Raw genomic sequence first — 237,500 nt, forward strand, 5'->3', positions numbered from 1 at the left:
AGTCGTGCTGTCCTTGGCCCAGGCTGCCGTGCTAGGTCTCATCTCCCAGAATGAAGTGTTCGGAGCTACTATTGCACCCAACGGCTTCTACACCGGCGAACCCAAAGAGTCCCCTGCACCACCAGTAGACGGAGTCGACTACGAGTACGCAGACCAGCTTATCGGAGCCAACGGAGACTACCTTGGAGACAACTTAGGAGAAGACGGACAGATGCAACCCAGCTGCAGCCAGAGGAGGTGGCAACAGGGGCCGCCTCAACATCCTGACGCCAAAATGGTCGTCCCTGACCGCATCAGTCTCCAGAGCGGTGACGTGCCATCGTCCCATGTTAAAGGGGAAGTTGTGAACTCTGGAATGCCCTCCTGTGTCCACATGCTGAACAATCTGGCTCCCAGAGGTGGATTAGTACAGGTGGATCCTGCCACCCTCAGAGGCACTAACAAGAACTGTGTAGAGTGTGAGCGGGAAGCCTCCAACCAGCAGCAAGCCAACACACATGTTCACCCTCCTCCCCCTCAGGTGGGCCACAGAGGAGGAGAGCAGGGTCACAGAGGACTGCAGGCCCAGCGTCCAATGGGGGCCCATGGCCGAGGCGGCAGAGAGGATGAAGAAAACGTAGAGCACCAGGGGAACAGCATGATGAAGCCCTCGCAGCAGGACGAGGCCATCAGCAGCTACTTCCAGACGAGCGAGGTCGGCAGCTACGATTCGGGCGAGATGGGCATGGGGGCCGAGTACGAAGACAGCAGCCAGAGCATGATGTGGAACGATGGGAGCGGAGGGGGGCAGCACCAGCAGCCTCCGCACCCGCAGCCTCCCCGGCGGCACGGTGGCCGCAGAGTTGACCGGCTAGATATCAACATTCAGATCGATGAGTCGTACTGTGTGGATGTGGGAGACGGTCTGAAGCGCTGGAAGTGCCGCATGTGTGATAAGTCTTACACCTCCAAGTACAACCTGGTCACGCACATCCTGGGCCACAACGGCATCAAACCTCACGCTTGTCCGCACTGTGGGAAGCTCTTCAAGCAGCCAAGCCACCTTCAAACCCATCTGCTGACCCACCAAGGTACTCGCCCTCACAAGTGCACCGTCTGCAAGAAGGGCTTCACCCAGACGAGCCACCTGAAGAGACACATGCTCCAACACACTGACGTCAAGCCGTACAGCTGCCGCTTCTGCCGCCGCGGCTTCGCCTACCCCAGCGAGCTGCGGGCGCACGAGGTGAAGCACGAGCGAGGGCGATGTCATGTCTGCTCGCAGTGCGGCATGGAGTTCCCCACGTACGCCCACCTCAAGCGCCACCAGACCAGCCACCAGGGCCCCCACACCTTCCAGTGCACCGAGTGCAATAAGTCGTTTGCTTACCGCAGCCAGCTCCAGAACCACCTGCTGAAGCACCAGAGCCCGAGGCCTTACACCTGCTCCCAGTGTGGCCTGGAGTTTGTGCAGCTTCACCATCTACGTCAGCACTCGCTCACTCATAAGGTACAAACACCGCCGCCCGATCTCGTCACCGTACATGTAACCTGTGTAGATTAGAGATTAGACTGGTGGGGGGGGGGGCTATTCTTCTATCATGTCAGAGAAAGTGATAGCCAAGAGAGAAAGCAAACAGACACACACAAAAAGAGGCACTCTTGGATCACCAAAGTAAGGCTACCACATCTGTTGTTCAAAGGCCTCACCCCAGTTCATCCTTTTTCATTTACACACTGAGAACTGGGTGAAGTAGACCGCTAAGAGCACTCATCCTCCATCCATCCACTCCCTTTACAGACCTTTTGTGTCTTCATTTCCCACATTTGTGAGGAAGTAGAAACCGATAAATGTCACATTATATTAAGACTACAATGCATCTACACTTAATCCTTAGAAAGTTATATGGAAAAAAATATGGATTTCGTCAACTTTGACAGCTTTGGTCCATTCAAGACTTTTGTCATTGCAGTGCTTACCAGTCTGGATCAGATTATGTGCCTCTTCTTCACTGTTCAATATAGCCCCAGGATGTTTGTTCTGTGGACATCGAGTCTTAAGAGGTTATTCACGTAACAAATCATAGTTCTGTAACAAGATAATTTCCTATCAGCAATAACATTCCCTTATGATGTAACAACCTTGTCATTGTAACAGCTTATATAACTCATTTCTCGATCCCTACTGTTCAAACAAATGTAACCTAAAATGGGTTGAAACAATAGATCAAATGACCAGTACAATATCTGCGTTACAAAAAGATTAGATTTTTTTTTTTACCTTCACTATACCGAGCGTCTGCATGCCCTCGCAGAAGTCCTCGTCTGACTGAACTGTCTGTAATTGCTCTGTGCCCCCTGCCTGTTCTACACACATACACTAACACACACGCCATTACTCTCATGCACACATGACGAAGAGATAGATGAGGACACTGGGAGATCACAATCCATTTAATATAACCCACAGAATCACATCTCCCTTAATTCTTTCACAGTTTGAGCCCTTAACTATTAATGTAATTTTAAAAACTGCGTCCCATCACATCTCTGTGTTTTCCTGAATCTGAGAAAAGAGAGAAAAGGATTGATCAGATCGAACGTTTCTACAAGTTTCCAAAAAAAAAAAGTCCCAGTTAAAAATGAAAAAGGTTGAATTCTTAAGGACTGACCTTAATTTGATTACTCTAAAGGGAACACAAGTCCTAATCCACTCCAATCATCCCAAATGGAAGAACAGCTGGAATTCTCCATTGTGGCTTGTGTTGTAGCATGCTGCTGTCTGCTCACTGCTCCCTCTGGTGGACACCACTAACAGTCCATTAGTTTAGCAGACAGTGGGAGGACTGACAGTCTGCCAGATTTGTCTGCTTACACAAACACTGACTGCTGACAGACCAGTGACCTGTAATACTTATTTGTTCTTCTCAATAACCCACCATCCAGCTATGCAGGCCCACTTTGTGTCCGCTGTTATTAACTGCAGAGTGGCGCGTGTGGTGCAGCAGCAGCATATTCACTCAGACGAGCCTCAAGGCCTGAGCTGGAGTGAATCGTCTGCTCTTGTGACCTGCTTCTCAATGTTTGTACACTTCCCTTCGCATGTGCTGGAGAATACTAGAAGAGCAGAATACAGATGGTAGAGAGTACTTCTATCCATTTATTATAAGTCTTTGCAGTGAAAGCGTAAACCTCTTTGATACCTTCGTTGGCTGCTGTGGGTTTTGCCAACAAATGAGTAACATCTTCACAAGCAGGATGTGAATATCATTGGATCAAAATGTTTGACAGAACTGCCACCAACATCTTCCTTGAAAAAAACGTTGCATTGTCATCATAGCACACAGTCCTTGTACTATATTACATGATATGATAACTACTGCTATAGGCAGACGAGCTGTTCTGTTTGACGTCAGTTTATTATTTTCTACTTGTGAATCAAACTTGATGAGGCTTTTACTGCAGCACCAAAATCAAGCCAGGGATTTCCCAAGATTTGTAGCAAGTGCTCCATAAATAAAACATCCATGGATTCAGAAAGTTACATGGGGGGGTCATAGCGTGAGCCATGATGTTCTTCCTGTAGTTGTTTACATTTAGGGAAAGTGACACCACTCAGTTGGCACAGTTTGCTGGTTCTGTTTCTCCTGTACTTGTGGATGTTTGAAAGAAATCAAAGGATTGCCTATGACTGAGGAAAACTTAAAAATGTGATTATTATCGGGCAAGTTCTGGAGTCAACACGTGCTTTCTGTTTCCGTGATTTTCATTGTGGCTAAAGAGATGGATAATTGTAATGGACATACTGATAATGACAACACTGGAAAGTGAAAGTCCCAAAATAAGTTTCTTTAATATTTTTAAAGTTACAGTATGACCTAGGGTTAAGTATTTTCCCATACCGAGCACCACTTTGATACTTTAAAAACATACTATTGCTATCATTTCAAATGCTATACTATGAACCCAGTATGGATTCTATTGGATTTCTTTGCTTATATTGTGACCTGGTTCAGTTGCCTATAGGAGTCCTGACCTAAAGAAACAAGCTGAGCTAATGTTAGCTGCAGCTCGGCTAATAGCCTCACCTGATTTAGTGTAACTATAAGAGTGTTAGAAATTAAATTAACATAAAAGTTTTTTTTTGTTGTTTTTTTTTTACCTGTTGTAATTGTCTTTTTCTAAATCTTTAAGGTATAATATGTAACATTCTGAATTTTTTTACTATTATCCCATGTAAATATATTGGGGAGTAAAGACTTCCTGAAAAGAGAGTGAAGTTAAATGTTTATGGCTTTGTTTTTCTCACCTTTGTGTTCACACTGACTGGACGAATCTTCCATAGCTTGTTTCTGTGTCACTCAGAGGATCAAACATGTTTCATCATGTGTTTGTTTGTTTTTTCGTGTGAACCCCTCCCTCTCTAACTGTCAGCCCTCCCACCATGTAGTGGAAGACCAATAGCACCTCCCCACTCAGGGATGCTGTGTCTAGGGGCTTAGTAAAAGGTCGTCGTCGCAAGAGTACAACTGAACTTTGTCCTAAAAATCCAATAGATAAACACCGAAGCAAATTTGCGATGCATTTCCTTATTTGAAAATTGGACGCAGAATCTTGTTGTTAGATGTTTATCGACACTTGTCTGCTGCTCTTTCTGCCTCACAGACACACAAAACAGGAAGGTATTTTTTTTTGGGGGGGGGGGGGGGGGGGGGGGGGGGCGCTGAGAGATGAAGGAATGGTGTCCAAGAGAGCATTTGTTTTGGTCTACAAATCTTCTCTGAAAGTCGCTTAGTAAGCCTTTAAAGAAACACCTTAAAATGTGTGATTGGATCTCACTGACTCCTAACAGTTAGCTAGCATTGCTCGACTCTGGCTCTTTAAAACCAGTAGAGGTAGCAGCAAAAAATATAAGCCACTCAGAACATTTTAGGAAAAACAGATCAGATCAACATATTGCACTGTTGTATTTGTCCAATGTAAGACTGGAGACATCTAGCAATCTCAAACCAAGACAGCCATCAAAAAATCAAACTACAAAATGTGCTGCTTTAATAATGTGCTCCTTTGTTTTTCTCTAATCGGTCAAACAAGGAGAAAAGTGATGATGAAATGATTAAGCCTATGCTTTTATCTGGCCCTCTTTAGGGAATGAAAGGCCACAAGTGTGACGTGTGTTCCCGGGAGTTCACCTTGTCTGCCAACCTGAAGAGGCACATGCTAATCCACAACAGTGTCAGACCCTTCCAGTGTCACGTCTGCTTCAAGAGCTTCATCCAGAAGCAGACCCTCAAGACCCACATGATCGTCCACCTGCCTGTTAAACCCTTCAAATGCAAGGTGACTGAACTTCATGAATGATATGTACCATTTCATTTTGGTTTGATGGTTGCAACTGGAAGATACATTTTGGTGCAAAAAGGGGTAACACATTTTAAATCTCTGGTCATGGTAGTGTAACAGGATTATTTGAAGAGAATATAAAGGGGGGATAAGAGGAAATATGCTGACAGGAAGCAGTTCTGATGGGCGTACCACATCGTTAAAAGCTTTGATTTGTGTGGTTTGCTACGATGAAATGAACAAAGTTACAGTTTAAGAATCTCTCAAAGGTTGTATCAGACAGAACAGTTAAATCATAATAAACAGGATTTGATGCTAATTCGACTTTTATCTGCATTTGTCTGTACAACTAGTTTTTATAGGTTACACGTTCATCGATTTAAATACCGGTACTTGTCTTTTTTTCCAGGTTTGTGGCAAGTCTTTCAACAGAATGTACAACCTGCTGGGCCACATGCATCTCCATGCTGGCAGTAAGCCCTTCAAGTGTCCTTACTGCACGAGTAAGTTCAACCTGAAAGGAAACCTGAGCAGACACATGAAGGTCAAACACGGGATGGATGTCTCACCGGAAGGACAAGGTGAGGCCCGATATGTTACTGTGTACTTTCCTTTAACAACTACAGAGAAAGTGTACTGAATGAGTTTCCTCTTCTGCCATCATGTCCAACCTCACATTCATATCCAGGTGTCATGGCAGCTTGGGTTAATGCTCCTTAATTGAGGCAATAATCAATATGCTGTAACCCAGCCTGAAAATTACAAAATCTTTCACCAATTTACATGGCTCTGTGTTTTCAGAAAGGAACAAATAGTGTTTGACATTTATATATTTTTAACATGCAACAATCAAACCAATTATTCATGTTTTTTTTTCACTATTGGAAAATTATGTAGTGTTTTTTTTATCTCGTAGAATTTAGAAATACTTAAATCAGAATGTCTGTCAATCAAATCTGAACAAACTTCATCCATATGTTGTGTTTTATTCTTTATACATACGAACATTCTATGAATGTTTAAAACACTTTCTACAATAAATACCTAATGGGACAGAGAAGTACTTTGAGCAACTCATTTCAGATGTTTTGTTGTAAAATAATATGAAATTAAAAACATGATGTTTTATAACATTAGAGCAATAAAGCACTTTTTGCACAGGATTTTCTTTCAAGAAGGGGGATGCTAATAACCGAGGAAGAAGTTTGAAATATACTCTTTAATGTTTTCTTTCTAAAAATATATTTCAGAAGTTCTTCCAGAGATGGAGAGCCAGGGGGAGTATGAAGGACAGAACTTCAGCTTTACATCACCAGAAAATATGAACAATGGTGGCTCCCAGAACCTCACCAAACTCACCACAGCAAACATGGAGGACATGGAGGAATATTACAATTTTGGGAAGGATACAAGCAGCTACAGTACCCCCTGAGAAGTGATGGGACCAGAGTGTTTTTTTTTATTGTTATCATTTTAAAGGCAGAAGGAAATTACAGAGTTGTTGTGAAGGCTTTGAGAGGCACTGGGGGGGGGGAGAGATTTTCTTTTAGTTTTTGGCCTCCTTCCAGAAGAGCCAGAACTACTGGACTCTGATGGGAAGCCAGGAAGGAGACGCACTTCTTCTAAGGAGACGTTTCAGCTCTGGTGCTGATAGCAGCGGACACTGAAACTCTTGACTTCTTGAGCTCCTTTTTTGGGATTAGTGCGCTTGCCGACTCAAAGACTCTCACTGGCGGACAGTCGAATCTTCATGTTGTGCGTCTGTATCAGTTATTTTGAAGAAGAAAAAAAAACATCAGTTACATTTGATGTGATAAAAATGTGTTTACCATTTTGCCATTTTTATCATTCACAACCAATGTATGCCCTTTTTCTTTTTGACTGAAAGTGCCAGCTAGAAACATTTGCAACAAAGTTTTTACTGTGTCGGCTATTTACTCACTGTATATCGAACTTTTGATACATGGTCACAACATATTCATAGGTTTGAATGCTCTTACTAAACAGTTTCTAATTGTAGTAACTCCTTCCTGCCCAGTCCTCAGTTTTGAACAGACTTCCTTCAATATGCATGTGCTTTTAAGCACAGGACATTGTAGCCTTATTCTTGATGGGGCACTTACAATCTGTCAAATGTTAGCTAATATCTAAAAAAACAAAGTTTCAAAACAATGTTACTGACATGTAAAACCCTTTCACTGTACAAAGGATTCTTCAACATGCAGTGTGTTTACCTCCCACCTCTGCTCCACGTGGTTCAGCCTAACATCAATAATCGATCTGGTGTAGTAAACATACAGCTCTTGTTTTGGAATCACTGAGCGAAAAATACAAAGCACTTTTTTATCGAGACCTGACTTCCTTTCTGTCGACTCATTTGCATCTGGATGAAATATGATAGAATCGTTCAAGCCCCCATAAAGGCAATATAATATTAAACACAAACAGATATGCTTTCTAAGAAGGTTTGTTTTTGTAATCACTTTCCTTCATATTGTTATTCAAATCTGTCCGTTCAAAAGCAAATTGAAGAAGAGCAGTTTGTATGGACGATTGTCAGTTCAGGTTTTTTGTTGTGTGTAGTTTGAACACTCTTTAACTCTTCTCTTCCAGTTCAGTAAATTCAGTGAGAGAACAAGAAAAGAGAGAGATGTGGATCAAATCTGAGCTGTAAGTTTAAAAGAAGAAAATAAATAACTTGGAGGTCCTGTTTACATTCTGAATGATTGAACTGAAAGTTGACAACGTCGTAGACTTGTCCTGCTTTTCATGTTTCTGTTTGGGGAAGACGGTCAGCTTCCCCTGTCCTGCCATGCGGGTCAGCCTTGTTATGCACACTAAATCTGAGGAATGGGCTTCTTGTTCTTTTTGGAAAGGAGGAATATCAAACTGAGACCTCATGGAAATGAACCATGAATTATTTAATAAAGGTTCTATAGTTTAAAAAGATGAAGACTGCTTTTTGAAAATGTTCTGCAGAGTCAGGTATTTGTGGCCACACTAGTACATCTCGCTATGAAGCAATGATTTCGGTGATGCTTTTACATTTCCTCAAATGTAAAAATAAAAAAAGGTATTTATTGAACTTTGGTTAATGACTGACAACTTTCCAAACTGGCTACAAACAAGAAAACACTGGAACATCTCTTAAACCAACATTCGGTCCTCGACAGAATGACATGCAAAGGAATAAAATAACAAATGTTAACTGTGTAGCAAAATAATCATGGACATCATTCACAGCTCATCAAAATCACATGAAAGTGATCCTTCATTTCTGTCTTGTGAGTTTCTGAGGCTTGTAGTCGCTGCTCGCTGGAGATGTGTGGTCCTCCTTGTAAAGCAGTTGGATTGATTTTTGCATCCAGCACACATCCCACTCAGGATTCATTGATGTACTCCAGCCTTTAATGCTGATGACATTCCCATCGGCCTCGGCTATGCTTCTGTTGTTATTTGCAAACATTAGCAGGCTAACCTGCTAAACTAATGTGAAGAAAATATTATATTACACACCATGATTATGTTAGCATTGAGTTCATGGCAACACTTTGCTAACAAGGCTGTGTGCTGTTTTAAAAAACACATTCAGTTATACAAACTAAGTATATTCATTAGTTACAGCCTATCAGGCAAGAGCAATCACTCCCCAAAGTTAATGTGGAAGATTTCTGAAAGATGAGATAATGGGACTTCAGTTGAATCCAACAGAAGAGTTCCTCCTTCTGTGACATCTGCAGAAAGACTGATAAATAAAGCAGACCACATATCTGACTTTATACTTACTGTAAAGGTTATCTCCTTGAGTTATGTGTTTTTTGTTATGTCTGCAGTCTTCCTGAACCCTCAGTCAACTTGACTTATGTGCACTCATGGGTCCGACTAACTGAATATAAAGATGGTCTAGCACTGTTTCACGCTTGATTTGCACTGTGCATGGATTATACTTCCATCATTTCCTCACATATGATTGATCAGTTTGCTCACAGATATGGCTCTTTTATGGCTGCACATATAAAAAGTGGGAGGTTCTCTGGCACTAAGCAGTTCTGTGGAGATGTCCCTCGTTGAGTAAATTAAAAAAGTGGGTAAAAGGGCTAATCTAAATGCTAATTTCTGGTAATTTTAGATAGAGGCTTCTTGTTCGTTTTCTTTGACTTAATGTCTGAGAAGGAGAGAGACTAGCATATTCCCTGGTGAGTGGTTCAGTTATGAAGTTGACCTCTGTCAAGACGTGAGTTTGAACAGCAAGATGATATCATACTAAGTGCTGTTTTGATGTGGTGCATACTCTGGTTGCCTTTAAGAAGATCCCCACCCAGGCCGGATAGGAGCCTGTCCACATGTGGATCTAGATCAACAGAAGCACTGCATGAAGGAACATTCCAGTAACATGCCACTGGCAATTTAAAATCACACGATCGTCAGTGAGCCTCAGCTGTTCCGCACTAAAAGTAAACTGTGACGAGCACCGCTGATTATCTGCAGTTACTATTGTGTCCCAAAGATTGATCAGTGATTCAAATAGTACACTGCATAGTTTGCTGACTGAGACAATGTCAACATCTGCTGGCTATAAACTTGAGTTGTCACCACAGGAGTGAGCTTTTGCCAAAATTCCCATCAGCTCATCCCCTGCTGGTGCAAACGAACAGTAATCACTGTCATACACTGGAGCATACATTTGACTCACACTGCATAAATGCACTAGTAGACAGACGCTCATGTGTACAACTGCAAGAAATTAAAATATACATTTAAACTGCACGTAGAAGGACTTTACTTTTCATAACGGTACATTTAAGTGTTGAAGTGAGAATAGTTGAAATAAAAGAGTGAGGTTTTTTTTTTCCTGCCCAAAGCTCATGACAGAACTAACTAAGCCTGCTGATTTTAGATGAACAAAAAAAATCACACCCAAGCAGAAAAATCAAAGCCATACAGTGTTCAGAAATCACAATGTCTTACTTTTTAAATAATCATGCTGACAATGCAAAACATGGCCTTGTAATATACATACTGTTGGTCCCTGAAGATACTTAATAATTACATATAAATTATTTAAACTTCTCTAAAAATGGCCATCATAAATTATCATTTCAATTAATACAATGCATTTTGTTGATTGTGCAAAACAGCATTGGTCCAATGGCAACAGGAAAGGCAGAGGACCTCAAGCACTGTGTGCCTGTAAGCTACAAATATGTCACAAATAAAGCTAATTTGGTTCATTCAATACTAGATACAAATTCATACAAAAGTTGGGTAAAAACAGCTTGAATCTACAATTCACTTAGCAGACGATTTTATCCAAAGCGACGTACATCAGAGAGTAAGAACAACAAAAGCAAGGATCTAGAAAAGAGGGAACAATGTCAGTAAGAGCAAACGATCAGCTTTGAGTCCGATTGTTTGTCTTTATACATTGTAAGCACATCTTCTGATTGTTTTCATTTGCTCAAGAGTCTTGTCGAGGTTGTTCTTGATAGCATCCAGGAAGTCTGCCGTGTTGACATAATGTTCATTCAGCTTGCAGCTGCAGGATCACAGAGCAGGGGTTACATTTGTAATAAGTTGTAAGACCAAAACAACAACATGCACCACACACTCTTAACATAGAGAAGACTCACTTGGTCAATCCATGGATGCAGCCTGCAAGGTCCTTAGTCATCACACCGTTTTCCACAGTTTCCACACACACTTTTTCTAAAGTCTGGCAGAACCTGGAGGTCAAAACGGAGAGTGATAAATGATTAGGGTGGGAAAAGTTCAACAACAAAAATAATAATAAGTTAAATAAGGAAATACTTTATCAAGTCAGGATTTCCATCCAGTTTGCCTCTGTGCTCCAGTCCTCTGGTCCAAGCAAAGATACTGGCAATGGGGTTGGTGCTGGTCGGTCTTCCCTACACAGAAAGGACACAGCTCAGGTTATTGAAAGTTCTATATGTGTTTGCATTCAGGTCTACTGAAGAAGCTTTTGACTTCATCTTCTACTAGGATGATTTACTGGAATTAATTTCCTGAGTGAAAAAGGTCCAACATGGTGAGATATGTCTGCTTGAGTCTGAATGAACTGAAGATATTTACTTCATTATTTAATCTTAATAACACGGATCAATTCAACTTTCAAAGCCCATTATAGTTCTTCTGAAGATATTATAAGAAAGATGTAATGTTAAACTCATTTAGCCAGGTGTCTATGGGATTTAAGGAAAAAAAAAAAAAAAAAAACTATCTGACACTAAGCAAACTATTATTTTTGATGCTGAAAACACATGTAGACTGCAATTCTGTGAAATTCTACAGTAAATATTTAGCCAAGTGTAAGTGTTACACAATGGACTGAACCAATCTTGGTGTAGTAAATATACTCCAGTGTAGAAGAACCGATGTTTGCCAGTTTCCCCTAACGTAATTATACACTTCTAGGGGTGTGATCTTACCCTCTGGTGTTCACGGTAATGTCTGGTGACCGTGCCGTGTGCAGCCTCAGCCTCAATAGTCTTACCATCAGGACAAACAAGAACAGATGCCATCAGACCCAGAGAGCCAAAACCTGGACACAAAGACCAAAGTAAACTCACATTCAAAACATTGAGAGAAATCTCCATGTTCTGCAGAACTACAGTACATTAAACTGAAGATGATTTTACCCTGAGCCAGAATGTCTGACTGCACATCTCCGTCGTAATTCTTGCAGGCCCAGACAAATCCTCCAGAGGACTTCAAGACCTGGGCCACCATGTCATCAATGAGACGGTGCTCGTACCAGATCTTTAGCTTGTCAAACTCTGGCTTGTACTTCCTGAAAAATAAAGGATAATGAAAAAGCTTACCTTATTAACCTGTATCACTTAATTAAGATGGTACATTGTTTATCCACTGTTTAGTATCTAACTTCTCAAAGATGTCCTGGAAGATGTCTTTGAAGCGCCCGTCGTAGGCCTTGAGGATTGTGTTCTTGGTGCTCATGTACAGAGGCCACTTCTTCTGGATGGCATACTCGAAGCAGCTGTGAGCAAATCCACTGATCGACTGTGTGCAGAGAAGATTACAAACCATATCCCTACGTTTTTATCTAAAAAAATAGAACCCAATTCATGTAAATAAATCTATAACCACACTCATCATTACCTCATCAGTGTTGTACATTCCCATCCCGCAGCCCCCTGCAGGGAAGTCATACACCACCCACTCCCTCGGCTTGCTACCATCATTCGGGGAAAACACCATCTTGAACTTTCCAGGCTGGTCGACAACAAAGTCTGTGGCCCTGTACTTTGAGATTATACATCAAAACTGGCGTGTGAGACTTTTCTAAACTCAGTTCAAAAGCATCTTTGGAAAAAAAGCACAAACTCACATTTACATTTCTTACCTGATCTCCAAAAGCATGTCTGCCGATGACTATGGGTTGTGTCCAACCGGGAACAAGGCGAGGGATATTTTTACAAAGGATCGGCTCGCGGAAAACTGTCCCACCCAGGATGTTCCTGATGGTGCCGTTTGGACTCTTCCACATATTCTTTAGCTTAAACTCTGAAAGAAAGAAAAATCGACTTAAACAAAGGGCTTCTTTACACATTCACATCCAACTGATACTTACTGTACGATGCTATTGGTTAAAAATGTAATGCTTTCATTATTTGTGGTTTAAATTCGAGAAAGAAGCAAATTCAGCATATAAATAGAACAGAATTTGTCAAACTTACCCTCAACTCTGGCCTCATCAGGGGTGATGGTGGCACACTTCACAGCCACATTGTATTTCTTGGTTGCCAGAGCAGAGTCAATGGTGACCTGGTCATCTGTCCGGTCCCGGTAGGGCAGACCCAGGTCAAAATACTTCAGCTCAACATCCACATTGGGCAAGATGAGCTGTAGATGTACAAGATGTGGACAAAACATCTTAACTAATAATTACAGCCCATTTTGATTCTAAATACAACCAACTTATAGCCTTTCAAAAATAAAAGGCTTCTATCAGATTTATTTTTCCTTGACAAGCTTGACTTGTCTCTACCTTCTCTTTAATGAACTCCCAGATAATGCGGGTCATCTCGTCTCCGTCCATCTCCACCACCGGCTTCTCCACCTTGATGCGCTTGGTGGCATCTGTAAAATGAACCTTTAAATTATCCAACATGCTTTAGATTGTTCATCAATGGACAAGTTTTACCATAAAACAAACAGAACTGTGATTATACAGAATAAAAGTCCATTAGACTTTGTGACTTAGTCATAATGATGTCCTAGTTAATTTATTAAAATGCATCGCAGTGGCTAGTACTTGACTACAGTTGGTTAATACAGTTAAACATAAATAAGAGTTTTGACATTTTTTCCCCCTTAATATCTGTTAAATAATGAATAAAAACAAACTTTGATTTTACACATTCATTTTTTGTTATGCAGTTTAATCTTAAAAAGTATGAGCATAAACCTCTTTTTTATTTTGTAGGTTACTCTTTTTATGGAATAAACATGAACCTCAGACCTTTATCATACATGAGCCTGATTTAGTCATACCATTTAACTTTTGGTGTTTTCCTCAGTCCTCATTGTCAAGGGAAACTATATATGTTTAATGTTTAAGCTGTCACTTCTTGTTGTGGTAGTCAATTTCTTTCGTAAATCATAACTTTAAGCAGGAAAAATGTGAGTGTACAAAACTAAAATATTTCCATTTAATTTGAATTAATTGATTAAGGTTTATTAATTTGGCAGCAGTAGCTCAGTCTAAAGGAAGTGGGTTGGAAACTGGAGGGTCACAGGTTCAAGTCCCAGTGTGGACCAAGTCTGGAAATGAATCTGTAGGCTGGAGAGCTGTAAGGTCACTTCCGGAGCACTGCCGAGGTACCCTTGAGCAAGGCACCGAAACCGCCAACTGCTCTGTAACATCATTCATGTGGAGCCCCCTCACTCTCTGAGTAAGTCTCTGTATTACAGCCTATGTTTGTGTTCCATGTCTAACAGAGTGTAAAAGTCATTTCCCCTTGTTAAGGACACCTTCTGCTCATTCTTCTTCTTCTGTAAAAGAGATTAAAAACTGAAGTACACTCATTCTGATATTTGCCAAACTTTAGCTTTAGCCTCCACAGTCTAATTACTCAGGACAAGGCAGTATCAGGGCACAGTCATACTGAGGCAGTTAAACTACAAGAGATTGTGACCTTGGGATTATGTGTCAGCTTTGATAGCAGTAATTACCTTTCTGTACCTGACAACACGTGGGCTCACGTGGGCACCAGCTTCATTGCTTTCTTTGTAACCAGAAGTAGACTACGTGCATATTCGCCAAAACATGAGTCATCTGTTCTGTGGAGTTCACAACAAAGTGCTCTTCAAGATGTAACCTATTTCTTAGATTTCTGTTTTGTAGGCTAATTTAAACTTTCCGTCCTGCCATGAGTTTTGATACAATTGTTGTAAAGCGCTTACGTTTTTTTTTTTTTTTGACATCTATACTTTTTCTTTTAAGAGTGATGATTCAGTGTTGGCAAATTGCCAATCGGCCACATCGACTTCCTACAGTCTTTCACTGTTTCCTACTGTTTCATATTCATTCAGATAACACTTCTCTGTTCACACTGCGCTACACACAGCCAGGTGACAGCATCATAATGTCGAGAACCACACAGTAAATGTTGTGCTCTTTAAGTCACGAGTGAGTCATATTTTGGTTTAGTCGACGGCAGACTTACAGTTTCTGTGCTGTGGTGTGAGGAGGCAGCCGGTGGCCGGTGAGAGCACCGCGGGGTTTCGAGACAGAGACACTCCTCTGGACATGCAGCTCACAGCCTTCAAGTAACCCGCCATGTTTACTACAGGTTGATGTTTACGTTCACGACCACGGAGACTTCCCGTATGAATGAACCAGGCGCCAACCGGTACACTGTACTGGACACTCTTCTTCTTTGAGCTTTGGTTGTAATCTTTACTTTTTCATTACTGCCATCTTGTGGAGATAAATAAAGCCTACGGGTCACTTTGATTATTGATCCCACTAATCAGTCTGACCATAAATGTTCTGTCTTTCCCTCTTTCACCAGACTACAGTGTGCTCATTATTTCAACGTGTCTAATATGAATTTCCTGGCAAAACATAAGCTCTATTTTTCAACACAATAGGCAACCAATTGGAAGATCCCCTATTAAACTGTTCTTTTAAGTTTCTCCTGTTAATATGATTAATTAGGTTAATATGACCTCTTTGTGTTTCCACCATTAATCCCCCATATATCCACTATAATCTGAGTTTAGGCTACATGTCTTCTCCATATCTCCCGGTCCCAGTGCTGCTCCCTTTTACTCATTCTTGCATTGCCAATATTTTCTGACTTTTATGGGACACCTCTGAAGGAAGAGTAAATAGCCGAACAATAGTTGTGCAATGGGCCTATCAGCTACCCTACCCACTCCTGCAAGACGTTACATAAGATCTGTCACTTATTTACACATTTTTCTTGTAGATTTACTTTTTCCTTTATCGATCTTGAGTCAAAATATGCTCAACATATATTAGGTTAGTTCAATCTCCAGTTAACGTTTGTAATCATTTTGTTTTCCTTACTATTTCTATTGCTTCCATTTTCCATTTCAATATTGTACTACTGAATGACTCTAGTGATGAGGGACTCTAATAATTTACTTTGTCTTGTGTTATTCTCAAATGTGTTGAAATCATAATTAATCTGGATTTCAGGTATCCAATTGCCATGAAATTTCTCTTTAATCAGCCGTCATTAATTACCATTCCCCCTTTACCTTGTGTGCTCAGGGATTTCCAAATATTTACTTTATATGGCCAATCCCCATTCTTCCCTTTGTACACATTTGGATCCCATATTGAAGTGAATAATTTTGACATGTTAAGACATTTATATTGAAGTCAGATTTCTTGTGGTGTCTTCACATCCCATTAAATATAAAAAAAAAGATCTAAGAAATTAAAAGCATGGATCATTTCTTGATTAAACCTCAAAACGTTTTAGTCCTCTTGAGAAACCAGGCCTACATTTAGGATGTAGGACATACAGTATTGGATTTGCATACACTAGGCTTTCTTTACACTACTTTGTCTTCTAAAGAGATCTAAACAGCTATAAATAGTTTTTTTATATGTGTTATGTGTGGTTCACCTGCCAACTAGAAAGCACTTAAAGCATATATCAACAACTGCTTCATAGTAGTCTTCATTTCTCGCTACAATAAATACAATTGGTTTCACCTAAAACCAATCTGAATCTGAATATCTGTGTAAACACACTCACCACCAAGTTAAAAAAAAGAGGGCAAAATCAAGTCCTTATCTGGAAATGTAAATAAATAATATTTGCACCTTCACTAAAAGGTACTTTCAACCAAAGTCTGCTTAATTCTGTGATCAGGTTATAAAGATAAATAAATGGACAGATAAACAAAAAGCACTGAAAACAAAACTTTCTTGTAAAAAAAAAGATATTTACTGTATAAGCCACTCGATGTATCTCAATAAGAAATATCATGGACTCAAATTCACAACTTAATGGAAAAGAATACAATCAATCAGTAACAATGGGATGGTGAAGTAGAAATTCTAATGAACAGTCAACTTTGAGCTTGAAGGGAAATTCAAATTGATCAGGCACTTTGTATGAGACAAATGAGGCAGACAGCGCTCTTTCAACTACTTTGTCACATAAATGAAGGTAGCCTACTAGTAACAAACATAACCCACAGTAACAAATATCACTCACATTCAGAAACAAAACATACTTAGATTCTATCAGTGTGCCACAACTTTCTGTGTAATTGCTGGTACCAATGGCTGTTGTTTAATAAGGCATCCAGGTCATAAACAGATCTAACTTAAGCTGCTTCATGTTGTTTTTTTTTATTTTTTTTAAATAAATTAATATTAAGTGCAAGGTTGACATGTGTCAATCTCCATTTCAACAAAAATATCAGCGGTTCTTCTTTACAGTAAAGCTACTGTAGTTTACAACTGTAAATATAAAGACATGAAAAAGGCAATCATTTGTCTCTCAAGTTGACACGGGGCAAAATAAAATAAAGAAAACTTCCTGAACTATCCCCCTAATAAAAAGTTCACTTAAACTTCAACAAGATGATCTCCAGAAGCATTTAAGTGTTCATACCAACAAAGCAAACCAGGACTACAAACTCTAAGTAGCGGCTGCCAACGAGCCTTTCTTGTCACTGAAGAAGCTTCTGAGCATGATCACTTGTCCGATGCCGATGACAAACAGCAGGACGGTTTCTCCAATGGACCAGTAGCTCACTCGCTCGAGGAGGTGCTCCGCTTTAATGCGGTCATGAGCCTCTCTTAACCTGTACCATGTCTGAGACTCAGCCACCGACTTCAGGATCTCATGGAGGGAGACACAAGAGGACTCCATCTGAAAGTAGTAAAAGATAAACACAGATTAAACAAGAGCATGGTGACAGCCTGAGGTGACTTATAGTGGAGGATGAGAAACACATACACAGAATTAAATCATATTCTCTGGCACCTCAACAACTTCCTCACATGTCTCAGAACATCTAAATGGCCAGAATTTATATATTTCTATTTTCTGTAAACTTCAGCTGCCTGTTGACCTGCTGTCGAATATGTAGAGCATATTCAAAGATTTGCAACAACAAAAAAAGCCATTCAACAGCTCTAGCTCCACCTAGTGGACTTTATGTGAACTGTGTCACTTCTCAACTGTCATTGCTGCACTTGTTATCACTTCATCAACAGAGTAGCCTCACTTAAATGCAACTCACTCAGTGTGGTACTAATCTTAAAAGGGGCCTATGGGGCATTGGCAGCGCAGTGGGTAATGCGCGCGTCCCATGTATGGAGGCTATAGTCCTCCAAGCAGGTGGCCCAGGTTTGAATCCAACTTGTAGCTCCTTTCAATCCCCACTCTCTCTCCCTGATTTCCATCTCTATCCACTGTCCTATCTCTCCAATAAAAGGCACAAAAAGCCCCAAAATAAAAAAAGGGGGGAACTATATATCATGGTTTTACTTTAGCCTATATATTTTTACATTTTGTCTGCACACCAGAAGTATTTAAAAGGGATTAGAAACTGAAATACAGTAATAAATAGAGTATTCAGCAGCAAGTCAGTGAGATACAAACCAAAGCCCTGGTTTGATCATTTTGACGACACATTTTATTTTTCTCTTAACATGATGTGAGCACATTTCATTTCTGTTGTGTACCTCAGACTTACCTGTGTCAGCGCTGAAGATCTAGTCATGCTCTCCAGGAGAGGCTCCTCATCTCCATGGCGGAAGTCCAGGTACACAGTTTTATCTGTGAAAGTGGAGAACTCATTGCTAAAGCAGACCTTGTAGACGCCCTTCATAGCCGTGGTGTGAGAGAAGCTGTCATACTGCTTCTTCTTCTCATTATACAGGACGTTGTCCAGAGGATCAGTTACAAAGCAGTCCACATCATAATTTCCTCCTGATATGACCTATATGGAGAAAAAAACACATTGAAGACTTGATGAGGCTGATGATTGAGGATGAAGAGTGTAAACAGAGACATGTGAGGTAACATATGTCACAGCTGTATCATTTGTGTATTGTTGAACTGACTCAAACTCGCTCTGAAGAAAATAATTGGGTGAATAAGAAAAAAAGTCGCGACAATGAAGTTTAGAAGATTATTGTAAAACGACAGGATGATGAAGTTGTCAAATGTGCACCTCAATTCAAAACAGTTGTAGTTTTAAATAATGTGAAGAAATACAAACACTTGTGCATTTTCCTCCTTTCCAAGAACAAGACACATACGCCATTAAAACGAGTCAGTATCACTAGTGAAAGAATAACTTTTGCAGCACATTGCAGGCACAGAGTAAAAGGGAAGAGGGTTTCAACTTACTTGGAAGTCGAAGTCAAATCTCACATCTTTCTCCAGCTCCTCGTAGAAACACTCCTTGTCGTTGTCAGGCAGCTCAAAGGTGAGCTCGGTCCCAAACACCACTAACACATGTAGCAGCAAACAGCTCAGACCCAGGTACAGCATGATGAACATTTAAAGCTTCAGCAGAACCAGAGCAGAACAGACAAGTGTAGCTTTGGTGATGACAGTACTGTAGCTCTGACGTGGCACCAGCACAACAGACTTCCGGTATTTTTGTAGTCCTTTTTTTTTTTTTTTTTCGCAGTAACTAAACGTATAACTTTTAATCGGGTCATAGATAGCTTACATATGCACATTTAAAGATACATTTATAAATACTTATCAGACAGCCATAACACGATTAATCGCAGTAGGTCTGCTTTGCGTCCAGTGGTGAACTTCCTGTTTCAAAATAAACCCCAAGTACATAAACCCAAACTTTTAAAATAAATTAACAAACACACACACACACACACACACACACACACACACACGCACACACGCGCACACACGCACACACACACACACACACACACACACACACACACACACACACACACACACACACACACACACACACACACACACACACAGGATTCAGCTCAACATTAAATTTTAGTCTTGACTGCACCAAAGACAGAATCCATAACTAAGAAAGTATTCAGATCATTTTGATTATCAAAGAAATTTAAACAAGATAAAGCATCTTGTATAAAGCCTCAGTGCTTTATTATTATCATTATCATCATTATTTTTATTATTATTACATTTCCTAAGTGATTATGAGAATCAAATCAAGAGTCTTATTCTGAAAATGTCTGCCGGTGCAGGCCACGCCCTCACTTCTGGTCACAGCCTCGTCTTTACAAAACACGGAAAAGTGAAACATTGTGGGTTTAGGGTGTCACAGTATTGTAGTGTCTTGACTCGTGAACTGTACATTATATTTACAGTTTGTCAGATTTTGAACTTTAATTTGGTGATAATCTTTCCACCATAGCTTGAAGTCGTATAACTCGTCTACATCCTACAATATGCAGAACTACGCAGAGGTGGCCAGGGACTTTTTAGAGAGACATGCGACCGGTCTCACTGTTGCTGTTTTGACAGGTAAGTTAAGTCCGTACTTTGAACAAGTACAAAGTATTTCCACGATGTTTTAATGTCATCTTAAGGCAACTTTATCTGATATCTCCACTGAAAAGAAGTGTGACATCTGTATTCAAAGCATTGCTCCATTCTGACATTTGCATTTGTTATGACAGCTGCTCAGTTTGCAAAAGTAAATAACTTAATATCTTTATCTCTTTTTGAAGCATGCATTCAAAAGTGTGACATATCAGACTGTCGGTTGAATAGTTACTTTAAAGAACAGTGAAGCTTACAGTCCTGACTAGTCCTAATCTCTTTGGACTGTAAGCCAACTCTTAAATCTCTTTAGCAGAATTGTTTAATTTAATTTCTTATTCTCCTGTAAGTGAGTTTGTTTTAGCCACCAATGAATCACACAAGAGCACAAACAGATGAATAGAATGAAAACATTTCCTTCCTATCAGGGGCCGGTGTACTGGCCTTGCGTCGGTGGCTGGCTGGGGGTGTGTGTCGGAGCAAGGTCAGGCTTGATGGGAAAACAGTCCTGATCACTGGAGCCAACACTGGCATTGGGAAGGAGGCGGCCATGGATATGGCCCAGCGAGGTGATATTCTCATAGATTGCTATGCTAAGCGTTTTGATTTTTTTTGTTGATACCATGTAGCACTTCACATTTGAATGCCTTGGTACTGGTTCCTTGTCTGTGTAGGAGCCAGAGTGATCCTAGCCTGCAGAGACATAACCAGGGCTCGCATTGCAGCTGACGAGATCCGACTGCGGAGTGGGAACGGCAACGTGGTGGTGAAGAAACTGGACCTGGCTTCACTGCAGTCTGTCAGAGACCTGGCCAAAGAAGTTCAGGAGAATGAGGACCGGCTGGATATCCTCATCAACAATGCAGGTGTGTTGCAGCAGTCTCTCTCAGACAGTCAGCAGTGGAAAACTGAAACCTTAGAAACAACAACAGAATTGCAACGTCATACAAATAGGTGCAAGCAGAATGTGTAGGGACGGCTTTGATTACTAAAGCAGTTTGCACATTTGATAACACATCAGAGCTGCACAAAATATTCAGGATGAAGATCTGTAGAATGAAACTGCATCGATGTGTTTCAACTGGCTGTAGTGATTAGAATGATCCTCTCCAAACTGTTTGAACAATGGTGACCTCCTTTTAGTGGTCAGGTAACGAGGGACAAAAAAGCCTTTATATGCAATCGTGTATTTGTCAATTGTTAGGCATCATGATGTGTCCTAAGTGGACGACTGAGGACGGCTTTGAAATGCAGTTTGGCGTGAACCACCTGGGACATTTTCTCCTCACCAACTGTCTTCTTGACCTGCTGAAGAAGTCAACTCCTAGTCGCGTTGTGATCGTCTCCAGCCTGGCACACGAGAAAGGTAAAGTGAATCTCCGTCGTCTTCATCTTAAACAAACACACCTGCTAGTTTTTAAATAGTGTCTTTTAAGTGTTCTCTTCAGTCCCTGATTGTTTGATTGAAGATTGTTTCACTGTTGCATCATGACAGATAAAACTAGATTTCTGCTTAAATGTCACACTGGATTGTTTCTCTGACAGGCCATATTCACTTTGATGACATCAATCTTGATAAAGACTACAAGCGTGAGGTGAGCTACCGCCAGAGCAAGCTGGCCAATGTGCTCTTCTGCAGAGAACTGGCTGCAAGACTGCAAGGTACTGTCCAAAGCAAGTTTCACCCCTCTAAAAACAGTTTATCAACACCTTTTAATGCATGTTGTAATTAATCAGATTTTTCATTGTAAGGGATAGAGACAATGGACATAATCACCTCACATTGTCAATAGTACTATGATGTTTCATGCATTGTAATTCACTTTTTAATGGAACTCTCTCTTTTTTTTTTTAGGCACGGGTGTGACAGCGTACAGCCTGCACCCTGGGGTCATCAGGACTGAGTTAGGCCGCCATCTGTTCCCAACTTTAGCCCTGTGGAAGAGGAGCATAATCATGCCATTTTTAATGATGATCAAAAGTCCCTGGGAAGGAGCTCAGACGACCATCTACTGCGCTGTGGATGAGAGCGTGGCTAATGACAGTGGCCTTTACTACAGGTAAGTGCCCCTGCTGTATCTCTCTATGAAGAATGACTTTGTTCCTTGAGTAATGTTTAATGCATTTAATAATTGTTTATGGTTTAGTACACAAGTTACTGTTGATCCATTTGCAATTACATCAGCTTCGACCGACTTTTCTTATATTTTCTATTTTCCATTTCTTCCATCGTGCAGTGATTGTGCTCCTAAAACTGCAGCCCCACAGGCCCTGGACGATGCTGCAGCCAAGAAGCTGTGGGACCTCAGTGCTTCCATGGTGGGTCTGGCTTAAACACAACAGCCCTGCTGCAGGAGTCGGTGTACTGGTGAACACTAGTAGTTATTTTATTTTCTCACGCTAAAAATCACTGCAATAATAAGGATTGAGGATTAGATGTTTTAAAAATATTTTAGAGCTTAAAAATATGCATAATTTGCACTGACTGCTGTTTGCTTCACCTTAATGTATTGCAAATTCTGCGTTAAAATTTGTGTTGGGCAGCTATATCCTTAGCACCTGAGCACAAAGAGGCAACACTAGCTTTATATGTACCACGAGAAACTGCTTTTTTATTCAGAATACTAAAATGGGCAAAACAGGCTCTTGTTTTGAATTCATATCTGTTTTTCTGCAAATTACAAGAGACTTTTAAGACTTAAACTGTCTTATGGCATCGAACAAAAATTTTCTTTATTAAGTTTAATGACAGGGAAGTCTGTATTATTAACTTCATCGCAGGGACACACTGGGTTTAAACATCCCTCATGGATATTCAGCTCGTCAGTACTGTGTGAAGTTTACTCCATTTTACTGTCTTGATGACATCGGCTCAGTGTTAAGCCTGTGATTTTTTTTTTTGTGTGGGCCGAAAGAACAAGTAAAGCAACACTCCATTTTCTAAGAACTACAAAAAAAGGGAACGCAAGAGCCTATCTGTGTACAGGTTTGCATGGTGCTGAAGTGTTGAGTAACGGCTTTGAAGTGACAGTAGTGAGAGGATCCTCCACCGTAGGGAAGTGAACAGGAGGGCAGAGAGCCCTTAGGAAGCAGGCCAGTAGGTCCAGAAGACTTGACAGATTACACAGTGCCCTCCTGTGTGCGCGTATATATATATGTATGTGTGTGTGTGTGTGTTTTATTTTCTTATCATATATGTTGTGTCATTTTTGGTGTGTTTTGCTGCTTTCATTCTTTGAGGAGAGACGTGTTACGTGCACAAAATGAGCAAAGTGTACAACATGGAACAATGAGGTGTGTCATTTGTTTAGCTATGAATGTTTGATTAAAAAACAATGGCAATAACCACAACTCTTAAAGGTGTATTTATTGAAGATGGATGTTTGTAAATAAAAGACAAAATCCACAACATTTGACACAAATGCACTTTTTGAATCATTGCACATCTTGCTAAAAGCAAACAGACATTCAAAGGGTTTATCACCTGCTTATCAACATGATGTAAGATGTTGGGGACTTAATAAAGGTTGACTTCAGCTCCATCTTGTGTGTGAGAGTTGCTTTTACATCTCAAGAGACAGACATACTGAGGATGCCGGTCTGAGCTCCTTTTTTAAAAAAGTTTTACAAGAGATCTTTTGAAAGAGACAAGATTAAAAAAATATAAAAAGGATATAAGTGGAAACATGTCCACTCCTATACAAGTTATGTGGAGATTCAAAAACTTTGCACTGATATTACTTTATGTTTTCATACCAGGACTTTCACTCCTGTCAGTTTGACTCTTCCTTTTGCACCAACATGCTCATTCTTGAGCAGTATGTTAAGTATGAAATGTATTTTTATGTGTGAAACCATCCACGCAGTAAGCTGTAATTATAATTCAGAAATGCCAACGCTGCGTGTCTGTGGGTGTGAAAATCATGTTAGTAAGTTGGCATGCATTATATTCAAATTACTCACCAAATCTTTGGATTCCAGTTCACCAGCTGCGTCAGCCGTCGCGTACAGTTAGGTTTAAAAGGGTTATGTTAGTCATGCTGTATCATGTCAGGGCGTCCCACTTCCCTTTTACCCTCCTGCCCGCTTTCTAAATCTTATGTCAGAGGAACCACTCTTCAGAATATAAAGTGTAGTATGCACTGCTGCATGCCACCTGTGATGAATAGAGTTAGTACCTGCAAAACAAGTTTTTACTTTTATTTTCATGGATCAAGGAGCAATCAACGAGTTTGCATATGAGCTGCCCTTTTTTTCAGAAATGCATCACCCGACAAAAAAATGAATATGTCGTCTTTCTGAGAAGTGTGGCTCAAAACCAGGTGTGCTGTAAAGCCACTTGAAGGGAATCTATGTTCAACAACTCTCATTTTGCACATCAGACACACAAAGACAAACCTTTTCTTCTTGTTTGCAAAATACAACTCAACATATCGAGCATGAATTGTCTATTTAAGATGTACTATATGGTCATGTCATTTTAGGCAGTTGTTAAGATTAGAATGCAATTAAAATGTTTCTGAAACACAAGTTCCTATGATCCAACTACATCAAACATCTCAAAATCTGAACAACTCTGAAATCATTGAAAAGACATACATCACAATTCTTGTCATACTTCATTAAAAGTGTTAAGTTGGATGAAAGTAAACAAGTGTAATACAAATAATCTATGTACAACCTGCATCACTCACAGTGAAATGAATGATGTCATTTACCCCCAGAGGCTCTGTGACTCAGGTGTCTTCAGTGTCTGTAGGTAATGTCATGCACATGCCCTTATCAGTTCTCCGTCCAACGGATTCAGAATCTATAGCTGGGCTGGAAAAGTGATAAGGAGATGTGAGCGACCACAGAAACATAACTGCTGTTAAGTCTCTATCACACTGTGATGAAGGACAAACTGGTCAGGGATAAAAAAAAATAAATATATCAGATTAAAAATTCTCAACCATGGAGTGTCTGCAGCTGCTGCCCCTTTCCTGGACATCCCAGCCCCTGAAAAAGGAGTTCCATATGTTGGAGCAGACGAGACCTGAAGGTTGACTTCCATCCTGCAGCCACAGAAGAGGTAAATCTGTCATGAAAAAAAAAAAGGAGTCCTTTTCTGTCTTTTTCTACCATCAGTGCTGCTGAAGATCCCTCAGACCGTCACACACAGCGAGGAATTAGTTAAGCTCTAACCAGCCAGCAGCAGCCATAACCCTCACTGTGAGACTGCTGACAAACTTTTGAGACACACCCCATTGATGAGTTTTATTTGACTGCAGCCCCGCCTGGTTCAGAGGGAATTCTCCGCTGCCATTGGTCCGCATTCAGAACTCACCATACCTGCCCCCTGGCTCCTGTGGACTGGAGCCAAATAGTTCATCCACCTGTCAATCACGGGGAGATCAGCCAGTGGGATGAGAGAGGCCAGGTTTGGCGGGTGTGTTCCTCACAGGTGTGGCTGAAAAGCACATTCCAATATGTACATACCTGTCAGCTCCTCTGGTATTCAGCTGCTTCTAGAAAGACCTCTGTTGACCACTGGCTCTCCCCTTTTCCTCCTCAGGGGGCCCACGCAGAGGGAGAAGGAAATAGCTCCTGTTTCAGTCGCACAAATAAGTGATTAAATGCTGCATTGATCTTGAGCAGCTTCCTTTAAAGTTATGAAGTCCAATTCAGGAGCAAAACAAACAAATGTCACCAATGATCAGTAAAAAGGAAAGAAATGGCTTCCCATGGATCTCAAAGACCGTTTAGAGTGTTAAAACTGACACAATTGGCAACATAAAAAAAAAATTCAGGCAATATTGTGTTTTTACTTAAAGTGTCCCAGGAACTGCAAAACTTGCACAGTTATATCTCATTTAACCCCCAGATATGTGAGGTCAGTTAGCATACAGGTGCAGGTAGTGGCATGTGCTCTCTCACCCCCCCCCCCCCTCCCCCCCAGCAAAGAACCTCAGATCATCTGAGCATGTTTCCTTCAGAATGAAATAAAGCCTTAACAATCGTGTTTCTGAAGTGCATTATTGTGTTGTCTTCCTCTCTGGTATGCAGGATGCTCTTTTTCTCCTCCAAACATTTTCCTGATGTCTTTCCCTCTCTTCATCTCTCCCCCGCCTCCTTTGTGGCTCTTCATCTTGTAGTGAATCCCTCTGTCTGTCGGTGTCTCTCTCCGAGTACAGGAGTGAACAGCGTGTGCCTCGGGCAGGTGCGGGAATGCAGGTTTACAGCATTCAGGGGCCTAAAGTAGAGCAGAGCAGAGCCTATGCTGTGATTACCTCTGTACGAGTCTGTGCATGTGCGGAGCTAAATCACAGCAGCCACAGTGACTAAGCTCCTCTATGTCACCAGTCACTCATATAGTACAGCTGTAGCTCTCATCAAACTGTGCTCTTTATTTTTTTTAATCCGTAAATTGAGAAAGAGGTCTGTTTGTGTCCTTGTGCAGACAGTATGAGATAGTGGTGTAAAGTCTGGGGCTTAACCATGTAGAAGTAGTGGCATCAAAATATTCAAAATGATACTACTTCACTATGGCTTGTACTTATTATACCAGCACAGATGACCTCTGACAGTGGTCCAGTCCAGGTGATGAAGTTGTTTAGAAGGCAGCCTAAATGTCGTCAGTTTTTGCTGTGGTTGAGTACAGATGACAATGTGTGCGTTGTTAATCTTTTCATCAATCTTTGCATCATGTTACCTTTCTGTAACATCATAAACTGGAGCATTGTTTCTGCGTGAAACATTTTTTTTCGGTGCATTTATAAGTGTGAAAAACTCTGCTTAATAAGCATTAAAAGGTGAAACCAACAGTAGCAATGCTGCAAATGTTCCCAGAAAGAGGTTTCGGTTCAATAGACGTGAAGACGATGTGCTATCACCAGTGAAATGTGCTTCAATCCAATGAAAATATCAATGATTCAACTTTTTTTTCTCATCAACATGAATAAAGAAGGATATCAACTCCATTTCAAAGGAAAACTTACAGTGATTAAAACATCCTCCAACGCTGTTGTGATGAAATTAAAAGCTGTAAATGTAAAGCCTCCGATCCACAGTTTAGGTGAGAGTGTATGCAGAGACATGTTGATACAAGCCTCCTGCCATTTTGAAGAGCAGCGTGATGTGTTCAACTGCATAAAATTGGAAATCGTTTCTCACATATTGACCAGACTAACTCTAAAATGCCCAAAATATTTAAACTAAAACTGACAAATAACTTTTAGCTAATAATATTTTCCAACAGTCTACCACAGTATATGCAGTACAGTAGGTATGTGTGGACTCTCAGAGATTCTGGCTATGATACACAATTAAATATCACGGACTTGCTCTTTCTGTGACTGGAGTTGAAAGTGGTTTTTGGACAGCGCTATCCTCCCAATTCCTGGATCTTTTACATCTGTATGTCTGTTATTGAAGTTTTATAACAAAGAGTTTGATCTAATAGACCCAAAACACAAAGTATGATTACTCACAGAATAACATCCTGTATGTTACTTTGTCTGTGAATGACAAACTGAAAAACAAATTGTTCATTTTTTAACCATCAAACGTCTCTTTGGGACAAAAAGTAATACTGGTACAGTACTTTCATGCGTTCCATTTGATTTTTTGTTTCATGAGCTCAGAGAGGAAAATATATATCTAAAGGAATATCATACAGAGGTGTTATGGGTGTTTAATGAAGAAGTTGACAGTGAGACACGACAGGTGTGGATTGACTTAAAGACATAAGGACATAGAGATAATTTAAGTAATGCTTACTTCATCATTGTTAGCATCACCTTTTAATCAGTTATACAATTCAAATATTCGCACAGACCCACAGTGTAGGATATGATATTTTGTGTTAAGATATGATCAAGTATGGTAGTGTGACACCCTAACCGCCTCTCCCATGGTCTTTTTGCGTGATTAGGATCAGGACGAGGATCAGGGTTGTCTGTAAGGATTCCAGGGCCCTGGCATGGAGGAGGACTTTCAGATGGTTGTGAGTAGAGTTCGGGCCCTCAGGCTGTATTCTGTCGTCAGAGATAAACCCGTTGTCGAGTGAGCACACAGACAACAGGGGAGGTGCTGAGTCAGCTGTCCGCCGGGTTTAGCACACGCTGCACTGCCCCTGATTCTCAGTGAATGGTTCCCATCAACTCCTCAAGTACACTTTCATGACCCTCGTGTTCCCATTCTAAAAAGCACATTTATTTTTTCCCCAACACCATTTAGGCCTCATCGATGTCCAATTCCTTATCCAACAATCTTTAAATCAAATGTAGCAATCCAAAATGCATGAAGAGGGACATTTTCCATTTCAGAATAGTGCGTGATGGGAACCGCAGGGATGAGCTATACCGTGAAATGAAAACACATTTTCTCTACGATCACTTTGTATCATGCTAGTCAAAATCATTTGTCAAATTCACAAGTCTACGATAAAAAATAAGAATTTTACATATGAATACATTTTGCTTACTCTTTTAATACTGCTTTTAAAATGACACAAATTAGGCTTTAAACATCTAATGTTTCAAGATTCAGAAAATATCAATTGAATGTAGTTTATTTCTGAGTTTTGGGTGCCCAAAAGGACATATATTAAATTTTTAATAAATCTACGTTTAGTCATTCTTATTACTGAAAAGAAAAGAGGTTAAATATTTTGCTCTTTACCTACAATGCTGCTTTAAATGCAGACAGCTGTAATTCAAACCTTCTTCCGCATGGTTTGATATTCTGCTTTTGATATTTTGTGATGTCTTATCATCCCTGTCGGAGAGGAAGGGCTACAGCCATCTCTGCTGCCATTGTTGTTGATTATTTAGTTGAGTTCCTCCCGTCAGTGTGAAAGTCTGGCGCTAACCAAACAGATGTCCGCTTTCTTTATCCAGTTCCGGAGTTTGTGGGAACATCAGACGACAGGGCCACTCATGTGGAGCAGAGGAGATCTGCTAAAACATCTTCTGTCCCTCACTGGGATTAGAGTGGACACATTCCTGTCCTTTCTGCTGCCAGGCTCCCACCACTCTGCTGCGCAGTGTTCACGTGTGCATTCAGATACTAACACAAAATGCAAAGCTTCCGTTCAAAGATTAAGACATTAATATTGACGTTTATACTTTTACAACAGCTACAGAAGGTCATTGCCAATCAAATAGTAACAACAATCTCTCAATGAAAAAGAGAGAAAATAACTCAATCATGTTTTGATACCAGTAAAATAACAGGTCAGACTATACAAGGGCACTTTCTTCATTCACAGTGTTTCAAATGCTGAGGACTTCAGAAAACAAAACTATATTTATATATAAAAACAAATACTTTACTAAAAGATGTTCTCTTAACACCAAACATATTTTACTTCATGACTGTACACCAAACTGATATTGGTTTTAAAAAATTGTTTTAAAGTTTTAAATCAGAGAATACACCAATCAGAAGCAAAGCACAGTACACTGCTGTTACCACAGTACTGTTAACCATACAGATAATATCCCATCATATCATTTTATATCTTCCTAAGCTACAATGTTCTGGCCGTAAGAACTCATTCTCACATCGCACGCGATGTTAGCCCTGCAGGCAGCAGGAAGTACCCCCCCGGCATGTCCAATCTTCTTTTAGAGAGACTCCACTGGAATGTCCCCACATGTTTCCTGAAGCATGCACGAGGTTTTCTCTCTGATGAAGACCCCGGTACACCTCTTACACCACCAGGAGAGAAAAAGTCATTTCCATTGTTCCTGTAATTAAAACTGAATAAGAATCAGTACTGTTCTGTACATGCAAGACATTTTTTTCTCTCCACTGTTGTCAGGTTTTCAGGACTTGCTGATTGATTCTTTTTAAAGCAGTCCAGCCTTGTGTGTGAATTGGGCTCAGATTTGATGCTTTAGGTCTAAGACCCTCTATGGATGTGTTTTTTTTTTCCTGAATAAACACAAAACACAAATTGTCTCATGAAGGCATAGACCAGGAGTCTGCAGTACTGACTTCATCAATTATGTTTTCAGAAACTCTTCTACCATCCCTACTGGGACAAAGGTCAAATGATCTGCTGTGAAAAAGGGGGCACTGATGTTTCAGTTCTACACAAAGATAGACAAGACTATTGATCTATTATGTGTAACAGGGGATCAGAGTTTCATGATATTGAAATGTCTGTCATATAATCAGTTTCTTTCACTAAGATAAAAAGTATTGTATATGTCCCTTTACTTTCGCCTTTGTTTGCTTTTAGCTCATCTTGTTTCATTTTCACAATCTTATAGAAATAGTAAACCTTTATTGCTATTATACAATTGTACAACGGAATAAGAAAAGCTTCACCTTAAAGTGAAGAACATTCAGACACCCACAAACACAAACGTTTTTTTTTATTATCAGTAGACCATGGCTTTTAGACTAGTCATAGAAAACACATAGGTGTATCTTACTTTAATGATTTCAGCCCAGTAGAGTTTCCAAGACAGTAATCAGAAAAGCAAAGTGGCAGCTTTTGAAAAACAAGTTAATGACGATTGATTGATAATTGTAATGTAAAGCGGATTCTTTCTGTACTACGCGATGAAATTCATGAACCAAGTTTTTTTTTTTTACAAATTTTAACTTTATTGTTACACCCAAATGTGTGTCTTTACATTTTACTCGCTGATGCTAATTTTGAAATTGCTAATGCTATAGCAAATAATCCTAGTGTTTTTTGGAAGAAGCACAAGGCTGACTGTGTTTGCAGGACAGTTTTTGAGCTAAACTACACAAAGAAGAGCACACACGCTCATGATTGTAGAAATAAAAACTATAGGGCTGTCAGCATAAACTGGTTTATCGCGATTAGTGACGGTCTGAAATAATCTGAATTATACGACCTGAAATAATCGCAATGAATAATTCTGTCCTTTTAGGTACATCGTGGATTTAAGGCTCCGCAGTGTCTCCATCAAAAATCTATATATGGTCTCCCTGTAGTCACAGTGATGGGAAAGAACTACACTGCTGCATGAATGTCCCATTTCACTTAAAAAGCTGAGTTTGAGCTGTTTTCATTTAGCCTAGTTTTTTTCCGTAATGAGTTTCTTTTTCAAAGGTCATGAATTAATTGTGTAACCTTGGGTCTACCAGGAGGACTCCCGAACGGCCGTCTTATTCCGGGTTAGGGTAGCCAGGGTAACCAGCCAGAGGTCACAGAGTTTTGTATTTTTCAGGTTCTGATGTCAGTAGTTGCTGAAAGCGCAGACAGCAGCACAGATCTAAGGGGCTGGCCTGGGCCAAATACTTTCAATATTGAGGGGGGATACGAGCGACCCCTCCCAATTTTTGGACTGATCCCCTTTTGTTGTTAACATGTGATTGGCTCATGCGGGCTAAAAAATGAAATTGTTTTCAGGCGTCTGAAGTTGTGAAACTTTGCGCCAAGTGCTGGCTCAAGATGCCACTAAATGTGCAAAAGGGACAGAAAATTTCCACAGTGGAAGGTCCAAGGTTTCTGCAGCCACGAGACAGTCCACTGATGATCAAACTGGACAGAGCAGAAGGGACACGAGGTGGGCATATCCGTAGGCAGCACTGGCGCCATAAGCATCCAATTGAATTGTTCAATAGGCTTATGTGCTTATTTACTTTATACTTAAGGAATACGTCCCAATGAATTAATAATAATAATAATAATAACACACCTGCGACCCACGGCTACCTGACAGTGCAGCCTATATTATTTGGTTGGTGGACTGTGCAAAAACTCATGTGGTCTCACAAAACTTTAAACTTTATAATTCATACACAAACAGTGTGAGAACTCAGTCAGTTATTAATGCAAGACAAAGTCAGTAACTCAACGACATCAGCACCAAATATAAATACTGTATAAATGCAGGGTTTTTTGTGCATGTTTTGGCTTTTTAATGTTGATTTAATGTTGTGTTTGTTGACATTTCCTTGCTGTTTTAATTGTATTTTTTATTTCAGTCATCAATGAAGTTAATAATAATAATATATATATTTAGCTGTCAAGGCCAGTGTCCCTTTTGAAGGTGATGAGGGACAGCTTGAAGTCAGTCATGGTGATGAGGAGGAGGAGGAAAACAGCAGAAACCAGCAAAAACCACTGACAGGTATACAGGTGCAATGCACAGGGCTGGGTAGGCAATCATATTATGCATAGAATACAATATATTAGGTTGAGTTAAATATGGTCAAGTCTTGAGTATTTAAACTTGCAGCAATGGTTATGTGCAGAGTGTACTTCCTACTTTCATGAAATACTCGTTTCTATGGGAATAACCAAATATTTGGCATCACACTCAAAGTGCGCAATCGCCATCTCAAAGTCCCAGGCTAAATTTCTGCATTTGACCTGACAAATTAAATGGTTTTAAAAAATGAGAACTAGAGAAAACACTTTTTTCTACACGTTGGTAACAACTCCCATCTACAAAACAAAAGTATGTCACTGTCTAAACGGTAGAGAGTCACAGGAAATGTTTGCCAACAGCTGATGAACATTGAAGTGTTTTAGCCTGGAGAACTTCTTGTTACCTGTTGTTGTTTTAAACAGAAAGTTACTGTCTGATCCCTGGCTCTTGCAATCGACACGTGTCTTTGAGAAAGACACTGAACCCTCAATTCCCCCTGAAGGCATGAATGATTGAATTAGTACTGATGGGCAGATGAACACATTGCACAGTCGTGTGTGTGTGTGTAAATCAGTGAGCGTTTCAATGGCCTTATTCTAGTGCAATCCATTTACATAATCATACCGTTTTACCTTAACCTGAACTTCTTTAAGTACATTTAAGCTTAAATCTTGAATCAATTTGATGAACTTTTAAAAAAAAAATTTTTATTCTTTTCCATAAAAGATTGCTGTGAAAGGTGAAAATAGTGATAGGAAGCTGATGAAAGTGTGACATGTTCAGTTTATTCTTTGGATGATTCAGGCATGAGTTGAAAGAGCTATTCTACTGTTTAACACTGATTCAAAACTTTAGCTCTCTCTATGCAGCTTTGATTAGAGATTTTTTTAAAGCCTCTCAGACACAAATCCACATCTAGATCATCTAAAGTAGACACCCAGGCTTGGGCGTTTCAGATGGTCTCAAAAGTCAAAAGTTTCATAATTTCCACAACATCTTCAGTCCATTATGACAGGTCAACCATCACTCAGTTGCCATGGATACAGAGTACCGGTTTAATGTGTCCTTGAAAAGAAACTACAACTTCCTGTTTTTCAGTGTGTTTGTATGTGTTTGTTCTTACTCGTTGGAAACATAGTGCCGTTGTGCATCTGCGTGTGCACATGTGACTCATACTTGAAGGTTACTAACGTATTAGAACGTTGTTGCTCTGTGGGAGAAAACAACACAACACAGCCTCTGTTCCCGATAGACTTTAGGAGTGAGCTTACCGACCTCTCTGTGAGCTCAACAGATGAGAGGATACACAGTGCAGCTTTTGCTGCTGTTGTGTCTGTGCTGATCCCTGCTGTGCACTGAGGGGTGAAATGTGATCATGGAGGGCTGCCAGCACACATCAGGACCTGGCAGTTGAAATTGTGAGCCCAGCGGACTGAGATCCAACACAGATCTTCTGTCACTGTCAGCATCTAAACACTAGAGGGCATGCACTGCTTTTATTCTGATACTGTCAGAGTCTTGTGACAGTTCAATTCTGCAATCTGGGATTCAATCTCTTTTTATATATTTTTTAAAGTGATCCCGTATTCAAGGTAAGAATTCAAGGTATTTCATAATAGGAAACAAAAGAAATGTGCTAACAGCAGCATGTTCTCGCCTCTTTGACTCCCATGGCAGGAAACTCCTACTGGATTTAGGGTGTTCAGTTAACACAGACAACAGTAAAGTGCACCATTACCAAAGAAGACCAACTCCAACACTGTTCTTAAGATAAGGAAATCAAAAACATCATTACCTTATCATTAACACATTTTCCTCACATAAACATGTCTTTCCAATAACTCAAGAAGGTATGAAATGAACCTACACTTGCATGACCCAGTATTGTCAATGATGACATCATCACCAGCACCATAAAACCCTGGTAGTGCCTGGCCTGCCTGTTCCTAGCAGGAGTCTGCAAATAGAGCCTAACCAAGGAACAAACAAAGGTAAGTATGGACAAACAGTTATAATATCAACAAACCAGTAACTAAATCAAAGTTGATTTAATTAACCAATAACTGTGTGTTTGCTTTAACTTACTTAGGCCTATATGCTTTGGTGTAAACTTTAACATCATGTTAACACAAACAAACTGGGGATAGTGTGTTTTGCAATGTAACAGAATAAAGACAAATGATGTAATGTGTAATATTTACATGAACATATAGGGGGACAAGTGGTGAGCAAGGGGAAGCCCACTTTGTCACACAATAAAAATGTAATCAAGTGGCTACAGAGGGAAAAGGTGAATCCCATTTACTCCTGTAATAGTGTTGTAAAATGTTTCAGGTCAATTTTGTTTCATCTGTAAGGGCCACCAGTGGAAGGATAGCATTACCAGTGGGGTTTCTTTTTTCCTATAGCAATTTACCATATTCAAATCTTGTCATTTTTCTACGACATCACGCTCAGGGTGGGTAGCTCAAATGTTGTCATAATATGGCACTGCTGTGTTATAGGTTTGCAAACTGTATAACAGTAAGGAATCTAATGCTTCTTTATCGATCAGCGACTAGAAATACTACGGCTTGTGAGGACGCTGTCTATAATTTAATTTAAAACAGCTTAATGGTAAACTCCTTACATCCAATTAGACAACTAACATTAGCGTTTAACCATTCATACAGTAGCCTACTGTACATGACAGGACATGAAAGGCTTCAATCTAAACCAACGATGATGTTGGCTAGCTAACGGTTGTTCTAGCTAGTAAGGTTGTATGATTAAAAAGTGTTAAACTTTCAGACATGGTCTTTGAAATGTTCTTTATTGTCTTTTCAGTTGCTGATCAATCAGAACCAGGACAAGATATTTGATACATTCCCTCAATAAGTCTAATCTGGAAACCTGAAATACAGGATATAGAGCAGTACAGCAGCAGGTTGGCTTCTCTCCCTGAGGTTGACATTCTGAAACTGCCCACAGTGTGAATTCCAGTTCAAAGCACAGTGGAAGATTTATTGACTGTGCATTTGTGTGCATATTTATTGTGCCCCTGTAGATACCGTTGAAGCTGTGCTGTAGCTTGTTTGTAGGTGTGAGTGCAGACCGATCGTGTTTTTTGTCAACAGTAGAAGATGCAGTCAATGGAGGAGCATGTCTTGTATTATGATGAAGCAGAAGGAGAGATGCTGCTCATTGGCTCGTATCACCCTGACAAACAACTGTGTAAGCACACCTTGCTTCCTGAAAAGTCATACGTTTTCATCACTGAAGTAGAAATGATGATATTCAATCATCTAACACCAAACCACATAAGTTTAATTCTGCAAACTGGGATTCATTCAATTTTAAGTTGCCTTTTTCAGGAGATTTAGAAATGCAAAGTATATCTTTCATATCATAACTGTTGAGTATCCCCTTGAAATAGCCGTTGTCCTCAGTGCAGCTTGCATTTTTGTATCAGTTGTGTCTTCCTGGTTATGTATAATATTATTTATTTATTTATTTGAGAGGTAAATTACAGCAACATTTGTTTTAGGCAGCAGTCCAAATGCCTTTTCTCCACTTTCTAGAGCTAACCTTGAGTCCCGTGTTCCTCACTCAGCACCCTGTGCCTCTTCTTCTCTCCGCGTAATAAGTGTCCTTGAGTTCCGCCCATGCGTGTGCACGTCCATCCTTTCTCTCTTTCTTGCTCTCTGACATCAGTCTTCACTACAAACACGCCGTCCAGTTACACTTAACTGCTACATCTCATAACACACTGTTGTCTTCATTCTGTTAATGCTGTGTTCACATACACAGCATATGAGTCTCAGGACTGTGCACGGTGTTGGCTTTCAAATGCTAAAGCTCTCTGAAAATTTTTTTACTTTTTTTTATTTTTTATTTTTTGGATGCATTTCAGAAGCCAGTATCTTCATGCTCCTATATACCAGTACTCCCCTCGTAGTTAGTTACGTTTGTATTAGTATGTAACCTCTACAAACTTTGTTGCAGTGTTGCATATCAGACTACAACTTCAGCTTCAATGAACAGCATGGCCCTGTTAATTCAGCTTCTGGTTGGGCATCAGCTGATTTATACATGTTCTCCTCAGTTTATCAGAAACTCAAAACACTTCCACTCTATAGTGACTTCATGTCAGATGTGTCCCATAGAAAAACTGACTGAACACACATGCATAAGATAAACAAAAGGAACAAGTTTTCATTAGCAAAGATTGCTTTTTCTAAAGGCTCAGTCTAACGGTGTCTCTAGTATTACAGCTGTATAAACAGTGACCTCTTGTGGATTCATTTTGAAAGACAGAACAATAGGACACACTAAGTCTTACCAACCACAGCTATTTATTAAAGTACAGTAGATTAGTAATGATGACAGCGACAAGCCTCACAAGATCTAGATTCTACACACTCGGTTACATCACAATTGAGCGATGCTGTTCTAAGCACTTTTTTGATCTGCTGCTTTAATGCTGATCTGTGGGGGAAAATGTGAACACTTGTCTTTCACTGTGTTGCTACTAGTTAGACATGGGTGTATTTCAGCTAAAACAATACATCCTGCAGAAAAGAATTAAAGCTTTGAAGTTTTTTTTTTTTTTTATGGTAATACTAAGAAAAAAAAAGACCATGAAGGAGGAGAGTGACATTAAAGTTACATTTTGGCATGCCCACACAAATAAAATAGATTTAGAAATAAATCAGTTACTTCTTGAGTTATGAAAAAAAAAAAACAGTTTCAAGCATTTAAGGAACCAACTGTTCTTTAAAATGGTTGATATGTCTGAAAGTCCAATAGGAGAGAAAAAGAAACAATGAGGAGGTGGTTTTTAACCCACAGCTCTAACACAGAAAGAAGGAAGAATTGAGCAAAACTGCGCCTTTGTCAGACTATCTATTCCTTCAGTTTTATGTGATCATAACCGCTCTCTCTTTTCTAGGTTATCGGTGTAATCTTGCACTGTTTGCACTGCAGGCTGTCAGTGTTAGTTCGGCTGCATCTTGGAAGTCGAGGGGCACAATGGTAGGTTTATTAGTCCCCCTTCTCTCTCCTTGGGGCATGGCAATGGCTACTGTGGAGAGAGACACTGCCACAAATAGACTCTCTAAATATGGAGAGCTCCAGTCAAGAGAAAATGCATGATTGAATTTTGAGCCTCTCCACCAAACAGCTTCTAAAAAAGGAACGAGACAGAGTAGAGGCTGAATGGTTGATAGCACTCTCCACTGGAAGATGTGTGTTGTTGTACTTCTTGTAGCTGTGTATGAGTGTGCTTGCTGGCACTTGTGTGTTTTTACACAATACTCATGCAATCATCGGTGCGTGTAAGGGTGCAGCATTGCCTTTGCAAGTTTGCCTCAGTGATGCATTGTTGTTTGCCCACATTAAGCTTTGATGCTCGGCTGCATCAGTGTTTGATACGATGATTAAAATAAAAATTTACTTGCAGGCAAAATTGATCAGAAAAAGATGAAGATATTCAGGAAAGTATGTAACTTGGTTTAAAGATGCATATTTAAATTGTTCTTTTTTTAAATGCAAAAAGGCAATTTTACGAGAATAAAGTCATAAATGTACAAGAATAATCTCGTAAATTAACGAGTTCGAGACCAGCCTGCGCAAAATGATGAAAGTAGAACTCTTAAAGTATTTTCCTCTGCAGACAAAAGTCGTAAATTTACGAGTTTAATCTCGAAATTAAAAAAAAATAATAATCATTTTAACGTGGCCCTAATCCTCCGTCATAGGTATGCAATTAATGTAACTAATATATTGATTATAATTCAGTTTTCTACGTGAGGATCACCAGAATGACCTGAAGCTTAAAAAAAACACATGTTTATATAGTACTCATTTTAATAGTCACATTTTGTTTTAGTTAATAGTTGATCTTTATAACTTTGGAATTCATGTAGATTTTCTCATTACAATACCTGATTGAGGTTCCATATTCACTCGCCTTTAGCTCTGGTTTGGTCCCACCAACTCCTGACTGCAGAGTCGGGTGATCATTCACCAGGACCCCTGTCAAAAACAAGTAGTGATGTGATACATTTGTAATTTAAAAAAATTGAACATTGAGACCAGAATAGACTTTAACCAAACATAACCTTTGCAGCAGAAGGACTTTTAGTGACCCAGTGACATTTTGACTGGGGTAGAGACAAGCAGTGAACCAGCTGAAGATCCTCATCCTGTTTGTTTCTCATACGCTGTAGTGCTGCCATACTGACACCATCCTGCCCTGCAGTTGACCCTGTGCCCTGACTTTGTGTTCAAATCACTATGGGCATCAAGCAAACATTCTCGTCATGTCTTTTTCTGCAGACTTACATAAAGAAGCAGAGTCAGTAAAAATCTGTCAACAAGTCACACACTTCTAGTGTACCAAAATATGATCAGCTAAACAGTCTTCCACACCGACTGTATTATAATAATGAACACAGGCCTGTGTCTAAGCATTTTACCATAAGGACTTAGTGTGTGTCTGTTTGTGCAAGTGCAAATTTATGATTGTGTTTGCTTGTTCGTAAGCACATGTGACCCGATGTGTGTGTCGTTGCAGCCACGTGTCACAGCAGATGTTGCCTGTAGCCTTAGCAGTGTCTGCAGTGATGTGCCGTCCGCTGACCCTCAGTAACATTTGAAGATGTGATGGTGGACTTGTCAAGGACAGTTCACTTCTCTTGCTGATTTTGATGCTTCACTTTCATTAATATGCCTCACCTCCAGATCTGTTATAAACCATTTACATGGCATTAGCATAAATCTGAGGACCAGCTGTTTGACGCTGCAGGCTGCACAGCTTGTGGGAATGACACCTGTTAGACAGAGAGGCAGATGCCACTCTGGTAGAGACAGACAACCAAGGTTTGGGTTGAACAGGGTGGCTGAGGGTGGAAGACAAGTGAATGACAGAAAGTTAGTAGGACATTTGGAAACATTTCCCCCTGCATTCTAGGACTGGTTGATGATAGTCGTTGATAAGGTAAAATAGAACATATTGGAGGTCACAGTAAAAAAATAGTAATATATATTTTTTTAAATGTACGTACAGTATACTTTAACTTGCTCTTATTTGTTCAGCTTTTGCACAACTTTCTGTAAATTCAAGGTCCTTTCGGCACTTCTTACATATTTGCACCTCAGACAAAACCTCTTCATACAAGATATACAATGAATATTGATTCTAATCCCAAAGCATTAGAAAATGTTGTATTGATGATGGCTCTGCATGCAAAGTGAAGTGATCACCCAACAGATTTCAGTTCATCCTGATAAAGGCATGAGTCCTTCACCCAACAGCTATTGAGATAATTGAGTGTCTACCTTATTGTGGCAGAAGAGAAGAAGAAGAGAAGTCGGGATCATCAAAGTCATAAAGAGACATCCTCTGGGAACATGAACTCCGGATGGAATTCGGTCCAATAATTGTTGAGATATTTCAGTGCAACCCCGACTTATTGGATGGACAAGTGGACTCGCTGGCCAACAAAGTGTAGCTCCTAGATGTACTGTTAATGCTTTTCAGCCGGCTTTTAAACTGTATAAAAGATTACTAAAGTCTTATTGTCATATTGTTGGGAAGCCTGCTGTCAGTTATACTGACTTATTGTTTTTAACCTAAAGGACAACAGCGTAAAGGGTTTAGAAAACTGTCCTCCTAATTTAAACAATGTTTATATCTCATTGCCACAAAACAAGCAAACATCACAACACATTAAAACCACTTTTAAGAACAGACCTTGATAAGTCCTTTCTTTTTAAATTTATATTTTATATATTTTTTTATTTTATATATAATTATATATTTCCAATTCTCCTTGATGCATTTTTAGGTTAGAAGTCCCTTTTCTCTACTGGTCTGTTGGGGCAGCACAGGTAATGTGTGGGCGGGATGTTTTATCCTTTTTAAAGCCCACTTTTTGTCAGTTCTGATGCTGCTCTGCCCGAGGAGGCTGCAGCCAGGTGGTGACCCTACATGTAGCACCTGGCACACAGCAGAGCATGTGGAGCTGCGGCCAAATCCCTGAGTCTGAGAGCTGCCCACACCGACCAATCTGCCACCAGAGAGGATGAGCAGAGGACCCTGTCTCTGATACAAACACTCTGCTAGCAATACAAAAAAAACGATATGTAATGTGAGGAACACACCTTATATAATTCTTGTATCATACTTCAATTTGAAAGCACTAAAAGAAAAAGTCTACACCCACTGCATCCCAGCCCCAAACTGTATTTTCTAAATCCGTCACTTTCCCATACATTTGACGCATCGTCTGTTTATATCATGTATCTGTCTGTTGTGACATTATAAAGTTTTATTGTTTCTCTAACAAACTTAGTGGTTGTGAATGCAGTCAGACAGACAAAGAGAGAGAGCACTACAATAGAAGTAGGCTTACTACCTTACAGTATAACCTCCTCGTGAAATACTGCTTTTCCGTCATGAAGTTATTGAACATGACTGTAACCAAAGAGACAACATTTTTTAGATGACTGAAATTGCTGATCTTAGCTTCCCTTATCTGTTAAATTGGCTTGGTATTGACCTGTGTAATTTGAATGTCAACACTGCTTTCCTTAGTCCAGCAAGTGTTTGCATTACTTCTGTGTCTCCCTGAGGACTGACAGCATGCTTAATGTGATGTGACTTGTGACACTCATTGTTATTGGATGGATACAGTTGTGTGAATATTGATGAAGTTCACAGTCATCAAACTGGCTTGCGAGTTTATTTTCAGGCATGTGAGGAGCCATGGCTTCAGGTATTTGGGTACTTCAATATACCTTAGATTTCATGTAAAAAAAATTGAGTAAACACATTAATATTTGTACAATATAATTGACATATCAATAAGTACATATCAGACCAATTAAAGGTAATTATTGTCTGAAAGAGGTTAATGCTGACTACACTGGAATTACCAAGAGGTTGTGGATCATTACCAGAGACGTATATCGTCATGAGACGATAGTGTATGGGTTCTGAGATTGATAGTAGGTAAATTATTATATTCTTACATTTATATTTCCTTTACAGGGATCGGTGAAGACCTAAACAGAGTTAAAAGAAAAGGTAATACTCTTCCGCTAGCAAAAACACAACAAATCCCAAATGATAACTTAACTCTGTGTTTACTCTCTGGGCATTGCTTTATGTTTGTTTTAGTTTTTTGACATGCAAAAATAATGTTATTACATAATAAGGCTATGATATGTCTTTGCTCCTCTAAAATGGCCTGATGAGAAACTATTCCAGCTGTGTCTGTAACTGAACACCACCTAAATGATGGGTGTGAAACCAAAAGTGATCTTACGTTATCCCTGAGTTCAAATGTAAATAATGGCAGCAAGATGGGAAGGTTAACCACTGGGGAGCAGCAAAAACAAGATTTTCCAATGGTGTTAAACTACTCTGCAATATTAAATTTCATAATATAGGCCACCAATAACCTCCTTTTTGTCCCAGTTGTGTTTATAATTTCATAAACCGCAACCCAGAGACCGAGAAAGAGTGCGTCAAAATCCTGTTGTACAATATGTCTGAAATCAACTGCAGCTGAGGGCTCGGCCTCATGAAAGATGCATTCTGATAGGTCGCACTTCCATGGGTTTGAATCCCCTGCGTGACCTTTGTCAAATGTCATCACCGCTCTGTCCCTGCAATCTTCTGCGTCACTTTCCATTTTATACCATCTATAATAGGAAGCCATAAAAATAATCTTTACTATCAGTGCGAGTCGGAGAGGGGAATAACCACCTCATTACCACTCCTGTCTGAGGGGCTGATTATGGGATGGAAGGAGCTGAGCCCAGGGCGTTCTGCTGGATGCATCTCTGTCCCTTCACTTTCCTTCCTTTATTTTACTGTACCTGTCACTTTAAAAAAAAGAAGACAAAATGAAATAAAAAGAACAAAAAGGCTGAATCTGTACTAGAGAACAGTCAAATCTAACTCAATTATGCCCTGTTACCTCCCTGGATCCTTTTAATGATCCCACACAGACAGAGCACTATGATCCCACTGTGAAACACCCTGTGATGAAATAGACCATTGTGTGTGTCCTCGCCCCAATATGCTAATCCAGGATTAATTATGGGCCAGCCCTAATGAGTATCCCTCTTGCCCTCTTAGATATGTAAATGTACCAGCAGTGGACAGCACCGAGAGGCTTTGTGAACTCTGTGTTTTATAAAAGAAGCAGGACAGGACAGAGAGAAACCAGGACAAAGGTTTAGTGGCCATAGATTATTTTTAAATGTTCTGGATGGAAAAACAAGGTCTGTTCTTTCAGCTTCAAGGGAGTCATGGTGCTGTGATGCTGGTGTGCACTTACAGAAAAATTGACTTAAGGGACTTTCACCTAAGGGAGTAAAGATACAACAGCAGAGATTATGTTAACAAGACATACAGTAAAAACTGTACAACCTTAAATAAAAGCATTTCACAAACTGAACCCAACCCATTTCATTTGCCTATATCTGTATTGTTCACCTTCAGTGGTTACCTGTCTACCTGACAGTATGGCAGCTTAAGTGGTTTTCTGCTTTTTTACACAGAATATGGGCAGATAGAGGAAGTGTGCCTTAAGAACACACTTATCCCTTTCCCCTTCACTTGAAAGGTGTGTGAGAGAGAGAGAGAGAGAGAGAGAGAGAGAGAGAGAGCAATGAAAAAGAACAAACACGTTTCAAGATCAGGACATGCTGGGAAACGGTTTAATACAAAATGTTTTCAGTTACTACACAGCCCTTTGTTTAAAAATGACACTTTAATAATGTAAACATTATCTTTGTGAGTTAAATTAGGTTTTCCAATCTAAGGTCTTGGCTCCTCTCCGGGTCGCAGAATAAGTGTAGAGTGGTCATGAGCTGATTCTTGGGCTAAGGAAGAAGAAGAAATAGTAAAACTTTTTTAAAGGTATAATATAGTCTCTGTTTTGTTGAAGTTATTTAAACGTGTAACCTGTTTGAGGTACCTGTAATGGTTTGTATCTTAAATCCGTGTTAAAGGTTTAACTTTCCAAACTGTAAATGTCTCTTGTGAAACTACAATAGCTCACAGACACCACAGAAACGCTTCTCTTGTTGACGTTTTGTAACCACTGAATTCATCTTTTACAAAATAGTGTATTTAATTAAATGTTTCAGATGAATCGTAATACAACGCGCATTAGTCTGTACGGTTTGATACCTATATGTTCAAACTGGAACTTGTTTAGAGAGTTTTTTTTCGCATCAAACTTCAAGTCGATTCACTTTAGTAAATGTATTCGAAAGGTGTATAAAACACTGCTGGCAATATAATAATAATATAAGCATGATATTGTATTATAATGTAATATTATATTTAGAGTGTGTGAAAGAAAGAGAGAGTTTTGTGGGCTGTTTACAGGGGATGTTGGTGTCAGAGCCCTGCTCACCAAGAAAAAGCTGCGTCCTTCTTCATCTGTGTTGTTGTTCCTCGGAGTTTCTGTCCAAGGTGCTGAAATCTGCTGCTCCAGGGACAGGTCACGTGACTGCGCTTCCTCCCTCTGTGAGTGCAGGATGCTGCGTGTGTGTGTGTGTGTGTGTGTGTGTAGGCATTGAAACACCTCAGTCCTCATCATGAGCGATCCAGGCTCATGAAGAAGGCTTTTCTCTGAAGACGGCGTCGCGGCTTCTGTGTTGTTTCCAGCGTGTGGAATCTGCGCGGGTGGACGCTAAACTTTTAGGCTTAGCGTACATCCTCTTCTTCTTTATGTTCCGTTTGTTCTTCTTTTATTTTTTTTATTATTGCCGCTGCAGACATTAGTGTGGCAACTGTGGATGGGCACACAGGAGTGGGCTGCTGCCCACCAAGTCTGACTGTGTTTCGGAGGCACTGAGGAGGAGAACATGTAAGAATCCCCGCAGATCCTCTCGGATCCTCTTACGGCCAAAATGCAGAAAGGGATGAGACTCAATGATGGCCATATCACCTATCTGGCTGTTTTGGCGAAGAAGGATGGCACGAGGCGGGGGTGCCTGAGTAAGAAAAGCTCAGACAACACAAAATGGCATTCAAAGTGGTTCGCACTGTTGCAGAATATGCTGTTTTATTTCGAAAACGACTCGAGCTCACGCCCCTCCGGACTGTACCTGTTGGAGGGATGTGTTTGCGACAGGGCACCGTCACCTAAACCTTCTCTGTCCGCGAAGGAATGCTTAGAGAAGCAGGTAAGTTATCGATCACACGGGGAGCTCCCATAAGTCTGACTAACACAGCCGAGGTAATCCGTCTCACTGAACGTTGTGATGATCTTTGCATAAGAAAACAATGATCCATCTCTCAGCATTCACGAGACGAACCATTACAGCCTACACGCAGCGAACCCGCTCACGAACGACACAGTTGCTGTTTTTATCCCATCATGTATTTATCACGCAAACAATGTCCCAGAGATGTTCACTTGACGTTCAGTGTTACGTAATGGCGTCATTCTAACTGATTGATTGTCTCTATTCTTGCACTAAAATAGGCTCGGGAGGCTGCCTCAGATGCGACTCATCCACGGCAACAAAATGTGTTTATCGGTGTAAAGTCCGCAGGATAAACCTTCAATCGTCAGTGCTAACTTTGCAAACACATGCAGGAACTATCTAATCGTTCCGCTGCTCTGTTTTGTGGTTATTATGCCAATATTGATTGAAGCACGTGTATTTTTTATGTAAGAGTGTGTATTTTTAGACATCCCCAAATGTTCAGGGACTGCAGCTCAAATGCAGGGAGTAAGTTTAACCAGCGTCCAAACTTTGCAGGTTGCCATCTTGCGGATGAGAGCTGCCCCTTTCCCTGTCGTTTTGACGTATTGATTTAATTCCTTGTCTTGATATTAATAGCATCCTACCTTGGCAACTGCGTCTCTCCGGTTCATAGCGGCTGCTTCATTTGATAGCTTTCTCATTATCACGGGGTTGTTAACGACAGCCATGAATGAGAACAGAACGATGTCACAGGCTTGCTTTTGTTTTTCACAACACCCCCCCCCCCCCCCCCCCCCCCCCCCCTTATTGTTTTTTTTTTATATATCTCTGGCATAAAGTGGCACGGATTAGCGTGTGTAATGGCTTAACATTTCCCTTTGTTTCTGTGCCAGTGTGTCTATCAGAAACAGTCTTAGAGAGCGCATGGTGGTCTTTACAGAAAACACTTTGAAAGGAGTAGAGATAAAACCTTGTAGCATTAAAGAATCGAAGTGGTCCAGCTGTTCTGAGCTGTGACTGCAGTCACCTTCTGATATCTGATCTGCCAGCTGCAGCATCTTCAGGTGTCCCTGTAGCAGGTAGAGAAGTCAACGTAATGGGTCATTTAATCTGCTCAAACATACTGATCTTGTTTTCTGAGGCAACAGGTGGTGAGTATTTCAAACTAATGCCATGCATGTCCGTTTAAAAAGGCAGCAGTTAATTATAGTAACTCTGTAATGCCTTTTTGTAACTTTTGAGTTACATAAGTTTATCCCACAAGTCTTGCAAACACACTTTATAGGGTAAGCAAAAACAAAAACAACCTGATAAAAATAAATAAAAGACAAACAAGGTTTCTCGGCATTCCATACAAGGGTGCCTGAATTACTTGGAAATATAAATGCTGGGTTTATGATCAGAACATTTATCTCCTTATCCCTAAACCATAGAGTGTTTTATTTTATTTGGATGTTCACTCTGGATCCACTTGTGCAACAGTTTTCTTTGTCCTAAATAAAGAAATTAAGTCAGGTTTAACACATAATTACACAAAATACAGTTCTATACTCTCATAAAAGAAAAGTTCAAGTCCTTCAGAAAAAAAACATCTTCATGGATACACCGAATCCCTTTCCAAAAGTGTAGCATGTCATATACATCTTATCTGATCAAAAATGCACAATGCTTTGGCAGTGCTTCTTTGATAAAAAATAGACTAAAATAAGTCACTTTAAAAAAATCCGTAGAAAAAAAATACAGTAAGTTCAATTTGAGTGTACACAAGCCCCTTGAAAGTTACTTCATGTGACTGTTTCCAGTAGCTGAAACTGGTGTTGCTGTCCGTGGTGCTGAACTCTGCCGCTACGTCAGGTTCTTCCAACACTTCACCTCATCCATCAGAGTTTAGATAATTCAAAACAAGAAAAAAAAAAAACATTTATTTATTGTACCCGAGATGATATGTGTAATGCCTGATTCCTTAAATACAGTGTCAGGACAAAAGATGTTCCCTATTCTGGAGATGAAATATGGACTGAGAAACATCTCAGCTGACAGCTGTTCATGCAGGCTGCTCTGGTGAATTTATTTCAACAGGGACTTAAATGAATATGAAAGCCTTCAATTAGCATAACACAGTCTTCTGTTCAGCACGTGTCTATCTACATAATATGTGTCAGGAATACATTCACTCAGTTTTGTGTTAGTTTTGTGGGGCCATGAATTGTCAGGGAATAAAATGTGCACATGTATAAAGTTTTGATTTTTTTTTTTGCACAAACGCTTGATATCCATGCTGACACTTTGTTGTTTACAATATATCTTGCAGTCATGTACCTGCTTGTACGTGCATGCAGCCACACCTGTACATCTTGTTGGACATTTTTTGCATGGTTCAAAGTCTGTATTTGCCTCACAGTGTCCTCCAGCATACATTGATGTCGATCCATAAAGGGTGAAACAAGGACAGAAAGTGTAATCAATGCCTCAGGTGTCTGAGAGCATACAGATTTCCTTTTCACTTTTTCCTCTTTGGAAAAACAAAGAAAGACACTGGAGTCGATGAGCTGCCTGCAGAGGTCATCTGAGGCAACACTGATGTAGATTTCTAACTTTAAACTTGTTACATATACGAAGATTACAACAGAGTCCAGATTTCTGTTGAGCCTGTTAGTGCATGAACTGTAGGGCTGTGTGTGAATGCGTGAGCTGCAGGAGGAACGGCCAGCAGAGTGCTGGATCTTATCTGTGTGTGACAGGGAGAGGGACAATGCGGCGAATAGATGCCAAGCCAACTGCCACCTTGCATGCAGGGCTTTCTATAGCCCGTCTCCAAAAAAGCAAAAGATCTTTCTCGCTCCCTCGCTCACTGTTTGTGTCTCTGTTCTCATTGTATTCCTTGAAATGTTCTACTTTTAAATGTTCTTAGTCCCCATTTAGAAGGCGAGCTACATTTTAAGCCCACAGTTACTATGGCAACCCCTATTTGCATCTGAAAAAGTGCATTTGAAGGGGCCAACGAAATGTGCAACAACATGCCTCAGCATTGTGCTACAACAAATCCAGTCTTATGAGAAATACAAGGGATGATCACATGATGAAGATGCCCAGAGTGGTGTGGAAAGACTTGACATGTTTAGGTTTTCATTTGTTTTTTTTATGTAGCTAGAGAAATATACTATGTCTACTAACACAATTCATATTACATATGAGGTTCAATGACTATTAAGTAGTGGTTCAAACAGATTAAGCGCTCTGAATTTTAGCAATAGTAAACAGATTCAGTTATTACATAATTGAATGTGTGTAAAGTTGTCTCTCTTTCTATAGAGGAAATGTAATAGTTAATGTTCATTCTTTTAAATAAGGAATTTCAATGGGCTAGGTTGTCTCACTTACCGGGAGATAATGTATCTGTGACAAAAAATGTGGTGACGTGGAGCTAAATATAGCTACCTAAAAGGCTTGACACACCAGCTCACAGGAAGCAAGAGATGGGAAGCACATTATTGACAAAGGCCCTTTCTGCTGCTCATCAGGAAATATGGAACATTACTCCCCTTCACAAATGATTTGCTCTTGGCATTTGGGAGGGATAAAAAATCCAATATATTGGATTTGTGGGGGTCTATTTACACTGCATCAGTGTTATATAATTTGATGCGTTTATTCCACAAATAAGCTGTCCACACTATTACAGCAATTACCAGCACTTTGTTGATCTGAGGGTTTTATCTGATAAGCCTTTTAGAAAATATCGCTCCGTGCATTTGCCATAATTGCCATAACTGAACCTTAAGGGCTGTGGGGGTCACCAGAGATAATTGGTGAGAGAGTAAAAAAAGGATGAAGACGTAGAGGGGTTTGTGACACTGAAATGCAGCCGAATCACAGACAAAGCTAAACAAAGCTAAACAAAGCTAAACAAAATATGGCGTCAGTAGAGAGGCTTCCACCAATTCAGAGGTGAGTTGCCAGGTTACAGACAGAATGCACAGAGGCTTTATAATGAATCTCTCAAGACTTTTCCCTCAGGATCATTCCCTCCCACTCATTCACACACATGCATATGTGTGTATGCACACATTTTTTTTAAGGTATTCCTGCAGCTCATCAAGGAATGACTTAACATCTTTCATTTTCAAACCCTTAAATATTCAAAATGTCTTATTTTATGTTAAACAAATTTTCTTCGTGCTGTTTTTCAGTATTACTTCACAGTCACATTCAATCATGACAACCAGAAGGCTTTGGAGCTGCGCACAGAGGACGTCAAGGACTGTGATGAGTGGGTGGCTGCTATCACACAGGCCAGGTACCTCTCACACATGACCTCTCATCTTTATACACACACCCTGCTGAGGTTGTTCTCCAAGGAAGGTGTGTGTGTGGTGTGTGGTTGTACTCTTGTGTAGAACCAATTAATTCAACCAATCAGTGAGATATTAGGCCTAACTTATCATCACATTATTTATCAAATTATTTTGTGTTGAAAACTTTACCTGTTGCAGCAGGTTTTAAGGAACTTTTAAACGAAAGCAAAGGAATTTTAGAGCTGATAAAGTCAAAGACCTGTTCCCAGCTATAGATGAGCGTGTGATTTTTCAAGGCAAAATGTCATGGACAATTGATAATTATCCAAACGTTTCAGTTGGTGATGGACAAAGCCTCCCAAGGAACCACTGTGAAAGTGGCCAAAAGTACACCTTTTGGCTTCAGAAGTCATACAAAGTCTTTTTCAGATTCAAATCCAATTTGAATTGGATTGTGGAAGTCAGAATATTTGGGGTTAAAGTACAATTGAAATGATCTATTGAACACAACCTGATAGAAAAGTCAGAGCACCTCACACAGCTTGTGCACCTTCCTGAGAGAGTGCAAACGCTCTCTCCATGAAAGAACGTGACTTTGCAATATATAACATCTCCAGTGAATTAAATGATAAAATGACCTTGCCATATCATCAGACATTACATTTGGATGACCCTTGCTTTGCCAGATTTGAGACCAACAGGTGTTGCAGTGATGGAAGCGGGCAAGTGAACTGGTTAAGATATGACTGAAACGTGGTCGAACTAGAATAAATATTGGAGATGCTTTTGAAAAATGGAGAGAGGTTAGAACAGAGCAAGGTTTTAAGACCGATGCAGAGCTGGCTAAACACTGAAGCTTCCGTGTCCGGGACATGGCAACCCACATATGCATCGACTAAAGGGAGGCAGGGGGGAGATAGGTCTCTCTAATGTTTTGAATTTGGACCACAGTACCAAATTTAAACACAATGTGTCAGAGTTACATGTTGCTCCTTTAAAGCCAAAGTAATCTTGTAGGTTTGTGAGCCCTGTAAGATGGAGCCCTGACTCTTTTGAGATCATCTCCATTGGATTCTTGTTTAAAACACCTTTTTTATTATTATTGCTATTATTTTGAAAACTTTTTTTAATAAAGTGTTTTAAACTTGTTTTATGGTGCTCGGAGATGTATAACGAGCAAAATGCCCCTTAAAGATTCTGAGACAAAAGCGGGTCATGAAAGCCAAGCAGTACAATCACTCTAAATGTCAGCAGTGTGCATTTGTATGGCAAAAGGTCAATTGATTGGTCTCATTGAAGATTGCATTGATTCTCGGTCAAGGCAGCAGCTCTAACTGTACAATAGCAAGTTGCTCTGTAATACATGCATGTAAGACACATCAGAACAAAAGGGATACATATTACCGTTTGAGTTGTTTTAATGTATGGATTATACATTCTAATGCTTTTGTAATACTTAATATAATACACTTAATATACAGGCTGTTTGTGATGTTGAATCAAACCACACTAAAACCTTTTGTTGAACTAGAATTGTTGCAAATGCAGAGGCAGTCTTTACACATGGTTTGCTAAGACCACAAGTATTTGAAGAATTGGATGTGTAAATGTCTGCACTCTGCAGATATGAGTAATTTGGTTCAAACACATGCTGGTCAGAGGTTTGATAAATCTATGGAGATATGTAAAGAGCCCCTGAAACATGTGTTAATGACTGTGTGTGTGTGTGTGTGTGTGTGTGTGTGTGTGTGTGTGTGTGTGTGTGTGTGTGTGTGTGTGTGTGTGTGCGTGTGCGTGTGTGTGTCTGTTTAGTTACAGGAACCTGGCTACAGAGCATGAGACCCTCATGCAGAAGTATCTCCATCTACTCCAAATAGTGGAGACAGAGAAAACAGTTGCCAAGCAACTTCGACAACAGATAGAAGACGGGGAAATCGAAATAGAGCGGCTAAAATCAGAGGTAACTTGCCTTGGAATTTCATGCCATTGCTGTATATGTGTACATGTTGTATTTTCAACCGCACACAGTGGAGGCCGAGAAAAAAACAGAAAGTAAGTGAAAGTGGTCAGACACAGAGTACAGTCTATGATGGGGGAAGGGGAGATACATTTCATGATCCAGGTTCCCAACCACAGTGTTTTGAAGTTCCATGGCTAGCGTTTTCGCTCCCAGCAATCCAGGATGTCCTTATTAAAGACTGTTTTGCATCCTCATTATTCAGTCTAAACCAGATTAAACGCATCTCTCTTTTAAGTGCTAATAGCAAGCTCCAGTTGAATTGACTGTTTTCAATATGAATGAACCAGCTTCTGTTGTACCTGATTCAGCAGTCTGCATCAGAAAAGGGTAATGAACTGTCTCACTTTTCATGGCTTAAATCTGTACTAATAATGGGTTTTGGTGTGTTTTGTTTAATCTGAGTCCCTTATTAAAAGCAGTTTGTGTTGAGTCTGATCCCATACACTTTGTTGTTCTAATGGGAGTAAAAGAAAAAAACATCAAATAAAGTAAAACAGATAACATTTTTAATGGAGCTTGTACAATTTGTTCATAAATACTTTGTAACATTCTCGTGCAGTGGTCAAGAGAACTGGTGACCGACCCAAAAGTGGGTCTGAGGTCCAAACTGCACTATTTTTCATTTAATAAATCTGATTGGTTTAAAGTTATCAGAAATTTGGGTCGCATTTTAGAGTTGGTGGCGGGTCCTGAGACTAGACCAGATGAGAACCACTGTTCTAGTGGGCGGTAACAATATGACGATTACTGAATAAAAAAACACATTTATAACCATGATGGTACACCATCTTGTCGCACTCATGCAAACCAGTGTTTGATATGTGTTGAATTTCAGATCGCTGGACTTCTAAAGGATAATGAGAAGATTCAGTCAAATCCAGAGGTACCTCCCAGCGAGGATGACACTGAGATAAAGAAGATCAAAAAGGTGAGACCTAACTGACTTTGTGTTGAGGAGTGTAAAAGCACAGAGTCTTTTCTATTAGTATTCTAAACAATACAAAGAGGAAGACTAAGTAGAAAGGGGCAAAGAAGGGAGGGTTTAATCAAAGTTTGATTTGCTGCAGCAGGTAAATGTACAGACATTTTGAACAGGTTTTTAATGACACGTCATCTTTCTGCACTTACAGGTTTTATTTTTAACCTTCATTTATTCAGAGCAGCTGACACCAGTTTTTACAGCAGGGAGCTGCTCGTGTACTACAGTCGCCTGGTTGTTCTGTCTGCAGCTCTTCTGAAGCAGCTGTCTGCTCCTTAAAAAAGCAAGAGACTTTGGAAAGTTCTGACAAGCAAGTTACTTTTAGCTCTACAAAGTGTTTTAGTGTCTTTGAGAGGATTGTTTTGGTGCCAAACTTTGGTTCACTCTCAACAATCTTATCAGGTTTTGCTTCTCGCAGCAGCAGGACAAAGTCTTTCACACTCAGACAGTAAACAATAGAAAGAACAAGTGAGCAACTAGCTGTTGAAAACAGTGAAACATTTAGCAACTAAAGATGGAGGAATGGTTCTTAAGAGATTATTGAGACGCAAACAGATCTTAAAGTGCAGTTTTTAATGGACTTAACGCTGCTGTTGTCATGCCAGCAGAAACAAATGCTAATGTCTAAAAGTTGTGTGTGCTAGCATGTACTGCATGCCATGGTAACTTTATAGATTTGATGTCATGTCTACAGCTTTGTTTACGTCCTCCTGCTAACCAACCAATTAAAGTTCAGTTCTTCAGTTCTTCATGTATTCTAGTAACTGCTATCACTTTGACACCTGAAACTGGATCTAGCTTTAGCTTGTCCTCACAGCGCTGACAAACATCAGCCTAAAGATACAGATGTGAGTGAGAAGCCTGGATTTACTGTTTATTGTTCCACAGTATGTACCATTTTACAGGTGGAGTGTCACTGTCACGCTATCACTATTTTACAATGCTTAATGTAAAGAATGATAGCTGTTTGATTGGTTGACATAATTCTGAATATTATGTAAGTCCATTGTAATGAACTTGTTTTTAAATAACACACTGAAACATTAGAAGATGAAGGACTTAACAAACTTGACTTTGTTGTAACCTTGTTCTGTGCAGGTCCAGAGTTTCCTGCGAGGTTGGATTTGCCGTAGGAAGTGGAAGACCATCATCCAGGACTACATCCGGTCACCCCATGCTGAGAGCATGAGGAAGAGGAACCAGGTGGTGTTTAGCATGCTGGAAGCCGAGGCTGAGTACGTCCAGCAACTCCACATTCTGGTCAACAACTTCCTGAGGCCGCTCCGCATGGCCGCCAGCTCCAAGAAACCGCCCATTACTCATGATGATGTCAGCAGCATCTTTCTGAACAGGTGGCTGGTGGTCACACTGGGGGTGTTAGTAGTGTGCCTTTCAGTTAAAGTGAGAGAGGAACAAAATCTCATGAACACTGTTTTTTTTTTTTTTTCGTTTAATCAGTGAGACCATCATGTTCCTCCATCAGATCTTCTATCAGGGCCTGAAGGCGCGGATAGCCAGCTGGCCCACACTTGTGCTGGGTAAGAGTGACTAGAAGACCCCTCGACCAATTGCACAATTCAGCATTAGACTTTATTTAATTTTAATAGATAGATTTTTATAGATTCTATCAGTCACATCCAAACTAACATATTGTATTCATGAGGATGTCTGCTCTTCTTCACAGCTGATCTGTTTGACATATTGCTGCCCATGCTGAACATTTACCAGGAGTTTGTGAGGAACCACCAGTACAGTCTGCAGATCCTGGCCCACTGCAAACAGAACAGGGACTTCGACAAGCTGCTCAAGCAGTACGAGGCCAAGCCCGACTGTGAGGAGAGGACGCTGGAGACCTTCCTCACTTACCCCATGTTCCAGGTTAGACTTCAGGTTTTCAGCGCGGATAACTGCAGTATTATGACACAATCCACACACAGTTTTCAAAAAGTTAAATGTGGCACTATTGCCTTTAGAGAATGGGAAGTAAAGCACAAGGGTTTTACACTTTCTGATAAAAGAAAGAATCAAACCCATTGTGATTATTTAAAAGATTATTTGTCTGCTTAAAACGGCTTCATGGCCAAGTAATTACCAGTCTAAGGACATTGGAGTCCACATTATTGACCAAGCTTCTAAAAACCTAAACCTTTTACTTTAAATAGTTTGTAGTGTCCATTTAATCACACAAAAGACAAGACAAACTATTTATAACAAGTTGTTCAACACTGTCTTTCTCTCTCTCTATCTCTCTCAGATCCCTCGTTACATTCTGACGTTGCACGAGTTGCTGGCTCACACCCCCCACGAGCATGTGGAAAGAAACAGTTTGGATTACGCCAAGTCAAAACTGGAAGAACTTTCCAGGTAGATCTACCGTTGGCCTGTTAAAATACACAGTACATTGTATCATTATTGTTGTATCTGTCTAAATGATGAATAGCCACTAACCCTATTGAGAAGCACCCTAGAGAAGAGAGACTGCTAATGACAGATGTTAATTGGTTTGTGAGATGCACCTGGCTTGTCTACAGTACTACTGATGCAAGCTAGCTCATTGGTGCAGTAGATGGTATGTTTGTGCAGTTTCACTTTGGTTAAAAAAAAATGCAGTGCATATCGAAGGAAATAGTATAAATCTGATAGTTTTAAATCCATAGCTGTCAGGGGTGTTTTTACTACTCAAAATTATCAATAAACTCAACCTGAACTGTAAAGTATCTGAAGTGATTAATTGTTGTTTTTTTCTTTTCAGAATTATGCACGATGAGGTGAGTGAGACGGAGAACATCAGAAAGAACCTCGCCATAGAGCGGATGATAGTGGAGGGCTGTGAAGTGCTGCTGGACACCAGTCAAACCTTTGTGAGGCAAGGTAAGTTTGTCTCCAGGTCAGTTTCAAGTTAAAAGATCAAATCTTAATGATTTGAAGGTGTAAAACTTTTTAAAATTTTTTACAAGGTTATCAATAATAACTACTGGTAAACACTCTAGTAAATTCAAAACATCGCTCATTTTAAACAAAGTAAGTGTATGTATAAAACTCAATATTCTGTGGCAGACACACAAACACTGCTGGAAAATGACTTGAACACAGTAATCAGTTGATAACCACATGACTTCCCTTACATTCTCCCTAACATTAAGGTCACTATAGTATGACGGAGGATTAGGGCCATGTGAAATCATTTTTTTTTCTCAAAAATTTCAAGATTAAACTCGAGAAACGTTACGAGAATAAAGTCTTAGAATTACGAGATTAATGTCGTTATTTTAGTTTGTAGTTATATCAGAAGTGCAGCAGCCGCCTGTTTCGAAAATGACAAACGTTGAGCATCTTGTGAAGTTATACTTTAGTAAAGGTTTCACAAATAAGGAAATAGGCTACCTCCTAGTCTGTAAAAAACAGTTTTACAAAAATATCAGATTAGTTGTGTTGGGGCTTTCAACCTTTCAGAATAAGAATTAACAGAGCCAAATTTAAATTGATTTACAAATCTAATTCCTTGAGTTTACGAGTTTGATCTTGAAATTTTAGATTTTTTTTCTTTAAAATGGCCCGAATACTACGTGGTGCTACCGAATGGTGCTGATAGACTGCAAAAATAAAAACCTCTCAAATCTTAACATGTGAAGTTGTCTAGTTTGTAGTCAAAAATGTCTAATTACACTTAGTAGAAGCAACATTCACCTGACAAGTCAAGATGAACATCTTAATTTGAGATATTGGATAATGATCTCATTTTAAGAAACTAAACCAGTAAATGGGTCTTGCTGCACTGGCATCTATTTTTACTCATTACAAGCGATTAAGTCCTTACATTTTGTTTGTAACGTTTTGAAATAAGCTTTTCATCTGGACTTGACTTTAATTGTTTTTTTTTCTTTACAGTGAATAATACAAACACACTTGTTAAGATATGAGTTTTTACAGTGTAAGCCAACTGCAAACATAATACATTACAGTGTTCTTTACTTTCCTTCTGTCTTTTAACGCCTGATGTCAGAGCAATCACTTCAAATATATCCACATTCTCCCCACTCTGGATCTTTTGGGTCTGAAATTTGTAGAAAAGAAGATGAGATGTTGTACATTATCAAGCCCCACAATGTGAAGGGATTTACTCACCATCCAGCAACTAGCTTAGCCTCGGTGACTGCACACAGCTCTCCACAAGCAGCTACACACTCTGTGCCTCCAAAGCAGACAGGATGAACTGTCCTGCTCAGTCCAGCACAAAAAAGCACCGTCAATTATATTAAGAGCTCAATAGCCAATTATTTCTTACAGATTTATCACACAGGCTTTAAAAGTGGCTTTTACAGACCTGTTATAATAATAACTAGAATTTAAAGGCTGACAAAGATGCTCTTATCCACCGCTAAGCTGAGCTTCACTGCTAAAATGGTTCATTTGATGACAATGGTGATTCAGTTGTTAGTTTGGTTTGAATTTGTTGGACCAGTCTCTATGTGAACTTCATTCGTGTGTGTGTGTGTGTGTGTGTGTGTGTGTGTGTGTGTGTGTGTGTGTGTGTGTGTGTGTGTGTGTGTGTGTGTGTGTGCGTGCACTCCTGTCACTCCACAGGTTCTCTGATCCAGGTGCCCATGAGCGAGAAAGGGAAGATCACAAGAGGTCGACTGGGCTCTCTGTCTCTGAAGAAAGAAGGAGAGAGACAGTGTTTCCTCTTCTCCAAACATCTCATCATCTGTACACGCAGCTCCGGGGGAAAACTTCACATCACAAAGGTACAGTAGATACAAAGAAGCATTAAAAACTGTTTAAACAATCATAAAAAATGTCAATAAAATATAAAGTAATTTTTGGATGCAGGTAATCATTGTCTTTTTTACCCCAGAGAAAGCTTTGGTGACAAATTTTGTATGAAATTGTTGTTTTTTTACGTCAGCACTCGCAATAAAGATTTCAACTTTTATAATAAAACTGAAAAAAAGCAGCTGAATGAAACATGTCTCAGCGCGTTTTTGTCTGTCACCTCCCCTAGTGGCCCAACAGACTCAATCCCCATGAATCATAACATACAAAAAAAACACTTTTTCTTTTACTATAGTTACCTTTTTGTGTTAGCGCTGATTGTTTATGGGGAGTTTTTGAGTTGAGCTAGCAAACACTTTGTTTGTAAATGTTTTTAACGCCCCTGCAGGCCTGTACAAACTCTCCACCTCTTTCTGCAGAATTCTATTTTAAAAAAATCTTAAAACTAAAATTGTGTCCCCTTTCTCTGTCTTTAAGCAACACGCTGTATGTGACCTTATAACCTTTCATCTCCCCACAGAATGGAGTGGTGTCTCTCATAGACTGCACACTGATGGAGGAGCCAGAGGGGACAGATGATGAGTGTGAGTTACTACAGTACATGCAGTATATATTTGATGCTTTCTCAATAATAATAATAATAATAATAATAATAATACACATACGTAGATGTGCTGCATGTAAATTGTCTACTGAGATTAAAAATCGCCATTATTTACAGCAGCCTGCTTTACGAGACCTATAAAAGAGATGATCCATTATTATCAGTATTATAATGTTACACATTACACATTACATTATTACATATTTTTGACTTGCATTAGTTCTAACTTTTCCCCTCCACTTGCAATGTTAGGCAATCAAATTATTTATTTGAACCTTTTGAATGCAAAGACATTCTTCATAATAAATGTTTCTGAATGTATAAATCAAACAAAAAACATTATTACATAAATCTTACTCCAAATGAAACAAGTGACGTAGATTTTTTTTTACTTGGTTTGTTTCTCTTTCTCCTTATTGTGTTTGCTCTCATTAGACTTTCCTTGTTAGAGTAAAATACGAGCTTTGGAATCTTGTGTCTTGCAGCCAAAGGGGAGCGCAGCGGCCAGGACATCGAGCACCTGGACTTTAAAGTGATGGTGGAGCCCAAAGATGTCCAGCCCTTCACCGTCATCCTGGTGGCTTCATCCAGACAGGAGAAGTCAGCATGGACAAGCGACATCAGCCAGGTGCATGTCCTCATCAGTGTGATGAAATACTGTTTCAAACAAATCAACAGCAAGACTGTGAAGTGCATGTGTGACTCAAACTTAAGAAAGAAAGGAAAAAGTAGTATTAGCTTTGTTTTAAAGTTCGGACAGCTTTAATAACCCTGGGTAATTACTTTAGAGTTAACAATCTTCTGATGTTGTTACCAAAACTCGACATAATGAGATCAGTTTTGTATTTGAAATAAACAGGAGATACTTGTACCCTAATGAAAGGATAAAGAAACCTCAGGCTCTGTTTGTGTGAGCTAGCCAGGTAGTGACAATGCCTACCGTACCTCGTGGCCCCTAATGGCTCCCAGAACTCAAAAGGGGCCATGTGGAATATAATATAATCATTAGGCAGATAGAAACAGAAAGGAAAATAGCCAAAAGGGAACAAATTTATATTATAAGGTTTTTGAACTCACTCACCTCCCCTCCTTGTTTTTTGTGACCTGTTTTTTTCTGCCTGTCTGCTCCTTACAGTGTATCGACAACATCCGCTGCAACGGACTGATGATGAATGCCTTCGAGGAGAACAGTAAAGTCACTGTGCCGCAGATGATTAAGTGAGAGTCCAAATGCACATACATTACACATGCACAAACAGAGACTGGCATTTGAATAACAAAAAGACATGACTAATGCATGAAAAATGCACAAATATGTGTGCCCAATCTGAAAACATAAATGTAGTTGTATAATCGTGAAGACCCTCATTGACAATGACATCATCCCTAGACTATAAACTTAACAATCACACCCACATTCCTTACTTCAATCTAAACCTAATATAGCCCTAAAGAAGAATGTAAAGCCTGAAACAATGATTAAAAGCAGCTTACTTTTTCCTGAATATTCTCTCTTTCAATGTCAAATAATTATTCTCACAAAGATATACATACACACAGACATACATCAACAATACTGTTGAAGCTAAGGAAATATCAAGGTTACCTTTCCATGTGAATGTGCATCTTCAGACACAGCTAGGAATGCTGCGGCCTCTGAACGCCACAGTGAATGCTATAAATACAATATTTTGCTGGATATTTACTAAAAGAAGCATACCTCCAATATTTTTCTTTTTGATCAAATGTTAAAGTTAATCTTCTTAAATGTTTTTTGAGGGTGTATTTTTTTTCTAAGGTGAAACTACTCTAGCCTTGTTGCAATGTTAATGCTCTACTCACTGACCCCCACATGACCACAGCAGTGTTGTAATGAGCTAAATCCCTGCGAGTGCAACATTCCTAACATCTCTTAAACTCCACCACAGGTCGGACACCAGCTTGTACTGTGATGATGTCGACATTCGCTTCAGCAAGATGATGAACTCCTGCAAGGTGTTGCAGATTCGCTACGCCAGCGTGGAGCGTCTGCTGGAGAGGCTGACCGACCTGCGCTTCCTCTCAATTGACTTCCTGAACACTTTCCTCCACTCCTATCGGGTCTTTACCAGCGCTGACGTTGTCCTGGACAAGCTCATCACCATCTACAAGAAGCCCATCAGTGCCATCCCTGCACGGTGAGTGAACCCCTGATTGAGCTGATTCCAATACATTATTTTTAACACACATCTTATGAGCTCACTTATAAGAAGATTCATGCCTGCTGGCTCTGGAAAAGTCTGTTGAAAATAGTACAGAAAATAGTACAGCTGTTAACAATGCTTCCAAGGTGGGTGACATTACTCTGAGTACCAGTTTGCTAACAGCCTGGTCGGTCCAACACATTGATTCCAGACAAACTTTCTTCTTTTCTGTGTGAAAATCCTTCCCAGAATAAATGAATTAAATGTAAATGATTAAATGTGGATATTGTTTAATAAAGACATACATCATTTAATCAACATTTTGAACAGACATGCATGGTCTTCAGATGATGAATAGCAGTCCTTGCAAGACTAGCCGTATTTCCGTCAGCCTCAGCTGTATTTTTTATTTTTTATTTTGTGAAATCTAAGTGAAGACAACAAGCATGCTTATCAATGTACCTGCTCAACATTGGACTTTTAGAATCTCCACTGTGACCATGTAAGCATGTGGACATTGGCTCAGAGCACCGCTGTGCCTTCATGAAGCCTCAAAGAGACACTTAAAAACTAGCCTAGCTAAAAAGCCAAACTAAATCTCGTCAAACTCTAGTTACATTTGTTAAAAAAAATCACAAGTATATAATAAGAGGAGGAATGAAATGCAGATTTAGTTGTACCTTAAAGTATCAAGATAAAACAATGTGCTGTAAATTGTAAGACCCAATATGAAATATAAGGAGGCCAATACAATTTAATTTACACATGCATTATCCTCTGCTAAGATTGGACATGTTTACTCCACAAAGCTTAATTGTTTGTAATTAATTTCCCTCAAGCACAAACCCCTATAACTACAGTATTGACATCTGAAGAAGGTTGAAATGTTCTACATATTTCTTCCTGAGGATGCAGCATCAGCGCTGCAATAGTGCAGGGGAAAAGTGAGATCTCCCTGGTGTCTGGGTTTGCCTGTGTTCTCACGTGGACTGTCTGTAAGTAGCACCATCATGATATTATTGTCTGTCCAGGTGAGAAGGGACCAGAGCAGAGGCAGCGAGAGGTCACACCAACACATCCGCTCCTCTGACGTCCGTCCACCGTCACACTAAATTCGGGTCTAGCGTCCACCCACCTCCCGCAAACTCCTCCTCTTCTTTCTCCTACCTCTCTTTACCCTTTTCCTTCACTCACTTTTATTTTTCTTTCCACAAGTCTGACCATTCCCCTCTCCGCTGCTCTGTCACCATGGCAACCATCCACTCTGCTGCAGAACCCCACCCTCTCCCACTCTCTCTGTCTTCTCCCTGCCTCCCCCCTTACCTTCCCTCTCTCCCCTTCTCCTATCATCTGCAGCAGCTCTGTGGTATTAAATATTGATGGTGGCGTTTTGCACCCAGACCCTGCTCTCCTCTCCTCCTCTCTCCTCCTCTCTCCTCCTCCTCCTTCTTCTTTTGTCCTACTCCTCTCTCTTCTCCTGCTTAATTATCTTCTCTTTTCTTCCTGCTTCACTGACTTTCCACTTTGCCTTTTGTGCTTTGTCTTTCTCATTTTTTGTGACTCCCCCCTCTCTGTCCATCCAGCCTACCTATTCCTTGCCCCCTTTCAATCCCTGCTCCTCTCGCCTCCTGTCTTTTGTTACTTCACAAATTTAGATGAGGAGACACAACATGGCTGCAGCTACCACCATACAGGGCTGGAGGCTTCGCATTCGCCCACTCTCAGCCAGCAGCCTTTGCTGTGGTGGAATCCATATCCACTCTGTTGCTCCCCTCTCGCCCCCTCTCTCTCTCAGTCTCACTGTTTTTGCCCCTGCTTTTTTTTTTTTTTTTTTTGCACTGCAACTCTGTCTCTGTCTTTCCCCTTTTCTCTCCGCTCCCCTCTCTCCATGTCTCTGTGGGCCTCCCCTGGGCTGGTTGCTGTTGGCAGCACCCGTGCCTCCCACACTGTCACTTGACATGCTATTTATAGGCCTTCAGAGGGGGTGGCTCTCAGTGCAAGGAGGATGCTGTCTTAAACAATGTAGCTTAAATAAAAGAGGCAGGAGCTCCCTAAGAGCCCTGTGGTTAATGTGTTCCCTCTCTCCTTCTCCGTACAGACACCAGGTGGACAATGCACCCATATTTTACACCCCTCTCTGCTTTCCCCTGTTCAGGTCACTGGGAATGATTAAGCTAATCAAAATAAAGTAATGGATGTTTCATCACTACTGTATTTTCCTCCCCTCCTCTTTTTCTCCCTGTAGTTCTTTGGAGCTGTTCTTTGCCAGCAGCCAGAACAACAAACTTCTCTACGGCGAACCACCCACGTCGCCGCGTGCCAGCCGCAAGTTTTCCTCCCCTCCTCCTCTGTCCATCACCAAGACATCCTCGCCCAACCGCAGACGCAAGCTTTCGCTCAACATCCCTATCATCACAGGGGGCAAAGCCCTCGACCTGGCTGCACTCAGCTGCTCTCCCAATGGCTATGCAAGCATGCACTCCACCATGTCACCCTTCAGTAAGACCACCCTTGACATTAACAAACTCTACGTGTCGAGCACCATGGCCAGCAAGATCCCCGATGAGGGAGAGTCCAAAGCCGAGGGCAAGGCTGAGGAATCTGTCTTCAACAAGCAAGGTCAGAATCATTGTCTCAGGGAGCTTGCTCAGGTCTAAGGGGTTCATGTGTACTGTCATCTCTTAAATCTCTAAAATGTATAATACCAGAAAAACATTTACTAAATATCCCATTAAGGGTGTAAAGCAGGACTTATCTACATAGGCTGTCTAAAGAGAAAGTACATTTCACAAGAGTAGAATCTACTTTTTCCTGTGTTTTAAACTTGAAATAATAATGTGGTAAAATCCAACTAGCCATGATTCTTGACCATGAGGATTTAAAAGTGGGTGAGTCAGTTAGACTTTACATCCTTGAAGTTTTCTGTTGTTTTCTAGACATTGAGTCTCTGCTTACCCTGAGCTCCACTCAGAATATATATATTTCTATTTTTGAAGTCTTTTTTTTATGATTGTAAAACACTACTTCTATCCAGATCTGTCTGTGAGAGAGGAATGTGATGAGGACCCGAGTCCGAGTGATGAAGCTGAAGCAGAAATGTCTCCTCCAAAGTCCCCATCAACACCCAAGAATGTCAAGTCAAAAAACTCTGGTACAGTATGATGATGACTTTCCAACTTTTTTGTCATGCAGATATTTATTCTTGACAATCGTTTCTTCAGACATCTTGCAATCTACTTTTTACCTACCACTTTAACCACAAATTAGTTGATAAAATATGCATTATATAGTACCTGTCAGCAAAGCATCTTGGCAAATATAAACGTGTAATTAAAATGGTAATAGTAGATCATGCAATTACAAAACACTGCTAACATTTAACACATACAACAGGCGGCCTTTTCTTATGTTACACTCTCCATGTAAGTGTCAGGGAAACAGCAGTCGAAAAAGAAGCACGCTCACAATATCATTTCAATATTTTTAGAATTATTCTTATTTGCTTTCTTGCAGTGTAAGTTGACAAGCTTGACCTCATTTGGTCTGTCACTTCTGCGTCGTTTTTTTATGGTCATGTGAACAAGCATGTCAGAAAGATTCCAGGGGTAGTGTGTCTTGTAAAAATGGCTTCTGACATTAGTAAACATCATATATTTAAAAAAAAGCCACTGCCAGGTACTAACTTAGCTTAGCATAAAGATTGAAAAACAGGAAAACCTTTCCGTCCAATATCTAAGATACATTTTTGGCTCTTCTATGCCTTTATTTGAGAGACAGGACAGTGGATGGATTTAGAAATTGGTGAGAGAGAGAGTGGGGAATGACATTTAAGAAAAGCCTGGTTTGAAGGACAATAGCCTCTGTACATGGGGCACCCAAACTAACCAATAGTCCACCGGTGCCACCCTTTCCATCCAATATCATACCATCAGCAATTTTTACTTTAGGTAACAATACTGTATAAAAACTTGAACAGTAACCCATTGCAGCTTTAAGGGGGTTTGAGGTGGACTGCTTATCGCTTGAGTGCAGTGACTTGCTTAAGTCTCTTTGTGACTGTGAGTTAAGGCCTCCAAGCTCTTCCAGAAAGGTAGCGTGCCTTGCTGAGAAATAATCAAGTACATAATCTCCACGTGAAACCACAACATGCTGTTCATTGGTAAACTTTGGAGGTTTCACGTGTTTGTTGCTTTTGGAAAGAGCAAGCCTTTCTTTTCCTTCCTGTTTTTAATCATTGTACTCAACTAAGAAGCTACTAGCTGTCTTCACAATCATAACAGTGACAGCTCAGTCTTTTTGCTTAATATTGTAAGAATTTTCAGAAACTTGAAGGTGTCTCTTACTAGAAGAGAGCACCTACATGTCCAAATCATGTTTCCTGCTGAATTCAATAATATCAAAGAAATAACATGCCAGCGTTATTTTTACCATCAGATCCACTTTAGTGCATGTGAAAAGTGCAAATGAAAAGAGTTTTTTTTAGAGGAAAACAAACCATGCTACAGTGAAATAAACCCTGCTTAAATAGAATGTATTGAGCAAACTTTTTTTCAGCAAATGACAACCGTCACTATAGCCAAATAAGGTCTTGATAAAACCACCCACATCCTACCGGCCCTCCCCGCACTGCACAAAGAGGGAGCATCCACCCCGTAGGTAGTCAGGCACAATTCATCCCCAGTGTGTTCTCTTCCCACGGTGCTGGATACAAGGGAAGCCAGTGCCTTGTGTGAGTAGGTGGAAGGAAACCTTGTACCTTAGCAACGATGTGCATGTTCTTCTACACCGCCCCCGGCTGCACGGGGGAAGGGAGGAGGGTGAAGGAGGCAGGCAGAGAGTTAGACACAGTGGAGTGTACACCATCACTAGCACGAGCTGCAGCACATATTGCGCAGGGTCTATTTTAGCTCTCTGTTGCCCTCCACTGGTCAGCAGCCTATTTTTATGACATACATAGAGGCTATCTACAGGACTACGCATACAGAATCACCACCCAGTCTATCAACTAAGCAGTGAGCCAGCAGCATTTTCAAGAAATGAGAGCTATTCTAAATTAGCTTTAACTTTTTAATGACAATTTAAAAAAAAAGATTCAGGGTATTAATCTTTTGGGGCGGCAGCAGCTCAGTCTGTAGGGACTTGGGTTGGGTCGCCGGTTCAAGTCCCTGTGCGGACCAAATCTGGAAGTTGGTCTCGTAGCTGGAGAGGTGCCAGATCACGTCCTGAGGTGCCCTTGAGCAACGCACTGATTCCCCCCCCCCCCCCCCCCCCATCAGCCCAGGATTGCCTGCTGTTGGCTGCTCCCTCACTCTGGCATCTCTCCATTAGTGCATGTCCATAGGATCCTGTTTGTGCATGTGTGTATATTTCAGCCTATGTGTGTGTTGCATGACTTACAGAGTGTAAAAACAGAATTTGATCAATAAAAGTGAAAATCTTAAATATCTCTGTTTTCTTCTTCTTTTTATAGAGTTTTCCCTGTTTTCCTTTAACAATGGCATGGTAGTGTCATCCTGCCGGGAGCTTGACAATAACCGCAGTGCCCTTTCTGCCGCATCAGCCTTCGCAATTGCAACTGCTGGTGCCAATGAAGGCACGCCAACCAAGGAAAAGTACCGCCGTATGTCACTGGCCAGCACAGGTCAGTCACATGAGGGGATGCTGCTTCCTGACTAACTCAAAATTAAGTATACAAGTTGCACTGTCAGTATCAGAGGCAAATCTGGAGGAATGAGAAAGGAGTAGTAGTGGTTTTGGCTTTAACAAATCAAATGAAACAACTTTTTCATTGACTGTGGCTGTGTTAAATGTGGCTCCAGGTTTTCCGACAGACCAGAGGAATGGGGACAAAGAGTTTGTAATCAGAAGAGCTGCTACAAACAGAGTCCTGAATGTTTTGCGCCACTGGGTCTCCAAACACTCACAGGTACAGTCACCTTTCCTTCTTTTTCTATATTTCTCTGTTTTTTTTCGTCCAAGGTTGCTGCAGAAGAAAAGGGACATGTGTAATGACTCTGTTGTTGTTCCTGTGTTGGTCCTCAGGACTTTGAGCTGAACACAGAGCTGAAGATGAGGGTCATTAGCTTCTTGGAGGAGGTGATGCATGACCCAGAGCTCCTGACACAGGAGAGAAAGGCAGCTGCCAACATTATCAGGTAGGTTTTTAGTAATCATTGATTGATTGAACATACTGTCATGTAAGATATATCAGTTTGTTAGCAACCTATAGACAAAATAGTTCAGTGCCTCTGGAGAAGAAGCAGTAGGCTTCTACAATAAATATTTGGACTTAGTATTATAATGGTTTCAAAATGAAAGCTAATATGAAAGTTTGTTAAACCATTCTTTCTTTTGAACAGCAGGGGGAGACACTGTCTGACAAGTCTGATTGTATGAAACAGAAACGCTCATTTAAAGTGTTGAATCTTCTTCACATCAGCATGTTGGTTACTAGTCACCAAGATAAAAACAAACAGTATCTATGCCTATCCAAATATGGGCACTGCTGGCTAAAAAAAAGGAGATTTCAAAAACAAAGAGTGAGGTTACAGTGGCTTTGTCACTTTTATACAGTTCTTTACATTTGTACAGTATGGCAAAACCTAAGTAAGGCATCCTTCACTACACTGTTAAAGCCAAATGTGCATGTTACCCAGAATAAACAAATATTGTTTTCATTAAGGAAAGAGTGCAAAAATAGTTAATCAAATGCCCTTTTCTCTTCTCCCTTTTGAAGGACTCTCACTCAGGAGGACCCCGGAGACAACCAGGTCACTCTGGAAGAGATCATACAGACGGTGAGAAAAGACATTTCATTATAAAAAGAAGACTAGTAAATTAGACTATTTTGTGATTAAGCCGCATTGTGACAATGTAATTCATTGTGTGTGTTTGTGTGTCAGGCCATGGAGGACTGTAAGACTGAGCCTTTTGAAAGCCACTCTGCCCTGGAGATAGCTGAGCAACTCACACTGCTGGACCACCTGGTCTTCAAGGCTATCCCATATGAGTGAGTGCACAAGCATCCGGCTGTACACACAATCACATACACAAACACACACATACAAAAAACAAGGACTGAATGTTGGTAGGGGTTTTTTCTCATCTGAAAAATATTTATTTTACAGGGAGTTCTTTGGTCAAGGCTGGATGAAGAACGACAAAAACGAGAGAACTCCGTACATTATGAAAACAACAAAGCATTTCAATGACGTATGTGTTCACTATGTTGTTATGACTAAAGAGATGAAAAAGTATTGGATGGATGGATGGGTGGATGGATGGACGGACGGATGGCTGGATGGACTGACAGATATTTGGTCTGTTATTATCACAATGTATTTTTGTCCTTTTTTATCAGATCAGCAACAGGATCGCCACAGAGATCCTGCACTGTGACGATGTCAACATGCGAGTGGCGGTGATAGAGAAATGGGTGGCGGTGGCTGATATCTGCAGATGTCTCCACAACTACAACGCCATGTTGGAGATTACGTCCTCTCTCAACCGCAGCTCAGTCTTCCGCCTCAAGAAGACCTGGCTCAAAGTCTCCAAGCAGGTATCAGTGGGAATTAAGTTTAAACATTTACTGAGAGTAGCGACTGCTCCCAGCCCAAAAAATGCTTCAGAACACATCACTCTTAACTTGTCAATTACATTTCTTCTGTACAGACTAAGCAAACAATAAAGAAACTATTTATAAGTGAGCTCTAGAGTTGCTATGATGATATTGTCATCTTTGGACAGAGGGAGGCTAGCTGTTTCCTAAGCTTTATGCTAAGCTAAGTCACATTTATCCAGGGGCAGAAGTGATCTTTGCATTTTTCTGTTGGCGATAAATATACTTCCCAAAATGTTAAACTGTACCTTTAAAGTCCCCATGAAACGGAACTTCGAGACTATCCAACTGCAGTGTTGTTATATATTTCCAACTTAAACAGGATAGAACCAATCAGAAAATACTGTAGAAGGCGGGATATAACGTTGGGATGAAGTTGATTGGATCTTTAGCTTCATCAAAGTTTTTTTACTTGGTCAAATCATTTGTAAATGACCCTGAGTTCAGGATGGGTCATCAGGCATTTGAAACATTTTATTGGAAGAGAAAATACATTTCATTTTATGTAAAACACTCTGATCGTGCTTTATTGAAATATATTTTGCAGATAAATTAACACACACAAACACTGCATGGGGGAAATGTATTTTTCATTTCATGGGGACTTTACGTTTTTTTTTTGCCTATAACTGAATAATAAAATAACGAAACAGGACATTTTGCAAATAAAAGGAAGGCAACATGCTCCAAAGGTGGTGATTCTAGTCATTCTCTGTTTTCTAGACAAAGACTGTGATCGATAAGTTACAGAAGCTGGTGTCATCAGAGGGACGATTCAAAAACCTGAGAGAGGCTCTAAAGAAGTAAGTGCTCAAAAAATGTAGCAGAGGATTTTGATGCATTGCTTATATGACTGGTACCACATCTGTAAAACATCTGTCTTTCTCTGACCCGTCGTTTTGTCATCAGCTGTGACCCTCCCTGTGTTCCTTACCTGGGAATGTACCTGACGGACCTGGCCTTCATTGAGGAGGGAACACCCAACTACACAGAGGACAGCCTGGTCAACTTCTCCAAGATGAGAATGGTAACAACAGTGCAGATATAAATACATACACGTTCATTGTGTTTGTTATATTTAAATCCAGTTGTTAACCTTTAAATGTTTAGTAGTACTTCTGCTGATTTGTCTCCAGATATCTCACATTATCCGAGAGATAAGGCAGTTTCAACAAACAGCTTACAAGATTGATCATCAACCAAAGGTGAGATCATATTTGTCTGTACTGTGTTTACTTACGTTTAAAGGTATTGTTGCTTCATAAAAATGTCCGTAAAACAGTTTGTATGTAATATCTTTCAACTACTTGGAGCTTCTGAAGAACAATATGAGCACACATTTGTTCAGTCAGCTTCTTTTTATGAATTGATAATAAATGAATTAACATTATGCAGCATACGTTTTTATTATTCCTTCAGGATATTAGAGAACATTTGGGGACACATTTGAAGGTTTTTAGACCTGCCATATTTTTTAATTTTGAGTAAGAAAAAAGTATTTCACTAGCCATAGCGTTATGAATAATTGTGTATATGACCAATAAATGTGAAAATATATTTACCTTAAATTTTGTTCGACATTGATTAACTGACTACAGGTATATTGATTCATGTTTACTGTGGAGCCTGTCAAACGTGTTTTCTTTCTTTATTGTTTAGGTGGCAAAGTACCTTTTGGACAGCAGTACAGTGTTGGATGAGGAGAGCCTTTATGAAGCGTCTTTAAGAATTGAGCCGAAAATTTCATCATGAAGAGGATTTCTGTCTCTCAACCTTCATACTGAGTGTACAGGAATAATATATCACAATGTACATACACTATTATTTGTATTAGACACAGTAGGCTGTGCCCCTCTAGTATGTGATTCCCAATGGACTTGTTGTGTATACTCGTTATTAGAGGCTGAGTAGAAGCCAAGAGCGGTTTTATTTATATAGTTAGAGTATTTATATGCCATTCATTATCTAAATACCATTTCATGATGTTTTTTTTAACCACAGAAATGACATTTTAAACAGAACATGCTATTTATTAATATCCTCATGGGAATGTGCAGTATAAAAAGGCTTTCATTGATGAGAGCTGTTCATTATTATAACATGAAAATCAATTCCAACTTCTCTGCTCAGATGTTAAAGAGACAGAAGTGCACATAACTGCTCAGCATGTTCATATAGTTCCCATACAAACGTTAAGCCTTATCAAAGTAGCAGCCATTACTGCAACATATTTGTTACCAAATAGATCCTCAAAATTTAAAGTAATAAAGGTATTTGCCAATCCTCTCATTTAATAAGTCATTTAAAATAAAACTTAAAGATTATAGTTCTGCCCTGATTCTAATCAAGAGCAGTAATGGCGGACACCACCAGTAAAGCATTTCTATCTAAAGTTAATTATAGATTGTCGATCAATGGAATAGCTATTGCAGAAAAGGCAGACCATTCATACAGTAGCTTCAAAAAAAGGAGATGGTGAAGTATTGAATTTTTGACACTTTTTCAAATTTTCACCTCAGAGAAATGCTGAGGTAGAAGTGGGAGAGCTCTTTTGTCTACGGTTGAATCATGTGTTTGGATGTTTCATGTAGCCACTGAATTACAAGGATTAGAGATTTGGAAGAGTTGGACTCACACTGGTAAAAGATTTCTGATAGATTGGGACTGTTTTATTTTCTGTTTGGAGAGATGGATTATTTTTATGCTGTGCTTATCATCACCTTACTCCCCTGGTGGGCAACATGATGTGTATATATAGCATAAGCATTGGCAGTGTATGTAGCAGATGTAATCAATATTGAGCCACTTCAGGAAGTTGAATTCCCAGCTTTTACACTCAGATAGTGACAGAGATTTTATGGTAATCCTCTTCGGCCAGTGCATTATGGCTTTGCCTTAATCTTGAAATGGATTATATACCACAAAAGTATGTAAACTATTTTGTTCTACAATTTGCCAATGACGCAGACGTATTTGCTGTGTACAATATCCTGTACAGGCAGTCTGATGCATTTCCTAATGTGTTCAATGCATATCCCTTGAAATGTGTTATCCTTATGATCGTTCAACTCTGTAATAACTTTTCTGTGTATGATACTTTAAAAACGAATGTTGAAAGCAACTTATAAGTGTAACACATTCTGTATCCTGTCTATTCCAATGTGTTGGCGGGAACTATACAGTAGTTATATTGTGCTTATTCTTGGAATATTTATAGGTATTTTTTACAGGCTTTGTAAAGAAAAACACATAAAGCTTAAGTGGCAGGCATGAACCACTTTCACGTGTTCAAATCAAATCTATATCTAGAACAGTATGTGTACTGTATTTTAACCCCACCCTTGCACATGAATCTTTACCCTCTTAACAGGCACATCAAATGTTTGCAGTGAGCAATACCCAGTGGTATGAGAATTATCTTTCAGTCTATTTCAACAGCTTGAGTAGTTATTTCCAGTTTTGTATAAAAGTGTATTCTTTCCTGATTACCTCTTGTTAATAAATCTATTCTTTCTCAGGGGGGATGGTTTCCTCAACGTGTTTGACTTTGTCAAAGCTCATCAATTTTGTATTTGTAGCTGCGCGGGGGGAAGGAGAGATCAAAGGGGGTTCAGAAGAAGTGGGTGTTACGTATTAATTAGCCGACTTAAAGGAGCCGAGTCATGTGACGCTGTCACAGCTTTAAGAGTCTTAGCATGGCGCTCGGTGTTGTGTGGTTTATCACCACTGTTTTTACTTTTGTTCATTTAACACCATTCATTTTACTCGAAGGTAAGTGGCCTTTATTTCGAAAGTTAATGCTAAAAGTTAGTCACTGCTGTCTTTACAGTTATGTCTGGTTGAAACGAGTTTAAAGACATTGTAAGTGTTGACTCCGTTACTCATGGAGCTTCAACACAAATAGGCCAGTACTTAGCTAACTTTAAAATATATATTTTTCCCAACCTTAAATATCTTGCCTTTTCAGTCCTTTGCTTTAAAATAATAAGTATCAATCCTAAAATTAAACATTACACTTCCGCTGAAGAACAAGTGTATACCCATCCTCAAAGTTGGGTTGTTACTGATACATTTGCATGGCCATGTTTGGCTTCTCTAAATTGTTTTTATTGTTGGGCATTTATATACCATACGCACTTGTAGCCCATCAAAAATTGAAGTTATGTAAAGTAGAGTGCAAGTTTATTCCTGTCAGATAGGCCTACATTAGGGAAGGTGAAAATGACACTTTAGCCCTGAATTGCAGTGAACACAGGTTACAGGACGTATGAAGCACAAGGACCTCACGTGTGTATTTGATAAAGGGAGTAAATTACATTTCCACATATAGAGGACTGTAGAGCTAAAACTGAGAGTTTGAAATGGACATTATCAGGCTGCTCTTCTTCTAACTGATTGCTTCATTTTTGCCTACCAGAGGAACATCATTTCAGTCAGTGGATGTTACAGGTACAGTGAAAACAAAGTGACTGAACATTAACTCCTTACAGTTCTATTATGTGATTTTAAACATATTAAAAGGATATTTCTTAACTTAAACAAATTCTGCTCTTTTCGACTTGCAGCACAACAAAGTTTATGACAAAGAGGAGTTTTACCACCGACTCCAAGTATTCACAGAAAATAAGAAGTTCATTGATCATCATAATGCAGGGAATCACTCCTTTACAAGTAGAGTACAGTTCTTCACTTTCAAACTGTACATTTTATACGGTTACTACATACATGCACTTTCTCACAAAGGTTTGAATCTGTCCTTTCTAGTGGGACTCAATCAGTTCTCAGACATGTCATTTGAGGAATTCAGGAAATGGTACCTCCTGACACAGCCTCAGGTATGACATGTTTTGTAATACAGCACATTTGATGCAGAGGTTACACTCCCTTTACAATCCTTTGATTTACGTCTCCTCTAGAACTGCTCAGCTACTAAAGGGCAACATGTCAGCAGGACTCGTCCGAACCCCTCGTCTAAAGACTGGAGGAAGAGAGGGAACGTCGTGGCTCCTGTGAAGAACCAGGTATTTGAATGTAGTGCTGCTGAACTGCCTACTTCTAGAGGGAGACGTAATATGACAAGGACCTTGTATTTCATCCTAATGGCATTATTATGCAGGGCAGGAACAAATTGTGTCCTGTTAAAACAACTCTGAAAAAGTTCAATCAAATAATGTAAAAGTGCAGTGGCAACATTGATCAAACTTCTTGATGTGTCTTGACTTATTTGAGAGTTAATAAGCTACACTGAGGAAACAAACACAGCAGAAAATGTCCCCTCTTTTAAATGTTATGCTGTATTCTATTATAGGAGTGTTAATTCTAAGTTACACTGAGTCCTCAGATAATAGTGCGCTTGTTAGAGAGGGAGTATTAATAAAAAAGTACCCTACCTACATACAGTATTCTATCATCAACAAATAAAATCTCTGTCAGAGACACTGGTCGGTGACTTGATACAACTTTCACAAGTAATTGAGCTTTGTGTGTGAAATCAATAGAGTTCCTCTTAAACATCAGTGAATGGACGGTTGTGTTTGAGCTATGTTGTGTTTCTGTATTTGTAGGGTCACTGTGGAAGCTGTTGGACCTTCTCTACGACTGGTTGTTTGGAGTCTGTAAATGCTATCGCTACTGGGAAGCTAATACCTCTGGTGAGATTAGTGTGAAGCCTGCTTAGTTATACACCGCACACACATTTTGGGTTTGAAGTTTTATTATGATTTTTCTTTTTTAAGCTTAATGCATTTTCCCTTCTCCGTCAGTCAGAGCAGCAGCTGATCGACTGTGCCCGTGCCTTTAAGAACTATGGATGCATGGGGTAAGAATCATGAATTTATTATCATACGTTGTTAGTTCATATCATTATAGCTACATCACATCACATCATATGTTTTTGTATATACTAGTGTGTGAGTCTTCAACTTGTTAAAACACTAATTTGTTCCAGTGGGCTCCCCAGCCAGGCGTTTGAGTACATCAAATACAACAAGGGTCTTATGTCAGAGGAGGACTATCCTTACAAAGGCCATGTATGACTTGTCTAGCTCAATGCCTCATAAATATTTTAATGTTAAACACTTTATCAATGAATTCATTTTGTCCATCCTCTCATAGGAAGAAACCTGCGATTTTAAGCCTGCACATGCTGCTGCTTTTGTCAGGGATGTTGTCAACATAACCACTGTGAGTAAACAAGTGCTTACATATTTGTATGCAAGTGAACTTAACCACGGTGTAAGGACTGCGTGCTTAGGGTCAACATTAAAGCCTGGAATTAATTCAATATATAAAAAATGACAAAGCCTATGTGAGGATTGACGGTCTCACACAGGGAGATGGCGATTTGAGAACAGAAATCTATTATTAATTATTAGATATGTGTCTTATAACTACAGCTGCACATATCAACCTGAGTTTCTGGTGCATGTTTTTGAATCAATTTGGTATCAAAAGGATTTTTATCTTTGTTACAACTGATGTTAAACAAAGGACATGAACACATTTTACAAATGTAAGAGACAAGTGTTGTGTTTGTAACTACATAAGGATAATGTATAGGCGGACACAGAGCTCGTCTTAATGCAGGACTGCAGGTTACAGAACCACACACATATCAATGCACTCATGCGAACACCTATCAGATGCACTGTAGAGCACAAGGGAGGATATAACTGTGTAGAAAATTAAGTCCATACACTACGACAACAATCAGTAATTTTGATATAAGAAATTAAGTTTCTTTGAATTATATTACTGAATGTAACTATACGTCTCCATTGGACAACTTTTACTTACATTCTGATATTCTGGGTGGCTAACCTTGTTCTTGAAATACAGAAACTTTAGTAGCAGGTATTATTTTTGGAATTGATTTGTATGAAGATCTCTACGTTTGTGTCCCCACAGAATGATGAGAAAGCCATGGTTGACGCTGTGGCCTGGCTCAACCCTGTGTCCTTTGCCTTTGATGTCACATCTGATTTTATGCACTACAAAGAAGGTGTTTACTCCAGGTGAGCTAAGGACATCCTTCACAATACAAAACCCTTGTGTTAATACTACCGTTCACGTACAAATCCTGGTGAGAAAGGACAGCAAGCACATTGTTATTACAATGTACAATGTAATACAAAAATGAAAGTTTGTCCATTAATCCATCATGCACAGAAGTTATTTATGCATGGATGAGGATTATTGTACTAAAATGCCTCCTAATAAAAACTCTAATGACAGAAATCGTATTACCTCTTCTTTATAGCACAATGTATATTTCAGATTTCAACCTCCTCTGAAATCTGAAGTATTATGAGAATGCGTTTTTACCTCTGTACCTTTTTTTTTTTTTTTAATTTGTTAGACCATTATTATTATTTTATTTGTGTCAGTGTTGGTTTCAGATTAGAGTGATGATCAGTATGAAAGTTCTCAGCTTCCACCTTTAAATAAAGCAGCTATTCATAAGTTTGCTCATTTGTTACACAGCTAAAGTTAGGGGTATTTATTGTTACACTGTTTGCTTTTATTACCTGAGAATAACATTTAAGCCATATGTAATGCTTTGGGACAATGGAGACTATGAGGGCAGCTTTTGAAGTTTTAGATCTTAAATTCAATTTTTTTAAAAATATTTCCTGTTTCTCTGTGTCTTTGAACAGTCCTATAATTATCGTTATAAAAGGTGACACAGCACATCTTTACAAATGCATGGATAGCTGCCCACTCACTCTCCAAATGACATCCTATTGATCCAAAAGCACGGCTGTTTTCTCTTTAGCTTGCAGTGTGAGAAAACCGCAGACAAGGTGAATCATGCAGTCCTAGCTGTGGGTTACGGAGCTGAAAAGGATGGCATGCTGTATTGGATTGTGAAGAACTCTTGGGGCACAGCCTGGGGAACGGACGGGTAAATATAGTCTGTGCCAGCATGTGCATTTCAGTGTGATGCTTTGTTACAGTTGTTGAAGGATCATGGGCACCTCTTTTTCTCTTTCTGACAGATATTTTTTGATCAAGCGAGGAGAAAACATGTGTGGACTGGCTACGTGTGCGTCCTACCCTCTCGTTTAGTTTATGGAGTAAGTAAGCAGGACTGATGAAAATATCATCCAGCGACATCATCAATTGAGTGACAGTTAGGGAACGTTTTTACTTTAATGTTCACTGTTTCAAGGGAAAGTTTGGTTTCCCAACATAATGTACAATATTTTTAAATGTTCTCACTTAATGAGGAATAAAAAAAAAGAGAGATGGAAGGAGAAACAAATGTATAAAGTACTGTAAACAATCACATATGTGTATTTTACATTCAATACGTTGTATGATGTATTTTTAAAAACCCTTTTCAAAAACGTTTGTTTTACAATATCACGATCACACATGAAAGAAGCTCAGAGCTACTCAGATGCAACATTATTATCCTTTCAAACATGATGCCTTTACTGGGTAATTTGATGTATTTTTATGTACAGTGTCTTCAAATAGTTAAAATAAATCTGTGTCACCATCACCATTACAATGAAGTGCATTTGTTTTTGTATTGAAATAACTTTGGCTTGGAAGTTTTTTTCTGTTTTCATTCATCAGTTTTTATTTTGTAGTTCATATTGTGGGTGTTATGAAGCAGTTTAGACAGTTACTGGAAAAAAATGGAAGTAGTCAGCTTATAAACAAGTTATTGTGAGAAATTGCCTGGTGTTACACCTAGCCGTAAGATCTTGTTATGGCAGATCAGCCGTGGTTCATAAACATGTTTTTCCATTAGTTTCCTCTTCTGGCCCTGTGAGATAAAGTCAGGAGAGAAAATAAGTTGTTTTCAATTGCAACTTTGTTGACTACAGAGTGATATTCTGTGACCTGCTCAAATTCAAAAAAAGTGAAATAAGTTAATTAATAAGATAGTCTTGCTCTGAGGGCTCATCAAGAAGTTGGCCCAGATGTCAATCATTGTGCATTTCCATGTTTTTATGATGAATTAAAAAGGATAACCTTATAGTCTACTTCATCATATGAATGTTATTATTTTTGGGCTTATATGTATAGTAAAAAATATTGACTTCAGATTCCTACCACTGATGTAACCCATTTCTACCAAAGGATGGCGACATTTTCCCAGACTGGTGTAGAGAGATGAGGTGTCAGTCAAATTGTAAGGCGCTAACTGGCTGTTTTCAGCAGAGAACCGCCTTTTATTCTGACGACATAATAAATCCAACCAATGAGCTGATAGAAATCTGTTTCGCAACAAAGAGGGGCGGGGCTACTTACAAAACAATTCCAATATGTGGCGCCAATTGACTTCAAAGCTTTCATTTATCGTCAGTCACTGTGTGAAGTCTGCCGTTATCATTTCGTGCAGGTTTCTTGAAGAAATACATAAAACCTTCTGATAAGTGGACGATATGACGACCAGACGAGCAAAACGCCGAGCTGTTGTGAAGGAAGAGGCTCTTCCTTCACAAGAGCTACTTGTGAGTTGAAACTTTTCAGTTTCCGATATTCGCCTAAACTCTCGTCTGAATACTGTAAACTAGAGGCTGGATAACTTGCACTAGTATAGTAGCTAAAGTCATTGAATAATATTTTAAAACCAATGTTAACGAGCATGATTCAAGGGGAGGTTAGTAGGCTTTGAATTTGTGAGTAGGATATGTGTCGCCAAACGTCTTCAGCACTTGTGTAATTCAACATTTATTAAAGTGTTAGTTAATTATGCACACCTGACAGGAGTTGACCCCTGAGGAAGAAACAGTTCGAAGATCCTCTCGGACCGTCCTGGCACCGAAACGTCTCAAATACTCTCCTGAAAACAGCCCAGCTCAAACATCCAGAGATGAGAAGGTAAGAAGCACCTCATAGAAACTTAGAAACTTTGTAACAGTCCAGCTCAAACATCCAGAGATGAGAAGGTAAGAAGCACCTCATAGAAACTAACAGTGAGTAACACATGTTTCCATTTTTTTTTAATAGAGAACCAAAACACACGATGTCAAGAACAGCCAGAAAAACCGAAAAGACACTAAGAAGGAAGAGGGTGATATTGAAAATGGTGATGTGGAGCACACATCTGTAAGTATCGAAACTATCAAACGATTGACGATCTTTGCAAAAAAAAAGTCTTCAATGTGTATCAAAAAAGTGAGTATCATCGTGTCATTGTGTAACACAGGGTGGACTCAGAGAACTTTCAGAATATGAACTGGAGCGCCTGGAGAACATCAGACATAACCAAGCATTTCTGTCCTCTATCAACTTGTTCCAGGTAGTAAGACAATCACATTGTTCACTCTTCTCACAGGGATTCAGCTACACTTGGTCATTAGGTAGTATGTGTCCAAACAAGCAAAGCAAAAGATAAGAGTAAAAAATGTTAACTTTGTCATTATGTCACTGTCAATATGCTGGTAACTTAGATTGTATATATGTAATGTCAAATTGCAAATTGAAATCCTTGTTAACAATAATTGTTTGGGATTTTTCTCTAGTTTATATTTCTATTTTGTTAATACTTTTTTAATTTTAGTTTTAATTAGTTTATTAAAACAAGCTGGTTTGTTAGTTTAGTTTACTTTTATTTTGTGAAAATTCTTAGTTGAAGTTAACTTTGTATTAGTGTTTTTTGTCCCTGCATTGTAAATTGCATGAGGTAATGGGAATTTAAAAAATAGTTTTTTCTGTCATCAAAGGCAACTGAGGAGTTGAAGCAGTTATCACGACCAAAGCCATCACAGAGGGGTCTCGTAAGGTATTATTGGCAGTCTTTTCAATTCAACATATTAGGCCTTCTTACATCTTTTCAATCATGAGGGTTTCCTTTTTCCGATGTCACACAACTCAGAGTGGATATCTTTTGGATTTCTGATCGTTGGTCATTTTCATGAACAAAAAACACTCTAAAAAACTCAGAGATTTGCTCTAGAAGTCAGTGTCATGTTCAGTGTTGGTTTTGGCAGGTCTCAGACTACTGTGAAGGAAGTGCTGCCAGCTCGGAAATCCCTCCGTCTCCAAAATAAAGAGGCAGAGGTCCTGACCCTCCCCCCTGAACCCAGGGGGATGCTGATCTATGAAGAGGTGGATACATTTAACCAACTATAAAATATACAGCAATCATCATTAAATGTCTTTCTGTCTCTTCAACATGTGTCACTGTTTTTCTTTGTTATTCTTTGCTGTTGTTACTCACTTTAGTTATTTACTTGTTTTATAGTCTACTCCTCTAAAGAAGCCTCCTGGCCCTCTGCCCATGGATCCCATCAACATGGAGGAGGGAAGCAAGCTGCCGTCACACCTTATTCAGCTCTGCTCAGAGGTGGGAGCAAACTTCCTTGGTTATTGTAATTTTTCTTTTGTTGTAATAGTCCATTACATCCTGCCATTTTTTTTTTTATTCCTGAAGAATTTACTTTACCCAAAACTGCCTTCATTCAACTCTTAATCGATTTTGATTGGTATGCCTTCCACAAAAATTAAGTGAAATATAGTCAATTCAAAAACTGGCTTCATGTTAGCAACCTTTCCTTTTTAAAGTAGTAATTGTTGTTTAATACGACTTCTTCATAATCAGTTCGTACATTTGAAAATGGCCTTCTCTCTTCATAGGATTCAGCACAAGAAAAAAAGCCGCAGCTTGCCCTGAAAGAGTAAGATTTTATTCTACATTTTACTCATTGCTTAACTTGCTATGAAATAATACTCCATCTCTGAAGTCTTTAATCACTGCATTCATTTTAAGGTTTTTGCAAACGGTTCCAAAAGTCCATGAAGCGGTTGGTTTAAACTACACTCGTGTCTTCACGCAGGTACCGCTCAGCTCTGAAGAGCATGAGGATATCTGAGGAGAAAGTTGCTAAAGTGGTGAAGGATCGCATCTTCTCTGCTGCCTTCCACCCCTGCTCAAGCAGCCTTCTAATGGCTACAGGAGACAAGTGGGGCAAAGTGGGACTCTGGAAGCTTGTGAGTTTTCTTTTCTCTGTTTTACAGAGGGTTATTTGACCACTTGAGGTTAGAGCACAGAGCTTCAAAACAAGCAATAGGCAACACAAATGAAGTATTATATAAATCTGGAAGATTCCTCTTTTCACACATTAGTATACAAAAACGGACAAGGCTGCCGTTGATTTTCTCACCAATTGTTATAGGCTAATGTTTTAGAACTAGATTGGTCCATCACTATTTTTTGGACTCATAAGCAAAGTACACATTGATGTTCTTCATTCATTTACTGTCTAACTTTCTCTGGTATTTCTGGAAGCAAATTGTCAAACTGTCATACATTAGTGCCCTTCAAGAAAACAAGTGTCATATCATACTTAACGTGTATCTGTTCATTCAGGGTGGTGAATGGGGCAGTGATGGTGTGCTGCTCTTTGAGCCTCACACTCGTCCAGTGGTCTGTATGGCATTCTCAGCGGCTCATCCCACCCACCTGCTCAGCCTCAGTTATGACGGATCACTGCGCTGCATGGATGTAGAGAAGGCCTGCTTCGATGATGTGAGATAACCTTTACTCCATTAAAAATGTAATTCTTTTAAAATTCACATTGTTAAAAATTCTAAGTCTCCATCTTCACCTGTTTATCTACGTGGACATTGTTTTAGGTGTATGACATTGGTGATGGTCTGAAGACGTTTGACTTCATGTCACATGACTGTTCCACACTAGTGGTTGGCAGCTGGTTTGGAGAAGTTGCCATCGTGGATAGACGAACCCCAGGGTAATGTTTTATTGTTGACGGTGAATATTCTATGATATGTTTTTCACCTGCTTCCATCATGTCTGAACATTTTATAAACAAGCTTGTATTTAATTTCTCTGCAGAAACTCACACGAGTCCCTTCACTCATTGGACCCCAAAGCCCTACGCTGTGTCAGTGTCCACCCGTTACAGAAGCAGTACTTTGCTGTGGCAGAAAACAAGTATGTCAATAACAGTTTCATTTCCTTGGATTGATCTAAAACAGTTCTTCTTTTATGGGTCATTTAGTACAACATTTCTGTTTGGATCTTGCCTGCAGGGTAGTGAGTATTTATGACAGCAGATGCTTGAAGAAGACAAACAGCCCGTCTGTCTCGCAGCTGAATGGCCACTCTTTGAGCATATCCAGTGCTTATTTCTCCCCTTGTACAGGAAACAGAGTTCTCACCTCCTGTATGGATAACAACATAAGGTAAAGCCAGCTCAGCACTTTATATAACTTTGTTGAACTTACAGGCGAGTATTGTCAAATCTAAACTCAATGCCTATCCTGAACTCCTTTGACAGAATATATGACACTTCTGCGATGACCACCAAATCTCCCTTGTTGTCATCTATCAGGTACATATTTCTGTTTTACTCTGCCCTATTTTTTTCCTTCTTTCTGTGCTGGAAAAATCGGATAAAACATACAAATACAAATCTGCCTTTTCAGACACAACATGCATACAGGCCGATGGCTGACTAAACTATCAGCAGTGTGGGACCCCAAACAGGAAGACTGCTTTGTGGTGGGGAGCATGGAGAGGCCTCGGAGGGTGCAGGTGTTCCATGAAAGCGGCCAGCCCCAGCACTCCTTCATTGATGATGAGAACCTTAACACAGTGCTGTCTGTCGTTGCTTTTCACCCAACAAGGAATGCCCTACTGGGCGGCAACGCGTCAGGACGCCTGCATGTCTTCTCTGACTGAGAGAGAGACCAAAATGTGTACGAGTGAGACCCCTGTTTAACTTCAGCTGGACAGGAAGAACAAGTAAGGAAGAGCAGCTTATGTGACCACTGGACACTAGATGTTCCTAGGGACGTTGCACATACAAATTTAAATATTCAAAGTAAAAGATAACTCTGTATCTGAATAAATTCTAAACATTTTCTACCTTAGTATTCACAACACAATGCACATCTATCCCTACACTGGATAGAGTCATAACATGGAGCAGTGAGCCGTGGTGCATCCTGCAGTGAAGTCTGTCAGCCTCAGAATTCTTTAAATGTAACATTTTCCCCTTTTTTCTTTGTTCTCTTGTTTAACAATAACTTGTTCAGGTTCATTGTTTCATTCTACTTTTAAAATAACAGGCAGGGCTACTAAGTTTAAATAGAGCCATCCTGATGTTCAACAATCTGAGACAAGGTTTTTGATAAGGTTCTAGTGATCTTTGTGTTTATTTAACGTGTGTAGAAGTTTGATTTGGCTTCACACTATGAAATCATAAAGATTTTTCATTTTTAAAACCACTTTTGGTCAATGTTGACTTAGAATTGTCAACTCTTGAGAAATATATATTATACAGAAAAAAGGTTTGAAAACACTGGAGTCGCACTGAATGTAGAAGATGACTTACTGTTAGGCCTGAAATATGTTTTAGATGTTGCTTCTTTTCCTGTATTATCAATTTCTTACATTCCAATTGTCTTACAGAACCATTGCAATCCTATTCACTGGTTCTGTTATTTCTGTTGAAAGGACAAAGTGTGACGAGCGCCTGTTGTAAAATAATGTCCATGTTTTTTTGGTTTTTTTGGTTTATTTGGAGCTCCTGAAGCAAAAACAATAAATATATAAACATTTTTATACCAAATACTGAGTATGATTGCACTTCATGTTATCAGCGGTTGTTCCGTTGTTACCATAAGATGGCAGCATGGTAACAAATAGTGTGTGTGTGTGTGTGGAGGAGAAGCATCAGAGACACATGAAAAACATGATAAAGAACTGATATTGGTTGTACAGTTTCCTGTTCCTGTTTGATCTGTGGATTTAAGATTGAACCTATAGCCACAGTAGCTGCCAGATGTAAAGAAAAGATCATATTTATTTGTAAATAGATTACACCAGTCTTCAGTCAGTGATTGGAAATAAGCAGTCTTGTTTGAAGGTAAATGCAGAACACATGCTTACAGACACATCTCCATGTCAAGGTCCACGGTACAGGAAGTCAGCTTTACAGTCAGAGCACATCTGAGCCTTCTCCCTGTTTACACGATTCAGTTAAACTAGACTGGCACCTCCAGTGAGAACTAGAGTTGCCTGTCCATAGAGCTGTAATCACTCTTTATCACTGTGCAGGTTTAAGGGAACTGAAACAGATTCTAGCAGTAAAAACAAAAGATGTCGAGCTGCATTGCAAAAAGAACGAGTCAGGTAGTTGGGTTTGCTACTTCTGCTTTTTTTTTTTTAAAAAGGATAAAAATACAAACCGTCTTTGTGTGAAGCCGCTCCAGAGTCCAGTGAAAATGTCTCTTCTGTTGCATGTGTTCATTTCATTAACACAAACTTTCACAAAAAATATGCATCTACTCCATTTCTATAAACGTAGTCAAGAAAAGCAGTCCATGATTAGGAAATAACCAAACAGGATTCAAACATAAAAGTATTTTCACTAGAGATACTTCAGAGGAGTATCTTTGACCCTCCTAGGCACCACTCCTTTGACACATGCATCTACACAGTTTGACCTGCTGAAGGGATTCAAAATACATTATCTAGAAACAGTTTGTACTTTATAGTTATTCAAATTCATTCATTACCTGTAATATTTATTGCTCAAATAAGTTAATTGTTTTCAATATGTATTTGTTCAAATAGTAGGAAGGAGAGGGTAAATCTGCGTCTGCTGGGCTTTTTTTTCATACATGATCCTCTTTCACCTACAGACCCATCTGTGTTATAGCAAAGTTCTGATTCAAATCTGACAACCATCTGCAATGTATGAGAGTTACTGAATCTAAAAAGATCAAAACATTACAAAAAAAACTTTAAGCCAAGATATTCAATTGTACAGGGATTCTCAAAGTGCTCTGAGAGATCAACTTATTCAAGATAAAATGTAATATTGTTAAAGTAACTTTCCAGAATGCCTTCAGGCTGCTCATCCTAAACTCCACAGCTAATCACTCATCCTCATACAGTCGTCTCACACAGCCAATTGAATTATAGATCAGCCTACAACTACCACTGACACAGTATATGCTCTCTCTCTAATCAGCTACTTGTAGGCTTGTGAGAAGGACCAGTAGTCACGAGCGGACTTGAACAGTAAAGCTGTTGATTGCTCTTGGCATGTAAAGACACACTGCAGGTTAAATAATAAGTATACTTAATTATAAGGCTGGAGAGGGACAGCTGACTTGATCTACAGTTTCCATCTGAGACAACAGAGGATTCTTTGGTAGGTGTAATGAAGCAGATCGCAGTAGGACGTAAACACGACTTATCTCACGGTATGTCCACTGTAAAAACAGAATGTTCAAGGGCACTAAAAGTCACTGTGAGGAAATCTCCAAGTGTTAATGAGTCATCAGTTTGTACAAAAATGGGAACAGGGACGAAACATATTCAAGGTTTGCAATAATCTAAAGACAGCAGGGTTAAACAAAGGTATATTACCTTCACTTAGCATAAAATGAAGCTCTCTTAACCGTACACTGTGGGAAATAACACAAAACTCTGCACTTTTCAAAGGTAAAACAATGTCACATACCCTTAATAAAAAAAGATCTTTGCTCTTTAATATGAACAGTATTGCACATTGAGATGAACCCCTTCTGAAGAGTGCAGGAGTCAAAGATCTAACCAAACACCTCACTATCACTACAGCACTAGCTCACATAGTCCCCTCCCCTTTATAACTACTGTCAAAGTAACTACAGCAAAGTGACAACATTTTCCTTACACAGATGCTGATTGTAGCTATTAGCATTACTTGGCTCCTATTTTATAAAGTCAGTAAACTTAACACCTTCAGTACTTACTTAAATCCTTATATTGCATCCTTAATTTAAAGTCATTGGACGATGAAGCCTTATTGGTGCTCTAGATAGAGGACAGACATGGTGACATGAGCACATTGTTAATGGACGTCTGATCACAAATTAGGTCACACTTCTTAGAAAAATAATGCTTCAGTCTAACTCGGCAGCAGCACCGATATCACCCCTATGTCAAATAGATACAGCGACTCATTTTGAGCATTTGGTTGATTAAAGAATTTCTGGACTGTGTGCCCCATCAGGATAAGTTAAGAAAGTCTGGAGTCTTATTGCCAAATATACCAAATATTGATTAAAGGAAGCTAGTTCTGTGGAAAAGCATTTGACTCAAGGCTGATCTACATTCAGTAAGGGCTGCTCGATTTTTACATTTCACACTTCCTCTGACCCCAACATACTAGCTTAACTCAAACAGCCGTTTTCAATCTCATAGCAGCGGCCATAATAACACTGTGCTGAAATGAACATGGTGGTTGACTTTGAAGTATGAAAAACAAGATGAGCTAGAATGGCCCTCATCTAGTTTGCTCTAAACTTTACTCAAACACTCAGGTCACACAACAACACACACCCAAACTCTTCAGGTCCTTCTGCCCTATGACAAACATATAAATCAATACAAAAATAAAGGCAACTATTATATGTGGTTAAATCAGTGAAGTCAGTTTGACTTTCCTTTCCCTTTCAGTGTTTGAACAACACCCTGTTATTGTGATTTTGTGTAAAAATAAAATTTCCAAAGTAAAATGTGATATCTCTCCTCGCAGTAATGGTGAAAAATATTACACAAGGTTCTTCAGGGGACAGAACGTGGCTTGTGACAGGAGATTCATCCTGGGAGAATCAGATTTTTCCCAGACCTCTCTCCCAGCTGTCTGTCTTTGTTGTGTCCCATCTCCATCAGTGGAGGACTGTGAAGTTTCTTACAGGTTCTACATCTCTGCCTCAATTGCTGATTAGAAAACCTCCCATCCACCGTAACTTACAGGCGAACCAGCGCCGCAGAGGGCAGAAGTATTCAAAGTGGAACTGCTGGAATTCAGGCGTCTTGCGGATGTCTCTCAGGAAGGCAATATCCAGGTCTGACTCTGTGAGCATGATAAGGAGGAGCAGCAGGGCAAACAGCAGTCCGATGGTGACCAGGAACAGACGCAACACGCTCAGGATGAACTTGTTCAGCTCCTCCACGTCGCTCGATGACGACGGCTTGCTCCTCCCCTTACGCAGCGCTCTCCTACCCGAGGTGAACTCAGTCCCCTGCCCCCCCTTTGATGTACCCGCCTCTGACTCTTTATCCTCATCAATGCCTGAGGGAGCGCCGTTCAGGTGTCGAGCAGAAGGCATCTCCATCCTGTGTTCGGCCACAGGTGTAGGCAGCACGCTGTCTGAGGGGCAGTAGGCCTCGTCAGAGATGACCGCAGATGTGCTCGCCTCGCTGCCGTCCACCAGCTGGCCCCGAGAAGACATGAAGGATTCGCCATGGGAGACGGAGCGAACAGGTGTGGAGTGGGCGCTGTCTCGAAGCGACTCCAGACCTGAAGACACAAAGCAGAGGAGAGCACATGGTAAAGAAGATATTTTATAACTGGGAGGTATTGTTGTACATTCAGAGGGAGAATCTGATGAAACGTTGTTCCTTAGACCGACATTATATGAAGAGAGCTTAGAAAAAAAGAGTTTAAGAAAAGAACAGATAATACATCTTGTAGGTATGTGCATATTAAGTATAAGCTAAGTAGAATGAACATACAAAATATATATTGTCACACTTATTTACCATACTAATCAAAAAGACATCAACTTTTAAACATCAACATCCAGTGTTTCCCCTAGGTTTACAGCGTTGGGGAGGTGGGGACAAGCCGACACGACGACACAAACACTTGAAGGAATCTTGGTGTTCATGTGTTACTTTTAATGACAGCTGTCCTTTTCTCTTAGAAAGGTATCCTTAAATGACTTCTTTCCCTGATTTCCGACTCTATCCACTATCCTATCCCTACAAGAAAGGCACAAAAAGCCTTTACTTGACCTTCAGGGGGGGCCGTTGGGGGGGCGGGCCGCCCCCTAATATAATGGTAGGGGAAACACTGAACATCAAAGACACATCCAAAAACCATACAGGATGAATATGTATATGTTATATCTAATATGTATATGTTTACCTTGAACTTTTCCTGGTGTTATATTTGAAAGGTGAACATTATAGATGTGTTTCTTCTAGGACAATTGGAATATTTGACCACACCTGCCATCTTAGTGCCTATCAGCCTATTGGTGTTTAAATCCATATATATATTGGTGTGGTCACCTAAAGAAGACCTCTGGTCGAAACATTGTGATTTTAACAAATTCAAACTTTTTATGGCATTTGAGCAAGTGTGCAGGACTGTCTTCTTCTTCTTCTTCTTCCTCAGTCTGCTGTTTTTGCACGGCCCAGCACCTATGTGATTTGCGTGTAACAACCTAATTTTTTGCTGAAAAATGTGCCAAAATTAACAATTCTAATAAAGCCATATGGATAGAATTAACTGTTTTTAAATGGTCAACCTGCCATGATCTTTTAAAGAAACTGATCCTGTCCTCCTGTCAAAGCAAATACTTTCAAAAGGCAACTCCAACCTGGGATTAGACATGACGCATTAAAACAACCTCTCTAAGAACTGTTACTTAATTGGAGAGAAGATATAAAACATTACACTTTGATAGCACTGCATTCAACTTTAACAATCTATTATTTTGAAATTCCGTATTTTTATGTGTTATAAACTTCATTATTCTTCAGAGAAAAAACTCAAATTGGGCCAATTCCAAGATCTTCTGCACTGCTCCTTTCAACATCACCCACCTCAATGGCCATAAAGCAATCAGGAACCACACAAAGGCAGCGGTCCAAAATCCTTCAAAATAAAACCAGCTTTGTTGTTTTTTACCTGCACTGTTGGCTGGTGGGCTGCATCCATAGACTTGGGGAGGGACAGCTAGCCTGGAAGGGGTCCTGGAGCTCTGTCCAGACCCAGAACCAGAGCCTGAAGTGGAGGAACCCCCAGAGAGGGCAGGGAAGAGCGGTAGGACCCCCAGAGCTCTGCCCAAGAGTCGGGGTCCCAGAGACAGCACGCGTACGTTTACATCTCTGTAACAGTGGTTGATCATCCGCAAGTGAACGTTCACCTTGGTCTTGATCCGAATCAGACACTTCACCATGATTCAAGGAGAGTAGAAACACTCTTGTCTATTCCTGACCGTGCTCCAGGACCCTTCTGCTGCCCTCCTTTTTGTCCTTGTCTATATCTTATTGAAACGACCTCTCCTCTGTCGCCTGCTGTCCCTCTCAGTCTCTGACTGTGGCTGGCTATGAAGCAGCTAGCTAAGGAGCCTCCACATACTGGCAGGCAGGCAGACAGAAAAGATAGAGAGCAAGACAGACACAGAGTGAAAGACAAGGCCCAGGAATGTGGACCACTTGTGCCACAGTTCACCTCGTCCTTCCCTGCTGTCAGCAGTGACACATGCCGGGGCCCTGACAGCGGGAGCTATTTTCAGACTGAGATATTATTACCAGTGGAAATGCCAGCACAGACAGAGCGACAGGACAAAACACAGGGGGTTTGTTTTTGTGTTGCTACAGTGGAGTGCAATGTCGGAGTGTGCTCCCCATGTCAGTGACAAGAAGGGGGGCTAGTTTGACAAAAGATTTTTTTTTTTATGGGGAACAGACTATATAATAAGTTTAGTCAATATAAGCCAGGCTGGTCATTTGAGAGCTAAATTACTCACAGTGGCAGCATTGAGAAAAGGTTAATGGCCTGTCGGAGGGTGGAGGGGGCAGTAAGTGCCCTTTATGAACATACAGGATGACTTGCTCATGTCAAAATAATGTCTGAGGCCACAGGCTGATGGGTTCACTGTGAGAGTGTGGTTGATGTCTAATACACAGAGTCCACATCCAAACAGTAAACAGATATCACACTAAATAAAGAGGATGGACTGACACTCAGGAGTGTTGGATTGTTCATATTAGCTACCTGATTAATTTAAGAAGTGGAACTACACTCCAGGTTTAAAAAAAAGGGCAAGCCTGTTTTCTTTCTAATAAGAAAAATAAACAACTTCTCTCCAGATTTCACTCACTTTGTTCCATGATGTTCATGGTCTCAGTGTATAGTTTGTTGTTCGTTTTTTTTCTTTTGTGATATAACTTGTTTGTTTGGAAGTGATGGTCCCATTTGGAAAAATGGACAGTAAAGCTGTGTACGCTTTAGAGATTAGATAACTTGTGATTGAGAAGATGCTACCTGAAGAACCGCTAGTTCAGGAGTCGCCTGCTCATTTTAAATTGCATAATAGTATAAGTGAAACATTACTGTGATATATATGGATAAACACTGCTAACCAAGTTAGCGAAAGAAATAACTGCATCTGCTGGACCCTTGCTTCTCTAAATAATACACTTCAAATAAAGATTGAATTTGTTCGCCATAAGTATAAGATATATGGTTGATAGATTATTTTTTTGTGACTATTGCAGATACAAACATGAAAAAAAAAACATGACACAGACAATTATATATATAAAAAAGTTAAGTTCTCTTCTTGATAGATGATATAATTTATCACAAATAGAAATATATTCAGGCGAGGATGTTGTATGATGGGTTTTGGATAAGGTGTAAGTTCATCTGTTTGGATATTTCTGTAGAAAACAAACACTAAACTGAGAGACCTTCTTCACACTGAGAGAGGTGGTCTTTTGATTACTTGCTCAGCCGTGATATGATCAGAGAGCGTGAGGACTCGACCCCTGACCTTCCACAATCACTCTAGAAAGTATCAAATTGAGTTTTGTTTTTTTACCCTCCATGATGGAGATGTGCACAGCTCTCCGCCTGGTCCGGGGCACACTGGTCAAACGAGGGCCGTGAGTGATGGATGGACAGCTCCTACTTGGCACCATGCCAGCCCTTCACAAAAAAAACACATATATACACATGTATAAATTAAAACATGAATGCATGATATGCACTTTGAAAAGCCGTATTTCATATTATTGTAGGGCTGCAGGCAGGGGTTGAAGGGATTCTGACCTGTGTATCTCAGGGGGGTCTCTCTTGATTTTGGCACTTTGTTCCATTACCTCTTTTGCAACCTTTCCACTAAGAAAACAGAGAAATTAAAACTGTTGATACGCACTGAAACACTCAAGGATGAATGACATTTTTTAGCCAAGACTATTCTCGGTATGTAAGTCATTAATATTCATGACTTGTTGTATGTTTCCAACAAATAAACATGAGTGAATACCTGTATCTGAAACGACTACCCTTGAAGAAGAGATTACTACTGGACACAGTACGGACTTGACTCGACTTTTCCAACCTAGGAGTAAATGGAAGGAGAACACAATACAGTTAAAATGATAAACATACCTAGCATGATGTTGAGTGTTTTTAGTCTCACATTTTGTGACTTACTTGTAAAATGCCTGATGCTCGACGCCACACTTCCACAGATGCTTACAGGCCTCAGGTGTAGGTGCAAAGTATGTCAGTATGATTTTCCTGTCCTGTAACACATTCAGTACCTTTAACGTACTTTATATCTATAAATCCTATTTTAACCAGGTTCCTCATAATGACTTGCTCATCATGTGAAAATAAAATGCCAGCAGTCTTTTCTCTTACATGAACTGAGCTCATGGCTACATCCCCTCCCATGACTTGGCTCTATTGTCTGCTAAATTCCAAAGCTAACACACATTTTAATCCTATCATTTCACATCTACTATCTATTAAGAGATAGTTTCACTCAGCTTCACAGTGGTAATGTCTCCACGCATAAAACAAGGCTAACCTCATTTAACTTCCTGAGCTCCAAAGACTAGGGAAGGAACATATTAATAATGCATACACATACCTCATTCTGATTTGCATATATATGGAATGTCTTTGCTTCAAACTTGAGTTTGGTCACCTCGTCCCTGAGATGTAGACATGGACAGCACAAAGGACAGACAGAGACAGAAGAAAAAGATGACAAACAGAAGACAAAGTGTGAAACAGTGAAATAAAGAAAACGGAAACAAGAGGACACAAAGGAAGATGAAGGGAAAAGAAGAGACAGAATTGGATTAAGGTGGTTAAATATTCAGTGAGGCTGGAGGCACATTAATAACACCAACAGTGTTTCATTTCTGTGTTGAAAAGTAGAGCCATAAAGATTCCAGTCAAAGAAAGTCAAAAAACTAAAACTGCATATGATTGATGATGCAACAACTCTAAACAAACCAGTCAGACTCTGTGATTATGCAGCATCACAGCTAGTTGACTCAGCTGTCAACTAAAGGTCACCAACATCCTCCTGTATGGTTTATTATTGTTTCTTTTTCAGTGCTTAAAATTTAAATACATTTGCAGATAAAGGAAAAAGTTGTGTCCTACTGCACACACAGAAAAATATAAAGGGTTATTGTTTTGTTTAGATTTCAGGTGCGTGGAGCTTTTGGCTCAGACTCTCAAAATATTCAATACGATTTAGTTTCTCAAGTCTGTTTTATTGTGACACTCACAATGATCATTTATAAACATTTTTAAATCCTATCAAAACACTCTGTATGCATTGTTAAAGATAGGGTATCTGTACATGATAGGCTGTATTGAATAATTAAATTTGATCCTGGTACTACTCAATCTAAAAAAACATGAAACAAATGTTTGGAACAGCAATTCAATAGTTTGGACTGAAATGAATGATGATTGAAAGTTTTAAGATATTATCCTTTCCTTTTCTGGCAACTTAAATATATGTTCAGAAGCACTGTTAAAATAAAAAGTGTTAAGAAAAGTTGTTCTACAAGCTACTAATTAAAAGACGACGCATAATAATGAAAAAGTAATTCTTACTCACTGCTGGCTTATATATCTGTTTTTAAAAGATCATTTAAGTAACTATGGTTGATTTAAATGTTGCGCTCTCTGCTGACAAAGCAGTTCCTCATATTGCTCTACTGATTTTGTTCATGCGTAAGTTGAATTTCTAACAGAACGTCTCACCCTGACTTCTTTTAGATGAACATGTCACTCACTCAATCTCTTTGTCTGACACCTACCCTGCAGCAGGGGTTACAGGCATTCAAAATAATGATATAAAAATAGTCAGTCTTGTTGCTGATGGACTTATCAGCTTTTGTAGGTAATAAAGAATCATCAGTATTCATATGTAGCTGAAAACACAGGAGCTCTAAATGAACTGGTTCATCTGAAACTTTTGGAATCACCGTTTTGTCATCAACAATTGGCTACAAAGACTTTTCCACTTTATGGACATGTAGACACATTTTGTGCAAGTTGATTTATGGTTATCTCTTTTATCAGTGTTTCCACTTTTCCCAGCTCATCTGTACTCACCATTTGAGGAAGTGAATCCTCCTGTTCCCCTGCAGCACAGTGAATCCAAAAGGAGTAAAAGCCAGAAAAGCTGGGTTCCCAGATACGTCCTGACAGGTACACAAATCAATGTTTTTGGTTAATGCAGAATCTGAATTTCTTTTCTTGCACTTTTATTTTTCCCACATTTGCTCCAAAACATAAACATGAATAAGTCTAAATAAAGTAAAGAGAGCACCTTGCATGGATGAGGGTCCACCCCATACGTTTCTAACATCTGAGCCTTCTGCAGGAAGTTGAGCTCTGACGTTTCAGGACTCTGACCTCTGAATGAAAAAGAAAAGTTGGTTTTACTGGATGGATCCCAACCATCTGTCTACTCAAAGGAAATTCTTTGATAGAACATTTTGCTTATCTTTCATTAACAAGATGAAGCCAAACTTTTTTTGTTGTTGAGAAATCACAAATCGGGCACATTCCCCTTCATAACACAAGCATAGAGCATATGGCTTGTTGATTACAATGTCCAAAGAATCTACTGCAGTTTGGACTTTGCAAGCACAGCCCATCTGTTTTGTTTCTGTAAATAAGATGAATGGACCAGCAGAGTGTTTAACTGCCAGGTAAAACTGAGCAATTCATCTCTATCTGACACTCAAATATGGTCTCTGTGTTCAAATAATGAAGATAAAGCTGAGTCATTGTCAGTGACTTGGCTGCTCCTAATTAATGACTAAAACAATAATAATCATCTTACATCTGTGGAAGTTGTCAGCTTGTGGGCCGACTAAAAGAAATGTAGGTTGCTCTCTTGTTTTATGTATGCCTAGTAAAACTGGTGCATGGTCACAGATTTTGCGCTCTGTTATAAAACATGGACCTGATTTCCCTCCATTATCTCTGTTCCACTCTCTCTTATCTTGATAAATAACTGTGTTAAACAAAGGAGCTCATTTATGAAAGTAGGAGAGACTTTTTCCTGTGCAGAGAAATAACCATGGTGAGATATATGCAGCTGTTCAAAACCACTGTCAACATCAGGTGGAAATGAACGATAGAGGGCAGTGCAGGACCAAGTCTTTATTAACTGTGTGTGTGTGTGTGTGTGTGTGTGTGTGTGTGTGTGTGTGTGTGTGTGTGTGTGTGTGTGTGTGTGTGTGTGTGTAAGACAGAGACTACAAGCAAAGCAGTGAAAAAAGACAATGGTTTTACAAACAAACAGTAGCAGTTTGATTCTACCTTTAGGCTACTCATTATAATCTTCGATCCATGAGCACAGGTAGAACTTTAAAAGAACATTCGTGGTTTCAATCCCTCCACCTCTACACACCAGAGTTTTCATGAAGTGGTTCAGCCTGTTGACCTCTTTCAGTATATTGGCTGTTGTACCCTTAACCAAAAGGTGATCTGGAAGTCATCAATGGTTAGAGAAGCAGGGTTGGATGTTTCTGTACTTGTTAGCAATGCTAGATAACTTGTGCCGCGTTTAATCCTTTTTACAATTTATCTTCCAATGGGCTCCTTAGGCTCAATGTACCAGACTCCCAGAAGCTAACACTTCCTGCCTCCACACACGGATGACCTTGGCCCACCTCAACCTTGTGTCTTTCCACCAAAATTGTACATCAGCCCCAGGCAAAATCTAAACAGTGTACCTCAGGGAGCTCAAAATCACCACCATCCTGAAAACACATAATCCAAAGTGGTCTGTGTTTGCTGACAGCATGAAACCCGGGGATTGTATTGATTGTACAGCAACCCATCCAGCAGCTCTTCAGATGTGCAAAGACTTTGACCAAGTGTGGGACAAATTATCTCATGCTGTATAGAAAACTGAGTTAGGATGGCAACATACACATCTAAGTCCTGCCCAGAAAAACAACGTGCCTGCTGTATGTCAGAGCGACATTCACAATCCATCCATTACAACTGGCCTTTTTACTGCTAAATGGTGAAACATGCAGAAATACAGAATCTGAGTGTCCAAAGAGAAAACTAACTTTAAAAAAAGACCAGACGGGGAAGAGTATGAAAAAGAACCCAGAGTAAACAGAGCCAAGACTCTTTGAGTTTGGGAATCAACCCAAATGTATTTGACCACTGAAGGCTGCCTGAGCACTGGCTCCTGGCCATGCTTTGCCTGAAGCAGGGCTCCCTAACTGGTGCATTGTAGGGAGCAAACTGCCAGAAAAATACTGTAGTCTGAAGTATATGCTGCAGACTGGTGCATTCAATGTGTTGCAATCATAGTACTAAACCTGTACAAGAAAAAGAGAGTGCCTGAATTTCAGATGATATAAACAGGAGTTATGAGGAAACACACTTCACCATCACTTCAACAACACGGTAAGGACGCACATTAAGAAGCTTTGAAAATCAAAACAATCCCTCTGCATATACCAGATTATGATCTTGTAGACATGTTTTCTATGTGATGTTTTTTCTTTGCAAGAAGTTTCATATGATCTGTTCATTTATTTTATTTGTAACAGGTACTTAGTAGTAGTTTATACTTTTAAGAAATCATTGCAATATCTTCCATCTCATCAACAGTATGCTATGATGCTCTTCATCATCACCCGTTATTCAAGATCATTTTTGATTTACTGCGATGGAAAGTTAAGAATGCACTACAGCTTGAACTAATTGCATCACTGTTGCACCTAAATTAATGTTAATGTGACCTCCAAGTGTTTTTACTGCTACATTATCTAAAAACAAAGTAGCTGTATGGAGACTAAAAATATCACAGCAGACGTTCCTTCATGTTTGCCACGTCTACACTCTGAATTTTAGATGCACGACAAAGGAAGGTTCCGTGTTGGACCAGGTGTGCCTCCCTCATGCCTGCACTGTGGAAGTGAAGGAGTACCAGGTGCAAAGGGACATGGACAGGTGTCACCTTACATCAGCTCAGTCTTGTGGATCTCGGCAATCCTCCGCTCCAGCTTCTCTGAATGTTTGGGAAAGAACTGGAACTTGGAGCTGTAGCCCTCTGGGTGTTTCCCGGGGTCATAGTCACCAATTTCAGCTGAAACATGGGCAAGAAAGACAAAGGAAACATTAACAAGGTTAGATGACGATTTTAAACTACTTGCTTACTAAAAAAACTCCCTGTTCAAACCTCAAAGTTGTCCTTCCTTGGCCTTGTCATGTAAACTGCTCGATTATGTGAATAAGTTATATTGAAAAAATGAAATATTTTAATATGCTCATAGTAATACCAGGGGAATGATTCATAGGTAGACTATAAAGTATCTCATTAAACTCGCACTTGCATCCTTATCATTTGTGATGTAAATAACTATTTCAGAAATGTGTTAAGATGTGATCTTTATTTCCTAAAGCTCCAATAAAAACATTTTGCCACTTGAATCTTTGTATAGTGATGTTGTGATCAGCAGAGAGGTTACTTTGGAGCATAAGATAAAACGACAAGGTTTCGACTGCACAAAAAACGCCATCAAAAGCATGCTTCATTACGGTCAAGTGTTAATGAACAGGAGCTCAACACTCATGTTGCACGTGAACTGAGATACACATAAAGACTTAAAGACCAGCCCAATCATTTTTATGTGTTTATAGGATCAGGAGTGTTAATGGATCAAGAAATTCTCTGTTTCATATTGAAAGAACCCGTTGTCAGTTTTGACCCTGTTTACATGCATAAGTCATCCAGGTGGCATGTCTACACTATCTCCCAGGCTTATTTGCATCCCTGTAGCTTCCACAGCCGAACACTGGCATCATAACAACTTGTAGAGGAAATACATGGACAGTTTGGGTATTTGTCTGCTCTCTGGGGAGCTTGTACTGAACTATTCACAACAAATTCTTATTTTCTGACAGTCAGTGCAAAAGTGTGATTATTAACCGGGTGTTTAAGTCACAGTTTATATGTGTACCACACATTAGAGTTTCACAATTTCTGACATGTTGTCAATGCCACAGAGTGCTTATTAAATGGACTGCACATTTATAGTGCCATTTTTTGTCGTCTGACCACACAAAGCACTTTACCCTAAATGTCACAATTCATCCACACACTCGTACGCACTTCAAGCCATTTGCCGCAATTTGGATTCAATATCTTGCCCGAGGACACACTGACATTTAGTCTTCCCTCAATTATTATCAGACAAAGAAGGTGGGTGCTTATGCAGACACCAAAATTAGATATAGCAGAAGTTTGGAAAAACACCTAAATGGCCATTTATCAGGTAAGTTCCTTCCACATTTTTTCATCCAATCATTAACCTCCCTCCTTTCTCTTTAATTAAATGTTAATGCATTGCACTAATACAGTGCCTTAACAGCATCCATCCTTTCACACTCACTGATACACTAAACAAGTCTTATGCAAGGCCACTAAACAGCTGATTATTCACACATATTGCAACACCGTAGACAATGCTTTCAGAGCAATTTTGGGGCTCAGTACCTTGCTCAGTGTAGACTGCCAATCTTCTGTTTGAAAGGCAAATCACTCTAATCTGAGTCACAGCTACCCCAAATAACTTCACTTAACTGGTATTGTCTCTCTTCGTTTGACATCAATGTGTATACCAGAGGCATGCCAGATACTGGTGACCCCCCACTGTCCCGGCTGGTGGTTAAGGCATACAACAAAGGTAACACCAAAGAACAACAAAAAGCATACAACAGCCTTAAGAAAGCTTTAAGACTTAAATTTAAGTATTTAACATGTTAATTTCATTTTCATTCCACTTAATAATCGGGTATAATTAGAAATGAAACAATTTTTTTCATAAAATTTTACAACCCCAAGGAGGTGCTGACCCCCAGTTTGGTAACCACTGTTATTTTACTTGTAGGAAGTAAAAAGTGCCTTCAGTAAGTCAGCACATAACTTATCGTCTTTGTATAATGTATAGTTTGATTAAGCCTTTAGGATTATAAAGTGACACGGGTACACCTGGGAACATTCAGAGTCAGGTATTGTCTGGTTAAACGCTGGTTAGAAACCTGGACTCCCTATCAAGTGTTTGACAGGGAAATTGCTCCTTAATGCTTCTAACCTCTCTGGATGTAAGGATTAGCCTGTCAATCAAAACACATCATGGCTATCTGTTAAAGATAACAGAATGCACCCAGTGTCAATGATTTTTTCCTTGTAGAAGATGTTTTTATTTAAAATGAATCACAGCTTTTTTGAAAACTTAAATGAGAGTTCTGTATTATGTCATACCTTGTAATATATAGGCAGCGAGCAGAGCAGCATCTGATGTCTTACACAGGAGACGGCCGTGGTAGAGATCCCTCTTAACCTGCAGGAAGACGAGATATCTGTGGAGTGGAACACAGAGAAACTGATTCGGGTCTTTTTTAAGAGATGAAAAATACACTGTGGTTCTCATGGCAACACAAATGAGGGATATTTACAATTACAAATAAGGTGTCAGTCATTTCCCAGGTGTGTCTGAGAGAGATTGTTGTGTATGGGCTTCAAAATGTGTTAGTTTCCCTGATGCTGAACCTGCAACAATTGTGCAACACTTTCAAGGTTTCGAAATGCATACTGGTCCCTGATTTGTTGCACAGTAATTCATGGCAAGCAAGTAAACATGCTCACAATCATGATACACCATCAGCCGGTATCATTTTCTAACATGTTAGGTTAACATGTTATGAGGCTAACATTTGTTTAAAAAACACATAGACAAAGTACAACTGTGGCTGATAGTAATGGAGCATTTTCTGTGATAAGTAAAAAAAAAAAAAATGAAAGCCTGTTTTGATTGGACTAATTGGGAAACCTTTCACAAGGGCTCATTCAATGACATGACAAATGATCAGATTAATTTATATGTAGAGTTGGTCATTCCAACAAAGACTATCCTGAGATTAAATCTGAAGTGACCAGTGACATAAAAAAAGTCATATACCTGGGTATTTTAATTGATGAGTCTGTTAATTTTAGACCACATGTGCTGTGCCTGGTGAAAAAGCTGAGGCTAAAGCTGGGTTTTCTTTTTAGCAACAAGTTGTGTTTTTCTTTTAATGTAAAAAAGCGTCTTGTCGCTGCAACTTTTTTACCTGTCTTAGACTATGGTGATCTTTTGTACATGCACGCCTCTTGCTCAGTGTCTCCATATGGTTGATACGATTTACCGTGCATCCTTGAGGTTCATTACAAACTGTAAAGCACTGACTCACCATTGTGAGTTGTACTCTCGGGTTGGATGGCCCGCTCTGGCGATCCTGTAGGCTCTTACACTGGTACACTTTTAGATATAAGGCAATTCTTGGTCTGCTTCCTCACTATCTATGTGTTTTTATCATGCAGAAAAGTACTGGGCAGTATTCTTTGCGTTCTCAGGACTTCTTTATGCTCTCTGTCCCAAACGCTCAGAAACAGAAATTGGGAAAAGGGCTTTTGGTTTATTCTGCACCCTTAGCCTGGAATCTGTTGCAGAATGACTTAAAGCTCAAGGAGCTGGTGTCCTTAAATGTTTTTAAATCTAAAACGAAAGACATGGAAGCAGATTCAATTGGATGCCGATGTTTTTAGCTCGACTGCTTGAACTGCTGACTCCCCGATTTGACTCATAGATGGCTCTATTTTAATGCTAAATGTAGTGTTTTGTAAATTGTACTTTGTCTCTCTTTGTGTCTCTGTCTATAACTTTGTGTTTTTTCTGCTGCCTGGCTTGGCCGTGTCTCCCTTGAAAAAGAGGTTCTTAATCTCAATGGGACCAACCTGGTTAAATAAAGGTTGAATAAAAATTACAATTAAATTAAATTAAAGGAAGTTTGATTTAAAAAATAAAGAACCTGGAACACTGAAAGACACGAAGAAGAGGTGAAAATCGGATTGAGAGAAGCTTGATGTTTTCTTTCGTGTTATGATTGACCACTTGCTGCCTTTGGAAGAGCACATTGAAAATGTCAGAAAAAGGACAAATTTTGATTCCGGCTGTGGCTGATGGTGATTGTAAGTGTTCTACAGTATTTTAACAGCACATGGTATATGTGTCTGTCCACTACTTTAAAATCTAAACGGCTCCACCAAACAAAAATCTGCTCAAAGATTTGAAGGATAAACACTCCAGAGACTCTATGAATCTGCCTACAATAAAACATGTTTAGACTGTCTAACAGCATTGTCCGACATCAACCACGCTCTGAACAGAGAATATGATCTATTACCATCAGACAGGAGAGATACAGGCTCCCACATTTCTGTATAAGCTACAGTACCTTTTTGCTCTACACAGTGAAATGTAAAAGGAATGGATTAAACCTCAACTACTTACTCCACGGCCATTTCATATTTTCTCTAATCACTCCATATTTATTTACTCTAAAATTAAAGTTTAGAAAAAAAACATGACTTGAAATGTTTTCTACAGGAACAATTAGACACAGGTCATTGCCTTACTGGAGGCTGGTCTGAAGCTAAATCCGAATCATTCTGAGCATTTGGGAGTTAAAATATGGCCGCTGATTCACACTGAGGTCCACTGGGAGCAACTCAATTTTCTGCTCTCATCCACAATATCCAGAGATAACTCGTCTGTCAATTTCCCAGCATTCATTTCAAATGCCTGTGGTTTGGCTTCTCTCCAAGCAGCAAAGCAATAAATAGTATAGCAGAACTAAAGCACTGCAATGAAAAGTGGCAAAGAAGAGTTTGGGCCATGTTGTCTTTTTTTTACATCACAGGATGTTCCTGTTATCAGCAAAACATATTACCTAGTCTGTAATTTAAAAACTGAGCGTACAAATCTCTGCATAATGCTGTTACCTGTCATGTTTTTGCTGATCTAACTTGTATTTGTGTGTCTGTGACTGCTTCCAGACAGAACAGATGGCAGAGGACAGAGGAGCTCTCCCTCCCCGGAGCTCTTCTCTATCAAGACATGCTGGATGGAGAATAAGAGATTTTACTGCGTGGCAACCAGTCGAGGGAAGTGATTTGAGGGATCTGTGCGCTCAGGAGCACTTTGGCTGTCTCCTCACTTCAGTTTGTTCAGCTGTCAAAGATCCCACACACAGCACAGTACTGGTGAGGAGCTCCATGACACTGCAGCTCATAAAGATGGGAATAGGTAAGTCCCCCAGCACATAGACCAATGCTCTATAAAACATGGACGTAGTGCTGTGACATCAACCATTGGTTTCTGAAGTGGAGTTTTGAAGTCAACCAGTCACCAATATTGGAAATGCTGTCTCAAACTAACCTTCAGCCAACCAAGAAACAGGCAAAGAGCAGGAGCTTAGCCGTGCAGGTCTTGAACGTCCTAACGAGGTGTGCGTCCATAAAGATATTTAGACCAAAACCCCTTTTTTAACCAGGCTGTATGTATATACAACATGTATATTTATGTCATTAGAAAGGGCATTTCAAGGGTGTGTAAGTGACTTCGGGGGCTTCTGCAGACAGCCTCAAGTGGACAGTCGAGGAACTGCATATTTTTGCACTTCCGCTTCATTCAAGATAGGTTGCTGCTTGACATAGACTAGCCGTTAATACTGTGATGAATTAAGAGTTGTATTTTTTGTTTGTTTTTTATTACAACGTACATTTTCACTACTTGATTTGAATTTTCCTTAAAATACTTAAATTACTTACAGAAATAAAGTTTAAAACAGAGTTTACATCCCAAGTGGTTCAATAAAAGTGCAGTGGCCAGCTACATCAGCATTTTTAAACGATGCTAAAGCCTTCCAAAAGATCAATAAGGTGGAGTCAATTGTTCTGTTGAGCATAAGAAGCGTATTAAAAGGCCACCTCTGGTGAATTTCTGTATTAAAATAGATAAAAATGTCTGCACATTATGTCTGATGCTACCAAGTGGTGGTTATGTACCACCAGATATAATAAACAACAAGAGCTGCCATACCAGAGTCAAATCTGGAGGATTTCTAAGAACGTTGTACTTGTCAGAGGAAAGGTTAATGAAAAGATGGTGTTTTGTTATAATGTGTTTAATTAAAAAAAAAAACTTGTGCTTATCAGCCCCTTAGAAAAACAAGCTGACTGGTTCACTAAATGTGCACCGTGCAAGGCATGATTTGCAATATCAGATATTTTCATCTGCTATTATTTTTTAAACATTTCACTAATACAGACACGTGCAACCCTGACTGGGTACACAGTCTAGGTCCTTAGTTCTTAAACATTGGTCTGAAATTTGTGATGTCAGGGATTTGTGAAACATGAACACAGTACACGTGAATAATTTCCTTTCTCCTCTCTTGAGCCTTTAGAAGTTTATCAAACCAACACCATCACATACACCTATGACATGATGACATTAAGAACAATGACACACTGATGATGCACATGGTTAACCACCACACCTTCATAAAAAGGTATACTACGTACTTATATACAACGTACATTAAACTGTTTTACAGAGCTGTGTTTTCTCTCCTGAGGGAGCTGTGTAATGTCTGATAAATTGCCTCAAATGATGTCACTTGAGTCAGCATCAGTTGAGTCTGATGACTGCAATTTAAAGAAACAGATCTGGATGTATAAAATGTGAAAGACTCGAGGAATTCAGGATAGCAGAGCTTTGTAACCCACTCTTCATACCTGCTTGAGGCTAGGGCGGCTACCTGTATCTCTGATTTAACTGCGACTGTCCGCATTGCATTATGGGAGGGGTTTAAAGGTGTCGACCAGGTGTTTTTACTAGAAAGAAGTAATCTTGGAATACCATAGATATCCCTAACACTTTGTCTTGGTTTTCATCCATTTCAGGGAGTCAAGTCCATTTGGAGTCAAACAAAGTTAAAGGTGAGCCATGCTATGGAGTAAGCTGTCACACTTTGCTCAGCACTACACCTATTTGTGTGACTGGCTTGTACTATACAACCAGTTTGACTCAATTGGAAATGCAGAATAAATCCCTCGCTCTTAAAGCGTCGATCAGCAGGAGAGAGGGGGATATTCATCTACATTTACACCCCACCCTCCTCTCCAACAGTCTAGCTACCTTGGAATCTTACCTGGTGATTTCTTCTTTCAGGGCGGCAGGATCAGGTGGGTAAAACTTGACTCTTAAACACATGGTGAACGGAGGCTGGGCTGATGAAGAAGACAAACATCACTGTGATCAAACTTGGACATGAGTTTCTAACCACTCAGGCATCCAGAAGGAAATACTTACATTTCATTTGTTTGGCAATAGACTTTGTAAACTCCAACCAATGCTGAAACAGAGAAAAAGAAAAAGTAAGACGGGAACTTTAGACATTGAATCTTTAGCTGCTGAAGTGTCAATCTGACGTCTGATTGCTCAGCAGCTCAGCGTGATGTCTTGTTATCTATAGCTGGAAGGCACAATGGAATTACTCCCATCTCATCCCCTTGTGTTTATTTAGACCCAATCCCGTGCAGTCACATTGCAACACAGTCACCGTGCAGAGAGGAGATGAGAGAGAGCTGTTTGGAAGATAATCAGGAGAGTGCTTAGCATCACAAGAGGAAACTGGCTCTAATCAGTGAGACAATTACATGCTGTCAGTGGTGGGGCATTGCACTCAAAATACAGTCACTGTTAAACACAAAGATACTGTGTTAGCTTTAAACTATTTACTTATTCTAAACTTTTCACTTTATTTGTCTCAGTTGAGTTATGTCAAATACAACATGTAGAAAGAATCTGCTAAATGAAAAACATTGGTACGTATTTTTGAAAAGCTTTTGAAGACGAAGTGAATGCTGAACAAATACTTGGTTTAATCACTGAAATTCATCAAGGACTGTTCTAGTTTCTGTGATTGATATTGATATCAAACAGTTGGCCTTTTGTCATCCTGTATAATCGACATGCAAGCTTACCTGTCCTGAATATTTATGAAGCAGGAAGAGTCATTAGACCTGTCATTTACACCTTCAAACATTTGATAAAGCAATCATAACCACTTGTGAGACTCTAAAAATAGTGTGTAGATATACAAAAAAGAGTAGAAGAGCTATGTTCTCTTTGAAAATGGCCACAGATGGCTTCACATCCTTGCACCAGCTTCACAGGGTGTCCTTGGACATTTCAGATTCACATTTGCATACATACATACAGACACGATTGCTAACATCTTCAAAATAGAATCTGGCCAGTTAAACAAGACACCATCTTTTCTCACTTTGAACATTATAAAATGAGTCTAAAAGAAGGTTAAAAGACAGATTTGCTAGGTATGGGTGCAGAGTTATCGGCTGATTCAAAGAAGCAAAGCATCAAGTTTGTGACAACAACTTTAAATACAAGGTGACAAATAACACATCTCTAGTAACAAATGATAGAAAGACAAAATAAGGGCATTAAAAGTGGAAAAAACTATGTAGGCTGATTATCTAATTCAAATGTCTCAGTATGAAACTCTCTGTTGAATTAGAAAGCACAGGTACTGTTAATATAATCCAGAGCTGAAGGTCAGTGTAGAGTAGGTTGTCTCTGAACTGGAAGGTAAGGGAGTCGATCAGCAGCTCCTGCAGCCACATGTCCAATGTGTCCTTGGAAAAGACACTTTACCCCAAGATGCTACCGCTGCTTCATCGGCAGCGTATGAATGTGTCTGAATGGGATTAGTTTATACTGATAGACACTTTACATAGCAACCTCTGCCATCAGTGTGTGAATGGGTAGGTGTGTGTGGCGTAAAAGCGCTTTAAGTAGTCAGAAGACTAGAAAATTGCTATACAAGCTGAAGTCCATTTACCATGTACCATGACTTTATGGTGAATCATTTCAGATAGTTTAGATGAAAAAACATCACAGGCACAAATGTGAAGAGAAAAAAACCTAAACAATATAAAATCAAGAAGAAAGAAAAGAGAAAAGAGAAAATGAGGTAAGACCGGAATAAAGAAGTAAGAAAAACCCCAAAAGCCATTGAATTCAATCAAATTAAATCTGACTGCAATTTCATTGGGTCTATTATTAAAGCTTCAGACTCACCCTCTGCTTGTCCGGGTCGACATATCTGATGCCAAAGTAATCTTTCTCCAGCAGGTTGAGATGATGGCAGATCAGGTCAAACAGGTACTGTCCCTTTGCATCCCGCTGAAAGATATATATTATGCCAACATGAATACAGAGTTCTTACAATTGAAAGACGTTTCATAAAAAAGAAGGAGCAATTCATTCAGCAGGACTACACGGCCCCAGTCTTCTTCATCACAGTAGCTGCAGAGATTACAGATTGAATTACCAAATCGCCCTTAGATGATAGTTTCATATGACATGCAAACATTTCTATTAAGAGTTATCAAATTGTCCAGGTAGAGAAACAAGCTACATCTCAGATTTCCAAATGAAGAAGGCTTTTTAAATACATGTCACAGTGGCTTTTTATTTTAAAAATCTCACTAGGAAGTCAATTTTCAAAAAACCTTTAAAAAAGTCTAAAAGGCCACCACACAGAGTTTAATATTTCACTATCCTCAAGGGGAAAATATAAGGTCTATCAAATATGTATATGGAGACGTCAGCAGCCACCTGTGAAAGCTCTGAGACAGTCCTGCACCAGAAAAAGACCTGGAAAAGCACTGAAGCAAGGTGTAGGAGACAGAAAATGAGAGGAAGCTGTTGCCATGCAGTGCAGTATGAAAAATCTGACTCATGCAAAGACATGGGTACTTCTTTTTTTTTTTTTATAATTAATGAACCTAGAAATACATATTTTACTTGTTTTGTTAGGTAGTTGTAATAGCTTGAACAAACAAAGGCACGTTTTTCAGCTAACCAAATGGACTGTAAAGTCATGATCAGGTGTGACAGTAAGCAGGGGAGGAAACAGTGCTGCTAGCCCTGCTGTGAAAGATAAACTCAGAGTAAGCAGCCTCAAAAGACTCACTAAAAAACTGCTTTAATGAATTCTTCATTTAGATTTCACCACAACAAGAAGGCACATGGCAACACGGCTGCCACTGAGTGCGTAAAAAAAAGAATGAGCAGGTTATTAAAGCTTGATTCATAGGCATCAAGCTGTACAACTAAACAGCTGGTGACAGAAGAATGTAATAGCCTTCTCCAAATAACACTGAACTACATTTAAGATACATTTCACTGTTTTGGAAAATATACGATTTCACTTGAAGATGAGACTAGAAGATCAATCCTCACATTTTTGCCCGTAAAGAAAATACTCAAATAGCACAAAGTCCAGGAGGGTTAGCTAAGCACAAAACAACAAGGCAAGGCTACAAATAGTTGGAGGTCATGTTCAGATTCAGCCACCTTTGGAACTCTTAATTTAAGTCAGAATTTGATATCTTTGATAACCATAACTTGTGTTTTTCAGCTAGCATAGTGAGTGCATGCAGACAAAGTGTGTGTTTAGTGTGTGTACACTCTTCATCTCTATGACACTTTGTCTTCCTTCAGTGGTAAAGGACACTACAAAATATCCCATAGTGCCCTTTAGTAGAGACACTGTATTTACATTTACATTTAGCAATGAGACAAAACTGCATAGTCAGAGAGGCCAAAGGCAGATATATGAGAACAGATAGGGGTCCATAGCAGAGAAAGAGTAATGCCGATACAGAGAATTAGAAGAAGAGAAAGGAGAAAATGAATGGCCAGCTGACATGGATCAAACTGTCCAATCACAGCGTGCTACAGCATGGCAATTATTAAAACACGGTTTGTATTTATCCGCCATCTTTAAAGCTCACCCTCTCCTTCAAATTTTTTTTTACAATTGCTTTTGTTTACAAATCCACAAGTAGCCTACCAGTGACAGGATAAGACAAACTGCTTGGTTATTCAGGCACTAAAAGTGATTGAGTAGATAAACATCATTGTTTAGGCCTGCATAAGTATGGAGGTAGTCAGCATTACGTCACCATTTGGTTAGTCAACTTCCTTTTTGCGATCTTAAGTTCGATAATTAGACCATCACTATCTTGTTTTTTTTTGGAGCCTGTAGTGGCCATATTTGGACAACAGGGTAGGGCTAGAGAGAAGCAAGAAGCTGGCAAATGTCAAGTTATAAATAATAATATAAGTTACAAACAGGCTGTACATGAGGCTTATTGATTAGCAGGTAAACCATCATATTTCCCTCCAGATGAAAGACTTGTGCATTGCTTATTTTATTCATTGCAGCTTCCTTTCTTAGCTGTGTCAGTGGACTTCTTTTGCTCCTCCTTTAGCTGTTCTCCTGTCAACATAACCACAGACACAATAAACACATGCATCATAGATGCATGCAAAGACAACAACATGCCATGTTTTTTTGGAGGATGGCCTGGTTTGTTAGTTGTAAGCTATAGGTAGCAGCAGAAGAAACGTCTGTGGTGACGTGTTTAGCTCAGCTTCTGACCTTACACAGAATTTACCACTGACTCACACATTCATGAACCAGAGAGTCTACATCATTTCCCAGGATGCATTTCACTCTTCAGCTTAAATAGGTACATTTTAGTCCTGCATTTTCCCCCCCAAATTTCATCCATCTATTGATTTGTTTAATGTGCCGTCTGGATTTTTTGTTTTTTTGCAGTTTGGATTCTTGTTGACAAACTCACATTTTATTCACTTGTACTTCACTGAAGCTTCAGTATATCAGCAATAACATATTTAAATCCAGGATGTAAGTAAAGTTAAAATCTTTAAAATATAAAAGAAACATTGTCAGATAACAATAATCCTGCCATAAAATTAGAGGGTTTTGCATAATTACATTATGTAAACCAGATTTACATCATTAATACAATATGCATAAAATAATGCAGGTGATGCAATTCTTTAATTAAATAAAAAAAGTTTTAAGAAAATAACAACCCACTTCAAAGCACCACCTATTATGTCCACTTGTGTCAAGATGTGCTCTCCCTCAACCTTTCCCATGATGCATCTGTCTGACCCTTCGTCTCCTCTGTCAGTGTGTCTGTATGTCACCGCCACGACATTCACCCTGACTCACAGAGACAAGCCTGCTGAGTAGCCCTGCAGCAAAAATAGAACCACACACGTTTATGTGCCGTCTCACACACGCACACACACACACAGAGCCTCCATCCTTCTTCCTCTATAATAAATGTCTTTGGTACACCTGTGAAACCTCCAGATCCACAACATTTTCAGAGCCTGTACCTCCCACTCCCTCCATCTGCTGTGCACTGTAGTGTTCACTACTGCAGTGGCCAAAAAAGCCTCCCAAATTAATCATGTTGTTACTGCCTGTTTCCTTCTTTGTGTGCACTAGTGTGTGTGTTTATGCCATACTTAAATGTTTGTGAGAAGTTACTGATGATCCATGTCCAAGTAAGCAGTTATGAAACAACAACAAACAGGGTGGGCCATTTATCTCAGTCCAACACTTGTGCACACAAACGAGTGGGAAAGAAATGTATTAGTAGGATCATTCATGATTCTGAACGTCTTGGGGGGAAAAAAACTCACAAGCTGGATTGCTTTTTATAGCATCAAGACAATGTTAGCACACACTTTACAATGGATCTATCAGCTGTTACAACAGGTTTGAGGTTGTACAACTTAATAAAGAGCTTCTAATCTGGAGTCTTATATTCAGTACTACAATGAGCGCAGGTAATCCTTTTGTTCCTGTTTGTTTACCTGACTCTGCACTCTGAAGCAATTTGTAAAGATGAGATCGAAGAGCACTCGAGCTCTGTGCCACGCTGGTTTTCTTGCTTCACTAAATAGCAGGAGAATAAAGCAGCAGAGTCTTTCTTTCTCATAAGAGCTGACCAAACACTTGTAATGTAAATGTGGTGTTGTGTTGCATACTGATGAGACACACTGAACTTCAAGGAGCTGACCTGAGCTCCACTGGGACACAAAGGTGAGCCCTGAGGCAGAAACATTATCGATCTGAAGTTAAGTGTTCTTCAACATCCTTATGAGAAATAAACCCAGAGCAGAGAAACAGTACACTAAGGAGGAAATACTACGTGGGGCCAGTTAAAGCCCTGTTTTATTGTTTTGGATAAACTAACAATCCTTTATGTGCTTTGTGTCCATGTGATTTCTGTGTAGGATTTGCTCCGTCACAGTGTTCTCTATCTTTAGGTTTTATTGCTGCGGAGGAAATAATTACATCCATGCTATATGGGGATTAAAACCCTTTTATTGCCAAAACGTCAGGGAATAAGAAAATACAATAACGTGGTAGTGAGATAAACAACTTTACAGTTTGGAACTTTTTCAATAAGCTCTGCAGTGGGATAGATTTTTCTTGTTTTATAGTAAACATAAGGTCCTAACGCCGTATGTTAGGATGCTCTATAATCCAATTCTTGTTGGAAGTCTGCCATTTTGTAAACTGTAAATGTCTTGTGGATTTAAATATACGCTACATTTAACAGTACTTTCATTGACATCTGAGTTGAGAAACTGTTACATTTCTTGCTTTTAGGACATTTAGCATCAAGAGGAAAGTTTTGCATGTGACAGCTGAGCACTGCAAAATGGTTTTAGCGATTGGGCTTTAAAAATAGACTCTTTCTGTTGAGTTTTAATCAGTAAGTAAACAAAGCGTGACTTAAACTTTGCCAACTGTCATCTCATTCGCATCACTGTGCAAAGAAACTAACTTTTAATGAGCTTAATGTCAGCATGTCTTTCTATGGGTTTTTGAGGATTAGTCTGCACTGACATACAAAAGATTATAGACTTAAAGAAAAAAGAAGAAAAAGTAGCTGCAAAGACACGTCTATCTGATTATTTCCTCAATTCAATGTACAAACATGCCTGTTTTAACACTTAATCTCCTGTAGACATTAAATGACCCTGATTAACCACAAGACCAATAGTCCAGCTGAGGATCCTCATGTAAGATAAGTTTGGATATACGTGTCAAATTAGCATCGCAACATGTGTATTAACAACACTTAAATCCTTCCATAAATCAGTCAGTAGGGCAGTGAGTGAATAAGTCAGTATACTGACTAGGTATGATGTCAGTCAGTCAGTCAATTTATCAGGTCCTGACTGACTGACTGACACCATGAATCACTCACTGATACACAGCCATGGTCAAAAATGTATTCAAACGTATGTTGTTCCTGCAGACACAAAGTACATTCAGGAGATTTGTTGTATTTATAAAAGTTTGTTTTTGAACTTATTCCAAACAGATCAGAGAAATTAAAAATGCATACCAAACAAAAGCTTTGGCCTCAGGAGGTGAAGTCACATCACTCTTATCATCATATAAAGGATCATCTTTTGGTATTGTGGTCAAATATGACGTAAATATCGAACTAGGGCAGTGCTGTTTGATGGAGGTTTAAGTGGAGTGTATGCTGGTATACCTTGACTAAAATAAAGGAGCTGAGGCCATGATTATGTTGTCAGTCTCCATCCAGCTCATGGGGAAATCATTGAGGTCTACTTGATTTCAGCGCTGTCTGATCAGGACAAATGGCTGGCCTGGAGGCCTGTGTGGTGAACATGTGCGTATGAGATATGACTGGCTGGAACAGGTTTATAGAAGTACAGCAGATGACGGGTAAATAAAACTGAGATTTAGAATAAGTCTTCAAACTACGCCGCATGGCCAAATGAACATGAATACTAAATTAAAAATGAGAAACTTGAGAAAAAAGTTAATGACTAAAATAAAACAAATGTGGACACAAGCAGCTAAAACGATGAAGAGCTTTTGAATCAGAAATGAGCTCAGAGTAACACTGCTGCTTTTTTTAGACTGGGATGGGTCTTTTGGGCTAATTGAGGCTGCATGAAAGCATTACTGTGATGGTATTCTTGGTTATTCAAACAAGATAGAGACAAAGATAAATAGTTCATCTCTACACTTGGGAGGTATCCGGTTTGTTCTGTGAAAGTCTCAGAATCTAACGAGGGAGTGGAAATAAATGATGCAGGAGAAGGACGTGTGCGGGAGAAACTTTGACCCAGTTAAAAAGAAGAGAATGGATGATTGTATCAACAGATTGTTACTTGTTACGTCAAATTAACGAAAGTCGGACAGCAGAAGACAATGAGGGGCAAATTCAAAAAAAGGATTACACTGTATTTGTGTTTAGTAAACCTCAATGAGAGAAAAAGAAATCATCTCATACTCAAAACACATGCAAAGGGTTAAATGCACCCCTAACTGCAGAACCAACAGCATCTCAGTGCTTTGCTGTCATTTGCATGTATCGACAGTAAAACAACCATTTAGTGTACATTCGGCGTAATATTGACCCCTTTCTATGCAAATGACCCTAATTGTAAAAAAGGACCATTTCACAAATGCCTATAAGCACACTAATCATTTTCACATTATGCTGTCCTTTAGTTTCTAAGAGGACGACCCCTGAAGTCCTCCTGATCTGGTGGTTAACACATTCACCTCACAGCATGAGACTGTCCCTGTCGGACGGGAAGGGGGGGCATTTATATCTATGCTATGTGTAGTTGGACAGAATCCAAATATCAAAAAAAAAAGAGCAGAGAAAAACAAACTGGCCAACAGAAAATGTAATGCAGCTGTTTTATTACATGCACAGAGATCGTAGCTGTTGTGCACATACAGTCTATGTTCGTGCACCGATAGCAAGGAATAAACATGACCAGCCCCTCCCGCTCGTTCGAGGTGAATTGTCCTCATTATATCCGGCTAAGTTCTCACATCAACTCACTCTGACTTTCTGCAGAAATAATACTTACTTTATAAAGTCTGAGTGAAACGTGTGTGTCTGTGCTCACACATACAGCTTATCTTGAATACTTAGGGAGTGTAAAGCACTATTGGGGTGAAAATTGTCATCTTCAAAGAGTTTGTGGTAACTGCAGCACAATAATGAGGTTAAATGGGAGTATAAAGGATGTCACGCCTCAACTTAATTATCATGACATCAGTTCCTGTTTTATTTCCCTAAGACATAAAACATAGTCTGTAAATAACGTTTTGACCTCATTTTAAAAATCATTGGTTAAATCTGTATGAGGCTCGGGGGGGAACATAAGCTCCACTTATTGAAACAAATGTGCCAGCTACTATCAGCTCCTCTACACAAACATACAAACAGATGCAAATTAAAACTTCATTGGCATGTTGGCACAGGAATATCATTGGCCCAATGTGCTTCATGAGTCTGGAGCTGAGACATATCGTGGTGGCGACAGAGGTGCAATTCAGCTATTGAAAATGTATTGTGTGGTTCAGCCCCATATTTCTAGATTTTTCGATTTTTTTCGATTTGTTTCCCTCATTTGTGGTTGCAGAAAAATTCACTTGAGTCTGATAAATAAATATAATCCAATAACTCTTGTTATGGAAGTAGTTTAACAGTGATTGTTAAGCCAAAGTATCTGTATTAGTGGACACAGTGACAGTGACAGTTCAATTGTGTGTGTACGTGCATGTGTTTCGGTTTCTTATGAAGAAATTGTAATATGTTAGTGACAAGTTTAGTTACAGAATAGGGATGTGTGCAGCAGGCAGCCATGATATTAGCCACAGTGACTCATGGGTAATAAGATTACTGCAGGCCCGTCAGCTGGAGAGGAATGTATTAAACACGCCGAGGCCTGAAAGTGCTTTATGGAGGCACGTGCAGTGTTTCATCACAGCTGTAATAAAAGTGATAAACGCAGAGATGGAAATAACCCCGACGGGGGCCAAATGATCTTTGAGGTCCTTAGTGGAGCCTCACCAGCAGCTCACCACTCTCTCTGCTTGGACAGGCCTCACGTCAGATTAATTATTGAAAGGGGTTCCATATCAGCCTGGGAAACACCACATCAATAAATGATGCTGTCATTTTAAGCTAGAGGATAGAAATTGCAACAACTGAGCAAACAGTCCTGACAGGCTACTGCTTCTGGGGTAACATTAGTGCCTGACAATGTTTGCTTTGGTGTTATTTACACACTGCTCTGAGTTCCAGGCCAGCAGGTGATTAAGACAAAGAATAGTTTATTCTGATTTTCAGGGCTCGACGGCGGTGTTGACAGTTATCTAAGTGCCCCACTTCATAATCTTAAGGATGATTTTTGTTCTCTAAAGTTTCTGCCTCCAAGGCTATGAGAGGCAAAGCCTGTAAATAGCTTATTCTAATCCTATGATATGGTAATGTTTACTATCCATACTCCCGAGAGCTTACACAGACGGGGAAGACATAATGGATGCTGTCAGTTGGCAACTAGAAGGTTTCAAAAGATTCACATTTCCCTCATAATCTGATGGCAGGAATAAATCAGTAAATTAAAATGCACATGAGTCTAGTACTTATCCAATGTGTTACGAGCATATTTTGACTTCAACTCAAAGTAATAAACAGAAGGTATAACCTATAGCTTCATGATGTGATAGTGGTACCATACATTTTTTTATAATCCTTGTAATTTTACACCATGGGCTTAAAAAGATTTCACTTGATCACTCCATCAACCAACACATCAAACACATCACCAAAACAGCCTTTTTCCATCTGAGAAACATTGCCTGCCTCCGCCCATCCCTCTCCTTTTCAGCTGCTGAGACCCTCACTCACACATTTGTCACTTACAGACTAGACTACTGCAACAGTCTAATCTACGGTTCATCATCCAAAACACTAAAGTAACTACCAGAACTCCACTACCCATCCTCTCACACTATCCCGGACCCCGTGATCACATCATCCCTGTCCTTCATAACCTCCACTGGCTCCCCATCCCATCCCCCAAAATATCAACATCAAACTCCTCATCATCACCTATAAAGCCCTCCATAACCTGGCTCCCCCTACCTGTCCAAGCCTGAGTTGTAGAATTTTTTTATGCAGCTTAGTCAAATGAAGCATGGACAAAGCCATGATTCAATGTTTGATACCAGTTCAGCTCAGCTCACACACCAGTACAAGATGCTGACTGGGGCAAAAAACTATGAATAAAACCCTACTCACTGTTAATCCTTTGGGGATAACTCATAGCGCTGCTTATAGATTAGACTCACTTCCCAGCAAATTATTCCAAACCTGCACAGCTTTAACGTTACACTTGGCGTCATTTCACTGAAATATTTGTGCTGCACTGCACAGTAGCACTTATATAAATTGCTTCGGCTATATAACCGAAGCACAGATTTAACTTCAATAGCTCAGGCAAAAAACACTGTATATGAAAAGAATCGGTCAAAAAGTCGGTTTTATGTGCCTGGGCTTCCACTGTATAATTGCTTTGGTATTTTAATTCTCTTTCAAATGAGACATTTTGTCTTTTCTCAGACATATTTTGGCTACATATTGGAATAGAACTTATTAGAGCCAAGTTTTTTTTGCACTTACATTTGATGACAGATTCCAGTTCAGACAAATAAAGCTGTGTCATAAGATTGAAGAAAAAGGTGATATTATTAATTCTCGTTTCAAACTTTAAAGGTCCCATATTATACAAAATGCACTTTACCATGGTTTTCGAACACTGATATGTGTCCTACAGTCTGTGTACAAAGCTGCTTTCCCTCAGAAATGTGCTTGACTAGGGCATGGTTTTGAATGAATAACTGCAGCACAATAATTTATGTAGGTATTTGGGTTGCAATGAATAACACAACTAAGTTCTAATAACCAATGGTATCACTTTGTGCCATGGATATTATTGTGGCTACTTCGGATCATGATATGAGTCTTCCTTCTGCAGAAGAAATACTCCAAACAAACCTGCGTTAATATACCTTAATCAGATTTGACATTACTTATCCACGTATTCAGAGAAAAAAAGCTCTGTTGTATCATTTTTATGTCCAAACAAACACATGCCACTAAACATCCCCCTTATTGCAAGATGTGGAGACAGCTCTCCACTTATAAGTCGTTCACTGTGAGAAGGCATGCCATCCTATTGCCCCTGGACTCAGCCGTGCTGGGAAAATGTTCAAAATCGGGTCTCAGTTGTGTAAATCCTGTCTGGTTTAGAGACTGAGGATCAGGCTCCAAGGGGATCCATTACAGAGATGCCACAGTGGAAAAGTGGTCCCCTTAGAGTAGGATACCCGTAAAATATATATTATGGGGGAAACCGTATACTGTGAGTGCTCGTCACTGCTTTAACATACTGGTGAGAAAGAAAGTAGAGAAGAGGGGCAATGGACAAGAAGGGGGCATTGAAATGCTATATTGAAAAGGAAAGATGATTGTGGAAAGGACTTTAAGAAAAAAGACACAGGAAAGGTGAAAACAAAATAAAGTAAAAGGGTACAGCACAAAGAAAGACAGCAGTCACAAAGTGCCTTGCTGCCCTAGTTTTGAAATCTCTCAGGCTTTCCTTCAGGAGAAGGGTAGTGATGTGTACGACATAAAAAGAAGCCAAACCTCTGAGCACCTGTTCTCTCAGTCCATCCTTTAACCCACAGACCTGAGAGACAGGGCGGTACATTTACAACAAACTAGATAAAACCTTACAGCTTTATAGGTAGGACTTGTTCTTTTCTTTAAACTATAGCCATTATTCTTTTTTGTTTCAATCTTCATTATTGGTTGATTTTTGGAAATATAAAAAATTGGCCTTTTAGCAATAAAGTACCATACGAGTATTGACTTTTACCCCAGACATCTTGTGTTTGACATTATTTTATTATTGTATTTGACAGAATTGATGCCCTCTTCTAAATGTGATAGTTTGTGTGGACCACGGTGCTTAATTGTGTTTTTAATGTACATTTTTATATTCCTGTTAATGTTTTTAATGTGGACACCAGGAAGAATAGCTGAGCTCCAGGGTACAGCTAATGGGGATCCTAACAAATAAACTAATAAAACATCTGCCAGCCAGCTTCAAGTGGCAGAGAAATCCTCTGTGCAGCATCAACATTAGCAAAGCGATTGAGTTGAGTTTACTGCCCCCCTGTACACTGTGACCTGGACTGCTCACTTATGCAGTTATGTATGCAGTGGATGATTCACATGTCCTCAGATGTCCTGTATGGACTTATGTGTTGCCGTCTCTGGACTCATAGTTCACATCAATACTGTTTGGCTAACACACTGACTGTATTGGCATTACTTCATAACTGCTAACAGAACATCAAAACTGACATCATGCCAATAAAGATCTGGAGCTCATTACAGTTCATCTTGAGTAGGCAAGAGATCAGAAGTGTGAAATGAGGTTTCTATCTGCTACAGTCATTTAATGGCAACTGATTGAAGAATTCAGACCCAGGGAATGTTTCAAGGTCGAGTGGGTAAGCAGGTAAATACTTTCTTTTTGTATAGCGAGGCCAAAGCTCCTACACAGGCTCTGTAGTAATGTGCTTGTCATTGTAAATTCACAGCCACACTCTTTTAATCACCTTAAAAAGGTAAGACACGGTTGTGTGTGTATCCCCTTTTAAGAACGTGGCAATTCAAGTACTCTACAAAACAAAACACACGCCTTGATTTATAAAACACAGAGAAAAAAGATTCCAAGGAGTGAAAAATAAAGGATAACATCAAGTGTTCATTGATTACATTCATTTAATCATGAGAGCAAACGTTTGCACCTATACAGTGACGAATATGAATAAATAGTTTCAAGTTTTACTTAATAAAAATGGCAAAATAATTCTGTCCTCACACAATTTGTCGCTTCATGGAGCAGCACTAGTATCTGAAGGACATTTCTACACATAAGAAGAAATAATAAAAGTTTGAGATCTGGATGAATTGCTTTGTTTCATTAGGACTCTTGAAGGAGTCGGAGTTCCTACTTAGCTGTGGCTCTAAAAGCAACCTTTTTCGAGTGAGCTTTAATGAGTATAATAATCAAGGTGATGAGAAAAGCAGTGGGATTATTATTGGAATGCAACTTTAGCTGCATTCGGGAGAGCTTTCAGCCTAAACTTCCTGCTTTCATCGATCCACACAGTCAGTCTGGTGTGGTATTAACGGCTATACAGTATCAAGGACACAACATACAGAATCAATACAACAGCACATCCAGGTCTGTCAAGTCATATTCTGCTGCAGAGATAAGACCCATGAACTGGTAAATGCCTGGTAACATCAGGGTCCAGATACTGCCAAATCAGGTGATCTAAACCACTTTAAAGGAAGATGCAGCTACACACAGATGTCTTGACTTGCTAAACCGCTTTAAATTGAAATGTTGAGTTTCTTCATTTGCACATGAAATCTCATCGTTTTACTTCTGCCTTTAACTTATTGTTCATCAAAGACAGAAATTCTGTAAAGGTATCGTTCTGCATGCTACAGTAGATAAAGCACGGCTCAACAGTGATGTCATTTTCACTTCCAGAAAGCAGTGTCCACTCTGCCTCAAGATATTACTGATGACTGATTTTTCTCACATTTAACTATTACTGTTGTTCTGAGCTGAACCTTTTAACAAATGAGGTGATGTGCTAAATTAGATCCACTAAACTGTGCCAAAAATCTGGAGCTCATTGCACTCAACCACCAGAGACTTTCTGCAAATAGAAACTTAATGTCCTTCACACTTTCATTTATTTCCTGAGCACGAGGCCTTACCTTAGTCAGGGAGCTAATTTAGACAAATATCTGCAATTACATTCCCAAGTCACTAATTCAGGTATCTCCAGAGCTAAGTCCAACATAAACACTTTAGATCAAACCTTATTATTTAAGGCTAATAAATATGTAATGGCTGTGTTGCTTCAGGTGCACTTTAACAATCAGTGCAAACACAATCCTTTATACCTTTACCATCTGGTGCTTGTCAGAGTTTACAACTGTGGTAGTTAACACACAGACACATAATCTGTAAGAAATGTCAACAAGGCAGAAAAAGCTCTTTTGAGAAAATCACTCTGATTGCTAAAAAATAATCAACTAAACAAAAATTCACCCATCAATTATCACCAGTCCAATGACAGTTCAATATTGTCCTGCGTGTTAAATGTGGATTAACATGTTCTTAGGAGCCTCTTAAAGGGCTTTCACTATTGCAGAAACTCATGAAAAGCTGTATGTGTGAACACAAACAGCAGGACACCCTATTTTTTCCACAACAAGTCTGAGTGAGCTGATGTGAGAACGCAGCAGGATATGCTCCGGAGTATTCACCTCGAGCCAATGGGAGGGGGGAGTGACGTTTATATGACTGGAGTCAGCGCACTGACTGTCTGCCCACGACCACTACGATCTCCGTGCACGTAATTAAACGTCTGTATTACGTTTTCTGTTTGTCAGTATGTTGTTCTCCGCTCTTTTGTTGACACTGTGATTCCGTTGAACTTCACGTAGCATTGATATGAAGACAAATATTCTAATTATAGTTCACAACATGTTCACAATAACAATGCTAACAGCTGTTGATGGTTTTGCTTATTGTTTTAGTTCAAGTATTTGACAATGAACGTTCAAAGATATAGGAACACCAAAGTTTTCAGAACAATGAAAAGACAGAGAAGATGAAGAAGCATGAATCTATGTGGGCATGAATCGGACAAAGAAAGGTCTGCACACTGTTGTATGCATTAAAAACAGAAACAACTTGTGTTTGTCTGACCTGAGAGCAGAGTAATAACATCAGTGCAGAAGCACGCACATGGAGAGCTAAACAGCAGAAAGCATAACAATGAAGGAAACTATTTTTATGGAACCACCAAACAAGCTCCGACTCATTGACAGTCAAATACTCACTGAAGATAAAATAGGCTCGGTTGAGGAGGACCAGCCAGAATGTTTTCCTGAAGCATCGAAGAGTTTTAAGCTCTGCAGATGTCAAGAAGTTCTACTAGAAGTTACTAACCAAGACGAAACTGAAGTTGGACCAATTAAGAATCAATCTTAATCTTAAACATGAGGCGTATCTACAGCTGCTTTGTGAGAAAAAAGAAAATCAAAACACAGCTTAAAACCACACTATACTGTAGGTGCTCGACTATTAGCTGCTCCGAATATCAAACTTTGCATGACATAATTTGTAGCAGTAAATGTATTAATTCACATTAGACAACCTCAAGATGTCAGCAGGGTTACACATGATTTTGAGCAGTGCCACTTAAAACTTCACATGCTTTCAAAAATGCTGCCAGAGTGAATCAAATCAGTCACTTGCACTTCTTTGAGATATTCAATCTTTAGTGACAGGAGATCCAGCAGGAATCTGTCGCCTGCTTTCTCCGATGGTTCTATTTTGTGAAAACCCTCTGTGACACATTATGTAATACTGGTGTTTAAAACAGATATTTTAACACCTTTAAAGATGTATTACACATGAAAATAAGTATTTTTTTAAACAGAAAAAATATCAGCACTGTGTAATATATTGATTAAGTTTGATTAAGGTCAACAAATTCAAGCAGTTTGAGTTTTTTTTATTCATGCAAAGTTGCAGAAATAAGTGGTTTAAGATTTTAATTTAGAGTCCATGTTGAAATAAATACCCAGAGGTCTCTGCCAAACAACGACTCAGCTTTTTAGACCCTTTAATCGCAGGCCATTTAAGAGATTTACTCATGGAGAGCTGCTAATACAAAGACGTTATTACCTGGCTGAGCAACCGCTTGGTCCAGCATGACAGGGTAAGTGATAAGTGCAGACTGAATTAATGAGTTAACAAAAAATCTGTTAAAAAAAAAAATAAAGATTTTGTATAACCAACAACAGCACACTTCTCTACAGTAGGACCTTTAATGCACCTTACAAGTAGAGCCTCAGGACAAGGCTGAAACAAAAGGCTGAGCTCTCTGACACCAGTGGTTCATTCTTTAAAAAGTGCAGACAGCCGATACAGCTGCCCTGACGAGGCAGACAGCGGGTCAACTGTGTTACTGATCATGGCACATAATAGGTGGAGGCGCCCAGCAAGTGCTGTGCTTGCACCTAGACAAGGATTCAGAAGGGCGCTGTGTTGTTTCCGAGCTCACACACTCCACAGGGCACTCAGGCTCTCCTACACACACATGCACATTTATTCATGCAGGCACACAAGCAGACAAACATACATGCAAGCACAAGATTAAAATGATTTTTTCATCAAAGCACCAGATCTGCAAACACAGTCAGACATGCTCTCTCGATATCGAAGCAATGCTCCATCTTCACAAAAGGTTTTTCATTATCACTTCTCATACTCCCCTGAATGCACCATGAGGGCACTTGAACATTGGATGAATTGGTTTATTTCCTGTGGGAACAATGTGCCCGTCAGTGTGCCGTCAAGAGAGTCGGAATGGCACCAGAATGTGAAAGAAAAACTGAGCAGTAGCCGCAGTTTAACAGCTGCTTGCTTGTACTGATCTGTTGATAAAAGGAGCGGGACATATCGCTGTGACAAGCAGGGAAACCTAAGAAAAACTAAGAGATAAGGAAAGAAGGACAGTGTTCTTAAATCCCTTGACTAAGCACGTTACAGGTAAGCACACTGAGCTTCCCTGTAATGAAATGTGCTTTATAAATAAACTTTCTATAGCTGTTTTCACTTGTGCATTCCTGAAATTATCTAGATAATAATTTACAATTACCTAGATCATTTCAGGAGGACTGCTCCGGAGATTCTCCTGACCTGGCTGTTCATATACAGTATGTTCCTCACAGAAGGGGACTATCCCTGTCAGACGGGAGGGGGGACGGGGGGCCTCCTGAGGTTCGACTTGACGTAAAAAAATTACGCGGATGAATCAACAGAGTCCGCTATACGACGCTATCATGAGAGTATTTGCCTTTATATTGATTCTATGTGTAGTTCAACAGAATGACAATGACAATGACAATGGAATCAACAAAAGAGCGGAGAACAACATACTGACGAACAGAAAACGTGAAGCAGCCGTTTAATTACGTTCACGGAGATCGTAGCAGTCACGTGTATACCCTATGTGCAGCAGTCTATTAGCTCTTGGACTTGATGCAGGAAAAAATACTAGGGGTCTTGGAGGAGAAGGTCAGAGTGAAAAATGTGGCTGTTTGCGTTCACACATACAGCTCCTCTGGCAAATATCAGGAGTTTTTCATGAGTGAAAGCCCTAATTGCTATTAAATTCTATTCTAGTTAAACATTAACAGGATCAATTATAGAGATAGATCACAATAAATGTACACTTTGCAGCAGTTTTGACTTGAACAATTTTTCAACCGCCACTTCACATCAGCTGAACTCACACTGAGCCTTTTTCCTTAACAGCTTTGTTGTTGTTGTGGGTGGATGTAAAGAAAGAAAGGTCAAAGGTCAGATCCTTCAACAAGAAATGTCTCAACTGGATTTTCTGACTACAAAAATACAAATCACATTGGTTAATGTTGTCACAAACACAAAGCATGAGTCCATTTCATAGACACTTTGACCTCTGCATACACTGGCTTAAGCATCATGTAATACACAGGAACGCAGCCCAATGACATGAGGAAACTGATTCAACAAACCTCAATTCCAGCCTCTTGATTATGATCAGTTTTACATCTATCTGCTTCTATTTGTGGACACAAGTTCAGCTTAATGTTCTCCTGTTAATTCAAGTTTAGAGGAAATTAAAGAAACATTTCCAGTGCTGAACGTAGCCTTTTATAAATTCTCATTAAGTGTGGAAAAAAATAAATATTTAAGAGATTCAAATTTGCCCCAGAGTTAACCTCCATTTGTTTAAGGGATTTATGTCCATTGTTCTTACCATTTAAAACAAAAAAAAGATTGCCTGCAGAAAGATATATTATGTGACACACATCTTACTGTTAAGCCACAGAGAATTAACAATCTTCAATCAAACAATTTCAATGTGAAGAAGTTAACCTTAGAAACCTTAGATGCCACATTTGCATTATGGGTGACCAAGTTCTTAATGATAGATTATAGGATGGTCTTAATCTTAATATATCAGCAGGTTCTTTTTAAATCATGTGCTTTGTATGGACAATGAATGCCTTTGTCGCCTACGCACAATACTACACACATATTTCCCAGTATTTAACCTGCAGGCATGCACAGCCCTCTGCTCAGCTCATACGTATAACCTTGACACATGAGAAGTGATGGAACACCCACACACGACTTTTAACACTGAAAACACAGGGATTTAAAAAAACACAGCATTGAAGTGTAGCGCTGAATGTGAAGTTCCAAACCTCTGGAAGGTGCTGAATTTAGAAAGTCAGTGGACTAACACCTCAAAGTGAATGATACAAGAAACCTCTGCTCTTACTGCCTATGTTACATACAATGACTTATTCAGGCACCTTTTAAAGAGAACAAGTGTTTACAGGCCAGGTCAAAAAATAATAATAACTTGGGGTTACAGTTAGAGAAATTGTAAAGTGCAGTGTGAAGTTAAAATGCAGAGAAGGACAGGCTGATTCTCATGAATAAATATTATTTAATATAAACGTTTAATTGCAAAACATCATCCCCACATTAATCCTTCTGTGTTGATACGGACCATATAGGGTGCAATGAAACCTGAAGAGACATGGAACATTGTTTTTGGCTTCGTTCTAGTGTATTAGTTCTTGAAATCCGTCTTTTTGAAGGTCTCTGTCTCGTCTCGGAATCAAATTAATATTTACTCTGTCTTGTTTTTCGGTCTCGGACTGGGCGGACTCCGGATTTTAAATCAAGACCAGAAAGTCATGAAATCATGACACGCTATTTTTCTGTCATTACTGAGATTAGAAGGGAAACACCGCTTTCTAAAAGAACAAATAACTTCAATTCATTTGTAGTTTTTATGGTCTTGGTCTTGACTCAGTCTCGATCCCTTAATGTCTTGGTCAAGGTTTTGTCTTGGTCTCGGAGCACTCTGGTCTTGGGTATGTCTTGGTATAAGTTTGTGGTCTAGACTACAACACTACTTTGTTCCTCAGAGGTTTTTCACTTTTCTTTAAATTTAGATTAGTGCCCAAATGTGCTATATATATATTGTGATTTAAGATGCTTACATGATTGCATAAAGTAACGATTCTGCCACAGAGCTGACTGTAAAATAAAACGTTATACCCATCAGTTTGCATATATAATCCAGCACAATGCTAGAGGAATGTATCAAATCAAATTATCAACAGTGCAGAAATCCTCCCTGGTCCCTCATCAGTTGATTCTCAACACACTGTCAGAAACTCACATTTCAGAAAAATATCAACAGCTCACCTTGTGCTAAATTCTGGTGACATTAGGTTCACCAAATATGGAGAAGAAAATAAATAAAAGTGCATCACCATTCATAAAAATGTCAATCAGTGTCAGCTGCAACATGACTTGAAATGTCTAGGGAAAGATACATGTCATTTTGTTAGCAAAACTGAATAATGAGAGAGAACACTTTGATCATTAGATCCTTTAAGAAATGATCTCTATGAAGTGCTTATACAGTAGTGCTGAACAGCTGGGGGCAGATGAGCAAAGAGGGGTTTAAAATTCTAAAAACAGCATGATTATCCTCTCTGATACTGGGTGGAGGAATGATAACATGATATCTGATGGTGAGGAAAGTTTACAGAGATTCTTTGTTCTATAGATAACGATGTGTATGAGAATGGTAGTCTTCCTGTTCTGATCTTTTTGACTTTTGCCCCTAAGCTCTTTACATGACTATTGAGTCGTGAAAAGGAAGAGACGTTTGGAAACATTATTTTAATTTGTAACCTGGTAAAAACAAAAGCACACAAGATCTAGAACAAGACAGTTCCTGTGTGGAAGAAAGAACCTGGACAAAAACTCTCGAAGGCTCACCTTCCCCCTGTTGGCATTACGTGTGAGCTTTACTCACTCTGAAGCACTTTGAAAACATAACGTCTTCGGCTTTTGAAGTCTGACAAACAGTCTTTGTCAAGATTCATCCTGCTTGTTCTTTAAAGAATCAGTTTATCCCAATGATTGTTTATTGTAAAGAACAGACAAAAAGACTATGAGACAATACATACTGGAACATAATAATACATGAAAGGGACTACAGCACATGAATGTAAAAATGGTTTTGTAATGGGGAATTACTCTTAACAATAGTGATCTGTCAAGAAGTATAAGACAGTTGCAAGGTGCCATTAGCCAATAAGAATCAAGTATTTAACACAGCCGTGTAATAAAAGGAGCTTATCACATTGAAGTCCAGACAAAGGCTGCACAGATGATCATTTTTGTGGGTATAATATTCCCAAACTTGCATCAACTACAGATGTCATTCATTTACATCAGCGAGTTTATTGCATTTGTGTGTTGCTCTGGTCATCCTCCAGCTCTGTCACATAACATCTCCTGCATGAGAATCAGATATCTCTGATGAAAAGAGTTACAACAAACCAACTGCTACAACTGGATGAAAGTCGAGTCAATACATTCAGCCTGCTTGATTCCATTAGCAGGAGAGCTTGTGAGGAGCACCCCGCAAGTCTGCTTTGCAAAATTAGAAGATTAGCTCAAGTTTAGCATTTCACTTGAGATAAAAAAAAAAGTATGTTTGAGGATGTACGAACCCAGAATGAAGTAAATGATGTCTCCGATGCTTTCATCTAGAAGATATAATTAATTAATTAAATTTTAGAAGAGTTTCTATTAATGCAGGAAGAGGGCATGGAAATGGACCAGAATGCTTTAAAATCTGCATTAATGCTTCATGTTGTTTGACTTTATGTCTTCCACATACTTATAGTTTGGTCTGCTACTAATTTGAGATATCATCCAAATACAGCAAATCCTATATCCGTCCTCTTTTGTTTGAGGGAATTCAATAACAACAGAACACTGAACCATCATAAACATGGTCTGAAGCAAAGAGGGATTAATTTCTTACATTTTGATGCATATTTAAATGACTCACTCTGACATAGGCAATGTTTTGGCAATCTGATTTTAAACCTCATCTATAACAAAAAGTATAAATATTTTAAAGGCTTTATATGTGATTTTTTTGATCCAGCAGATGTCGCCCTTGAGCACCAGCATGAAACCAAAACAACTCGCGCTGCATTGTTGTGTTAGCATGCTAATGCTAGCGATCTTTATTATGCTCGTATCTTCACACTGCATGTAAATTTAACCGAAATGAGCGTGATCTAGAAACACAGTTAAGCAGTGAGTACAGTATGTTATTCTTCTTTTCTCTAGTCCCTCAATTAAACAACTTTTATATGCAAGAGGATGAGCCGGCCGGCCGTCCCGACGATGTCAACAAACTGAAGCTAGGACTCGGAAAACTCAGAAAACATCACAGACAGTGGGACTCAGGTGTTACACCCATTGTAGACAGTCATGACTCACAGAGTTATTTTCAGAGGATATACTTGATTTCTATTACATTTAAAGGTCCCATATTATGCTTTTTCTGGTTTTATATGCTCTTTAGTGTGTTTTCCATGTGTCCTGTGCATGTGTAGGCACATCTATGTGCAAAAATTCAAAGTCCGCGGAAACGCGGCTTCTCCTACGTCCTCCTGTTAGCTGTAGCATTAGCTGCATGTAACGCTCGGTTCTAGCCCCCCTCGATAAAAATTTGTCAGTCCGACGTCATTGTCAGTGTGAGATCACTGATCTAAGCCCATTGGCTCGTTGTGGCAAGCCCAGCAGCTCATGTTGCACGCCTGTTAACTTCTGTAGCACGCCCACGATATGCTGTAGCCTGCCGTAGCACAGTAGTGCTAAGGTGCTAATGTTTATGCTCCCCTCGGACGGAGCCAGTGGCTGCATTCCCAATATGGTAAAAGAGGCGGGACATTTCCGAGAACCGTGCTGAGCAACTGACCAATAACGACAGAGCGGATTGGCAGACCAATCAGAGCAGACTTGGCCCACGTGGGGCTCTGCAGTGGGGGCTCAGCAGAGCGTAGCTGACGGACTCAGAGCGTAGAGGGAGCAAGGAGGAGCAGTACATGAAAACAGACACTTTTTTCTGACTTTAGCTATTGTGAACGTACAAAAGTAGGTACATAGATTAAATATACAAACCCCAAAAAGGGCATAATATGGGCTCTTTAAGTGTGAAAAATCGCATATAAAGCCTTTAAGCATGTGTCGATTAGTGTGTAAATCTGACATACTGACTTAATGCTGGTCTTTGGGACACAAGAAGACCTAATCTTTCTTTCCTCTGTCTAAACAAAAACTTCTCAGGATCTCCATAAATCATAGCAGCCTTCTGTCTCGTGGACATGGACTGGGAAACAAACTACTGCAGTCCAGGCACACTGCTTCAAAGACAGTGTTTGCTGGCAGAGTGTACAATCACAGTGGCCTGCAAATACCAAGAGAGGGGCAAAGGAAGCCAGAAATTGGATTTTTGCTGAGTCATTAAAATGCAACTCAGTGCAACATAGTGAGTGTGCCAAACACAAATACACAGAGATAGATCCAGGAGTGTTCAGCTGACTCACAGCAACAATAAATTAAGGAAAGCCAGCATATTTCACCTGTCAGTCACACCGAGTACAGTTCTGCATTTCAGCATACCACTGAGGCACTGCATCAAATACTAAAGTCAAAATGGGTTAAAGTGTATGCACTTGTCTGCTACATCAAAAATATCTGCTGCAGTCAACTACATACAAACTCCAAATCAATTTCCAACTTTTTATATCAGTGGGAAACTTTCAGTCACAAGCTAAACATTATGACGTGCATCCTCAACAGTCAATGAGGCTGAAGATGACAGTGTTTACAAAACTTTAAGCACAATTTAGCATATAAAACATTTCAATCTGCTATTTTGTGGGTAAAAAAAAGGTTGTACTCTACAATTCCACCATCTGTAATTTGCTTTTATCCAAAGCGACATACATCAGAGAGTAGGTACAACACAAGCAAAGATCCAGAAAAAAAGGAAACATTGTCTGTAAGTGCAAACGATCAGCTTTGAGTCCGACTGAGAGCTCTAATCGGTATAGAAACCATTTTAAAATCATTGATATCAAACAAAACCATCGTCATTACCATCATCATCATCATCATCAATAATATCGAAACCATTGCCATCATCACCATTAAGGTCGTCTTTAGCTTTGTCTTAAAGGTGCAGAGGGACTCTGCAGATCGAATGGAGTTTGGAAGTTCATTCCACCACTGGGGGGCGACAGAGGAGAAGAGTCTAGTCAGAGACTTAGGACCCTGTTGTGAAGGTTGGATCAGACGCCTTTCATTGGCAGAGCGTAGTGGGCGGGAGGGAGTGTAGACCTGGATTATAGAGTTTAGGGAAGGAGGAGCAGTTTTTGTCGCTGTTTTGTAAGTGAGCAGCAGAGTTTTACTCAACTGTTTAACTGATTAAGATCAATACATTGCATGTAGAAACTAATTTGTTGTAGTTTATGTGTTATTTAGGCAGTACAGCCACCTTAACTCGACAAATGGGCCACCATATAAATATTTACCTATCAAAAGTGCACTGCAAATGTCTTTTTCAGCTAATACATTAGCAAATAAGCTGTCCAGCTACAACACATTTAAAAAATAAAAGAGGTCAAAGAAGGGAATAAAAATACCATATAAAATATTCAACATGAATGTGATGTTCTGTAGGTGGCTGGTGCAGTACATTATATCAGTTATTTTAACTACAGATGGTTTCAAACAACTCTAATGTCAAAATACATATCTGGGGGTAGAGAGGTTACAAATATCTTTTAAAATTAATTAATAAAAAACGCTTTTGGCAGAAAGTTAAGGTTTCCATTCATTAAAGTAAATATTGCTCTCTTAATCTTCAAGGCTAAGCAAGCCCCTTCTTAAGTACGCCAGAAGTGTGACAGGAACAAGACTGCATCAGCATTCAAAATGCCGACAAAGAGCAGCAGAGACAATTAGCTGCAGAGCTGCAGAGATTCACTGAGCCCCTGAGAGGACAACCAGGAGTCGTTCTTATTCCTGTCACACAGCCCTGAGCTCAAGAAAACACTCCTTTACACGTACACCAGTCCAGAGCAAAAAGAGAAAAGCCTGAGCCTTTGAATCAGATTGAGTTTATGTTTTGGCCCGACATGATATCCGACTAAACAGACAGGTCAAGGATGCGATGCCGTCACTATGCAGCAGCCGAATACGACAGAGAGGGTTTCTGTCTGAAGAGTTAGGTCGTCATCCTACTGTTATAGTTTCCCCCTAACATCATACAGGTTTATCTGCTTTATAACTAACACCAACTGACTGACAATCTATGAGACTGCTGGAAAAATTCAGATTCAGTTTGATGCAGGAGTTTGGTCTGACAAGATCTGCATGACGGACAGCGCTTCTTTTTTCAAATCATTTTGGGCAGCATTTTAAGATGCAGCCTCACACAGGACATAGCTGGATCAGTTCATAGGGCACTGCCCACTGTTTACTGCCCCAGCATGAATAAAGCCCCCTCGAAGGGCACGTGACACATTAAACCATGCAGCCATGCCAGCTTCCTCTTGTAGGGCATTGTAAGCAGTGTTAACATGGGCAGACACAAACAGCACAGGCAACCTCTGCCAACACAATGTCTAACACAACAGAGGAGTGAGCAGTCCAATCCCCCTGAGGATTCCTCTTCATTGAGGCAGGAGGAAAGATGAGAAGCATCAAAGAGCAGAGGAAACACTCAGTTTGAAAAAGATTTAAGAGCTTGCAGAGGTGACAGTATGCAGCTCAGATGAGATGACACCTAAGAATAAAATGGTACTTACATGTCATGACATGCCAACTTCTGAACTCAGAGACACCCCTTCAAACGGAGTCCCTTACGATAGCTGTTGCCATGGATACCTTTGACTTTGTAACCAAAGTATCACAGAATTTAAAGTCCACCTCAATGGAGACAGCATATCTATGGTATTTCTTTTAAGCTACTTGAATAAATTCCTTTATGAGGAGATGACAGCAAGTATACTTGAAGCTAGCCACTTGTAATTATAACCAAACACTTCATGTTCCCTCAATTGTAGTAGTCAGGGAATTTTATCTGATATATGGCCAATCTGGGAATACATTTCTCACCAAGACATTTCGTCACCAACATGTTCATAAAGCTGTCTTATAACACATATAAAACGATTTTAATTCAACTCCTGTAGGAAAATCTGAGGGCTGCTTAAAGTTTGGGTACCTGGAACCTTATTGGTGAAAAATGTAAATTGTTAACCTCTGCTATAGTTAGCTTGTTTGGGGTCAAACTTGTTGGGAATTCTGAATCCATTGCAAGTATAATGTATGTCTTGCGCAAAATCCACTCCTTGGTGGAAAACCGACCACGCCCACATTTACATGTACATTTAAAAGTTGCTTTCTTTGTGCAAAACAAATTCTTTCAGAATCTCTCAGGGGTTTTCCTACAGGAGTTTAATTCACATCTTTTTATATTTGTTATTAGACACCTCTATGAATACAATGGTGAAGAAATCTCTTAATAAGGAATTTATTCCCAGATTTTTCACAATAGTCCCTGACTATATACTGTAGTGAGTTAAGCATCTTTCAGTGCATTGTATTGGTTTTCCAGACAATAACCTGATCTAACTCATCAATGAATCAAAAATGTGTTGGCTTGAAAAGATGAGCAGACAGACTTTCAGCATCAGCTTTGTATGTAGCATAGCATTTATATAAGTCAAATGTTAGTATCTCATTAAGTCTCTCAGCAGAAGGTGAAGACAGCTCCATAAAGAGCATAATATTCAAAATAGGCATCAGAGATCTCTGTGGGTTTCCTCCTTGATGTTGTATTCTGATATCTCTTACGTCATTGAGAAAAGTTAAAATAGAGATAATGAAGGGAAGAGATCCAGCTAGGCTCATGAACCTGATTTAGTGTGTAAATCCCGAGTGAGAAAACGCTTTATTTAGGACAGATACTGCCAGGACAAGTCTGTCAATTAAAAGTCCCAGTCCCTCGGACAATTACATCACTCTCTCTGCGCATGGAGGAGGAGAATGAAAGAGCCTTAGATGGCTACGGCTTAGCTTCATAGGCTCACATGTAACCAAGCCTCCTTTCTCTGCTTGCACTGCATTATGGGGGATGACTGACACATAAAGACGCTATGTTATTGACAGATTTTGAGCTCTAGTTTTGCATCTAAAGTAGATCAGTTAATATATGAAGAATGAAGATGTCCAGCACATTGATCCTGTAAAACATGTACACTCAAATACCTGGTGAAGTCTTTCAGGCAGAGCTGAAGTGTTGCTTAGAGATAGCTTGGTAAACATTCATCATTGCATCACTGCAGAAGGCAAGGCTGGATAAAATGTCAAAGGAACATAAATGATGAATATGTTCAGAGTGAAAATAAAAACCACACTGAAAGCAAGTCTGTAAAAAAGAAAACCAGATTAATGAAGAGGAAATTGGTTTTGAGGTCCAGGTATCCTTATTAGACTCTCTGTTCTCTGTAAAGCACAGAGCAATTATTGATCCTTTGAGATGGTAATTGACTTTAAGATTCTTTCTAAATGTCTTGAGCCTTGCTGGCCTTAGAAGAAGAGGAAGCATGACTATTTCACAGAGCTTGCTGAAACAAAGGAGACATATTAACTGGAGCAACGGTAATACATCTAAAGGCTCAGTCTCCTGTTTAGTCAATGGTGAGATACCTCAATACTATTGGATGGACAATGTCGAGAAAACGGACATCCATTGTCGCAAGAGGACGAGCCCTGAGACATGCTTGATTTTTAGTCTTGACCACTGGACGTATGTAAGGAGTTCTTAACCTTATCTCATTATGACGGATGGTTGAATGGTTCCTTGCTGTAATAATGAAGCAGAAGAATAGTTATGTCATGCAAATGTCATTCTGTATTAATGTGTACCAATCATTGTTAAAAATCATGTTTTGGTTGCTGCTTTCCAATCAGCCTGAGATCTTAAACCCGGGGCAAAACAACATAACGTTGGAGTAATACTAAGCCAATATGATAATTGTGAAAACCCAAAATTACAAACATTTTAATCAACTCAGAGCATAACTCATTTGTGTTTTGGCAGCAGGACAGGAAGGGAATACTGTTTAGAAAGACTGAAATGAAATAACTAAAATTATAAGTGTGTTGGGGGACTAGTAAATAAAAGGGGACACATCCCCCCAATTCCCAGAGGCAATTGCTCCCAATGGATTAGGATATTTTCACTGATTAATCACATCACAGCAACCAAACAGTCTTCCTTCAAAGTGATCTAGATTTCACTATAAGCACTTTCACAGTGGTGTATCCCCATAACAGAAAATTAATGATCCATCCAAGTATGCAGGTATGATGACAGCAGGAAACTGGGGTCAGGTTTTTCTGCGGAGTCAGAACTCACTGACTAATTAATGAGTGACAACAGCTGAGCCATACCTGAACACTACAGAGGGGTGATCAGGGAAATGTAAGTCAAGGACTATCAATTTTGTACAGTCATCAGCTATAGTTGATATTTTTTCAGACAGCAAAAATATTTAGCCAAAACACCTGCAGAACCGTTTACACAAGGGAGCTTAATGGAGAAATGGTAATTACTCTTAAAGGGTGGGACGAGTTATTGCATATCAGAGTTAGCCTTATTACTTATAACAATGTTTTTAGGTGTCAGAAAATAACTATTTAATTCATCACCTGTTCCACCTGTATTGCTGAAAGGGTTAACCCCAACCCTAACCCTTACCCCTCAAATTAGATTTCCAACTTCACTTTGAATTATTTATAATATATTGAAGATTAATGAAACCTTTAAGAAAATTGTCTATTACGTTTTTTCCAAAACATTTTCCCTGACCTACCCGAAATAGCACCTTTGGTTTAAATATTCATTAATGCTGTACATATTAATTTTAAGATTTCAAAGTTTGGAGATGTCTAATTTATGGAATCATTTTGAATTCTAACATCATAGAACATTTATCTGTTTTCATATGAGTCTTTCTGCAAATTGATGTCAAACGGGTGTCATTTCATTACTTGACCAGAAGACACCCGAGAGTTAACACTCCTTTCATGGCCCTTCTAGCTGTGTGGAAGTGTGAACAGTATATGCTCATTTTTCAGGGTGAAACTAAGGACATATAAAAACTGATCTGTGTTTTCACAATGTTAAATTATGTACATGGCTTCATTATCTTTATGGAATCTGTTACAGTCACAGAGGTAGCCTTAAAGTGTTTGATTTATACATTACATTTCAATTCAGATGATCTTGTCAGAATGTTTTCATATCGTACACTCATTTATAGAAAAAAAAAAGGGATATGATTTTAAGAGGCAAGCCATGATATCTTCCTTAAGTTAAACTTTGAGAAAAGGATTAGTTTCTGCTCAACAACAAGAAAGGCCTGGTTTATACACAAATTTATGTATTTTCTTCCCCTACATTTCTTTCCGTCTTCCCTCTCTCTGTCTCCTGCGTTTCTATCTTCCCAGTTATATCTGCCTGGACCTCACCTCTCATTCTGCTGCATTATCCTCCACCTTCAGAGAATGTATGAATTTTTAATCCCCGCACCACCCATGTCTGTTCTGCAAATATATATGCTGACATCATGAGTCTTATTTTAGATTTGCCCCAAAATGTACCTGGATTACGTAAGAACTGGACAAGCAAGGACAAGGGGATAATGTGTGACATCCATCCAAATTCAAGGATTACATTGTACCAAAAATGAAACAGGTAATAATTCTGCATTCTAAGTATGCTGCACTTTATTTAATTATAAACACAATTTTCCTTTTAAATATAGGCAATAAATTAAGCCTTGATAGGTTGACTGCAGCACAGCCACAGAAAGCCAGGTGGATTTTACCTGGAGCTTTCTATCACCCCTCTTTTATCTTCTTTAATCCCCTCTTCCTCCTCCTCACTCTTCACATTCCAGACAAATCTCACCTGATTCTCTCTCATCCCATCAGTCCTCTACCCTCTCCTCCTTGTGACACTTGAAGGCCTCAACGGGCTGCACACACATAAATGTTCAGCGGCCGAGGCACTATAGTCTTAGCAAGGAGAGTTCAGTCAGGCGGCAAGGTCACTCTGACCTCTGCTCAATCAGGAAGAACATTAGGTCTTCTGGGATCCACTGTCCTGTCCCCGGCAGTAATCACAACTTGATGAATGATGCAGCAGAGGGACATACAGTAGTGGATTTTTTTTCTAGCGTCTTGCACTTAAAACAAACTGACTGGCAGAGACAGAGGCCGAGAAAATGGAGCCATGACAGCCTGATGAAGTTAGACCCTTAAGTACAACCTCATTTTTCTGCATGTGAACATCACAGCCTAATGCAGGTAGGTTGCTTTCATGTGACTTTCCATCACAGGCCTCTATGGGGACCCGGCCTAGCGTAAATTGGGCTAACAGAGACTGTTAACCCCGTTTAAGAAGTGACAAATATTTTAAGAACAAACCTTCCCCAAGGCAAAACCTTAACTGGGGTAAAGGAGGCAACAAGTGGAGAGGACAACTCCGGAGTATGACAAAGAGCAAAAATGTCTCAACTTCTGGTCATCTAGTCATTTTACTATCACTTAAAGTTCCTTTAAAACGGTTAGTTATTTTATTCAAAAATGATTTTTACTGCATTTTAACATTTCTAACTTTTACCATGTCTCATGAGCTATAAAATGTATCACAGACACCAAAGAGATGTCTTCAAATACCAGTTTTTTCTTTGTTACTAATAGTCCATGTTTTAAAGGAGGTGTTCGCACATCCACTATCTCATGGAGTAGGTGCGTAGGACATCAGACTATCACATTGAAAAGAAAAAATTCCTGCACACTTCTGTTGCTCGGCATCACCCATAGTACTATAGTCCAAAATACACATTTGTTCATTCTGCTTTAATGTAAGAAAAAGAAAAGCAACAAAGGGTGATATTTGAGAGGCTGGAACCATCAAATGTTTTTTAATTTTTTATGACAAATACAGTTAAAAATGCATGAATCTTTTTGATATTCTTACTGCAGCATATAATAGCTCAGACACACAAACAGAGGACACTTAATGGAAATGTCACTCTGTATTTAGTCACACATTGTCTTGGCTTAAATTGATTCCATAAAAGAAATCATTAATGAAATAACTGTCTCCCACTAAAACACATTGTCATGCTCTGCTAGTTGGAAGAGTTCAGACTGAGGGTTTTGGCATGCACAGCACAGCACAGCACAGCACTGTCTGTCTGTGTGTCTGTGTGTGTGTGTGTGTGTGTGTGTGTGTGTGTGTGTGTGTGTGTGTGTGTGTGTGTGTGTGTGTGTGTGTGTCTGCGTGTGTCTGTGTGTCTGCGTGTGTACGGTGTGTGTGATAAGTGTGCGGAGTCACTGTTGGGCTGCCGCAGAGCTTGGCTAAACACCAGCTTGACGACAGCAGCTGGAGAGTAGTGATGTAATAATCTTGTTGCCATGGAGACCTGTGGTTCCCCAGCATCTCCAAAAATCCAAGGGCGGAGGAAAGTCACTTGGCTGCCTGGCTGGGACATAGCACTGCTGTGACAAGATGACAACAGGCCAATTGTACAGATTTCTGTGAAGTGGCTCCTGTCACATCAAGCTAATGTGTGCAGGTAATGGCCACTCCATGTTTCATAAATCCTGATTTTTGAAAACAATAACACAAGTTTTACAGAATAAATATATTCATTGTTCCGTGTTGGCAGAACAGCATATGAAAAAATAGACGTTTTATTGGATAACAAAAGTGCAAGAAGGAGATGGACTCGTGTCATAAACTTAGCCCTTCAGACTAAATCATAGTGACCTTGGCAGCAGTGATGTGGAATCAGCTGTGACGGTATGCCCCAATCCTCAGGCAGAGTAGTCAAGAAGTTAATCTTCCAATCAAACAGCTGCTTAGATGCTGTTAGGGGAAGAGTGTTCTGGGAAATGAGTCTTGGCTGTTTTCACCACATTATAGATGTGAAGCGTATGTAAATGGTGGGAAAGTTTCCACGGTGAACTCACAACAGCAACCTGTCTATTGTGTGCACCACTTGAGTCAGTATTCAGCCATAATTGAAGCTGAGAGCATCTTCATTCTTTTTATATAGATGATGTGAGATCCGGATGAAACTTTGGGTAGAGACAGAGAAACAAAGGCTTTAAAAAACTGGCTGAGACAGTAAGAGAAAGAAAGTGATGGGGAACAAAGAAAGGGGGAGGAAAAACAGGTTTCCCAGCAGTCTGCTTCTCCTCATCATTTAAAATTCAGTAGGGATTGTTTGAAAACATGGAAATGAAGTGATGCCCTTGCCTTGATGTCTGAGGCCCCAGAAACTAAGCACAGGGATCTAATTAGATGCCTGTTTACATTAGAAAGAAGTAGAATGTGAAACCTTCTCAAATGACAAAAAATGCGACAAGGGGAGTCATGATATAAAACTACGATACAGAAGTCTGCAGGTTTAACAGCAATGCTTACTCAAATTCACACAACCTGAAGCATCCCAGTCGTGATTGAATAAAAGAAGACAGAACTGTTGTGCTGCAAGTGAAAATGTCAACAAAGTACTTAGAGTTTATAACTCACAGCATTTAGTGAAGTTGAACCGCCGCCCTGGTTCAAAAATCCTCACCTGAAGAGCCAATCTCTCCAAGTAGATGGGAGACGAGGGACTTTGTATTTTCTTGCCTGGAGTGGAGTGGAGTGGAGTGGAGTCACACACACTGCAAGACTTGTTTAACCACTTTTTGTCACACCTATCCACAGGACCCTCACCAGGAGTTGGTAAAAAAAAAAAAGGCCATCACTGATAAGAAAGATTCACATGCAAGTATATGCAGTCCACTAGTGTTGTTTCAGGTGAAGGTTATCAGGAAGATGACAGAATTTAGGCTGGATGGCAAATTCAAAGTTTTACTATCATATCAAAACACATCCACAGCTCTTTTCAGACTGCTTAACTGTCATCACGTCTTTGTACATTCATATTGATTCTGCGACGGGGTAATATTGGTGTCCCTGTCTGGGGATTCACATTGCGTTTCAGCGTTGCAGAAGCACGGCCCAGCAGCAGGTCCACAAAGACTCGACTCTCTAACAGATGTGTTATTACCTCTGAAGATGGTACAGAGGTGGGATCACTTTGTCCCCCCATTACGCCTCTGCTACATTCAGATTGAAGGTGTAACGTCACAGGGGCTTGAATATCGCTGCATGAAATGGCTGTTTGAATAGGGCTCATGACTCTCAACAAGCCTGTCATCAAGAAGAATATCCAATCACAGATGTTAAAATAACGGTTATTTCACTGCTTGCAATGGTAATATATGACGTGTGAATATATATTCATATGCATGAAGAGTGATCTGATTGGCCTTTATGGAATCACTTAAGCTGGATAAAATTCCTGTAAACTTCTTTATCATTTTTGAGCGAAGGAATTCTAAATAAATACATTGTGATCAAATATTTTTCTCATACGGGGGATTTCTGTATTTATGGAAAGGAAAACATACTGCTTACACTGTCGGTCAAATATAATCAAACCAAATTTGTTAATTTTTTTACTCAATAAGTCACAAACAGTAATGTGCTGAAACAAACACATTTGTGTGAAATCAAGTCCAGCCCTATAGATTTGTAGGAGGTATATAAGTTCCCATGAGATCCTTTTATTTGGTTTGAAAATCTCAAAGAGCTGTAAAAGGGGCAGTAGGAGCTGTTCAATGTGCTCCTAAAAAACCCTGTGGTACACCTTTTGGCTCTTATTTTTTCACAATACACCCAGATGTCATCAAGGCTGCGTGACAATCCAATCAGTTACATCCTCTGATGAAGTCTAAATCCACATTTCATACTGTGGCCATTAGAGATGCACTGACTGATGAGAAATGTACATTGGTGCAAATGAGAGGAATGTGCAGAACTGTGTGCGATATTGTTGTGTGTTTCTGTTACACACGTGAATAATGTAATTACCATTGACTTCCATTTTTTCGATTTACTGCACGTCTATAGGCAGCAGCTGCTCAAAAAGTCAAGATCAAATTAACCAAAACTTCACGCTTTTCAGAGTGTGATATAACATTTTGTACTTTCATATTGATTCCCCAACACTATATTGGTGTCGCAGTCTGTGAATTCACATTGCGTTACAGTGTAGACATGTAGATAAACAGCAGGAGCTCCACATAAACACACACTCGGACAAGCACACACATTCACAGCTACTAAACAATGAAATGGACAATATTAATGACACCTCTAAGACTGCAGATCTTTCCATTTGAAAAGAACAGCTTGGTGTTGATCAGTAGTACTGTGGAGAGAGCTAAATGTGGGCAGCATTTGAGTCCAAGACAAACTTCTCTACTGGGACGATAAAACATACGGGACAGTACAGTATGGTGATGAGATCCAAAATAGTCTTTCAAATTGGATATAGAATAGTATGTTACACAACATGTCAACGCAGTATATGAGAAGTGTGAAATCAATCCACCTTTGTGAGTCATTATCAGGCTGTTCACCTCTCTGACAGCCAAGAAGAAAGACTGAGAGAACAAGGAACAGATCCCAGAGGTCATGCAGACCTGACACACATCAGAAAAACACACTCTCTCACACACGCAACACACAACACACACTCACAAACACACAGCTACCGGCGATGTTGATCATCGCTGGGTCTCACAACACCAGCAGCAGCAGGAGCTCTCAACGTCACGAGATTACAAAGTAGTCTGTTAGCCAGTCTGCTCACTGATCCCACAGCTTACTATGCGAGACGACATTCAAGAAACTAAGCTCAGGGAAGAAGAAAAAGATCATTAGATGGAAGATGAAAGGCGGATGAGAGAAAGAGATGGATAATGTATAGGGGGAAGTGGCAGACTAATGGTGACGAGTGCAGGAAGGAAAGCAGGAGAGGCAGGGAGAGAAGCGAGGGCTCTTGGCTTGGCACTTGACTGAAGTGTGTACTGCTCTGCGTATGGAAGTGAGCGGATGATGACTACGGTTACCCACAGCGAGGGAGCGGATGAGCCAGAGCCGGTTAGAGTGCTTAATATTCCACGCACATACTGTTGCTCCACTATAGCAAGAGTTTATAAATAGACGGTAGCAGACTTGTGGATTGAAGAGCCTGACTTAAAGGGGGGTCTGCACAATGACGAAGATCCAGAGCTGTCTGGATGATGACAATAATTGTCCCTATCATTTCTATTAAACTTTGTACTACAGCAACAATATGTACTGGAATTTGTCATTTATGTATTTTGCAAATTTGTTGTGTTGATGGGAGGATTGCAAAATAAATGATTGTACAACGTAGATGAAAGCATGAAACAAATGAACTGGTTGTCACTTTTCCTCCATGTACTACTGAAGAATCTCGCATCTCTACGACTGTGATGGAAAACATTTTTTCAAATTTTTTTTTCAATTGAAGCCTATGAAACTTCCTAATTTAAATACCATTAGACTGACCAGAAGATGTCTGATTTTAGGAAACTGTTCAACATCCTGGAAATACGCTTATTTGGGTTTTGAAGACAGACAAAAAGATCAAGAACTTGTAGGGATGTTAGGATTCTCCTTTCTTAATGTCTGAAATAATTTAACGTGCCCCACTTCAGATGTTAAGTCATTTGGACTTCTTGGACTGAAGACAGAAAAACTCAGTCTAAAAGTGATTTAACAGAAAAGCAGCAAGACAAATTTGGCAAAACTGCATTGCGAAACCTGTGCTAAGATGTTAGCACCAACAAGCAGCAGCACAGGCAGACCAGAGTATAAAACACAAAGTCTATTGTTGTCACATCCTCTATGAACTGTTGTATTAAGGTTTGTAACCTTAACGTGGACATGGGAGTGATGGCTTTCATGACATGGATAGTACTGTACATATGAGCAGAGTAACAAGTTAGCAAGCAGACAGCATTTCCCAGAGCGTGTGCCAAACAAGTAAATCAGTTTAAGAACAGAGTTGAACAACAGCGGTCAAATGCAGAGCGAGTAGCAATAACAACCGAGGCCTGACCGTCATGTGCAAATCCTGAAATGTGACAATCAAAGAGAAATTATGAGAGGAAAAATGTGTTCCTTAAAGTGCTGTTTCATTTTAACTGCATGCTGATAACTCTCCAATAAGAGAACAAATGTTTTTTTCCCCCATCTGCTTTTAAAATTAAATTGTTTTAATTTGTGTCTCTTTGGTGAATTAAACATTTTAGTTTGAACTAACTGCCTGGGTGTATGTTAAAGACTTGGTTGATACACATAATGTCAAAATGTTTCTTTGTACAGTTAGCATAGTCTTTTGTCTCTTACATATGAAATAAACAAGGACATCTTTTTTAGAATTGTTACATTGTCTTTTTTCCAGTTCCATAAAGTAAGAAAATGACTCAGGATTCTTATCGTGCTGCATCGTAATGTGTCCTTTTATGTAAACACTGTCATAACTCTGAGTTGACAGCTTCATGTGACCGTTTATTGTAACCTCCTTTGTCAGGGTTAGTGAAGCCAGATAACCAACATGATTAACTGGCTTTGTAGCACAGGCCTCTGAATTCATATTTCATAGCTCATGAACATCAACTGCAGAGAGATGTGTAGGGTAGACTGTACCACATCTAAGGCAGTGTTTAAAGTCTGATTTCTCTTGTTAACTTTCTGAGAGGCATGATGCAGTGAAAGGAAAAATGTTTAAGCAGCAGAACTGTTTATAAAGCAGCAATACGTACACACATTGGCTGTTTCCATCTCATCAAAATGAAGTGAATTTTGAGTAAAAAGTAAAGTAAGTAATCAAAGCCACAACATTCTCTCCAACCTCCTGACTTTCCTATAAATTTACTGTTAAAGGTATAGAGTCAGTAAAAATGTTGGTTGCACATTCAAGCTGGGCTCATCGCCCTGAGAAGAGCACACTCACTGCAGGACGTGGTGTGTATGTTTACTGCTTTTACCTGCACTACAAGCTACAGCACGCTAGGACAAGCTAACCACCGGTGTTTGGCATCTGCCTGTCAAACAGAAGGCAGACCAACTCTGCGTCCGCAGGTAAAAGCTAACACAAAATTAACGCTTGTTTTGGAACAAGCTTTATCCACATGCCTCTTGGCCTCACTATGATTATATTTCTCTTCGTTGCCGCCATGTTCACGTCCGTCATATTCACCAGTTTGAACGGGGAAACACACCAGGTCCCTGTCCAGAAACATCCTGAGTCATCCAAAACTAACTAAAACATCAAAATCCAGGCAGAGGACATTGGTCTGTGCAGACACACTCACCACACATGAATGGAGGACAAGAAGTGATGACTGAGCAGCTTTCATTTTGTACAAGTCTATATTTTATTGTTTTAGGAAAAAGCTTCTGACTCTAACTAGGATACAACTTTAAACACGGATAAAACAATTAACTGAAGTGTTTCTCAGATATATTTATTTATATATATTTATAAACTGCTCTTGCTAAATTCTGTTGCTCCTTAATAAAAGACAGGAGAGCTGCCAAAGAGATTTAACAAAACCTGCAGATGAACAGTGCCTCTCTTACTGTGAAAAATTGATAAGCCAAGATACAATTTACAATTTTAGCAGTGAATGACAAGTCTGATTCACACCATGTGGAAGGTAGAGAGATTTGTTTTGCTTCTGTTTTCCCAGGACACCATTTTAGCTAAGGCTCAGCTACACAAGGAAAGCTAATGTGTGTTGGCAGGTGAGGTTAAATTTGACTTAGTAAAAGGTTTTCTCTCTAGAGGCTAGAGCTGCTAGAAATGTGTGCCTTTCTCACATCTTCAAAGTGCGCCTTTTGAAAACTGACAGTTTTCACTTTGAAGCAATAAAAAAAAAGACAAAAGATGAGCTTTGTTTTTCTTAACCAGTGGAAGCACCTAACAATAGCATCATCTGCACATCCATCAGTAAAGTACTCCACAGCCAGATGTTGAATATGCTAATCAGGTGACACAACTGACTACAAATCTCAAAGTAAGGTGTCAGAATAAATTACTCAGCATATGTTCCTGCTTCAAAATAAAAGGCTTCAGGTGTTTCACTACTATAAAGAAAGAGTACTTTATAATGCAGTGAATTCTACAACTGCTCTGTTAAGTCTGAAACAGGAGAATGTTCTTTGGTCTCGTACACCCAGGGAACAATGAAGACCAGAGATGTGTCTCTATAGAAAAGCATCATATCATTCTCCAGCCGTAACTGTATCTTTTAAAACATACTGAAGGAAATCAAATGGAAATGAAACAATATTAGAAGGGGAAAAAAAGAACAGCTGAATATGAGTTGAGTAGCGTAGATACAGAGCAGCGAGAGAGACTTGCTGACTACACAGCTCAGGGACTTATGAGTGTGGTGTTTTACTGGTTTCTTACTGTAAACATTGTGATTCGATACAATAAACTCTTTGTGATTTTATTCAGTTTCAGCTTTTTATTTATTAAAAAGCTGAAACTGTAATATTTCTGGCATATAAAAAAAGCTGGAAAAAAAGCACATTATTAAGTCAAATGTTTAAACTTTCAATCAGAAGAAGAGACTGACAGAGCTTCCTTTCAGTGGCGTTTCTTTTTGTGCTCTGGACGAGCGCTCTCACTACTCTGCTGATTCATACTCTTAATGTTTGTTACCTTGAAGCTCTTGAACATGAAGTTGCGTCATCAATGGGACTCTGATGAATAAGATCGTATACACATCTCTCTGTATTAAGTTTCTTCACCAAGAAACAGTTCTGTGCATAACCTTCCAAAATAAAAATTGAAGCAATGCGTCATAACAAACACACACGTAACAAGCAGCCCAGAACAATGAGCTGCAATGAATCTAGACTTCTAGTCCTTCAGAAAATCCTTCACAAACAGAAAGGAAAATTAGATTTAGTCAACACAGTTTTTTTGTCTTTTTTATTGAAGTCTGACATCCTTTGCCTGACGCTGTTTATCTCGTGTATTTTTATGATACAATATGCAGTTCTTCAGATGCTGGTAATGCCAGGACAGAACTCCTTTCCACGGTTTTACATTTTCTTGCTCAAATTTTCTTGAACAAAAGCAAATATTAAGCTTACAGAACAATTAAAAACAGACTTCATGGTCACCAAGGGGGACTGAAGTGCAGTGAGACAACCTTCATGAAGGCTGGTGAGAAGCACTCTGAAATTGAGGTTGTGGCCTGCCAGCACAACAAAGCCCTTCAGTGGACACAGGCCCTAAAACAACTTCCTCGGCTAATGATAGAAAAATGATGATTAAAAATAAAAATCGGATATTTCAGGTAGCCTGTCAGAGAACAGGTGAAAAATATAAGCATGAACTAGATAATTAAACATGCTTGTGACTGATGTTTTCCTTTACTCTTTCAACATGACTTCTTCCCACTTTAGAGCGAACAGCCACACATTCCCCTGAGATGAAACACAAGACAACTACAACATAAACACACACACACACACACACACACACACACACACACACACACACACACACACACACACACACACACACACACACACACACACACACACACACACACACACACACACACACACACACACACACACACACACACACACACACACACACACACACACACACACCACAGACCACAACACGGGTTTAGATTGACCACACAGTTAGGTACTCTGCATTCATATACTGTGATCTTAATGTATAAACTACACATGCACAGGGCTTTTCCTGCATTTTAAACATGGAGGAAGCCTCATTACCTAATTTCATATCGCCACCGGCGTTCCAAGTACATCACCTGGTGAATTTGTCATTTCTAACTTCTATTACGGCTGTACGCTGATATTGTGGCAGCGCTGTATCGTAATTATTCCAGTGCACCAGGACACACGCTGCCAAACAACTAGAGAAGAAGAAAGTGAAAAGAGAGGAAGACGTTAAAAGTTTTCCAAGAGAGCGTGTGTGTGTTTTTTGGCTACGTGCTGCTGAACAGGCATGCCCTAAATAATAAGCCACCAATATGCGTTGAGCCTGCGGAGGGTTCGTTAATTTGAGACAGGTTTCATGATGAATAGATGTGCTGTTTTTGTTGTGTCTCTGCACTTCTGTCCATATGCATTTCTCTCTCGTTCTTTCTCTGGCAACGTCAGAGTTTAATACGTATTAATATTATTTATTTAATATTCAGCGCGTCACGTGTTGGTTACAGTTTTGTGGCGTGTGTTAAAAAAGCTTCTTATCGTGAGGTACTGTAGAAGTACCATAGAAGAAAAAGCCTGCTTAATAAACGAATAAAAACAAGTTCAAACTTGTTATTGTCGTCACACTGAGGCATAAAGCGAGATAAAGAGTCCTTGGTTAAACAGTCAGTATCAACAAGTCATGGAATCAGCTTGACATTTGTCTATAGTGAAGAAACATGCAAACAAGTTTTTAACTGTAGTTAAATATAGAAAGTGAACTATGTTCAAATTTGGCTCATTTGTAATTCTGTAAGGTGAGTGTTATGCAAAGCTAAGGTAAAAGAGTAAACTTCTCTCTGTGTCTGGCAGGTTCATCATCAGACTCCATGTGAACGAGAACACTTTAAATCTGCTGGAATGATCCAGATATTAATTATTTACATGAAATCATTTTTCTTCAAAAACTAAAGGGAAAGTAAATCTAAATTTTTTGCCAAATTGGTGCACAACATTACAGAATGGAAGAGTCACAGTGTTTGATGCTGGGGGGGAGGGGGTTCATTTAATTCAACATATTTGATTGTGCATGGTAATGAGCACATTAGCTTTTATGTTGTATTGATTTTAATTTTTAACAGGGCACATTGGTTTGTATAATAAATTAGGTTTTAATGTCATTGTCCTTTCTTCAATCACACAATTATTAGAACTCCTAATGTTGAACCAGTATGCACACGGTACCCTAAATGTGCACATATACGATGTAGGAAACGTACCACCACCGCCTCATTTTGAGCTAGGAAAACACCCTGACGCATTTACATTAAAAGAACAAAGTCATTAGCAGTGTCAGACATCACTGCACATACCCAGGGACTACGCCCTGTTTTAACACACTACTTCACCAGAAACGTTTAAATCACAGCACGGTAGAAACAGATTTGTTATCGCTATATAAAGATTGACTTGAAACCTCTAAAACTTATTGTAATGGCACGTCTCTGCTTATTAATGTCCAAACATTTGTCTCTCAGCTGCAGAGATTTAAGCAGAAGCAGTGTGTTACCCTTGTGAGAGCCCTGGGGTCATTACAGTCATCTTTATTGTGTGATGTCTCCATTTCCTCTTGTCCAATGTAAACCTTCCCTCTTATACACACTCTTATACACACTCTCTCTCTAACACACACACTCACACACACTCAGAGGATAGTGTTGTCTGTAATGTGCCGAGCCAGCAGGCAGCCCTACAGGACGTCAGCATTAGTGCGTAATTAAAGCTTTTTGCCTTTTCTTTACAAAGCAACAAACTCATCCCCCGACATGACCCCGGCGACATAATTCTTTAAAATTTACACATGAATTTACATCATGTCCACTACACACTACTGAAACTCACAAAAACACAAGCAAATAAACAACAGCAAACAAATACACACAGTAACAATTAAAAGCACCTCCTGAAAACATCATTAGTATGGTGATTAAAAAGCAGCCACTGAAGCCACAAGGAGGTGGGTCATGAATAAGACATGAGGCCCATGTCTGAGCAAAAATCATAGCAGAACCATTTCTAAGTTCAGCGCGGGCGACAGAATCCAAGCTGTGCCTGAACTCCTCCTCTCCGCTGACATCCACTGCCTTTCCTAATAACTAAGCACTGTCTTAGAACCGAGGGAAGGGAACAGAGGAAGAAGAGCAGCGAAGAAGACTCCAGCGAGAACAAGAAATTGCTCTCATTTCTGAAAAGCCTCTACGATTTCCCTTCTGTAAAACCTCTATGCTGGGGTGAGGAGGATTTCTCTGCCAGTCTGATATCACGCAGCGCTGAGAGGCTAATGCACATTCATTCTGCTAATCTTCAGAGCCTGCAGCTCTCTGAAGACATGGTGTACCTCGAACACCTCACTGCAGCCGGGCCACATGTTGTGGATGGAGTCATGATAGAATGTACCAAATGAGGGATGCATGTAAAGATGTCAGAAACAGAGACAGACAGAGAGAATAACAAATGAAGAAACATCCATTTACAAACCATTTTCCCTCTTGAGCCTCTTTATTCCTGTGTTAGAGCGTACTACATAATCCTCAGAGCTGATACTGCTCCCATACATGCATGCGAGGTGAATTGGTTTGGCTGGTTACAATCTGGCGGCTGCTCAGTTTCCCACATTAAACCACATTTTCCTTGATGTCTCCCTAATGTGACAGTAATTATGTTTCAGCTTCATAAAAGCAGCCATACAGGGGACATATTAACAATATGTGATACAGGGAATCTGTAACACTGATCATTAATTAAAGTGATGCAGCTCAGCATGACTCTGTGAGCTTTTCACCTTTTCTTCTGTTTATGTGTCTTCATCGCCTTTTTAGTTAATTTAAACGTGGTAGCATAATGTGTTAGCAGGCTTCATACTGTACACACTCATCTTCAGTATAGCAGTCTCATAAAGCAGTTTGCATATACCGGTACTCACACTTTATATTCTAAATCTCCCTGAAAGGCACCTGCAGACATACTGCCTCCCGAGAGATCAATTATATCACTGCAAAGATGAGGCAGAGATATTGGATGTTTTACATAACTTGTTGGCTTCAATGTGAGTTCCATGCATCTGTGTTGACAGAGATTGTAAAAGGTATGCTTGAAAAGAAGTCAGTTCAAATGCTAAACAGAAGTAGAAGACTAAAGCTGAAACAAACTCTGAGCGATTTGATTGATCGTGTTCATCCTCACAGGGCACTTTAGGTTTGAATCAAAGCAAATTGATATGATCATCCGGCCCCATTCCCATACAACTCCCCGTTTGTGTCCTTTCAAACTCTGAGTAGGATTGGGATCATTTTAAATAAAAATTCAGGATTATTATTACCCAAGCAGAGGGCGGGATTCAGGCTGACCGTTTTTAATTGGTCGGAAAAAAAACAACAACTATTTGACAATGATCTTGATATTTGAGACTTTTTTATAAATTATTTTGCCTTTGGATTGCTAATAATAATGCAAACAATGAAGGCCCTTGGCCCAACAATATCTAAGCAACATATTTTTTCTATTTACCCGATTTGAGTCATCTTTAAAAGTCTGTATATGGATCAGGTTTATTAAATCCAGTTTTCATTTTCAAAGAAGATTGAGATAAAGTGAGCTGATCGCAAAAAAGTGGATTTCTCAATCATTCTTATCCTGATTAAATCTTTTAAACAACAGTTTTCAGGTGATAAATCTTACAGTTCTACATTTAGCATAGTTCACTTGAAACAACAACTGACGGGATGGAAATAAGGCATGAGTCTGAAATGGTTCGAGAGTTACAGATTCAGTACTAAAGTGGGCCTGACACCATCATGACTGTCTTACTTACCACTCTACAGCAATAGCTGCTCTGTTATTTTAATTAGCCAATATGTTAATTAGCTCAAGAGATGACACTTGTGGATTGTGTTGAAGGCTAATTGTAAAAGTTATTATTAATGGGGTTTTTTTTCTTGGGGGGGGGGGGGGTTATGCCTTTATATTTAGAGACAGGACAGTGAATAGAGTCATGGGGAATGACATGCTGGAAAGAAGCCACAGGTTGGATTCTTAACCCATGCCGCCCGCCTCTGTTCATGGGATGTGCTCTAACCACTAGGCTACCTGCGCCCCAAGGCTAAAATTTAGAAGTGGAAAAACACAGAAGCTTAGAATCCTTGAGACTGCTGCCTGAAAAAATACAAGCCGGTAAAGTATGACTGAACTTTTACAACTCCTCCTTATAAACATTGAGCATGTGTGTGAACTACAGCAGACCAAATCTAGGAAAGTTGACTCACAATAACTGGGAGGAGAACATCAGTGTTTTCAGCCAAAGCTTACAACACTGCTGTTATGCTGTTTTTAAAGATGCTATAATGTTGACTAGCCTATATCTAACATTTGATAGTTGGCTATAAACACCAGAGACACTACAAAGTCATCTCTTTTGTAGGGGTGCATTCAAATTGTCTTTTTTGCTTGGGAAGGTTCTTAATGACTTAAATGACCCTGAAGTGGAGGCCATGAAAAGAGCCGTTCGAATTTGAAGCTGCGTCAATGCTTCCTTTATAACCTCCTTTAGCATAGGATACACTGGACCATCCTTTACCAAAGGAGATAAGATAATGCTGTCCCACAATTCCTTGCAGCCGCAACATTTAAAGCGACTCGCGCATCCGACCGTTCACAAAAACTAACAATGACCTAAAAGGGACGCAGATCATGTAAGTTACCATTGCAATAATACGCCTTGAACAACTTTCAACAATCTTAAACCAGTAGGTGAACTATGAGCAAGTATTTGTTATCACTTTTGTTACTTATAGCCTGGTAGCCTATATTCCTTTTATTTCAATTCCAACCTTGTGGTAATTAGGATTATTTCAACGGTAAGAAGTCACAGGGGATTTTTTTTTTATATGCGCTTGTTTTTAGTAGTCTATTTTTGGAAAATTGGAGTTTCACCACCTCAGACCCACGTCATTAACCTTTGCAGTCGCATAATTACGTAACCTATAGCAGAAATGCGGTCGGATTCTGAGAGCAACACAGTCGCCTTTCCCTTAGACCTTCATGAATTCTCCTAACATCTTTCCATAACCTCATGGCGTTTTCCCCGGGGTTAAGGCAACGAGGATAGTGAAAGGGGATAGGAGGGACAATCTGAATCCACCCTAGGTGTTTTGTCATGAATGAAAGTTCTGAGCTGATTAAATTAGGTGATAATGCTAGAAATGCAGTTTCTAACATGCATGTCATATGCTTAAATCTTATGGCTGTTGAGATGTTTAACTATTAAATAAAACTCAAAGTGGTTCAACAGAAAAAGTTAGTATAATGTATCTTCCGGGGAATGTATAGCTCTCCTCCTTACAACCAATGCTGAAAACATGTTTATCATTCATCCTTATTGCTGTGTCATGTACAGCATGCCTTTGTTGTGTCGTCGTGCGGTGTCAGGTTCAGTCAGGGTAAGCTCATTAATCTGTTTAGTTGCAGTGCTACTGACTGAGAAAGGAGAGAGACAAAGAAAGAGAGAAAGAGGAGAAATGAAAGAGGAACAAAGGAGTATCTGGAACTGAGCGGCCAGCCAGGAGAAAAGGCATGAACAAATAAGCATAAAAGAGACATTAGATGGGATAGAGAGAGGGGGGGGGGGGGGGGGGGGGAGCGAGAGAGAGAGAGTCTAAAGGTACAACATCTGCCTTTTATAGGCTCCTGTGGATGCTGCTATAAAGCAAATGTCCTGGCAGCTTCTCCTATCAGTGCAGCGTCTGCACCTCTAAAGGCTGACCAGTCAAACACCTTCAGAAAAATGTGCATCAGAGGTAGCTGGGATGAAAGATTCACTCTTGTCACACAGACATTTGGAAAGCCAACAACACCTCCACCACACCAGCATGATTTCTGCATGAAAACCAGATCAGAGTAAAGTGCCTCTAAAGGTAAAAACTATTCTTTCACATCTGACTTTAAATGCACTGCAGATTATTCTAGAGATGAACTCCAGCCACATGTATTATTTATTCACTGAAGAATATTGATTTCCTATCAAAATCATCTTTTCTTATCATGTTTTAACCTTGTTGGGATATTTGTGCGACATCATTGCATCTTGCAGACATAGTGAGCTATGACTGAACTGAAAGAAAGTTTTAAATTGGCTGTTTAGGTGTATCATCTATGCTATTTCTAAAGTAAATTCATATTTTAATGTTTTTTATATATATATTTGGATGAAAGCTTTGATTAAAATCCAACTGCGTAATAAGCTGTGGAGTCGCCAGAAGTTAATTTGGTAATGACATTTGCGAATGTCTTCTTATTCATAATTACTGGAACTGCTATCAGTAGTAAGCCTCACTGTTCGTTCATTATATTACTTTCTTGAAGTAGTAAATACATAATGTCACAATGTGTTTTCTAGGGATCAATGGCATGATCTTTGGGAGCAAAGTATCTGGATAGAATCAGTTTGTTATAATCTCAGAACAGTCAGTCTGTATGTTACTGTGATGACGAAGACAAGCGACGGGTGGGGTTGAGGCCTTGACATACCTGGAGTGGAATATAGGGCTTTTTAAGGCCTTCTCTCACCATTTCTCCACATTATGGATTACAATATTATTAAACTGGGCGCCTCACATCAGGAAGATGTTTCTCTTTTATTTCAACAAGGCGGCATATAGCTGCCGGGGGGGCTGAAAAGCAGAAGCTCGGTCGAAAGCCCATCCTGCTTTGATTCTGTTTTAAACATTTAGTCAGAAAAAGAATCACAGAAGACACTGACCGTCCTAGTCTGTGGATTATTATGGTACAAAGCTCTCCAACACTATATGCTTGGAGATTTAGACTGTTTGAATATCCAGATTTATCTATGACATCACTGTTTAGTTCAAGGTGCTATCTGTGGCACCTTTAGTTGTGGTAAGAGGCTATTATCAGTCTAAATAATCAACTTATTTATAGTCTAAAAATACAAACCGAGCAGCAACTGATATTTACAATCTAGCTCCATTAGCTAGCTTCCCATCCGAGCACAATTCTGTTATCAGCTTCTGAGCAGATCCTCTGCCGCTAAGACTGTGAGTCCTGAAAAGACATTGTGACAGCAGGCTCCGAGTAAACAAAGGCCACTGATGCATGTTCTAGAGACAGATTCAAACATGTGTGCAGATTGACAGGTTTGTTAGTTGTCAACAGACGGCATCAGCTCTAAAAGTTCTAGCTGTCAGTTTTCACAAAAGTACAAGGAACCATAAATATGTTTTTGTTTGACTCATTCGTTTGGGTTTAACAATTCTACAAATCAGTTTTTAATCAATAAGTAGATACATATTTACGTGTCCATTTTTTTTCCACTTATATTATGAAAATGACTTTAAAATTATATGAATGTCTCAGGAGACGGATAAACATTTCAGTATATAGGCACAAATAGGCTCAAGTTTGCAGTTCAGGCTGATTAGCATTATGTAAAGCAAAAGAATTAAAGTAAGCAGAACACAGACATTTTAATAGCACATGTCTATGTGGAGATCCCAAAAAAGGGACTTATAACAACTTACTTTTAAGATATGAGGGATATGTTGATATTAAGCAGAGGGTATTAGGCCTCTATAGAGGGTTAGGGTTAGGGTTAGTGTGAATAGAGGCTGTGTGTATATAGAGTCAGCCTACAGTCAGTTCTGTAGGTTGTAAATACAATTAAACACACAGGGCTTAATCGGCTGCATGTGAAGGGGAATATCACTTGAATATTTTTTTCGTACATTTTGGTGTTTCCAGAAGTGAAGCTGTAGGCTAACACTGTGTCTTCTTTGAAGTTCTTTTAGGGCATGCACAAACAATACTGAAAGTCATCCATTCTGCTGGACCCAAAAGCACTGTAGTCATAAATGACTAAATGTCATTCATATGGGGGGAAAAAACTGATCCTCAGAAAAGGGTACAGCTCAAATGTGGGACTTCAAACTGTTCACATTGACTGAGCAACACTCCCAAACTCTAAAGTATTGAAATACTTCAAATTACGACATTCCAGATTGCCTTTGCTCATTTAAGTTTATTTTAAGACCATATTCGTTTCCTCTATAGGCATTAAGAGAGTGAAACTTGGTTTAGAGTGAAATGAAATCCAATCACTTTTTCTCTGCACTTGAATTTTCAAACCACTGAATAAAGGTACACGGCTGGCTGAATGACTCTGCACTTACAGGCAGAGTCTACTCAAATCAGAGGCTCTCTGATGGCTTCATGGATTTAATGAACTGATGGAGAATTGTATACAGTCTAAAGCAGCTCTAAGTAACAAATAATCACATGTTAATCTAAAAGGTAAACTGTAACCTCTATGAAGGTTCAGCTATAAACAAAATAAACAGCAGGAGACATGCGGGACACAAGTACCCACGTCCTCTGTGTTCTATCAAACTTATTCAAGCAGTCAAAATCCCCTCTGAGAAGGGAAGTGCATTCTAATAAATCAAGGTTGAAAATTCGGATCATTTAAACATTAACCAGCCACAGGAAAGCACAATTTATCGATCCAAATACTCATGCATTCCCTGTGTTACTCGTCTGGACTAAAAGAATAAATGATAAAAGATGATCCAAAATTGGTAATTGGCTTCAGCCTGCTTTGGACAAATTTAAAAGCCTTTGGCCTAACTTGCATGTAAGATGCTGCCAAATCGAACCATTGTTATTCTTTTAGCGAGGAGGCGAAGGCAACATAAGCAGAAAAACAGGACTTTGCATTTCTAAAAAAACTAAATGCTACAATCCCTCTTTCATTTTTTGCAGCACACACTGGGAGGAAAACAATTCGAGCGCAGGGAGACCACTTAGGAGACAAGAGCAATCCATTTCAATAATGCATTCACAACGCAAAACAAGAGGAGCTGCTTCCAACTTCTGCATCTGCCTTCAAAGGAGCAGCCCTGATTTCATTAGTGGACTACACAGTGTCTGACTCACTGCCAGGTGACTGTACCACTTACTCTCGTCTCTCTCGATCAATGCAATTCTATCATTCATCATGCGTTCGATCTCTGATACGTCTTGGCTTCAGGGTAGAAATATCAATCGAGAGCAAACACTGTCTGCTTCTAAAAAATCTCTCCCAGACTGGTGTTTGAAACGATCAGTTGTGTGCAGTTTATATTACCAGCGATGCATCTTGCATAAAAACCTTGTTCCACATATGTAAACACAGAAAGACAAAAGTTTGATCTACATCTTGTAGTTCCGGCTATGATTGTGCATTTTAATCACACTGCTTGCATGGTTCTATAATGAGTCGTTAAATTACACTATTTAAAATATGCTGCAGTGGGCTGGTTTTTTCTTACTCTTCTGCGTTATCTGATGAGATACTGCTGATTTGAAGTGCAAGACTGAAGCTGTTTACCCACAATCCATTACTTCATACTTCAAAGTAGGGCTGGGAAATATGACCTCAAATCAATATCACAATTAATTGAACATTTTACCTCGATTACGATTAATGAACGATTATTTCATTTTTGTTTTTTTCCCTCATAGTTCACTGACAGGTTTACTGTAAATATGCTCAACTATTAAAGCTGGGATATTTTTTCTACTGAAAGAGTGCATATCTGATGAACTATTATGTGGTTATTTATTCAATCAAAGCATCGCTTGAAATGAAAACGACACATTTTTGTTTTAAAGTAGAAATCAACTTCTCTAAAACAGTAAATATCTTGCATTTCTTGCAAACAGTTTCTCTGCAGTGTTTACATTTGAAATCTTTTTGTTCTGTGTCGTCTTCCCGGTGTCGTCCAAACGACGGACATTGCTTCCATGTTGCAGATTGGACGAGTCGTCACGTCCCTCTGCCCTGAAATAATTTAAATAATCGACATGGGCAAGATTACGTCGGTTAGAGGTTCTGAATGTTGGTTTCGATTAATTTTCCATCAATTTTCCAGCCCTACTTCAAAACTAATTCAGAAAATAACTGACAAAATAAATATACACCAAAAATCCTTGTGCGTGGTCCTTGAATTATCAATTTCAAGGAGAAGTGTATTTGTAAGTGTATGGTTAATTGGCTGGCGTTAAATCTGAAGTACTAGAAGAAGGTCCCACTCCAACCCTATTTAATATAGATCAACACTTTTATCTGAAAGAATCGGCTATTATTATCAGGACGTATTTAGTGTGGCTGCACGCTCTCTGTTACTTGATGGAGGGTTCCAATTTTATTACATTTTTGTGATCACCACCAACATCATGGTTGATAATAGCCTCCATCTGGTCCCTTCTGTCCTGCACCTCACCCAAGTATTTCCTTGCTGCCTGAGGCCTCCAAGAGGTCACCTAAGACTCTCCTTCAATCAACCTTCTGTCAAATATGACTTCCAGAAGTAATAGCCTCGAGTACTAATCCTGAACTGAGGCATTAATAGATTTGGTTGTATCCTGTATGCGAGAAGCACGTGAGTATCATTCATGGATAATTGGTGCTGAAGGAAAAGGAAAATCAATGAACATGAGTCTCTACTTGCTTCCAGGGTCACAGAGTAATCAGCACCAATGTCATCAGTAGCAAAGGACATGTAGTGAGGTAAAATAGGAGAATGTGGTGGTGGAATCTTAATGAAGCTGGTACATAAGATAAACTTGCCACATTTGGTGGTCTGAGGATGGGTCATATAGTCAACAAATGACTTGTTTGCTTCATTTCTACCTGTCATTATGGCAGCTGGGAAGTGCAAAAGTAAAATACTTTTACCAAAGCTGACAAATGTACATTTTACAAAACAAATTTAAAAGTGGCAGAACACTTTTACGCGTCCCGAAACAAATTTACAAACAACAGAATCTTGCTTGTCTGAAAGGGAATGAAACAAATGCCGTAGTGACCCAGAAGTGATTGAGTGATCGGTCAATACGTTTGTTTTGGTGGAAAGACTGTGTGAAATGTGTTATATGGAGTTCATGCTGATCAAATCTATTTTACGTGTTGTGAAACCTGAGACAGTTATTGCGATTTTGCTTTTCATGTGGGCGGTCTCTGGAATTTTTGAAGGACACACACCAGACGGAAGCTCACTGTGCTCCCTCAATAACTTCTGGGTCACTTCAGGCATTTGGTACAAACAAGGAAACGAAAAAGTGTTTTATGTATGCAATTTTTTTTTGTAAAATGTACAAGAAATAAGTGTTATTCTTTATTTAATCGTGCACTGTGTGCTCTTCTTTTGGCTGTCCTTTCTCTTTGCTGTTGTAACACTGTACATTTCTCTGTTGTGGGAGGAATAAAGGTTTATCTCATCTGGTTTCCATCCCCAGCTCCTGCAACCACATGTCCGATGAGTCCTTGGGTGAGACACTTAACCCCAAGTGGCATGTGAATGGGATTAGTTACTTCTGATGGTCACTTTGCATAGAAACCTCGGCCATCATTGTGTGAATGGGTGTGAATAGGTAGGTGTGACCTGTGGTGTAAAAGCACTTGAATGAAGTGAATAGTCATAGGACAAGAAAAGCGCTACAGAAGCTGAAGTCCCATTTACCATCTTATCTTATCTTATCTTAACAATGTTTTCCAAAATGTGTAAAATTTGTATCAGGCTGTGTAAAAGTGTTTCACTTCCTAGCCACCTTACAGCTGTGCTCATTTCACACTGATGAAGGTCATATGTGTGAAATCAAGGTGAAGGCTAAGTGAGCTAAATGGAATGTGTGACCGCTGTTGAGCCCCGCAAGCCCCTTTATTCTGGGCCACATCTCCAGGAAAGGGCAGCATCTTCCTGATCCCATTTTCATTCTCCTGAGACATCACGGTGATGTCCTCTATGCAAACGATTAATTATATAATCACCTTTGCTTATTCAGCTTCACAGACTATTTTTGCAAAACATATTTAACACAGCCCTCTAAATTTTGTGTTTTCAAGTTCCAACACTGGAAAATAAATGATGATGCTGTTGTTGTAGTAAACAATAGATGACTGATTAAGCTAATGATCATATTTATGTTTGCATTTGGAATAGTTGTGTTCATCAAGAGCCCTATACTGTGAAATAAAGACATGTTTCAATGTTTCCCAGAGTGGAAACAATGAAAAATGTCAATCAAAGCTAATCCCTCTACTAGGAACTCAGCATTCTGTCAATGCTGTGGGTTTCAGTTTTAAAAAAAAAAAAGGTGGAATCAGCACATCTTGACAGCTTTGGATCATGACAGGGCAAAATAGCAACATGCTCAGAAGTCAAAAGAGGAACAAGCTGTGAACACAAGTCATCCAAAAAACATCATGTTTCCCTATAACCACATCAAAGGCAGAGCGTTATAAAGTGATCTGCTTGTGAAAGATTGAAATTAAAACCGAAAGTTGAAAGTTGTAGAGGGGCTAAGAGGACAGCCTGGATGTGACAACCACAACCATCTGACTGGTGTGCACACTAAACATCACTACAGTCTTAAATCCTATGGCCTTCCCACTTATTGGCCATATATTCATTTGAGACCGACAGAATGTAGACTAACCCATTTCATCTTTCTCCACTTCAAGTAGTAAGACGCTGAAAAGGCTTGCTTAGCCGTCAGATCCTGCAAATGAACAGGTGGTGATGGTGTTTGTGTGCTGTCATCTTTAATTCTCTAGCAGTGGAATCCCTTTGAGTAACAAGCATCAAACGCAGCTCAGGCCACCAGGTTAGACTCTCAATGATGCAGACGCATGAAAGACGTAACAGAGACACTCACACAAACACACACACTAACACACTACATAAACAAATAAGGTAACAGACAGCAGTTGCTCGCTCTATGCTTACAGACTCCTCGCAGCATGGCCACTGACTCTTGTCATGTCACACCTTTAACTGCAAGTCGATACAGCTATTGATTCTTTAAGCCAAGTCAACATGCCAGTAAAAAGAAAGAGAAATGCTTCAAACAAGTCTGTAAAGGACTCACTGAGTGAAAGACTGAGCAGTTACAAGAAAACAGCACAAAGCAATGATATCCACCGCCAATAAATTCTACCTCAGTCCTCACCGCAGCACCACAGAATACAGGCTCGGAAGTAAACATGAAGTAGGATCAATGCTTCTCTGCCTCTGAATCCACAACAAACAAAAGTCATGACAGACCGGTATTAGAGCTGAAACAAATTACCACAAAGTTACAAGAAGTTAGACTTTGCTTTGTTTGAAATATTTCCCACATTTAGCTTTAAAATGTATTCTGGAGAAGGAACAAAAATGTTTGTTTTGTTCTCTATGGCTGTCTTTAATGGTGCGGGAGAGCTTTGCACAGTGTGTTTTGGTAACTCATGTCTAACAAACTAATAAAAAAAGATAGATTTTGGGAGAGGAAATCCCTGATTGCCTCAAGTAAATGTCACACTGCTTGAAATCTTTATGCTTCTATATATATTTGGATCCGTTTGGTATTGCCAAAGGTGAGTTGCACAAAAAGAAAATGGAGATTAAGATTGCGGTCTTAAAGTTCACAATTAAAATAATAAGTCATACAATCCAGTCAAATAACATTTTATCATTTACATTTCAGTGCTTTCTTTGTTTGGATGACTTTGTCACAAAATGTCTTTTTAGCGTTCATCATTCATTGTTTCAGCTAACTCTAGCTGCTGCTAACTTTAGCCTTCTGGCTAAAAGTCCTTCATCACCAACTTAGAAAAAATTACACATGGCTTGAGCTGAAACTGTAAGAATGTCGTCATCTTGAGATGTCCGAAATCTGTCCGACAGCTGCACAGATCTAATAAAAAATTGTATTCCTCTCCTGTAGGCCTAAAAACGGAGTTTGAAAAAATAGCAAAAAAAAAAAAAAATGTTAAAAGTTTTGTACTTAAGAGTCAAATTTGATTTGACTTACAGAATCCTGAGATGGGCATCCCTACTGGACAGATTCTGCTCCCTGATGGGCCAAAAAACATAGCAAAGTGGTACTCCATGTTTTACCGAGGGGTCAATCTGAAGGGCAAACTGAGATTATGACATCTACTTTGTTACAGCATATCAGGATAAACCAACCCCCTATAGATGAATATGAATCAGAACAATAAGCCTCTGCTGATTATAGACCCAACCCTCTTGTGCCTCTGCCTTTCCAGAGATATTCTCTGAGCCCTGAAATCGTTCTTGATCAGATTATACAGATTTGTTTCATAATGCATCCAAATCAATGCATGCATAAAGCTACTCTAATGATAACCAGCAGCTTTTGGATAGTTTATGTGACATCATCTGCTTTAAATTTAAAAAAGAAAAAATACTATTTGGCCTATAGTAATTGAATTTTTGCACATACCACATGCACCCTGCATAAAACAGACTAGTTAATGTCTCTGAAGAAAGAAACACCTGCATTCCATTGATGACAGACGTCTGGAATAACCACAAATCGACACCCAGATAAATGCAATAGCCTATATTGAATAGATAAGAGATGACACCAGAATATTAAATCTGAGTCGCAGATTTGCAGGGAATGAGAGAGACCAGTCATTTAGCCTGCTGACCACCCAGCATCCACAAACACGACCTCCACAACAAGGTGAATTGAGACAAGGGGCATGCTGGTCCCCACTGACCTGAATCGTGCAGGTGTACTCCGAGTCGTCCAGCAGCCTCACGGTGCAGTTGCATTCCCTGTCCAGACTCCTGATGCTGCTGCTCATCAGTCGGCTCAGCATCTTCTCGGTCGTCTGTGTGTGGGACCGGGAGACTGAACATGCATACAAGTTTGATCCTGTGTGACGTTAACGACGTCCCTGCTCTGTGGTCCAACACCTGGTTAACGGCAACAGCGACAGTGCGAAGTGGCGGCGGTGGTGCATCGTTTAGTCAGTGTGTCCCAGGTAAAGCCACACTGAGTGTTAGTAGAGTCAACGAGGAATGGAAATAGTGCTACTGCTGCTTTCTCTCTGGTCCGGTCAGACTGTCACCCCTCACCACACCTTCTCCCCCCCGTCTCCTTCCCGTTGCCATGCCGCTGTAATGCTGCTGGGCGGGCTCAGGGTGGTGAGTGACGTGTCTGTCAGCCAACAGCGCAGCGGCTGAGATGCTGCCTTCAAAGAAAAAACGACAGGGGCCGAAATTCCGATAGGCTGCTGTGTCGGTCGTGACTGCAGGCACATGGTTGAGAATAATAATCCAGTGGGTGGCTCAGGTATCACAAGTAAAATAGTGGCAGGTATTCCAACATAACTGAAACGACACAGTTTGAAATTAAAGCTTGCTAGCCTACATTCAGAAGTTAAAAGCTAACTTAATTCCGAGCATTACTTAGCTTCCATATGTCTTAATATTCTTCAAAAAAAGGTTTATATGTCAATGGGACATCTGTGTAGTAGGCTAAAACATTAGCCACAGCCTATTTTCCCATTTCACGACTTTTGTTGAACGCGCTTTTGGTTTTACCACGATATTTCCACGGGAACTTGAAGGCAGCACCACATTCACCCTCCACAAGTTTATTTCCTGTTTTGGAATCCTGTACGACTACGTTAAAAATATTTTCACATGTAACTTGAGGATGGATTTGACAACTTTAAGCGTTTTACCGCTAGGCTACATCGTTTAACCAGAGTAAGTTTGTTAGGAGTTGTAGCCTCCTTTTTTTTCAAAACTAACGAAATTTAGAAAGAAAGAAAACTTGTAGGGTATACGCCTATTCACCTCAAATCGACACGGGAGCAGCTCTTTTTTCTTTAATGTAGAATGGTGTAAAAAATACAAATAAAAATGGGTCTGTAGCTGTAGTCAGAATGTATTTCTTGTGGTTGAGTTTCAGCTTCGTGACTTCGTCTCGCTCTTGTGGTGATTTATAGCAAAGACAATCAAGGAGGGTGGGAAACCTTCAGTGTAAAACAGAGCCATGGTTTTCTTTGTTTTGTTTATTGTCTTAAATTTAGCTCATTTACCTAAAATAAAGAACTTATACAGCAAATAATAAGATTTATACTACACGGTTAAAAATGCAACTCATCTGCCGTGACATTGTCTCGCAATGCCGTGACCCGGATTCGAACCGGGGTTGCTGCGGCCACAACGCAGAGTACTAACCACTATACGATCACGGCGAGCTACGATGAGCTGCTGGCTTTCACTGCTTCCAAACGTGGTATGATGAACGTTCTCGCCTCGGCGGGCTATTGACTTTGTTGTTTTCATGGAAGTCAGCCTGTCCAATCCGTAATATTAGCGTCTATTGTCCAAATTACCGTCTTTATTTTTCTAAATAACTTAACTTGTGATATTCAGGAGATTAAAAAATAATATGTTTCTAATGTACAAAGAGAAATGGTCTGTGGATATATGGTGCAAACCAAAACTAAGAACATACTGTCTCATAAAGGATTGCTACAGCGTATAAATCTATGCTAAGTTTAATTTAACTAAAAGACAAAGATCCCTCTGCGCTCAGCTACGTTCAGTAACATTGCCTTTAGCTGTAGAGACCGGCAGGTTTAATTCCCTTCCAGAGGAAGATCGAGTTTGTTTATTGTGTGAGTTAGGAGAAACTGAAAACGAGATTCACTTTTAGTTTTACTGCCCGATGTATGATGACATCAGGGATGTTCTTTTTAAAAGAATGTATTCAAATTATGTTGATTTCTTTTGGTTAGACGATTATGAAAAACTTGAGTTGTGTCTTAAAAAAGGAACCTTTGTTATAGCAGATTTTGTTTGTAAAGCCTGGGAAAAAGACAGAACATATTGTTTAAGACTAAACTGTGACAGGAGCCGGCGACTTTGTGATGTTATGATTTTTAAATGTGAACCACTGCAACTGAATTCTTTGGTGTCTTATAAGCCCATGAGGGTTGGGCACTTTGTGTGCATGACACGAAAATAAATTAATCATCATCATCCAAACGCTGGAGAAGAACTGATCAAAATAAACCAAAACAGACATCAGACAGGGAAAGATACACTGTGCTGCATTTCACATGAGACTGTTACACAAGGCCAACCTGGCAAACTCAGAGTGATCTGGGTTCCCTTGTTCATGTAACAAAACGTGCTTCAGTTATCTTTGCCTGCTTGTCATCCAATTCCCCTCAATAGTCAATACTTAGCCATTAGATAATAAGCCATAATACGGTCTTGTTCATATACTCCAAATGTAGAAACAAAGCTAAAATAGCCTACCCTTGTAAACTACCCCATGAGCTAATTTTGTCAGAAATTGCAGCAATCAATATGTTCAAGTAACTTTTAAAAATGCAACTCATCTGCCGTGACATTGTCTCGCAATGCCGTGACCCGGATTCGAACCGGGGTTGCTGCGGCCACAACGCAGAGTACTAACCACTATACGATCACGGCGAGCTACGATGAGCTGCTGGCTTGTACGGCGTGTAAATGCGGTGTGACTTACACTCTACCCTCAGGGGGTTGTTGATTCAGTGTTTATTGTTGTAATGAGTCAGCCTGACCAAACCCTGATATTTACAATCTTTTGTCCAAACGTGTGTTTTACCATATACGCTACTGTACAGTGAAAGTGTAGGGCCTATGTTTTTATGATGTAGCGTATTAGCTTTTAACATTTTGATGTACAACATGGGACAAGGTGACCCGGTGGAGTATCTTTGCCAAAAATGAATTTCATCGGTCAATATTCTAGGTATTCCTCAATTAAGTTGTTTTCATCATCACAAATCCTTATTTTGATTTTTACTTTTTGAATAAAAAGTCGCTATAATGCACAACCCGGGTCAAAAATGACCCATATTCATTCCCTATGTGATTTCATGCATGGCTGAGTGTTTCTTTGGAATATTACATTTTAAAAATACATTCATTTAAAAATTATAGCTGGTATTCATTAAATATCTTGTTAGTGATTACCACAAATCATTACTGTCATTTTTCCTTTCATACTTTTTGAAGAAATATAGTTTTTATATTTTCTCCTCAATTTTACATACATGGGTCAGAAATGACCCGTATGTATTCACTATGGAATTTGATAGGAACTTTTGATATTTGGAAACATATGCACTTAGGAACCTATTTACTGTGGACTACTATTCACCTGCCACACATTTCACAACTCAACGCGGCTGCTTTTGAACATCTGATGCATGTAAATTTCATTTTACAATTTGACCTAAGAAAATAGTTGATATCTTGTGAAAGATAACTCTACTTGAACATTAGGTTAAGGTTACATTGACATCCATTAATAGTGAAAAAGAGAAATATGTCCAATAATATTAGATAGCTAGCTGTTGACATTTTTCCTATCTTTCATAGTGTGTATTTTATTTTCAAATACCATTGTGAGAAATGTAGGCCTATTTATTTAAAAGCAAAAGAGTAGTATGCAATTAGAATACAATACAATACATAATGCACTCAGTTTATTTTAGTGTAAGAATGGTTGAGTAAATTGACCTTTATTCTGTTTTGTTTCTAATCAGGTCGCAACATCATATGGTCACCTTCTTCACCTGTGTCCCTCTGGCTGAGAAGCTACTTCAGAAGAACCTGACCAGATACAAACGCGTCAAGGGGAAAGCCCAGAAAACATCACATCCGTTTCACACTGAGGGGGTACCAAACCACTAGACACAATGCTGAAGGGCTGCTGTGTCCCCTTTGTCACTACAAATAAACTGAGAAATCAAAATCTAAAGTTTTAGATTTTACCCAACCGAAGCACAGAGCCGGGTAGGAGAGCTGGGAGGCGGGAGGACGAGCTTGGTCGCCAGTGGGATACAATTCAAACACCTGTAGGCCTAGATCAGCACTGCAGCACTGCAGCACAGTTAACTTTAATGTTATTTTCACCTTATCTAAACAGTGTTAGACTTTTCAGGGGGACCATGTAGGTAGGGTTATTAGTTAAAAGCCAAGTGAAATACACGTTTTGCAAACTAAGCTTTCTTCACAACATTTTTCAACCGTTAAAGGGATACACCTGTTGAAACATGAATCTGTATTGATATTGGGTCATATATGTAGTAGAAATTTGAAATCAATTTTGGTTGGTGCCTTCTTGGCCGAGAAAAGGCAGAAAGTGTCTTTTTGGCTCATGTGGATGAAAGACACCAAATCCCAGAATGCACAGCATCGCAGGCCACTCCCACTAAGGTCCTCTATTTCAGAATCAGAAATACTTTATTAATCCCAGCGGGAAATTCGATCGTTACAGTTTCTCCAAAATATACAATATAGCAGTAGAAATATAGTAACAAAAACATTTACAGACATATTTACTTCAACACATGAGGCCGTTTCCTCAACTGATTCCAAGATTTCTTCCAGAATTGATCTTGGAAATTCCTGGCAGAAAACAGACTCTATGTCTGTGTCCATAGGCAAACAGTGAGAGCACCGACACTACCAGTCCGCCCCAGCTCGAGCCGGCCCCGGCTCCTCGTCCTCACCGCCGTCGAAAATATGAGGAACTAGCGTTGTAGTTTCACACCGCTAACCGCAACAGCTTCCAGTGACGCAATATGATGATATCTGCGTCACTGGAAGCTCCTTTTCAGACTTAGAAATACAAAGATTTCCCATCTCAGGGGAAAATGAGGGCGGGATGCACGACCATTCAAAAATACTGCCAGTTTACTACTGATACAAAGCTTAATACAAATGAGTGAAGTATCCCTTTAACCAATATACAATCTTAGCCTAATGAGCAGTTGCATGGGATTAACTAAAACGTGCTATTTTATTCAATGTTAATGATTTTCTGGTACAGTGTAACTGATATTTTAAGTGTAATTGATCACATCTATAACATGTGATATTGTCTCTTTTTGGGTGATTCAACCAGGTAGAAAAAGATATCTGGGAATTCAGGGCGTTTAGTTGGATCATTGTCCAGATTTTTAAACCGTATTGGACAACAATTTCAATACAGTATTTCTTTGTCAATCGACAGTAATGTATCAGTGTGTGACATGACAGCTTGTAAACGCTAGCATTAGAGTTTAAAATCTGTGTGTTTGTATTATTGGTGGCAGGGGGAAAGGATTATTTTCCCCGACAGGCAACCTGCCCTAACTCTGACCCGACGCCAACTGTACCTATTGTTGAGATCTCTTTGCCAGAACAAGCCAGACATACAGCCTGTCATGAAGTCATCCTAAAGGACAGATATACAAGCTCAGAATTTGGATTCAATGGCAGCATGACAGCTAGCTATGTGCTGAAGAAGGTAAAGGCTGTTGTCCCCCTGAGCACCATGCATGATAACAAGGCAGTGGATGACAACAGTGTGAAGAAGAAACATGAAGTGATCCAGCACTGTGACAAAAGAAGTGGACTCAATGGATCAGGTGGTACGCACCTACTTGTGTATGCGGAGATCACAAAGATGGCCCATGGTGCTTCACTGCTCAACACCCTTCATACATGGGTGGTGTGACCAATGCACGGCGGCTATTCATGAAGGATCTTGGCAAAGCTGGTCATAAACGTATTAAGAGACGCATGGAGGGTAGGCCCCATCTCCAAAAGCATATCACAGAGTCAAAGAGAAAGTGTGGGCTAAAACAACTAAACAAAGTCACTACCCAGCCACAGGAGACATCAGACAGGAGGGCAGTTCAATAACAGTGATATTGTTTGTTATGTGTGACAAAGTGACAAATAAACATATTTCAAACATTAACTGTACTATAAAAATAATTAATTTAATAACATTATAATTTTAATATGTCTTTAAATCACACTTGCCTACACAGGTCATTTTTGACCCATGTATGTAAACTCGATGAAATGATACAAAAACTATTTTTCTTCATGAAGTCAGAAAACAAGAATAAAAAATAAGGATTTGTGTGAAATCAAAATCCAGATATTTAATGAATACCTGGATTATGATAAAATACGTTCACTTAAAAATGATAGCAAAGAAACACTCGGCCATGCATGAAATAACATAGGGATTGAATGCGGGTCATTTTGACCCATGTTGTGCATTAGAGGGGGTAGGCATAGCTTGTGTATCAAAGGGTTAACAAGGAAGACAATTCTCGTTTTTAAAATAAACTAATTGTCCGTTTTAAACTATTTATTAATTTGGCAGCTGAGGCTCAGAGCCAATTCTTGACTTCTTCTGCCCTTCAGTCCTTGAGCAAGTCACTGCAGTGTACCCTATACCTCATGCTGGATAACTAAGCCCAAAGTAGCCTAAGAGAAAAAAGGTCCACTTGATCAATGTTCAGTCTCTGTAGGGTGGGAGGGTGGTGGGTACAGCAGACAGAACATTACGCAAAAAGGACGAATCAGAAGTGGCTGACAAAGCAACAGAGTTTGATGCTAAACTAAAAAATGTTGCCTTTATATCAGTGACTGGTGTTATTGAACATATTCACAGTACCAACCAGTGAGTGGTAAAGAACATTACAAGCAGAAGCATAAAGCAGTTTCACTGCCTGCAAGGAAATCACACCGGTTGCACAACATAATGGTCATAATCCCTGCAGGCTTGCTGTGAAATGCATATAACCTTCCGCTTACACATAGCTTGCCCTGACTGCTCACAGAAATTATGGCAAGGCAAGGCAGGATTATTTATATAGCAAATTTCAGCAACAAGGCGATTCAAAGTGCTTCACACAAAACATTAAAGCATCACAACAAAGGGAAAAATAAAGAGTTTTATGTAGGCTACAAATATGTTAAACTCCACCACCTACATATGCTTATCAAGATGGATGCAGGATGTAACATAGGAGAAATAGATAAATGTGAGGTCTCCAGGGAGGGAAGTTTAGCCAAAACATTAATAATTCCCATGCACTAAGAAAAAATAATGCATGATTTAACTTTGATGTGTAACCAAAATGACATCTCCAAAATGACATATAATGTTAAAAGTGTAACAGGAGACTTTAAGCAAACAAAGTCCATACAGAAAACATCATCTAACTTAAACTCTATTTTGTTAAGGTTCACCAGATGTGCTCTTTTAAGTAGGCCTATAGGCCTTGTTCTACACTTACTGTCATAGAATAACTGATCCAAATAAACCAAAAACAAGTAGGCTAGACATCAGAGAGGGAATGGTACACTGTGCTGGCTGAATCTGATAAGAGTTCAACAATCAAACTCAAAATGTTCTGGGTTCCCTTGTCAATGTTTATAACAAAACGTGCTTCAGTCATCTTTGCCTGCTTGTCATCCAATTCCCCTCAATAGTCAATGCTAAAAAAACAAAAACATAATACGGTCTTGTTCATATACTCCAAATGTAGAAACAAAGCTCAAATAGCCTACCCTTGTAAACTACCCCATGAGCTCATTTTATCATTACAGCAATCAATATGTTCAAGTAACTTTTAAAAATGCAACTCATCTGCCGTGACATTGTCTCGCAATGCCGTGACCCGGATTCGAACCGGGGTTGCTGCGGCCACAACGCAGAGTACTAACCACTATACGATCACGGCGAGCTACGATGAGCTGCTGGCTTCAGTGGCGTCCAAATGTGGTGTGACTTACACTCTATCCTCAGTGGGTTGTTTATTGTTGTAATGAGTCAGCCTGACCAAACCCTGATATTTACAATATTTTGTCCAAAAGTGTGTTTCATTGTTGGCCTACGCTATTTTACAGTGAAAGTGTAGGGCCTATGTTTTTATGATGTAGCGTATTAGCTTTTAATAACGAAGACAATTCTCGTTTTTAAAACAAACTAGCCTAATTGTCCGTTTTAAACCTTTTATTAATGTGGCAGCTGAGGCTCAGAGCCAATTCTTGACTTCTTCTGCCCTCCAGTCCTTGAGTAAGTCACTGCAGTGTACCTATTGCTACCTCATGCTGGACAACTCCTAACTAGGTAAGCCCAAAGTAGAAAAAAAGTTCCACTCGATCAATGTTCACTTCAGCACTTTAAGACAAGATAATCCTTTATTTATCCCACAACGGGGAAATTTACAGTGTTTACAGCAGCAAAGAGCGAAGATTGCAAACAGAAAGTGAACACAGTACAATTTAAATAAAAAATGAAAAATGTACAAAAAATAGATAGATACTAAAAAATAGATTTAAAAAAAATAAAAAATAAAAAAAATAGATCAGCTGAGCTGCAGTTTTGACAAAAATGTAGTCAGAATATTCCGTGTAACACAGACATGCACACAGTGCACATAAAGTATAACACGTTACTGCACAAAGTGGATTTGGTAAATATAATATAACATTAATATAACATTAATATAACATTATTAACTTGTGACATATTGCCAACGTTTAATTTTCGATGAAGCTCTATTTGTCAGGCCATGTGCTATCAAGGAGACATCTACAGTGCACAGTGTGTTGTAATCTCTTAAAACCCAGCTAAAAGGTTTGCTTCTAATATTGTTGGATATCTGCCTTTTTCATTTACCTTCTTGTGGACTCCAAGCGCCGACATAATAGTCAATACTAATAAAAGCCATAATACGGTGTTGTTCATAATGCTATCTAATGTAGAAAAAAAGCGTAAATACCATAGTAAATTACCCCATGAGCTGATTTTATCATTACAGCAATCAATATGTTCAAGCAACTTTTAAAAATGCAACTCATCTGCCGTGACATTGTCTCGCAATGCCGTGACCCGGATTCGAACCGGGGTTGCTGCGGCCACAACGCAGAGTACTAACCACTATACGATCACGGCGAGCTACGATGAGCTGCTGGCTCCCACGTCGTCGAAACGTGGTATGATGAACGCTCTACCGTCAGTGAGCTTGTTAGCAGCTGATTTGTAGTTTCTAGACTACTTGATGCCACCAACCATGAAGACCATTCAAATCAAATAAAGGGCACAAACCTGCACATTTTTTTTTAGCAGACTTAATTTTCCCCGCGCACTTCTTTACTCATGAACAGAGGTTGGTTTATAGACTAGGCTACTTTATGGTTACAGCTGTGTGAATTTACAGATTTCCCGAGGGCTCCCCTTGAAGCACCGCGGAACAAGAGCAAAGCGTTCATCATTTAAAACGTATAATTGGTATAATGGACAAAATAAATATACTTATCGTGTCAGTATTGCAATACTTTTGATTATTTGCCCTTTAGGGACACCTAGTGTACAAAGTGACAAACTGCTAGGCTACATGTGCAGCTCGTCTCTTGATTGGCTGCTTCTTTTGCAGACGTAGTTCAGTTTCCGGTTTTGTAACACTGGCAACGCGTGAGTTATGAAAGAGGAGTTTTTCAATACACATTGTACCGAACCAGCGTCTGTTTGACTCCTTTACGCCACAATCAAGGTACGAATTTGCTTTAAAAATGGTTTATTGTTTTAGAAAAACTTGTGCACTAAAGTTATTCTTTTGTGAGTTTATTTTTTCATCCTGTGTTCACAAAAGTATGCATTGTTTTAGTCATATTTACGTGTATAAAATAATGCATGCATTTAAGAAGATGTTCACAATTTGATATACACATAACAAAATACTGATCTGAATTTGCCACATTTTAAACATTCACACTTTTCTTAACCTTTTGTGAGACTATAATAGCTCATAGCACAAAGCTCTGTATATATATATTTATTTCTTGTTTACTGCACATAGTTCTGTTTACATCTGCTTACATATGTTTACATCTGACAGTCCGATCACTGTCCACTTATATGTACTCTTTTATATTTTGTATTTTTAAGTTAAGTCTAAGCTTTAAGTTGTATTTAAATTGACACTTTATATTTAGGTTTAAATAAAGTTTTTTGAATTGAATTGAATTGAATGAAAACCTTTGTGTACACCAAGCTCAGTATATCTGCACATAACTATTCCCATACACTACATGAAGAGGGAATATTGTCATAAAGACACATCTATAATCCACATGTTCACTTGTTCACAGGTATGGCTCATATATGCATTCATTGGTTCCGTAAGGGACTCAGGCTGCATGACAACCCAGCACTGATAGCAGCTCTGAGGGACTGTAAGGAGCTCTACCCTGTGTTCATCCTCGACCCATACCTCCATAACAAGACTTCTGTGGGCATAAACCGCTGGAGATTCCTTATTGGAGCCCTCAAAGACCTGGACTGCAGCCTCAGGAAGCTCAACTCCAGGTAGGGATAAAGAGGCCACAGTTTTAGGAAATAAGAAACGTATAAAAAAAAAAGTTGCTATTGCCATTTGGGCACCTGAAGGAAAGCAATTACATGGGTCAAGAAGAACTGGTCATTGATATTTCGTCACTATTCTGTGTCTTCCATTCTCAGGCTGTTTGTTTTGAGGGGGAAGCCTGAGGATGTGTTCCCAAAGCTGTTCAACCAATGGAAAGTAACAAAGATGACCTACGAGTTCGACACAGAGCCCTACAGTTTGAGCCGGGACAAAACGGTGACCACACTGGCCAAAGACCATGGAGTGGAAGTCATATACAAAATCTCACACACTCTGTATGATATAGAAAGGTATACATCTCGATGAACACTTGTGTTTTCTTACAGTTTTACTCAAACCACGTACAGCTGTAATTTCTAATTTCTAATACTTCATTTTTTAATTGTCTTTCATGTTTTCTTAGGATAATTGAGGAAAACAATGGGAAGGCCCCCCTAACTTACACCCGTATGCAGGCAATCGTAAAGACCCTCGGCCCCCCAAAAAGACCAATCTCTGCTCCAACCGTTGAAGATATGAAAGGTACTACAATAAACACTCAAGAAGTCCCTCACGGTATAGAGGGTGTAAGAAGATTTTTAAATGTTGAAAAGTGAATGAAAATGTAATGAAATGAATCACTCCTGTCACAGATGTGAAGACCCCTTCTTTTAAAAAGCATGGGGAGGAATATGGGCTCCCTACTCTTGAGGAGCTCGGTCACAACACCTCAGCTCTATTTGAGGAGAAGTTCCCAGGAGGAGAACAGGAGGCACTGAGGAGTTTAGATGAACATATGCAAAGAACGGTATTTATCCCGTTTATATGATGAAGGGTGTGAACTATCAAGACATCTTCTAGACACATTCTTAAATCAAATCTAACATGAAGGAGAATAGTATTAAACCAACATCCAAACAAGGACAAATATAAAACATACTCTATATTCTACCCCTGGTTTACACTCACATGTTTTCTTACATGCAGGGTTGGGTGTGTGGCTTTGAGAAGCCGCAGACTTCTCCAAACTCTCTGAGCCCGAGCACCACTGTTCTCAGTCCACATGTGACGTTTGGCTGCCTGTCTGCACGCACCTTCTGGTGGAGGCTGACAGACGTTTATCAGGGGGTGAGTGACACCGACACCATCACGATTCTGTAGGTAGTGGGGTATGTTATACAAGCAATGTGCTCATTTTAACTAAAGAAACAATGGGATAAATGTTTGAACATTTACAGCGTTATGCATCGTCCTAACTTTGAATCGCTGTTAAAGTTTGTCTCTTTGACTCTGTGTTTGTATGTGATACCTTACAGAAGAAGCACTCGGATCCTCCAGTGTCCCTACATGGTCAGCTACTGTGGAGAGAGTTCTTCTACACAGCGAGTGTGGGGGTCCCAAACTTTAACAAGATGGAGGGCAACCCTGTTTGTACACAGGTGGATTGGGACACAAATCCAGAATATCTTGCTGCATGGAGAGAGGTATTAAATTCCTAAAAAAAAAAGAATGATGTTAACGACCAAAACGATGACAAATGATGCTGCAGGATGGTTTTCAGTCACTGTTAATTAAAGATTGTCTCATTTTCTGTGTCACAACTGTTGCCTGTCATCTTCAATCTTCTGCATTTCCCTAAAGGCTCAGACTGGTTTCCCCTTCATTGACGCCATCATGACTCAGCTAAGGCAGGAGGGCTGGATCCACCACCTGGCCAGACATGCTGTTGCTTGTTTTCTCACCAGGGGAGACCTGTGGATCAACTGGGAAGAGGGGCAGAAGGTGTGCAAACAGCCTCGACATTATGGTGACTTTAGAGAAAGAAAAAATATAACGTTGTCTTACAAAAGCACAAAAGTCAACAAGGCACATGTAACGTGTCTAAGTAGCTTTTAGACTGTATATGTGCTCTAGCTGTTTTCCATCTTTAAAAGTACTTTGTAGATGTTGCAATCCCTAACACTACAAATAATCAGGGCAATAAGGTAATAACCAATGTCAACATTATCTTAGACTATCTTAACTGGGAACTCCTTGCATTGTGGGTAAAATAGGTATCAGGACTTTGCAGAGCAGAAGAATGCAAAGAATCAAAATAAGGATGTCTTTTGTTCTGCCGCATTAATTTTGACTGTTTTTGTGTAGCTGTCCATCATGAATTATATTTCAGTAAGGACCACTTTTTTAAAGAAAAAAGACTGTATTGCAATTATTAATATTTGCTGGTATGGCTCGACATGCTTACGTGGAAAGCATTAGGCAGGAACAGCACACATTCCTGCCCTTCCCGTGCATACAAGGAAAGCTTGTAAGGCAGGAAGATAAGCAGCAAAACCCCCCAACAGATCATGCATCAATGACAACAGCATGACAATGATTTATCAGAACAGCCTAAAAGGAGGAGAGTTGCGAATGCGGCTTTCGGAGGGACAGCAAAGAGTAGGCAGCTAGAGCAGTTTGAATAAGGCGGCTACTACTATTTGGCCAATAGGGTGCTTTGAAGCAAATCAGCTGGCCATCAGCTGATGAGGTTAGTGTGACTCTGTTCCCTGCCTGAACTAACGCTACACTCAATTTGTGTGTATTGCTGAACCTGTGAGGCACTCCTCTAAAGTTTTGTTGACTTGCTCCTAAAGGTGTTTGAGGAGCTTTTACTGGATGGTGACTGGGCTCTGAACGCTGGAAACTGGCAGTGGCTCTCAGCAAGCACATTCTTTCACCAGTACTTCAGGGTCTACTCCCCTGTGGCATTTGGCAAGAAGACGGACAAAAACGGAGACTATATCAAGTAAGATCATAAAGCTGTTTGGCTAAAGTAAGCAGGATGATGATGTGTGTGTGTTATACGAAATAACTTTACCTGTACTCTACTTCTAAAGAAAGTACCTTCCTCTTCTGAAGAAGTTTCCAGCCGCGTACATCTATGAGCCGTGGAAAGCGCCACACAGTGTCCAGCAGGCAGCAGGATGCATTGTGGGGAAAGATTACCCACGTCCTTTAGTAGAGCATGAAGTGATCAGCAAGAAGAACATCCAGAGGATGAAGTTGGCTTATGCAAAGAGATCAGCAGATTCTGAATCACCCAGCAAAAAGCAAGGTATGGCAAACAATAATGAACTTTTATTTTCCTTGATGTGCAGTAATACATGTTTACAGCAAATCCTGCAATGAAGATATCGTTCTTATTGTTTTCTCTAGGTGTAAAACGCAAGCAGCCATCAGTCGCCGATTTGATGAAGAAAAAAGAGAAAAAAAAGTAATATTTGCACAAGTTCAAGCAGAATAATGCAACATAAGACTTGAAAACTGAACACCTCTCTTCACTGAAGTTCTGGCTGGACTGGAAACTAAAGTGTTTTTTATTCTAATCTGTACAGGCAGCAGACTGTCGCTTCTTTTCTATTCAGACTGTCATTAAAAGCATTTTCAATGGCAAGTAGTGTTTTTACTTTTACTGTATAGAGATTCATCTTTAAAAAGTAATACAAGTATAAGCATGATGTTGTGATTTGGTTGAAAGTCTTGAGTTTGTATGGAGACAGAATGTATGCTTTATATGTAAGAATGTTACTGTTTTTATAAATATATTACTGTAACATCCCAGAAATGTTTTATTTTCTGGGGTGTTGGCAAACCTCACTGGTGTCACAGTGTTTCAATCTAAATAAAGAGAGATAAAAAAAAAGGTTCCGGATATTAACAGGTGTGATGAAATGCCCGGTGTATCAGTGTTAATGGAAAACCTGATTTTTCCTTCTGTGCAGTGAAACCTCAATATGAAGATCTGTTTCTGCATCACAGATAACTGAATGGCCAAATTCAACCAAAGCTTTTACTTTCATTGTAATGAGTCCACATTTACCACTAGAGGTTGCTGTTGTTCTACCGGTAGAAAAAAATCTTATCTCGTTGTTGTGTTACACTGTAGAATGTATTGACAGAATATGTCTAGTCAAAAAGGCATTAAACCTACATGTTCAGTTGTAGATGATCATCATTAGACGGTACTATAACTGCAGCAAAGGAGCCAAATACAGCAAGGCTGATGAATCTAATGAAGTCTAAAGTGGAATTTTTATTTTAAAATGAAAGTTTAAATGTATCCCAAAGATGTATTAATTCAAATGAAAGTGTCTTAATTTTCTGCTTTTAACTTCGAAGCCTTTTAATTTCTTAAACATGAACTGAAAAACAAGAGTTTTCCCATGAAAAATAAAGCCATCAGCTCCTGTTTGACTGGAAGTGTGATGCAAAATAAACTGAGGCCCCATTAATCCTGTATGTTTACAGTCCGTGCATATGATTGGCTGAATGCGAATGTGAGCAGTGGCGTGTCACATAAAGTGTGTGACAGGTTTTGGGCCACACAGCTGTCCTTGGAGGTCAAGTCTTCTCCTGTTTCTGCTTCCTTGGATCTGACACTGGTGTGAATATCCAGAAGGTGATGTCACAACCTCAGCAGCGGGCCAGACGGGCTGTACAAAGCCAAGCTCAGTTTCCACAGAGACCTGTCAAACATGAAAACACTCTGGTGTCCAACTGCATGCGTGAGGGGGGCTGTCTGGGGGTACACTTGGCACAAGACCAGTCTCCCATAATTCTAACAAGCAAGCAAAACAGGTCTGACTGCGCTTAAATGATATTCAAATAATAAGTATGATTTATTTGATAATTAGTAGCATATAATGTAAGCCTAAGGTCTTCAAGTCAGTATTCAAGTGTATACTCTGCAACCTTTTTTACCCATGCAAGGTCAGCCCCAGCCCATATAAGTGTCACTAATCTGTGAATAAAAAAACAACCTGGTTTGTGACCCGCGCCCTGACTGTCTGTGTCGGCACGCCATCATTCAAACCGTCTTTGATCTGTTGCGGTTATATTCAAGTTGGATTGGAATAGCGTGTTCCCCCTGCGGCTGGTGTTTCATGTAACTTTCATAGTTGTGATCTCAGGAGTTTATTTGCTCCCCAGGCAGCTAAATCAAACACTTAATTCACACTTTCTACGATATCAAAATTGTTGGTTTGAAGACTTAAGAAGGCTTAGCTGATGTGTTTATTCTTAAAACAACTATTACTAGGGCAAAGTTCTTTTCTACGTTCAAGAGAAGCATCATTTGAGAGACATTTCTTTTCACTATACTAATATATAGTATAATAACAATGAGCCCTATTGTTGAATTTGCCAACAGAGCAAACAAGAGGGAACTCTCAGTGATGGCTAGAGCTCACTGCTGTAAAGTACCAGATTGCTTTTTCAAACTCACCACGTCATAAAACATTTTCCGAAGGTAATCACAACCCCAGTGGACATGTCCATGTTGTCTCCATGATCCAAGTTTAAATGTTGGCAGACAGATAGCAGAGACTCTCTGAGCTCGGCCATTTAGGCTGGTGAGGAGGGACAGAGAGCAGAATGTTCAGAACAATAATGATGCAGTTAAACTGTGCAGAAAAATGTTTTTTTATTTGGGATGACATTGTTGGTTCATGGTCATAATGGTTTGTTGGAGGCTGAATGCAGGTGTTCTCTTGATGCAGATTGTGTTGATTCCTGCCAAGACTTCATGTTTTTCTGTTTTATATGTACTCAGAGTCAGACTATAACTGGAGGGTGAGATGAAGTAAAGTCGTTACAAATACACATGAACCTAAAGGAGACAAAGGGACAGCTGACACACATCTGCACACATCCTTAGTAACAACAGTTCAATGACTAAGGCAAAGCATACCCTCGATTATTCCCAATTATATTTGCAAAAGTCAGATAATGACTTGAACAAAGCCAGAGGTAGTGGTCTCAGTGATCATCATCTGCACTCCCTATAAATCTGCCACACTAAGCCACAACAGGATTAAGACAAGTTCTATACATAGCAAAGCATGAGGCAATTGGCATGCAATGTTGAAATCTTAACCCCAACAGACCCTGTCTGAACGCAGATATTGAGAGGAATTGTTTTTTAGAAAATCAAATGAATGATGATTTGTTTTTGGGGAAAAGGGGGCATAACACTTCATGAAAATCTCATCTGGTTGTCTGTCGAAGTCGTAACATCTGAAGAATCTTGAATAATTTGCCTTCTTTGTATGAGCAGGGACACAGGTCTCCTCCATTTCTTTATTACTGTCTATTTGTGTACCTTGACATGGGTCGGCATTAGGAAATCCCCATGAAACAGGAAGAGTCACCCGACAGTCACCCGCCTTCTGCAGTGTTTCCTCACCCTGTTGTGCTTTGATCTCCCAGCACACACCCTGTCCAGATAGAATATTCAGACCATGCAGAGGCAACTGTGTTCTCCAGCCTGTCTATGCACCCAGTCACACACATGGCTCTGCAGCCCATACATGTCCATCACTATGGTGTTAATGTGTGTGTGTGTGTGTGTGTGTGCGCGCGCGTTGTATAGGAATTGCTCATTGAAGTCAGTATGAAATGTTACACTGCGTGACCAATTCTTGGAGGTCAAAGATGCCTCATTGTTAAATCTGTCATTTTTCCCCCTATAGAGAATTTACAAGTTGAAGTTTTTTTTAGTCCTGGCTGTTTGGTGAAGTAACTTTATCACCTCCCTTGCAAGAAAAGTTGGGTTTAAAAAGACCATGATGGATGGAACGAAATAATTCAAATAGCGAAACAGAGTTCCTTCAATATGGGCATACGTGGTGACATAAGAAGAAAACATTACTGATATTATTGAACTGGATGTAGGAAGAATGACTGCAAGCTGCAAACCTTTGTCCTACAAATGCAAGAAACTATCAGTACTAAGATTTGTTTTCTGTAAAAAAACAAATCATGTCAAACTAAAACATTTTTAGAGGGGATTATGAAACTTGTAAGTTTACAGGTTAATTTAAATATGTCTTGTTTAATGACGAAACAAATGTCAACAGGGAATCGTTTTCAGAGGCGAACATGTCTTTGAATGACGTTGAGCCAAATGACAATTTAAAAAAATGCCTGATGTGAGGTAAAAAGAATACAGATGAAAGTGCAGTTCACCGATGTGTGTTTGTGCGAGGGAGAGCATTTGTGTGTGTGTGCATGCTTTTGTGTAGATAAGAGCACATAGCTCTTTGGCACTCAGTGGGGATCTGCCTATATAAGGCTGTTCTATTCCTACTGCTTTTCCTCTGGGGAGCCAATGCAATTGTCACTCAATAGACAATGCATGCCAGAGAATATGGAAGCCCTTTAACATCTTATATTATATAATGAAAATATGTCTTTTATAAGAAAGAAAATGTCTTCATGTCCTGTTTCCATCGTTAAACTGTGATATCACTGTATATACCGCCACACTTTCCTGTGTGGAAAGTAACCCTGTGACTGGATGACTGAGAGAATGTTATACTCATATGAATGGACTTATAAGTGAAGGCGTCATTATCTTGATTGACAGGCTCATATGATCCTTTACAACAGAAGATAAAATGTTTGAGCGAGGGAGCAGCCAACTATGACCTCACAAGTGGCCGCTCTCTTCTCTCTGTGCCTGTTATCCACGGGGAACGGACGAGAATCACCCTAGAGCCCTGATTTATTTAGTCTGGTCCTCTTTTTCAGGAAACTATACCCAACAGAATGACCTTGAATTTGACCAGGGATTCTCGTGGCTTTTTCCTTTGCAACAGAATATTTCTTGTTTCTGGACAGACCTCTCACTACACCACTTTATTTATCCTGGACCTCAGCTGGCATGTTGTTTTTTTTTTAAATTAAATGGTCCAAAGGCAAGTTTTGGAAAGTGTGATGTGCTCTTGTGCCTATTTGCAGGCCGACTATAAATAGTCCAGCAGCCTACGCATGCTCATGTTTGATTGGAAATTGTCAGAGCCTTAAGTCAGTGCCTCGGGGTATCTGTCAAAGGAGGGAAAGGACCTGTGGACGGTGAGTTAACTGTTTAAAATAGACGGCTTTTCTTTAAAGAATATACAAAAGTTTGCAAAACAGAAGGCTTTTATTGAGCATCTCCTACAGATGTTTGGGTTTTAGTATCCCAAAGTGCAGAAACAAAGAAGATGTTTACTTTGTGTTAAACCAAAAGTTTATGTTACATAACTGTTTTTGCTCTGTCAGTCACAAAGTCTTACGTATTTATGTTTTCACTCTTTTTCTCCTTTAGTTATTTTTTACTTTTCTGGAAAGCCAAAAAGAAGCACAAAGTTATTTTTTTTTTAGCTCCTGGTGTTTATTTTTTTCTGGACTACTTGTGTATCTGGAAGGAAATGGGTTCACGTAGGATTACAACACGCTCTTCTTCTGGAAATGGACGGTCGAGTAACGGGGATGACACTCGGCCAGCAAGCTGCAGTTACCTCTCCAACGTGAGGCCAGAAAACAGGTACACACTGTGTGCTCCTATACTCAATAAAACATCTGTGCATGGGGGTCATGTTATACGTCATCATCTACGATACAACAGATTAGTTCTCCAAACCTGTGACGAAAGCGGTAGGGATATCATATCTTTGTTTGTTGCCATGGTTACTGGAGTTTAAATAAACTGCTGATAAAGAACAGCATCTCAGTTATGCAACAGTTGGGACGTCATGCGTTACTCCAACAACAGCTTCTATGGAAAGATTTTTTTTTTTTATCCAATGAGGGGTGTTGACCTTAAGGTTCATCTCTTGAAAGATTCCCAATGAAGACTTTTGGGATAAAAGCAAAATCATTTCTTTCCACTCAGCAGCAGAGGGCAGCCTTTAATGCCCTGAAGGCCATTTTGTTTCTCTTTTTTTAAAATCAGAATACCATAATACTCAATGTATTTCAAATCTGGGTGATTAGTACCATTATCAGCTTCCTGAAATATAAAGACAAATGGAAGGTTTATTTATGTTACCCTTTCTTGGCCCTTTTGTAATGATAAACAGCTGTTGTTTGAAAAAAATGTGTTCAAAACCGAAACACGTTTTCACTCTTGGTTGTGTTACTCAACATATTGTATAATGTTTGAAATGGATCGACAAGTAAACTCCAAGAGTTAAAAGTAAACATCAGCATACACAATGTGGCATGCTGTGACATGTTCAGTATATTGTTGAAGGGGAACTCTCTTCATGTCTTGTGTTGTCTGCTTAATCATTAGTAACATTCAGTGAGGTGTGAAAATATCTGAGCCAAAACTGAGCTGGATGTCAACACCAGACATGAATTATCTGAACATAATAATATATACAAACATCACGCTCGTCTATGCATGCAAACCCAAATGAATTAATTTGCTTTTATATGTGTGTGTATGTAACATTTCCTCCACATTTCCACATGCTATAATGGTTCAACGCTCTTGACCCCTTCATTATCTTTAATGTGGCTTTCATTTTTATAATTAATGTCACATGGAATATTAATATTATTTTCTCAAAGGTCATGCCAGATAATTATTACACTATGGAAGATATCAAGAAACACAGTTTTTTGTTTCTTTCTTTCTGTGGTCTTTTAGAATAAATTGTCCTCTGTTTTCTTTGCCTCTGAGAGTAAGTGTTCAAAACAGCTTAATTTATGTTTCACATATTCAATCTTTAACAATGCACTTTGGTGACCAAATCAGCGCACATAAAAAATATAGCATTCAAGTTATTTAAACATTAAATATCTGTTTTTTCTCAATCACAAATAAAAAGCTTTTCCCCACTAACAGATTAGGGCCTTAATGTGATCACAACTTCTGCACTTTATCTGGGGACCAATTTAAACATTTTGTTGTTGCTCTTAACTAATGGTTTTCAAACTGTTGCTTAATCTGTGTGCTGCTGCCCTCTTGGTCAGGTCACCCTTGTGAAAGAGCTCTTGATCTCAATGTGTTAATTACCTGGTTAAATAAAGGTTAAATTTAAAAAAGTGAACACGATTCTGGTTGTTATAGGGGTGTTTTTGTAAATTTTGAATAAAACATCTAGTGTTTATATTTTAGATTTAATGTGAAGCTCATTTCAGAATGATAGTTGGAGGCTGGAATTTAAAAATAGTAAGTAAATGAGACTTTTCTCTTCACTCGAGGGTGTAATTTGTTATTAAGTTGGCCGTGAAAGTGTTCTGCCTAAAACCGCAGCTGTTGCGTATAATTGTGCTCAAAAACACAAAATGACAATCTAGTATGTATGGAATAATGTAAATTTTGCAACAACAAAACAAAACCTTACATCTGAACTGAGCAGCTTCCTTATTTTGCACAGGAGCACTCTCTGCAGTGTGATAGCGCAGCTAACGGAGGAAACACAGCCGTCCTTTGAAACAACCCTCAAGTCCAAAGCCGTGTCTGAGAACTGCAATGTCAAGTTCTCTTGTGTGGTTACAGGTAAACATTGTTTAGGTCACAGTGTACAATGTGCATGTGACTGTAAATTATACTACAACTTCATAAACAACCTGTCTAAATAGCATGCTTATGTGAATATGAACACTTTGAGAAAAGGAATTCACATAAAAAAGAGACAATATATACACTGAATTTCATTCATTTGGAATATATTAGATGTTCTGCAAGGGATTCACAATGTACCAGACTTTCCATCCCTAGCAGTCATGTCAATGTCACGTTTTTTCTTTTTTTCTTTTAAAGGACACCCTACTCCTCAAGTTATTTGGTATAAGGATGATATGCAGTTAGACAGATACTGTGGACTGCCAAAGTATGAATTATTCCGCAATGGACAAAATCATTCCCTGCACATTTACAAGTAAGCAAGCTAACACATCAGTTTTTTCTTCTTAGGGAACTATTTTTCTCAATAATATATTATCTTGATAATTTTAATAAAAAAACATTCATCAATACAATTGAACTTTAACTGTCTTTCCTTGCAGTTGCACTGTGGATGATGCAGCTATATACCAGGCGTCAGCCAGCAACACTAAAGGTATTGTGTCTTGCTCTGGGGTACTGGAGGTGGGTGAAATGAACGAGTATAAGATCCACCAGCGCTACTTTGGCAAGTTGAAACAAAAGGCTGAGAACAAACGCAGAGAAGCAGAAGGTAAAGAAAACCAGGAGCCGTTCCGAACCATAAGTCCGGACCGCACCCAGAGGAAGCGTCGTTCCACAATGGACGCCTTTCTCAGCACGCCAAGCTCCACAGAGGACGAGGGCAGTGAGGTGAGCCCTCAGGCGGTCACTGAGGAGGCTGAGACCAGGTTACAGGAGGAGGCAGCTGTGGAAAAGGTAGAAGAAAAGCCAGTCCCCATCACTAACGGAGCAGTGTCTGCTGTAACTAATGGACAGGCCATCAGTGAAAACATTAACAAGAGCGGGACATACATATATGACTCTGCCCAGAAGAGTTTTACTGCACACAAACCAAGAACTCCCTTCGTCAAAAAGAAGCTTAGAATTTCCAATAGTGCAAAAGTTGCAAAATCAGACGCACCAGGAGAGAGGACCCCTGAGGAGAGAAGGGCCGTAACCTCTGTAGCTCTGACCACAACAGAGCCAGTGAGGTCTGAGGGGAATTCAGAAGAAGTTATGGAGGTAGAGAGCATTTTATGGTCAACTGTTGTGGATTCAACCTCCAGAAACGTGAGGGAGCAGAAATCAGAAACAGTGGAAGTATTCCCTGCTGAGAGGCCTTCAGAGGACAAAGTATCTGTTAAGGTAACCATGCCTTCACACAAAGAACTGCTCTCCCCCTCAGTACCTCCAGCCACTCTTACATCCAGTAGTTATACTGTGTCAGGAACTATTGAGAAACAAGCTGCAAAGCATGAGAGGGATGCTGCTAGGAGAGATAAAAAAGAAAAGTTGGAAATGCAGAACATAAGTCCTCATTCTATCTCCGCACAACCACAGCCAATTGCAGCAGAAGCAAAACAGCAGAGCGAGGTAAAAGAGGACATTTCTAAAAAAGAAAATGTTTCAGGCATGGATGTTGACAAGAAGTCAAGTAGTTCAACAAGAGGATCTCCAGCACACAGAGACGTTCAGTCAGTGAATGTACAAGTTGAAAGCTGGACTGTTTTACCTCAGCGTCCATGTGAACAGGCTGGAGATCAGCTGTCAGAGACGGAAACAAGCCCCCACCAAAAAAATGTGTCAGTGTCTGGGCCAGCGCTGTTGAGTGAGGTGGGTGAGGCATGAGCTCATGAGTGCTTTGTGCTGCCAACACAGGCCTCATAGCTAACACAAGCATCCTGGAGTTATTAATAGCTTCTGCAAGCATGCCCTGCTGTGTGACAAGAATTAAATGACGCACATGTCGACAGATGAAACAGGTATACTAATGCAGTTCATCTGATATGGTTAGCTCAAAGATCTGAGAGTTAGCCTTCCCAGAAATTTGGAATCATTCTTTCTATGTAGTGATAGCATACAGAAGAGTGGATTTCTTCAGAAGCAAAAGATTAATATTTTTGGAAATCATTTTCAGTGTCATACGGAGAGTTGAGAAGATTGATACCACTCTCTGGTTTGTCTAAAACTCCTGTCGTTGGCTAACTGAACTAGTAAGACTGGACAAATGGTAAAACACAGCTAGCCTGGCTCTGTGAGATTTTTGCTTCAACACTTACGTTTTCAAAGGCTTTAACAACTGAGACATAACAACAACAACAACAACAACAACAAAAAGGTAGCTGTTTTCTCCTGTTTAAAGTCTTTCTGCTTGGGTAAGCTAGCAGAGACTAACCGTTAGCTTAGAACATGTACGTATGCCATATAGCAGATAAAGATTTGTTGTGAGTGAAAGTAAATACATGGGGGTTGCAGTATTGACATATGGCACATATTAAGTCTTTGAACATAACTTAAATACATTATGTTATGTGAAAGAATACAAAATATGTTTGAATGTTTGAATATATGCCACAACGTTTCCTTGAACGGTAGTTTGGAAACATGAATATACACTTGTTTTCCTTCTAAATCTTTTTTTGCCCACTGTTTATGCAATGCTTAATCTGCATGGCTTCTCCTGTTGGCACTGAGCGCTGAGAGAAAACACTGCACGACTGAAGCACCTCTTAAAATATTTCACATTCTTTTGTGATTACACTTGGATATAATATAGCCAGCCTACTTGTGAATAGGCATGCAATATCAACGTAAGATTCAACAATGCAGAATTTTTCTGTATCTTATAACAACATGGTTTTAATGTATTTTAAAGCCTGTTTTGCTATTGCAATGAGAATTAACATGGAGGCAGAACACAGTGAAAGAAAACAACCTTGTATGATGGAGTGAAATATGACACAGACAACCCCTCTGCTTATTTAAAAAGAGGATTAATCTCAGTATCAGCCTTTTAAGTAGTTTTTATCAACTCATACTTTTGTATAGCACAAACCTGTGGAAGTTTATCATGCTTATTTTTTTATGAAATATATACCCTATACTTAACCACACAGTTTCTGCTTTACTTTAGAACTTGGATTAAACTTTGAATGATTTAAGAAATCCTTTACTTACATGAATAGAAACCTGGAAGCTGTTTTCACATATGCACTCGAGAACATTTCAGGACAGCCTACCAGAGTAAAGCACCTGTTTAACACATCCCTGTACGTATGCAATATCGTTCAGTGGGGACACCAAGAAAGATCTTTAAAGCTTTGCAAGTTACTTAATTAATTTAAAAACTGTCCCGCAAAATAATTCTTAATAAAAGCATTGTGTGAAAATCGGGGTAGTGTCATCACAGGGGAAACATAAATCAGGCCTTAACTTTGAAAAGCACACTTGAAATGTCACCATGCTTTAAATGTCATGCCTAGGGCATATTCTACAGATGTAGCCATGTCAGTCGGCTGCCATAATTTCTTGGTACCTCGGAACACCTGTGGTCATGCAATGTCTCCAGACCGAACTATGCTCAAGTTTTTGTTCATGACTTAAAAAATAGTTTACCGTTCATCAAATATATGAGCACATTGAATGATTCATTTTAAGTGATATGTTACTTAATGGACTGGCAGAAAGAAGTCTGGGATAAGTCAGGTGAAAATGTCTGCCATTTGTTTTCATACATGCAGCTTATCCCAACAACAGATTTGCGTGAAAACAACATGAAATTGCTTATTTTAAGCTTTTCCACTAACGTTATGTGAACATTGCCAGCAGAGCAGGTGAAGAAAAGCTCTCCATCACTTACTTAAATCTATTCTTGTGTTCATAAATGTATTTTTGCTCGAAGGCCTTTCCATTCTGTTCTCTGTTTGTTGCTGGTTACACTGTTGCTGTTTTTAAAATTACTTGTGTTTATCCATGTCCAGCACCGCCAGGGATGAGTATTTACAGCATGGAAACCTCTGATGTGTTTTATCCCAAGGTTACACAGGCCCATACAAAGATGAACAGGAATGACGCACCTGTCATCCCCGAGGTTCAATCCAACCAATATACGATGGATGTACAACCACCACAAAGGACTCCATCTAAAAAAGAGACCATGACAGATGACATCCAGACCCTTTCTTTGCACAGTGTTCCTCAATCAGCTGATAAAATAATGACCCAGGACACACAAGATCATACCAGGGGATCAAATGAAATCCATACGGTGCTTTATACAGACATACAGAAGTCATCCCTCCAAAGCCCAGGTCATGCTGAGAACTCCCGTGGGTGTAACGTTTCTCCCTGCGCCATTCAAAGCCAAGTTGATACGGCCATAAAAACTGTTGAAGGCACCAATCTGCAAGTTGATGAGAAGGTAGAGAGTAACGAGGCAAGTAGGTCTTTAGTACAGTCTGACAGGTGGGCCCCAAAGGAGAGGGTGGTTGAAATGGAGACTGACACTGCAGCTCTACATATGACTGAACAAATTGAAACAGAAGAAATGACAAAGGTGACAAATCCACAAACTGATGCTGCATCTGATGAAGAAAGTAAGAAGAATGCACATGTACTTAAAAGGGTTGAGGGAAACACATTGGAAACACACAATTGGAAGTCAACTAGGCGCGAACCAGCTCTGCCACTCCAAACAAAAACTCAAGAAAACACAAGCTTGTCTCAACCACCAATTAAAGAATTACAAAAAATTCCAGAGCCTGTTACAGCAGTTATATCAATAGCTGAGCTTTTGAGATCACAAATAAAGGCCCTTGAGTCTACACTTGACAATTCATTAACCACCACACCGCTTCATGCTGACTCTGTGCAAGAGCCGCCTTCTACTGGAAAATGTACAGAGTTTAAAGATGGAAACAACAAACCAGACGTCAGGAAGTCTAAGCTTGACAGGGTGACTGAGACGAGTAATGACGTTCCTCCTATCAGAAACATAAAGGAAACCCTTATGGAGATTTATCATCAACTAAATCCAACTGATCAGGAACTAATTCAGACTCAGGTTGAAACTTCACCACCTGCCCCCAAAATGATTCCACCTATCTCCAACGAAGAAACTGGCACCACTATAAAGACTGCTGGGGTTCATGGTAGTGCCAGAGAATATACAGAATGCGCAATGGACATTTGCCCAGAAACTAAAACATCGGCTGTGGTTTCTCAAAAACATTCCACTGATGTTTCCCTGTCTGGGAGTGAAAGTGTCAATTCTCCTCCTTTACCTTCCAAGGAAGAACTGATTTATAGCTCAATTTCAAAACTTTCTGTAAGCGTAACTCAAGAAGCAGGTACTCCACTTACAGTGGCACCTTTAAAAGCCAGTAGTCAAGGGGAAAATATTACTGTTTTAGAGCATGCTAAAGTTGAACCTGTTCTTAGCAAAGGCATCAAAGTTACACAAAGGTTAAGTCCAGAAATAAAACTCAACAGCAAAACTGAAAGAGAGATTAAAGAAACAAATTCTGCAACAGATTTTGATCAATACAAAAAGGAAGATGAAAAAAACACTTATTTGCAGAGTTTACAAAGATCCCCTGTTGAAAGTGCCCCAGGTAATACTATTTCTCAAGATTTGGATTCTTCAAGGATTGCCCCCCCAGCCAGTCCAACTCCCGAGGCCAGTCCATTGTTAGAGAGAAGAAATAGTGTTTCTCCCATTCCTTCTGCTACGCCACAAGAGCTGGCCTCTGGTGCCAGACGCAAAATCGTTATACCCAAAGCCAGACCTGATGAGGTCACAGACACCACATCAACAGCTGATAACCAAAGTCTAATAAAGGAAGTTTCTACACAAAGCAACAGACTTTCTCCAAGTCCTGTTACCCTCTCTACGTCTCCTAGTCTGTCACGGCGCTCACCTCTACTGCAGCCCCCAAGTGAGCCAACATCCCCCCAAGTGAGGCATTCTCCGCTCTTCAGCAGGAAGAAGATTGTACTTGAGACTCAGGCACCAAGCCAGCAGCCCAGTCCGGGGATACAGACAACCAAATCTGAGGAGAAGCCTGCGGAGAATGACAAGAGAGACCCATTCAAAGGTAAAATAATCTTCCTAAACAGAAAAGTACAGTGTCCAACAAGGGACATTGTTATGTAACATAACAATGAGTAAGGTCTTTTCCCTACTTTTTGTAAAGTGAGCCACCAAGGCCTTATAGGCGCTCAGTGATCCTTCACCTCTCTCTTGCTCATATTCTGTCCCTATGGGGAGTCTAAGCTACCTCCCCTCTTGCACTCCTACTGAAAAATGATCAGAAACTTGATGTTGACGGAAATCTTTTTAGTTATTATAGCATTATTATAGCAACATTTTTTTTGCCTGAAAACTTGCTGCATTTACCAAAAATGGTAGGAAGTGTTAGTGTAGGTGTGGTCGACCATGTTGCTATGTATAACATTTTTAGAAGCTGTGATTGTTAAGTACCTTAACTGTTTCAATCTTAAACATGTTGTCTGTGTTGGGTCTCCTCCACTCCAGCTCCTCAAGTTATCCGTAAGATACGGGGGGAAACCTTCACAGACACCTCAGGACACTTGAAACTGTGGTGCCAGTTCTTCAACGTGCTCGGGGATTCTACAATCAAATGGTACAGAAATGAAGAGCAGATTGCTCAGATCAAAAGAAGGTACGTTTGCAGAGTAACTTTAAAGATAAGCCTTCAGCATTACAGAACCTAAATGATTTGAAAGACTGAAATAATATCACTTCATCTATTTAAAAAGAAAGTATTTGTAAGAAAAGTAATTATCACTCCACACTTCCTGCAAAAACATCCTTTTTTGCTTGTTTTTTCAGTGCTGGAGATGAAACTCAGGTCAACCTTGCCATTGTTCAGGCATCATGCAAAGACTCTGGTGTTTACAGATGCACAATCTCTAATGAATATGGGACTGACTCAACAGACTATCTACTCAGTGCAGATAGTAAGTACTCTTACATTGTACACAAAACATTTGTCTTAGCATTACTGAGCCATAACAAATCTCAATTTGTCTTTCAAACTTTGTCGCAGTTTTGTCCGGACTATCCTTACGTGAAGACCTTGGTGGTAAGATGATATTTTAGATATTTATATCTCTAGTTGTTTCTTCATCAGAGCAGGGTCATTAAATTCCTTACTTGCTTCCATTCCCACTCTTTCCTGTGCCCAGTTGGAGAAGAAATCGAAATGACGCCCCTGATATTCAGCAGGGGTGTGGCTGACCCGGGCGTCTGGGGTAACAAATTCTTTGGCCGTGTAATGATGCAGGAATCTCGAATTGGTGATGGATGTTCACACAAAGTCTGGAGGGCAAAGGTCATCTATGGTCTTGAGCCTGTGTTTGAGTCTGGAAACACCTGTATCATTAAAGTAGGCAGCCCCATCAACTATGGAGGCAAGGGAGAAAGCTGCCTCATTGACAGGAACCTGGAGTTTGTGAAGCAGGTGCAAAAGAACAGCTTGCTTTTGTCATTTGAATCTCATTTAAATTTTGCATACTTCACCCTATCATCAAATAATTCCAGCATTAAATGTGAGTTGATCAGGCGTCATCCTGGTAACCATGTAGAATGACTAGGGTTCTAATCCAACTGACATTGAATAAATATGCTTGCCTATAGAGCTTATCTTAACTGGATATTTTCCAATGCTTTGCAAACAGGAGTGTAAAATCCAGAACTTGGCTCGTGAGTACTGCAAGATCTTCGCTGCAGAGGCCAGAGCAATCGAACACTTTGGCCCCTCTCTTGAGTAAGAGTGATTAATCTGCTGTAAATCAGAAGTTAGCATCCTCTGGAGTATAATTTACAGTACATGGATCATTAAAAATATCTAAAAGTGATTATCATCTTGGTAATCTTTGTTACAGGGTGATTCCAGTCTACCTGATTTACCGCCCAGCAAACACTGTTCCTTATGCCACAGTGGAGGCTGATCTGACTGGAGTCTATCAGAAATACTCTGTCCTGGATCATACAGGCAGAATCGACATGAAGACTGGCTCTGAGGTGGAGCGTAAGTGCTGTGCCCTGCAGCACTGGATTCATCAGTGGACCAATGGCAACTTGCTTCTCACACGGCTTGAGGGTAAGCAATAGGGCTGGTTATTGGCAAGGACCTCACGGTACATGGGTAATGATACAATACAAAAAGATGAAGCCATGTGGGAAACACGTTGTTTGTTTGACTATGTAGACTGAATAAAAATAAGTAGTTTAACTCTCCTACTGTGAATCTACTCATTTTCTGCCAAAACAATTTAATTTACGATTTCCATTCAAATGTAGGCCTATAAGAACTGAGGTTTTCACAGCATCATTTTAAACTTCAGTATGAAACTAATAAAAAACCATGGCAACAAAATTAAAGACCTCTGCACCCAGAATTGTTAACTTTTTTGTTTTCAATTACCAACCTGCACAGAAAAAAGTCACTAAACACATACCAACTCATTTGAAATACTGTTCACATGAACAAAAGGCATTATGAGGAGGATTTACCCCCAAAATGGGTGTAGACCTATTTTGAAATATACCTTCTCAAAAGCGCACGTTTTTGCGCAACTGAAGAGATTTTGAAAGAGTTTTTTTTTTTCTTTACCACTATATTTACACCTGCTTCAGTTTAGATGTCTCTGGACACAGCAGCTCTGTCCTTAGCTCGCAGTAGCTTTAGTGGTGTCTGCCTACAAGCAGTGACATCTACAGGTGCAGACGAAAGGTTTTCTCCTAAGAGCTTTAATGTAATCACCTACCACTGCTTTTAACATACATATTTTAGATCCAAAAAAGACAATAGAATCTTCAGGGTTTTATTTATTCATTTTTTCAGAAAACTCAACTTTTCCCACATATGTTTTTTCTGCTGGATTTAATATGATGACTTGTGATGTTATGATGTTTTTCTGCCACATGAACTACAGAAATAAAAGTAATTACATGGTGTTATTTTGCAGGTGTTGACACAAAGATCACCAATGTGGGAATTTCAGTGAAATCGACAGGGTACGTTTATTTGTTTTGTGTTGTTTGTGCAAATTAGACAGTGAAAACCTAATTTTTCAGGTAATTTACATTTAAATTGATCATGACTGTGACTTTCGGTTTTGTTGTGTTTTGCTGCAGGCATCAAGGTTTATCTGTGGAAGGAAATGCCAAAGTTTTCGAACAGTTTGTCTCACAGCATCAGTGTAACTACTTCTGTGGTCTGCTTGGCCTGAGGTCACTAAAGGTCATGGACTCTTTGTTGACACCAACAAAGCCCAAAGGCTCCAGGAGCCCATTACTTCAACGCAAAACAACTGCTGGCTCTGCCAGCCCGCAGAACGTCCGTAAAGCTGCTGGCAGCCCAAGAATGCCCAGGAAGACTGAGCAGGAGGGCAGAAACACAACCACTAAACAAAACCCTGCTGAGGCTCCTAAGATTGTTCAGATGGAATAGAGTAATTATATGAGATAAAAGATGACAGATTTTCTCAAAAGGACAGAATATTGATAAAATGCTATATATTCTAACTGATGGAATTTGATTGTTCTTTGTTGTAAATAAATCAAAAATCAGAAGGAAGTACTGCTCTAGAGGAAATGCAGCCAGGAAGAACTGAAAGAAGGAAAAGGCTGAGGAAATGTCTATTTTTAAGGGAGATGTAAAACATTTCAGAGAGCAGAAAAGAGATAATAAATGATTTGACTTTTTGTATTTGAACAGCCACCATTCCTTGCTGTTATCACTTGTTGTGTATTGTTGCCCTCACATTTTGAGGTGGTTATGTATCCTACATTCAAAAAATCTTAGGGTTGAGACTACAGTAGTGAGTAGTGACTTTCCTGGGTTTGTTTTCTATCAACTCATGTACCATTGTAGGTTACAGATTGAGAATCCTAATCTCAGGTCAGTATATATTTGTCCTCAATAAATGTGCAATAAAAATATTTGGAACGGAAATTGGCATCAGATGGAGGCTGTTCACTTCACTGTGTCAAGTGAAGTGAACATCATGGCATGGGAATACATTATGCCCCATTGTGATACAGCATGTTTTCAAGAAAATCAACCGTTATTCTCAAAAATATATCAAACCAAGTGTAGCTTCATGTGACACTGTTGTACAGTGGCCAAAGGTGCTGGGCTTTTTTATGTTAACATGTCATGTTTACTTGCATTACATTGCGATGCAATTTTGGAAACTGCACCTTTGCCTGAATGCAACTGGCTGTAAAATAAAGGATAAGATTTCACGTGTGTTTGGAGATAATGTGAAAGTGCATGACATGTGCTTTTTAAACTCTGAGTGTCATTGTTAATAGAAATAAGCATATTATTGAGTGGACTGAATCACTGTAATGAAAGCCATCTCCGTCAGTCTATCTGACATCAGCAGTCACTCATTATATCTCTGACAAAGATAAGTAAGTAACCGGGTTATCTCAGTGACTCCTATTATCTGAGAGGACTCACATTTCCTTCATACTGATTTACACACACTGTTTAGCATTTGCAGTATTTGGCCTTAGACTTTTAGACTGTTTGGTAAAGTACCACTTCATTTTTTGCTGTATATTTTCTGGAATCGTCATAACATCAAAAATTTAATTGATATACATTTCAATCAGTTCAATTCAATTGCCTTCCTACATCTCTGAGAGAGGATTTTGGAGAGAGAGACGTTGAGTAGTAGACCATTATGCATGTTTTACAAGTCACAAAACACAAGAGTCTTTACTCTATGACTTTTATATAATCTAAGAGGAGAACAAGGTCATCTAGAGCAGTGCTTGTGAAGTGGTTGGTCGCGACCAACTGAAGGTGTGCCTGTAAAAAAGAAAGTATCAAAAGTCTATGAAATGCTTTTTAAAACATTTTTGTTTTGTTCCGTTTCTTTGTACTGTCAGTCTGAGATAAAAACAACTTTCTTTAAAAACATCTGATAGGTTGAAAAGAAAATCGGAAATTTTTGGGTCACATTATTCATGAAGGAGTTGGATGTGAGTCCTTAGGCTAGACCAGTTGAGAAACACTGATCTAGAGAATGATTAATAACAACGAAGTGCAATGAGAGGTCAAGATTAATACAAAACTCTGCAGCTAAGACTTTACTGTAGTTACAACTCTCATTGAAACTAAAATGTTATCCTGCAAATGTAAAGCAGGTTTAGCAGGTCTCAGTTATTGGGAAAGTATGGAAAACAAAGAACTGGAACGACTTAATTTGACTTAATCATGACAAAAATGAAAAAGGCTCACTAAAGGTATTTGTCCTTTCATGAATGCTAATAGTTGTCGAAATATTTCACTAAATACCACAAATATAAGCTTTATGGTGGCGCTACACTTTGTAAGTAATTTTCACTCTGAATGTCTGTACAAAATGTAATGACACAAGTTGATATCAATAAAGTTGATGTTTAAACTACAAGTGCTGGAGCTTTTTGACCTCTTCTAGCCTCTCACTCTCCATGCACCGTGATGATTGGGGAAGTTGTTACAGAAATCCCTACACTGCCTTGACAGAAGCTGTTCTATGTCCTGAATATGCTGGAAAACATCAGTGATGACTGGTGTTAATTAAAGACTTAACTCAGTCATCGCATGCTAACAGTATTACCACTCAGAGGCAAATCCGATTCCATATTAAAGACTGAACTGTTGCATTCTACTAGTGTGTGTTTAAAGGCTCAAAGGCTAACTTCATCAAGATAATCTTTTGTGATTTCCAGTCATTAGTGAGTCATAATTTATGTAAGCCAGGGCATCACGCACAAGTGTGAACAGTCAAAGCTAAATGAATTCCTAACAAGGAAAATTCCCTTCGTGTCACTCCTGATGTTGTCAAGTAGCCTGAGAGGGTCAGATGTTGTTAACACCAAGAAAAGATGAAAGACTTAAGTGTGAATAAACTTCACTTATATAGACAATTTTTGATATCACTGTGGTTTTTTAACTAAGGTGTTGGCAGGGGAACCCAAACGGAAAGCCTCTAGCTCAGTAGAATTTTGTTTTCTTATTTAAAGCTACAGTATGTAACATTATTTCATTTCAGTATTGGTATCAATAACACATTTTGATCCTTGCATGTCCGTGACAATATGAAATTTAAATGTTCCTTTGAATAACACTGTGTCTGATTTTTTTTTTTAACTTAGCAGGTCTGAATCAAACAAACAAGAAGGGTTTAGCTTGCATGTAACTACCCATTGACAGCTCCTCTGTGAAGAGGGCGTTTGGGTTTCAGACCGATTACAGTGACAACAGTTGATTTGCTTTACACTGGAACATTCAAGTTGCTGTCTTATAGGAAGTACACCTCTAAAGAACAGAAGAGATATCATTTGAAAACTCCTAACACATAAACACTATTACCCTAGAGCACTGAAGAAGTCCTATGCATGATATTTACTCAAACATCTAGAATTAAAACCTGCAATACATCATGATATGGAAAAACAAATAAGGACATAAACAGACATTTTTGTTGTTGGCAAACAAAAAAAAACCTGTGACAATGTGAAGACAACATCATATAAAACAAACTGAATGAGGCTCATTGCTTCAGGGATTTCCACAATATGTCCACACATTGCAGAACCTGGAGAACTCAATTCATTGCTCTTTCTAGGAGGTTTTCTGGCAGGTTAATTAGATGATGGTAACAGGATGGATGTAGTGTGACTGAGGGGTTATACCAACATGGAGAAGATACGGCCTGTCATGAAACACACAGCACTCCTGCCACCTGCTGTTAGTTCAATTACTGCACCATTGATGGTAATGACACAGGTGAAATACTCTTACATGTAGCTGTTATTTGACCAATCCATATGCAGATGAGCAAGTTTTTATCTGGGAATGTGGCCAATATTCAACACAGATGTTTCAATGTCTGTGTCGTGTCAGACAATGCTAAAAAAAACACTTCAGTTACAGTTTTTATGCAACATTGAATTGTTTGATGAACCAAAATATATTTTTTTGAAAAGTCATTTTTAAAATGGTATGATAAAACTGCAAAATAGTAGAACAATTCTTGATGTTTCTTATTTGAAAAAAAGTTCTCAAAATAAATAGTACTTATGCATGGAAAGGGTTATTCAAAATGCCCCTATAAAAACCGTTTTATTTAGGAAATTGACCTACATCATTGTGAGCCTTGCCATATTCAGTTTGTAAGAGGATCTCTTCATATTGTCCGTATCTATGTGTGTGTGAAAAAGTCCCATTTGCAGAGAGGCATAATGACACATTCCTAAATCTCAAGGAGAAAATTATGAGAGGAGTGAGGAAATTACAGAGAAAAAAATGCATACGCACAGCTCCTCCTGCGCCACCAAGCCGCTCTGACGGAGTGCCGTAGCCGGACATGATAACTCACAGTAATCTCAGCATTAATATCCATGATAAGACATAGCAAATGAAAGAATAGTTAGTCCTCACGGTAGAAATGTGTATGTACATTCAGACTAATGTTATGATTTTAAAATTTAAAAGGGCATAATGTTGAGTTAATGTGAAGATCGCTCAGCACAGAAATCTGTTCTTGAGCACATGAAACACAATTTCACTCTCATGTTCAGGCTCATTTTGTTGCAAAATGTGAAAAATATGCTTCACACACAAAGGAAAAATGTAATGCATTTAATTCTGATTGTTTAATTTGAGAGCAAACAAATGGTCTTCATTTATGGTATAAGGTTGATCCAGGATAGAGTAATTTTATTACATTTAGCCAGACGTCTTTGTACAATATCAGATGCACAAAACAGTCAGTAAGATCACATTTAATCCAACAAAAACAGAAACTGGAACAGACAATGTGGCCTCAAGACCCTCCATTACAAGGCAGAATCTGACCCCACATTGTTTCACCTTACTGAACTCAATTACCATTGGCGGGCATGGGTAGTTGTGACCATTCTGGCAGATTATATGAAAAGGATCACACATCCCTAAATGCCACAGACTAGATGGCATTTGAACAAAGTTTTATCTCCAGTCCACCAAAAGTCGCTGGCTGCCACTGGTCTCTGTGCCATTGCTAAGTCAAGTGTCAGTGCTGAGTTAATCTACCTTATCACAGAAAGCTTTTGCTGACTATGAAATAATGACATTCTGATGCATATCTCACATTATTTCCCCTGGAAGTTAAAGGCTAAATCTGAATAAAATCAGTGTCTTCTATTTTTGTATGTGCATGATGTGCTCACGATGTAGCACTGTGCAAAAGAGCTGTGTGTGTCCCAGCTTCGATACTGCAGTGGAAAAGGAAGTGTGAATACAAGATGAATATGAAACAGTCACAGTGAAGCTAAAAAGAGGAACAATCTGCTCATTCATCTTCTTAATTAAGATCAACACAGCGGCCACTTGATATATCACAAGAGGTGTTTACACTCTTTATAACTAAATGTCTGAGGTATTACCTGGTATCGATCTAGATTTATAAGATGCATGTTGGATAACCTTTAACACTTTAAGAGGGTGGCCTTATTAGGTTTGTCAATAACAGGAGGTGATCTTAATGGGTGGAAGAATAATCCCAATTGTTAGAAGGAGAACAGCTTGTATCACCTTACTACAGAAGAGAAAGTCTGCGGGCAAAATTGATTTAAGATATGAACCAAAAAGAATCTCTTATTGGAACATGGCGAAGTGTGCAAAGATGTTTACGGTTTGCATCAGTCTGAAGAAGTGTAAAGACCTTCAGAGAACTTTTTCATAATATCAATCACACTTGTTGATTTCTAGTAAGACTCAGCATCCAGGGCAATAGAAGTACAGACTGCCAAAGTTGAGTTACATTACGCTCCCAGGAAAATGCACAACAAAAATGAAATCCAAGGAGAAGTTTAAAGTCAAATCTGACAAGTGCATAGACTGAATGAAAAACTGAATTCTGCATTGTGTGTGGATTTTAACAGCTACTGTTACTAGATACATCATATAACCAGTAGTGTTATTTAGATTGATAAAGTATACCTTTAAACAACAACACAACTACTGAAAATGTTTGAATAACTTTTTCTGTGTATGTCTTTGGGGACACATTTATTACAATGTAAGCTTCCAAAACAACATGTTACTCATTGTAAGTATGTGTAAATTAGATAAGCAAATGATGCTGCACAAGTGCGAAAAATATTCAAATAAAATTTAAAAAAAATGGTGGTCTATGCGGGTGCCACGTGATGCGAAGGCTCTTGTCCTCCAGCCGGGTGGCCAGATAATCCCCCAAATAAAACTTTAAAAAATATTAAAAACACACAAATTCTGTTAAGGTACAATGAAATTACAAAACATGGGCTAATAACACAATTTGGTGTGAGTTTAAGAAATGCAAATAAAAAACCTGACTGTATAATCAGGTTTTGTATTAGTAATCAGGAAATTACATGAGTCATGATTAATAATGACTGAACGATTAGAATTTTTTTTTGTCTTTTTTTTGAGTGAAATTAAGAGGCAGGAGGTAATTACATTTATATATTTTTTTTAGAAAAGTAATGTAATCTCGCTATTTCCATTTGATGAATTGTTTGATTTAGGTATTTGCAATTATGGCATTAATGATTGATTCTAAATTTTAGTTTATTTTAGTAAATGATAATAAGTTGTTTTATTTAAAATAGTAATAGCCTAAAATAAATTCAGCTAATTTCAAGCTTTTTAACTGACTTAAGTTCCAGATAAAAGACACTTACAAAGAAAGAAAGAACGATAGACCATAAAAAAAGACTAACTGAGATGAATCTGATTTTAGGCTCTAGGCTACTTTATAACTGTGCCCTAAAATCATAAACACAATGTCTACTCTATTTGTACTAAGGATGCACTTGCTTTAGCGTGAGAAAAACTGTGTTAAATCTATGGAGGACGAATGTGGAAATAAATAAATGTAGAAATACATTTAAGACATTTAATTATTTATGTCCCATTTATTTACCAGTTTTTATTTATTTATTCACGCATTTAATTATTTATTTATTCATTCTTTTATTTATTTATTCCAGTATTTATTTATACATTTATTCATTTATTTATTTATTTATTTATACTTTTGTCAGATCTCGTCCTCCATAAAAATCCGGTCCATATATCAAAAAATGAATGGCTAGAAACACGTCTGATTTCAGTTTACACTGAGTTTTGGAAACCCCCCTCCGTGCGCTCTCGTATCCTGTACTGACACCTCAACACAGCGCTGGCTCGGGGGCGGGACTTCCGGTTGAGAGCACCCGGAAGATTCGGATGCAAGTTTCACCGCTCGACCGTGCATCCATATGCTCATTACTTTAAACGTTTTGATGTGATTGTGGTGCTTTTTCTACCCAGTAGTATTTACAAAAATGTTGTCTTTAGACTTCCTCGACGATGTTCGGCGCATGAATAAGCGACAGGTATGTACGAGTCAGTGAGTTTATCGTGTTGTTACGACAACCTCTTTGTACGGTACAGACCACAGAGCTAACGCTGACTAGCCGTCACCGCTTTTTCTATGTTGTAGCATGTCTGTCACTCTTTAGCGACCTATATTCTGGAGCATTTTATGCACATGCATCTTCCAACTTGTCCTGTTTTATGTTAAGGGATTAAAGACAAATAAACACTTAGCTTAGACTAATTCTGTCTTCAGTTTAGCTAGCTATTTTCCTTATTTAACACACAATTTTCAAGAAACTCCAACCAAAAGTCTAATACCTGATGTGCTTACTAATGAATCACTAGTAATGTGGGTTTAATCACAAGCTTTTGATTGAAATATCCCCACATACTTTGTCCTGGGCTTGCTCTTATACATAGGTACACTTGGTAATGCAGCTTACACTTGTAAGCAGAAATGTAATTTAAATATCCCCTCCCTGTTTTTCAGCTCTATTACCAGGTGCTGAACTTTGGTATGATTGTTTCCTCTGCGCTGATGATCTGGAAAGGACTGATGGTTGTTACAGGAAGCGAGAGTCCCATTGTTGTTGTTCTCAGGTAAGTTAGTCTAATTGAGATTCAGAGTCTTGTTTTGTCAAAGTGTTTAGACTGAGTCATTTTCCACCTCACGTTAGTTGTGCCAGTTTGACCACAGGATCATTTGTGTTATTTACAGTGTTTGAATCCAACCTGAGAGTGTGTAATCTTTGCATCACACTACTGCAGGCTGACCAGTGGCCAGTTTAATGACCTGTGGCTAGTTCAGGATCAGCTGGACTTGGGACTAGGCCTGCATGATGAGAAAAATAAGCAATGACATTGTTGAATATTAGAACAACGATATTCTGATTATCTATGAAGAATTAATAAAAAAAAAACATTTTAATGCAACATTTCTTAAATGGAACTTCCATTTTAAGGTAATAATAAAACACTGACTGTAAATTGCGATGGTCATTAAAAATATATATTTTAAACTGCAACAGGTCACATGACAAACCCTCATTCTCATGTAAAATAAAACTTTCTTTACTGTCTTCAGCGGCATTCTCACAAAGTCCTGAAGGAATTTTGAATTACAACCTAACTACAATTGGTGACTATTCCATGAGGCTTTTGGTTGCAGTCTCTTTAATGTTTTCCTCTTTCCCTCTCGCTGCTTTAGAGAACCGTATTTGCGGCTTTAAAGATTTTAAAAGCTTTTATGTTATTTTATACCCGATTGTCACTATGCATTGATATATAATATCATGCAAATAGGAATGTCTCACAGCAGGTCATACGTTGTAATCACACGCTCACATGCTAAGGTTTTGGTATTTTGGTGTCCAGATGTATGGGCAGCACAGATGCTGGTAGAGATACCCCCTTGCAAGAGGAGCAAATGCTGGGAAACAGTCTTTGTTTTCCTCGAGTACATCAATGATATATTTGAGAGGTTCAGATGGTCACCGACCTTAGCCAAACAGGATGAACATTCTCTAGCAATAACTGTTCTGCTAACCTTCTTTTTTTCTCGGTTTGTTTTCCTTTTTTAAAAAACTTTCCTTTATGGTTTTTAAGATATTTTAAGCCACTAGTTGTGGATATTCACGATTAAACAAAGCCTGTGATAGACATCACATATAATCAGATATATTTGAATGATCTCAATATTTCTAACTGGAATAAATGTGTGTCTGCTCTTCCTTTCAGTGGGAGTATGGAGCCAGCTTTCCACAGAGGAGACCTGCTGTTTCTTACCAACCGGGTAGAGGATCCCATCAGAGTCGGAGAGATTGTAGTCTTCAGGATAGAAGGCAGAGAGATCCCCATAGTACACAGAGTACTAAAGATCCATGAAAAGTAAAGATCTAAGCTTTATAACTGTGGTTGTCATTGATGAAGTTGTACTTTCTTATCAATGAGCCCCATGCCTGTGTCTCAAACGTTAAAATTCCATTTAATTATTGAACTGAGCTAAAGTGCTGCATTGGAAAAAGAGGACATTTTGTACATTTTGGTCTAGGCTCATGCTGATGTTTCATCTGCAGGGAAAATGGAGACATTAAGTTCTTGACCAAAGGGGACAACAATGCAGTGGATGACAGAGGGCTGTACAAGCAAGGCCAACACTGGCTGGAGAAAAAGGACGTGGTTGGACGAGCAAGGGGGTACGTTGACTGAAAAAAAATCCAGATGATCACAAATACCTCACTAACCTAATGGTCCAGATAACTTCACCTATTCCACTCCATAGTAGGGGCTGTATGTGTCTATAGTAACATCTTTTTTGAGTCTAAAATAGAGGAGGATGGCTGCTCATTAATGATCACAATATATTGCAGGGAAGATGTATTAAAGTCCCCCCCCCCCTCTCTATCTATGATAGATCTACTTGACTTTTGTCAGAGACAAACGGACAAGGTCATATGCAGAAAGGACTACTTTACATCTCTGCTCTTAAAGATTCTGGGATTAGGTTTCTATTTTCTCTGGTAGATAATTCATTCAATTTAAGACATTCATCCTTTTCATCAGTCTCAAGATGACTGAGTTCTGGTTGTTTATTGTAGAAACAAACAAAAAAAGCTTACCTTAGATTATCTGCATGATGCAAAACAGGGAGCTGGGTCCCTTAAATAATCTGACCTTAATTTGGTCATTTGCACACTCTGTAATAGATCATTTATGTCATGGGAAAACAATGTACAGAGTTAGCTATTTTGATATTCACATAGAGAAAATCCCTCCCTAACCTCCTTACCCTTTCATAACCAGTCCATACAACCTCCAGCCTATCACTCTCTGTCACCAGAGGAACACTCACTGGCCAGCTTGCCTTTCAATTTCAAAAAATAATTCAGTGAGAGGATCTCCAACCACACTTAGCTGGTTGGTGAAGTTTTGAAGTGATCCCTGCCTACAGATAAACCCTAATCCTAAGTAATGCTGGTTATGTGCCAACATTGTTGTGTGTTTTGTCAGCTGACAGTTATGTTTCTGTTGCTGAGGAGAACTCAAACTGTTAGTTCAGCCTAGTATTTAATGTTGCACCTGTGTACTTAAAATTGATGCACCCTCAGGCATCACTTTTTGTCACAGATCAGTTTAGCCTTAAGAGGTGCTTGACTGGATCACATTGTTTTTCCTTAAATATATAGATTTGGTTGCCCATTCCTAGGACTCATCTAGTTCTGTCACATATAAAAGGAATAATACGCAGGTCTTAATAATTGCCCAACCTTGGCTGCACACTAAAATGGAAGTATATCTAAGCCCCTCGTTTTTTCTCATGTCAATTCCATTTTTAACTAGAATTTCTGATGTTACTCTCTAGGTCAAAATGATGTTTGCACACTGTAATGTCTGAAGTCTGATTGCAGAAAGTCATACTTTTTTATCATTTAGCCTTAGTTTTTTAGACGTTTTAACTAGTTTCATGTAATGTTATTAACAAAGTATATATGATATGCATCAATTATATTTCATGACAATAAGCCTTTTTAACACCTCCAGGTTTGTGCCATACATTGGAATCGTCACCATCCTCATGAATGATTACCCCAAGTTCAAAGTAAGTTGTACGCCCAGATTGCACCATGTTAGAAACATGTAGTGTGACAGTGTATTCCTATAATGTCCTATTTTTTCATCCCACAGTATGCTGTGCTCTTCATGCTGGGTCTCTTTGTGTTGGTCCATCGGGAGTGAGGTACCCACACTTTTAGACTCAAGAAGGATAAACTACGTCCAGGAAACCTCAGTCATGCCTTTCAAAGCAGAATTAAGTTAGACTTTGTCAAACCCAACTGGCTTTTTGTACCATTTGTTTGAACATTTTGTAGAAATGTGGATAGGGTGTTTACATTTGAAAAATCCAAGCTTTAAAAATATTTTTGTGAGGGAACTAAGCTAGATTTAGTTAAAAATGGATCTTTATTTGTAATCCTCTGAATGTGAAACAGCATTCATTAAAATAAATTAAGTCTTGTTTCTTTTCTGTTGAACCGTTGTCTTTGAGAAAGATGTGAAGTATTTTATGACAACTGAATATGAATGATATTAAAAATGAAATCTGGTTACCATCCACTATGGATTCTTTCAACTCTTTTCAACCCTTGCTCATTTCTGTTCTAATGCCCATGGCAGAGGATTAATTTGTTAGGAACACGTGGTCTCAAGTGGAATGCTTTATATGGACAATCGTTTTTTATTAGTACATTGAAACAGTTAAATTCAAATAAATTAGTTATGTTCAATGTTCATTATTTGTAATGGTGTATGTGATGGGTAATAGAACCTCTGGATCATTGTGAGACCTTTGATCCAAAACCATTAGCTTAAAGTACTGTTAAAAAGAAACCTACGTTATGTTACCAATCAGGTGTTTTTTTCTGTTTTCAATGAGAATTGCTTCCTGTATAGATGAATTGAGCAATTCTGAATAATCTATCAAACCTGAAGCAACCTCTGTGATGCTCATACATTTCCATGTTAATAAAATTGTGTTGTAGCGACAATTTTCTCATTAAGGTCACTGGTGGGATACACAGTTTATTGACCTTGTAATCAAGGTGAATTCAGTGGAGACAATCCAACGAAATGTAATCATACAGCAGCACGGATCAACATAGAATCACAATGTGGATCCACTTGAGCTCCGTTGACGTGCTTGAACTTAGACGCTACGTACATTGGAAGAATGCGACTGCCTTGCATTAGATATCAAAGAACTTTGAGCTATTTAGAGTTCATGTGAATAAGGTCGTTTCACTGGTTGGTAGACCATTATGTGATGGTAAAGTGTCAGTTGTGGAATGGACATGAACAACTGAAATTAACAATGGCCCTTAAGGGATGCCGGTAGTGTAGTGGTTAGTGCGCGCCCCATGTATGGAGGCTATAGTCTTCCAAGCAGGAGACCCCGGCTAGAATCTGACCTGTGGCTCCTTTCCTGCATGTCATACCCCACACTCTCTCTCCTTGATTTCTGACGCTATCCACTGTCCTATCTCTACAATAAAGGCACAAAAATCCCCAAAATACATTTTTTAAAACAAACAGTGGCCCTTTACATATGAAAAAGTTGCTTCATACATCACAAGGAATAGTAGTAGAGCAGTATATCTTAAAACAATGTGTGTCTCAGTTCATTTAAAACTGTGCTGGTCTTTTTTTATCTGGTAAGTCTGCAAAAACACATTATATTTCCGACATTGTGTCCAATAACGGTCATAAGCCCCATGTCCTTTTTTAACACTTTCAACAGTCTTTTAAATCCCTCTTAAGGCTCCTTGTCTTGTGCCATCACCCACCCTGATACATTTCTTGCATTTTTTATTGATAAGATTTCCGCCATCAGGTCTTCACCTTCTCCCTCCCCCTTAGATCATAGGTCTCCTGTGTGCCCAGCTGTAGCAGTTTGAGTCTGTATCTCTTTCTGAGTTATCTAAGGTGGTTCAACAACTGAGACCTTTACAACACGTCTTGGACAGTATTTCTCACATCTCAGTTTGGTTTTTACCATGGTTGGGCCATGTATTTTTAAGATTTATTAATACCTCTCTTACCTCAGGCTGTGTTCAAAGTGTTTTTAAACATGCAGTATAATGCAGCCTCTTCTAAAAAATAACAATAATAATAATAATCCTGACCCTTCTGTTCTTTCTAACTTTAGGCCAATTTCCAAGCTTCCTTTCTGTGGGGTCCCTCAAGGCCCCATTCTCTTTTCTTTATTTATGATCCCCTAGGGTCCATTTTGAAAAACATAACATTTCTATTCATAGTTGTGAAAGTCTAGCTTCCAATAATAACAAATCAAAATTCAATGCAAGCCTTGCTAGGCTGTCTAAAGGATATTAAATCCTGGATAAAGTTACATTTCCTGAATCTTAGCAAAAAGAAAACTGACACAAATGTGTTTTGTAAATCTGAACTCCTGGAAGGCATTAACAGTGTTCTTGGCCTTTTAGCCTCCTACAGTTGCTAATTGGTCAAAAACCTCACTGTGATTTTTTACAGCTCCTTCAATTTTGATAGATTAGTTCTGTAGTCAGGACTTGGGAAAGATAACGCCCTATCTTCATCCAAATGAATTTGAGAGAGTCATCTAAATGTTTACAACATCTGATTTAGGCTATTGTAATTCTCTATGTTGGTGTGGATCACTCGTCTCTTCATCACAGCTGCAAGTCTTGTGACCGGGAAGAGGTGAGGTGATCACATCACTACTGGTTTCTCTTTACTGGCTTCCTGTCAGTGTCAGGATCCAAGTTTGTATTACTTTTTTTTTTTAGAACTTTACATGGGTTGGCACTTTCCTATTTGCCTAAAGTGTTGCACCAACATGCAGTCAGAGCACTGTGGGAAACTCACCAGATGCTCTTGGATGTTCAAAGATGAAGTCAAAAAACTCGAGGTGACGGCGCCTCGGTGGTGGCTGCCTCAAATTTGTTGAACAGCCTACCTAGTAGCATCAGAACTGCTCAATCCATTGAACATTTTAAATCTATGAAAAGACACAACTTTGTGCTGGCTTTAATATAAGTTGAGCTTGACATTTTATTCTGCTCCTTTTTATTGTGTTATTTATAGTTATTTTAGTGCTCATTTTATTCATAATGGTCCTTTTAAATTGTGTTCTAACTGGTACAGCTCTTTGGTCAACTGAGGTTGTTTTAAATGTGCTATATATACTTCGGGTTGACTTGATCTAATCTGTGAATTTGCTGAGAGTCAGACTGTCTTCTAATGAGACTGACATTCAGCTCTGCACAATGACTGTAATCCGGAGTATGTGTGTGTGAATGCCAAAGGTTATGAAAAGAGCAAGAAAATAGCTGCAGCTCTTTCACGAAACTCGCAACTTTAGCACCCTGAAGTGACAAAAAGGCGCTCTGTCTTATCAGCTCTAAATTAGCAGAGAGAATCAGCAGGTCCTCCTGTCCTCAGAGGACTGATGGTGATCACAGCAGCATGCTGCAACTGGCCAAATGTCATGTTGCTCGTTTTGAGGGGACAGGCCTGCATCTGAGCGGGGGAGGGGAACCTTGGCAGGAAGTTGCTATATTTGTTGTTCTAGTAGACACCCTTATTAATTAACTTCTGCCACTTTTAGGATCTGACCATACGGTTTGTACTGAATCCATGAAACACATTTCAACGGTGCCAATGTAAAGATGGTTTATTAATTGCTGCAATATACTGTTTGGTGTAACATTATATTCAGTTGGTCTAATGTAAACCATAACATTATAAAGGATGTACGTATTTTGGGGTATTAAAAAAAAAAATCAAAGACATTTAAGGCTACCGCTGTTCGCGCAGGGTAAAATCTTTCCCAAAAGTTATGTGAGTCATTTCGCTTCAACAAAGGAAACATATAACACCGCAAACTGAACATTAATTGACTCTTGGACACATTATTGCTCGTGGAGTTGGGTTCTTAAGAAGACTGCAAACACTCGCCTTTGTCCTGAGCCGAAGATGAGGTGCGTAAAAGGACGCACAGCCAAGCGCAGCGTTCCAACGCAACCCTGACAATGGGTCAACGAAATACATTAATTATGTGCTTACGCAGCTCGCTGAGTAAGAAGAAACACGCAACATAAAGTGAGCCCACCCCGCAGAGTGGCGCCTATAAAAGAGTGCGTCTACCAATCCCCGACCAACAGGAGACTCTGGGATACTCTGGAAGACAGTTCGCCACTCCGCGCTGAGATGAGAGGGTTTATACTGAATAATGTCTGCCAGTGTGGCTTCTTTACTTTTCTTGTTTTCTTTTCTTTCGTGTCTTTTAACGCCGCAGTCAGCTTCGACCTGACTGAGCTCAGGAATAAAGTTGCAAAAATTAAAGTGAATCCAAGAGGAAATCTTTGGGCTACAGGTAAGAAGAATCTTTTGTGCCAACATCTGCACATTGTGAACCCATCCGTCACATTTGATGGAATGTAGCAGCCTATACACATTTTATATAGGCTAATCACATCTTGCTGGTTTTTCTCATGTAGCAAATCCAAAAGTTTTTCTCTCCCCCAGCCAGGTCTACCTTAATTGACGTTTTTTCTCTTCGATTTGGCAGGACATTTCATGGGCAAGAAGAGCGTGATGGATGCCCCCCTGCTGCCCTCAGCGGAGGGCGTTAATGCGCTGGTTGCCCTGCCTGAGGAGCAGGGTGCGATCGGGGAGCTTTTCCAAGAATACCTGCGGGAGGCTCTGCAGGCGCAGGTGGACACAGAAGAGAGCCGCTCGAAAAATCAGGTGAGTTCCACGACGGTCCAAGTGTATTTTTTTCTCCTTTATTTTCTGTTGTTATTTATAGCTTTCAAAGAAGCCAAAGTGGCGGAGATTGTGAATAAACTTGATGTTATGTGCGCTCTGTTTCAGGAGGCGGACTTGTTGATGAGGATTTTAGAAAGCTACATCCACAGCAGAAAGTGATACAGAGGATGAGAGTTTGGCACGCATGAACACGGAACTGAGGTCAGCTGGCCTCCTGGGTCAAAATAAACAAATTAGAGTGTACAGTCTCCTGCTTCTCATGATTGTAATCAAATGTTACTGCCATACTTAGTATATAGCTCACGCGTCATTTGATTACACAGTGGGCATAAAGATTCCTCGTATTTGTTTGATGATGATATCCCCCATGTTCTTGTCCTTTGAGGTTCTTTATATTGAATGACATCATTATTTGCACTGTTCTGACTCTGCCAAATAAATTGTGAAATTGCTCACTGGGAGATCACATTTTGATTTACAGACATTCTGTCTAAGAGGAACACCTGATCACGTCATTATGGCTGCATATCTGGGATTCTTCTACACGCTTCTGTAATATCTGTGTAGTATTATGAAGAGTATCAGAAAAGATTGAATTAAAAAGTCCAAAGATGCTCCTGAGAAAAGTGACTAATTATTTCATTTCATTTCACATGGCTGTCTAAAGATCACAACTACATTTTTATAACAACATCTGTATGTTGGATTAGCTTGATCAAACTTGGTAAGCCTTCTTCTGATTGTCTCCACAGTTATGTTTGACCTTCACAAACCTTATTTATAGGCCCAACATTAAATCTGATTGTTCAGCTTGAGTAATACTGTTTTTCGCTTTTCCAAAATAACACTTACATGAATCATAAATGTAGGCAGCTTATATAAATCACGTGTTCTTTTTTCGCTGAAATTTTCTACATGAAATCGATATCATCTTTTGTACTTTTCATGTCCTTTGCATAAAGAGATGATCTGCTCTGTCGATCAATAGTGGACAAGTGAGATATGACCCATGCAGCTTCTTTGCCTGGGGCTGATCCTTTGAAGGTATACTGACATGCTATTTAAATATCCCTCCCACAATGCCTCCCTGAATTATGTCATTTTCAAGGTTCATATGAGAGACGTGAGAGTCGTGTCCACAAATGTAGCCCGATATGTGACTTAGAAAACAGAATAAAAAGAATAAAGAACACAAAGATCGCCAGTTTATTTGATATACTACGATTAAACTAATTCAGTCTGAAAGTAAAGCCCCAGCATAAAATGCTCCCTGTGTTTAAAAAGTATTAAATTATACTATAGGTGTTTCTTACATTTAGTTCTACCCTCATTGTAATAAATGGGGCAATCAGTCACAGGTGTAATCTTTTGAATTAGGTATATACCTAACCTTATCCTTTAAATTAAGCTCTTAATGTATTAGCAATTTAAACCAAATCAAAACGACATTTTACAGGATCTTTAACGCAAACCAAAGGCTGTTCCCATGAAGAACATGAACGAACAGGTTTTTCTTCTCCTCCATAATTACTCATTTTAAGCTATGATTTATTTGCCAAACAACAACTTTGGAATCGTGGAACATCCAGGTGCGTAACTATTGTACACAAGTAGGTTAGTCGGTTTGAAAATAGGGTATGAATTGATCGAAAAGACCCCTAAATTGCTTACGGTAGATTTAAGTCTCAAAAGAAAAGCATTCAAACTTGCAATTCAAAACTCTGATGAGGAGAGTAAGATAAGAAAAGATCAGAAAGAAAAAAACATGTCTACAGGTCTTTTTGGTCCAAAGAACAAACTGTTCACCAAGTGTTCTGGATGTAGTACTGTAACATGAGCTGGGATGGTACACAAACACTGTGTGTTATTTATGAATGACACCTGTTAATTGTTTTAGCACAGCGTAATGTGCTGATACTTTATTTAGTCATTTGTGTCTGTCCATGTGTGCCTGTGGTCCCTGTGTGTGTGTGTGTGTGTGTGTGTGTGTGTGTGTGTGTGTGTGTGTGTGTGTGTGTGTGTGTAAATAAATTGGGAATATATTCTCATGAATTACAACTGTAGATCCAGACATGTCCAAACATGTTGCACAGTGTAGACTGTTAACTGTTGAGGTCAGTGATGGCTCCACACAATTAGCACAAGCAGATCTAGCAAGACGTACGACTTCACTCCTCGGAGAATTCAGAGTGTCAATTGAGCATCTCTTGCTCTCTGAGTTACTTTGAATCTCTGCTCCTATACATGCTTTATACCTTTCAGTTTTGCTAGTGAGCCAAGTCTCTATCAGCCTACAGAAATGAACAGCCCCATGTCTTGTTACTCCCCTAAAAGTCAATGTTTGCATAAAGAGAAAGTATTTCAATGTGAATTCGCCTATGGTAAAATAATATGTTTTTCCTCTGAATACATTTCTGTTATACTTATTGTTTTGGAGGGAGTGAATCGACTCAACATATATATATATATATATTCATTCAAATAAATCCCCATCAACTATATGGGGTCAGAAGTCACAAATTAACAAAAACCAAAGAGATGACGCACATGTTTTATCAATTCACTTTACTTTAATATTCACTTTAATACATTGTGAAACAATTTGTTTTTGGCCTGAAAAGAATGTAGTCATCAAGGAAGACTAAGCTCTGCACTGTGATTAAAAATAGTTCAAATGAAAGGAACCTGGTATAACATGGAAATTTATTAAACAATTCCTATCCACATAAAACATAAAAACTTTTACTATAAGAATTTAAAAAAATAGGCCAAGTGATATTCATGGTAATGGGGTACAAAAAATGCAGGTACCACAGACTTGATGTCCTCTCTTAGAATAAGTTAAATAAAGCTTCAGGAGTACTCGTTTTATTTTCTGTCTTCATTCATTTTCTGTAGCTGCATAGTAATCCAAATTTAAGGCATGCTACCTGAAACGGTTTCCTTGTGACAACTCTTTTTATTTAATTATTTGCAGCTTAAAAGTTTCCACGAGAGTGCCTCGCTGACAGTTTGACTAATTATGTGGTAGATGGGTTTAATCACACATCATTTGAGGTCATTTTAATTTGAACAAACAAACACAAAATTGAAGGACATCCATCTGTTTATCTAACAGTGAGAATCTGTATGGGTAACTCAAACTGCATTTCTGTGAGAAATGATTTATGATAATTGAGTGTTTTTGTCACTACATTGCACTGGAACATTGACTAAAATCTAGATGAAAACAAATTCCATGTTTGTATTTTACATGTTGGCTAAAGTAAAAGCAGCACATGTAGATTCCACTAAGTGCTGTTAAACTTTTTGAAGTGGTACTCTTACCAAGGTAATTCACCACAATCAAACAAAAACAGTGAATATTATTTTTAGTGTTTGGGATTTAAATTAAAATGTAAGAACTTTAACATATACTGACATGTTGATAGTAATGAGTTATACTTCTGTTATCTTATCTGTGTTCCTCTGCATAGCAGCTGGTTTCTTTATTACATATCAATCTGTTTTGATAATGACTCCATTTATTGCCAGCAGATAACGATGCATAATTTAAACTTTGGATGTATGTTTGTGTCAACAGTAGTACCCTTAGCTGCTGCTTTAACTTGTAAGTCCTCACTCTTGCTCAGTCTGAACACCAAAAAGCTGACAAAGACAAATGTAGCAAGTGTTAGCTCAATAAAATAAAGGCTTTGAGGCACCAGTCCAAGTCTGTATTGACTGCCCCCTAGGTACTAATTTACAATTGAGAAATCAATCTTGCCTGGGTTAAAGTAAAGAAAGTAGTTGGGACATATCGTGTCTTTGTGGGGACAGCTTTTATATTATCTGACCAAAGACTGACCATTGAATTATTTATGTGGTCAGGCTCAGAATAAGGGTCTTAATACTTCCTGTGTTCTTACATCTTCATATGATGCATCTAATGCCTGCTCTAAACTAGCAACGCTACACTACCACCCTCTGGCCTGAACCCCTACTACACATGAACAGATCAGTGATGATGCTGTCTGACTCTTTATTTTATGTACTCACATTATGTGTTTAGAAGAAAGTGCCATATCTACTGAAAAGTGATAAAATACACATAAAATATAGTGATCTGATAGGCTTTATCAAAAGATGTTTAAAATGACTGTTAACATAAAGTCTCACTTAGTTATATTCACTATTTCACTCTGTTTAGGCTGTCGCAATAAAAAACATTTTTTGAAAAGCATAAACGCTAGATTCTTTTAACCGTCTTTATTGACAAATTTAACATATACAAAAAATGTTTATACAAACTCTTAAAGAGGATGAACACACAACAGCAAAATACACAGGAGCAAGTTAATTCAAACATAAATCAAGACTAGGGGGGATTATATATAAAAATAAATAAATAAAAATCAAACTTTTCCAAAAGAAAACATCAGGCAAATGTAAGCAGACAACAAACAGGAGCAAGGACAAAACAATTCAACAAGGACAAGAATTTCGATAAGTCATCACTAATCTTTCTAGCAATCCTGCTAGATTTCATTTTTTTCAGAGATAAGAAAAAATATTTGAAATCATTTATAAACCAGTCAAAGGAGGGTTTGCTGTTTCTCCACGTACTACAGTGAATATGATATTTACTCATGAGTAAAATAACATTTACTATGTCAGTAATTGAAGGGTTTAAATTATCCATAAAATAGGGAATACTATAAGTCTCAAAAGATGGAATATCAACCATCTTCTAATGTTGATCCAAAATCTTTGAGACACAGGACAGAATAAGTGCTCTAAAGTCTCTTCAGATTCACCACAGAAAGCACTGAAGGCTTCACATCAAAATTGAACCTTTTTTTTGAGAAATGCAGCAGTTGGATAAATCTGGTGAATTATTTTAAAATGGGTTTCTTTCACTTCAGGGAAAACAGGCATCTTAGAAACGCCAGATTTACAGTCTGCAATGGAGGCCTAGGCTATGCTAAGAGGTTACAGGGTTCAACGTTAATGCCCCCATCAGACTGTTTTGGTGTGAACGGTGATGTCATTGGAGCATGTGACCGTCTCTTCTTTATTTGCGGCGCATTGATTGGTCAAGTCCGTCAGAGTGTGCACTGTGAGGCAGGACCACACCGAAGCCATTTTATTATTATAACAGCCAAGCTGCAGCTGCGTCTGTGTATTTATTTTTTAAAACATTTACATTTTCAGTTTGAGAGCTCACGGCACCATGGGGCAGTGTGGAATTACGTCATCCAAAACCGTCTTGGTTTTTCTCAATCTCATATTTTGGGTAAGAAAACGATGGATGTTTGAACAATGTGCAGCATCCCGGTGAGGCCAGGGATGGAGAGCAAAGATAGCTAACTGCGCCAGAGATACGCTGCAGTTTGTAGGTCGGCGAGAGAGGCCCGACAGCTCATCCCGGACACAATTCATTTCTGTATACTGTAAGCCTCACTTATGAGTGGAACAATTATGTGACGGTATGCGCCTGCACTGTGTTGGTATCTGCAGCCTGCCACCCACTACTTGTAGTTATGACGTTATGCAGCAGCAGCCTCCAGGTAACCTTCCTCTATCTGCTGCTGAGGTTACCTGCAATGCTGTCTGTGCTAAAGATAGCTGCATGAAATTAACAAATGCAATAGACCGGAAAGGATGGACAGAAGTCTTAATTTGTCCATGATATCTGAATAATGTTCGAATAACATGGCCCACTTCACACTACGCCAGCCTTAAGTATGAACTTTGTTCGTCCATCATTATCTGAAGCTACAGAGATATTTTTGGAGAAGGGAGCTGGGCATAGTAAAATTAAATTCATGTTTAAAACCCAGTTATATTTTCTCATAATCAAAGCTTTATTGGCATGACCATAACCACCAGAGTAGTGAATTATGAATCTGAAGGTCTGTATTTTACAGCAGTACAGTATATTATGCAGCTCTGCATTTCTTTGTCTGAATGTACATCACACACTAAACTGCCAAATGGAATTATTTTACTGCATAGACCTAAAAGAAGAAGATTAAAAATAAATCTCCACATATAAAGCTTTAACAAATCCAGACTAAGGTTATGCTTTCTGGTAGAGAGATAAACGTCAACAACAATTTTTACATTGGACAAAAATGAAATCTGAAGGACCTCTCTGTTTCTTTGTTTTTCTCTGCAGGCTGCCGCTGGAATTTTATGCTACATCGGAGCCTACGTGTTCATCACATATGACGACTATGACCACTTCTTTGAAGACGTGTACACTTTGATTCCTGCTGTCATAATCATAGCTGTCGGCACTCTCCTCTTTATTATCGGCTTGATTGGCTGCTGTGCAACTATACGTGAAAGCTCCTGTGGACTGGCAACTGTGAGTTCAGGACTTTCTTTTCCAACTAAATGAAACAGGAGAAACAGAAATGCTGCATACATACTTAAGGAGTCATGGGGAAAGACATACACATTATAAAGACTGAACAATAATTATCTATGTCAATTCATCACTTACTTTCCAAATCAACTTACTAATGAGTTCTAAACAATGTGACTTGTCATTTCAGTTTGCTGCCATTCTCCTGCTGGTGTTTGTAACAGAGTGTGTTGTGGTGGTGCTGGGCTACACATACAGGGCAAAGGTAAACACTCACTGGATGAAATGAGTTCTCATGAGTTACATGCAAGTGTTTCAAAGTTTTTGCACTTGGGTCCAACAATGAAAAAAAGCATTGTCCTCCTTTTTTTCCCTTTGGGAGCTGTATAGTCAGATGTCCTTAAATCTCTTAATTTGAAAATATAAATTGTATAAAATTATATTTTGTGTAAATCAGTTTTACATTTCCTTCAAGCAGAACATAGGATGGTTGTAGTTGATAATATACATAGCAGGCATTGTATTGAATCTTAATGTTGACATGCACTCTGTTCTTGATTCATTCATAAAGCTTTGTTTAGTTACTCTCATGTGCTTCTTATTCTTTTGGCTAACAGTGCTGCTTGAGTTCTTAAATAACGTCTTAACATGTACCTCAGCGGTAACATTTGTAAAGTCCATTCACTGAACAGGTATGTCAACAGCAGCTGTGTTTTTGTTTCAGGTGGAAGATGAGGTGAATCACTCCATCCAGAAGGTTTACAATGAATACAACGGCACCAACACTGACGCTCCCAGCCGTGCTATTGACTATGTTCAGAAGCAGGTGAATGAGACAGCATCATACGTCAAACATTTTCCTTTAGTCAGATTAATATTCATATGTCTCCACACTCTGAAGATCTTCTTTTACCTTTCTTTTTGGTCTTGTTAGCTTCACTGCTGTGGTATCCACAACTACTCTGACTGGAGGAACACACGCTGGTTTAAAGAATCCAAGAACAACAGTGTCCCAGTGAGCTGCTGCCAGCCCAGCATCAGTAACTGTAGTGGCACTCTCACTCGACCAGCAGATCTCTACCAAGAGGTACAAACACAGTGCACTAGTAAAGGAATACTTGTGCACACACACACACACACACACACACACACACACAAAAAGTATGTGATGGAATTTTGTTTGATGGCAGTGGCAGACTTAATATGAAAAGGTTTTCTGACATTACTCGTCTTTTTCTTCATGCTTGTGAGATTCTTTGCGTGTTGTGTTTTTTTCTGCTTTAGGGCTGTGAAGCTCTTGTTGTGAAGAAGTTAAAGGAGATCATGATGTACGTCATATGGGCTGCACTGACTTTTGCATCCATACAGGTAAATAGGACAACTAGTTTCATCTAAAAAAAAAATGACAGTTTCAGCAGGGAAGATGGGAAATGGAGTCCATCAGTGGAAGCAACATTTTATTATAGATGTCTATTACTTCCCTCATGTTGTGTTTACATCAGTCGTGTGTTCTAAAGATTGACTGTTAAGTGAACATTTCTAGTGTGCAGACCAAAGTTCTGAGCTCAACTTCTGATGTGTGTTGGTGTGCTGTTTTTTCTTCTTTCTTTTTTTTCTCTTTTTTTTAAGGAGCTATTTTACAAACTGCATCTTTAAGGGAATATATTTTATTACTATATGTTATCAAAAATCTAAGAAATAACTATAATTGTACTAAACTTTTTTATAAATGTTTATATTTATATCAAGTCAAAATAATGTTTACTAGCAGCATTTAAGCTGCAGAATTTTGTGCTGGCACAAAATTAGCTGACTTGCTGCTCTTAACTTATTCTCTAACTTTAAAAGTCTCATTATATCATTACATGTTCTGTGTGTGTCTCTTGGTGTAATATAACATGTGTGTAAAGTGACATTTCCCAAAGTAGCATAGTAAAAGAAAAGAAAAAGCAGATACAGGAACAGAGCCAGATAACGTGTGGGTTAATGGAATATATAAGCAAATTATAGGTAGTGTAAAATGTAAATACATGAATTTAAATTAAGAGAGTACTGAAGTAGCCCCCACACACACAAACACACATACACACACACATCTTGTTTTTTTTGTTTTTATTTTATGTATTTTTTACATTTATTTATTTTTCTCTTTACATTTTCCTCTGTTCTTCACTATATTTATTTTATGTATGTTTGTATTCTTGTATGTTTAACAAATAAATGTACAAATGTGCGAGGAGAAACACAGTAAGTGTTGAAATTTGACAACATGTAATGTAAAAAAAACTTCCAATAAAGTTATGAAAAAGAGATATATTCTTTTTTAATTCGATTACACTCACATTAGATATATTTCAGGTCATATAAAGGTATTTGTTGTTGCTCAAATAATGACTTTTCTGTCCTCCTGCAGATGCTGGGGATGCTCTGTGCCTGTGTGGTGCTGTGCAGGAGAAGTCATGACCCGGCGTACGAGCTGCTGGTAACAACCAACAGCTATGCATGAGGGGCACACCAGAGCACTGAGAGAAATCCAGAGGAGAATCACCGGACATGTCCACAGTAGATTTCAGCTGTAGTTATATAAAGTCAAGCACATCTTGCACAATTCATGATAAAGTAGTGAACACTGATGACATGATTTTGGGCGGGTGGGGGGGCTTCAAAGGGAAAACATTTATTTATGACACGCTTTGTGAGTTACTGTTACTTTAATTGTTCTTTTTCATCCAAATAATGGAATATTTATTGAAGCCAAAGCTGTAAATGGCTAATTGACACTTCTAATGCAGATTTTTTTTCTTTTAATTGTAGCTTCAGAACATTTTCTCTTCAGTGACCATGGTGAGAAATAATAGGGAGCAAATGTGTGAAATAATGGAGGAGAATTTTGTATGGAATGTGTTTCCTTGTGTGCTGGTTTGCACTGTGGCTGGAGCTCTGGGGATACTTCATGGATGTTTAACTGGAAAAATCTGCGCTATTAAGAACATGAACACTTAATTTCTTAGAACCTGGTGTGATTGGACTTTGTAAAAATGGAGTAACATTTCACCATTGAATGAACAGATTCAGTGTATTTCAGAGATTTGTTTGTGGAGCAGCTCTGCGTTTGCTCTCTCTAAGCCATGTTTGGTATTAAGAGTACTTCATTTTTACAAATATTCAGGTTGTGAATAATGTACATTCTGTTTGGTGTCTTTGTTCTCAGAATCAGGCTTCAGTAGTGAGGCATTGCCAATGTATAAATTGTGAATGACCCTTTTAGTCTCCAGTGTTATTAGTAGGAGTATTATCAGTGTTACATGAAGACAAGTGTTTGTAGATACAGTTACGGTCAGAGGATTCCTCCCGTTTAGTTTGTGAGTTCAACAACCTGCTCGAAAGAATCATGACCTGTTATTTTATACATTTTATGTGAAATTGTGCACTTTTTAATATTTATGAGCTGTTTGGTTAACCCCTAGATACTTAGCTAGAGCCACAGGAAAAAAAAGAGATGACAAACAAAATTGTGAAAACGCAGGAGTCAATAAACTCATACATTTGAAGTTGACTGTTTGATTGATATTTTATTAGCATGGTTAATACAGTCCAGTTGCTGGTAGACTACCTGAGTTCACAGAAAATAACTTATGGACCGCAGACATATTACACTACTGCACTACATATTTACACAGCGTGTAATTAAAATATAATGAACAGTCATGGGACTGGTTCATACCGTGCTGAAGCTGCTGGTCAAGAGCAGGTCACATCATGGCTATTTAAGATGTATAACATCACATTTGGCCTACAGCAACATATGATTGTCAATTGGAGAGGAATTCATTAACATAACTGTCATTAACGTGATGGTCAGAGTTCAGATGAGTTTTTATTTTTGGCTTACACTATACGTTAACACTAGTTGTTCTGCAGTAAGCAATTGCAACTGAAACATTTTCAGTACGGTAAGTCCTTGTTGATTTGACCAATCATAAACATGCCTTCAAATAGTCAGAGTTTGTTTGTTTGGTTTGGTAAAATGAAAACTGGATACAGCAGGGAGATCAGTTACTTCACAACACAGATCACTACTCAGTTGCTTAGCCTACTCTGCTCACTCTAGCAGTTATCTGTGTTTGAGTTAGTGTTTGCTAACTTCACTTTTACATTGCATCATAGCAGCAAAGTTCTCTTCAAAACAAAAAAGTGTGTAGCAGTTCACTCACTGTGCTTTGATTCTCTCTCTCTCTCTCTCTCTCTCTCTCTCTCTCCGTCCATGCAATGCTTTCCGGTTGCTAATCCTCAGGACACCACTGCTATGAAATTCTCATTGCCAATTACATTGTAGCTTGCCATTTAAAGAGAAAATACATTAGTAGACTAGCAATAGCAATTGTATTCATAAAATTAGAATAAAAAAAAAAAAGACTGGATAACAGCAGCATTTAAAATTGAGTACATTATGGGCTTATGTATTTGATTCTACGGCTTTAGATTTAGTTAACAAAACAACGTGCATCATGTAACAGGATCCAGTCCCAGAGGCCTAGATGGCAAGCAAGTGCTGCCAGGAAATCAGAGACGTATTCAGTGTATTAAGAAAAGCAAGCTGGTTCTGAGATGGTTGGCAAGTTGAACCAGCTCCTCACCAGCCCCTGGTTCACTTTGGTGGAGAAGGTAACGAGTCTTGAAGTCTGGCAGTTTGTGACCAGTTAACATTACTTAATTACCCCCCCCCCCCCCCCCCCCCCCCCCACAAATCAAAGCAGTCTAACACCGGGCTGTTCTTTAACTTCTGCATATGAATATTCTTTTGGTGTGGTGTTATTTGACTTGTTGGTTTATGTCTATATGTTTAGATTTTGCGTAGGTAATTTCCTGGCACCAGTCCACTGAGCCCATTCCTCTCCACTGTCCACCAGCCGTCTTCTCCTTGTTCCAACACTCGCACCATGTCTCCTCTACTGACAGACAGCTCGTCCCCCTCCTGACCAGTTAGCATAAACAAAAATGACAAATGTTAGATGACAATAACTTCACTATTCATATTCTCTTTACATACCATACTCTCAGAAAAATTGTACTTAACCAGTTGACAAACTAAGTTTCATGTCAAGTTCTTGAATTAGTATTGTTAATATTTGTAAGAGTAAATAAAATCTTCATAGTGTTCACCCGTGCTGCGTATTCATATAGTGCAACATAGATGTCTCCGTCAGCTTGCTCAGTGTCCAGTGGTGCTGCACGCTGGAGGCCTGGCAGAGGTGCATATCCATCATCTGAGATCTCCACTGAAGTCAGAGTGAAAGCAAATACACAATTGTATTCTTACAGGTCATATTTCTAAGTAAAAACAACATTATTGATAACACTGCTACAATTGGACTACAGCTAATGGTGGTATTCAACCAATTCCTGGCTGACTAAACCATTTGATAGTGTTAAACATTATAAAATGACGTGCAAATTCCAAGCTGAACACTTAAGCTGGCTTTGGTGTCTACGGGGTTGTTAAAATTTATCTTTCACCTTGAATATGGCTCCATTTTCATTTCACTGTTAATATAACTGTTAGGTTAGAATTGCGGCCTCTCCTTTCATATTGAGTAAAACAATCAAACAGTCGTTTAAGCTGGAGTGGGAAGTAGTGAATGCCAACATGAGCTGTTGTCTAAAGGCAGCTAATTGATAATCAAATATGTTGTTTTAACTTGAAATATGTCCAATGTCCTCTTGGAGTCATTTTATTGATTTTAAATATTTAGCAAGTGAAAAAGTAATGACATATTATTTTTTATACAATGAGTGTGACATAATAACAGCATTGGAGCTTCCCACCTTGAGTGACATCGGCCCAGTGAAACCCAAGGGGAAAGTATTTAAAAAATAATATTTAAAAAGTAGTCTGTTTTAATTTTAATATAATCAATTCAGAATTTGACAATTAACATATAAACCAAATGTTTCTTAAAACATAAACGTTTAAAATTTGCATTTTCAGTTTGTATCGGAAAGTGAGGAAAAAGGCTGATTCGACGGCCTATCTGCCTCTTCTGCTGCTATGATGTACATCAGTGCTTGATTAGTGATCATACAATAACATTACAGCTGACCAAGTAATAGCAATTTAATGAGAGGGAAGTTTTAAACAAGAGTAAAACCAATCAAACCTTCCTCTAAGTGGGTGGGCTTTAAAATTACTTGACAAGTTACATGACAAGTTCCGGGACATCACACGCTAGCGAAGTGCAGGCAAATGCATCTGTGGCTGTTACAGCAGATGTTGAAGTTGGGAAGTGTCCTAACTCCTAACCAATGCCCATTTGTTTACTTTTTTAATGGCAAAAATACTCTGTAGATATATGTTTAATGAAAAATTAAACAAAGAGGTGATTGGGATCTGACGACTTCAGACCATATGCTGTAAATATTACAGACTCATTGAAAGTCGCTCTTACACCGGTTATGCAGTGACCGAGCAACTGTAAGCTAAAGCTTCGTGCCAATCGAATAATATTATTTATTAAAAATATTGCTTGTTTGTGGTGATGGGTTCCCAAATGCCATGATCGCTGTTCACGATGTTCCTGACTGAGTAGGCTATCTGTCACTTACTTAGCTGGGGCTGCGGGCTGTTATGAGATCTTGTATGGTACAATGGTAGGCTACACAATCAATTTGTGTGATGATGCCAGCTATTTTTCTTGTTGTAAATCCCTCCCTCCCCGCTGTTTTCTCGTTGCATTGCAAATTGTGATGCCAGAGGTGGGCTACACTTTGTCAAACAGAACTTTTGCAGCACAATAGGAGAGGGAATTACAAATTGGGCTGATATTTTGCTTTCTTCCTAGAAGGAGTGGCGGTGGTGGTTATAGTCCGCTACTGGTCATGAAATGGTGTTTGTGGTGTTTTGGTTAATGAGGCTAAAAACGTCATGACACCCCACAAGAGCTGTCAAAGGGTTCCCATGGTTCCAACAAGAGCATGCAGTACTAACCTTCACCAATAGATGTCACTGTTGATGATGAATTTTCAAGACTGTCGACACTGATCGTCCCAGAACTTGCCAGCAGGCCTTCTGAGAACCTGATTGATCCAGGTCAAGAAAGATATCAGGATACACACACAGTGGCTTCCAGAAATGTTCCGATCATCAGACTAATGATTGTACATAATGGATGCATGTGGTCCTTTCAAACATTTTGAAAGTGAGTGAAGGTATTGATGAAAAATAAACCAGGCAGAAGGGGACAATTAACGTTCCTTGACATTTTTCAAAGTTTTACAGTAATAATGCTGTCCCCTCCCGATTCATGTCAAAGTGTATTGCTTCAGACCTCATCGTGTCGCCTCCTCTTTCTTCAAAATGAGCTTGGCCATTGCTGTCCCTGGATATGTCTCTCTTGTAGTAGTTCTCAAACACTATGGGCTCTGTGAGAAGAAAAGGGAAGTGAGTGCAAGTGCTTTTTGCCTGCATGTACATAAAACGAAAAAAGGTAACAAGTTTAGTTGCACTAAATTTACTTTTTCTTTTAATGAAGTGACACTTTGTTCTCACTTCTCTGATGTTTTTTTATTATTATCAGAAATGCCTGACCCGCCATTACAGCTCACCTGGAGGCCTGGACCCTGTGCTCTTCATCTCTATGAAACAGTTGTTGTCTGTTGTGATGTCGCACTGTTCCAGCAGCTTCCTCACTTCCTCGTGAAACTATATTTAAAACAGAAAACTATTTTTTTGAAATCCCAACTACACTTTTGCAATGCTATTTTATAGCTCAACAAGACATACAAACAGTTCTTTATAGAGACTACTGTGAAGTTATTTATGCAAAAACAACAAACCCCCCCCCCCCCCCAGGAAGATCAGAAGCATGTGCTTGGTTAAATCTTCCTCAAAATGTTTTCTCTTCCCATTTAAAAAAGTGTCCACTGCATATATCCAGAGCCATGCTAGCATATAGACGCTATATACAGACATGCTTTAGCTACATGATGACATAACACAACATTCTAAATGTGTCAATTTGAGTATTCACATTGTGAAAATGTGCTGTATGTTAATGTTGAGCAGATAGAATATATCCTCGATGAGGAGTGAGCTGTGTTTTCAGTAGTGTAAGTAGGAGGAGCACAAAGGTGACCCAGCAGCTGTGGTTAGACGAGGTGTCGTTTGTTCTGTGAGTTGCCCATGGTAACTATGACCATGACCCATGAAGTGTTGGGTAGATTTTTTGCAACACACCCGCATTAACATCATTAGCAATACATTGCTCCTCAAATTAGAATGAAGCCCACGATGCAGCATGATTTAAAACCTAAACCCTTCAGCAGATACATTGATTTCATTTGGCTTTGTGTATGTGTAACGGTGTGTAGACTCACCTCGTCGTCTTTGACACACTGCATGGAGAAATGATTGCATTGGTCCCAGAGAGAATACCTGAGCATGCTGATGCGATCTCCCTCAAGTTGCTGGAACACCTGACAAATACATGACGTACACTATGGGTTCATATTTCCAAACTCTTCCAGTAACTGAGTATCAGAAGGAGCTTGATTATTTGCACTTATTGTTTCTCCCTCTCTGTACATTTTCTCAATTAGATACATCTCTAAAATGTCGAGACAGAACTTGACATGTAGGATGCAGTTATTTATAGCCTGACTGTGCATGTGCGGTTCTATTTTTTTAATAATTCACAATTAAGCATATTGCATCACTCATCTGCAAAAGGAAATTACTTTAATATGAGAGGAATCACACTTTGCACACAGAGGGGATGTAGTGTAAGGTGTGTTTCTGTGGTTAGAAGCAATTGTTGTGAGATGCGAAACTGTAAAAAGAAAGTAAATCACACTAGTACCTCACAAGTGCTTCTGTGTGTTTCCTCCCAGTCTTGGCGAATGCTTTCGAGCTGCACAACGTTGTTAGAGTACAGCTTCTCTGTGAGAGATTAGAGTGATGTTAGAGGTGGTTCCACTTCTTTTGCAGCATTTGCATCAAGTTCTTTCAAAATGTAGATAATCAGTTGTAGCTTCATTGAGAATCATCTGAATACAGTGAAAATAAAAAAAATGTTTCCAGGTTAAAAATAGAAGTTCTAGAGAAGAAATGGGTTTTTTATTGATACCTGCTTCATTTGCTGTCTGTCTGCACTGCTTTGCCCTGTGACGTACCTAAGTGTTATAAATATAACACAGGAAGCGACATGCATGACCCATATGACAAGTTGACAAGCTGTGTTAACAAACAAGTATATCTGCATCACACTTGAATATAATGATACGTGCATCCAAAGGCTGAACTGTCAGACATTGAATTTAGTTTGCACATTCGCTGAATTTACAAAAGTGAAACAAATCATTATTCATTGGTTGAATTGCAACAGGCTGAATCACTTTAAAAGATATGTGTTTCATTTCACTCTGTAAACCCCGACTTCACTTTAATAGAATCATGGCTCATTTAGTTATTGCACCTTGTCTGAGTTTTTAGATGTGACAGTTGCCTTCTCAGCCCCCTGCCCAGCCTCGTCCGCCTCCCTGCATCTCAGCTCGTAGTTTTTCTTAGACTGTTAAAAAAATAGAGGTAGAAACCACAGGCTGCAGAGCTCCACCACAGACATGATGAGCCTTAGTCTGCCTTAGATTCTATTGATAGCCACATTGTATAATGCCATCAAGCGAGTTTCTCCACAATGAGTAAATAATTCACGTTTGATTTTTGTGCAACAATGACTTGAATGATATCAGCTGTGGGTGTTCTCCTACCTCCATAGTCTTCTTGTACCATGTCACCTTTTTCTTCTGAACCTTCTCCATGATGCTTTGGAACTTTAGGGGGTAACAAAAGGGTCAACACGTTTTTATCATCATCTTCATTATCTACAATTAGTAAGGGCTGCATTTAGCCCTGTATACCTTCTTCCTCTGCTCTTTCTGCCGTTCTCTGAATGTCTCGATCTTTTTCACCTCCTCTTTCAATATATTAGACAAGTGGATGTGGAAGTTCCCGATGTTCTCGATTTCTGAATCCAGAAATGACAAAATGAGTCATTCTAAACTTTGGACGTATAAGAAAAGTTGTTGCAGAAATGTTTAGTGCTCTGGTTGACTTTGTCTAGCATGCAAATAACTGCATGAACTTACGTGTTTTTAATTGTTCAAAGGATGCTCTCAAGGTGCTGAAAAAAAACCCCAATATGTATAAGATGAGAGATCATTGAGTGTTCAAGCTGTGTTATATGTTTGGCACAACAAGGCTTAAGATCTTTGCAAACACCCTAAAAAATATTTCAATATTCACCAACAGACATACAGCTGTCACAAGTACCTTATTCATGACCTATGTGTTTCTTCTTTTTGTTTCCGAGAACACAGTCACAAAAAGCTAAGTGCAAGATGTTGCTACAGTAACCCCCCCCCCCACACACACACACAAAGAGTGCCACATACACTTACACCTACATACACTTTTTCCTCTTTCTTTTTCACACGTAGAAGTTAAATGTTCCAAATGTGTCGTCTAAAAAGAATATGACTCAAAGGTGCCAGACCTATGTTTTGTTGCAGGTCAGTTTTAACCATGCAGCATTACACCTTATTTCAATCTCCTATCAGTAAAAGAGGAGAATGTAAACATATTCATTTCATTTTGAAAATACATCATATTTATATACCAAGTGCACAGTATGTCCAGTACATTATGTTGATCTCAGTGATGGCTGATTTACCTGATCTCTGTGTGTCCCCCTGCTTTACGAGCAATAATCACCAGTTCTTTCCCATACTTCTCCTCTGCGAGAGCCCTGTGCAGCATGAAAACAAAGTAATATTTAGGGTTTTAGTGATATACAGTTTACATCGCTAAAAATGAAGCATGCATTTTTGTATTTTGTGTTACTTTGCAGAAACTAGGATTTGCACTTTTGCCCAGTTAGCACATTTATGCTTTGGAGGCCCTTCTCTTTTTCATGAAGTATCGCTGACTGACTTTATTTTAGCTACAACTTAAACCTTTAACAAGAACCACCTTATAGTGCAATCTTAACTTGTTTATACTGTTCTTTCAGAGCGATCGGGTCATGCAGGTTTCAGGTGTAGTCTTTCTGTGGGGATCATTGCAAACAAACTAACTCAGGTTTACTTTTATTTATACTCATCTAGATGTGTAATTGAAAAAGGAATGCGTGGTTATAAAAACATCCTAATTCCCAAATGTAACGGCTGGTGCTACCTCATTTTTAGAAGCTCCTCCACATCTTTGCCCATTTGTCTTCCATCTCGTAACCTCTGGATCAGAGCTTCATAACCGATATGACACGTGAAGTCCGCGCCCTGTAATGGCAAGACATGGAAAACATTAGAAAATAGCAATTGCTCAAAAGATATTGCAACATGACCTTGAGTCAATCATGGACAAACTATGTGGTAAAAAAAGCAGAACCAGCACAGAGTTTAAAAAAAAAGAGTTGTATATGACTTGGCAACATACTCAGTACTTCATCAAAATGCCCCTCTGAGTAATGCAGATGGATGGTCAAATAAGGCAACAAGTGGCAGTGTGTCAAATGACAGTCATTTAAATGCTTAGCTGAGATTTACAGAAAAGAGGAGAATCAGTTGGTCAGATTTATGAACAGTAACTCACCACTCACCTTGGGTAACTAAAAAACCGAACAAAGACATTTTTTTTCATGATTAGGGAAGTTTTTACTTCTACACTGTTCTACAATTTGCTTTCATGTTGCGGCTTTTCTTCCCTGCTTATGATCATAACCTTAAAGCGGAATGAATAAGTGACAATAAATGTAAGCAACTTTGGGTATGCAGATGAATAGTATACGTTAGAATATAATATGTAAACTAACTGCAGAGTGACATGCCTTGACAATCAAGTGTTGTCAAAAATGTCTATACTATAAAAACAGGTTTTAGTTTAGTGTATGTATAATGTTTGTTCAGTATTAAAACCCCTAAGACAAATAACTGTATGCATATAAGGATAGGAGTGGTCTTTGAGTTTCAAGGGCAGTCTCTGTAAAGCTTCAGAGCTAAAACAAAAACACACTTACCCAGAAGGCATCTTTAAACATCAGTGGTGCCATCCCAGCGGTGACTTCTTTGGGCTGAACAAAGTTGCTTTCCTCAGGATGAATTTATCTTTTCAACGATTATAATCAAGTCGTAGAAGGTCATGGGGACACTCAGTCAAATAAACTGTGTGTAGAACCGTGAGTGGCCCAAACTTCAGTGAGTCATTTTGAATGAGGAAGAGCTTCTGTCCCATGATGTCACTGACCACAGAAAGCTCAGCCCCTGTGTGAGATATGCATCTCTTTCGCTATCATTTGGAGGACAAAAATGATCTCGTTTGAAGGGTTTTTTCCGGCTTCCTCATTATGTTTTGATGGAATATGTTTGCTGCAGGTCGGCACTGTATTAGTTGAAATGTTGTCCTTCAGGTAACAAACAGTGACAGACTTGCACATTAATACGTTTATGTTTCAGTAAGAGCTGCTGTGGTTTTTACTGTGACTGCTGGCTCAATGTTTAGCAGCTGCTAGCTAGCACTTAGTTGTACAAAATTAAATATTTTTGTAGGCCAGCCCTGAAGTTAGCATTGCCATCGGGTCTTTCAAAAAAAGGCTTAGGGATTTTTCCATTGGATTTTGGATCATTGCAGAAAACAAGCTCTGTGGCAAACACACATTTATTACACTTTCACGTTTGGTTCAGAAAGATAATATTCACAAATGAAGACCACTTTTATGATGTTTGAAGTGTTAATGCAATCCCCAGAAGTAAAAAGCTAACATTATGCTACTATCAAACTACACCATGGTCGCATGGCTTCAACATCATCACCACCATGCTTCAGGATGTCTCCAGCTAGCTAGCTAACTAGCTAACTAGCAAACTAGCAATTTTGACTAGATAGCGAAACTGTAGCCTGCTAAATTAACATTTATTAAAAAATCTAAAAGAGTTTGCAAGAGCACAGGAAAACATGACTTAAGGCCGTAAACCGGACTAGTGAGAGAACGTGTCCGGCATAACGTTTAATACACTGTTAAGCCACTTGTTAGCAACTGCCTATTTTGAGGACACGTATAAACTTCAAAATTCACAAATGAGGGTATTCACCAACGTATTTAATGTCGTACAACAAAATCTCTTACGCTTGTGTTAACCAAAGACCTTATATCAGGCATCCAACCACCAACCCATTCAAAAAACCCATTGAGTTTGAGGCAAACAACCCCATTGTGCTAAAATGCTAACTTACTTCTTGGTATTAGAACTCATTCCTGTGGCACTCTCTTGTCTTATATTTTTCAAAACTTATTATGATACTTTTGATTTTTTTAACTACTTTACTTACATTAGTATAACCAAAATATATTTTGACATAATGATTACATTGCATTATATGGTTCATGTTTTTATTAGTGCCCTTTAACTTCAAAAGACTTCAAAGTAGGTTAAATTGGGCAAATAAAAAGATTAATACAATAAATTAACCATTTCAAATTCTTGTATTTTGTTTTACAAGAGCTCTGAAAGGTTTGCTGCAAACGATCTTTAAAACTGTTGTTTCCTGTGACCACCACAAGAGGGAGACAGAGACCTTTCTAAAACATCTCAAACAAACCCAGTTCAGCCTTCATGCTAAAAGTCCCTCACCGTTGGGTCAGTAGTTCTAAAATCTCCACAGGGGGCTGGATATGAAATCCGAAATCTCTGACCCTTGTTAAGATGAATACAAATCTGTGCCTCGGGCATCTCTGCAGGACGACATGGAGACACGTGAATGAGCACATAGAAGCTTATTATTGATTTTCAAAGTGAGGAGAAGGACAGACAGTGGTGTCTCTCACCAGCCGCTCAATGAGATGTGTGAAAATCTTTGGCTCTCTCAAAGCTGGGGGATCATCACACACCTAACAACACATTAAAGGGTCAATCCAAATCATTGAAGCCAAGTGAGAAAAACTGAGGTTAGCTCACCATTTGTGCTTGTTTTATAGTTACATGTTTTCTTAATAATGAAGCACGATTGGCTAAAATTCTGTATTTTCAATTGATACACAAATGTTTAATTAATGAATTGATTGGACTAAATCTTCATATGCCCGGTCTTGTGACACCTATTTTGAATTCAAAAGAAATTAAATTATTTAAACTGATTTGTTTTCAGCTTTGTGAAAAACATTTCTCTTAAAAAATATAAACCAAAAGGTTTATAACTGTTTATTCAATTTAAGAATCCTGAATATATACTTTATAAAGGGTATCCATTATGTCAATTTGTATTATTTTAGTATGGATTTAATTTGCTTCACAAAAAAATGTAATTGTCTAATATTTTACATTTAATACATCTAAAGCTTTGCCAGTTTCCCATCTTGTTGTAGTGGCCATCTTTGGGTTCATGAAGGTGTAAGAATTCTGTTTTCCCACATGGAAAGACTAAACATCTACCAGTTAGAGCGGAGATAATCCTCCCAGGCTGAGGCTTACAAGTTCGCACGTCGAGATGGCTGGGTCCGTGCTGCCCGGCCTTAGCTGTGACCCCGTTTGAGGCCTCTAATGGAGGGACAAGCTCTGGGAATCAGCTGTGCTACCAGGGCTCTGCACACTATCACACACTGACACACACATACACCCACACACACCCACACACACACACACACACACACACGTTTCCTACCCCTCTCTCACTCGTTTTCTCTCCCCACCTCTCACTCCCAGGAGTGGCAGTTATTGAACTGTGACAAACGAGCCGTGTCAGAGCAGCCCCCCTACCTGGGGGATTGGCTAAATGACCTTTCCATTACCCAACCACTGCTGTATTCCCCATCCACAGATAGAGTTACACACATAGCCACAAAGCCCATTTACTAGGACCAGTGTCACCATTGCTGCCATTAGCCACTACATATTTTTGTCTTCTTTTTTTTTTTTTACAAGTTATTTTCCTTCTAATTACTTATTTAACTTCACATCCGCTGATATCTTTAGCTGCATAATATGCGGTTGTTTATATCAGTTGTTTGTCTATACACTTCTCAGTGGTGGGGATGCAGACCACGCATGTGATAAACGTGATGTCAGAGGCAGATTTTGTGGAGCTTGCTTGGGTTTCAGGACATCTGTGGGTTATATTCTGCGTGTGTATGAGAGAGAGAGTGAGAGAGAGAGAGAGAGAGAGAGAGAGAGAGAGAGAGAGAGGCTGGTCCGCAGAGTGTGCGGCTTAACAGGTTTTCACACATTCTCCAACCTCGTAACTTGCTAATCCCCTGCTGACCATAGGCACCATCCCTGAATCTCGACAGATACTTCAGGAACAAGTCTGAAGAGGAGAATGAAGAGGCGGGTGAGAGGAGAGGAGTGGAAAGGTTAAAAGTGTAGGTGCATATGAGAGGGAGAGAGAGAAGAGCAAGAGGAGGGCTTGAAGTGAGGAGAAAGCAGGGGCAGAGGGAAGTGAAAGAAGTAAAGGAGAGCGGGTAAAAGTCAAAGAAAAGAGGGGCTAGATGGAGAGACTGCTGCAGTCTGTTGGATAGGAATGCAATGAAGTGAGTCCTTGGCCACATTAGTGGGAACCTGTTAGGAAGCTGACAGATGCAGAGCTAATGATGTGTAGGCACAAGGGCAGGGCCTGTAGTTGCTAGTGAGACGATCTGTAGTGGCTGTCATAATACAACTGAAAACCAACAGCTGAGGGAGGAGAAGGAGGAGGAGGAGGGGAGGAGGAGAGGACAGAGTAGAATCACACGGACCCCCAAAGAACGAGCCGAGGGCCTTCTAACGTTTGATCTGCGTTTGGCTTTGAATGAAACATTTATTAGCTGTCTTAATCCTCAGCATTACTGCTTGAAGTCCAGTGTTAATCACTTTGATCCTCATGAGTCCGATATTCCCTGATGTGATTCTCTGGACACTGGGATGAAGGCAGTGTGGGGGCACACACACACACACACACACACACACACACACACACACACACACACACACACACACACACACACACACACGTGTGCCTGGTATGCATGTTTGTGGATTTTCACTTAAATAAATATTTGATATGCACTGATGTCACCAAATGTGAACATGTGTCTGTTTCTTTGATGATTTAAAAGTGTCCTTGCACAAATCAATTACCGGTAATCCTTTTTCAATGAATATTGATTCATATATTTTATTGATATAGTGCCAAATCTTCAGACATGCATACAAACATAAAACAAACCTTTGATGATAATCAAAGACTCATAATAGCAATGACATCTTATATACTTATCTCAAGCCCTTTTCACCAGGTGACTAATTGTCCTGTAGATTAAATTCAGACTAATGGACTAGTCTAAAAGAAACACTCAGTCAATATTTAACATGGCTAAACACTGTCCTAAGACATATTGCATGTTGCTTATTTAATTGCTATTTGAAACAGTTCATCACAAAATAACAAAAAAGAGGGACTTTTTTTTTTAATGCTGCTGAAATGTGTGGTGTGTGTACTACTCTGCAGGATGTCAAATTGGGTTTGCTGTGTGTGGCTAACGTGAGCAGGGTAAGCACCAGCCTTTGGTCTTCCTTGCATGTTAACGTCCACATGCCTGTGCCGGATGTGGTTACACATTGCTCAAGCTGAGTGTGCCAGTATACCAACAATGCTCCTATATGAGATGTTATCATCCACTGTGCTGCTTTAGATCTGGACATTAGAGCATGCACAGTAGGCCCATTAACCAGAGCTACAGGGCCTGTGGTGGCTGGCTGCACTGCAGGTTAGACACCATCATAGTGGGCCTACATTAGAAAAATATGAATATTTAATTTAACTGAATAATGATTCTGGTCCTGACTACATAGGTGATGACATTTCATCATTTAGTCAACTAATTTCACACATCTCTACTTTTATTCAGATGGGCAACGAATATTCATTGTCACGCCCATTCATTCTTTTACGTTGATCAGCAATGTTGTAATGGCATAATCATTGGGTGAAGAAGAACACCTTCTTTGATGCCTCTGTGGTCGATAAAACATGATGAAGTGTCCTCCAGGGAGCCCTCTCAGTGGACAAAACCAAATATTCTTAAGTTAAATTGTTAGTAGTTCCTTGTGTGTTTCATTAGAAACATAGTAGTTGAAATCATAAAATAAACAATATTAAGTCTTTACCAGCGTTTCAAACTATTTCACTACAACTGTATGACGACTCTTTGTGCGCTGGTGCCCCACCACATAAAGCAGGTGACCTTTTTTTAAATTTTCGCCCCTGCACCTCAAAAGTCTTGAGTCCGCCAGTGTTTGAGCTGATGAGTATTGGTGATGACCCCTGAAAACAGGATGTGTGTTACAAACCACAAATCAGCCTCTCTTCATCATGCTCTTCTCTCCTCTCTCCTCTCTCCATGGTTCCTTCTGTGGGCTGGATTTTTGTGTTATTCTAATTTACCCAGCAGCCATTCTCTCTGTCCTTTTCACCTGCCCCCACATCCTCCCCCACCTTTGTTTCTTTTTTTACACCTCTTGACCATCTTCATCCTGTCTCCTCAGGTCTTTCACTTCCTCTATCTCCATGTCATCATCCTCCTCTCACCTTCCTCACTGTTCCTCTCCCTCTCTCTCTCCAGCCTCTGCATGTTTCTAGTCCTGCAGGTCTCTCATGACCCGGCCTTTTACCACCACATGCAGCTTGTTTGTGTGGGTGTACTCCTGCACACACCTCTATGTGTGCTTTTACAGTATGTGTTTGCATTGTGTGTCCACGCGTGTGTTGTAAAGGCAGAGAGGGAAGACTGCAAATTTTCTAAGTGGTTTCCTTCACCTGACAGAGGCAGGACATTCTGCTTGGCTTCACTCCTCTGATCCAGGCCACAGGGGGAGTCAGAGTCTGCCCAGATGCAGGTCAGCACACATGGACACTCCGTCTGCACAGGCACCTTCAAAGACTTCAAATGGATTGTGTGTGTGTGTGTGTGTGTGTGTGTGTGTGTGTGTATGGGGGGGGGGGGGGGGGGGGGGGTATGTAGGTGAAAGATGGATTATGTGTGCAGTTTTCTTGAGTAAACAGAAATGTAACAATGTTTTTAACTTTCTTAACAGATCAGTTAGAATGAATCCACATGAAAAATAATCATCTTTGGAGTGGATTCTTAAAAGTAAGGAAAGCTGAGATTTTTACTTGTTCTTCTATATTGCTGCTTTCATCACAAAAAAGTGGACTATGTGCCTCAAAGCAATATTTGAAAATGTGGACATTTTTAGTTTTTATGATATGATATTTACAGCTATTTAGTGAATTATGACAATGTCAACATTATTAACTGTGTCCCTGTAGCAATAAAGCATAAATGAGCTAAATACGAAAAGAAAGGTTAAATTTATCAACATAAATTAGGTTTTTTTTCTTTTTTTTGACCCATTCTTATGATTTATTTCTGTAATCCATGTATCCAGCCCTCTGGTGCGATTAACAATCCTGATTGTTTTTGGGATCAAAGTTATCCCAGTTGTATCCAAAAGTGAAAAAAAGGATTGGAATTTCTGCTTTTATCCAGTTTCATAATCCCTCTTTTCTTTTGAAATACCAAATTTCAAGACTTAATCCTATATTCGTTCAAATGAATTTAGAACAGCTGTAGGTGATTTATCAAAGAGGTAATGTAATAAGAAGCTGAGACTTACTGATTTTTGGTCCCTGGTTTGGCTTAAAATAACTTAAAATAATGTTTTATTAGACACTCATACATCTGTTTCTATGGGCTAGACTATAAAGTGTGTGTAAAGGTTGAACTTCTTTCATGAATGAAATTGAAGGAGTGTTTCTAAAACTTGAAAAAATAGAATCTGTGTTCTGTGTATGTGTATTTGTACATCTGTGTATGTGTTATTTTTATGATTCATTATTACTTTCAAAGTAACTGAGACATTTTAAATCATGCATACTGTTGGGTAGACTGCAGGGCTAAATAAACTTGAACCGTAAGGACAATACACACATACAACAGCAGGTGGTGCTGTTGAATTTCTAAATTTGATGTTTGACTTTCAGGCCTTGCACATCTCATCTCTATTCCGGTTCCTTTTGTTTCCTGTTTTTAATGTCACAGCACATGTTGAGGCCTTTTGAGAGAATGATCCTGAGCTCTCTGCTCGTCCACCACACACACATGGACTGAGTCAAAGCTGAGCTGACACAGAAGAAATAACATTAACAATACAAAACATACTCAGGTTATTAGATTCTTAATCACCTCAACAGTAAATTAAAACAAACGCACCTGTTTTGTATCATTTGAAATTCTTGCAAATGTAAGTCTTTAATTTAATTTTCACTTTCCTTTAAACATTTTCAACTTAAAACCTTTTGGAAGTTGTCTGTGAACAACATTAGGAAACAACACACATGATGAATAATCAGTATTCTTCTTTTTGTGTAGCTAGAATCCACTTTTCAATTGAGAGGCTTCTGATGCTCTGATCTTTTGTGATAAAAAAACGTTCTTGTTATTTATGATATTATGTTGTATAATAGTGAATCATGTTTTATAAAGCGGTGAGAGAATGTCACACTTAAGCAGAAATAAAATCACATTTCCTCTGTACGATGTACGTATTATAAAATAATCAGGTGAGTGTACTTCATGTTCTGTACTTTGCATAAACAGCTAATTCATCATCTTATAATAATATTAACATCTTGATCTATATATCTATCTCTAAAATCAGATGTTTACAAATTGATTTGACAGACAAAGCAAAGACATGAACTCAGGACAATAACACAATAGACATCAACAGTCAGGCCAAACAAAGAAAGTGCACAACAATAATATAAATGCAAATACAAGGATTAAGAAAGATACAAAAGACACGCCTCAAAGGGCAGTTACAGCTGGAAGACAAAACAATTAAAGAAAATTAAAGATATAAAAGATATAATAAAAGATCAAAAGTCAGCAAGGTGATAACAGTATAAAGATAAAGCCGAAGAAGCTTGTGTCAAAGTAGAAGTTCATACTTGTGTTGGACTCACAGTGTAGCAGTGATCTGGTGATGGAGACATGTAGGACTTCTTTAAGGGCCTGCATCAGCAGCTTTATGTGACAGATTGTGTCTGATGTTTTGTTGCTTGTTGGTAATCCATCAGACATTTCATTGGACTGTAAAACTGAGCACAGCACAGGTTGCATTATTCAGTACTGAAAGATGACTTTCAAGGTTTTATTTTGTCTACCACGGTCACAGGTCATATTCCCTTTCTTTATCCTGTTTGTTAAAGTAGCAAAAATATATGACAGAAATACTGATGAATAATGAATGCTGTGTGTTTGAACACACTGATGTAGGTTGTATACCTCCTAATGTGGGGAATTAGAGTCACTCAATATCACAATCAACCACAGAATGACTACATAGATAATACAAGATTATGCATAACTTAACTTATTATTAACCTGATATTTTAACTATTTTACGTTTCATTTCAAAAGTATGCTTTAATTGTAATATTGTGAGAAACCAGTCATCAAATCTATCCATCTATCACTGTTAGTAGTTTCAAAAAAGGTCTACATTGTTGATTTTGTGCTGTACTCATTTCTTCAATTACTACAGTATTTACATTTAAACTAATGAATCAAAGCTTGCACACTTGCTTTTCCTGTGAAATGTTCTTTTTGCACCACAGAGTCACACAATATACCACAACAGTATGTGATGGTTCCTGTCCCTCGTCTTCTGATTTCAGTTCAAAGTTATTGTTACTGTTTTCATCTCACATACACAATGCATATTCATTTCACAGTATATTCCACACGTTTTCCACACAATGAATTACTGTAAGTGTAAGTCTTGCTCCATCTTAGAGTGTTTGTTAATGCAGGCGGGCAGGCCCAGGTATTGCAGTTCCAGTGGTGTTTTGCGATGCGGTGGTGTGCATGATTATCGACCAGCGTGTCATGCAGGATAAGGCCCAGCGTGCCTCTGTTGACTGCTTTGCGGTCAGCACTGCAGGGAGCAGGATTGTGGTTAGCCTACAGACAGCCAAGGCTGTGTAAGAAGATCAGCTGTATGTTTGTGTCTGTGTGCATGTGTGTGTAGGCTTGTGTTTGTGTGTGTGTGCGTGTGCAAGGTTACTCTTTTACTACTGCTGTGCCCTTTCTATGTCGTCATTATGCCTTTTGTCTGTCTGTACATTATTTTTACCTTGTTTATGTCTTTACCTTAAGCTATTATTATTTCTTATCTTCTATAGTTCTCACTAGGCTTTTTAAATAAACACACACACACACACACACACACACACACATTTGGGCATTTGGGATGTGCCATGGTTCTACTGTGTGTGTGTGTGTGTGTGTGTGTGTGTGTGTGTGTGTGTGTGTGTGTACCAATCATCTTACTACTTGACTGAGTCTTCAAAGACATTAAATGTGTTTTGTGATACCTCACCTTCTAGCTTATTATCCTTGTCTTGTCCTTTTCCACATTTTGTCTCACTTATTTGTCTAATTTTTCTTTTGCTCAATCTTTCCTTCTGCCCTCCTTAATGTGCCCACATACATGCACAAACACACATATACAATCACCCTCTCACCGCAGTGACCATGGTTGCGTGCAGGACTCGTGCCCTGTGGCTGGAGCTAATGGACGGCTCCCATAAAAGGTGGGAGCTTAGCAGGGGGAGAGGCAGAGATGTGTTTTTTTTTGCCATGCTCTGATTCTTCCCCATCCTGATGATAGCACAGTTCCAGAGAGCTTCATCAATTCTTTATGTGGCCCAGTGCTAAACACAAACAATATCTGACGGAGGTTTGCCACAGGCATGCTCGGAGCACCCTAAACCTCCGCGCTCTCTGTCCGCTCTCAGTATGTTTGGCAAGCTTGAGCGCTTTCGATACAGAAGCGGTGGAATGGGGACATCTCATTCAACATCAGGTCGATTGTTTGATATGATGTATTTAACCTTGACTGTGCAGGATTCTTGTTGTGACACACTGGAGGTATTGATTGTGGTTTTGTTAGTGTTATTACACTTCTGCAGAAATCTTTTCAACATGCATGACACTAAAGGCCAGACGCTTTGTGACATCAAGATGACTGCAGGCTACAACTGTTTGAATTCACCTCTGCATCTGGAATAGAAATGTTGAACCATAAAAAGGAAATAAAATTAATCTAGATTTGCATTAAACTATATTACCATTGACTTAGTGATTTAATTCATGTAAAACTATTGAATTGAACTTTGTAGGCAAACATGCGATTGGACAAACAATGATGTCCATGGAGAAAGCATGTGCGAGTGATTGCTATTCTTAATTGATCAGGAGTACAGCACAGTCTACAAGTCTTCAGATAAAAACTGTACAATTAAATTAAAAAAAAATAAAAAACATAGCGGCATAGCACTACTCTAAAGCCTGGCTCACACTGCAGAAAAATTGTGACAAGTTTAGCTCCGATTCCTCCCGACTCAAGGCTGCTCGGAACCGATCATCTGCCCAGATGATCTTGTAGTGTGAGTGGCATTAAGTTCCAATCTTAACGTCCCCGATCTGCTCAGCGATCATCGGGTACGCTCCAATTTATTTCAAACATGTTTGATATTTAGGATCTAAAATCTTGACGGTTACGTCATGAACGCCTCTGGACGACTACAATATAATCACGAGAGACAAGGGAGGACTGTAGTCATGGCGACCAGCGGCCAGGTTTCGGTACAGATCATCAGTGCAGCACTTTTCTGAAACATTGTATCCATATATCTACGATTGTACCTACGTTCCTCTATCCTACAACAACTTCCACTTCCTACTCTTTCACCGACCGCCGTCTGTTAGAGTTTTCAAATGAAACTTTATTAACAACGGTCAATGCTCCGTCCCGATTTCACTCGTACAGTGTGAGCTCTCAGGTAATGCCCGACAATCACGTCGTACAGTGTGAGCACATAAATCACAACGTCTGGTCGTGCGTCGTAAACGATCCAGTCGCACAGTGTGAGCTGACATGCCACTTTGATTTTAAACACGTTATTGTTTTTAAACTTCTGTAGTCTGAGCTCAGCCTAGGTGTTAAATGTCCAGTGCGTTTTGATAATATCTGCAAAAATGTCAAGATAAGCTCAGGTATGATCACACTTAAGTTCACATCAAGCTTACTGAATATGTTTGAATATCACAATGTCTCAATAAGACACTTACTTTTAAACACTATTTGTTGACAAGAACATGAGGGCCTGCAGGAGCAAAACTTATTGTAATGTCTCCTCTCCTCAGAACTTTTGTCTGCGCTGTGATGCGGCAGATTAGCTCAAAATAGGACATATCTTATGCATCCCTAAAACAAACAGCGTGATGCCATCAGTTGTCTCAGGGTGAAGGATAGTATCAATATTGATTTTGACTCTCCCACGGTGAACACACTCATCCGTCTTTGCAGATGATGGCTGATGATGAGGAGTGTGGTGAGCTCAGATGTGTTGCTCATTCATTTTCTCGGATGAAGTGGCCATTCCTTACCTGACTGACATGGAGGCTGTTTGTCACTCAGGCAGTGTTTTAACATCATCATCATACGGGACATAGTAATTGAAATTAGAATTTATTTGAGAGCAGGACTGTTTCTGTAATGACCTTGTTTACCAGTCAGAATTATCCTTTTTCTTTGACAGCATCCCTTTATGTCGTGCTCAGGTGACCGTTTCAGTTTACCTGAAGTGGTTATAACTTGTCATATTGCTCATGGCTGCCACAATCCTTTCACAGAGTCAGCTTCATTCATTTCCTGATGGGCGCTCACCAGGACCGCCCGCTTCCAACCGTTAACCAACGTCCATAATAAGCAGCGATGGAGGCGCAGACATCTTTCTCTAGTAGACTTGTCATTAACTAAAAGCATTGTGGAGCTTTACTTCCAATTACCACTCCTCTCTCTGCTCACATAAATCACACATTGTCGTCTTTCATGAGCTTCACTCTTGTCTGGTTTTCCCTCGTGATCTCCAGCCACAGAATGCATAAAAGAAGCAAGCATAGCCACCATGATGTCAGCGTGTAGTCTGTGATCCCTCTTTTGAAGCATCAAGTTCAGCATTTTCCCTGTCACCATCATGAAACCAGAAGTGATATAGATATTTAGATGACTGGATGGAAAGCAAGGGTGCAATGTATCACAAATTTCACGTTTAGATCGGATCAGAGATTTTTGATGGGATCGTTTCTTGGATTGGCCCCAAAAAACAATAAATATAAATAATATATTATGTTATATTGACTGTTGTAACGCAACTATGGATGAGCATTTATAGTAATGTAAATATGTGAGTACCAAAATGAACTTTTGAATGAGTACTTGATTCATTATTATATAACTATATATATTATATAACCATCAAAAAGGCCAGACATGGACCTCTTGGAAGCTATGTAATGCTATGCTATGTTTTCTGTTGTGCGTTGCTCATCAGTACTTTGTGTCTGTAGGACAGAAGTCTTCAAACCCTAGTTCTGAATGACATGACAAGTGATGATAAAATATGACTCTGTCTAAAGTAACTGTCACCTTGCTGTTCAGTCGGACCTCTTTTTGCATCCAGCAGTCTCCCCCTGCAGGCAATAAGAAGAATGCAGGTAAAAGGCTACAATTTTGAGATAGATGCTACCTATAGTACTAGAGGTGGGAAAAAAATGGTTTTATGTAGAAATCGAGATTCTTATCTTCTGAGATTTTAAATCGATTCATAATTTCCAAAAATCTTTTTTTTTTTTGCTAATCAGCGTCTCCCTGCCAAGTGCTGAGGCTAGCTCTTTAACTCAGTTGAATACCAAATGGGGCAGCGAGACATTCAGTCAGTCTCATAGATCACTGGAGCAGATCCTGAAGTATGTACTCATTCAAAAATAGACTTTGAATCATGAATCTAGAATCGTTTTGAATCGAAAATAGATTCTGAATCAAATCGTGACCCCAAGAATTGAAATCAAATCAAAACGTGAGACAGCCTTACCTATACCTCCACTCTTTGTATGCCGTCTGTATGTCTCCAGCTCACTATTGTTCTTACTGACTGTAGCTTCTTTCTTCACCACACAGATTTTTTTATGAGCATGCTCTGCAGACTTAGGTGATTTGCCTACCTAGAAGAAGTAACTTTACATCCCAACCTGTCCCTCTTCCTACTGAGTGCAAATGGTGGTTTGATTGCAGGAGGTTTGGTCCAGAGCAACAAAAGAGACCTCATAGTTTATGATCTTTTAATGGTCTTCCATTACTGTATCATTATCCTTAAAGCCAGCATTCACCGCTGTGGGCACTCACTTTGTTATCACTTTATTTAAAGCAGGCCAGGATCATTTTTAGTGGCATTTAAGTCATGTGTTTAAAGTATGCGAATATGTTTGTAAATGTGTGTGTGTGTGTGTGTGTTTATAAAGGAGACTAGCTGAGATGCAGTGTATTTTTATCTGGATCATCGATTTGTTTCAACCTCCCCTCCTCTGCTCCTGGGTGTGGAAGCCTTGACCTTCAGTGTGGGAGGTATCAATGAGCCATGTGACCTCCTCTCTGGGCCACTGCTGCCACACTGTTCTTTCACACTCACTAACACACACACACACACACACACACACACACACACACACACACACACACACACACTTTCATGCCGTTTAAAATGTGTCGGTAGCTATATGATAAAAAATGAAATACTGGAATTTAAATAACCTGTCGGACCTTAGCTGATAATTTCCAATTGCTAATCTCACCTTTCACACAAACACACAGCCTCCTACACACACACACATGGTGGGGGTCTCAGCCTCGAAACACAAGATTTCTGTTGTCTTTGTTTGTCGTCAGCACCTTCTCAGGCGGTTGAGGTTTCGCCTTCTCCGGAATCAGCCGAGCGCTGTGAGGGGGTCTGTGTGTGTGTGTGTGTGTGTGTGTGTGTGTGTGTGTGTGTGTGTGTATGATGGTGTGTGTAAAGTATTTTGTGTCTAACTGTGTGAGTGTGGGCGGGCTGTCTCTGAGTTGTGTGTGTGTGTGTGTGTGTGTGTGTGTGTGTGTGTGTGTGTGTGTGTGTGTGTGAAGGAGGTGGAGGGCTCAGTAGCTGCAGGGGCCTGTATTGATGTCCCAGTCTCCCCCCCGAGGCCCAGCTTGGTTGGATAGTGTGTCAGTAGGACAAAGGCATGGCGCCATCCGTCCTGCTCTACGGGCCAGTAACTAGAATTAATTACAAACCAATCGAATCCGCTGCAGCCAATTGGTAAACTAATTGGTAATTTCAGCTGCCCATCTAGTCATGGATGGGCATCTAGCTGTGGCTGTTGGTGCTGGTGTTCTGGGTGGGAGCCCTTCAGACGGACTTTTGTTCACTGTAGCTGTGCCAAACACAAAGTACACGTTTGGCTTTAGCTTAGTAAAGCATAGAGCGATGTTTGCAGGGTTACTGGAATCACTGAATGGTTCCAACTGCTTTAATGGTTCATTTTCTTGTCTTAGCAGGAAGCCAAAGCAGTTTTACGGGTGAGTTAATATTTCATCTCAGAATTGTGACCAAAATTAAAAATCAGTGTATATAAAGTTTAATCAACGCAATTAACCAGTTGGTTCATCTGCGTTACCGTAAGCTTGCCTTTTTGTTATAGTTTTATCAAATCATTTTTTTGTTAAGCTTGTCCCGGGCTCTGACATATTTAAGCACTGACATTTTTGCTACCACACAACTGGAATGCAGTGAAATCTTACATTTCAAATAAGCTTTAAAAAAACAAGTAAAGCTGAAGCAGGTATGAATATCTCCCCACACCCAGCGTAGTGCATGAAGTGTTAGTGGTGTCTGATTGTCAGATTTGAAAGGTTACACAAAATGCAGTAATGGTGAAACTTGTGTGTGTTAGTGTAAGTGTGTGTCTGCGTGATCAGGCACTGCTTGACAGACCAACATGAACTTGTGTTCAAACGTAGTGACTGCTTTTATTAAGAAAATAAGTTATTTGTAAAGTGGTTGAAGTAACACTTGTCCAGAGTCACATCGTATGCAAACAGAGCACACTGGTCAGGACATACCCCACTGGCCCTGCCTGCCAGCAGCATTTTGCTCTGGTTGGGGAAGTGGTGGACGCGAGGTTCAGGTTACGGCCTGCTCTGACGTGGTTTAGTGACAGGGGACAGGATAGAACCACTGCCCTCTTGTTTCTCCCACATCCAACACAAATAGCCCCATTAGCGGGGACCGATGCCCCCATTCTTCCAGCCCATTCAAGGATACTCTCTTCCTTTCAACGATTCTATAGACTGAGTAGGTAATTCCAGTGCTATGGAATCATGGGAGATAAAGCAGTAGTTTCTTCAGAGACCCTCTGATCCGTTGTGTTTCCCCCTGATGATGCTGCCTGTCTTTCCAGTTTCATCCCTGCCCATGATTTGCTGAGATGAAGTCCTCAAAAATAGACAGTTGTCTGTGTTTCAGTGAGACGTCAACATGTCTGGCTCTTTGCGTTTTGGAGGAAGTGCATGAGGGAGGATGAAAGGCATGTCAGGGTGCCAGGTTTCTGGAGGAACATCAATCTCCCAATTAGGCCTGAAATAACCCGGCCTGACCTGACACTTCCTGTCAGCTCGACCATGAGAGAAAGAGAGAGAGAGGGAGAAAGAGAGGGAGGGCACAGGAAGACAGAAAGTGTGAGAGACTGTAAATGAAGCCAAATAAGTATTAGAAAGAAGCAAATGACTTTTGAGTGAAATGTGAAAAGTAAATGTGTGTCTGAAGCTGCATTAGCACCCAAATGTGCAGCCAGCTCACAAGTAGACGATCTCAGGTTTGACTGTCACCTGTATGTAAGGGTACCTTAGTTGGGCTGAGCAAAAAGATACTTGCATTTAATAAAAACAACTTTAGGCTTATTGTTTTGTTTTGGCCAAAGTAAATGTTTAAAATGAACTTGATTAAAACTGATTTAATAACTGAGAACTCAGATCATATTGTTAACTTAGTTTATCCTTAAGAATATGCTATTTTTAAATGAAAAGCTTTTTTACTGATAAAACCAAAGTCATCTTCAAAGCTTTTGAACGCTTTGCTTCTAGTGCAATGCATTTCTCTATACACCCTGTATTTTAATTTACAGAAGTAACAATCAGAAGTTGAGCTTTCCAAAAGTACAAAGGGTTGAGTGTTATTTGGTCAGATGTGATTGACTTTTTATTAAATTCAAGCCCGATCTCTTTTAAGGAGATGAAACTTTAAGACAAAGCTACTGTTTGAAGTAAATAAAAATAGCTTTACTTTGTGTAACCCTTAATGATTAGATCCGATTTGATTAACATTAACTAAATAATGCAAGTTATCAGGCTGAGGTGTTTCTTAATCTTAGTATTATTCTCAGTTTTTTTTACATAATTGCTTGTAAATGGGCCGATCCAAGTCCAAGAAAAAACGTTGGGCACTTAAAACATTCTCAGCTCGCACAGTCTCGCTTTGAAAACATTCAAGACTGAACTGTAAGAAGTGCCCACAATTAATCTCCAACGAGATGGAACAGCTCCTTCTATAAAGTACAATTCTTACACTTCAGTTTAAAGTATTTAATTTCATTTAAAATATTGAATTTTTAAACGGTTTTAGCTGCTTCCTTTTTGTATGTGAAGCCAGCACAGAGTTCTGATACATGTCTTTCTTTCTTTTTTTTTTTTTTTCACAATTTTATTTATCATTATTTTGCTCTGTGAATAAAAAATGCAATGCTGTTTTACTGCAGCTTTGTGTAGCTGTGCACATAATACCAACAACAATAACAATATAAATGATGTTGTGAAAAATATCTGTATTGATATCGGTACGTATCTGAGTCAGATCTGAACTGAACTGAAAAGAAGTGGATCATGCATCTCTAATTGAATTGTGACTTAAGTCTTACAAATGTAGATGGCTTTTTGAGTTTTCATATACGACCCTTCATTGCACCCAGACCAGGATCATGGTGTATTAGGTACTAGCACTGTAATGAATGAATCCAAACAGAAAAACACTCTGCCACACACACACACATGCACACCTCTGTAACTGGCATCATAAACAGTGCTGGTCAATGGGCTAAGCAGTATTTCAGCGTAATCCAGCAGTTTATTGGCTTAAACTGAATGACCAGTACACCCGTAAATTGATTAAGGCATAAAAGTGCAGGCTTTTAAGTAGGTACACCCTTCCCAGATTTGTGCTTTTAGCGCAGACTGTACATTGATTGGCTTATGCTTTGCTTGAGTTCTGGCCTTTTTGTTTCCCATATGACTAATAACTCAGTTTACTGATGTATAAATGTATTTTACATGAGCTGGATTTTAGTATTACAAAGACTCCCAGTGGGGGCAGTGGGAGGGCAGAGACAGGCATAGACTGGACCTCTTTCACAGAAGTGTTGCTCCATTGGCTTCTTTAGAATCTAGCTTTCAGGGCTTAAAGGCAGAATCTGCGATTTTTTGATCCAGCAGACGTCGCACTTGAGCACCAGCATGAAACCAAAACAACTCGCGCTGCATTGTTGTGTTAGCATGCTAATGCTAGCGATCTTTATTTTGCTCGTATCGTCACACTGCCTGTAAATTTACCCGAGATGACCGTGATCTAAAAATGCTTAGGTGACATTCAAATAAGCAGTGAGTACAGTATGTTATTCTTCTTTTCTCTAGTCCCTCAATTAAATAACTTTTATACGCGAGGTGATGAGCTGGCCGGCCGTCCTGGCGATGTAAACAAATTGTAGCTGCGGCTCGGAAAGCATCACAGACAGCGGGACTCGGGTGTCACATTCATTGTAGACAGTCATGACTCACAGAGTTATTTTCAGAGGATAGATTTGATTTCTGTTGTATTTAAGTGTGAAAAATCGCAGATGAAATTTTCAGGCAGGCTGATGCTGAGATCTGCCTGAATTTCTTGTCCACACATGCAACGCACAACAGGAGGCTATCCCTGTCTGATGGGAAGTGGGAGGGGGTCTCTGAGACGAGATGTTAAATGAACAACTCAGAAGTGGCGGACAAAGCAACAGATCCTTAGGCAATGATGACAATTTTTTCCTTGATATCCAAATATGTCATTGCTAAGTGTAGTTCGACATTCACAGTATCAACAAAAGAGCGGAGAAGAACATACTGCCAAACAGAAAACATAATAAAGCGGTTTAATTACCTGCATAAGGTTGCACTGGAATGCGCTTGTGCCAGTCACAGAATATAAACACCACCACCCCCTCACAAGCCCTTGCAGTGATTTTTTCTCAATATTTCCTGCTGCATTCTGACACTGCCTCATCTTGAATTTATGCAGATAATTTACTATGGGGCTGGCAAGAAAAATTCTGGGCACAGCTAGAGTGGAAAATTCATCTGTTTAGGT

At 39.3% G+C, this 237,500-nt stretch overlaps 14 protein-coding genes, 1 long non-coding RNA gene and 4 other non-coding genes across 21 annotated transcripts in view; 11 read left to right on the forward strand and 8 right to left on the reverse strand.

Moving 5' to 3' along the window:
- Nucleotides 1-8,407, forward strand: part of znf710b (zinc finger protein 710b) — a 25,287-nt gene extending 16,880 nt beyond the window's left edge. For both annotated transcript variants that reach the window (XM_061040400.1, XM_061040392.1), the window contains exons 2-5: nt 1-1,489; nt 5,128-5,319; nt 5,732-5,903; nt 6,573-8,407. The exon at nt 1-1,489 is cut by the window's left edge and continues 83 nt beyond it. In XM_061040400.1, the coding sequence (XP_060896383.1) occupies nt 1-1,489; nt 5,128-5,319; nt 5,732-5,903; nt 6,573-6,754 (2,035 nt within the window). In that variant the 3' untranslated portion in view covers nt 6,755-8,407. The remainder of the gene's footprint in view (nt 1,490-5,127; nt 5,320-5,731; nt 5,904-6,572) is intronic.
- Nucleotides 8,408-10,268: 1,861 nt separating this feature from the next.
- Nucleotides 10,269-15,251, reverse strand: LOC132975706 (isocitrate dehydrogenase [NADP], mitochondrial-like). The gene is made up of 11 exons (XM_061040456.1): nt 15,030-15,251; nt 13,349-13,440; nt 13,038-13,203; nt 12,704-12,864; nt 12,460-12,603; nt 12,224-12,360; nt 11,979-12,130; nt 11,769-11,881; nt 11,131-11,228; nt 10,953-11,045; nt 10,269-10,858 (listed from the first exon to the last, which is right to left on the reverse strand). Exons 1-11 carry the CDS (start codon nt 15,142-15,144, stop codon nt 10,741-10,743), a joined length of 1,389 nt encoding a protein of 462 aa, XP_060896439.1. The 5' UTR covers nt 15,145-15,251; the 3' UTR covers nt 10,269-10,740.
- A 1,525-nt stretch (nt 15,252-16,776) lies between these two features.
- On the reverse strand, nt 16,777-19,450 carry tmed3 (transmembrane p24 trafficking protein 3). The gene is made up of 3 exons (XM_061040493.1): nt 19,215-19,450; nt 18,556-18,801; nt 16,777-17,726 (listed from the first exon to the last, which is right to left on the reverse strand). The coding sequence occupies exons 1-3, from the start codon at nt 19,365-19,367 to the stop codon at nt 17,493-17,495; spliced, it is 633 nt and encodes a 210-aa protein (XP_060896476.1). The 5' UTR covers nt 19,368-19,450; the 3' UTR covers nt 16,777-17,492.
- Nucleotides 19,451-20,085: 635 nt separating this feature from the next.
- si:ch211-107o10.3 (uncharacterized protein LOC407663 homolog) lies at nt 20,086-22,744 on the forward strand. The gene is made up of 7 exons (XM_061040480.1): nt 20,086-20,345; nt 20,792-20,932; nt 21,038-21,229; nt 21,568-21,729; nt 21,909-22,025; nt 22,219-22,423; nt 22,601-22,744. The coding sequence occupies exons 1-7, from the start codon at nt 20,270-20,272 to the stop codon at nt 22,695-22,697; spliced, it is 990 nt and encodes a 329-aa protein (XP_060896463.1). The 5' UTR covers nt 20,086-20,269; the 3' UTR covers nt 22,698-22,744.
- A 20,991-nt stretch (nt 22,745-43,735) lies between these two features.
- On the forward strand, nt 43,736-70,695 carry LOC132975764 (ras-specific guanine nucleotide-releasing factor 1-like). Its single transcript, XM_061040544.1, has 27 exons — nt 43,736-44,674; nt 48,892-48,998; nt 50,809-50,956; nt 51,852-51,944; nt 53,094-53,347; nt 53,454-53,533; nt 53,680-53,873; nt 54,250-54,359; nt 54,748-54,866; nt 56,580-56,740; nt 57,289-57,352; nt 57,858-58,000; nt 58,508-58,590; nt 59,301-59,549; nt 61,801-62,174; nt 62,590-62,706; nt 65,026-65,196; nt 65,375-65,481; nt 65,598-65,710; nt 66,292-66,352; nt 66,458-66,564; nt 66,683-66,767; nt 66,916-67,113; nt 67,897-67,976; nt 68,083-68,200; nt 68,310-68,378; nt 68,833-70,695. The coding sequence occupies exons 1-27, from the start codon at nt 44,399-44,401 to the stop codon at nt 68,923-68,925; spliced, it is 3,774 nt and encodes a 1,257-aa protein (XP_060896527.1). The 5' UTR covers nt 43,736-44,398; the 3' UTR covers nt 68,926-70,695.
- Nucleotides 70,696-70,804: 109 nt separating this feature from the next.
- LOC132975774 (pro-cathepsin H-like) lies at nt 70,805-75,682 on the forward strand. The gene is made up of 12 exons (XM_061040556.1): nt 70,805-70,944; nt 71,591-71,622; nt 71,739-71,844; nt 71,938-72,008; nt 72,090-72,194; nt 72,738-72,824; nt 72,936-72,991; nt 73,121-73,202; nt 73,288-73,356; nt 74,080-74,186; nt 74,948-75,076; nt 75,171-75,682. The coding sequence occupies exons 1-12, from the start codon at nt 70,869-70,871 to the stop codon at nt 75,238-75,240; spliced, it is 990 nt and encodes a 329-aa protein (XP_060896539.1). The 5' UTR covers nt 70,805-70,868; the 3' UTR covers nt 75,241-75,682.
- Nucleotides 75,683-76,430: 748 nt separating this feature from the next.
- On the forward strand, nt 76,431-81,728 carry wdr76 (WD repeat domain 76). Its single transcript, XM_061040577.1, has 15 exons — nt 76,431-76,640; nt 76,897-77,010; nt 77,140-77,238; nt 77,339-77,431; nt 77,856-77,914; nt 78,123-78,240; nt 78,377-78,478; nt 78,769-78,809; nt 78,969-79,122; nt 79,502-79,660; nt 79,768-79,883; nt 79,988-80,086; nt 80,185-80,337; nt 80,433-80,486; nt 80,581-81,728. Exons 1-15 carry the CDS (start codon nt 76,572-76,574, stop codon nt 80,834-80,836), a joined length of 1,686 nt encoding a protein of 561 aa, XP_060896560.1. The 5' UTR covers nt 76,431-76,571; the 3' UTR covers nt 80,837-81,728.
- A 143-nt stretch (nt 81,729-81,871) lies between these two features.
- frmd5b (FERM domain containing 5b) lies at nt 81,872-155,640 on the reverse strand. The gene is made up of 14 exons (XM_061040569.1): nt 155,287-155,640; nt 103,235-103,339; nt 101,444-101,486; nt 101,283-101,361; nt 96,511-96,608; nt 94,209-94,332; nt 91,540-91,627; nt 91,323-91,411; nt 89,833-89,896; nt 89,391-89,482; nt 89,221-89,295; nt 89,004-89,072; nt 88,774-88,880; nt 81,872-85,454 (listed from the first exon to the last, which is right to left on the reverse strand). Exons 1-14 carry the CDS (start codon nt 155,386-155,388, stop codon nt 84,865-84,867), a joined length of 1,725 nt encoding a protein of 574 aa, XP_060896552.1. The 5' UTR covers nt 155,389-155,640; the 3' UTR covers nt 81,872-84,864.
- Nucleotides 155,641-156,187: 547 nt separating this feature from the next.
- On the forward strand, nt 156,188-161,330 carry LOC132975798 (uncharacterized). The gene is made up of 2 exons (XR_009673309.1): nt 156,188-156,283; nt 159,127-161,330. It is a non-coding gene; the product is annotated as an uncharacterized LOC132975798 (long non-coding RNA).
- trnah-gug (transfer RNA histidin (anticodon GUG)) lies at nt 156,706-156,777 on the reverse strand. The gene has a single exon. It is a non-coding gene; the product is annotated as a tRNA-His (tRNA).
- trnah-gug (transfer RNA histidin (anticodon GUG)) lies at nt 157,955-158,026 on the reverse strand. Its single transcript has one exon. It is a non-coding gene; the product is annotated as a tRNA-His (tRNA).
- Nucleotides 161,331-163,041: 1,711 nt separating the features above from the next.
- trnah-gug (transfer RNA histidin (anticodon GUG)) lies at nt 163,042-163,113 on the reverse strand. The gene has a single exon. It is a non-coding gene; the product is annotated as a tRNA-His (tRNA).
- Nucleotides 163,114-164,258: 1,145 nt separating this feature from the next.
- Nucleotides 164,259-164,330, reverse strand: trnah-gug (transfer RNA histidin (anticodon GUG)). The gene has a single exon. It is a non-coding gene; the product is annotated as a tRNA-His (tRNA).
- A 486-nt stretch (nt 164,331-164,816) lies between these two features.
- On the forward strand, nt 164,817-169,216 carry cry5 (cryptochrome circadian regulator 5). Its single transcript, XM_061040607.1, has 11 exons — nt 164,817-164,928; nt 165,527-165,743; nt 165,897-166,091; nt 166,205-166,323; nt 166,434-166,588; nt 166,768-166,908; nt 167,097-167,264; nt 167,422-167,562; nt 168,417-168,568; nt 168,660-168,877; nt 168,979-169,216. Exons 2-11 carry the CDS (start codon nt 165,529-165,531, stop codon nt 169,038-169,040), a joined length of 1,566 nt encoding a protein of 521 aa, XP_060896590.1. The 5' UTR covers nt 164,817-164,928; nt 165,527-165,528; the 3' UTR covers nt 169,041-169,216.
- A 4,770-nt stretch (nt 169,217-173,986) lies between these two features.
- alpk3b (alpha-kinase 3b) lies at nt 173,987-187,477 on the forward strand. Its single transcript, XM_061040592.1, has 13 exons — nt 173,987-174,130; nt 175,974-176,095; nt 176,360-176,477; nt 176,605-177,856; nt 180,060-182,118; nt 182,559-182,706; nt 182,877-183,004; nt 183,094-183,129; nt 183,233-183,507; nt 183,725-183,813; nt 183,932-184,149; nt 185,018-185,066; nt 185,187-187,477. Exons 1-13 carry the CDS (start codon nt 174,015-174,017, stop codon nt 185,500-185,502), a joined length of 4,926 nt encoding a protein of 1,641 aa, XP_060896575.1. The 5' UTR covers nt 173,987-174,014; the 3' UTR covers nt 185,503-187,477.
- A 4,796-nt stretch (nt 187,478-192,273) lies between these two features.
- On the forward strand, nt 192,274-196,548 carry sec11a (SEC11 homolog A, signal peptidase complex subunit). The gene is made up of 6 exons (XM_061040621.1): nt 192,274-192,452; nt 192,926-193,035; nt 194,173-194,322; nt 194,511-194,630; nt 195,976-196,033; nt 196,120-196,548. Exons 1-6 carry the CDS (start codon nt 192,402-192,404, stop codon nt 196,168-196,170), a joined length of 540 nt encoding a protein of 179 aa, XP_060896604.1. The 5' UTR covers nt 192,274-192,401; the 3' UTR covers nt 196,171-196,548.
- A 2,656-nt stretch (nt 196,549-199,204) lies between these two features.
- On the forward strand, nt 199,205-201,353 carry nmbb (neuromedin Bb). Its single transcript, XM_061040637.1, has 3 exons — nt 199,205-200,344; nt 200,540-200,718; nt 200,845-201,353. The coding sequence occupies exons 1-3, from the start codon at nt 200,179-200,181 to the stop codon at nt 200,896-200,898; spliced, it is 399 nt and encodes a 132-aa protein (XP_060896620.1). The 5' UTR covers nt 199,205-200,178; the 3' UTR covers nt 200,899-201,353.
- A 4,474-nt stretch (nt 201,354-205,827) lies between these two features.
- Nucleotides 205,828-210,642, forward strand: LOC132975834 (tetraspanin-3-like). The gene is made up of 7 exons (XM_061040667.1): nt 205,828-206,014; nt 206,900-207,091; nt 207,282-207,356; nt 207,816-207,917; nt 208,026-208,178; nt 208,376-208,459; nt 209,505-210,642. Exons 1-7 carry the CDS (start codon nt 205,952-205,954, stop codon nt 209,595-209,597), a joined length of 762 nt encoding a protein of 253 aa, XP_060896650.1. The 5' UTR covers nt 205,828-205,951; the 3' UTR covers nt 209,598-210,642.
- A 1,186-nt stretch (nt 210,643-211,828) lies between these two features.
- Nucleotides 211,829-219,344, reverse strand: LOC132975821 (proline-serine-threonine phosphatase-interacting protein 1-like). Of its 2 annotated transcripts, XM_061040646.1 has the most exons (15): nt 219,157-219,344; nt 218,319-218,419; nt 217,816-217,890; nt 217,232-217,266; nt 217,004-217,110; nt 216,854-216,916; nt 216,562-216,654; nt 216,214-216,259; nt 215,947-216,026; nt 215,465-215,563; nt 214,694-214,790; nt 214,417-214,510; nt 214,077-214,165; nt 212,255-212,370; nt 211,829-212,066 (listed from the first exon to the last, which is right to left on the reverse strand). In XM_061040646.1, the coding sequence occupies exons 1-15, from the start codon at nt 219,187-219,189 to the stop codon at nt 211,935-211,937; spliced, it is 1,260 nt and encodes a 419-aa protein (XP_060896629.1). In that variant the 5' UTR covers nt 219,190-219,344; the 3' UTR covers nt 211,829-211,934. The 2 variants fall into 2 exon arrangements, with proteins under 2 accessions (XP_060896629.1, XP_060896638.1); XM_061040655.1 differs by lacking the exon at nt 219,157-219,344 and having other exon boundaries at nt 218,286-218,419.
- Between the last annotated feature and the right edge of the window lie 18,156 nt (nt 219,345-237,500).

Source organism: Labrus mixtus, chromosome 1 (assembly GCF_963584025.1).
Source record: "Labrus mixtus chromosome 1, fLabMix1.1, whole genome shotgun sequence".
NCBI lineage: Eukaryota > Metazoa > Chordata > Actinopteri > Labriformes > Labridae > Labrus > Labrus mixtus.

Excerpts from the sequence above, each read along its gene's own strand:
- LOC132975821 (XM_061040646.1), bottom strand. The coding sequence starts at position 219,189 with ATGGCACCACTGATGTTTAAAGATGCCTTCTGG. Across the intron at positions 214,511-214,693 it reads CACAGGGTCCAGGCCTCCAG|AGCCCATAGTGTTTGAGAAC; the intron begins GTGAGCTGTAAT and ends TTCTTCTCACAG. Across the intron at positions 212,067-212,254 it reads TATATGAATACGCAGCACGG|GAGGGGGACGAGCTGTCTGT; the intron begins GTGAACACTATG and ends CTAACTGGTCAG.
- sec11a (XM_061040621.1), top strand. The coding sequence starts at position 192,402 with ATGTTGTCTTTAGACTTCCTCGACGATGTTCGGCGCATGAATAAGCGA. Across the intron at positions 192,453-192,925 it reads GGCGCATGAATAAGCGACAG|CTCTATTACCAGGTGCTGAA; the intron begins GTATGTACGAGT and ends CCTGTTTTTCAG. Across the intron at positions 194,631-195,975 it reads GTGGTTGGACGAGCAAGGGG|GTTTGTGCCATACATTGGAA; the intron begins GTACGTTGACTG and ends TAACACCTCCAG.
- frmd5b (XM_061040569.1), bottom strand. The coding sequence starts at position 155,388 with ATGCTGAGCCGACTGATGAGCAGCAGCATCAGGAGTCTGGACAGGGAA. Across the intron at positions 96,609-101,282 it reads CTGAAAGAAGAAATCACCAG|ATATCTCGTCTTCCTGCAGG; the intron begins GTAAGATTCCAA and ends TCCACTCCACAG. Across the intron at positions 89,073-89,220 it reads GGTAGTCGTTTCAGATACAG|TGGAAAGGTTGCAAAAGAGG; the intron begins GTATTCACTCAT and ends CTGTTTTCTTAG.
- tmed3 (XM_061040493.1), bottom strand. The coding sequence starts at position 19,367 with ATGTTCATCATGCTGTACCTGGGTCTGAGCTGTTTGCTGCTACATGTG. Across the intron at positions 18,802-19,214 it reads GATTTGACTTCGACTTCCAA|GTCATATCAGGAGGAAATTA; the intron begins GTAAGTTGAAAC and ends TTCTCCATATAG. Across the intron at positions 17,727-18,555 it reads GATCTTCAGCGCTGACACAG|ATGGAGTCCTCTTGTGTCTC; the intron begins GTAAGTCTGAGG and ends TACTACTTTCAG.
- cry5 (XM_061040607.1), top strand. The coding sequence starts at position 165,529 with ATGGCTCATATATGCATTCATTGGTTCCGTAAGGGACTCAGGCTGCAT. Across the intron at positions 166,324-166,433 it reads AACCGTTGAAGATATGAAAG|ATGTGAAGACCCCTTCTTTT; the intron begins GTACTACAATAA and ends CTCCTGTCACAG. Across the intron at positions 166,589-166,767 it reads ATGAACATATGCAAAGAACG|GGTTGGGTGTGTGGCTTTGA; the intron begins GTATTTATCCCG and ends TCTTACATGCAG.
- LOC132975834 (XM_061040667.1), top strand. The coding sequence starts at position 205,952 with ATGGGGCAGTGTGGAATTACGTCATCCAAAACCGTCTTGGTTTTTCTC. Across the intron at positions 207,092-207,281 it reads GCTCCTGTGGACTGGCAACT|TTTGCTGCCATTCTCCTGCT; the intron begins GTGAGTTCAGGA and ends TTGTCATTTCAG. Across the intron at positions 208,179-208,375 it reads CAGCAGATCTCTACCAAGAG|GGCTGTGAAGCTCTTGTTGT; the intron begins GTACAAACACAG and ends TTTCTGCTTTAG.
- si:ch211-107o10.3 (XM_061040480.1), top strand. The coding sequence starts at position 20,270 with ATGCAGAACTACGCAGAGGTGGCCAGGGACTTTTTAGAGAGACATGCG. Across the intron at positions 20,933-21,037 it reads CATGGATATGGCCCAGCGAG|GAGCCAGAGTGATCCTAGCC; the intron begins GTGATATTCTCA and ends TTGTCTGTGTAG. Across the intron at positions 21,230-21,567 it reads TATCCTCATCAACAATGCAG|GCATCATGATGTGTCCTAAG; the intron begins GTGTGTTGCAGC and ends GTCAATTGTTAG.
- LOC132975706 (XM_061040456.1), bottom strand. The coding sequence starts at position 15,144 with ATGGCGGGTTACTTGAAGGCTGTGAGCTGCATGTCCAGAGGAGTGTCT. Across the intron at positions 13,204-13,348 it reads GGGAGTTCATTAAAGAGAAG|CTCATCTTGCCCAATGTGGA; the intron begins GTAGAGACAAGT and ends GTACATCTACAG. Across the intron at positions 12,604-12,703 it reads GACATGCTTTTGGAGATCAG|TACAGGGCCACAGACTTTGT; the intron begins GTAAGAAATGTA and ends ATAATCTCAAAG.
- alpk3b (XM_061040592.1), top strand. The coding sequence starts at position 174,015 with ATGGGTTCACGTAGGATTACAACACGCTCTTCTTCTGGAAATGGACGG. Across the intron at positions 176,478-176,604 it reads CATTCCCTGCACATTTACAA|TTGCACTGTGGATGATGCAG; the intron begins GTAAGCAAGCTA and ends CTTTCCTTGCAG. Across the intron at positions 177,857-180,059 it reads GGCCAGCGCTGTTGAGTGAG|GTTACACAGGCCCATACAAA; the intron begins GTGGGTGAGGCA and ends TTTTATCCCAAG.
- LOC132975774 (XM_061040556.1), top strand. The coding sequence starts at position 70,869 with ATGGCGCTCGGTGTTGTGTGGTTTATCACCACTGTTTTTACTTTTGTT. Across the intron at positions 72,195-72,737 it reads TGGCTCCTGTGAAGAACCAG|GGTCACTGTGGAAGCTGTTG; the intron begins GTATTTGAATGT and ends CTGTATTTGTAG. Across the intron at positions 75,077-75,170 it reads ACAGCCTGGGGAACGGACGG|ATATTTTTTGATCAAGCGAG; the intron begins GTAAATATAGTC and ends TCTTTCTGACAG.
- nmbb (XM_061040637.1), top strand. The coding sequence starts at position 200,179 with ATGAGAGGGTTTATACTGAATAATGTCTGCCAGTGTGGCTTCTTTACT. Across the intron at positions 200,345-200,539 it reads AGGAAATCTTTGGGCTACAG|GACATTTCATGGGCAAGAAG; the intron begins GTAAGAAGAATC and ends TCGATTTGGCAG. Across the intron at positions 200,719-200,844 it reads AGAGCCGCTCGAAAAATCAG|GAGGCGGACTTGTTGATGAG; the intron begins GTGAGTTCCACG and ends GCTCTGTTTCAG.
- LOC132975764 (XM_061040544.1), top strand. The coding sequence starts at position 44,399 with ATGCAGAAAGGGATGAGACTCAATGATGGCCATATCACCTATCTGGCT. Across the intron at positions 66,565-66,682 it reads TTCAAGGCTATCCCATATGA|GGAGTTCTTTGGTCAAGGCT; the intron begins GTGAGTGCACAA and ends TTTATTTTACAG. Across the intron at positions 66,768-66,915 it reads CAACAAAGCATTTCAATGAC|ATCAGCAACAGGATCGCCAC; the intron begins GTATGTGTTCAC and ends CTTTTTTATCAG.
- wdr76 (XM_061040577.1), top strand. The coding sequence starts at position 76,572 with ATGACGACCAGACGAGCAAAACGCCGAGCTGTTGTGAAGGAAGAGGCT. Across the intron at positions 78,241-78,376 it reads GGATGCTGATCTATGAAGAG|TCTACTCCTCTAAAGAAGCC; the intron begins GTGGATACATTT and ends CTTGTTTTATAG. Across the intron at positions 79,123-79,501 it reads AAGTGGGACTCTGGAAGCTT|GGTGGTGAATGGGGCAGTGA; the intron begins GTGAGTTTTCTT and ends CTGTTCATTCAG.